Genomic DNA, 288,358 nt, shown 5'->3' on the forward strand with positions numbered 1-288,358 from the left:
TTCCAAAAGGTTCTTCAACCACGTGCTAGAAACTTTGGCTTGTATACTTTGCCTAGCCACTTAGACATGATGATTAAAAATTAACATGATAAAATGCTTCATTATGCAGGTTCTTACGGCCATTACGAATTTTTGCATTTGCTCTATTGCCATTGGAATGGTAGTGGAGATTATTGTCATGTATCGTATACAGGATAGAACATATAGGCAAGGAATTGATAACTTGTTGGTGCTCTTGATTGGTGGAATACCCATCTCTATGCCAACAGTACTATCAGTGACAATGGCCATTGGATCACACAGACTCTCTCAACGGGTGTGTTATATGAGTTTGTCTTTCTTTTTGTTGATAGAAACTTTTGATAACTGCGGGAAGTGTCCTAGTTTAGAAGAATAATGATTTTTTGCACATGCATCAACTGAGTTGCAGGGGGCAATCATGAAGAGGATGACTGCCATTGAAGAGATGGCTGGAATGGATGTTTTGTGCAATGACAAGACGGGCACTTTGACACTAAACAAACATACTGTTGACAAAAACTTGATCGAGGTCAGGTTGTGGATACATATCAGATGCTGAAGTAATGGTGGATTGCATGCTACAATCTCAAGGATTGTTTTCTGCTCACAGGTATTTGCTAAAGGTGTTGAGAAAGACACAGTAGTCTTGATGGCTGCGAGAGCTTCTCGAACTGAAAACCAGGATGCAATTGATACTGCTATTGTAGGAATGCTAGCTGACCCCAAAGAGGTTAGGTTCAGGTGTTATGTAGTTGTTTACATGGTATGAATCTACCTCGATACTAACAGCATGATGCTACTTGCCCTGTAGGCGCGTGTAGGTATTCGAGAAGTACATTTCTTGCCATTTAACCCCACAAATAAGCATACAACACTCACATACTTTGACTCTGAAGGAAAGATGCACAAGGTTAGCAAGAGTGCACCAGAGCGAGGCCTGCGTAGGTGACGGCCAAGGAGCGAGGCCTGCGTAGGCGAGCGATGCATGCGAGGTGATGGCGTGTGAGGCCTTGGAGAAGCACAAAAGAAAAAAAAAATGTAGAGATCGCTATTGCTCCCTTTATTTTGGTCTTAAAAAAAGCCGAAAAAAAGGCAACAATAGCGATATCGCTATTGCTCCTTTTTTTGGTGCATCCAGCCCACTATAAGCCAGGCATATTAACACCTATAGCAGTTTGCTCTCCCTATGCTCGCGTGCAAAAAGCTTTCCTTTTCCACTCGTACTTCCCTTGTGACCTGTAGCCACCAGTAGTGCTCTAGCTTGGTCCTCTTTCCCACCATCCTTGCAACCTTGAATCATCAAAACAAAAAAAAATGTTATTGTAAGAATGGCATGGTAACGACTGTAAAACCATCAACTACATAGTAAGCTGCAACTAATACCCATGAGCAATGCTCCATAGAGAAGGTAAAGAAAAATATGTGAAGGTTTTCTGGCACATTAGTAAAGACCTTGAGGTGGAATTCATATTTGTGCTTGCTCTTGCACGAGAAAAGGGATCCTTGCTCTAAGAGTGTTGCCATTTGATGCAAGCTACTGACTTCAATCTCCGTCACTCCTGACAGAGTTATTTCTCGAGCAATTGTCTCTCGAATCTAAATAGAGCTCTTTGATGGTGTGATAGGCCTCATGTTAGCTCCTACATACATGTCTGGTCGGGTTGCAGTCAGGGCATTAGAAACCAGCAGATCATGAAGCTCCTCATTAAGATCTGTGCACCAAAATCATCAAGATTCTTCCAAAGAGAAAATTGAATTACCACTCTGGTTCAAGCTTGTTTACCTCAATAAAGGAAACACGAACTTGGTAAAGCACTTTTTCCAATGTTTGTTCCATTTTCTTGTACAACAACTCCATTACCTTTGGTATAATACCATCATTGCTACCCCCTACAGTATCTCCCGTGCCCATTGTGTATTTTTTTCCAAACCCTGTCTGAGAAGTAAATCAATAGAATGACATTCATCAACACAACGGCAACTCGCCCTCTCTTTGCTCTCCCCCGCCAAACTGGCGTGCGCACAACAAAACTCTCCTAGCAAAAATGGCATGCATTCCCTTTCAAAAACGAGAGAGAGAGAGAGAGAGAGAGAGAGAGAGAGAGAGAGAGAGAGAGAGAGAGAGAGAGAGAGAGAGAGAGATAGAAATTCATTGTTTATCACACACAATGTCTATGTTTGTGTATGTGTGTATATATATATATATATATATATATATATAAATGTATGTATGTATGTATATGTATATATATATATATATATAAGTTACATTTATGTATCTATATTTATTTATTTATATAAATATATATATATATAAAGGTATATATATATGTGTGTGTTAAATATAAATATATTTATATTTATATTTATATAGTTATATGTATATATGTATTTTAATAAAATAAATGAATAAATATATCTCTCTCTTTATATATATGTATGTATTTTGTGTGTGTGTGTGTGTGTGTGTGTGTGTGTGTGTGTGTGTGTGTGTGTGTGTGAGAGAGAGAGAGAGAGAGAGAGAGAGAGAGAGAGAGATAGAGATTCATTGTTTATCACACACGATCTATATGTGTGTGTATGTGTATATATATAAATGTATGTATAAATATATAAATATACATTTATGTAATAATATTTATTTATTTGTATAAATATATAAATAAATATATATAAAGGTATATATATATATATATATATATGTTAAATATATATACAATTATATTTATATTTATATTTATATATATATATATATACATATATTTATATGTATTTTAATAAATAAATGAATAAATATCTCTCTCTCTTTATATATATGTATGTATATGTGTGTGTGTGTGTGTGTGTGTGTGTGTGTGTGAGAGAGAGAGAGAGAGAGAGAGAGAGAGAGAGAGAGAGAGAGAGAGAGAGAGAGAGAAGAAGAACAGAGTTTTAACGTGGTAGGAAACTATAGAAAGAGACCTTAAAGATTTAGAGAGTATTGCTTTTAATATAAAAATTGAGAGGAGGCAATATTGACATCGCTAGTGACTCCTCATTTTATTTTTATTTTGGAACCATTTCAACCTTCACCCTCCCTACTCTCACCATTTCACTTGTATCAAGGAGTTATATAAAGAGGTGGCTCAATACAACTTACTATTTTTTTCCTTCTTTTAGTGATCTCTCCTCCTCTACCTCTCTACTTACCATCACTCACCATCTCTACTCCTCTACCTCTCTACTTAGCATCACTCACCATCCCTCAGTTCTCCCTCTGTCCACTTTACTACCCCACTCTTCAGTTCTCTCTCAGCTCTACTTCAACCTCTCCCTCCCTTGACTATCTATACAAACCTCTATCCACTCTACCTCAGTTCTCTCCTCCAACCTCTCTCTCTCTCTTGACTATCTATAAAATCCTCTATCTACTCTATCCCATTTCTCTATCATCTTTCCCTCCAATTTTCCCTCCCTTCACTACATCCACATCCGTTTGTCCACTCTACCTACATCATGTGCTCAGGGCACCTTCACTACTATCGCTCACTCTCTCCTCTATCTTCCCTTCTCATCCTCTCCTCCTGTCCCTCTTTTTGCCAACACATTCCTCCCACCTCCATCTCTCTCTCTCTCTCTCTCTCTCTCTCTCTCTCTCTCTCTCTCTCTCTCTCTCTCTCTCTCTCTCTCTCTCTCTCTCTCTCTCTCTCTCTCTCTCTCAATGGAAAGCTCTCATTTCATTGTTCACGTGGGTGGTGTGGGGGTTGGCAAACCACATAACCTATTATCAGAAGGATCTTTGTTGGTTCTATCTGGAGCTGACATAAATGCACCAGCTGGTTATAATGTGTTTGCCCTAGCAAAATCTGTTGAAGGTGAACCGTTAACATTTCCTTTGCAAAATGCAGGTAAAGGTAATAGCTCTCCTCTTTATGTTTTGGATGCTAAAGTTTCCACAGAGTATCTAGCATTCTTGGATTCCGTTGTGAAACCTATTACACCACTACAGTCTGCCAACATACTGTTGCTTTCTACTGATGAAGAGAAAGAAGACTTTCACTTTGACCCCACCAACAAAACACCCAAAAATGGGGTGATCGACCTAGACTCCCCACTACAAGAGGGATGTAAGAAGGACCGGGCTCCGATTGGTGATTCCTTTAGCATAGTGGAGCTAGCGTTACATCCCACTCTGAGATCTCCAAAGCTAAAGACCTTGATCGCATCATCAGAATGGGAGTGGGTGGAAGAAATTCCATCAAGCTACAATGGAAACATGGTGTTTGAATTTCCACCTCAGCCAAATATTGAGAGGTCAGTTATGGATGGAATGGAGCAATCAGTGGATGGTCATGTGTGGACAAAACCAACAACCACAAACATCACATTTCCAGCAACTATAAGGAAAAGTTATTGCGGAGGTTATTTCAAATGTGTGTTTGTAGAGTACTCGTAAGTGTTATGTACAGGAATACCCAACCGGTCATCTTGGATAGGTATTCCTTATTCTTTTGTTTTATGTACAAGGGAAGAGTGACAAAATCACAATTGTAACTAATTGAGAGACCAATGCTAAATGGTGACTTGCAAAAGTATGGAACCTTGAAGTGCTTTTATTGTCAACATGTGCCTGCTATTCGAAAAACCTGCGACTGCCAAGTTTACTACATAATGCCAACAGACAAACGCTATTCTCGAGCCATGGTGCACCAAGGCTTCCATGACCATGATGTCAAATTAGGGTCATCCAAAAGTACCATTGCAAGGGTGAAGTCTTTGGTGGATGAGGCCGTTGATTTGCTTCGCATCCAAGTTGGGCCGAGAAAATCCAAATGGAGGTGGTTAAGCTTATTTCCCAATCTGTCCTTCAACCTTCTTCAGGTGAATGCACGTAGCTTGGACAAGTAGAGTTGTCAGTTCTACTCCAAGAAATATTTCCTCTTGTTAAAAGCCAAAGGTATGGGAAATGCATTTTAATATACATTTTAAACTTAAAGTCTTATATATTTCTAAACTTTCATCATGTTCTCCGCAGAATTAAGGATTGGGTGCATAAATTTTGTGGAGAGTCGAGTGCTCGTGGAGAGGAGTCATTGATAATTGACTTAAAGAGACGCTTGACATTTTTGTTTATCCACGGCATGCTTTTTCCAGGTCAATCTAATAGAGAGGAGGATAGATGTTTTGTATTCAAGATGTCAACAACTGGTCCTGGCTCAGGCATAGATCTTGTCAATAGAATGCAAAGAAATCGAAATGGAGATTTAAAAAGAGCGTGGGTTTGCTTTGATCACGTTCGACGGGTAGAAGGATGGACAACCATGGCAGCACATGTTTATGATCCGAGGCTAGTTTTAATCTAATGTTCAATACTCAACACATATTGACACATACTTCAATGTTAATGTAGCTTTGTGTTAATGTTCAATGTCCAAGAATTAATGACAATTGCCATATGTGAGATGAAAGAAGAGGACACTACAAACCAAATGATATTTTGGCAACAAATGATCAACGTGCTAGAGCGCAATGGGGTGCCCCCACCAGATTTTGTTGGCTTTATGGCAGATGAAGCCCAAGCAAACTGGAATGCGGTGCACACAATTTTCAATGGAGGTCCGGATATGGTGATGAAAGGTAGGGAGAGATCATGCCTTTTTATTAGGAACAAAGTCTAGGGATCCACACCACAAAATATGTGCTCAATGCATTTCAAGACGAGCACAAGCGACTGTGTCGAATGTGGCGGTGCGCGCAAAGCACTAAAGATGCAGAGGCCCAATATCGGTTCATTCAAGCTTGGTGGGAAACACAAAAGGTGGTAGATGGGAATCTAGGCCCAATGGAGTGCTGGTTGAGTTGGTGGCATGTGAGGTACCCTCATTGGAGGAAGGAAATTGTTGGTGTAAGTTTTCAAATTTATTCTAGGATAGGTTGTAGGATGTCCATTTAATTAGACCCTTCATGATATCAATGAAATAAATTTATTTCTTTTTTTTGTAGGCTCTAGATGAATATTGCATCGAGGTCATCCCTTGAACAAATCTCTCAGAGTCAGGTCATGCTTCATGGCTATCAGGTGAAGGTCACAAGCCTAAAATTTCTTTGTACGAAGCAACAATTTTGGATATTGGGAACACTCTTCTTCAACAATACAAAAGAATGGCATATACAGAGGGTAAGTATATAGGAAGCGGACCAAGCATAAGCAAGATGAGCGACAAGGCAACTTCACGACAATTTCACACACCTACTCCATCACAGACTAGCCGTGTTGTGAACGATGCAATTGGAGGAACTGGTCTTCCAAAGGTGCCTGAGTTTTTTGGAGACCAGGTTACAATGACAAGGCGATGCAAGACATTCGGCAATGTTATAGGCAAGGAGGCAAATAGTTCACACACACCAGAGTATGTCACTCAAAATGTTGCTCGACAAAGAAAGGCTCGAAAGTTGTCATTTGGAGATGCATCACAGGTAACCCAAGATCACTCTATGGATGAGGAGAATGACGGGGTGACATTTAGGGCCATCGAGGTTGACATAAATGACACCATGTGGGCAATCCGCAGGTGCAAACCGGGGTCTAAGTTCACTTGCCAAGGAAAAATCAAAGGAGGAAAGTGCAAGAAAAAGGTGAATTTATGCAAAGTGGGAACATCGGCACCAAGTTTTTGGGGGAAACGCAACTCGGAGGGGTGTAACAATGCGACATGGGTATGGTTTTGTAGTGATGATGTCAAACATGTGTGGGATGTATGTCCATATATTGTAATGCGGCCTCCAAGACCTCCATTTGAGTGGCTAGTGGCACAGGGCACGAACTTAACAGCGCTAGAAGTAAAGTCTTTGCAGTTAGTGGGGTTTCATATCGCAACATAAACTATGGAAGTGCAAGGGTAAAGACGTGCGGGCAGGTATAGGACATGTGTTTATGAAGAGGCATTGAAAAGGATCCGCAGTGCTTTAGGACTAGAAATGGTCATCGAACAAGTGGAAATGGTAAAGATCGATAAGCATGAAGTCTTCATTGCAGAAACATCAAACTCAAAGTTATGTGGTGAGAAATATCGAGTCACAATAGCTAGGAATCCTAGTTGTACTTGCAGAGACTTCCAAAGGAGGTCAGGGGAAGAAATGACCTATGTGGCTTGCAAACACTTGTATTATATCTACTTGAGAGTGTTTGGAATGGACATAAACCACAACATGTTCATTCATCAATCTAGTCTGGCTGATAACAAGCTCAAAAGTGTACTAAGTGTAAAAAGACTGTTGTAATAATTAGCATTTGTTGGGCTATCACATTTACCGTGAGTTGTGCAAATGATGATATTTGTTTTGAGTTTTCAACAAAGTGAATTCTATCATTGTTGTCTTTTGATATGCAATTAGGGGATGTGTGATGAGAGAGAGAGAGAGAGAGAGAGAGAGAGAGAGAGAGAGAGAGAGATAGATAGATAGATAGATAGTTCTATTATCGTCCTGGGAGGTCAAATATGACCTATGGGACCAAATGAACATGTCACGTGGTGTGAGTGGAGTTCATAAGTGACTCTCGATGCTCAAAAATGGCTGAAATGAGCGTCGCAATAGAGAGTCCACATCGTGGTTGGGAGAGGAAGGTATGTAGGGAGAGCTCATGGCTGAATATATGGGGAAAAGAGGACCTAATGTGGTCAAAAGCTGAGCACTCAAGTAGTGTGTGGTACTCACTCTCTCGCACTTGACGAGGGCATAAGGTGCAAAGTCGATGACACTCCTCGCCAGTGCCCCAACGTCCTGTCTCACAGCGTAGAGAATGGGAGCTAAGACGAATGGAGGCAATGGTGCGGATCGCACTCAACGGGATGGGCTCAAGGATGTAGGAATGGGTTCGGTTACCTCGTTCCGAGAAGAAGAGAGATTTGTAGTTTGGGGCAACGTGTGTGGTGTAATGGCTGAAGCGAGAACCTCCGGATTTCTCCCAAGCCATGATACATTGGCGTTGTAAGAAGGCCTCATTAACTTGGGAGTCGATCGACGCATCCTTGACCAAGTGACATGCATCCCATCTTCCAAACCATTTCTTGATATCAAGCATCCACCCCGAACTTAGTATTTTGCTCTTGCATGTCTTTTGAACCTTTTGACTTGCTTCATATGCGATTCTAGGAAGTCGATGCAAAGGGCTACGTTGTGTCTTACGCATGTACTCCACAACCCTTTCCATGCCCAAGACCTCAATGGGAAGCGATCCGGACTCAAGAAGTAAGAGCATGTAGGGTGTTTGTGTCTTGACTTGGAGAAAGTTGGTGAGAAAACGCTTTTGGACATTCTCAAACTCTTTCCAAGTAGACTTCCCGATGCTTCCACCCCACACCTCCACTCCATAAAGAAGCACCGGTGTCACCAATGTGTCAAAGAGGTACTTTTTGAGAGCCCAACACTTGATCTCTCCTGCATTGCACATGTTCTCAAATGCATAATAAGCCCTCTTTCCGGCTTCCAAGCGACGCATTGCACAATCCTTCCATTTATGATTGGATGGAACCTCAAGGCCAAGGTACTTGAAGTGATCTACCACTTCAAGTTTCTCATTGTTGTATACAATGCATGGATTTTCGTCATTGAGGGTGTTTACAAGCATAACCTTGGTTTTGGATCCATTCACGATCAGCCCGCTATGTAGGCAAAAGCGTTCCAAGACACTCATAAGCTTTTGTGCATCTTCTAAGGTATGTGCCAAGAGCACTACATCATCGGCATAAAGCAAAAGCATGATCACCACATTTCCAATCTTAACCTCTTCTATGCCTTCTTGCTGCATAAAATCAAGAACCATGTATTCCAATTCATCAATGAGTAGCCCAAAGAGGGTTGGGGAAAGTGGGCATCCTTGTTTGACACCAATAGTGCTTGCAAAAAATTCTGAAATTCCATCTCCCATACGTAATCGACATATCACTTTTTGGTAGATGCAAAAGACTGCATGCATAAATTCTCTCGTCACTTGAAGGCTTTGCATACGTCTCCAAAGATTTCCTTGCGGTACCATGTCAAAAGCTTTCTTGAAATCCACAAAGCAACAATACAACTTTTTTCCTTTCAATCGAGACGCTTCCATAAGAACTCGAAGAGTGACAAGGTGATCAATAGTGCTATGATGCTTTCGAAAACCTGCTTGGCCAAGCGCACGTTTGCCATTCTTTTCAGCCCATTCACTTATCTTCATCTCCATGATACATCCAAATAACTTTGCCATCAAAGAACCAACCATTATAGTGCGATAGTTGTTCACATTCTTTACATCTCCTCCTTTGTGCAAAGGTTTGATCCAATTTGCACTCCAATCATGAGGCATGCCATACTGAAGTGCAAGGTTAAACATATCGCATATCCAATATCGTGTTTTCTTGCTTGTCCATTTAATCATTTCACCCTTGACACCTTGAAGGTCACCTGCCTTGCGAGTAGCAAGTTTCTCAAGCGCGCGGCATACATCTTCAATGGTAAAGAAGGGAGACATAAATGGAAGGGAGCTACAACCCTCCATCTTATCAACATTGGGTTGCTCATAGAGGTTCTTACAATGCATATACATATCCTGAAGAGTCAAGTCACCAAAGCTCTCAACGCGCTTGCCTTTTAGATTTTGCCAAAACTCGCCACATGCATGTGCTTTCTCTTGTGCTAAAAGAAGTTGTTTTTCGACTTCCCACCTTCTCCTCTTCTTTTGAACAAGTGCTTTGTATGTGTGTGAACATTCCAAGTAAACTTCCTTGTCTTTGATTGCATCCAATCTTAGCAAGTGTTTTCGGGCTTGACTACATTCCATGTCAAACCATTTCTTCTTGGTGCTACCCTTCTTAGACCTTTTGCAAGACATGTGTTTCGCCGAAAAGCATTCCTTCGCACAAGAGAAAATTACTTCTTTGAAAACTTTCCACTTGCATTCTAATGTTGGGCTCCCTTGATGCTCTATCATGCTTAACATTTGGTCCACCATATCAGCATATATAAGTGCTCGTTTGAAGTCTAGACGTAGGTACAAATGATTCACATCATGATTGGAGGCTACATGCTCGGGCCGTTTACCACACTTGAGGTCAATACATAAAATCCTATGATCCGATTCCGGATTCCATTCACCAAGTGTAAAGCTTTGTATGCATTCTAGAGTGGCTTCTGAGAACAACATATAGTCAATCACGCTAGCACCATTGTGCTTTCTACATGTAAAGTCATTGGTGCCTTGCCATAGAGATACACCATTTGTAATGAGCATTCCGGTACTATTGCACATATATAGAAGTGACTTTCCATAGTGATCCACTTCTTTTGCATCATTAGAACTTCGATTATACATGTATGAGTCATCCACTCTTCTTGATACATGCGGCATGTCGACTTGTTGTGTGTCGTGTTGTAACATATTTGTGCGAGCATTCATGTCTCCAAAAACAATGACTTCACCTTGATCCTTGTAATGAGCAATGTCTTCCTCTAGTTCAACAAAGGGATGATCTCTATCCATATTCAAGCGAGCATAAAAGTTAAAGTCACAGTGAGGAATGTAGCAGCCGGCCACAAACATGACTTGACCATTTGGTGGGCTGATTTTCAGCCATAAGTAGCGTTTATACTTATCTTCTTTGACAATGGAAACATCTTTCAAACCCTTTTTGGTCATACATGCTACGCCTCCTTGGCCTCTTCGTTGCTTTGCATTTTTGGCCCACATCAAAGAATGCACATCGTATTTGTCAAATCCAAGAATTCGTTGCGCATCATGCTCCCATGTTTCGACAAGAAGTATCACATCGGAGTCATTGGTAAGCTCATCAATGCCAATTCCCGCATTCCATGGATACCCGTTACAATTCCAAAAGCTTATTCGCAAGCGTGAGTTGGTCTCATAGATCATGTGTCCCTATTTGTTGGGTGGACTTGCATCCTCCTCAAGTGCCTTTTCTTCTTGAGATGATACCTTAACCTTCTTGCTTCTTTCCTCGTATGCTTTGCGACGTACATTTTGTTGCATAAGAGTGCGATCCTCATATACATTACAACCCGTTCCTTTGAGGTAGATCCAACCATTGTCAAGGATGATCTTTCTCTTTACCTCATCAACCATGGTACATACAATAGGTCTTTCTCCCGAGCGAGGGACTCCTTGTTTTCCAACTCGATGTGCACCATAAGCCATGATTCCTGACATGCCAAAGTGTGTAGTGTAGCAAAAAACTCTTCAATAGCAACCGCAAGAGATTGGGGTGTTTCCATGCTTTCCTCCTTGATTCCACGAATGACGATGTTCTTTGAGCGTTTTTGTCGTTCTTGCAATTCTTGAGTGTCCACATTCTCTACATTCTTTGCTTGGACAACGGCTTGCGTGATAGGAGATGTAGAAACCACATTATCCTTACATATATCAGCCCATGATTTGGATGCATTTCTCATCTCACGTACATCATGTCGTATTGTATCTATCGTTTCCTCTTTCAATACATGATCACTCTCAACTTTGCTCAAGCGCTCTTTCACTACATTCATGTCAACAAGAGAGCGTTTACATTCTTGAACTTCATTCTCAAGATGCATCAAGCGTGTTGTTTGCATTTCAAGAACCTTCTTGAGGTGCTCATTCTCCACAATGAGAACTCTTAAAGTACCATTCTCCATTGCAAGTGCACGTAACTCTTCACCTTGCTTGTTGACGGTTTCTTGTAACGAGATCAAGCCATGATCATTGCTTCCGTTGTTGTAGACGATGTGGTTGGATTAGCATCCAAATTCCTTGGAGATTTTGTATCATTCTCCATGGCGAGTGTGGCTTTTCCACCCTTGCGAGTTTTGTCTGACATTGCCTTCAAGTCGGCAACAAAAACGCAAAGTTTTGATAGTTTTTTCAGTTCTGAGATGCTATTACAGCAAAGCCTTCCATTACACAAAAAAATTCTGTCTTTACATCAATGCGTAGAGGGCTTCGTGCTCTTCGATTGAGGCTATAGATCACCTAAATCGGAGTTCGGATGAGCAAGTTATGGTCAAAAGAGTGAACTGTTATCTACTAGGTCGAAAAACGGCTGTGAAAGAGAGAGAGAGAGAGAGAGAGAGAGAGAGAGAGAGAGAGAGAAGGAGAGAAAGAGAGAGAGTGTGTGGGGGGAGGGGGGAGAGAGAGACAAGTGAGAGAGAGAGAGAGAGAGAGAGAGAGAGAGAGAGAGAGAGAGAGAAAGGGAGAGAGAGAGAGACAGGGAGAGAAAGAGAGAGTGTGTGTGGAGAGAGAGAGAGAGAGAGAGAGAGAGAGAGAGAGAGAGAGAGAGAGAGAGAGTGGATGTGGGGAGGGGGGTAGAGATAGACAAGTGAGAGAGAAAGAGAGACAAAATCAGCAAAATAAAGAGAGAGAGAGAGAGAGAGAGAGAGAGAGAGAGAGAGAGAGACAGGATGAGTGAGAGAGAGAGAGAGAGAGAGAGAGAGAGAGAGCGAGGGAGAGAGAGTAAGAAAGAGAGAGGGACATGGAGAGAAAGAGAGAGTGTGTTGGGGGAGGGGGGAGAGAGAGACAAGTGTGTGTGTGTGTGTGTGTGTGTGTGTGTGTGTGAGAGAGAGAGAGAGAGAGAGAGAGAGAGAGAGAGAGAGGAGGTGCTTGAGTAGCCCACTAGAAGGAAGAGTGGGAGGAGAACCGGCGGCAATGGGCGGTGGTGGTAGGAGGAGGAGTGGCAGATGGTGGTAGTGAGCTAACACCACCAACCACCGGTGGTGGGCTAGGGTGTTGGTGGTCATGGGTGGTAAGGGGCGGCAATGGGTGGTAGAGGTGGTGGAAAAAAAAAAGCTCACTCCATAAACACTCCCCCTTTACACAAAGGGCATAGTGGACACATGTCAGGTTCCTAGCCCAATTGCCCCAATTCCCATTCAAATCCTATTGGATGGCCATAGAGGTGGACCGATGAGAATTAGGCCAGAGTAAATTTAGTCTAATTAATTTAAAATCACTTGATAAAAGAACTAATGAAAATTAAGTCTCCTAGAAGATTATTGGACAGCCTACCAAGGGGTCCACTGAGAATTAAGCAGCCCAATGGCTTACTTAATTCCTATTGGCCAGAAGACTAAAAGGTCCAATGGGAATTTAAATGAATTATCCTATTACCTAAGCTCTCACTAAAGGGGAAAGGAGAACACTTGTCAGAAGGATCTTGTTTCTGCCTCTTATTTCCTATCGGCTAAAAGCTTGGCATGAGTCAATGAGGGGCCAGCAAGAGGAAATAGCAAGAGGGGTCGACCAAGAGAAAGAGGGGGATGATTTTGCAAAGACATTATCACACACACACAACTCATGTGTGGAGCAAAGAACTCTCTCTCTCCTTCTTCAGGCTTTAATAGAAAGCTCATCATCTTCTCCAAGCTTTTGAGAAGGGAGGCCTACACCAACAACTCTTGGCTTTGTGATGCAAATCCAACCAAGAGCCAAGCTTCAATGCATGCTCATCTCCTCTACAATGCTAACTACTAAGCTAAGCTAAGCTAACAAGAGTGATAATGTGAGGAGAAATACTTCTTTCTCGTAAAAATACTTCTTCTTCCTCTAGATCTACTCTCATACCCCGCTAGCTCTTGCCATCTTCGAAGGTGTGCGAGGTCTTGAGTCTGAGACCGTGAGGGAATTGATGTTGTGTTTTTCAAGTGTAAGCTTGGTGCTTGAAGCTTCCATCTTCATTGCACTAGCAAGTTATTGAAGGAACACAAAGTATTGTATTGTAAAATGTCTCCCTTGATGGGGAAAACCTATAATACAAAGCCTTTTGGAGGGGGGACCGTGGCTCCATGTAAATCCGGTCCTCAATTGTTGTCAATTGTTTTATTTCTCTCTCTTTTCAAGTATTGTCAATGCCAAATTAGCTAGGTATAAACTGCTATGTTGCTTTTCTCAATTAAGTACTCTCTCTATGCTCATTAGGAACTTGTTCTTAATGAAATGCTCACTATGTTATTAATTTCCGCTACACACAAGTTATTAGTGCATTAAATGTTACATTGGTATTATAGCTATTGGTTTCTCTTTTCTTGCTCAAGGTATGAAGCGTGACCCACCGGATTTCTCCCAAGCTGTAATACATTGGTGTTGGAGAAAAGCTTTATTCACTTGGGAGTCAATTGAAGCATCATGTAGCAAGTGTAATGCATCCATCTCCCAAACCACTTCTTTATGTCTTGCATCCATCCCGTGCTTAAGATCTTGCTTTTATGCATCTTTTGAACTTTTTTGCTTGCTTCCTATGCAATTGTACGAAGTCGATGTGAGGGGTTTTGACACATCTTTATCACCTTTCCATGCCTATAACCTCAATTGGAAGAGATCCCGACTCAAGAAGTAGGAGCATATATGGTGTTTGTGTCTTAACATGGAGAAAGTTTGTAAAAAAACACTTTTGGACATTCTCAAACTCTTTCCAAGTAGACTTTGAGATGCTCCCCTCCCACACTTAAACTCCATAAAGAAGAACCATTGTCACCACTGCATCAAAAAGGTACTTCTTGAGAACCCAACACTTGATGTTTCCCTCATTACACATGTTCTCAAATGCATAATATGCTCTCTTTCCCGCTTCCTGTTAACCCTCACGGCTCACGGACACCCTATCACCTACAATGGACGTTCTAACCTACGACGGACATTGTAATATTTATTTGGTAGAGTCAGGTACCGGGCTTGTCGGTCCAATAGGAAAAGGGTAAGAGTGATCGCTGATGAGAGGCGCACTCTAACTGGAACATTCAAGGGCTTAGTTGGCTAAGCATGGGCGCCCAAGTGTGAATGGGGCGAGCTCATATAAAAGTCACCTAAACCTAAAATTCACTCATTCTCTCATTTGTGCAATAGAAGAGTGCTCTTGCTCCATCTCCATCTCCATCTCCATCTTCTTCTTCTTCACCTCCTTGTGTGTGTGTGTATGTGAGAGAGAGAGAGAGAGAGAGAGAGAGAGAGAGAGAGAGAGTGTGTGGCCGATCGAGCATTACGAAGACACGGCGACGGTGAAGCTGTTGAGCGCGGCGAAGCGGCGGCTCCTTCTTCTTCGCGGCCAGGAATCCTCCACGAAGCAAGCGTAGAGCGGTGAGTGACACACCATTGCCTTCTTTGAGCTTACTACTTTAGGCTTGTTGTGTGCTTGGAGCCATTTGTGGCTCGCACACGGTGTATCGGAAAGTTCCTTGCATTGACACGTGTGACATACGCGCACATTTTTGGCGCCGTTGCCAGGGAATGCCATACATGAAGCTCGAGTAGCACTCTATGCTTCTCCGTGGTGCAATTTCTATTGTAGGAAAGGTAAGGAAGGAGTGTGTGTGTGTTGAGAAGAGGGATTTGGTGTTATACTGTGTGTGTTTTTTTGTTAATGGAGTTTTCAAAGGTTCTGTGTTTATTCTCTGTGTATTAAGGTAGTTAGTTTTCTTTGTTAATAGAGATTTCAAAGGTTCTGTGTTTATTCTCTGTGTATTAAGGTAGTTAGTTTTCTGTGTACAGTAAGTAGGAAGTAGATTAGTGAGAGTTAATCGAGTGTGTTAGTGTGTAAGAGTAGGTATATTAGTTAGAAGTAGGTAGATAGAGTGTGTGTGTGCTCTCGCGCAGGCCGCGACGACCTTATCCTTTTTTAAAAAAAAATAAAATAAAAAGTTAAGATTTTTAAAAAAATAAAAAATAAAAAAAATTTGAAGGTAGGACCGGGATCAGGAATATCTCCCAGACCCAAGCCCAAACCCAAACCCAAGCTCACGCTCAGGCCTAAGCCTTAGTCGCCTTTAAAAAAGACGAATTTTAAGCTTCACACGTAGCTAAAAACCGATTTTTTGAGGACCAACGGAACGTCAGATGCCCAATCTATTGGTCAATCTATTGCTGAGAATATGCGTAACACGCCTGATAGAGAGCCTAGAAGTAAGGCAATACAAATAGCCAAGCTCACACAAAAATTTAGTGGAGACGGGGATGTGAGAAAGCATATCGAAGTGTTTGAACAAATATGCGATTCTCTAGGAGAACACAATGACCTACATAAGAGCAATTCTTTAAGCCTAACCTTAAGTGGAAAGGCTGGGGATTGGTATAGAACCCTAAGGGTGGAAGAAAAAACGATTTACCCTACTCTTAGGAGACTGTTCTTAAAGGAATACATACGAGAGGGAGTGCTTTGGGGTGTAGCCTCTCAGCTCCAGAAAGTCCAACGAGAGCAAGGAGAGTCGGTGAGAGACTTTATAAGTCGCTTGAAGCATTTGAATTCTCGTTGTAATCCAAATGAGCGCTTCAACAATAACCAATTGCTTGATAGATTCATTAGGGGGTTACGACATGAGGATATCTACAATGGCCTAGTCATTAGAGGTATCACCACTTGGGAAGCAGTCACCACCAATGCGATCCAATTGGAGAATAATCTAATGATTCAAGGAGAAAGAGTGTCTGTTGAGCCTAAATCTATTAGCTCGCAAGCATAAGGGCATCAACCAATGACCCTAAAGCTTATTGCTAAGGAGCCACAGATATCTAAGATGACTTTAGCAGATCTCACCAAGGCTATTCAAGAGAGTCTTAGAGACAATCGTGCTCCGCAAAACAATCATATGTATCCAAGAAGGCAGCAGCGATGGTGCTCAGTATGCTATGGACCGCATAGTACCAGTGAATGCCCTACTTTTAGAGTAAACTTCAATGGGAACTTCAATGCATGTGGAAGGTATGGTCATCAAGCTAAGGATTGCATAGTATTTAAGCGTGCGATGGCCAATAGACCAACCTTAGCATGGATAGACACACCTCGAGTGCCTGCCTTGATGCCGGCCCCACCTCTTGAACAAACAGCACAACACATGGTCCCTAGGGCCCAAAATGTTGTTCAAACAACACCCTTACCACCTCCAGTGCTAGGACCGCAACCACCACATCCGAGAATCACTTCTGTGAATCAAGTGGGTTGTGAGTCATCTATTTCTTGTTTGGAAGGCTATGAGGAAGATATAGATCCTAATATCGCCTATGGGATGGATGTGCTTGAAGAAAGTCCACAATACTACATGGAGGACTATTGGGGACAAGTCAAACATGTATATCAAGTAGCTGCTCTTGCGGCAAGAGGCCAAAATATCAATTACACCGCTAAGAGACCACCTCTTCAATGCTATGAGTGTGGAGGTCCACATCGTGTAGCCGAGTGTCCTATTAGGCTACAAAAGAACGCCACACTAATGCAAACCAATCAAGCGAGCACGTCTACAATGCCGATACTCATGTGTAATCGATGTGGCATAGATCATTTGATTGCCCAATGTCCAAATAATCCAAATGCACCGAAGATCACGCCATTAAACTTGATTGAAGTTATCGAGGAGCCATCACCAAGTACACCCGTGGTACCAGTAAACGTACTCACACGATCGATGCTCCAAAAACAAAATTATATTCTTGAGGAAAGAGACACGGCATCAATTGCCCAATCTCAGAAAAAGAAGAAAACACGAAGAAAGAGATAGCAAAAGGCAGCGAAGTCAGACCCCAGTTCAAAGACCAACATAGGGACTGGTGATGAACCCGTATATATGAACGACGCTGAAGAAGATTCTGATTCAGGTGAAACCATGGAGACCAAAACGACCACTAACATAGAAACCAACAAGGAAGATCTTCATGAGCCACAATGGCCAGGATCCAAAAAGAAGATAGGAACCTACCCAAACCCTACAGAGGAGATTGAGCGAGTCAAGCAATTAAGGAGTTTGGTAGAAGATACCGAAAGGGATCTAGAACCAGCACCTAGGAAGATCCAGATTACAGACACCGTGTTCCCTACGCAACAACAACCTCACCAAGTCCATAGACCCTTGGACATACCTAGTGTCATCCAAGAAGAAAGTGACTTAAAGTCATGGGAAAGTGGGTGTACTCACTTCTTGATGGAAAGAATGTTTACAGAGGGACTACCTGATCCTATCGAACAAATGGAGATCCCATCTTCCCCACGTCAAGGGACTCAAGGCCAAAAGGTGTCGTTAAACATTGCCAAATTGATGGATTTCATGTCTTCAGAAGTTAGAACCACCATCATGTCCAAACTATATAAAGACCCCGAGCTAGTCTCAGCTCTTCAAGCCTTCCTCAATGGAGAACTGAAGTTTGGGCTACCACAATTTGCACAGATGGATGGAGCTGGGGAGATGTCAATAGAGGAGGAACACTTAGATCCACAACCCAACCTAGATGAGAACCTTGTTATAGAAATACCTGTTAACAAGTTGGGACAATACTTTGAGGGTGATGAATCTAATGCGACTATACCAATCACTACTAAGGGATTAACTGTGAAGGGAATCCTTGATGGTGGCGCTGGGGTTAGCATTGTGAGTAAAAATTGCTGGGAAACTATGGGAAGACCTCACCTTGCGACCGCAACCATAGTCCGCTTTACACGTGTAAGAATACTGCAATGGGGCCGAGTGAACTGTGGTGTCAGATCTATGATCAAATATAAACCTATTTCCTAGAGGATGTGCCCGACCCATCAAAAGATCCACTCGAATGAGAGAATCTTGGAACTGCAAGTAGACATGTTAACCCTCACGGCTCACGGACACCCTATCACCTACGATGGACGTTCTAACCTACGGCGGACATTGTATTATTTATTTGTTAGAGTTAGGTACCGGGCTTGTCGGTCCAATAGGAAAAGGGTAAGAGTGATCGCCGATGAGAGGCGCACTCTAACTGGAACATTCAAGGGATTAGTTGGCTAAGCATGGGCGCCCAAGTGTGAATGGGGCGAGCTCATATAAAAGTCAACTAAACCTAAAATTCACTCAGTCTCTCATTTGTGCAATTGAAGAGTGCTCTTGCTCCATCTCCTCCTTCTTCTTCTTCATCTCTTTGTGTGTGTGTGTGAGAGAGAGAGAGAGTGAGAGAGGGAGAGAGAGGGAGTGTGTGGGCGATCGAGCATTACGAAGGCACGACGGCGGTGAAGCGGTTGAGCGCGGCGTCTCCTTCTTCTTCGCGGCGAGGAATCCTCCACGAAGCAAGCGTAGAGCGGTGAGTGACACACCATCGCCTTCTTTGAGCTTACTACTTTAGGCTTGTTGTGTGCTTGGAGCCATTTGTGGCTCGCACACGGTGTATCGGCAAGTTCCTTGCATTGACACGTGCGACATACGTGCACATTTTTGGCGCCGTTGTCGGGGAATGCCATACATGAAGCTCGAGTAGCACTCTGTGCTTCTCCGTGGTGCAATTTCTATTGTAGGAAAGGTAAGGAAGGAGTGTGTGTGTGTTGAGAAGAGGGATTTGGTGTTATACTGTGTGTTTTTTTTTGTTAATGGAGTTTTCAAAGGTTCTGTGTTTATTCTCTGTGTATTAATGTAGTTAGTTTTCTTTGTTAATAGAGATTTCAAAGGTTCTGTGTTTATTCTCTGTGTATTAAGGTAGTTAGTTTTCTGTGTACAGTAAGTAGGAAGTAGATTAGTGAGAGTTAATAGAGTGTGTTAGTGTGTAAGAGTAGGTATATTAGTTAGAAGTGGGTAGATAGAGTGTGTGTGTGTGCTCTCGTGCAGGCTGCGGCGACCTTATCCTTTTTTTTTAAAAAAAAATTTAAAAATATTATTATTATTTTTTAAATAAAAATAAAATATTTTAAAGGTAGGACCGGGATCGGGAATATCTCCCAGACCCAACCTGAGACCCAAACCCAAGCTCACGCTCAGGCCTAAGCCTTAGTCGCCTTTAAAAAAAACGAATTTTTAGCTTCTTACGTAGCTAAAAATCGATTTTTTGAGGACCAACAGAACGTCAGATGCCCGAAAATTCTGCTGTAAAGCACACAACGACCCTCTAATTGATACGCTCGTTTCGAGCTATCACACACTTTAATATAAAAAAAATCAAACATTAAAAAACATTCAAAAAACATCAAAAACAAGAAAAAATCAAGTAGAAAACGTGGTGCAAAACACCCACAAAACAAAGCAAGTAACCTTTGAGGGTACTTGTCGACATTTATAGGGCACCCAAAGCACATGTATCTATGCTCTGGTCGTGTACTAGAGTCCGAACAACTAGCTAGTGCGTCGATTTACGGGGGTACTCACTATCCTTCCACGCTAGGGTCTACGCCCTCGGCGGGGACCCAAGGTAGTGCAACCCAAGACCCAAATATAGCGGCTAGCGACTCTTCCTCTGACTACGATATTATGGAAGAGCATCTTACACAAAGCCCCGGGGGAACAAATGAAACCGTACCTAGCTAGGCCCAACAACCTGGAACTAGTGTTTTTAGCCGTTTGATGGAAACTTTTAGTAGAGCTACGCGCTCTGAACCTACGGCTAGTGAAGTAAACGAAGGGGGTGGGGAAGTAGAATCACCATTCACATCTCCTGTAGACCCCACACTCCCTCAGAGTGTCCACGTGGAAATTCTACCTACCTCATTTAATGAGGGCCTTACCGAGCTACCACCTTCCAAAGTCGCCTCTAAGATAGCGGTGACTAAAAGTCAAAACACGGGAAGCAACATTGCATCCACCTCACAGCAACCCTCTAGTACACCAAGTTTGGACGGGGTATTTCTCAATGAAAATTGGGAATATGACCTACACACGGAGACTTTGACCGACCTATACATGGGCTACACATACCATGTGGGTTGGTTAGAAGTTGTACAATCCACATCTAGTGCCACTAGTCTAGAGGAGCAACAACACATGATTTGCAATGTCATCCATAGGATTATCTAGTCCGAGAGGCAAAATCGAGGAATAAACATACCTTCGACGGGTCCTATGCGATTTTTAGACACGGGCAAAGGGAAACAACCCACTCTATCACAAATGGAGACTCCCCCAGTGAGTCCCATCGATCCCCCATATGTTGTTTCGCCAGGGGTCTCAATGCGATCTGAGCCCACAAGTGATAGCTTTACTTTTCCAAGTCTAGCTCATCTTTCCCTGGATGACACCACGGATACCATGCCTACCCCAATGATGGGCATGCCAAGAAACACACCATGGACCTCGTTTGTTATTAAAGCACCACTACATGGTAGCTCAATGCCTTCAATAGTACCTACAAGTGCGTACCAATCGTATGCACCTATGGGTCCACGTACTCATGTAGTCCCTACCCCTCCCATTGTTTCAACTACCTATGCTCCACAACCACAATACACAAGTTCTTATTTCCATGGGACTATACCGGCTAGCATTCACATGTCACATCCGACGTCTGCTATGCTTAGGGCCACCCATATGAACAATGGACCACCACATGGCACAACATCGTACCCAACGTGGAACCCAAGGGCTTCCTATGCGCCAAGCCCAATGCCAATACCTACTCCACATGTAGTCTTTGGAGCACCTTCACTCACGGTGCCTGCTCACTTAGGTGACTTGGCAACATTTGCTCAAGCTATTGGTCAATCTATTGCTGAGAATATGTGTAACACGCCTGATAGAGAGCCTAGAAGTAAGGCAATACAAATAGCCAAGCTCACACAAAAATTTAGTGGAGACGGGGATGTGAGAAAGCATATCGAAGTGTTTGAACAAATATGAGATTCTCTAGGAGAACACAATGACCTACATAAGAGCAATGCTTTAAGCCTAACCTTAAGTGGAAAGGAACCTTAAGTGGAAAGGCTGGGGATTGGTATAGAACCCTAAGGGTGGAAAAACAAACGATTTACCCTACTGTTAGGAGACTGTTCTTAAAGGAATACATACGAGAGGGAGTGATTTGGGGTGTAGCCTCTCAGCTCCAGAAAGCCCAACGAGAGGAAGGAGAGTCAGTGAGAGACTTTATAAGTCGCTTGAAGCATTTGAATTCTCGTTGTAATCCAAATGAGCGCTTCAACAATAACATTTTGCTAATAGATTCATTAGGGGATTACGGCATGAGGATATCTACAATGGCCTAGTCATTAGAGGTATCACCACTTGGGAAGCAGTCACCACTAATGCGATCCAATTGGAGGATAATTTAATGAGTCAAGGAGAACGAGTGTCTGTTGAGTCTAAATCTATTAGCTCGCAAGAATCAGGGCATCAGCCAATGACCCTAAAGCCTATTACTAAGGAGCCAAAGATAGCTAAGATGACTTTAGCAGATCTCACCAAGGCTATTCAAGAGAGTCTTAGAGACAATCGTGCTCCGCAAAACAATCATATGTATCCAAGAAGGGATCAACAATGGTGCTCAATATGCTATGGACCGCATAGTACCAGTGAATGCCCTACTTTTAGAGTAAACTTCAATGGGAACTTCAATGCATGTGGAAGGTATGGTCATCAAGCTAAGGATTGCATAGTATTTAAGCGCGCGATGGCCAATAGACCAACCTTAGCATGGACAGACACACCTCGAGTGCCTGCCTTGATGCCGGCCCCACCTCTTGAACAAACAGCACAACACATGGTCCCAAGGGCCCAAAACGTTGTTCAAACAACACCCTTACCACCTCCAGTGCTAGGACCGCAACCACCACATCCGAGAATCACTTCTGTGAATCAAGTGGGTTGTGAGTCATCTATTTCTTGTTTGGAAGGCTACGAGGAAGATATAGATCCTAATATCGCCTATGGGATGGATGTGCTTGAAGAAAGTCCACAATACTACATGGAGGACTATTGGGGACAAGTCAAACCTGTATATCAAGTAGCTGCTCTTGCGGCAAGAGGCCAAAATATCAATTACACCGCTAAGAGACCACCTCTTCAATGCTATGAGTGTGGAGGTCCACATCGTGTAGCCGAGTGTCCTATTAGGCTACAAAAGAATGCCACACTAATGCAAACCAATCAAGCGAGCACGTCTACAATGCCGATACTCATGTGTAATCGATGTGGCATAGATCATTTGATTGCCCAATGTCCAAATAATCCAAATGCACCGAAGATCACGCCATTAAACTTGATTGAAGTTACCGAGGAGCCATCACCAAGTACACCCGTGGTACCAGTAAACGTACTCACACGATCGATGCTCCAAAAACAAAATTATATTCTTGAGGAAAGAGACACGGCATCAATTGCCCAATCTCAGAAAAAGAAGAAAACACGAAGAAAGAGATAGCAAAAGGCAACGAAGTCAGACCCCAGTTCAAAGACCAACATAGGGACTGGTGATGAACCCGTATATATGAACGACGCTGAAGAAGATTCTGATTCAGGTGAAACCATGGAGACCAAAACGACCACTAACATAGAAACCAACAAGGAAGATCTTCATGAGCCACAATGGCCAGGATCCAAAAAGAAGATAGGAACTTACCCAAACCCTACAGAGGAGACTGAGCGAGTCAAGCAATTAAGGAGTTTGGTAGAAGATACCCAAAGGGATCTAGAACCAGCACCTAGGAAGATCCAGATTACAGACACCGTGTTCCCTACGCAACAACAACCTCACCAAGTCCATAGACCCTTGGACATACCTCGTGTCATCCAAGAAGAAAGTGACTTAAAGTCATGGGAAAGTGGGCGTACTCACTTCTTGATGGAAAGAATGTTTACAGAGGGACTACCTGATCCTATCGAACAAATGGAGATCCTTTCCCACGTCAAGGGACTCAAGGCCAAAAGGTGCCGTTAAACATTGCCAAATTGATGGATTTCATGTCTTCAGAAGTTAGAACCACCATCATGTCCAAACTATATAAAGACCCCGAGCTAGTCTCAGCTCTTCGAGCCTTCCTCAATGGAGAACTGAAGTTTTGGCTACCTCAATTTGCCCAGATAGATGGAGCTGGGGAGATGCCAATAGAGGAGGAATACATAGATCCACAACCCAACCTAGATGAGAACCTTGTTATAGAAATACCTGTTAACAAGTTGGGACAATACTTTGAGGGTGATGAATCCAATGCGACCATACCAATCACTACTAAGGGATTAACTGTGAAGGGAATCCTTGATGGTGGCGCTAGGGTTAGCATTGTGACTAAAAATTGCTAGGAAACTATGGGAAGACCTCACCTTGCAACCACAACCATAGTAGTGAAGATGGCCAATGGGTCTATTGTTAAATCTATTGGGATGCTAGAAGATCTCAAGATCAAGGTCTTTGGACATAAGATAAGAGTTACCTTCATTGTTATGGATTTCTCCAAGCACACTATGGCATCGGAGATGATCTTAGGACGTCCTTTCATGAGGGAAGCAAAAATGGTGCATGACTGGTCTAAAAACCATGTCTACTTGCAGTTCCAAGATTCTGTCATTCGCATGGATCTTGTGACGGGTCGAGCACATCCTCTAGGAAACAGGTTTATAATTGATCATAGATCTGACACCACAGTTCACTCGGCCCCATTGCAGTATTGTTACACGTGTAAAGCGGACACTGATGTTGGGGAAGATTCTCCTTATATGGATGTACTACCTGGGATGACTGAGTCGGACAATGTGGATTGGGTCCACCTAGCAACAACCATAGACACTTGGGGAAATAGGGGGACGACTTGGGTAACACCTGAGGGGGATGAAATGCCTGTACCTTTAAATATGCTACAAGCAATGCATATAGCTTCTGGCAAGACTCATCCTAATATAACGAAGAAAACATACAAGTGGGTCTCTAAAGCTTCTTTAGCGACCATGGCGGATGCTAAAAAACAGAAGCCTTGTAAGAAACGTCCCACTCGCTCCAAAAAATGTAAGAAAATGTGGCGATGGATTCCTAAACGACTATTGGAAGCCCAAGGCTACTATCAAGGAAATGATCAAATTTGGGTGCCAAAACGTAGATTGTGTTCTTACCTATCACCCGACCCATGTGAACTCAATCCCGTAGCTCCAAAACAAATCGACAATCGCGGAAAGAAAAAAATCACAGAATGCTACACACCCGCTCCACAGCTAGTTTGGGTACCAAAGAAAGAACGATTTGCTGCACCTAGCTCAGGAAGGGGGGAGTCCCATGAAGCTTCTAGCTCCTCATGTAATGCATCCATAGAGGTAAAAGCTTCTCCACAACCTCCACCTACAATAGTGGACCTCCATAAAGCTACAAAGGAATCCACACCTCCCAGTTTTCAAGAATCACCTGCTGAACCACTTCAAGTTCGATCCTGGGAGAGTACCTTACCACCCTTGCAACTCGACGAGGCACCTAAGGTAATAGAAAACTACTGGCAAAAATCCCCACCTATTACCAACTGGAACAATTGGTTTCAAAGGGTGACAAGCTCATTTCAAACGGTATGATTTACCCAAGGAAGGGGGGAGTGTTTGCTGACAGTCATCATTCACTCATTCTCCTCTCAACCTTCCTCCCTGACCTCTCAATCTCCCAATCTTAGGGAATGTACATATAAAGCCTTATACTCACAAAAAACAAAAATAATAAAGAGCAAGAGCAATTAGCAAACGAGTATGCACAATAAAAGTCAAAACATTGACTCAGACCTACACATTCACATCCGGTACATTGAAACAGAAACCTATGTCATCAAACACCTTTGATCCTCATCACTCGAGTGATGGAGGGTAGGCAGAATTAGTACAATAGGAGTGTTTCTGTTTTAGAGTTGAGTGTTCAGCAAAGTTCCTTTTTCCCACTGATGTGCCTCCTAGAGGTATTCTTTGTGTTTCTTAGTGTGTACAGGAACGTGTTGCTGTGGTTAGAATTTGGACCTTCATGGAATCTTTCTCTCATTCACACTTCAAATCAAGCACGACCATCGACACAAACAGGTGTTTCTTATCCATTAGCATTGCCCCTTATCTTTTTTGCATCTATGATTGTCTGCTTTAATTATGATTGGTAGCATAATATTCATCGCATTTGCTTAGTACCAACATTTAATTCAATGTCATTTTTTGTCATAATCACTTGTCTAGGTTTAAACATCAAGCAAGTCTGACTAAGCTAGTTTGACCAAGTTAGGTGTTAGAGATCTTCTCTTAATACCATGGGGAATGCCTTCCTAATAATCAATGGTTACTTAGGTCCTTAATCCGATTTAGGCAGCATTGTGTGAAATGTACTACGGCTTTCTAGTGGGCTTGACCCTATTGACCTTTAGCTTAAGTATTATAAAAGGAGTTTACTTGTGTGATGAGCCTGGGGAGGTGTATGAGTGTTATATGACCCCCCAAAGTTACAAAATTAAAATGATGAAAATGAACAAACAAAAAATCAAAGTGCCACAATGTAAAATCTTAAGCTGGAAGAGAAATCTCAGCTTGATTGGGTACTTCACTCACATGTATCGCCTATGGTACTAGAGCCCTAGAGGTTCCCAGTGTGGGCGCTTTTCCTTGAAAAGCAAAAAACCCAAGGCATACAAAATAAGCACACACATCAAAATTGAATCACTGTGAAAAGACTTTGGGGGGTCAAAGAAAAGGTAATCAGTCAGGCGATGAATTCATGAGAAATTCCTTTTATCGTAGCTTAACTACAAGGTCTTCTAGGTATAGCCTCTAGTCAGCCCTCGAACATGAAATACTTGGCTCTCGCGATTAAACAACTTAATTGACCAGAGAAAATTAAGAAGCTTACCCATGGTATTAATAGTCGATCTCTAGTGCCTTTCGACCGTTAAATTAGCGACGCCAGACTTGTTTAATTTTTTACCTTTACATCTATTTATGCATTTGATTATATTGCAATTTAAGGTTTATTGCTGACAAATTGTCTAAAATTCTGTTACCAATCAATTTGTCTGCCTAAAACTGCATATGCTTTTTAATCGCTTATGAGAATGCAATTACTGTGCCAATGTTGTTTGATTTTGCAGTGACTGAAGAAGGCTAAGGACATTTATCTCAAATGCTCTTCCACCTCGACGAACGAGCTTCAACTCAATATCTTCCGAGGACAGAATCTACATCAGGAAGGGGGGCATGTTAACCCTCACGGCTCACGGATACCCTATCATCTACGATGGACGTTCTAACCTACGGTGGACATTGTATTATTTATTTGGTAGAGTCAGGTACCGGGCTTGTCGGTCCAATAGGAAAAGGGTAAGAGTGATCGCCAATGAGAGGCGCACTCTAACTGGAACATTCAAGGGATTAGTTGGCTAAGCATGGGCGCCCAAGTGTGAATGGGGCGAGCTCATATAAAAGTCAACTAAACCTAAAATTCACTCATTCTCTCATTTGTGCAATAGAAGAGTGCTCTTGCTCCATCTCCATCTCCATCCCCATCTTCTTCTTTTTCACCTCCTTGTGTGTGTGTGTGTATGTGTGTGTGTGTGTGTGTGTGTGTGTGTGTGTGTGTGAGAGAGAGAGAGAGAGAGAGAGAGAGAGAGAGAGAGATAGAGAGAGAGAGAGAGTGTGTGGGCGATCGAGCATTACGAAGGCACGGCGGCGGCGAAGCAGTTGAGCGCGGCGAAGCGGCGGCTCCTTCTTCTTCGCGGCCAGGAATCCTCCACGAAGCAAGCGTAGAGCGGTGAATGACACACCATTGCCTTCTTTGAGCTTACTAGTTTAGGCTTGTTGTGTGCTTGGAGCCATTTGTGGCTCGCACACAGTGTATCGGCAAGTTCCTTGCATTGACACGTGCGACATACGCGCACACTTCCAAACGACGCATAGCGCATTCATGCCACTTGTGATTGGACATAACCTCAAGGCCAAGGTACTTAAAGCTCTCAACAACTTCAAGTGTCTCATTGTTGTACACAATGCATGGCTTCTCCTCACGGTTGGTTTTCACAAGCAACACCTTTGTTTTGGATTCATTCACGATCAGCTAACTATGCAAGAAAAAGTTCTTAAGGACAACCATAAGCTTTTGTGCATCTTCTAAAGTGTGTGCTAGAAGCACTACATCATCCGCATACAACAAAATCATGATTACCACATTGCAAATAGTGACCTCTTCAATACCTTCTTCTTGCATAAAGTCAAGTACCATTTGTTCCAATTGATCGATGGTGCTATGGCATTGACAAAAACCTGCTTGTTATTTTGCACGCTTGTCATTCTCTTCAGCCCAATCACTCATATTCATCTCTATTATGCACCCAAACAACTTTTCCATAAGAGACCCAATCATTATAGTCCGGTAGTTGTTTACATTCTTTACATCCCCGCTTTATGAAAAGGATTAACCCAATTAGTACTCCAATCATAAGGCATACCATGTTGAAGTGCAAGGTTGAACATATCACACATCCACCATAGGTAAAATCTCCCATCCATTTGATCATCTCCGGCTTGATACCTTGAAGATCTCCCGCTTTGTGAGTGGCCAACTTTTCAAGCCCACCGCATACATCCTCAATAGTAAAAAAAAGAGGGCATATATGGGAGTGAATCATAAAATGACATTTTTTCAGCATTTGGTTGCTCATATAATTGCCTACAATGTGTGTACATATCCACATGACTCAAGTTACCAAAATTCTCAATCCGCTTGCCCCTCAAGTTTCTCCAAAATCTTTCACATGCACGTGCCTTTTCTTTGACTTGAAAAAGTTGTTTCTTTACTTCCCATCTTCTTTTGTTCTTTTGAATCAATGGCCTTGTATGTATGCAAATGACTTTGATAGTTGTCTTTGTCCATAGTTGCATGAAGCTTTATCAAGGACTTTCGAGCATCTTGACATTCCTTATTAAACCACCTTTTCTGTGATCTATCTTTGTTGATACCATGGAGATGCTTTATGGAAAAGCATTCTTCGTTACAACAACAAATAACTTTCTTGAAAGCTTCCCATTTAGTTTCCAATGGTGCGTCATATTGAAGCTTTGTCATCCATAACTTTTGTTCAACCATTTCAATGTACATTGGTGCCTATTTGAAATCCAAACATAGTGATAACTTCTCTTCCCTTTGGCTGAGATTCTCATGCTTAGTTGCTTCTCCACATGCAAGGTCAATACATAAGGTCCAATGGTCTGATTCCGGGGTCCATTGGACAAACATAAAACTCTTTATGCGATACATGATGTCTTCGGAGAGTATTGTATAGTCAATTACACTATCCCCATTATGTTTTCTACATGTAAATCCATTGGTTCCACTCCAAAAAGATACACCATTGGCAATGATCATATACGTGCTATTACACATGTGTAAAAGTAACTTTCCATAGTGATCCGGTTCTTTCTCTCCCATTGAAGTACAATGATACAAGTGAACGTCCTCCAACTCCCTTGAAATGTATAACATATCAAATTGTTGAGTATCATGCTGTAATGTTTTTGTGCGAGCATTCATATCCCCAAATACAATAACATCACCTTCGCCTTTGAAATAAGCAATGTCCTCTTCTAAATAAAAAAATGGCTGATCTCTATCCATGCAAGCATAAAAGGGGAAATCATGATGAAGAATGTAGCAACCGACTATAAAAATGGGTGCTCTTTTTGGTGTCATAGTTTTTAGCCATACATAACGTTTGTACTTGTCGTCTTTCACAATTGATACAAATCTTTCAATCCTTTCTTAACCATACATGCTACCCCTCCTTGCCTTCTTCGTTGCTTGAGATTCTTTGACCACATCAATGAATGTATATTGTAATCCTCCAAGCCTTTAATCCTTTGTGTATCATGCTCCCAAGTTTCAACAAGAAGTACAACATCGGCTTTGCTTGTTAGTATCATCAATGCTAACCCCCGCATTTCATGAATATCCATTGCAATTCCCAAAGCATATTTTCAATTGTAACTCGGTCTCATAGGTCGCGCATCCCTATTTGCTTGAGGAGCTTGCCTCCTCCTTGGGCACATTTTCTTCGTGAGAGATCTCCTTGTTTTTCTTATTCTTTTTCTCATATGCCTTGCGACGCATATTTTGTTGCTTAATAGTGCGATCTTTACATAAAAAACATTTTGTATCCCTCAAATAGATCCAGCTATGATCAAGGATAATCTTTCGTTTGGTCTCATCCGACATGATACATACAATTGGCCGTTCTCCCGAGCGAGGAGCTCTTTGCTTACCCACTCTATGTGCTCCATAGACCATAACTCCAGACATGCCAAAGTGAGTTTTGAAGAAATCTTTGATAACAATGGTAAGAGAAGGAGGCATCTCTAACTTCTCTTCAGGAATTCTACGAATAACAATGTTCTTGGAACGTCGCTCCCGTTCCTTCAACTCCTCCACATCCACATTCTCAACATTCTTTGTTTCAGCCATAGCTTGCATGAGTGAGGAGTTGGGAACCACATTGTTACCACATACATCAACCCAAGACTTGTTTGTGCATACATTTTACATGTCGCATACATCCCAACTCAGGGTGTCAAATTTCTCTTCTTTCAATACATGGTCACTTTGCTCATGCGCTCCTTCAAAGTATTCAAGTCCACATGAGAGCGTTTACATTCCTTGACTTCATCATCATGTTGCATCAAACGTGTTGTTTGCATCTCAAGTGTCCTCTTTATATTCTCATTCTCAACCACAAGTACCCTTAGCGTGCCGTTCTCCATTGCAAGTGCCCATAAGTCTTTGCCTTGTTTGTTTACGATCTCTTGCAACTATACCAAGTATGCCATGATCATAGTTTCCGATGTTGTTGGTTGAGTGGTTGTGTTGCTATCTCCACACTTAGGAGATTTTGGATCATTTTCCACACTGGTTGTGGACCTTGTTGAAGAAGAGAACCTTTGCGAGTGCTAGAAGACATTGTATGTAAAATAGGAGATGAGAGTCAACTTTTCTGAACCCGTTCACTTCAGAAATGCTGCTACAGAAACACCTTCCATTTTTTGTCTTACATCAATGCGAAGAGAGAGAGAGAGAGAGAGAGAGAGAGAGAGAGAGAGAGAGAGAGAGAGAGAGAAGAAGAAGAAGAAGAAGAAGAAGAAGAAAAAGAAGAAGAAGGAGAAGGAGAAGAGTATTTTAACATCGTAGGAAGCTATCCTGAGAGACCTTAAAGATCTATCCGACGAGGAGAGTTGAACTCAAGACCTGTAATTCAAGAGGGAAATGGCATAACCAATCTACCACACTTGGGTGATAGAAAGGTTATACCACACGAGAGAGAGAGAGAGAGAGAGAGAGAGAGAGAGAGAGAGAGAGAGAGAGAGAGAGAGAGAGAGAGAGAGAGAGAGAGAGAGAGAGAGCACAACTAGGCCTACTATCGTATCAGAAGAAAGAGAGGAGTTGTTGCTAGCTCGCACCCAAGGAGAGGGAGAGAGAATGGGTTGTTGGGTCAATGCACATAGGAGAGAGAGAGAGAGAGAGAGAGAGAGAGAGAGAGAGAGAGAGAGCAGGAGGGTGCTGGCTCATTTGTGCAATTACATCAACAAGCCTTTTGTCATCCGTGCTAACTAGGACAACACCTAATTAAAGTCATCCGAACACAACTTAATTAAGAAAGTTGCATTCACACTTGATGAATACCACGTGTGTCATGGTAAGAGCGACCGCGACCGCGTGAGCTAGTATTAGTAAAAATCACATCCGATTAAAAGGGTAAATGTGGATGGTATTTGGACCAAAATTTTGAAACTAGAGGTTCAATTGAGCTTTCGGACACATGGCTCATCCTCAACTACGCTGCTACAACCAAGTCCCCTCCTGCTCTTCTAGCTTGTGCGGTAGCGGTCGAACACGGATATGCTACAGCAAGCATGATTTAGAGAGGGGAAGGAGAGCTCTGTGTACCACCCTTCTGGTTGAAGGTGTCAGTTTCAGCGGCGGCAGCTCCAAAAGACAGGAAAGAAATGGAAAATGCACCTCCATAGCGCGCACACTCTCCGTCTCTGCCTCTGCATCTTCCACAGTTGAGAACCCCATCCTTGATGCCGAATCCAATCTCATTGATGCCCTCATTGGCATTCAGGGCCGTGGCCGGGGAGTCACTCCTCTTAAGCTTGAGGTAGCAATTCTAAGTCTGTTTGCTTCAGTTTTTTAAACAGTAGTGATTGGATAAGACGTGCTCTTCTCCGACTCATGTCTATCATTGGATGCAAAGGAATTCACGGCAGTGCATGTTCAAAAAGAGCGTTTGTGCTTGTCTGCCTAGCCAGAGCAACCTCTGCACCGCTTTCCCTCCATTGTCGAAGAGCATTATTCAATTATATAGCACTGGATCAGGGTATGAATGCCAAAGTGGCTACCCCAGTTCTGCAGCTGCAAAGGTTGTTGTGCGAATATGCAAGGATCCTAGAGATTTCTCTTGGAGGGAGGCTTCTGCAAGTTAAAGCCAAGGAGGATGTTGAGAGATTGATTAAAGCGTAGTGCCACATGCCTTCAAGATACAAGGGCCTATTGCATCGGGAGAGCTATCCTCAGTTCGGATCTGCTGAAAGCAGCTCCACGTTTCCTGGACTGCCCATGTTGTGCATATCCCCACAATTAGTGCACTCCAAGAGACGACATTCAGGAGAGGAAGCTCGTCAAGGACTTGTTGAGGTTTGAAAAGTGCACCATACATAATGAGTAAGGTGTTGCCTAAGTATGTGTTTTGTTCAAGTAACCCACTATCACGAATATCATCATGTATCCTACTGCCTTGGTACAAATCTTTCTTCTTCGCACAACCCTTAAGTGAGCTCACAAAAGAAAGCCTCGCTCTCTTCCTCTTGACAGGAAGCTCTTGAAGTGCTATCTAAAGTAAACCACATTTGGCATATATGTCGACCAAGGCAGTGTAGCGCGGATAATGTGTCGTGCTCTCTACAGTGGGTGGTCCTCAAAGCAATGTGCGTGACAATCTCACTCAAACAGACTGAAAAGAAAGGAAGCAATAGACATCAACAGAGCTCACAAAGGCACAACAGCAGACCATAACATATGACTTGACTATCTCAAAGAACTGATACAGACTCTGGCGTGGCAGCACACTCAGCTCCAGCCCAGGACTCACAAGTACAATGGGGCTGTCGAGGCTCAGATGTGCCGGGGTGGTGAAGACGTGCTTTGTGTGTAGACTCACTCTAGACGACTACATATAAGATGATACTAATGACCCAAAATGACTACTCATATGTACAACCATAAAGAGCCACTAATGGCTCATAAATGACAACACCTAAGTCTATCCCCACTGGGTGGCGGTGGTGACCTGGCCACGATGTCCACTAAACCACCGTATCCTCGCCACGTGTCGCTGCCCAGCGAGTCCGTCTAGTGTGAACCGACCAGACCAAAGACCCACTGTAAAGTCCAAACTGTACTAACTGTCCTGTGAAAGTGACACTGTAGCTTGCTACAGGTTGCCCACCACAAGACCGCTGCCCGTCGCGGAGAGCGGAACTGAAGAACTGAAAGATCGGCAATCTACTGTTGGTGTTCGGATGATGGAGGAGGAGGAGGAGGCTGGTAGAAAGGTGGGTAAGGAGATGGAGGTCATGTGTATGGTGAGGGGTAGTGGCCATGAGGAGGGTACATCGGATATGGAGTAGCCACCCCATGAGCAACAGCAGGCTGAGTAGGGTGTGTAGGTGGAGCAGGTGGAAACCTAGGAAAAGACTGAGTAGGCTGAGACGGTTGAGAAGGTGAGACAGGTGGAAACCCCGGAAAAGACTGAGTAGGCTGAGATAGTGGAACAGGTGGTTGGAATCCAAGAAAGCTGTAGAAGTGCTGAGGGAAAGAGGTGGACTGGGAGGGAGAGGCCATAGAGGGTCCATGAAATTGTGATGAAGCCGATCCTGCTGGCTTAGCCTCCATAATGGTAGGATTTGTTTTCTCTGCTGTTTGAGAATCCCCTGATTGGGCTTTGGAAACATTCGTCTGTATCTGTGTTGCCATAGCAGGAACTTGCGTAGAAACCGGGGTTGTGGTTGTAGCTGTAGCTGTGTAACTGTCTGTGAAATGGCTACAGCTTGGTATTTGGCGCATGAGGGACACACTGTATGTATCATAGGAGAGAGGTCCTGAACTGCTGCGGCCATATCATTTGCCTCTTTTAACTGTATTTGTTGAGTGTGGACAATATATTTGAGGTCCACTACCTGTTGAGTGAGGACCTTTATGCGATCTTGAGCCGTAGCAATTAACATGTCCCTATCCATCGCTCGTTGAAGATGGATACGCACTTCCCTTTGCATACTGTCATAGACAGCGCGACGCAGACCGTTGGTACCTTGCAATGAGAGGGCTGCATCCATAATCGTCGAAATGGCTCTTGTGTCCGCATCTAAAAGTCTGTCAGCTTGAGGCGCAAAATTAGCATATATGTCATGCTGTTCAGATGTAGGTGTCCCAGAGTTGGATGCCCCTGCAGTATCCCTAGGTGCCTCTGCACTAAGAGTAGTACGTGGTGCTGCCGACACAACTGGAGGTTGTGTTTTGGTGCATGCAACACTACTCACAAGAGGTGGTGTGAAAGTAGAGGTGGCCACAGAAGTAGTCATACGCACTATTGGTGTTGCAGTATGGACGTCAGAGATTTTGACGTGTGATTCGGAGAAGGGTAGTGTTGCTAGCTGCTCAGTCCAATCTTTTTGTACTTTTTCCTTCTTGCGCAAGGTGCCTTTCCCTTTGGCCATTTTGGAATGGCCTTGTTCTTGTTCTTTGGATTCATCTTGCAAGGTGAGAACAGCGGTTGCATCTGCCTTTTGCTGCATAATTTGCACTACCCAATACATAATAGGGGCTGCATAGCAATTGAACCTCTCCGCTTTCCCTTTACACTGAGTCCGAAAACGCTTTGCCTTGTCCTGTAGCGCTTTAAACAGCAGATGGTGAAACGGATACGGTAGGCAATGGTAGAGACAAAAGAAAGCATCGCATATTGCCGGAGAACCTGGAGAAGATGGAACCACTGTTGTTTCCTGTGCGCACAGTAAAAAATAATATTGTAAAACTGAATACAACTGCTGACTCCTGTGATAGTCTGCATGTGAGTCCAGCAACAGTTCCTGGCAAACATTTGCAGTTTCTTTTGGTGAGAGATTCGAGAAGGTTTTGGTGGCGGGCAAAGGTGCCAACACATTCAAAATTCCCATAGACTGTCCGATATCCTCCGCTATAAGTGTAATTCCATTAAGCTTTGGAAAAGTAAGCAAGAGGGCACGTAGCTTGGTAGTGGAGATTGTGCAGGACAAGTCGGCCTGAGCCAAATTTTGGAGACCCAGGTGTATCATTTGCTGCTGAGAGAACACCTCTTTAAGTGCCGGGTTTGGTGCCTGTAAATGATATATCATTTGTAAGGGTACCTTCGAGATGGCACCAGAAGGGCGAGGCACCTCTTTAAGTGCCGGGTTTGGTGCCTGTAAATGATATATCATTTGCAAGGGTACCTTCGAGATGGCACCAGAAGGGCGAGGCACCTGGAGAGTGGTGACCTTGCCAGCAGTGACTGATTGGGGTGAATCTTCCTTTGAAGATTCTTCTGAAGATTCTTCTGAAAGCTGCTCTGAACTAGGGGTATAGTCTGATTTACTGTCAGAGCTATCCCCAGAGGCAGAGGACTCTTCCTCCGACTGGAGGTGCCGCTCTCTATTCTGAGTACGAACCATCTTGAACTGTGCCCGAGAATCTTCAATTGAGAATCGGGTGGAGGAGCACTGCGAAGGAGCACGGAGCACGGGGACAGAGCTCCTGGAGGCCCACCTGGCGATGGAGGAACGCCTGGCTGAAAACTGAAAACCTGGTTTCAGAGAATACCCTGCGTCGAGTTTTATTTATTCTTGTGTCTAAAAGCAAAGCTGATTTTTACGCTGGCTTTTTATTAAAGCACCGTGGAGAAAGCGACAACAGCTTTATGCGAGGGTGAGGACGAGTGCTTTATGTGAGGCGAGTGCGATAGGAAAAGGCGAGGGCGAGAGAAAAAGGCGAGGGCGAGAGGAAGGGGATGGTGAGGGTGAGGGCGAGGGCGGGGAAAGAGGGCGAGATGGTGAGGGCGAGGGCGATGGGGAGGGGATGACGAGGGGCGAGGGCGAGGGCGATGGGGAGGGTGAGGGCGAGGAGAGGGAATGGCGAGGGGTGAGGGGTGAGGGCGAGGGGATAGGGGAGGGGGAAGGGCGAGGGCGTGAGGGGGAGGGCGAGGGCGAGGGGAGAGAATGGCTAGAGGCTAGGGCGAGGGCGAGGGCGAGGGCGAGGGGATAGGGGTAGGGTTATAGGCGAGGGCGAGGGGCGGGGTAAGGGCTAGGGCGAGGACGAGGGAAGGGGGTAAGGCGAGGGTGAGGACGAGAGGATAGAGGGAGGGCTATAGGCGAGGGCAAGGGTAGGGGTAAAGACTAGGGCGAGGGCGAGGGGAGGGGGTAAGGCTTAGGGCGAGGGGCTAGGGTTGAGAGGAGAGTGCAAGGGCGAGGGTTGAGGGGAGAGGGTAAGGGAGAGGGCGAGGAGATAGGGGTAAGGGCGAGGGTCAGGGCAAGGTGACATGGATCTTTCCGAGAATCAGAAGCAAAGAGAATGCGTGAGAGAGGACTTCAGAAATACAAACAGGAAAGGGACTAGCAAGGCAAGAGCAGGGAAAACATAATCGGAGATCATCTACCCCTCTAAAAGAATCCGTGGCAGATAAAACATGAAGTAAAAATGCTAGTGAACATGGTACTTTTATAAATACCCTACTCAAGAACACTAAGGCTTTTATGCATAGCAAAAGAACTTAGTTTCGTTAAAAATCAACAGAATTTTGTGCTTGAAAAAAGGGCATGAGTCAGGTAGGTTAAGCCCAATACTAGAATCATTCCTACACACAGAAGAGGGGTTTCATAAGATACAGACAGAGATTGAAGACATAGAGTGGAGGAGATGGTTTATCCAATTTTTAGAATCAAGCCCATTGAACGCAACAGAGTCAGTAGAAGGAGAGCTGTATAAGGAGAGGGTGTATGAGATAGGTTCAGGAGTCGGCGAAGATCAACACTTGATTTTAGACCATTGATCGTTAGCTTAAGCATGATAGCATTTGATCCTAGATCCATTGACTAAAGGCAGCGGAACTCCTTCGAGGGTAGCTACTTGTACAGCTCCGTGGGGTAGAATCTCCATCACCTTATATGGTCCTTGCCATGCTGGGACATACTTCTTTGCTTTTTTCAGAAACTTAGCTTGATAAAGTAGCACTAGTGCTCCTTGCGTTATTTGCGGCTTTTTGAGATGGCGATCATGCTAGGCTTTACGACGAAGTTGCTCTGCTTCCAGAGCCAGAGAAGCCAAACTTCGGCTTTCATCCAAAACGAAAAGACGAGAGACAGATGCCGACTCCACATCTCCATTGGCACGCAGAGTGCCGATTCGCGGTGATTCTGAGTTGAATTCGAAGGGTGCTATCGCTTCCAAACCGAAAGCTAATTGAAATGGGGTGTGATTGGTTGTGGCTTTGAAAGAAGTTCGATATGCCCAAAGGGTGCCGTGGATAGCTTGAGCCCAAAGTCGAAGGATGAAGATGACATGCTTTCCGCAGGAGTGCTATCAGAACCTTATTAGTGCTCTCTGCCTACCCGTTTGCTCTAGGGTAATAGGAACAAGATTTTCGGTGTCTTGTAGTTGGCAAGCAAGGCTGAGATTGTTTCATTTACAAAGTGACTACCCCTATCATTGGTGAGTTCCAAGGGACATCCAAACCTGCCCAAAATATTTTCGTAGAGAAACTTGGCTACCGTAGTGCCAGTGCAGTCCATTGTCGCCGGTACCTCTACCCACTTTGTTGCATAATCTGTAGCCACCAAGAGATACTTCCGATTGCCGGGTTGGGCGGAGGGAGTAATTGGACCTACAAAATCAATGCCCCATCTCTCAAAGGGCTGCCATGCCATAGAGACCTGCAGAGGACGGTTTGATTGCTTGCTTGGTTTAGGGCCACAGCGCTGACATACATCACATACTTTTACATAGGCAATTGCATCCTGAAAAATATAGGGCCACCATAAGCCACACTGGAGAATCTTCTGGGCAGTAATATGACCAGGGTAATGGTCACCAGTGGGACCACTGTGGGCATCATCCAAAATATACTCGACTTCATGAGGAGAGACACACCGCCTTAGAACACCATCCTGTCCTGACTTGTATAGCTGGCCCCCAATCAGAGTGAATGGCATAGACTTCAACAACAGTCGTCTCTTCTGCAGTGGAGAAGCGTTCTCTGGGTACAGGCCAATAGAAAGCAAATGCAAAACATCGCTGTACCATTCCGGAGTGGTATCCACCTTAAAGAGACTGCTATCTAGAAAGTCGTCAGCAACCCCCGTTGCTTCTTCACTCGTGGGAATGCGAGAGAGGTGGTCGGCAAGGACATGATGTTTGCTGGGCCTGAGTACCACTTCGAAATCAAATTCTTGAAATAAGAGTAGCCATCGCCATACTCGACCTGCAACTTGCGGCTTGTTGAGCAGATAGCGTAGGGCATGGTGATCAGTAATAACTGTGAAGTGGACCCCTAATAAATAATGCCGAAATTTTTGCAGAGCATACACAATAGCCAAACCTTCCCTTTCTGTGGTGCTATAGTTGCGCTCTGCCTTGGTGAGTAGACGACTTGCATAGTGAACATGGCGATCCAGGTTGTACTCCTTACTAGGCTGAGTAAGCACAGCCCCCACAACAAGTTGATTGGCATCAGTATGCACATGAAAAGGGAGAGACCAATTTGGAGCCACTAGGATAGGCGCTTCAGTGAGGCGTTTTTTGAGGTATGCAAAAGCTTCAACCTCTGCATTCGACCATTGAAAGGGAACAGTAGCATTGGTTAGGCAGGTTAGGGGTTGAGCCACCTGTGTATACATGTGTATAAACCGGCGATGATAGCCTGTATGGCCTACAAAGCTCTGCACCCCTTTTGGGCTGATGGGAGGTGGCAACTTTAAGATCGCCACGATTTTCTCTTGGTCAGGCGCTAAACCTTTAGCAGACACCACATGGCCTAGAAGTGTACCTTCGGTGACCAAAAAATGACATTTGTTAGGATTTAGCTTTAGGCGTGCCTCTCTGCATCTGAGGAAGACAATAGAGAGCTGAGCGAGGTGTTCCTCTAGATTTTCCACTGGGGTTGAACATTGAGCACTTGAGAAGGTTGAAAAATTGTCCATGAAGATGCGAAGATGATCTGTAAGCAGAGGACAAAAGATGAGATATACCACCCGATTGAAAGAAGGTGGAGCGTTTTTCAACCCAAAACACATTCTAGTGTAAATAAAAATACCCTAGGGAATCACAAAAGCCGTTTTCAGCTGATCCCCTGGATGGATGCCCAACTGATTGTATCCACTAAATCCATCCATGAAACTGTACAATACATGCCCTGCTAGATCCTCAAGCACACGCTCAGTGAAAGGTGTGGGGAAACCATCTGGGATAGTTACCTTATTCAGAGCGCGGTAATCTACGCACACGCGGATTTTATTGGACTGCTTCTTAGGAGCTATCACCATGGGTGATAACCACTCAGAGGTACAATGATCCCTGCCTCTTGCATTTTTTCTAACTCTGACTTGAGCGCCTCAATATACTTCGGGTTGAGCTTGTAAGCTCAGCCTCTTACAGGCTTAGCCCCTTCAACCAGAGGTATAGTGTGGACACCCAATTCTGGTGGGATCCCCTCCAAATCCTTATAGGACCAGGCAAAAACATCTTTAAAAGAGTGTATAAAAGAGACTGCCTGATTGAGTAACGCGGGATGCTCCCATAACCAAGTTGCTAGGAGTACGTGCTAAGGGTTGTTAGGGTCTCCCAAGTTGACTTCTTTGACCGGGTCAGGAGGTGTAGCTGGAGAGGGTGCTTCCGAAGATGAGAAGTGAGCTGCCTCTTGGAGCTTCGAGACATTATGTGCTGGTGTTTGATCGATTGGAAACTCCGCATACTCTTCTTGTAACCATCCTGGTGGAAGCTCCTCGAAGGGTAAATCTTCAGACCCAGATATAACAGAGTGCTTTTGAAGGGGCGGGGCGTCCGACCTGGGAGACGCTAGAGGAAGGGGGAGATCTTTAGCGAGTTCATGCAGAGGAGATTTCTTCCCCCTTCGGTGATGTGTTATAGGTTCCCCGAGGCCGAGGGCTTCATTGGCGGGTCATTTGAAGCATGAGAATTTGGGGCTGACACACTTACTTCTTCGACTGGTCCACTGTCTACTGTAGGACTTTGGACATTTGTGTCCACTTGAGGAGTTGGAAGAGAGAGTGTTACCGGCGGCACAGGTGAGTTTTGAATAGAGACCACATAGCATGGAATCGATGTGGTAGCTTCCAACCACTGTAGCAGATCCTCGTCAGACTCGTCAGGTGGGATGGGCTGCTCAGGGTCGGGATTGGACTGTACTGACAGTGAGCTGTGATGAGCCACTGGATCCATCCCTCCTTCGAGCCGAATTGGTTGCATTTGGGAGCCAGGAGTATGTATCCACATGGCGTCATTACCCCAATCATGAAGTGCCTTAGTATGCCGCAACCATGGTCTACCAATCAGCAAAGGAAATCCCCCCTCCACCTGAGGAAGACTGACCACCACAAAATCCAAGCTAAATGTGAAGTCTTGTATGCTTAAAGGCACCTTCTCTACTATGCCCACAGTGTAGACTGTCCTCTGGTCTACCAATGTAACAGTGAATGGAGCAGGGCGGGTAGGCTGCAGACCTAAGGTCGACATGGTAAATTCTGGCATTAGATTGATTCCAGACCCACCATCCACTATGACGCTTGAGAATTGATGCCCAAGAATAGATACAGTGAGACGGGGACTTTTGTAGTTGGGGAGGGGAGCAGCTGGATATGAAATCATGTAGGACTCCAAGGGCTGCACAGGTAGGTGCCCGCCACTAGGCCCTGTACCAGGATACAGAGACTGAATTATTGAGAGGGTGTCACTTCTAAGGGTTGCATCTAGCCGGAGTATCTCATAAAGAGACACTTGTTGAAAGGTGTTCTTCAAGATTGCTTCCGCTGTGGGCTTAGCTCCTACAAGCTGGGCCTCCTCGGAAACTTTGACCTGTTGCAAGTCAGCCACTGTTGCCAAGAAGGCTCCATCAATGTCCGAAAGCATAGAGATTGGCCTATTCTTTTCACCACTTACGGGTTCGACATTTTGATCTGGTTGCGGAAGTGATGGACGAGATGGTCCTGTTGGCAAGCTTAAACCCAGGGCTGCTCTTTGTGCCCGAGTGAGCACGCCAGCAGGCTCTGCCGCTTGTTGTGGCCGAACTGTATGTGTAGCAGGTGCTTGCTGAGGGGTGGTGTTCACTGTGATTAGATTGATCTTCAGGAATATAAACTCTTGTTGGTTTTGATTCGGGCCTGAAGATGAGGATACCCTTTGTTTGGGACAATCCTTACTGTAGTGGTCCTTAGACTCCGGACAATGTCTGCAAGGAGGAGACCCTTCAGGTAAAGGACACTTACTTTGGTAATGCCCATATTCACCGCATCTGTAGCATAAGATTGGCCGATTAGACGGACGAAACGGGGGACGAGGTGGTCGCTGCTCTTGTTGCTGCATGGAGTTGGAGGCTGAGGTGTAGAAGCTTTGGGGAACTGAGGGAGTACTAGCATGATAAAAGCTGGGGGATGCAAAGTTGTTGTGCATACCTTGTTGCATAGGGGGTGTTGTCAGCAGAGGGGGCAACGGGTTTTGATGGCCATAGGGTGAGACCATGTTGGATGCAGGTGCTAGCCCTTGTTGGAGAGAAGGACCTAGACTTTGTTGTATTTTCCGCAATCCTTTGATATAGTAACAATCCTTATCTTCGTGCCCTGATTTTTCGCAGAAGTGGCAATAAGCCCGAAGGGGACAGTCCTGTGGAGGATGTCCTGGAGAGCGACAAGAGCTGCACCATACCATAGCTTTAGTCTCCTGCTGAGACCGAAGCTCTTCTAGCTCTCTCTTGATTTGATCCAAAGCCTCAAGGTGCGATGGCTTCTCTTGTCTCAGAGAGATTGATTTCTCTTCCTGGAGAGCGCGTTGTAGTTTTAGGGCTTCAAGTTCCCTGCTCAAGGAAGTCAATGGATCAGCAGGACTACCTTCCGAGAAAACAGAGGGAGTCTCTATGTGAGGGGAGTTGTTGAATAGCTTCCTAGCCCCCTCTATCCTAGTAGCAGCTGCGATGAATTCCTCTGGAATGGCGTCGGGTCGGAGGCTCTCTCGAAGTTTTTGCTGAGAGGTTTTGGGGAGCGCCTTCTCCACCCACTTCTTAACCATGAATTCACCGGGTTGCTGGGGAAGCTTGGCAACCAGAGACTTGGTTTTAGTCATAAGATCTGCAAAAGTCTCCTCTGGCTGGAGCACCATGTTGGCCAACTCATCCAACACTTTCTCTTGGTAGTCACCTGGCCTGAAAGCTGCACAGAACTATTGTCTTAAGGCTGCCCAAGTTGCAAAATGATTCTCTGCAAACTGGCTGTACCATTTGTCTGCTAAGCCGTCCAAGGTGGATGGAAAAAGTACCAGATAAGCATCTCCTCTGTTAAGACCACGTCCCCTACAGAGAGATACGAACCTCCGTGCATGGTCGTCAGCATCTTCTGAAGAGAGTCCTTTGAAGGTGGGGAACTTGATGTTTACCTTGGCCAACACACTAGCCAACGCCTCCATGGCCCCTTGCTGAGCCTGTTGGTTGCTCAATAGCCTGCTGTAGCAGAATAGGAGAGAGCTTTGCTGGAGAAGGTGATCTGTAAGATGTGGAACCGGATAAAGGAATGGGGGATGTCGTATGTGGAGGTGTGGGTGATGAGGTTAATGGACTTCTACTAGATACCAAAGGTCGTCTTCTGTTATAGTGCTTCAGAGGGCTTAGTAGTGCGCTTTGACGCTCGATTGACCGCCTTGTATGTATCATGCAGTGACCACCAATCCTACCAAGCTTTGGGCAAGAAGACTCTTAACTGTGGGCTGAACAACACTGGTCTAGACCAGGACAAGTGAGGATAGGGACTAGACCACCTGGTCCAGGACCAGTGACTAGACCACCTAGCTGGCAGGACGAGGAGGACTGGACCAGGGCGAGGACTAGACCAGGACCTTGGACGAGGACGAGGATTGGTTAGACCAGGGCGAGAGAGGACCAGACCAACAGACTATCTACACAGTGCAAGCAAGCGTGCGGAGCTAGGTAGCAACCAATTAGCTTCATGATTTGTATCTCAACGAAGAGTGAGACTTCATTTGAGATCCCATCGTGGTCGCCAAAATGAGAGCACCTGTAGCGCGGATGATGTGTCGTGCTCTCTACAGTGGGTGGTCCTCAGTGCAATGTGCGTGAGAATCTCACTCAAACAGACTGAAAAGAAAGGAAGCAATAGACATCAACAGAGCTCACAAAGGCACAAGAGCAGACCAGAACATATGACTCGACTATCTCAAAGAACTGATACAGACTCTGGCGTGGCAGCACACTCAGCTCCAGCCCAGGACTCACAGGTACAATGGGGGTGTCGAGGCTCAGATGTGCCGGGATGGTGAAGACGTGCTCTGTGTGTAGACTCACTCTAGACGACTACATACAATATGATACTAATGACCCAAAACGACTACTCATATGCACAACCATAAAGAGCCACCAATGGCTCATAAATGACAGCACCTAAGTCTATCCCCACTGGGTGGCAGTGGTGACCTGGCCACGATGTCCACTAAACCACCGTATCCCCGCCACGTGTCGCTGCCCAGCGAGTCCGTCTAGTGTGAACCGACCAGACCAAAGACCCACTGTAAAGTCCAAACTGTACTAACTGTCCTGTGAAAGTGACACTGTAGCCTGCTACAGGCAGTGCCAAGCTGGATGGTTTTTTCTGATAGCTCTTGACAATTACTATCATCGTGAATTCTTTTGGCCATATTTGCATCTTGTGTAGTGCCACATGATGCTCTAACAAGTGCACCGCACTTGAGATACATTCTGACTAACGTGTTGCCTGAGTATGTGTTTTGATCAAGTAACCCACTATCACGAATATCAGCATGTATCTATTGCCTTGGTATAAATCCTTCTTCTTCGCTCATCTTGCGTAGTGCCACATGCCTACAAGATGCAAGGGTAGGTGATTGCATCGGGAGAGATGCCCTCAATTCGCATTGGCTGAAAGAAGCTTAGCGTTTTCTGGCCTGCCCATGTTGGGCATATCGTGTAATCAGTGCACTCCAAGAGACGACATTCCGGGCAGGAAGCTCGTCAAGGACTTATTGAGATCTAGCAAGTGCACCGCACTTGAGATACATATTGACTAACATGTTGCCTCAGTATGTGTCCTGTTCAAGTAACCCACTATCACGAATATCAGCATGTATCCTACTGGCTTGGTATAAATTCTTCCTCTTCGCACAATCCTAAAGTGAGCTCACAAAAGAAAGACTCTCTCTCTTCCTCTCGACGAGAAGCTCCTCAAGCACTCGTTGTGCTTTCTGAAGTAAACCACATTTGGCATACATGTCGGCAGTGCCAAGTAGGACGTTATTTTCCAACAGCCCCTGACTACTAATATCATCCTGAATTCTTTTGCCCATATCAGCATCTTGTGTAGTGTCTCATGCCTTCAAGATGCAAGGCCATCTCATACACACACAAATACACATGCACTTGTTGCAGACAAGTGCACCACACTTGAGATACATACTGACTAACGTGTTGCCTAAGTATGTATTCTGTTCAAGTAACCCACTACCACGAATAGCAGCATGTATCCTACTCATGTTGGGCATACCCTGCAATTAGTGCACTCCAAGAGATGACATTCTAGACAAAAAGCTCGTCAAGGACTTCCCACCTCACGTCGATTGGCCTATCACAATGTGCAAGGTCCGTTCTTGATGAGTGGAAAAGAGAAATGAGGGGAGGCTAGACAGGCCTTCTTTTTTGAGTTACGTGTCACTCTTCGAAAACACACATTAGAAAGATCAACACGCCCAGGTGGTCTGGGGTTACATGCAATCTCAAACAAGTAAAAAACTTTTTGTGGTTCTATATGGCTTAATGGCTCTTAAGACAAAGCGAGGAAGACGGGAGCACGCCCGATGCGCGATGGACCAAGGGTGGGAGTGGCTAATAAATCCAGGGTAGGGACACGAAGATTCTTTGACAAAATAAATGTGAGAGTGGTTCTTTGGGTTCTTTTCTTGAGTGAGGATACCGAACATTGCCAAAGAGCTCTGATACCAATGTAATGTGCAACGGAAGTGATTGATGCTAAATGTTCAGGACGAGTGCTCAGTGTGGACTCAAGGTTTCTTTTACTTCATACGAGATGTGCAATAGACTAGAGAGAGACAAAGGAGACTAACACAAGGAGGGGTCTCAAACCCCCCTCCAAGGAGCCCCCTCTATATCGCTAGAGAGATATTTGCTTTAGATTGCCCAAATGTTGATACAATGGTCCTAGATGCTGAGATGCTAATGGGATCTTGTTGTAGATGCTAGGATCTAAGAGGCTAAGACTTGAGAGAAAAAACGCTATTGGAATTGATGGGATCTGCAACCTGCAACGAGACTATGGCTTATTTGCTATGGCTAATGTCAAGGGTGTTGTTGACGGTAATGGAAATGGGCTGAAAAGTGAAAACACTGGGCTTGCTTGACTTGGATTAGCAAACTGACGTAGAGTCTATGGCTGAAATCTGTGATCGATGGTGCTTGAGGGCTACATGTTGAAAACATTGGGCTGATCTGCTCCTGCCTGCGGAGGGAATCTGCAAGCGGTATGGATGCTGAAGCAAAAATGCTGATGGTGAAAACGCTGGTCCTATTGATGGCAAAATGCCAAGGCTGTGGTGTTGAGGGGTTGGCTTCCCCTAGGGTATTGCAGGTACTAATTTATGCTTGAGAAGTAATCCCTAGGGACACTTAAATATGGAATTAAAGCTGGGTCGGGCAATGCCAAAAAAACCCACGATTTCCATAATGCTGGCTAAATGTCACTTATAAATAAGTCAATAACTCACTTATAAGAGGTGCTTCACATGCAAGTAACTAACTAGCCTGGGATACTGATGCTAGACTATGCGAACACTTTCGAGTGCCTACACCTAGCAGACACTCGCCGTGCTCATGTGCAATCAGAGGGTATGCAACTAATCGAAATGCTTCGACATGCACGTCTTGCGTACAGGCTCACAAGGGGGCCAAAACACTTCCTAGGATGTCCTAAACTCTAGAAGTAGGAGTTAGCTTAACCACATGCACATAGGGTTAGATGTGCACGTGATGATCATGCTCTGTCTCATACCAGGTATAAGCCCCGAACAGGCTGTCCATGCTACCGCTACCCAAGTGAAGGCCATTGCTAGCAAAAGGGACGCCATCACCTGAAGAATCCTCCGACACCTCAAAGAAAAACACTCCCCCTTATTTGTGCAAGCTTTAACTGCAATTAGAATCTCCAACTACGTAAAAGCTCTTACCCACATTGGGGTCTGTAGTGCAAAAGGTACATGCTAGTTACCGAAGAGCACCAACCCCATATCTTGATGCATAGTGAAGTCTTCCTGTATGAGGCCCAATCTGTCTGTCTGGACTCTGCACCTCCTCAGGCATGCTACAAAACTGCATCCACTCTCCAAAACATTGAGCCCATCTAGCTGCTATGGGCCCCCAAGTTACATGAGGTCTAGTACCGGGTACCCAGCATATGTCTAGACTCTATGCTCTATGCGAAGCAAGGGATTCCAAATCAAAGGCTGACGAATACGCTCCTCCATACAAGCCGGGCCACTCTGAGGCACGCATATGCGCAATGTCTTCTAGCCCTTGAGAAAACTCATGGCATCTGTCCACGAACTATGAGCTTCCCTAGCAAGGCCCTACTATGTGAGGCTGGATAAATGAGCCCAAGTCCACCCTATGCGGTGGGTGGTGCGATGAACGACAGTGCAACTTTGGCACGTGTGGGCTGCTCCTCTTTGCTAAACCATAGGAAGTTCTTGAAGTCGCTAAATATGGTCTATGTAGGAACTCGAAAAGATCTACCAGGAGGTAATGTACCACATCGTCATGAAAAGATCCTGATTTTCTGCCACAATGTCCCACTAACAATAGGCGAGCCGAGCTCCAATGTACAAGCTTCTAGGAGGAGGGGGGCAAATCAAGCCCGACCTGGCAATCCCAAGTATCCCAATGTTGTCTTGGGGGGAATCCATCTGGAGCCCTCACCAAGGGACCAGTCCGGGGTGGGTATCCTGCCAATCCAAAATGCAACTAGCTTGCACCAATTGATCAGCACACCCAAAGCCATACAAAAAGTCTCAAAGTGGCTGCTGGCCTCTCTACAAATTGGCCGCCTGGCCATCTAAATACAATGCAGTGTCATCAGCAAACCCCGCATCCAGATGCCCCTCCTCGCGAAGGGGCATGTGTAACCCCTTGAGCCCAATGTCCTGAACCTTGAGATAACTGCTCAAAGCCTCGCAAAGAACAAGAACAAAAAGGGGGCAAGTGGGCAGCCCTGTCTGACAGATCTCATGAATGCAAATCTCGGCCCTCTTCTCTGACCAATCAATACCTGCCTGCGAGCAGTAGAGTTTGAGGCTGCCACATCTCTGATGCAGGCGTGAGAAAACCCATCCTCAACATGGTACCCTCAAGAAAACTCCAATCCACATGATCACAAGCTTTCTGAAAGTCAAGTAGCAAAATCATGAGCTCCTCATCCCGCATTTGGGCCAAGGCTGCTGCCTCCAAGAAAGTGAAGATGTCGTCAAGCACACATGGTCCTTGACAAACCCTGTTTATGTATCATGAATCAGACCTCTAGGAGTGGGTGGTTCGACCCTCAAACTCAGAGCCTTCGCAACAATTTTGTTGGCTGAGTTAAAGATCATGATAGGCCTCCACTGCCCAATGTCATCTCAAAGAACAACCCTCCTTGGGGATGTAATAAATGAAGCAGCTCTATGGCATCACATCCGTGTTCAACACATGCTACAACCCATTGTACAAACCAGGCTCCGAGTATCTCAAGGAAGAACGAGAGGTCAGGCCATCCTCTTCAAGTCAGTTTTTCCGGGACAAAGCCCTCGGTGCATCCAACAACTCGGATAGAGGCCTAGTACGCATGTCATTGTTAATTTGCGTGGTGGCTTGGAAGAGCAGCACATGGTGAGAGGGAGTGGCTACGGGTGGTGAGCGGAAAGGGGGGGTGCTTCCGGTGAGCGCACGGAGGGAAAGGGTGGGGCGAGTGAGCGGGAGTCTGGAGAGGAGAGGGAATGGGGCGTTGACGATGACAAAGGGGCAGCTGCAGCAGCATCGAGCAACTCGTACCTTTCCCTTTTTATGCTAACTCGATTGACATATTTGTAACTAGTTTTAGGGAGAATTTCTTAGGCGAGAGAATCACTCTGGAGAGAGATTAATTTAAAGAGACGAAATCAGGTCCAGTAAGAGGATAATGGTCTCTAGAGAGTGGCGAGAGAATCTAGAGAGCTTCAATCTGATATGTTTTACCATATTAAGTAGTGCCCCTTTTTTCTGCCAAGAGTGGAGAGATAATATCAAAGAGAACGATTGCCTCCTAATTTCAAGTCTTAGACCCAAGCTTTGCAAGGTTTACTGAATGCCTCACGAGAAGGATTTCTAATCAAATCAACTACCAATCCAACAATGAGGCGTGGTTTCTTAGTATTGGAATTGTTAGTTGGAGAGGTCTCGTTCATCTTCTGGGGCAGTATTGTGGTTTATGACTCGTTTGCCCATAGTTAAATCACTTTTGTGCAGAACGATATTGGGACCTTTCAAGGGATATCTGTCTCTCTTGTTGTAGAGTCTTGAGTAGAACTCCTTGAACTGTTGGTTTTCTCCAAGAAGTCATGGCTGTTCCTCCCAAAAACAAATCCTCCAAAGTTCTTTGTCATGTGATAGCCAATCCCAACAGCTTCTTAGAACTCCAGATTAATAGGGAGCTTCTTTTTTAAAAGTCTCGCCTCGTGTTCATTGAAACTTAGCGTTTCCTTCTTTGTCAACTTTAGAACAGAGAGAGAGAGAGAGAGCCTCAAAATGCACCATAAATCATCTGCAATGTAATATGCTACAATCCAAGGCTTCGAAAGAGCAAGAACACGTATGATGAAATTATCTATGAAAACCCTTACTTAATGCTACAAATATAATTTGGAATACAATTGGAATCAAAGCCGTTCACATCAGTCAATTCACAACTTTGCCTTTTGTAAAGTCTTCAAATTCTCAACCTTTTACAAGATTTTGAGATTTCTATAGAGCATAACAAAGAGACAAAAGAGTTTACTTTTTTGCTTTTACAGTAAAAACAAGCACACTTAGTCGAAACATTGATGGATAACCAATTTGCATGTTTGTAGGCACTTCTCCACACGCGTCCACATCGGTTCACCCTTGGTCAACACTTACCAAGCCGTTTTTGTCAAACTGGATTTCTATTACCTTCTTTGACCATTCTCTATCAAGAATAGTTTAAAATGGCTTCTTCTTTGCTCAAAGTCAATGATTCATCTACCTCCATTTGGCCTCTTGAATCTTGGATCTCTTGAGTGATAGGTTTGTAATAAGATTATACTTGCGCTTGCAGAGGGAAGCAAAGTATTGAGCTTTGTTACCACTGTACCCACTTTGGACTAGTGATCAAAGAGTATGCTTGTGAACTATTAAGAGCTACAACGCTTGAATCATTTAAATATACAGTAGTTGGAAAAATTGAACTCACAACAAGTTAAGGTTTAGAGAGAAGATGGTGAACCGCACGAGAGAGATTGGTGGCCTTGAACTACCAATTTCAACACCCGTCCGTGGGGGATTTCTTTAAAATATGTTGATACAAAGTTTGAACTTGCTGTGGGTTGAAGCGCTCTATCTTCCACACTTTACAGCAGTGATTCAATGTGTGAAGTGCCTCCTCTAAGACTTAGATAGGCTTTGCTCTCCAAAAGCTAGAACTAAAATCAATGTCCCAAAAGCCTTGGGTTTTTGGCCCCATGCACAACTCATGGTTTAAAGAAAAAACAGACTGTAAAACAAATCACAATAGCAAGTGTTTTTAAGGGAAAGGAAAAAAGTAGGTGCTTTTGAAAGAGAAGAAAAAGCATGCACATTTTGGAGAAAACAAAATGCAAATGCTTTTAAAGAAACATGGGTCATTTTTGGGCATGAAAAGCGAGAGAGAGGAAAACTAGTTATAGAGAAATCTTGCTAGAATCTCTAGAGAAAATTTGATCAATTTTTAGAGGGAAAAATTTGACAGGAGAGCTGTTCTATAGACAGCTAACATTCTAGAGAGAGAAAATCAGGCTCATAGTGAGAGAATTCACAGCTGGGAAAGACTGAAGCTTTGTGAGGAAGCAATTCAAGGACTTTCCTTCTGAGAACGAGTGTCTAGTCTGACTCGTAATAATCTTCCACTCTGCCTCCTCTATGACTAATACATAACCACTACGTGGGCTTAATAGTTAAATCATCACCATCCCTTTCGGACCTCTCCTCAGTTTCTCTAACAGGTGGCTTTTCTTATGCCTTATCTTCAAGCTGTTTTGACATGCAGGTGCAATTTTTGTTTTTTTTCTTGCTGGTGTTACTCACAATGGTATCTGTTTCTATTTTTAGAACATTTCTGAAGCTGTGCGATTATTGGAATCTTTAGGTGGTGTGGATGAACCTGTAAGTCTATTGTACTGTTAAATGAAAAATTCTATTCTGCTGTATTCATACACAACATCCTTCTTGTGCAATCAGACAAGTTCTGGACTGATTGAGGGTACTTGGCGTCTTATGTTCACTACGAGACCTGGCACTGCATCTCCTATACAGGCAAGTTACTATTGTTGCTATGGAGGTCTTAAGTGGTTTTCTGTGTTATTCTCTTCAACAACAACCCCCCCCCCCCCCCCCCCCCCCCCCCCCCCCAAAACCCCCCCCAGCCCCCCTTCATAAATACCCCCGTCAAAAATAAACCCCTGATTGTTGTGCTTTTCCAGAGAGCATTTGTTGGGGTAGACACATTCAGTGTCTTTCAAGAAATTACATTGCGAGGAACCAATGATCCTCGTGTTTGCAACATTGTCAGATTTTCAGAGGCTATTGGTGAACTAAAAGTGGAGGTACTTGTCCTAATTAGCATTATAAAACATTGTCTCAGTGTTTAGTGCTTATATTTCAGCAAAAGGTTGATCTTTGATGAGCATGGACTTGTTCTTGGTTTGCTCACCTGTATCTAATTTCGTCTAGTCATTGTATGCTGTTCTATGTTTCCCTCTAGAAAAACCCCATTCCTCCTAACTATTCACTGCTGTTGGTGTCCGACTCTGAAGGATTTCAAATGTATAGTCGACACAATTTATCTTCTCCACTGACTGTGGAACCGACATCCATAAAGGCTTCGCAACAATTAACTCAGGTGAAGCCTCGGCAATTTTCTGTGAATTGGATGCATTCCCTTCCTTTACATTGCTCTTCTCTACATCTTGCTCTTTCACCTTGTCAATGCGAGAAGCTTCCGCAAAAACCGCATCCTTGCGAGAAACTTCAGCACATTAGTCTCCCTCACTTCAGCTAGGTGTGCAAGCTCAGTCAGTGCATTTGGGTTGTTCCACATCTTGCTCCAGTGACAATGTCCTTGCAAGAACCTTCAACACATTCTGACATACTCTCCCTCACATCAACGAGGTGTGTAAGCTCGATCAATGCATCACCGTGTTGGAGTTGCTTAGCACCAGAAACAACGTCGCAAGGGATATCTGCAGTCTCCACAGAAGCCAACAGTTGGTTTCTTGAAATAATCCCATAATGTTTATGAAATCAGAACCATCCCATTGTGGGTATGAAGTCAGTAGCTACTATGCTTCAAATTAGGGCTCAAAGATATGTGCTCATACAAATTGGTGAGGGGGGGGGGGGGGTGGAAGATGGGGGGAACTCGGGGGGAGGAGGGGCTGTCGAGGGTGAGGCTGAGGTGGAGGCTAGAGCAAGGACCTCGTCTTGCTGAAGAGGGTCGAAACGGTTCCCCGTGGGAACGCACTACTGTTGGGCGGGAGCCTCGGGACCACTCTGAGTGTGAGGCTGGCGCGGCGGCCCCTGGCGACGTCGACCACGAACCTGCTGCCAGCCCTCCTCTGCTTGAGCCTCAAGCTTGGAGGGTGGCTGTGTCTACGTACTCTGTGACTCTGCCTGCTGCTGCTGGCAGCCTTCGGGGGCTGGGACTCGGCTTGTGGTGTAGGTCGGGGTCTCCTCTGTGGACAGGCCTTCGCAAGATGGCCAATCTGTCGACAAATGAAACACTGATTGGGGAGGCCCGAATACTCCACGCTTTGTCTAAACCAACCACCACTCACCCGAGGCAGTAGGATGACCTTTGGGAGGGTGTGGGTGTCCCGAACCAGTACACGTACTGTGGGGATGTCGGCCGCCTTGGCAGCTACAGAGGCTGCCGTGCGTGGTGTCTCCAGGACCGTCCCAATCGCTGAGCCTATCCTGGAAAGGAGTGGAAGGTACTCCCTCCTCAGGCCGGGGAAGCAGACTGAGATGGGCACGTCTGCCTCCTCGACAAGAACGTCAGTAGCTGGGTCGAAACCGTGGCGCCATTGTCGAAAATGTGCTCGAACTGCATGGATGGCCAGGGGGCTCATTGCAACGACCTTGGACGCCATCTCGGGAGTCTCAAACTCTATCTGGTAGTAGCCATGTCCGAGAAGCTGAACATCGAGAATTTTGCCCACCTCTACGAGAAGGCGGGCCTGAAGGAGATCGTGCACTTCCCCTCTGCTGGGTCTGGTGCCGAGAATCTTGCAAATAACAGAGGTGGCCTGGAGGCGCGCCACCTCTGCCTCTAAACTTGCTTGCTCCGTCGGTGAAAGAGCAAGTCGGATGGTGGGTTCTGTGGGGTTATGCGAGGGGGCTGCAGTAGAGTCCCTCTTAGGTGGAGCAGAATCCTTCATCAGTGTCTGCTGTTGTGAAGACGGGCGAGGACGAAGCGAACTACCTTGATTTAACTTTGGAATTTATCACATAAATTTTTGGGTTAGTTTGCTAATTTTTCCTTTTTCTTTATAGCCAAAGATAGATAATTTTGGGCATAGTAATCATCCAAACTAATTCTATGGTCAAAATATTTTTTTCACAGCTTCCTGACAGTGTGTTTCAACTGTGAAAATTATCCCATAATTTTTGAGTCAATTTACCAATTTTTTTCTAGTAATTTCTACTAAAAACAAACAATAGATATTTTTATCATGGTTTTCTAAGAGTGTGTATAAAATTTGAAAAGTATCATATGATATTTTGAGTTAATTTATTCAAAATTTATAAAAAAATATAGAGAATTATCTCATAAGTTTCTAAGTTAATTTATTAATTATCCTCTCTAATTTCAGCCATAAATAAAGAATTTTAGATATAGTAATTAGTAAAACTAAATATCTAATTAGGATATTTTTATCACAGCTTCCTAACAATGTATTCTTAGTTCTAACTTTGAAAATTATCTTCTAAGTTGCTAAGTTAATCTACCAATTATTTCTTTTAATTTTATGCTAAAAACAGAGAATCTTGGGCATAGTAATTAATATGATTAAATATATGATAAACATATTTTTATCACAGCTTCTCAACAAGGTTTTTTAACACTAAAAATTATCTCATAAGTTTCTTCGGTAATCTACTAATTTCTTCCTTTAATTGTTTGTTAAAAACATAGAATTTTGAGCATAGTGATTAAGATATTTTTTATCACGGATTTTTAACAATGTACTCTAACTCTGGAAATTATCCCATAATTTTCTAAGTTAGTCTTCTAATTTTTTCCTTTAATTTTTTTTGTAAAAAACGAAGAATTTTGAGTTTAGTAATGATTAAAACTATTAAAATAATTTTGAGATAATTACCACGATTGATTAACATTGTAAAGTTGCTCGAAAATTACCTCATGAATTGTTAGAGTATATTCTAAGTTTTTTGCGAATTATAAGCTAAAAATCAAATAGTTTTTACTCTAATAATCAATTTCTATAGCTTTTTAATAGTGTGTGGAAGCTATGAAAATTATTTCGTAACTATTTAAATTAATTTTATATATTTCCTCTTAATTAAAGCTAAAATTAAGCAATTTCAGTATTAATATATTCCAATAAGTAATTAAGTTACTGCTCTTTGGGAAAATCGTCGGGTTTCAAGGGCAGTTTAGCATGGTGAGCGATAAGCTACTTGGCTTAGGAAACTTGAAGGGAAGATCGAAGCAAGTCCTGCAATACGTGGTGCTCTGACCTGAGGTACTTGTTGTGTCATGCCCATAACGTTCAGCGGTGTGGGTCTCTTAAGGGCTCTGCTCTAAGAGAGCAGATAATCTTGTCCTCTTGAGGAAGGGGAGCCACACATAGTCCAGGGGAAACTAGTGACAAACTAGTGACAAAAGCGTCTATCCTAGGAGCTTGGGTGCAATTGTAGCTCATACTCAGAGAATTTGTAATCACCAGTTTTAATATGTAATAAAGTTAATTCTCAGAAGCCTAATCTTTTCTAATTAATAATACAATTATTAAAATAACTCTAAATTAATTTACCTTCCGCTAAGGGATAAGAGTTAATTACCTCAATTAATCACTTAGAGTTTTGCTTTCTGAGTGATTTTTGAGAAGATTTTCTCTAAGCCTATTTCTAGTTTTCTGGCAAACAGGGGCTGTGCTTAAGTACCTCCCAACTTTCCAAGCAGGCCCCCAGCTTCCCTAGGTGCCCTCTGCTGCTAAATCAGTCCTTGGCAAGTCCAAAATATCTCCCCCAAGCACATGCCTAGCTTGAATTTCAATTCTGCTAACTTTAGTTTCACTTGCTACTTCAACTGGAAATATCTAGTCTATGTGATAAAATATTTGCTAGGCCATGTGATTTAATATCTTTTACCCCATGTGATAAAATATCTGTGAAGGCTTCCAGTTATTTAATTTATTAAAGTGATTGCTGTGAAAACTTCCAGTAGAGATTCAAAGGTCTGTTCCTATCTGAATTTTGTGGCTGAAGTAAAGCTGTGCTTAAGATTTCAAAAAATACCAATTTTAACTATTGTAAGGTAAAGGGTTTACTAATCTGTATGTCCAGTGTTCTCAAAAAAAAAATCAGGGCTCATTTTCTTAATTTCAAAAACATGGAAACCTTACAATCACCCCAACTTAAGAATTTGAGATGTCCTCATCTCAACCGAAGTTAGGCATTTCTTTACAAAGGGAAACTTCATCTTCCCATGTAGCATCACCAATGAAATAATCTTCCCATTTGACTTGAAGCTACCTAATTACTTCCTTTTTAATGGTTCTTAATATTTTCCCACGAATACCATGTGGTTTGAAGCTCCACAATTCCTTACTTTGGCATTACTAACTATTTGCCACCCAATTCATCCAAGAAACTCTTGGTGTTGAGCCATCTTAAAATCTTTACAAACCAAGTGTGTCGACTCAAAAAACCAGGTCAATTCTCTTCCATAAAAAAAATAAAATTCCTAGATAATTGTAGTGAGGGACTGATCCTCTCACTGTTGCTCGCATCCTCCCCTCGCCATTGTTGTTTCATCCCCCCATCCCCCCCCTCCCCGCCCCGCATTGTTCTCTCCTCTCCTTTGGAGGAGTTGGCGGACGGTGGTTCATTAGGCATTGTGGTAGGGACTATTTTCTCTGACCACACGCCAGTGATCCTCTTTTGGCCGACAGGCAGAGGAATGGCAGTGTTATGTTACGCATCCCTCAGAGGATTTTACTAGATATAGAGATCAAAGAGCAGATCATTGCACTGTGGATTGAGAGTTTGGATGCACAGGGGGACGTTGCTGCTAGAGTGGCCAATGGCCTAAGGGAGCTTAGTCGCTTCTATCTCCAGCAGATGACAACACGATTGGTTGCGACCCGAGAGAAGGAGAAGCGGCTACCGTCGGGGCATTGCCTCCTCACAGAGGATGCAAGAGCAACACCTAGGTAGTCCTTGGATTGAGAACCAGATGCAACAGGCTCGACAAGAGTTGATCACCATTGAGGAGCTGCGACATGAGTTTGCCTACCACCGACAGGCATCTCAGTAGACCCAGGTGGGCGACAGAGTTATTGGAGAGTTTTTTGAGATGGTGGGTCCTCGCCATGCACATACCAGTGTTCGCCAGTTGACGGGATAGGATGGAACAGTTGCCACAGAGCCTGAGGACATACGGGTAGTAGATATTGACTTATACCGAGGCTTCTCTCAGTTGAGCCATAGTCAGAGCACAGGGATGCATGCAAAGAGCAGGTGTGGGCACAGATGCCTTGCCTCGCCACTGAGGAGATGCGACACATGCTTGAGAGCCCTCTCCTGCCATGGGAGCTACAGGAGTCTCTTAGAGCACTCCCTTAGGGTAGTTTCCCAAGAGAGAATGATTTGACTCCCAGTTTTTTCTTGGAGTGCTGCGAGGTGCTTGGACATGACCTATGTAGTGCGTGCATTTTGCACACTAGGGAGATGCATGATAGCATGAGCGCGGGTTTGATCTACCTCATCCCCCAGGGAGGGGGTTTTTCCCGATGAGATTCGGCAGTGGCGACCCATCACCGTTCTCAACTCAGCCCACAAAATTCTTGCAAATGCTTTGAGTTTGAGAATTCAGCCACTACTTGAGAGCATTATACATGAGACTCAGATGGGCTTTGTCAAGGAGCGTAACGTCTTCACCTTTTGAGAGGCCGCCTGCGAGGAGAGGATCTTGTGGTGCTCCTTCTCGACTTCGAGAAGGCCTACGACAAAGTTGACTGGGACTTCTTGGAGCCTGGAGGGCACTTTGCGCAGGATGGGTTTTTCAGATGCATGGATCAAAGGGGTGTGTGCTCTCTACAGGTGTGCTCACAGTAAGGTGTTGCTGGTAGGAGGTCGAGGGGAACGCTTCATGCTTACATGCTCAATACGGCATGGCTGCCTTCTTGCCCCCTTGCTGTTTCTTTTCTACTTAGGGGCGATGAACGGATTTTTGGCCTCACAAGAGGTTGGTTTGCGTGGCCTACAGTTACCCATTCGGGGAGAGGAGCTTCTGGACGCTGAGTTTGCTGATGACTCAGATATATTTTGGGAGGGATGCAAGGCCAATTTGCATAGGTGTGAGCAGGCTCGGGAGGTGTTTTGTTGTGCACCCTGAGCGCTGATAACTGGCGAAAGACAGTTGCTTTCTGGGTTGGTCATGCTCCCATGCTTGACTGGATGCTGGAGAGTGCTTTCGTTGGATCCCTCTAGGGATGTCCGCGCGCTACTTGAGCTGCCAGGTTGGTTTGGACTTGTCACCAGAGCAGAAAACTGCCCCCCTCCTCCTAGCTATCAGGAGGAAGCTTTTACATTGGACCTTGGCGAGGCTTTCTTATGCTGGCAAGGCTATGGTGGCCAACCAGGTGCTCTTGGCCACTACTGGGTCTTCTTGAGCTCTTGTATCAGCCAGCTAGAGAGGCTGATCAGGAACTTTTTGTGGGCAAGGAGAGACACAGTTGGCTTGGGCCAAAGTCTCCTGGCAGATCATCACCTCACGTCGCTCTCCCTGATTACATTGAAACCCTTGCTGGAGGCCAATATTGCCATGTATGGGGTTTGACATCATGCCCAACATACCCCCAAAGACGGTTCGTGGCATGTACTGTTTGGTTTCCAGGCGCCTACCCAACCATGATTCGAAACATAGATCCACCCCCAAATTACCCAGGATGTACCGTGGTTGGTGGAAAAATTGATGCATAGCGTGGAAATTAACTCCGTGTCCATTCAAGCTAACATTTGGTGGCTGGCTGAAGTGGTAAAGCCTGTGGAATAGGCATCCTAACCACTTGTTCGTGGACAAAAGGCATTTGTCTTGGAGCCCCAACTGACACTGCAACATGCGAGTGCTCCTTGCTGTGCTATGGCGCATAAGGGACCTAGGCTTGAGCCTCAACGGGCTCTACTGGCTGAGTAAGTTGCCTTGCCTACTGTGACATTGGTGGAGCTTTCAAAAACTCTATAAACCTGGGGTTTTGCACCAATCGAGTGAACACATTCACAACAGCAACCAACCGTGTCTTGAATGCATCCTCGTCTAGTTGCCCAGTCATAAACCCTTGACCTTGTGAAGCATTCACATCAACAAAAGGTATAGACAGTGGTGGCCACGAACTCTCGCCAACCTCAAACATTGCAGGAATAGCCTGTCTGTCCTGTGAAGAGGATCCCACCCTCTTCTTTGGTGTCATTCACTCTGTCAGCCATAGTGTAATTCCAAGTTCTTGTGCTCTATGTCTTCGCCAAAAACCAACCAAGGCTCAATTCTTAACGAAGAAGTGATCCAGTCCCGGTAATGGAACCATGAACACGGCCCGTAGACGTGCTAAAGCGCGGTAGACTTTAGCTTTCACCCGATCTTTACACTAATAAACTTCACGAACTTCACGACATAGAGGAACTTTACGAATAAACATGTGACTGGAAAATTACACATCAAACAAACCATGGCTTGGGAGCTAGAGTGCTTCCAACAAGCAGTCAGTGACACCGCGTTGGCCCCAAAGGTTGGTGACCCTTTTGATATTTCTTTATTCAATTAAACTTTGGAGAAAAACTATAAATTCCTACTAGCTATCCCACTTTTATTGGGCTGAAAATGGCCTACTTTAGCCCAATTTGGGCAGCATAACCGTAGGAGGAGGCTTCACAGACAAATTCCCCATCACATAGGTGTCTTCCCCGGCGCATTAGAGCACTTTCCCAAACCTGGTGAGATATTAGAGCACGCTGAATTCTCTGTTTTTGGCCTCAAAAATGCACCTGAACGCCTGTATGGCGATCTTCTAGCTTCCCTGAAGCTTCTGGAGGTATTAGGGATCAGAAAAGGGTCAAAGCCCTAAACCTGCAAAAATACACAGCAGGCTCCATTTTGAGTGCCGGTCGCATCCGTAGCAAGCCCTTGAGTTCCTGCACTCGTAGGTCTATTTGTGTGATATCTCTCCAAATCAATCTGTACTTGCGGGGGATTAGCAATTAGCTAATCGAGTACCTGTGCAAGAGGCTCTTGCCTCGGCAATCGCGCATGAACCCACACACGTACATACAGATGAATAGCCCTTGAGTTGGGCATCATGATTTTGTATTCAAAAGGGGAGAGAGGTGCACGAGAGCGGAATCATCGTGCTACATAAGACAAGGGAGTAGGCAAGCTTTCCATCAAAGCTGTGAAACTTGCACTCACTACTCTCACACACACACACACACACACACACACACACACACTATAGGCACTTAATGAAGGAGAAGCAGCCCAAAATTAGCCTGCTTTCTCAAAATTTGGCGCCCCTAGCTGAGTTGCCTTGCGAAAGAACTCTGGTGCAGCCATGTGTCCAGTTTGCCTCTTTTGAGTTGATTTCCTAGTACCCACCAACTTATAAAGTGTTGCGTGGGGCCTAAACGACTATGAATTGAGCCTAGCCAACCTTTTACTGTTCGGATTTCAGTGTCGATTGGCCCACCAACCAACTCGCGACCTTGCCTTTACTGCTAGGGATGAAACTCTTGGCCGTCGATCGTTTCATACTGGCCATACCATGGCCGGCCATTTGTGACTTCAAGAAGAGGGTTCAAAAATTAAAATAAAAATCAAGGGAAAGAAACCAACAACTAAGGTTAGTGGTTGTCACAGCCTCGTGACATCTGACATCATGCAAAACAAGTTCTTGCCCATTATCAAGGGCCAAATGATTAGTGCCTATTCCATTAATCGTGCAAGCATGATTATTTCCAAGATAAACTATCATAACCACCTGCATCAAAAGTGGCAAAACACTCTTGAGATGGAGTCACATGAAAAGAGGCACTTGAGTCCACTATCCTAGATTGGGACAAGCCATCACTCATAGACAACAAAGCGTCAATGAAATCACCCTTGGTGGTCTGCATGTCCTGTGCAGGATAAACTTGGGCATCCATAGGAGACATAGTGGCACACAGAATATCATCTATGTCAGACAGTTCCTCAATCACCACATTGGAGGTTACATTGACCTTCTCCCTGTTCTTGGAACTATCAGATACATCCACCTTGTCATCCTTTTTCTTCTTTTTTTTTTTTTCGAGAAAAAGATCCTTCCATTAGTTACTGAAACTGCCCATAGGGCTACAACCACCTCTTCAAGAGAGGGCTACAACAACCAAGATGGGAGACTCATCAATGAAAAAACCAGCATATGTACAATGGGGCTAAATCAAGAAATGGGGGGAGGGGAAAGCCACACAGGTGGTCGGTAGTGCCATCGGAGTACACCCTGGACCATGGTGTGAAAAGGCCTAGGACGCCATAGTCGAAGGAAAGCCTCTCTGCGCTCCCGCATGCGGTCGGAGCTGCCCTGTAGTCCCTCAAGTTGTCCTCCGAGAGTATGGATCAGCTCTAGCCAAAAATTGCGAACAGTCTCTGCTGGTGGCATAGGGCGAGCCTCAAAGATGCAGAAGCAACGGGCCCGCCAGATGAACCAGAGTGTCAGGCCACTGATGAGCTCCCAACACTCCTCTCTCTCATTGCACCACTCCTGTGGAGTAAGATCTGTAGCAGGCTGGAGTGTAGGTTGCCTCTCCTGCATCACTATCATCCTGTTGGTGGAAGATAGCTCAAACTGAAGTGCCGGGCCCGTGAGGGTGGACCAAGCCGCTGCTCCCCAAGTGTACTATCGAGCCGTGGAGAGAGCAAGCATCAGCCGAAGAACACGTAGCCACACGTGCTGGGCCGAGGGACAGTCCCAAAGACAGTGGCGCTGACTCTCCACAAGATGGTCACAAGCTGCACATGCAGTCGAGAGACCACTATGCACTAACCAGCTCCCAACTGCTGTAGCTCTGTGTGCGACCAACCACTGAAACAAGGTGACTCGCCTCGTTGTCTGGAGTCCCACAACCTCTCCCAGAAGGCTGCCAAGAACTCAGCTGTGAGACCCTCCTCCTGCCAATGAGGTGCTGCAGCGGGGTGGGCCTCTCTCTGTGCTGCTAGTATATGACGTCCCAGTCGAACAGTGTACTGAAAGAACAGGACACCTGGGTGGTCTGCAGAGGAGAAGGGGTCCCTCCAGAGCCACTCACCAGGATCCCACTGTACTCGTGCCAGTGGACAACACTCCCAAGCCCACAGCCTCCACTGTCTAGTCTCAAGAGCTGCTGGGTCAGGATCTATGACACAAGTCCTCCCACAGATGCCCACTACTCGGATCCTCTGAAAACAACACTCTACCATGTGCGGGGCCTCTACTGCAACTCGCTGTAGGCGTCTCCCACCCTGAAGCTCGAAGAGGAGGGATGGAACAGTCTCTGAGCAGGCCCTGACTGAGATAAGAACCTCTAGTCGTCTGAAGGCTCCCATCCACCTGGGTGCTACTGGCTCAAGAGACGTAAGCCACTCAGCTGGAACTGCCTTTGAGATGTCCTGGCACATGCTCTGCACCCCTCTCATGCCCTGTAGCTGGAACCCCTGCACCTCCTCTGACAAGCCTGTGAACTCTAACCAGTCACCTAGAGAGCGCGCTGGACCCGCTGCCATGGGACCCCAGGAAACATGAGGCCGACTACCAACCAAGGCCTCTCTGAGTGCTAACCATGGGGTTCCAGACAAGGGGCTGCCGTAAGCACTCCTCCGTACAAGTAGGCTGTCTCTGCTCCAGGCCTTGCCGCAAGAGCTCCCAAGATCAAAGCAAACTCACAGCGAAGCGGTCCTCCAGTCTCCTGCTCAGACCAACTCTACGCATCTCTGTGAAGATCCATCTGGTCGAAGGTTGCCAGGGGCCTCCTGCATGAGGCACCCTAGCATGAAGCCACTGTAGCAAGAACTCCTTCCAGGGCTCCTCACCTGGAAGAAGTCCTCTGACGATGAACTTCCTAGGAAGGGCTCTGATCTGCTGTGTTGGCTCAATGATCCCAAGCCCTCCCTGTGAACAAGGAAGAGTGATGACCTGCCAAGCCACTATGGCTCGGGCTATCTGAGTGTCACGTCCTGACCAAAGGAAGTTCCTGATCAGCCTCTCTACGTGGCTGATACAAGAACTCGAGAAGATCCAACAAGAAGTGATGTACCACATAGTCGCCAACAACACCTGGTTGGCCACTACTACTCTCCCAGATAAAGAAAGTCGTGCTGAGCTCCAATGTAACAACTTTCTCCTGATAGACAGGAGAAGGGGAGCAATCTGCTGCTCGGGAGACAAGTCCAAACCAACCTAACAGCCCAAGTGCCGAACTGCAGTCCCTCGGGGAATCCACCTAAAACCCTCTCCTGGCATCCAATCGGGCACAGGAGCACTACCAACCGAGAAAGCCACTGTCTTTCTCTAGTTGATCAGTGCGCCCGATGCACAACAGAAGGTCTCCAAAGCCTGCACACACCTGTGAAGGTTGGCCTCCTGGCCATCTAAGTACAAGGCTGAGTCGTCGGCAAACTCAGCGTCCAGTAGCTCATCTCCCCGAAGAGGGAGTGCTAAGCCCCGTAGACCAACCTGCTGTGACACCAGAAACCTGCTCATCGCGTCCGCATAGAACAGAAAGAGGAAGGGGGCAAGAGGACAGCCCTGTCTGACCAAGCATGTGAGCTTGAAGCGATCACCTCTACCTCCTGCCAAAAGTACCTGACTGTGAGCCTATCTGTACAAAGCTGACACCCCTCTGATCCAAGCATCTGAGAAGCCCATCCTGCGTAGAGTGCCCTCTAGAAAGTCCCAGTCAACTCTGTCGTATGCCTTCTCAAAATCGAGAAGAAGAATCACTAGGTCCTCACCACGGAGCCGTGCAAGGGCAAAAGCCTCCCAAAAAGTAAAGATGTTGTCAAGGATACTGCGTTCCTTGACAGAACCTGTCTGAGTCCCATGTATAAGGCTCTCTAGAAGTGGCTGAATCCTGAAACTCAGAGCCTTGGCAAGAATTTTGTAGGCTGAGTTGAGGATGGTGATGGGGCGCCACTGTCGAATCTCATCCAAGGAGCCACCCTCCTTGGGAATGAGGTAGATCAGGCCCTCACTCATGTTGTCAGGCATCACTCCTGTGTGCAAAATGTACTGAAAAGCACTACAGAGATCTGGGCCAAGCAGGTCCTAGTACTCCAAGAAAAATTGGGAGTCAGCCCATCCTCACCTGGACAGCTACTACGGGGGAGGGCCCTAAGAGCCGTGTGCAGCTCCTCAAGCTGAAGTGGCAACTCAAGCCTCTGACGCATCTCTTCAGCCACAAGACAAGGCATCTGTGCCCAAACTTGCTCCCTGCATGCATCCTGACGCTCTGACTGGGGCTCTGCAGCCAGTAACTCACGGTAAAAGTCAATAGCAATTGCACCCATATCCTGGGGCTCAGAAGCAACTGACCCGTCGGGCCTCCTCAAGTGACTGACCTTGGCATGCGAATGCCGAGGTCCCACTGCGTCAAAGAAAGCACGAGTCACTCTGTCGCCCACCTGGGTCCACTGAGATGCCTGTCGGTGCAAAGCAAACTCATGTCGCCTCTCCTCTATGCTAACAAGCTCCTGTCGAGCCTGCTGCAGTTGCTCCTCCAACCAAGGACTGTCTGGATGTTGCTCCTGTATCCTCTGTAACGAAGCAATGCCCCGTGTAAGATGCTGCTCCTCCTCTTCGCTGCAGCCCGGCGAGCTAGAGACTCCTGGAGAAAGAAACGACTAATCTGAGCTAGGCCTGAGGCCACTCTGTCAGCTGGAGAATCCTGCCTGTCCAAAGAGCCTCTACCCGCTCTCTGAGTGCTGAATCCAACAAGACCCTCTCTGGGATGCGAAGCATCGTGCTCCCACTCCTCTGCCTGTCTGCCACTGTGAGGATCACTGGTGCATGGTCCGAGAAGGAAGTTTCTGCCAGAATGGCCACGTCCCTCCCGAGTCACTGAAATGGTCACTAGTGTAGAAGCGATCTATCCGCGATAAATTCACTCCTCCCACTCTGCGGTCCGAACGAGAGAAGGCAAGGCTGTCTGGGGGCCTCACAAAACCAGAGTGCTGCCAAACATCCGAGACCCTCAGCGTCATACAAAACCTCTCCCAAGCTGGCAGCTCAACTCTATGCACAGTAGCATGGCTACCACCAATCCTGTCAGAAGGGTCCTTCAACATGTTGAAGTCCCCTCCTATGTACCAGTGTTCTGCCTGCAGCAGAGACTCAACTATCTGTGACCAAAACTCTGCTCGAGCACTCGCCACATTGGGCGCATAGATGTTCAGGAAGCCCACTAGGCAACCCTGAACCTGCATAGTAATCCACTGAGCCCTGCCTGGCACAATAATCCCTCTGCCCACAATGGCCTGTTGCAAAGAGTCCGCAATAGTCATACATACCCCACCCTGGATGCCTCTAGGCCCAAAAGCAGCTGACCAAAAAGTTTCATATCGTTCACGCAAGAGCTGACCACAACGTCTAATGTGGCTCTCACACAGATGGTGCTCCTGAAGCATAAGGAGATCAATCTCTCCTCCCACAAGGCAGCGCTGAAGCTCCTGACACAGTCGGCCTCGCTGATGCTGAAACTGGGGCCCACCTAGTCCCTGCACGTTCCATGAGATGATTCTCATGGGGAGCTAGAGAGAACAGATGCTGCCGCAGCAGCTAGACGGGCTATCTTCGAGGCTGGCTTGGATGGGGAGTAATCCGCATTCGAGCGTCCTCTAGATAGGCGTGACTGCAACGAGCACCTGGCCCAAGCCCAAGTAGAGCGAGCCGTACGTAAAGCAACATCCTGTGTCCAGGAGTCCTCATGAATGTATGCATAGCATGGCAAGCATTGTGTATCGGCAAAGAAGTAAACCACAATGTGTCTACATCCTGCTGAATCTGGAGGTGTCACCGCAAACTTGGCCAATGGCCACAAAGTCTGAAGCATGTCTGTAACTCCTAGTTCTCCCATGTGGTGAGAGAACTCTAGGACCTATGTGTGCAACCATCCCAACATTGAGTCGAGAGTCCACTCTGTCTGGTCCCTGCCGCAAAGGGGAAAGGAGAAGCCAACTGTTGAGTCCAAGGCCTCTGTCCCCCTAGCTGCAAGGAACAGAACGTGGACCCTGAAGCAGGCTGCCTCATGGTCTACTGAGGGGTCGCCGAGAAAACGAGTGAAGTCGTAGTCGAAGAATTCCCATCGGCGCCGGATGTCAATGCTCGTCAGACCACGAGGGATAGCTGCAAGGGGAGACGTCTGTACCTGTAGAGGGGGCCGCAAGAAAGGCTGACCCTCTCTCGCCAAGCGACTCGTGGCAAAGGCGCTGCCAAGAGATCTCCTAGCAGCCGGAGAAGGCCCTGTCCCCTGGGTCGACTGTGGAACTGAAGCGGGAGGGGGGGGGGGGGGGGGGGGGAGAAGGAGCAGGGGGGAGCGGTGGAGAAAAGGGGCGGGGGGGAGCGGCAGAGGAAGAGGGGCGTGGGGAAGAGGCGGCGGGAGAAGGAGGCGGGGAGGAGGATGAGGAAGAGGGGGAGAACATTGGGGGGGGAGGGGATGTCGAGGGTGCAGTTGGGGTGGGGGCTGGAGCAGGGACCTCATCCTGCTCAAGAGGACCAAACCGGTTCCCCATGGGAACCCACTGCTGCTGAGTAGGCGCTCGAGGACCACTCTGAGTGCCAGGCTGTCGCAATGGCCCCTGTCGTCGTCGACCACTGACCTGCTGCCATCCCTCCTCTGTTGGAGCCCCAGTCTAAGACGGTGGTTCTGCATGTGTGCACTGTGTCTCTGCCTGTGTCTGCTGGCCAGCCCTTGTAGGCTGGGGCTGAGGCTGTGGTGTAGGTTGAGGCCTCCTCCATGGACAGGCCTTCGCTAGATGGCCCATCTGTCGACAAATGAAGCACTGGTTCGGGAGGCCCGAATACTCCACACTCTGTCTAAACCAACCCCCACTCACTGAATAACCTTCGGGAGCGTGTGAGTGTCTCTGACCAAAACGCGAACTGAGGGAATGCCAGCCGCCTTGGTAGCTACTGAGGCTGCCGTGCGAGGTGTCTCTGGGACCGTCCCAATGGCTGAGCCGATCCTGGACAAAAGGGGTAAGTACTCCCTCCGCAAACCCGGAAAGTAGACGAGATGGGGATGTCTGCCTCCTCTACTAGAACATCCGAAGCAGGGTCGAAACCATGTCTCCACTGTCAAAAGTGGGCTCGTGCTGCTCGAATGGTCAACGGACTCATGGCGATGACCTTGGACACCATCTCGGAGGTCTCAAACTCGATCTGATAGTAACCTCGTTTGAGTATCTGTACGTCCAAGATCTTGCCCACCTCTGCGAGAAGGTTGGCCTGGAGAAGGTCACGTAGCTCTCCTCTGCTAGGTCGGGTGCCGAGAATCTTGCAGATGGCAGAAGTCGCCTGCAAGCGCTCTACCTCTGCGGCTAGGCTCGCTTTCTCTGTCGGCAAAAGAGCAAGTCGAATGGTGGGCTCAGCGGGGTTGGGCAAGGGGGCTTCGGACGAGTCCCTCTGTGGCGGAGTTGGAGCCTCCATCTGTGTCTACTGCTGTGGCGAAGAAGCGGGCGGTGAAGAGGCTCTGCAACCGAGCGCGCCGAGCACGTCCAAAGAAGAAGTCTGCCAGAGCCAAATGCAGGAATCTTCGGGAAAGAAGAAGATGGGAGGGGAGAGCGGATAAGGTGGGCAAAGTGAGGGGTCACAAGAGGCAGCGGGGGGGGAAGGGGGGCAGCGGGCGGGAACGCGCAGCAGGGGGACGGGCGGGCTGGGCTACCGCGCGTAAGGGCAGGCGAGGGCGGGAGGCAGCGTGAGCGCAGCGACGGCAGCGAGGATAGGTAGGGGTAGGGGCGGGGGCGGGAGGCAGCGCAAGGGCACGCAGGGGCGGGGGGCAGCGCGAGGGCAGGCGGGGGGAGGGGGGGGGCAGCACGAGGGCAGCAAGGGGGGGGGCGTTCAGCAGTAGTGAGCAGCAGGGTCCTCTCTCGGGAGCTTTATGATCATTCTTTTTCTTCTTGTCACCCCCATTCTTTTTCCTTTCTTGCTCTATCTTAAAGTACTTGCGGTCTGGCTTCTTATGGCCTTTCTGATCACATTGGTAACAAGTGACATCAAATTGCTTTCCCTTGGTCTTGCTCCTGTTCCTTTGACCAAAATAAGCATTCCTATCATCTGTGTGCCTCTAACCATGTGAGCGGAGGCATTGGTCTCACTACTTGCCTTCTGTCTAATTTCCTCATTGAGGATAGAACCTCTTATTCCATCAAAGATAAGGTTTGGGTTACTAGACAATGAGACCACCAGGCCTCCCAAGAATCATGCAAGGTTATAAGCAAGAAAATGGCCTTTTAACTAACCAGAATCATGTAGCTGGAAAAGAATAGCTGTAAAAGTACCAATGCGCTCGGTTGCAGATTTTGCAGTATCCAATTGCATATGCATCAATGTACTCATCAAATGCACCTTGTTCACTGCCGTCCTGCTTTCATACGTGGCCTTCAGCTTTTCCCACACAGCATAGGCAATGTCAAGACCCTTAAGGTCTACCAAAATTTCATCCGCAATAGCTATCTTTATAGACGTAATAGCCCACTTGTTTAAATTAAGCCACGCCTCATTTGTCATAGCTGCAGGCTTTGCATCTTGCAGTGCACCATCGCAATCTTTCAAGAAAAGAATGCCCTGCATTCTCTCTTTCCATAAATAATCTAGTGCCCTCGAATCTTTTGATTTCAAAGAGATTCTTCACGTTTGAAGAGGAGAAGGCTATATTTTCACTTTTGTGCACAAAAAACAGAAAATTGAATTTCTGCAAAAAAATTCAAAAAATAGTAATTTGTTGAAATTTCAATGATTTTTGTAAAATTTTTGCAAAAATAAGTGCAGATAGGTAATATAACACTTTTAGAATCTCCTCTTCGAATTTCGTGAAAAAAATTACAGTACTTTGATTTTCAAATTTCTCGCTTAAAAAATTTGGGGGATTTTCACAATTTCACGGTGCAAACCACAAATTGATACATAGGGCAGCTATGTACATCAAAACGCGCAATTTTCATTGCTGAATTTGACCTAGAAATGTTGAAATTTGTCCAAAATCGAACCAAAAACACCTTCCGTTCACAAATTTCCAGCAACTTCTATAATTCTCTTACATAGAAAGCATGCTCCCACTTGAGAGTAAAGAATACGCAGAGGTGCAATCTTTGAAATGTACTTGCTGTGAGAGAAAAGAACTTTAGTAAGATGGTCGGAGAGGAAACTTGCTTGCCGGAGAGACGTTGCGGGTTGAAAAGTTTCTAAAATGGGAGAGAGAGCTTCTCGAGGGTGTAGGATTGAAATACTCAGCTTCTTGAGAAGAACTCCTTTGGAGGAGTTTGTACGAAGCTTTGATACTTGTTGAAAGAGGAGGTTCGCGAACCCAGATTGAGTGAGAGCAAGCAAGCATGTGTGCGTGTAGATTAGAGGCAGATGCTGAGAGAGAGGTAGTGCAAGGAGAAACGTTGGAAAAGAGAGAGAGAGAGAGAGAGAGAGAGAGAGAGAGAGAGAGAGAGAGAGAGAGAGAGAATTTTGGAAGTCCAAAAACTTTAGTGATGAGACTTTTTAATTAAAATGGGCCATTTGGCCACTTGGACAAAGTGAAATAAAAAATAGTCCAAGTGGCCCAATGGCCAATAAATGAAGTATAATGCCTATACATGCCCAAAATGGTGGGCTAAAAATATATAGAAAATATATATGTGAAGCTCTCAAGCAGAGTTCACGTTGGAAATGGTCTGGAGGCGACATCTGGGCATTTACCCCAACAATCACTCTTGCCTACTAATCAAAATGCAATGCAATTGAAGGTTGCATAAAATGGCCTACAAAAGGTCTCAAATTATATCGGTGAGATTGATTGCCTAGGAGTGGCTATCACAAGCTTTGGATCGTAAAGCAAGACATCCACAAGACTGCCTTTAAGACTAAGCATGTCCATTATGACTTCGTTGTCATGCCGTTTGGTCTTACTAGTGGACCTGCTACATTCATTGGTATTCTTCGTCGACCTAGCAAAGGTAATTGAGATAAGAGAGTGGTCGATGCTTGAAATTGCAAATAATGTTACATCGTTTATTGGTTTGTTTCAAGCATACATTCTCACATAAAGAAATTTTCACAAATTTCCGCACCATTGTTTGACATCTTAGAAGGAGTCAAGACTCACCGTAAGCATGTGGTCTTTGAATGACACAACTAAGAGTGCTTTTGAAGCGCTCAAGGCCATAGAGGCACTCCATTTAGCTCTAGCCTCTTGGGATGATCCCTTTGCGGTTTCCAGATGCAAGCAACATTGCCATTGGTGTAGTGTGCATCAGATGAGCATCCGGAGCCATTTCTCTCTTGCAAATTGAGTAGCGTGAAAAGATTTGCTTTGTCTATGATAAAGAACTTCATATGTCATACATGCACTCAAGCATTGAAAGCATTTTCTATATGGTCATCAGTTCATTGTACACATTGATTATCAAGCACTTGAATGGCTTCAATCTATGCCTAGTGCACATTGGAGTGATAGACAAGCACAATGGGCTCAATTCTTCAAATAATTTGGTGGAATGATCGAATATGTGCCTAGCCATGCTAATCTTGTTGCCAATGCATTAGTAAGAAGGGTCAAATTCTCTCTCTTGGATGTAGCTCCTCCTCTCTATCCATTGAAGGTGTTAGTTATGATAATCTGAAAAATAACTATGTGGATTGCACCCACACCACCACTCACCCGTTGTTGCTGTCGCTCTCCCTTTCTCAGCCAACGCCACTTGCTACTGCTCGTCTGCACGAACCCCCCCCCCCCAAAACCCACATACACACACACTTTTTTTTGTGTGTAAATCTTTGGGATTAATTTACTAGTGGGAAACCTCAAGGCGAGGAAATCCCACAAAAATGAACAGATACAAAAGTGTGAACACAGAAGTGTTCATCTGCCAAAGCGGGCTAAAAGCATTCATAGGAAAGCCGATGCATGTTTCTCTGGCGATGCTTGGTTGGAGTTCTTCTACCAGAGAGACATGCATCGGCTTTCCTATGAATCGGCGCTTCTCTGGCGATGCATCAAGGATCCCTGAAGACGAACTGCAAGCATACAAGAAATAAACGATATTGGCTAATCTAGGACCAAACCCAAGACAACGCATCGTGGCTGCAATGTAGTCCCACTGCACAGTATCAAAAGCCTTTTCAATATCAACCTGCATGACAAGCACATCCTGTGTTAGGTGCAGCGGAAGTGAATGTTGAACTTTGCTCAAGATGAGTGCTCCGAACTGTGCTCAAGGGTTTCTTTTACTTACGGAAGGGAGAGCCTTCCGTTCCTTTAGTGAGAGAGTGCAATGGACACAAACAAAGTGGTGAACACTTTGAATGAAGGTGCTGAGACTGATAGATAGAGAGAGAAGAATACGACACCAGAATGTTGTCAAAACCCTCCTCTGAAGGCCCCACTGTCTATGGCGAGAGCGGTCTACTATTGATTGCACAAATCTCTACAATGCTTGGGCTTGCTGACGATGTTGACGACGATGAGGACAACGACGAGACGGGCTGAAATCTGCAAATCTTTATCTGCTGAATTCTGACTCTATGTCGATGACGACGATGCAACGACGACGCACTGAAAATGCAGATGCTGAAATCTGCGTTTTTCCGGGCTGAATCTGCAAACTTCAATGGATCTGATCGTGCGGCGAGGATCTGTTGCGGGAAGGTGAGATCTGCAAGGTTCGGGACTTGTTCTGCGGAGTCTATGTGTTGAAAACTGAAAGCGATGGTTCTAGGGCTGAATCTGTCGCGATGGAATTGCAAAACGCTGAGGATGATCTGCAAACCAAAAACTCTAGGCTGAATGCTGCTTCCTGCGGTGGAAATTTGCTAACGCTGGGAATCTGCTGTCTTCTGGGGAATCTGCTAATGCTAGGGCTGATCTGCTGTCTACCTTCGCCGGGAATCTGCAAGTGCAAAAACGCTGGCTGATCTGATGCAATAACACTAGGCCTTATGGTGAGTGAAAACGCTAGAGTCCTGCGGGGGGGGGGGGGGTCTTGCTGAGAAGTTGCCTGATGAACACCGGGTTCCTGCTGCCTCTTCTGCCAGAAATGCTAGCGCTAGGGATTGCTTATATATTAACTTAGTCAAATTGCCCTACCCAGTTCCCAACAAAAGTCAACTAAAAATAATAAGTGAAAATTGGCTAAAATAGAAAAAATAGGTCTATGCACTGTAAAAATGCTCCTGATGGGTTCTGATTGAAATCTGATGGTCATGCTGTGTGCAACCAAATGATATGCATCTAATCTAGGTGTCTGGACATGCACGGTCTGCGAACAGACTCACAAAAGTGCCAGATCACTTCCTATTCTAGACTGACTTGACTGAACTGAACCCTGGTCATGCTCTAGCTTGTCGACAGACACATAGGGTTGGATGTGTCACGTGACGTCCTGCTGCGTGTACTTTGCGTATTCCATGCCAATCAGCACATTAGCCAAGTTGTCATTAATTTGCCGACGTGGTATGAAACCATATTGAGCTTGATGTATTCCTGCAAAAAGGTGATCCTTAATTCTGTTCACCAACAACTTAGCCAATACCTTATACACGATAGGCATCAACATAATTGGTCTCCAATGCGAGAAATGCTCACCAAGTGCCTGCTTGGGCAACAATTTAAGCAGACACTCTTTCCAAGAAATTGGCAAATCTTGTTTTTCCCATGCTGCATTCATCATGAAAAGCAAGGGCTCTTTCAAAGTCTCCCAACTAGAGAGAAAAAACTCCATAGTAAGCCCATCTCAGCCAGGAGATCGCCAGCGCCCCAATGAAAGCAACACACTGTGCAATTCATAATCACTGAAAGGTTCCTCAAGGGAAAGTGCATCTTGATAAGAAATGGTCGGGCGTACATGAGAGAGCAGCAACCGTCGAGCTTGATGCACCGTTGACGATTCTTGAGGAGCAGCAGCAAAAACCACTTTCTCGACTACCGACCACATCTTTGTGCTTCATTGTCTGATTGATGGAGCGAAGGCACGGAAGAGGAGGCTCTACTGCCCAGGTGGACTATCAAATCCCATTGCTAGCACCGTTGGTGTGAAGCAAGGCTGCCCCCTATTCCCGACTCTCTTTTGCCTCTACATAGATATCCAACTACATTCTACAGGCAGGGAAGGAGGGATCCGATTTGGTAGGTACACTAGTCCATATTATGCTTTATGCTGATGACATTATTTTGGTTTCTGAGACACAGGAGGGTTTACAGATCCACCTACGAGCTCTGGATGCTTTTTGCACATAAAGAGGGCTCATAGTGAACCCAGCATGTATTCATATATCATTCACTAATCAATGGTGCAAATTTCATTTGACTCTTGATTTGTGATTCGTCAGTCAACAAAACCACTGCATCTATGCAAATCATCATTCCTTATTATCAACACGTCAGGGGTTGTAATTTCTTTTTGACCTTTCTGTGTATGCCCTTTGTGAATATTTCAGGCAGCTGCATCGATTGCAAGTGGTAGAAGGATTTTGTTCCAATTTGATAAAGCAGCTTTTTTATTCAAGTTTCTTCCTTTCAAAGTTCCATATCCCGTGCCCTTCCGCTTACTTGGTGATGAAGCAAAAGGCTGGCTGGAAACTACCTATCTTTCCCCTTCTGGAGATATTCGTATTTCAAAAGGGAACAAGGTGTTTTTTGAATGTTCACAAAACTTCAGATTTGTGGATGCATACATGAGTTCTAATTTTGTGGCTTACAAGTGACTGTTGGTGTGATTGAAGACAGGGCACTACATTTGTTCTCCAGAAAAAGGTTGATGGACGGCAGCGCTTGTTACAAGCAATCTCGTCGGGACAAGATGTTCAGCGGGTAATTGTACTGCTCAATGTTTTCATCAATGAATGGTTTACTGCATTGCAGACTATGCACTTGCTTAAGCATCAAGGGTTTTTTTCTTAAGCAACTTTTATACCATATTTATTCTTTTGGAATAAGAGGATCATACAGAATTATGCTTGGCATGTTTTTGGCATTGACCGGTATCTCATCCTTCTGGATTGTTTGGCGGTGGAATGATTGCATTTAGGTTCACTGCTGTCGTAATCATAGACAGCCACCTTGCAAGGTCAAGTTAATGGGCTTTATTCTATCAACACATCCATATTGCGTGATGACATATTATGTGTGGGGGCTTGCTGTCGAGTGAAGGGAATTCCTCAAAACACTTCGAGCTTTAACCTGTAGCAACCTCCGTCTTAAGATATAGGGCCAACTTCCTTTGACTCAAGAGGTTTCCTAGTGATATTAGATCATTATAAAGCATTGGATGCTTATTGCATTGTTTTGCGTACCTCCATTTTTTTTGTCCAACTCATCTGTCTCTGGTCTCCCAACTTCCTTTGACTTGAGAGGTTTCCTAGTGATATTAGATCATTATAAAGCATTGGATGCTTGTTACATTGTTTTGCGTACCTCCATTTTTTTGTCCAACTCATCTGTCTCTGGTCTCTTGATTTTATCATCTCTTTGAGTGTTGGCTGTTCTATGAACAAAGGGTGTAACTTGAGACTTGGAGGTTGTCTACTATTGTGCCTATCTTCAAGGCAGGTGATCCTACAGAGCCTGGGACTACCACGCTATTATGGTTGGACACACATTGGCATGGTTGTATGCATCCATTCTTGAGCAACACTTGGGTAATTGGGCAGAGGGTGAGGGTGTATGAGCAAAGGGTCAGGCTGGTTTCAGGAGGGGTTTCTCTACTCTTGATCATATTCTGACACTCAGAGCCATCATTGAGGAGGGTAGGTCACATGGCAAATGGATTTATTGTAGCTTTGTGGATTTCCACAAAGCATTTGACATGGTAGCGAGAGCTCGATTGATGCGCAGACTACAGGAGATGGGGGTGCCCATAGAGTTGATTTGGGGGATTATGGCTCTGTACAGATCAGTGATGGGACATGTACGCACTTCGGAAGGGGTATCTGATTTAGTTCACTCTACTATTGGGGTGAAACAGGGCTGCTCATTGTCTCCTACTCTATTTGGTATGTATGTGATCGACAGCACCCCAGAAAGTGGGGAGTGGGGCCCCGCTGGTCGCTGCTACGGTGAACCCGAACTCACAGAAACCGGGAAGGACGGGATGAACCAGTGCGTAGCGGGGCAGCAAAACTCATTAGCTATGGCTGAGACTGGACGCCCCACAGTTAACTCGGAAGGGCAACCATCTGAGGAGCTGAGGGGCGGGGGCATAGACCAAGATGGAACGAACTCAACAAGGGAAGTACGGTACATTGAGGTCATGAATGCCGATCAACTTCAACCTAATAGGCTAAGATCCTTGTCGGTACCCGAGATTGAACCGGTCACCGCCCCAAGCAGGCCGGCTAGAGAGGAACGGGTAATGATGAGAGGCAGGCTTGGGAGGGGTGTTTCAGAAGGGACGGTTGGCAAGCTGTGCATCTGGGGCGCGAATGAACACACCGAAGTGTCATTCAGCAAGGCCTTGAGGCGCGCACTGAGATCAACCTCCCTGTTTGCAAGTATTGAGCTTTTGGATCGATTCCTCAACATTCGGACGGGGAGCACCCGCTTTGATGTTTTCACTTCTAGTAAGCAAGCAGCCCTAGATGTCCTCCAGGTCATCCAATCGGAGAGTAGGCTTAGGTGGTTTGCTAGGATCTCGCTTCCTTTCGCTAGGAGAGATAGGAACCGTTTGAGGCCGGCGATGGAAGTGGTGAAATCGCCGATCTTTGCCACGCTTAACATTAATGGACTCCGGTCGAAGAGGGGGGAGTTGGAGTACATAATGTTACAAAAGACTTGGAATGTGGTGGGTCTCCAAGAGACTCGACTATTTCAGGGTGCATGGCCCCTTAGAATGGCGGGGTATTCGACATTCCAAGTGCCAGGATCTGATAAACCAGGAGCCAGGGGACTTGTGACCTTGGTCTCCCAGGAGCTCAGATCCTTTGAGTTGGGAATGTCGGACGTAAACTCCTTGTTTGTTCAACTCTTCCCTTTAAATATGAAGGATGGTTGGATTTATGGAAATGTTTACGTCCCGCAGAGGCAGTTAGTGGATGAGCGAGCAGACGTCTTAAGTGCGTTAGCTTCGAAGCTTCGTAGGTTGGGCAGAAAGGGCCTTCCTCTCCTGATCGGAGGGGATTGGAATCTTAGACGGCGCCCGATGAAGAGATGGCTGGGGAATGAAGACCTTGATTTTAAGATTGTCCAAACGAGAGGCTCTGGACTCTCGTATCACTCTTCCCGTGGTAAAGGACGATCAGACATTGACTTCTTTTTGGCCAATGATCTGGCCCTTCAATTTCTCGGTCATGCCAGTGTCCAGAGATCGGTGGATGTTTCGGACCACTGGCCTGTTAAGGTGAAGTTGGTGTGTGATGCGGTGCGTGCGGAGCCTCCCCCACCACCCCCCCCCTCCATTGATGCAACTAGAATTGAGCCTGCGGCTCAACTCTTTTTACACCACAACTTCTGGGATTCCCTACCAGAAGCAGCGGAGGAGGGGGAAATCACGCAGGCGGCGGTGAACCGTCAGTCGAAGAGCTTTGAGGAGGCAGCTGAAAGAGTCTCTCGAGATGTTGGTGCGTTCTCCGTAAGGCCCCCCAGGAGGCCTAATAGAGGCTTTAGGCTAGACCCGAGAGCCCGGAGATCCATCAACCGAAGACGGGAAGCGTGGAAGTCTCTGCGGGATGCAGAGAGTGATTCCTCTAGGGAAGATAGGGCGTGGAGGAAGTTTGTTGAATGCCGAAAAGAGGCGCGAGCTGAAACGAAGAGAAGCGAGAGAGAGGCTCTCAAACGATTCATGCTCAAGAGCGTCGAATTGGCAAGACGCAAGGAATGGTATGCTTGGTGGAAGCATATGAAAGCTGTTCTAGGGGGGAGCAGAAAAGGAGGGCCCGCTCAACCCCTAAGAGACCAGAACGGCGAGCTGCAGGCGGACGAAGAGAAGATCCGAGACATTTGGAAGGATCATGCTTCTCGCGTCTTCGCCGATCCCTCCGGACACAGCAAGGACCCAGAACACTGGCAAAATCATGCTGTGCGACTTTGGCCTAGAATAGAGGACATCAATGACTCTATTAAATGGACTGAAGTTCGAGAGGTATGCCGCAAGATCAAGCGGCATAAAGCAGCTGGGATAGATGGCATTCCCCCTGAATTTTTCAAGATCCTTATGCAAGACAAGGGAACTAGATCGGATCGATTTAAACCAAATACAGACATGGGAAGAGCAGTCTTCAAACTGCTATGTACTTGGTTTGATTCAGGGAAGTTGCCGGAGGCATCATCTACCTCGGTAGTGGTGTATATCCCGAAGAAGGGTGATCTTTCTAATCCGGACAACTACAGAGGGATTTCTCTGATTCCAATCTCTCTGAAGCTCTTGACCTCACTTGTGATCAATAGGATCTCAGTGAAACTTGAGGAAAGAAACTTCTTCTTGCGTGGTCAAGCCGGATTTCGGACTCAGGAGGAGTGTGTGGCACAAGTGATTGCCTTGAAAGAGATTGTGCTCAGACGAAAGGTTGTTAAGAAACCGACGTTTGCGGCATATATTGACTTTGAAAAGGCGTACGATACAGTGCCACACGAGGCGCTCTTTTTAAAGATGGAAGCCATAGGGATTGGAGGTCGTTGCTTGAATTTCTTTCGAGCCTTGTACCAATCCTCCAAGGTCAGAGTGCGGGTGGGAGCGAAGTTGAGTGAGGAGGTCCAAATCGCCCGTGGCGTGCGTCAAGGGTGTCCCGCGTCGCCTACTCTCTTTAACATATTCATTAATGACATCTTGGATGAGAGTGCGACTGACCTTGGGGTGGCTATTCCAGGCCTACTCCTGAAGATCCAAGGCCTGCTTTTTGCAGATGATTTAGTTTTATTTGCGGAGTCTAAGGAGGAGTTACAGGCTAGTTTAGATAGATTGCATAGTTGGGCGGAGAAGTGGGGGATGAAGTTCGGCATAAAGAAATGCCAGGCGACCGTGTTCAACGGGGACCTTGAGGAACTTATTGCCTTCAAACCCCACATCGGACCTGAGGAGATTCAGGTAGCTTCGGAGTATAGATACTTGGGCATCTTAATAGACAGCGAAGTCTCGATCGACACTATCCTTAAAGATAGGATTGAGAGCGCACGTAAGTCCTTATATGCTCATAAACACCTTCTATGCTCTAAGAAAATTCCGATGTGGTCAAGGTTGGCCTTTCTCAAGGCGTGCGTCTTCCCAGTGGCGACTTATGGAGCGGAGATTATGGGCTCACATGACATGAGGAAGTTGAACCCATTAGAGACGCTTATAGCAACTGGAATGAGGTGGGTAGTCGGTAAGGCCGCGAAGTCGAGTTCTGTGGCAGCAGCAACTCTTCACCGGGAGTTAGGGCTCCCCCCCGTACCAGCTTACTGTGCAGGACAGAGGGTACGAGCTTTTACCAAGTACGCAGGTCTAAAGACTTGGATTGCAGATTTGGTTAATAATATACCAGAGTGGAACCAATTCAAGAAGTGGACCTGGTGTAAAAGGACAAAGTTTTGGGGGCAGAGGTATATCAACGGCGCTTCTGTCGAAACCGCAAGACAGGAAAGCTGGAAGCTCTGGGAACACTCACATCAATGTGTCTCCCTTGATCCTTATATCGAGAGGAAGTATGAGGACACGCGTGGTTACCTTTACAGGCAGAGCATTGGGAAGAACCCCGGTGGGATGGAGGAGAAAGTCTTGTTACTAGCAAGAGTGGATGGCTTAAGGCTTAAGGATAAGATTGAACGGGCACAGTCGAGGACTTGCCCGTTATGCGGAATGGAAGAAGGCTCAAGGTCACTTACGCACTTGTTGGTACAGTGCCCTGAGCTGGACAATCTCAGAAGCTCAATACGACCCTGTTTGGAACATGCTAGACGGCTGTTAAACAATCCGAGCGGTGAAGATACCGAAGTGTTACTCCTGGGAGGGGAGATTAGCGGAAAGCGATTGCCAGGATGGGTTGTCCCCCGTGGGGCCCATAATGGTCGTCGTGGACCGCAGCTGAGGAGTGCCTATGCGGATAACGTTGCAGCATTCCTCTGCGGGGCCGTACCGCGATACTACAATGCTCTGGCCCGTGAGGGTGATGAAAGCTCGTAGGGCTTGTAATTATTGCGTACGGTGCGGTCCCGCCTAACATGGTCCTGGGGCTTTCCGAGCGGGCCTTGGTGACCATGGTTGGCCGGATCGGGATGCCTCCTTTGAGCCGACGCCCACCTTGGGTATGGCAGTCCTACCGGACATCCGCTGGACGGGGGCCTTTTTCTACCAGGCGAAAATCCTGGAGTACCTGGGCAAGATTCAATACGGTCTATGAGTTACAAGGGTTTGTCCCTCTCTCAGCCTTGGTCCTTAAATGCATCATTGAATTCGTTTGGTGATTTCCCGACGTTACCCTCGGGTGGCGTGACTAACAAGGGAACATGGACTGACTAACATGGCATGAAAAGACTTTTTACTCCCCCGAGGGGGAAACTTGCTTCCATTCCCCGTTGACATGCCACGATACGGCATGGAAGCGCTTTTCCCTTTGTCGGTAAGTCCGCAAGGTAATTTGTCTTTGACTCGTTTGCGCGCGCGCGAAGCAAAGGCAGCTCCTTGCTGGCTTACCGGCTCTAGCCCAAAAAAGTAAAAAGTAAAAAGTATGTTGATGAGGTGTCTGATTACATTGACAGAGAGGGTGATAGAGGTGCCCAATTGGCAAGGACGTGGATCCCATTGTTGTTATATGCTGATGATATTGTGTTGATATTTCTATCTGACTCACTAGAGGGTATGTAGGGACATTTGGATACACTACACATTTTTGTAGAGGATAGTGGATTGTGTGTAAACCTTGGTAAAACCAAGGTTATGGTGTTTAACACCACACCACAGTGGAATAGGAGATTAGCACCTACTTTCACATATGGTCAGGAGATTGTGGAGTATACAGATGCATACACTTACCTAGGGGTAGTCTTTATTGGGCCAAGATTTTCTTTGAGAAGAGCAGCAGAAGAGCTTATGCTGCTTTGGGAGGATTGGAGAGGATGTGCTCACAGGTTCAATTCCAGGAACCTAGGACAAAGTTATGGCTCTTTGATACTTTGGTTGTCTCTACTATGCTATATGGAGTGCAGGTTTGGGGACCTTCTGTAGGCCAGGATGGTTGGAGACGTATGGAGAGGCCCTTGATATTTATGATCTCTCGGTTGATTAGATCCAAGGCCTCTGTACCGCATGATATCATTCGAGCGGAGTTAGCTGCCTCCCCCTATGGAGATTGAGGCGCTTACCAGATTAGTCTCCTTTGTACACTGCCTATGGGATACTACCAGAGATAGATATGCCAGGTTGGCCTTAGAGTCCTCCAGACAGTTAGCTCTACAGGGGAATACATCATGCTGGTATGCACAGATGACATCATGGTTTCAGACACATGGCTTCACCATGGACAGGCTGCCTCCTTTTCAGTACTCTCTACAAGCACCCTTAATGTCTCTGATACGGGTGGAGATTACTAGACTCATTCGTCAGGATCTGATCCAGCTGGACACGAGGAGGACATGGATAGAGCTGGTACAGGAGTTGGGCACGAAGATGGCTTTCTATAGAGAGCATCTTGTCCACTTCACAGGGGATGGGTTTGTGATTCGACCTAACTATATGGACACACATCTTTCTCATGGTTTGCGTTGTGCCATTGGCCAGATACACACATCCTCACATCAACTCGAGATTGAGACTGGCAGATTCAGAGGGATACCAACAGATAGCAGGATATGTCGCTTATGTCATCTAGAGCCAGAGACAGAGTTACATTACATATGCCATTGCATACTGTACTATGAGATACGAGGCGGTTTTCATTGTCTATTCAGAGAGGGTTTTGGGCCTCTATCTAGGGTCATGAGTTATGAGGATCAGAGATGTCTTGGACTTTATCTACTTGAGTTACACAGGCATAGAGACACTTTACTGAGGAGAGCTGGAGAGAGACAATCCCAGAGACAGATTATAGATTTCTTTACACTAGATATTGGACACCCAGAGGAGCATCTAGAGAAGCATCCACCATTGCAGAGCTTTGTTGTATTAGACTTGGACACTCCAACTCAAGAATCTACCGCGACAGCACCAAATAACCACTTCAAAACAGTTCACAGTTCACAATTGATTCACACTGGCCCTGCGGAGTTCTGTGCCTAGAGATATTGGCCCCAAAGACTTGCGCCCCTTTCGGTATTTCTTTTTGTATTAAGCTGAGTTCAAAGTACAAGAGTGGTTGGGTCTCACTCTCAGACTCTGCGTCCAGATGCTCTGAGAAGTGAGTGACCAACTTCACTTATAAAGAGTTACAAGGGATGCCAAAAGCAGAGCCCCAAAAGCTTAAAATCAAAAGCTCAAAAGCTGTGCTTTTCTTTTCTCTCTCAAGTTCTCTCTCTTTCTTGCCCTAAAATTTGAAGCAAAAGAGAGTTCTCTTCTCTCTCTCTCAATTTGCGTGGAAAAAGCACTGTCCAAAAGCTGCTGTATAGCCATTGCAAAATCCGGCGCAAAATCCCGGACGTCCATACTGCTGCCATGTGTCGTGCTAGGGTTAGGGTTAGGGTTTTTGGCATAATTAGGGTTTCAGCAGTTAGGGTTTTCAGAATTAGGGTCTTTGGCAGAAATTAGGGTTTTCAGAATTAGGGTTTCTCTGGCAGCCATGTCATCACTTTGTGACATACCCCTCTCTTGAAAGCATTGTAATTGCCCTCGATTACGCTTGCAAAATAGACAAAAGCTGTAAACTGTCTTAGCAGACAGTGACTGTTAGCACCTACGTACTAGGAACACACATCTAGCACATGTACCAATCGATAGTCCATCACACGACATCACAGGACATCACTAGACATCATAGGACATCACATGACATTCAACATTCATTCGGATCTTAGACCATGATTTATCAGCAATGTAGCTAGCAATCGCATCTAGATCCAGTCGGGACCTCATCGATGCCTGATTGACTAACCCCTATTGCAACCATGTCTATTCGAGACGAAGTAGACCAAAATGCTGCAGTCCTTTCGTCTATCAGTTCCTGCACCTAAAAACAAGTCAAGAACAAATCAGTTTCATATTCAGGAATTCCATCTCACTATCCCTGAAGCTCAAAGAGACATCAGTGACTCTAGTATCAAAATCGAGGCATCTGTTGACAAAGAAGCGGAGTAACTCCCCTCTTGTGCATCCCACTGCACCAAATCTCCGGCCAAGCTGAATTCTGGGTTCCATTTGGAGTAGACTATGCTAAACCAAAAGGTTCGAGGTAAAGTTTCACAATATGAGGAGTATCTGCTAGGTCCTCCTCCTCCATCCACTTTGCATCCAATGCAGGATAATTCTTGAACTTAACCAAGAACCGCCTTCGGACTTTACCTTTATTCTTTGTGTCCTTATGTGCCAAAATTTGTTCAAGAACAAGGATCTCCTCGTTTTCTTCCACTTCAGGTTTCTCATCAGGCTCCCTATCATCAGGCACATCACCTTTAAAAGGTTTCAAGAGACTCACATGGAATGCATTGTAACAACCCCTGTGCTTCATGCCTGTCAAACTTGACCTTATGGCATACCAAGCAATTGCGCACAAACTCTTCCACATCCTTCTTGAGTCTCGGCCAAAAGAAGTATCTCTCTACCCCTTTCATGGTGGTAGCTATGCCGCGATGACTCGTAAAAGGTGGACAATGGCATTCGGTCATAACCTTTTCCCACAACAACTGTGTAACGCACAACATGGTTTTTCTCATCAAGTAGCTATCCCGAATGGAATATCCCGCTACTGCCTCCCCATCCCGTATTCATGTGAAAACGTCTGCAAAATCTATATCTGTGGCATACTGGTCGACCATATCCTCGAAGCTCCTATGATGTATCGTGAAAATAGCCAGAACCAACGGCTTCCGAGACAAAGCATATGCCACCACATTCTTCTGTCCCTGAACATGGACAATCTGGAAGTGAAACTGTGACAAGATGTTCGCCCACTGCATCTGATTTTCCGATAGCTGCTTCTGTGACAAGAAGCAGCGCAAACTCTGTGGTCTGTAAAGACAGTAAAATCCGCTCCGAGTAGGTAATACCGCCATTGAGTAAGAGCATGGATAACCGCCAAAAGCTCTTTCTCATAAATCTGTGCTGTCATTTCCGGCCTTGAGAACAATCGGCTCTCATAAGCAATGACATGGCCTTCTTGCATTAAGACCGCACTGAGACTACGACCACAAGCATCACAATATACTTCAAATGACTTCTGCAAGTCCAGCAAAGTCAAAACTGGTCCCGTAGTCAATTTCTCTTTCAAAGTCTGAAAGGCAGTCACCTCTGTGGGTCCCCACGAGAAAGGGACTCCTTTCTGTGTCAAGATATACAAAGGGGAAGCAACCTCTGCAAACTTTTGAATGAACCGCCTGTAGTACGAACACAGTCCCAAGAAGCTTCTAACTTCATGGACATTCTTCAAATCGGGCCAATCACGGATAGTCTCTATCTTGGCCGGATCCATTTGCACTCCTGTTGCTGACACAATGTGTCCCAAAAAGTGTAAATCTGGTAGGAAAAATTCACTTTTCTTTGCATTAATCACTAACTTGTGATCTCGTAATGCCTGAAAGACCTGCAGGAGATGATCTCTATGTTTTGCCTCATTCTTGGAGAAAACAATGATATCGTCAAAGAAAGTGCCAACAAATAGCCTGTATTCTCGAAAAATCCTGTCCATCATCCGGTTAAAATGTCGCAGGAGCATTGGTTCAGCCAAAAGGCATCACCAAAGACTCAAATAACCCAAAAGTAATCCGAAAAGTCGTCTTGTAGATGTCTCCCGGCGCGATTCTGATATGATAATATCCACTCTTCAAATCAATCTTGCTAAAGCACGAGGATCATTGTAATCTGTCGAGTACATCATCGATCCTAGGAATCGGAAATCTGTTCTCGATGGTGATTTTTTTGAGAGCTCTATAATCGATGCACATTCTCCGAGATCCGTCTTTCTTCAAAACCAACAATACTGGAGAGCAATACGGTGAAGTACTAGGCTGGACAAGACCCTTTTCCAAGAGGTCTTTCACTTGGTTCATAATCTCTTCATTCTGTTCTCGGCTCACACGGTAAGGTGGCCGGTTCGGTGGTGTGCTTCCAAGTATTAGATCAATGGTATGATCTTCAGGACGAGCAGGTGGTAACTCGCTTGGTAGGCCCTCTGAGAAGCAATCGGCGTGTGAGTGGAGAAAATCTTGGCGTTCTTTATCAAGTTAGACATATTTGTCCTATCCTCATCACTCAACTCTTTCATAAAGATTGAGTAAACAAACAGACTGGATTTCATTAATTTAGAAATGGCCGAAGCCATGGCCGAAGCCGATACAATAGGGACAGACTCGCCCTTCAGTTTAATGTCAAGTACAATGGTTCTACCCTTCTCTGTAGTCAATGTCGCTTTCCTCCCCCGATAATGGACCACGGCGTTGTTCTTGTGGTACCAGGGAATTCCCAAGAGAACATCACAACCTTCCAAAGGCATTATGTAAAAGTCCTCATGCCCTAAATACCCCGGACAATGCAACCGAAGTTGGCCAATGACAGGTGTAATGGCTACGTCCCTGCCTGGTGCCGCTAGAACTGCCTCCGCAAGTGGTCCCATCCGATCGGGAGTGATCTCGAGCCGCACCGCCAATTCCGGTGAAATGAAGTTGGCCTTGGCTCCTCCATCAAAGAAGATCAAGGCCTCTTGGTCTTTCACTTTGCCCCAAGCTCGGCAAAGTTCTGTACTTTTGTCCATGGTGTTGGGATCGGTACCCACATAATCTGGAACCAGTCCTATTTTCATCTTTCCTTTTCTTCCACGTTCCTGAGCTGCTCTCGAACTCCTAGGCCTTTCGTCGTCCTTGTCATTCTGTTCTTTCTGTGCCTTTTAGGGCACTTCACGGAGATATGTCCACGTTTCCCGCATCCAAAGCACTCCCCTTCCTGATGAAGTGAGCTCTCTCCTGAGGAGTAAGCTTGGGTCGTGCATCTTTCTTTTCTGGGTTGCTCTTTCTCTTTCTACTTTGATTTGTTGAAGTCTGTTCGGCTCTTTGTGTCATGACCTCATTAGTGGGGTAGGTCAGACTACCAGAATGAATGGCAAAACCCCGTTTCGCATGACTCATCAACTCCTGAATAGAAGCTGACTTCTGTTCCAAGCAGTGATCTCGGATCTCTGTAGGTAGACCCAAGGTAAACCGCTCAATATGTTCTCTGAACGAGATCTTCTTGAATGAAGAGGCGGGTAGAAAAGAGCTCCAGGATCTCTCGCAGTAAGCGTCCACTGTATCTTTCTTGGTCATCCAAAGATGGTCCCAAGCAGCTCGTATATCGCGTTCATACTCTTGAGTCAGCCAAGAAGAAATAAAAAGCTTCTTAAATTTCAGGCATTTAACTGGCGCAGTCTTGTTTAAAAGAAACGTGGACCACCAAGTTTGAGCATTCCCCTTAAAATAAGAGGCAGCTCTCCGAATCTTAGAGCGCTCTGAGTAGCGTCCTCCCGCGAAAGCGATGTCAAACTGCTGTACAAAAGACAAAGCCTTCGAAGCATCTCTATATCCCGAAAACGTGTCAAATTTAATTGACTGTCCACCTTCCTTAAACTTTCGGACCTTCTTGCTTTTATCTTCCAGAAAGTCATATTGGTTGGCTTTATAAAAATTCTTCTTCTTTGCATAAAAGTTGCGGTCGTCAGAGTCTGAACTGTCTGTACTCGAGACCTCTGTAGAACTGTCACTCACTGGGCGAGATTTAGACTTCTTTGCCTTTTCCTTGCCCTTTCCAAAGCGTTGTTTCTTGCTTCACTTTTTGCCTTTGCGGTCTTCTTCGCTCGAGTCAGATGAGCTAGAAGAACTGTCAGAAGAAGAAGAAGAAGAAGAACTGGGTACTTCTTCAAATCGAACACGCTTCTTCTGTTTCTTTGCCTTTTCAAATGTCGACTGACAATCCAAATAACCCGGGAAGTCAGTGCCTTTCTTTTGCTTTTTGCCGTGATTTTTAGCTTTTTTTAGCGCGTCAAAAAGCTGAGCAATCGGTGCATCAACCACCTCTTCTAATTCCTTCTCTGAATATTTCTTGTCAGCAGAAGGTTTCTTGAGAGCTGGTTTTGGGGGTGGTGTTGTGGTTTTCTGCCACTACTCGTGCACTTTCTGAAAAGAAGTCTCGCTCTTATATTTTGTAAATTTTGAGTCCTTCGCAAAATTGACCATCATCTTTGTTGCATCGCCGATCAATTGACGACGCTCCATCTCTCCTTGTTCCGCCTGAGTAGGCCGAGGCGGGCCATACTCCTTGCCGGAATCTTCGTTGTGATACCTTGCCGTATCTCCGGATGCAGAGGGAGTCGACTGATCCTTGCGTGATGCCATAGGTGCCGCGGATTTTTTTTTTGGGATTGGATTTCCCGTAGAAGAGAAATCGGCCGTGCTCTGATATCACTGTAACAGACTTGGACACTCCAAGTCAAGAATCTACCGCAACAACACCAAATAACCACTTCAAAACAGTTCACAGTTCACAATTGATTCTCATTGGCCCGGCGGAGTTCCGTGCCTAGAGATATTGGCCCCAAAGACGGGCGCCCCTTTCGGTATTTATTTTTGTATTAATCTGAGTTCAAAGTACAAGAGTGGTTGGGTCTCACTCTCAGACTCTGCGTCTAGATGCTCTGAGAAGTGAGTGAACAACTTCACTTATAAAGAGTTACGAGGGATGCCAAAAGCAGAGCCCCAAAAGCTTAAAATCAAAAGCTCAAAAGCTGTGCTTTTCTTTTCTCTCTCAAGTTCTCTCTCTTTCTTGCCCTAAAATTGAAAGCAAAAGAGAGTTCTCTTCTCTTTCTTTCAATTTGCGTGGAAAAAGCATTGTCCAAAAACTGTCGTACAGCCAGCGCAAAATCCGTTGCAAAATCCGGTGAAAATCTCGGATGTCCGTACTGTTGCCACGTGTCATACCAGGGTTAGGGTTAGGGTTTTTGGCATAATTAGGGTTTCAGAAGTTAGGGTTTCCAGAATTAGGGTTTCTACAGATTAGGGTTTCTGGCAAAAATTAGCGTTTTCAGAAGTAGGGTTTCTTTGGCAGCCACGTCATCACTTTGTGACATCTGTCCGCACTCATACTACCACTACTGGCATTCTCATAGACCGAGCATTGGAGCTAGGGAGATCTAGACGACCGCGATTGAGGAGAGGAGCTACACAGTATCGACGGAGACTACAGCAGAGGATTCGAGCCATACGTTCTCGACGTTCAGAGTGCAGATGAGGATGGATCTCTACCATATCTCTCCCCCCCCCGCTTCTCTCATTGTACTACACATTGTACTGGGCACCTTTTGTATTAGATGGCACATCCATACAGTCCCAGCTTGTAGTAGTTGTATTTTTTGTTTTAGTTCTTTTTTATTCCGAACATGGTATCAGATTCACTATGTTGTAACAGGTTGGTCTCATAGGTCATTTTGGCCTTTTGAAGACCGCAAATTTTAATATATCATTTTATTTCATTTCATTTCATTTCTCTCTCTCTCTCTCTCTCTCTCTCTCAATTTTTTCTACAAGGTCAAAACATTAATGAGAATGATTTTTCTCACTCTCTCTAAGGTAGTAACCTTGGCCTCTCCCTCCCCCCCCCCCCCCTCTCTCTCTCTCTCTCTCTTCTTATCCTCCTCAAACCCTTTGTTTTGTCCACGTGGTCAAATCTTTGGTGTGGATATTTAACCTCACACTATAAGCGAGTGACTTTGGTTCCCCCTCCCTCTCTCTCATACACACTCTCTCTCCCTCGTGTCAATGGCTATCTCATTCTTCTTGTAACTCTCTCTCTCTCTCTCTCTCTCGCTCTCTCGCTCTCGCTACGAACCTATTCTATCTACATGTTCAAATCTTTAGTGTTGATGTTTTGACTCTCTCTCTTCTTCCTTTGTCAATCGCTGTCTCATTCTTCTTGTGATTCTCTATCTCTATTTATTTATCTATCTATCTATCTCCCTCTCAATCCTTAAGTTTTGTTCACATGGTCAAAATTTAAGTGAGGATGCTTCTCCTCACCCTCACTAAGTTAATGAGCCTGGTCCTCTCTCTCTCTCTCCCCCCCTCCCCCAACCCTCTATTTTTTCCACTTTGTGAAATCTTCAATGTGGATGTTTTGATTCACTCTCTAAGTTAGTGATTTTGGTCCCCCCCTCTCTCTCCACTTGTCAATGACTCCCTCATTATTTTTGTAACTCTCTCCCTCCCTCTATGGTAATACTATATCTCTGCTACCATCACCTCCTATAGTCGCCCTAAACGTGTCGACAATGACCCACTGTAGTTCGACACAGCCATGTGTTGCTCTGCGTGTGGTGTATCAAAGGCCGTGAGTCCCTAGTCGGCTGCCTTGCAATCAATAATGACATGGCCATTGTAGCATATGGCTCTCTTGCCCTCTTTGCAGGCTATAGGACGCAGGGTCTGCATGCTCTCTTATGCTCAATCTGCATCCGTGTGCATTCATCATCCAAAAAGATGGGAGCTCGTTGGAGTGTACGCAACGCATCCTTGTGAAAGTAGTGTGTGCTTCCTTCTCTCGGAGTCGTAGCATGCTCGTCCTCTTTAGGGTCTCTTCCCACCCTCCAAGCCCAGGTGAAGGGTATTGGTCTATCTTGCATGAACCCAAGCATCATACATAAAACCTATTCCCGTCACTTTTGGGACGGAGTCCGTCTTCTCGTCTATGCCCTTCACTCGGATGCTGAGCCGTCTCACATGTCCCAGCGTCTCCTCTTCTATGTGTCGTGCACTATTTGGAGCTCCTTTTTGGGAAAAGGCTATCTAAGAGAGAGAGAGAGAGAGAGAGAGAGAGAGAGAGAGAGAGAGAGAGAGAGAGAAGGAGATTATACAGCAATGGGGTCCCAACCGACCCTCTCAAGAGGCTCCCACTCGGGCACCATAGTGATGTTTGCTTTTCTAATGCATAAGTGATATATACAGGACACATTAGCTGGTTGCTTATGCAATAGCGATGGTACCTTTGATGATGACCATCGATGGATGAATTGGCACCGGCTGTTTGCTCTCTTTAAGACTCATATGTGCTCTCCTTCACGCTGTAAGCAGCTTGTACAGCGAGGCACTTGTTGGGGCTGATACAAGAGGTCTGCGGAGGCTAGATCTATGCACGACTCAGCTGAGAACGGCTATCAAGTGGACTTATCTGATTTTCTGGCTTCTTGAGACTACGTTGGTGCAAAAATTGACTCAGATCTTGGGTTGACCCAGATCTGGAGCTGGAATCAGTGACTGGGTCCTGTCCGCAGAGGGTGCAAAACACAGACAAGATTGCTTCCTTTGGCAAGAAAGCTGGGACTAAGATCTGCAGCATCTTGGCTTGCCCCTAACTCTGAAATGCGAAGAGAGAGATTCCTCCCCTGAGGAATGCTGCCAGACTAGAGTGAGACTTCAGAGGGAAGTGCTTTTGGGGGACATCACTCACTGACAGTCACAGATTGACTTCCAACGCCTAGTTGGGCGGAAGAAAAGGGCATTTTTGGCTCGACTAGAGCAGGATCTCTACCAGCTATTCTTGAGTCAGGACTCGCGTGAGGCATGGCGGCTCTTTCATGAGTTGTTCCCCCCCTCCCCCCCCCCTCCCCACATACAGAGACTTGGGGTCAGTACGCATCATATTTGTACACAGTTTCTGGACAGCCGCCCCTTCCCAACCCCCCCGATCCATGCCCACACACATGTGCTTTTTTCACCGTTGAGATGGTGAAGAAGGCCATTGACAGGATGAGGACTGGGAGAGCATATGATCATGATGGCTTGGTGGCTGAGCATTTCATGCATGCCAGAGATCTACTAGCAGAGCTTCTAGCAGTCATGTTTAACCGTGCCATGTGTGAGGGCTTGCCTGATACTTGGAGCCTATCTATGATTGTACCTATTTTCAGATTAGGAGACCTTGTGGAGCTTGGGAATTATCGCACTATCATGATTGGACACACATTGGCACGGTTGTACGCATCCATTTTGGAGTAGCAGCTGAGTAGATGGGCAGAGAGAGAGGGAATGCGTGTAGCTAGGCAGGCAGGGTTCAGGAGAGGTTTTTCTACTCTTGACCATATCTTGACACTCAAGGCCATCATCGAGGAGGGCAGATCCCGTGGGAGACGGATCTATTGTAGCTTTGTGGACTTCCGCAAAGCATTTGACACAGTACCCAGAGCTAGATTGATGCGCAAATTACAGGAGATGGGAGTACCCACAGAGCTCATTTGGGGGATCATGGCATTGTACAAATCAGTAGTAGGGCATGTACGCACCTCAGAGGGTCTATCTACACCGGTGCACTCCACTATTGGGGTGAAGCAGGGCTGCCGGATCTCTCCTACTCTATTTGGTATGTATGTGGATGAGGTTTCTGACTACATTGAGAGAGATGGGGATAGAGGTGCACCGCTGGCAAGGACATGGATTCCGATATTGTTATATGCTAATGATATTGTGTTGATCTCCGACTCTCCGGAGGGGATGCAACGTCACTTGGATGCTGTGCATAGGTTTGCCCATGAAAGTGGTTTGTCTATCAACCTTGGTAAACCAAGGTCATGGTATTTAATACCACCCCACAGTGGATTAGGAGGTCAGCACTGGTTTCCTATTCCTAGAATTGATGATATTCTCGATCGTTTAGAGGGTGCTGCAATTTTCAGCAGGATAGACCTTAAGAGTGGGTACCATCAGATTCGTATAGGGGCAGAGGATGTGCACAAGACTGCGTTTAGAACGACATTTGGTCTTTACGAGTTCCTAGTGATGCCGTTTGGGCTAACAAATGCTCCTGCCACGTTCAACAGAATGATGGACCGGATTTTCCGCTCGCATCAATAGTTTGTTGGGACGTTCTTCGATGACATGATAGTGTATTCGAAGAATGAAGAGGAGCATAGGCGTCACTTGACCATTGTGTTTGAAGAGGTGCGCAGCCACAAGTTACTTGTCAATCCTAAGAAAAGTGAATTCTTTCTTGAAGAGATCCACTTTCTTGGCCACATAGTCTCAAAGGATGGTGTTAGAATGGATCCCGCAAAGGTCGAAGCTATCAAGACATGGCCAGACTTGAAGACTGTGGACGATGTCAGAAGCTTCTTGGGATTGTGTTCCTACTATAGAAGGTTTATCAGAAATTTTGTAGAGATAGCATCACCTCTTCAGGCTTTGCAAAAGAAAGAGGTCACTCTCACATGGACCCAAAAAGAGATTTCAGCTTTTCGTCTCTTAAAGGAAAAGTTGACTTCAGATCCAGTTATTGTTTTGCCAGATCTCAGGAAGTCATTTGTGGTCCAGTGTGACGCGTGTGGCAGTAGCATGGGAGTAGTACTAATGCAAGATGGACGGGTAGTAGCTTATGAAAGCCGAATTTTGCAAGGGCCAGAGAGGACTATGCAAGTCTATGAGAAAGAGCTCTTGGCCGTGATTCATGCGCTTTCTAGCTGGAAGCACTACCTCTTAGGTGCTGATTTTGTTGTCCAAACAGATCATCAGACCTTGCGATACTTCTTGACACGGTCAAAGTTATCCGAAAAGCATATGCGATGGGCAAACATTCTTTCCATGTTCCACTTCCAGATTATGCATGTGGAAGGCAAGAAGAATGTTGTGGCTGATGCGTTATCAAGAAAGCCACAAATTTTAGCTGTGTCAATTTCTTATCATCATGAGTTAGATGACATGAAGGAACAGTATACTGCTGATGAAGATTTTGCAAGGATCTTTGAACAGTTATAAGAGGGCAACATCACGAGCACTACCTCCTCAGAGATGGTTTTATGATGATGCATGGCAGACTTTGTGTCACTAGGCCACTGCGACATAAGGTCATGGAAGAGAGTCATGTCCCACCGTATGCAGGGCGTCGTGGCATTGATGCAACAGTTAAAGCGGTAGAGACATTCTTCTATTGGCCTACCTTGAGGAGAGATGTGGATGCCTTTGTGCGAGCATGCATAGTTTGCCAAAAGGTCAAGTTTGACAGGCAAAAGGCACCAGGGTTGTTACAACCACTGCCGATTCCGGATAAGCCATCGGAAAGCATTGCTATGGACTTTATCTTTGATCTTCCAAGGACGTCAACAGGGAATGATGGTATATGGACCATTAATTGCAGGTTCAGCAAGCTGGCCCATTTTATCCCTGTCAAGAAGAAGATAAAATCTGATCAGATGACAAGCTTGTTCACGTACAATGTGTTTAAGTACCATGGTATGCCACAATCGATTATCAGTGATCGTGATCCTCGCATGACCAGTTTGTTCTGGAGAGGATTGTTTGAGAACATAGGCACTACGCTCAAGTTATCGTCTTCATTTCATCCACAAACTGATGGACAGTCAGAAGAGACTAATTCTACTGTCTTAGATCTGTTGAAATGCTATGTATCAGATAATAAGGGCAAGTGGGAACAGTATTTGCCTATGCTTGAGTATGCGTATAATAATAGGGTGCATTCGTCTACTTGCAAAGCACCTTTTGAGATTGTTGAAGGCGGCAAAAAGGTTCCTCCCATACTGCATACAAAAGACAAGATCTTTGAGGCAGATTGATATGTTGAGAACATGGATGAGATGTATAAGAAGATTAAAGTTGCCTTGGAGAAGACTCAGGCAAAGCAGAAAAAGGCTGTTGATCGTCAGTGTCGTGAATTGCTGTGATCACCTGGTGATTGGGTTCTGTTAAGGTTCGAAAATGCAAGGTTAAAGAAGATGAAGGGCAAGGAACGGCTGTTTCCTAAGCTCAGCATGCGTTACTATGGGCGTTTTCAAGTGCTTGACAAGATCAACGATGTGGCTTACAGGCTGAAATTGCCTGATGCATGGAAGATTCATAATGCGTTTCACGTGAGTCTTCTAAGACCCTTCGTGGGTGATGTGCCAGAAGATATGCTAGATGAGGATCAGCCAGAATTTGAGGAACTTGATGAGATCCTGATACCTAAGCAAGTTTTGGCACATAAGGACAGAAAAGTTAAAGGACAAGTTGCAAGACGCTATTTGGTGAAGTTCAAGAACTATCCGCCTATGGATGCAAAGTGGATGGAAGAGTATGAACTGTCAGAGTCACCAAATGTATTGCAGCTTTACCTTCAAGCCTTTGGGTTACAGCCTACTTCTGCCCCAACCCAACGTGTGCAAAGGAGGGGTAATGATAGAGTTAGTACATCAAATGTACATATGAATTCAGTGTCAGATGGAAATGACAAAAGTATGAAGGCCTCATTAAGTCATTTGTATCTATGTGTTATGACCTTTCTTGCGGATACATGCGATGATAAAAGATTGTTCATAGCACAAGATCATCAGTGGCGTGTATTTATGGTATGCAATCGAGGACGTTTGCGATTTCAAAAGGGGGGTATGTCACGGGGACGTGGCAACTATTAACTATGTCACGAGGACGTGGCAACTGCTAACTTTAGTTGTTGGTTTCTTTCCAATGGGTTTTATTTTATTTTTAAGACCCTCTTCTTGAAGTAGCAAACGGTCGGACATTGTATGGCCAAAGTGAACGGTAGTTTCACCCGCAGATGGGTAGTGGTCGGCACTGGAATTCGTATGGTAAGAGGATGTGTAGGCTTAGAGCAAGATCATATAGGTCCCCTCGTCGCACTTAGCAAGTTGGTGGATACTAGGAAGTGAACTCAATAAAGGCCTAAAGTCAAGGTGTGACTACCAACAAAAAGTATCTGACAGTTGGGCCACATTGCACGTTTGGATGCGGTCCCAATGAGGATAGATGGTCAAATGACCACAAGGAGCCCAACGGAATCATTTCCTAAAATTTAGGGAAATGCTATTTTGGGCCGTGAAATGTGTTCGCGTCATTACCTCCGGTATGACTAGGGGAACACTTTACAACTCTGCCGCGAAGTCAACTGGGCGACCAGTCGGGATATTTTTAAGCGCCAAACCCGAAACGGGCAAATGCTTGTAAGCGCGCCAAGTGTCATTTTTTTCATGAACCTGCCTCATGCAGAAAAAAGGGCGCTGAATTTTATGCAGGGAAGGGGCTTCATTTGCAATCTGCCATAGGTCAAGAGCTATGGAGTGCTTTCTTTCCCCCTTATGTACAGTGCGGTGCCAGAAGTGATGCCTTGCACGCTACGCACTTCTCTCTCTCTCCCCTACGAGCAGTATGTTATGCCCCACTAGTGGGCTTTTCATTTGACCAATGTACAGTTATGTGGGTTCATGCGCGATTGCCGAGGCAAGAGCCTCTTGCACAGGTATTGGATTAGCTAGCGGCTAATCCCCCTCAGGTACAGGTGAATTCGGAGAGGTTTCACGTCAAAAATCTCGTCCGATTCAAAGGGCAAGTAGCCCTACATGTGCAGGAGCTCGAGGTCTTACTACAGATGCGACCGGCACGCGAAACGGAGTCCAAAACAGGGAATTACAGCCTGCTGTGTATTTTTGTAGGTTTAGGGTTTCGGCCCTAAACGGACCCTAATACCCCTAGGAGGTTCAAGGATGCGAGGGGACCCCTGTACAGGTGAACTGACGCATTTTCGGGGCAGAAAACAGAGAATTCAGCGTGCTGCAGATTCTCGCCAGGTTTTGCAAAGTGTCCGTATGCGTCGGGAAAGTCACCTATTGCGTGGGATACTGGCTGTGAAGCGTCCTAGTACAATTATGTTGCCGAAATCGGGCCAGAACAGGTGTTTCTTAGCCTAGATTGTGCGGGGCAGCTTGTAGGAGATCACAGGTTTTATTCCCTCTGTTAAAGAATAAAAAAATACCGAAAGGGGCGCCAATTTTGGGGCCTACAGGTTGTCGGCGTCTGCTCGGAGCATTCTAGCTTCCGAGCCGTGTGTGTACTTAGGTATTAATCCCCGTTATAGGTTACCTTTGCAAAGTACTTTGTGTGTGTCTAAAGTATGTTGTTGGGTTAAAGGCCCAAATGGCCCTCGTTTAATGTATATTTTAAAGGTACTAACCTTTGGCCAAGTTCACATTGAACTTGGCCACTAACTTATTAAATTGGTCCTTATACAATAAAAGGGTAAGTGAGTTTTATTCAACTCACTCACTTATTCCCTGCAAGATAGCGTGTCCTCTCTTCTTCTGCTAGCGCTTTCTCTACTGCTGTCCTTCGCCTCCCTTCTCTGCACACACATTGCACTTCCTCGCGTGCTCTTTCACTTGCACATACCACCGCGCGCTCATCAACTGGTATCAGAGCCCGATTAGGGTTTGCCCCCAAACCTGCAAACGCTAAATTTCAGCCAAGAAGGACAACTTTATTGCGAGATTTTGCAATTTCGTCGCCAACGGACTCGTCCCCGGACACCAGAGAGCTCTCGGCAACCCAAATTGACCTAAAACAGGCTGAAATTAGGTCAAAAACAGGAAATTACAGGTTATGACAGCGAAAATACAGGTTTTGCAAATGATGTATTAAGGTGTGGGAATACTTTTGCTAAGTCCCCGCTACCCGAAAACCTTGAAATTGCCGAAAAACAAGCCCTAAAACAGGTGTTTTAAGCAAATTTCAGATTTACGCAGGTTTTTGCAAGTGTTTTTCTGGTGCGATTACATTCGGGAAAGTGCAAATTGATGCAATCTACGCACATTTGCAATCTATTTCAGCCACTGAGGCTTCCAAAGAAGCTATTTGGTTAGCACGACTATGCAGTGAGTTTGGTTTGCCTGCCAAGGCACCTATGCTTGGTTGTGATAGCCAGAGTGCCATATGTCTGGCAAAGAATGCCATGTTTCATGCACGCACAAAGCATATTGATGTGCGGTATCACTTCATACGAGAAGTTCTTGAGGATGGCCTTATTACATTGGTTAAGGTCCATACATCACAAAATCCAGCCGATGCTCTCACTAAGTGCTTATCCAAAGCACAACATCATCTATGCATAGAGATGGTGGGAGTCACGTAGCTTAAAGGCGCCATTTATGCCTTTAAGTGGGGAGGTTGTTGTTGGGTTAAAGGCCCAAATGGCCCCCTTTTAATGTGTATTTTAAAGGTACTAACCTTTGGCCAAGTTCACATTGAACTTGGCCACTATCTTATTAAATTGGTCCTTATACAATAAAAGGGTAAGTGAGTTTTATTCAACTCACTCACTTATTCCCTGCAAGATAGCGTGCCCTCTCTTCTTCTGCTAGCACTTTCTCTACTGCTGCCCTTCGCCTCCCTTCTTTGCACACACACTGCACTTCCTCGCGTGCTCTTTCACTTGCACACACCGCCGCGCGCTCATCAAAGTAAAGAATTTCGGGTGAAAGCCAACGCCTACCGCCCCACGGGCCGGTTACAGTGTCTGCTCTGCTCTCCTCTGAATATATGTTGTATGTCGATCACTGATGGCCTGGACCTCTCGTCTGTGTCTCTAAGAGGCCCTGGAGCGATATCCTGGTAGTCGTGGTCGCCGCCTAGCTCTGGCCTCCTCAGCTCGTATCAAAGTCATCCCCTGATGTGTGGATGGTTGTGGCTGCATGGGTACTCTAGCCTGGAAGTAGTCTGTAAGGTGTGTCTGCCTGTCCGATTCTCCACCTTCCCCCGTCTTGAGGGCTCTCTCTCTATGCTGGTGCATCTCCACGAAGAGTCTTCCAAGTAGTCTCTGATCTAATGATGTCATCACTGTCTGTAATGAGACCTTTGGCCTATCAAATAGAGTGGGGTAACGTGATCTGATCTCCGCATAGTGAGGGCATCTGCATAAGAAGTGGCTCTGACATTCTACCTCTTGCCCGCATAATCTGCATATCCTGGCCTCGTGTGGGACCCGTGCTGCTCTGCCGCTCTCAATCTCAAGCTGGTGGGATGATACTCTGAGCTGTCCGATGGCTACCCTCATGCCATGTGGTAGATATATATCCATGTAGTGGGGCCTCTGTATGAAACTGTCCTCTGAGAGAGAGAGAGAGAGAGAGAGAGAGAGAGGAGAGAGAGAGAGAGAGTGAGAGAGTGATGATGAAATGAAATGAAATGATATATTAGCATCTACAAAAGGCCAAGATGACCTATGAGACCAACAAGTTACAAACTGGTGAATCTTTGCTGAAAGAAAGACTAACATCCTAAACAAAATGTTGTAGTGAAAGTGAATCTGGGGGAAAGACTAGAGACTCTCTAGTCAATACCAAGGTACAAAATAATGAGGGGTGCAAGAAACTTAAGCTACTAAGAAGGGGACAATCCTCCAGCTCAAAGTGAATCTAGCATCGGTCAGTGTGAGATCTCCTTGATGTCCTCTATGGTCAAAAACTTGACTCGGCATCGTGCGTGGCACTCCAAAATAATCTGAATCCTCCTCTATAATCTTCGTCTATGCTGGGATGTGCTCCTCTGTAATCGTGGACACCTGGATCGCCCTAGGTCCATCACACGGTTAATCGGTGTGCCTCTAGTGGAGGTGGGATCCGAACTCATGCAGAACTTGTCGGTCTAGCTCTCTAGTGGTCATAGTTTTTCCGTACGTCAACCACACATCGAACGCACATGGGTACGGAAGAACGGAATAAGTACGGATCAACTATCCGAAATTCCACACGTCAGATAGCAAAATACATAGGATGCTTTAAAGTCTACATACTACACCAACATGTTTAAAACTTTATACACAAACACAAAACCATAGAAATTAAGAGACTAGCTTGTTGCTCAATTTGCACATGGTACAACGGATACACCAATCAGTCAATGACCATGTGTCAATCAGGCATATAGACAAAGAACAAAAAGTGGAGAGATGGAACCTCAAAGTAATACAGTAACCTTCAAACAAAAAGGATTTAGGACTGTAGAAGCAAGCCAAAAAACATTAAGGAGTGTAGTCTCCTGAATCCAAAACATAAGTAGAGATTAGCGTCTAGAATCTATACTGTAGAGTCAACAATGAACACCAGAAGTAGAGGTCCAACACCATAAGCAGGTGGCCAGATGCAGTGAGCTCTAACTCTCACCATAGCTCACATCCTCATCGTCATCACCACCATCACCATCATCATCCTCCTCATCCTCCTCCTCATCCTCATCCTTATCACCACCAACTGAGCATGATGTCCCAATCTGACTAGTACTAGCAATGGAAATAGGCTCTATCGCATCTGTAGTACTCTCTGCAATGGCCTCCTGAATCTCTTGCAAGGCAAGCAAGCGGTCCTCATCTTTTTCCTTATTGAACATTTCCAATGTGACCTTCATTCTCTCATAGCCGTGCTCTTTGATTTTGGATATGAGCCTCAAGTTCGTGTGTATGTACACAAGATTCTCTGTATGAGATGGGAGTAGCCTATTCTTTCTCTTGGTATGAATGAGAGATAAGGTGCTCCAATTTCTCACATGGAGAGGCACATGTCCCTTGAGAAAGCACCCTCACAGCAAGAGCTTGCAAAGCAGGTGTGCAAGCCCCAAAAGTTTCCCACGATTTCACTTCCTCCTGCATCCTATTTTGATCTTTTGCAATTGGATGAGCAAATGAATTGCTTTCAGCTTTATAAATGTCAAACTCATCAATTAGGGTGCCTTGCAAGGTCATATCACCCTTGATGTATCTGTCCAAGAATGTCATCCATCCTTCATGTACCTCGCCATCACTTTCTTGCCCTCTTCCTCGCCATATAGGATGCAACATGGATCCAACATCATGTAACAGTGTGTGCAACATATTCCATCGTTCAATGCATAGATCCCTAATCTCTCTCATCTTTGCAGCATCAATGCCTTGCATGTTTTCAATTTGCTCTACCATGCGATCCGTAAGCTCATACATAAGCCCCATGGTGGCTCCTTCCCTATCAGCCAAACGGAGAATTTTCATAATAGGAGCATAAATTTTTAAAATCATCCTAGCCTCTTGCCAAAAGGGATGCATTAAACACAATGTTCGAGACCTCGATAGCCTTTTTAGTCTTGGATCTCTTCATCTTTACAAATTTGTCATCAATCATAAGCTTGCGCATACCATGCATGCATCTCTCATCCACAAGATTGGCCAACATAAATAAAGTAGTACGCAAATTGAGTGGCTGACGGCTTCACCAAGTCCTTCTTGCTAAGTTACCGAAACAATGCCAACACAGTAGACTTTCTTGTCACAAATGTGACAATCTTTGTTGCATCCTCAAGCACTTTTACAATCCAAGCAATATTGCCAATGTCCTCATACAAAAGGTCCAAGCAATGGCAGGCACATCTGGTAAAAAAAATGTGTTTCCACTAACTTTCAATCATCTCCCAAGCACCAACACAATTGGTTGCATTGTCCATGCATACCTGTACAACATTCGCTAAGCCAACCTCTCTGATAACCTGTTTGAGATGCTTAAAAATGAATTCCGATGTCTTTGTTTTCTCAGATGTATCTACAACTTTCAAAAACACTGACCCATGAATAGAGCATGCAAGAAAGTTAATGATAGGCCTGCGCCTAGTGTCAGACCATCCATCACACACAATAGAGCATCCATATCTTTTCCATTTCTCGCGCACACCCATGATCTCAATCTTTACGCATTTGATCTCCTCATTCAATTCTGTGGTGCACAAAGCATGGTAAGAGGGGGGAACATACGAAGGACCTGCTTGTTCAATTGCTTTCACTATCTGCAAAAAGTAAGGACTCCTTTCTTTCCATGTAGGAACATCCTCAACATAAAAAAACTTGCGCAAAGCTTGGTCTGCTTGCTTCTGTGCTTGCAAGCTAAATGCACTTGCCAAACCCCCTTGCACAACCTTCCTCTTCTTGCTGGAGGACCCCACATTGGACTTGGAAGAGCCACTTACATTAGTCCTTCCCTTAGCATGCGTACTCATTGAAGCACCTCCTTGAGCTTGAGAGGCATCTCCTTCCAAATCATTGACCAATGCATCTCCAAAAGCAGCTCTGTCTTGTCCCTCTGGCCTTGCATCTGCATGCAATCTTCTGACAATCTCTACAACATCGGCTGGGGCCTCATCACATGGGCCTCCCACACCATGGCCAGCAATGCCCAGTATATGTGCACGGATACGCAAAGGACCAGCCTCCCATGAATGCCAACAAAAATTACATTTGCAAGTCCATTTTCCTTTTGAGAGGCCCTTCACTTATTGCACATATTGCCACTTGAAGCGCTTGGTTTGGCCCATCTGCTCAGTGTCTTGAGTCTCGCGAGAAAGAGTCACGCCACGCGATGGTTTGGGGATCGTGGGCGCGGGAGAAGCTGGAGGACCAAGGCGACCAAGAGAGGGCGAGACCCGAGACTCCGGAGGATGGGCTTGCCATCAACTCTCATGCTCTCTTAAGTCCTTGCAGACTTAGTAACAGGGAATGGCCGTTTTCAGGTCTCCGTTTCCCGTTCCCATTCCAAGTTCCCGTTCCGAATCCCCGTTCCGTGTTTCAAACATGAGTACTCGTAACAGGGAATGGCATTTTGTTCCGCATTCCCGTTCCGGTTTCCCGTTCCTGGTAACTATGCTTGCAGTGCCTGCATACACCATACAGAGAGCTACGAACAATAAACAGAGAGTCGATAATGCTCGCGCGGCCAAAAAACACAACCCATTAAAATTTGCCCCAATTTTTGACTTTTGTTGGCTAGCCGTACGGAATGCCATTCCATACTCTATCCGTACCCGTACTCGTACGGACGGGTGGCTGGGCAGCTGTAAGCGTCCGAAAAAAACTATGCTAGTGGTAATGGCTGGCTTGAAATAGTCCATGAACTGCCGTTGAGTCTGTCTCTCTGGTCGCGTCGACAAGCACTCTCTATGTCTCCTCAACTCAAGGAAGAGCAGACCCAAGCATCTCTGATCCTAGTATCCCATAACTCTGGAAAGTGGTCCAAAATCCTCCCTGAATAAGCAATGGAATCGCCCATGAATCTCATAGTATGCGGAGCAATAACAAATGTAATGCAGCTCTCTCTCTGGCTCCCTATGGCATACACGACATACCCCGGCCTCAGCCGGAAATCCTCTATATTTGCCAATCTCAATCTCAAGCTGGTGTGAGGATGTGCGTATTTGGCCAATAGTACACCACACCCCATATGATAAATGTGTATCCATATAGCTGGGCCATCTGCTGTGCGTCGAAGAAAATGTTCTCTGGAGAGAGAGAGAGAGAGAGAGAGAGAGAGAGAGAGAGAGAGAGAGAGAGAGAGAGAGAATGAAATGAAATGAAATGTTATATTAACGTCTTCAAAAGGCCAAAATGACCTATGAAGACCAATCTGTTACAAAATAGTCAATCTAATACCATGTCTAGGTACAAAAGAAAGGACTAGAAGAAAGATACTACTACTAGAATCCATCCTCATCTGCACTCTGGATGTCGAGAGAATATCGCTCAAATCCTCTGTCGTAGTCTCCGTCGAGACTCGATACTGTGTAGCCCCTCTGTTGTAGTCTCCGTCGATACTGTGTAGCCCCTCTCGCTCCAGTGCTCGGTCGATGAGAGTGCCGGTAGGAGTCGAATGAGTGTGGGCCGAGCTCTGCAGTGATGGGTGCTCCTCTGGCAGTCCCATATCTAGTGAAAAGAAATCTGTATCTGTCTCTAGGACTGTCTCTCTCTATCTCTCCCCAATAAAGTGTCTATATGTGTGTAGATATAGCCCAAGACAATTCTGATCCTCATAGGGTACGGGGTCGAATAATGGGACGGATCCCAGTGATTGGACCCGCCTACCCCAAAACTAAATATATAAGAGCGCCACTTGTGAGACAACTGAGCGCTGGTTGCTTGACGGTTACCTCAGTCCAAACGAAGTCGTGACCGTCGGATTTGTGCTCGATTCGCGCTGGCAACAAAGTATCAGAAATGGGCTTGGGGTAGTTGTGCTACTCACCCTCTGCTTTGTTACACATGATGGCATAGTTTGCAGCAGATCTACGTCTGTGAAGTGCCGATTGCGCCGATGCTTATGCTGTAGGTAGGTCTCGCTTATCGCTATTAAACGCACCCCTTTATGCTTGGAATCGACCACCATAGACAAAACGCGCCCAACGGCTTGGGAAAGGTCCCCCGTACCCTAACTCATGACCCTAGAGAAAGGACCGAAACCCTCTCTGAATTAGCAGTGGAAACAGCCCCGTATCTCATAGTACATTGTGCTATGACATGTGTAATGTAGCTCTATCTCTGTCTCTAGCTGGCATAAGCGGCATATCCTGTTGTCTGCTGATATCCCTTTGAATCTACCGGTCTCAATCTCCAGCTGATGTGAGGATGTGCGTATGTGACCAATGCACACCGCAAACCATGAGACACATGTGTGTCCATGTAGCTGGTTCGAATCACAAACCCATCTCCTGTGAGGTGGAGAAGATGCTCTCTATAGGAAGCCATCTTCGTGCCCAACTCTTATGGCGGCTCTATCCATGTCCTTCTGGTATCCAGCTAGATCAGGTCCTGATGAATGAGTAGTAATCTCCACTCGTGTAAGAGACATCGAGGGTGCCTCAAGAGAGTACTAGAAAGGGGGTAGCCTGTCCATGGGGAAGCCATGCATCTGCAACCATGATGTCATCTGTGCATACCAGCATGAAGTGTCCCCCTAAAGAGCTAACTGTTTGGAAGATTCAAGGGCTAGTCTTATCTGTCTCTAGTTGTATCCCACAAGCTGTGCACAAAAGAGACTGATCTGGTAAGAGCGTCAATCTCCATAGAAGGGGCATCTAGCTCTGCTCAAATGATAGCGTGGGGTACGGAGGCCTTGGCTTTGATCAGTTATGAGATCATAGATACCAAGGGCCTCTCCATACGTCTCCAACCATCAAGGCCTAGAGAAGGTCCCATATTTGCACCCCATACAACATAGATGAGGCTACTAAAGTATCAAAGAGCCATAACTGTGTTCGAGGTTCTTGGAACTGAACCTGCGAACACATCTAGTCAGTCTATTCTCTTCTGCTCTCCCCAAAGAAAACCTCGACCCAGTGAAGACAACCCCAAGGTAAGTGTATGCATTTGTATACTCTACAATCTCCTGACCATATGTGAAAGTCGGTGCTAATCTCTTGATCCACTGTGGTGTTGTGTTAAAAACTTAAACACCCTAATGTCACGTGACACATCCCAACCCTATGTGTCCGTGGACAAGCTACACCACAGCAGGGTTCAGTCAGTTCGGTCAAGTCTAGATTAGCAGTGATCTGGCACTTTTGTGAGTCTATTCGTAGACCGTGCATGCCTAGTCACTTAGCATAGATGCATATCCTCCGGTTGCACACAGCATGATCATCGGAATTCCCATCAGAATCCATTAGCATCAATTAGGGGAATTTTCTAGTGCATTTAGCCTATTTTCCTATTTATTGGGATTTTCACTTATTATTTTTAAGTGACTTTCCAACAAAAGTAGGTAGGGCAATTTTGCTAAGTTAATATATAAGCAAACCCAAGTTAGCACTTTCTGGCAGAAGAGGGAGTAGGAGCACCTTGCTCAACAGGCAACTTCTCAGCAAGACCAACCGCCGCGACTACTCTGGCGTTTTCTCCACAGAAGACCTAGCGGTTTTGCATCAGATCAGCGTTGGCGATTTGTGCACAGCAGATCAGCCCCGGCGTCATCACGACACAGCAAATCAGCCTAGCGTTTTTGCATTTGCAGAGCCCCGGCGACAGAAGGACCAATTTCAGCCTGTGGCGTTTTTGGATTTCAGCAGCAAATTAAGACCGGCATTATTCACCTAAAGTGTAGCAGATTCAGCGCGTAAAGACCATCAGTTTTCAGCCCTAAGAAACCTCATTTTTCAGCCAAGAAAACGCAGCCAGAACAATCATTTTCAGCCACCGAAGCAGTCCCGAAATTCAGCGATTAGAAGATCTCAGATTTCAACCATCGTCGTCGTCGTCGTCGTCACCGTCGTCGCCATCGGCATAGTCCCATTGCATCAGTCCATTGCATTCGCATTGTACACCTTTGTGCAATCAAAGTAGACCACTCTCACCGACGAGAGTGGGGCCTTCGGAGGAGGGTTTTACAACGTCTCGGGTGTCGTATCTCTTCTCTCTCCTTCTCTCAGTCTCATTCATTGCACGCACAATATCCACTCACTTTGTTTGTGACCAGCACTCTACAAGACGGAAAGCTCTCTCTTTCCCTAAGAACTAAAAGGAACCTTGAGCAATAAAGATCACTAATCTTGAGAAAATACAACATTCATTCCGCTGCACCTAACACATAACCTTGGTTTTACCAAGGTTTACAGACAATCTACTATCCTCTGCAAAACTGTGTAATGCATTTAACTGTCGCTGCATACCCTCTGGTGAGTCAGAGATCAACACAATATCATCAGCATATAACAACAATTGGATCTGCGTCCCTGCCAGCTGGGCACCTCTATCACCCTCTCTGTCAATGTAATCAGACACCTCATCAATATACATACCAAATAGAGTAGGAGACAATGGGAAACCCTGTTTCACCCCAATAATGGAGTGAACTAAATCAGATATCCGCTTCGAGGTACGTGCATGTTCCATCATTGATGTGTATAGAGCCATAATCCCCCAAATCAACACTATGTTCACCCCCATCTCCTGTAGTCTGCGCATCAATTGAGCTCTCGGTACCATGTCAAATGCTATAAATCCGTCTCCCATGTGACCTGCCCTCTTCAATGATGGCTCTGAGTGTCAGAATATGATCAAGAGTGGAGAAATCCCTCCTGAAACCGGCCTGGCCCTTTGCCCGTACACCCTCACCCTCTGCCCAATTACTCAACTGCTACTCAAGAATGGATGCATACAACCGTGCCAATGTGAGCCCAACCAAAATAGTGCGGTAATTCCCAAGCTCTGTAGGATCACCTGCCTTGAAGATAGGCACAATAGTAGACAACCTCCAAGTCTCCGGTAACCCCTCACATATGGCACGATTGAACAACACTGCAAGAACCTGTGCCACCATATCTCTAGCGTGTATAAAGTGCTCTGCTACTAGGCCATCATGATCATATGCCCTGCTGGTCCTCATCCTGTCAATGGCTCTCTTTACCATCTCAGTGGTGGTAAACAAGGAGCTGGTAGGTGGGCATGGCTCTGTAGGATCTAGAAGGGGGTCCTGTCCAGGAACCGTATATAACGATGATGCATATTGGCCCCACACATCTGCCTCTCTTGAGTCTCTACTCAAGAACAACTGAGACAAGTCTCGCCGCATCTGTTCCAAGTAAGCTTGTTTCTTCCGTCGCACAAGGCGCCAGGAAACAATCGGAGACTCTTTGTAAGTGATGACTCCTAAAAGAAGATCCCTCTGAAGCTGGGCTCTCATCTCTGCATTCCTCATCATAGCAACTATTCTGGGGCATGCTCCCAGAATGTCGCCTTCGACCCAGCTGAGTGTGTGGATATGCCTCTGATGCTGCACCATGCAATGTCTCAGTCAGTAAAGTGGTGCAATCCTCCACTAAGAGGTCAGGACCAGCTGTGCATAGACGGCTATATATCTCCTCTGTATAAACTGAGTCATTCTCTAGTGTAAATGTATAACGAGTATGTGACTTGCCTCCTGATGTCTGGGCTGTACTATAGTGAAATGAAACGGACAATGTCAAAAGAGCATGATCCACTGCTATGCCCACCAGTCTAGCTCTGACTATGAAATCCTGAATACAGGGAATAAAGCTCGGTTGTGCCATAACATAGTCCATTGTACTGGCAGGAAAGCACGTGAAACCGGCTACTCCAGAAAATCGTTGTAAACCATTAAGTATGGCTAACACATGTGTAGTCGTCATCTCCATGAGGTATCTCCCATTCTCCGTCTGCTGTCTATCATATGAACATGTGTCAAGCCCCAGCTCACCCACAACCAGCTTTCTAAGCATCTCATCTGAAGTGTTGACTTTCTGAGAATTGTCCATTTGGGCATTGAAGTCCCCCAGGAGGATGATATCACCATCCCTAGAAAACTCCCATATATCATTATCTAGTATAGAGAAAGGCGACTGTGTTTTGGATGTAGCATGTACTGACGTACTGGGGGGAAAGTAACATATGACAATGTACAGAAATCGGCCCGTGTCCCAGCCTCACCACATGTATCTAGCATGATCATCTCTTCGTACAATATGTAGTAGTGGTTGTAACTCCTCCCTAAATAGCACTATTACTTCTTTTGAACCTGTATTCCCATGCTCAGATCTCGCGACTGTCCTGTGGGTTGTCTCCCATCTGTATCCCACCACATGTGGCATAAGCTGTCCAGGGTCCTGATGAGTCTCTGAGAAGGAAACAATGTCCCTGTCTCTGAAACTGTTCTCAAAGGAAACATTGTGGTCCGATAGGTCTCACACCGTCATGTAGAGCGCCATTCTACAATCACCACCCGACCATCTTTGTAAAAGGCGGTCTTTCCCTTCTCCCTTGTGGCCGTAATCTTTGGAATTACTTCTCTCATATGGGCAGGCTGTGAGAGAGTGAGATCATCACCGAGGAAAATACCTGTCTTCTTTAGAGTAGACCTCTTTTTCAAGAATTCGTTCTTCTCTTCCAAGGAGGGGACACGTAGTATGAGAGCTTTCCCTTTTGAAGATTCATTCGGGCCATCACTCTTCTTGCGCACTCTCCATGCCTTTGTGTGTGAAGGCTTGTCCACCCCCATCATGGATGTGATGCTTGTGATCTCTTTTTCCACATTGTTTATTTCCTTGAGGTCGGTTACCCTCACATGTGGAGCCCGCATCCTCCTCCTTTGTTTCTCTTTGAGGGTCATGTTAATAAGAGTGGGTGTACAAGGAGCTTCCTTACCTTTCCCTTATTTGGTGACCTCAATCCATTTTTCGGCCTCCTCTACTTTCTTTTGTGTTGCAGAGATGACCGTAGCCCATGAATTCTTCTCCTCATCTTCCTTGATAACCCATATTTCTTCTCTCATGGTATTCAAATCTTTTTTTTTACGAGAAAAAGATGCTTCTATCAGTTAATGAAAACTGTCCATAGGGCTACAACCTCCTCTGCAAGAGAGGGCTATAACAATCATGATGGGGAGACTCTCCCAATGAAAAAACAACATATGTACAATGAGGCTAGATCAAGAGATGGGAGGAGGGAAGAGCCACACAGGTGGACGGTAGTGCCATCTGAGCACACCCTGGACCATGGTGAAAGAAGGCCCAAGATGCCAGAGTCGAAGGAAAGCCTCTCTGCGCTCCCACATGCGGTCGGAACTGCCCTGGAGTCTCTCGAACTATCCTCTGAGAGTATGGATGAGCTCTAGCCAAAGATCCCGAATAGTCTCTGCTGGTGGTACAGGGCGAGCCTCGAAGATGCGGAAGCAGCGGGCCCGCTAGATGAACCAAAGTGTCAGGCCACTGATGAGCTCCCAACACTCCTCTCTCTCACTGCACCACTCGTGTGGAGTAAGCTTTGTAGCAGGTTGGAGTGTAGGTCGACCCCCCTGCATCACTATTATCCTACTGGTGGAAGATATCTCAAACTGAAGTGTCGGGCCCGTCAGAGTGGACCAAGCAGCTGCCCCCAAAGTGTATTGCCGAGCAGTTTGAAAGAGCTGGCATTAGCCGAAGGACACGAAGCCACACTTGCTGGATCAAAGGACAGTCCCAAAGACAGTGACGATGACTCTCCACAAGATGGTCACAAGCTACACATGCGGGCGAGAGACCACTATGTACAAGCCAGCTCCCAACTGCTATAGCTCTGTGTGCAACCAGCCATCGGAACAAAGTGACTCGTCTCGGCTATCTGGAGTCCCACAACCTCTCCCAAAAAGCTTCCAAGAACTCAGCTGTGAGACCCTCCTCCTGCCAATGAAGTGCTGCAGCAGGACGAGCCTCTCTCTGTGCAGCCAGTATGTGACATCCGAGTCAAACAGTGTACTGAAAGAAAGGGACACCTGGATGGTCTATAGAGGAGAAAGGGTCCCTCCACAGCCACTTTGCAGGATCCCACTGTACTTGTGCAAGTGGACAGCTCTCCCAAGCCTACAGTCTCCAATGGCCAGTCTAAAGAGTTGCTGGGTCGGGATCTATGACACAAGTCCTCCCACGAATGCCCACCACGTGAATCTTTAAAAACAGCACTCTGCCACCGCGGGGTCTCTACTGCAACTCGGTGTAAGCGTCCCTCACCCCGTAGCTCGAAAAACAGGGAGGGTATAGTCTTTGAGCAAGCCCGAACTGAGATGAGAACCTCAAGTCGCGTGAAGGCTCCCATCCATCTGGGCGCTGCTGACTTGAGAGGTGTGAGCCACTCAGCTGGTACCGCCTTTGCGATGTCCTGACACATGCTCTGCATCCCTCTCATGGCCTGTAGCTGAATGCCGTGAAGCTCCTTTGACAAGCCTGAAAACTATAACCAGTCACCTAGAGAGTGTGTTGGACCCTGTGCCATGGGACCCCAGGATACATGAGGCTGACTACCGACCAAGTGGCCTCTCTAAGTGCTAACCATGGGGTTCCAAACAAGGGGCTGTCTCAGGCGCTCCTCCGTGCAAGTAGGCTGACGCTGCTCCAGGCCTCGTCGCAGTTGCTTCGAGGAACGGAGCAGACTCATAGCGAAGTGGTCCTCCAGTCTCCTGCTCAAGCCAACTCTACGCATCTCTGTGAAAATCCATCGAGTCGAGGATCGCCATGGGCCTCCAGCCTGCGGCACCCTAGCACTAAGCTGCTGGAGCAAGAACTCCTTCCAGGGCTCCTCACCTGGAAGAAGTCCTTTGATGATAAACTTCCCAAGAAGGGCTCTGCTCTGTTGTGCTTGGTCTATGATCCGCAACCCTCCCTGAGAACAAGAGTGATTACCTGCCATGCCACTTTGGCGTGGGCTATCTGAGTGTCACGCCCTGACCAAAGGAAGTTCCTGATCAGCCTCTCTACCTGGCTAATACAAGAATTCGAGAAGATCCAACAAGAAGTGATGTACCACATAGTAGCCAACAACACTTGGTTGGCCACTACAACTCTGCCTACCAAAGAAAGTCGTGCGGAGCTCCAATGTAACAACTTCCTCTTGATAGACAGGAGGAGGGGAGCAATCTGTTGCTCGGAAGACAAGTCCAAACCAACCTGACAGCCGAAGTACCGAACTGCAGTCCCTAGGGGAATCCACCTGAAACCCTCACCTGGCATCCAATCTGCCATAGGAGCACTACCAACCAAGAAATCCACAGTCTTTCTCCAGTTGATCAGTGCACCAGATGCACAATAGAAAGTCTCTAGAGCCTGCTCACACCTGTGTAGGTTGGCCTCCTGGCCATCCAAGTACAAGGCTGAGTCGTCTGCAAACTCAGCGTCCAGTAGCTTATCTCCCTGAATACGGAGCGCTAAGCCACGTAAACCAACCTGCTGTGAAACCAAAAACTTGCTCATTGCCTTAGCATAGAACAGAAAGAGGAAGGGGGCAAGAGGGCAGCCCTGTCTGACCAATTGTGTGAGCATGAAACGATCACCTCTACCTCCTGCTAAAAGGCTAGTAAAAGCACCTGACTGTGTGCCCGTCTGTACAAAGCCGACACCCCTCTGATCCAAGCATTTGAGAAGCCCATCCTGCGTAGAGCATGAAACGATCACCTCTACCTCCTGCTAAAAGGCTAGTAAAAGCACCTGACTGTGCGCCCGTCTGTACAAAGCCGACACCCCTCTGATCCAAGCATCTGAGAAGCCCATCCTGCGTAGAGTGCCCTCCAAAAAATCCCAGTCAACTCTATCGTAGGCCTTCTCAAAATCGAGAAGAAGAATCACCAAATCCTCACTAGGGAGTTGCGCGAGGGCAGAAGCCTCCCAAAAAGTAAAGATGTTGTCAAGGATACTACGCTCCTTGACAAAACCTGTCTGAGTCCCATGTATAAGGCTCTCTAGAAGTGGCCGAATCCTCAAACTCAGAGCCTTGGCAAGAATTTTGTAAGCTGAGTTGAGGATGGTGATGGGGCGCCACTGTTGAGTCTCATCCAAGGAGCCACCCTTCTCGGGAATGAGGTAAATTAGGCCCTCACTCATGCTGTCAGGCATCTCACCTGTGTGCAAAATGTACTGAAAAGCACTACAAACATCTAAGCCAAGCAAGTCCCAGTACTCCAAGAAAAAGCTCGGGGTCAAGCCATCCTCACCTGGACAGCTACCATGCGGGAGTGCACTAAGAGCCGTGTGCAGCTCCTCTAGTTGAAGAGGCAGCTCAAGCCTCTGACGCATCTCCTCAATCACAAGACAAGGCATCTGTGCCCACACCTGCTCTCTGCATGCATCCTCACGCTCTGTCTGGGGTTCTGCAGACACTAAATCACGGTAAAAGTCAATAGCAACTGCACGCATGTCCTCTGGCTCTAAAGCAATTGACCCGTCGGGCATCCTCAACTGACTGACCTTGGCATGCGTATGCCGAGGTCCCACTGCCTCAAAGAAAGCGCCTGTCACTCTGTCACCCACCTAGGTCCACTGAGATGCCTCACGATGGAAAGCAAACTCATGGCGCCTCTCCTCTGTGCTGACAAGCTCCTGGCGAGCCTCCTGTAACTGCTCCTCCAACCAAGGACTGTTTGGATGTTGCTCCTGCATCCTCTGCAAGGAAGCAACGCCCCGTCGGAGGTGCTGCTCCTCCTCTCTCGCTGCAGCCAGGCGAGCCGAAGACTCCTGAAGAAAGAGCAAGTCCTGAGGCCACTCTGCCAGCAGGAGAGTCCTGTACGTCTAAGCTTTCTGTTCAAAGAGCCTCCACTCGCTCTTTGAGCGCAGAGTCTAGCAAGACCCTCTCTGGGATGCGTAGCATCGTGCTGCCCCTCCTCCGCCTATCAGTCACTGCGAGGATCACCGGTGCATGGTCCGAAAAGGAAGTCCCAGCCAAAATGCCAACAATCCCTCCCAAGTCATAGAAGTGATCACTAGTGTAGAAGCGATCTATCCGAGATAGATTCACTCCTCCCACTCGATGGTCCAAACGAGAGAAGGCCATGCTTCAGGTGGCCTCACAAAGCTAGAATGCTGCCACACATCTGAAACCTGCAGTCATACATAACCTCTCCCAAGTTGCCAACTCATCTCCATGCACAGTAGTATGGCTACCTCCAACCCTGTCAGTTGGGTCCTCCAACATGTTGAAGTCTCCCCCAATGCACTATTGCTCTGCCTGCGGCAGAGACTCTGGAATGTGAGCCCAAAACTCTGCACGTGCACTCGCCACATTGGGCGCGTAAATATTCAGGAAGCCCATCAGGCAACCCTAAACATGTATAGTAATCCACTAAGCCTTGCCTGGTACAATAATCCCCTTGTCTACAATGGCTTGTTGCAAAGAGTCCGCAATGGTCATACATACCCCACCTTGAATGCCTCCAGGTCCAAAAGCAGCTGACCAAAAAGTCTCATAGTGACCACGCAAAATCTGACCACTACGCCGAATGCGGCTCTCACAAAGATGATGCTCCTGCAGCATAAGAATGTCAATCTCACCACCCACAAGGAATCTCTGCAGCTCCTGACGCAACCGACCCCTCTGACGTTGAAACTGGGACCCTCCTAATCCCTGCACATTCCATGAGATGATCCTCATGGAGTCTGTGAGAGAAAACAGATGCTGCAACACCAGCCAACCTCGCTATCTATGAGGCCGGTTTGGATGCGGAGTAATCCGCATTCGAACAACCTCTAGACAAGCGCACAAGAAGTGACTGTCCCGCCCAGGCCTAAGCCGAGCGTGCAGCCCGAAGGGCTACATCCTCTGTCCAAGAATCCTCATGCACAAAAACATAACATGGAGGGCACTGAGTGTCAGCAAACAAATGCACCACAATGTGCCTGCAACTCGCTTCATCAGGAGGTGTCACGCTGAACTTGGCAAGAGGCCAGAGTGTCTGCACCAGATCTGTCATTGCTAAGTCCCTGTGTGGTGTGAGAACTAGGTAGCTTGGGTCTGGAGCCAGTCAAGGACTGTGTGCTGGGTCCACTCTGTGATATCCCTACCACACAACGGAAAGGAGAAACAGGGCCTCATTGCCTCTAGCTGCAAGAAAGAGGACGTGGACTCGAAAACTGGCCTCCTCCAAGTCCGGAGAGGAATCACCCAGAAACCGAGTGAAGCTGTAGTCGAAGAACTCCCAACGTTTGCGAATGTCAAAGCTGGTGAGTCCTCCGGGGACCGCTGCAAAGGGAGAAGTGAGCACCAAAAAAGGTGGCCTCAGGTAGGGCTGTCCCTCACGAGCCACACAGCTCGTAGCGAAAGCACTACCAAGAGAACGCCTCGCGGAAGAAGCGTGGCCTGTACCTTGCGTATGAGGAGTGGCGGCGGAAGGGTCGAGAGACGAGGCTGTGGGTCCCATCGGGGAGAGAGGAGGGGCGGGGGGCGAAGGTGGAGGGGGGGAGGAGGCGGGGGAGGCAGGGTGGCAGCGGCTGAGGGAGGAGGAGGTAGTGGTGGAGGAACAAAAGTGAACGGGGCCTCCTCAGGCAGACCCTGCTGAAGGGGGTCAAAACGGTTCCCAGTTGGAACCCAGTGCTGCTGAGCCGCAACAGGTCGGCCACCAAGAGGAGCAGTGGGGTGAGCCCTCCCTCGACAGCGGCGGCCAGGCACCTTCTGCCAACCATCAGCTGGCTGTTCACTGGTCTCTGTCGAAGTAGCAACCTGTGCATCCTTTGTACCTGGTTGCTTGGCATGCTCAGCCTTGGGAGGCTACGCATGCGCTGTGGGTCGAGGTCTCCTGCGAGGACAGGCCATTGCTATATGGCCCATCTGTCTGTAGATGAAACACTGGTGTGGGAGACCCGAATACTCCACACTCTATCTGATCCATCCCCCACTCACCCTAGGCAGCAGTACCACCTTGGGGAGTGAGTGCGTGTCACGAACGAGAACCCGCATAGTAGGTAGACCTGCGGCCTTGGCCACAACTGAAGCTGTCGTGCGTGGAGACTCCAGAATTGTCCCGAACATGGAACCAATCCTGGGTAGGAGGGGATGGTACTCTCGTCTCAAGCCTAGGAAACAGACCGAAATCGGCAAGTGTGCCTCTTCCTCGAGCACATCTGTAGTAGGGTGAAAACCATGATGCCAACGTCGGAAGTAGGCTCGAGCTGCTCTGATGCCGAGTGGGCTCATCGAAATCACCTTGTCGTCATATCTGCAGACTCGATCTCGAGCTGGTAGTACCCTCTCCCGAGGATCTGGACATCGGTGATCTTGCCCACATCAAAGAGAAGGCGGGCCTGTAGTAAATCGTAGAACCTCGCCCCAACTGGGCCGAGTGCCAATGATCTTATAGATAACCGAAGTGGCTTGCAAGCGCTCCACTTCGGCCATCAAGCTCGCTTGCTCTTATGGCGAAAGAGAAAGTCGAAGGGCCGGCTCCGCGTTGTCAGGCGAGGGGGCTTCTGTGGAGTCCCTCTAAGGTGGAGCAGAGGCCGCCATTCTCTGTCTGCTGCTGAAAGGATAAGGGCGTTGGTGTCGAGGCGTATACCAGCAAGCTGAAAAAACAGCCTACAGGCAAGCGGAAGGCGAAAAGAGAAACAAGAGCCGGGGGGTGAGGACGAGGGCTGAGGCCAAGGGGCGGGTAGGTGCAGCGATCCGAAAGGGGCTCGAGGGTAGGCAAATGAGGAGGGGACGGGCTGGGGCAGCAAGCGCGAGCAGCGGGGGGTGTGGGTGGGCTGCGGCAGCACGGGTGTGTGCGAGCAGGAACAGGGGCAGTGGGCAGCGCGCGGGGGGTGGAATTGGGCCGCGCGAGCTAAGGGGGGGGGGGGGGGGGAGAGGATGCGATGGCGGGGGGGTTGAGTGCAAGCAGTAGCGAGCTAACGTTTGTTGAAACAGGACTGATTTGGTCAGCTTCCTCAAGCTCTAGAGTTCAGTGTTAATGTATGTTGCTCTAGTATGGGCTGGGAATTTGTCATTAGATTGCAGACAGATTGCGAAATCATAGATTGTGTCACCAAATTAATTCTCCAGAAGCAAGGCTCTTTGGGGGGCAAGACTACGTCCCTCCTTCCACTTCTCTCTTAACTTCGGTATTCAATTCTTTCATCATGGATGGCTGAATTTCGCCTTCTTCAAGCCATCCACTTTTTGCTGCAAGTTCACCGTGGAGAGTTCGGATTGTGGCTTCTTGTGAAGCCGCCTGCTCTTCGCTGCGAGAAATCCTTTTGCATAGGTTCCTCTTCTCCTCTTTCCATTCCTCCGTCTTTCACAGAAAGGTTGCATCCATCTCTTTCTTCCACTCTTTCACTTCAGCCTCAAGTGTTGATATCCGCTTGTTGGTGATCGAGAATTTCATGTTGAGAGGGAGGTGGGCTTTAGCCACTGGGGAGGCCATGTAAAAGGTGTCAATGGGTAGGCCAATGGAGGGAGACCATGTCAATGGGCAGGCCAATGGAGCGAGACCATGGCGTGGAAGCGGGAGGCTGTGAGCAGCGTGAAGGGCTGGCAGGTGGCGCGAAGGGGGCGACTGTCAGCAACGCGGGTGCGGGGGGGGGGGGGGGGGGGGGGTATAAATACTGCCGAATCCTAAACTTAGCTGATAGGTGTGAAAGGTGAAAGGTGTGAAATGTGTGAACTAAGCAATACAATGTGTAGACAATATGGGAGGGAAGTAGAGATCCATCTTCATCTGCACTCTGGACGACGAAAAAGTATGGCTCGAATCCTTTGTTGTATCCTCTTTCAAAACTGTGGAGCTCCTCTTCTCCATCGGGTTCGTCTAGATCTCCCTAGCTCCAATGCTCGGTCTATGAGAATGCCAGTAGTGTGGGCTGACCTCTCCACTGTTGGCTGCTCCTCTGTCTGTTCTTCTGGATGTACAATATCTAGTGTAAAGAAACCTGTGATCTTTCTCTGGGGTTGTCTCTCTTCAGCTCTCCTCAGTAAAGTTTCTCTATGTCTGTGTAACTCAAGTAGATATAGCCCAAGAGATCTTTGATCCTCATAACTGTAACTCAAGTAGATAGAGGCCCAAAACCTTCTCTGAATAGACAATGAAAACGGCCTCGTATCTCATAGTACACTGTGCAATGACATATGTAATGTACCTCTGTCTCTGGCTCTAGATGGCATTAGCGGCATATCCTGCTATCTGCTGGTGTCCCTCTGAATCTGCCAGTCTCAATCTCGAGCTGATGTGAGGACGTGTGTATCTGGCCAATGGCACAACGCAAACGATGAGAAAGATGCGTGTCCATATAGCTAGGTCGAATCACAAACCCATCCCCCGTGAGGTGGAGAAGATGCTCTCTCTCTAGAGAGAGAGAGAGAGAGAGAGAGAGAGAGAGAGAGAGAGAGAGAGAGAGAGAGAGAAATGAAATGAAATATTATATTAACGTCTTCAAAAGGCCAAAGTGACCTATGAGACCAATCTGTTACAAAATGGTGAATCTAATACCATGTTTGGGTACAAAAGAACTAGAACAAAGATACTACTACTAGAATCCATCCTCATCTGCACTCTGGATGTTGAGAGAATATGGCTCGAATCCTCTGCTATAGTCTCCGTCGATGTCGTGTAGCCCCTCTCCTCAATCGTGGTTGTTTGGATCTCCGTAGCTCTAGTGCTCGGTCGATAAGAGTGCCGGTAGTGGTCGAATGAGTGTGGGCCGAGCTCTGCAGTGATGGCTTCTCCTCTGGGTGTCCCATATCTAGTGAAAAGAAATCTGTAATCTGTCTCTGGGACTGTCTCTCTCTATCTCTCCCCAGTAAAGTGTCTCTATATGTGTGTAACTCAAGTAGATATAGCCCAAGACTTCTCTGATCCTCATAACTCATGACCCTAGAGAAAGGACCGAAACCCTCTCTGAATAAGCAGTGGAAACGGCCCCATATCTCATAGTACACTGTGCAATGACATATATAATGTAGCTCTGTCTCTAGCTCTAGTTGGCATAAGTGGCATATCCTGTTGTCTGCTGGTATCCCTCTGAATCTACCAGTCTCAATCTCGAGATCCGACCAATGGCACACCGCAAACCATGAAACATGTGTGTCCATGTAGCTGGGTCGAATCACAAACCCATCTCGTGTGAGGTGGAGAAGATGCTCTCTATAGAAAGCCATCGTGCCCAACTCCTGTGGCGGCTCTATCCATGTCCTTTTGGTATCCAGCTGGATCAGGTCCTGAGAGAGAGAGAGAGAGAGAGAGATAGATTTTATTATCGTCCTCGGAGGTCAAATATGACCTATGGGACCAAAGTTACATGTGATGTTGAAAGCCATCGTGCCCAACTCCTGTGGCGGCTCTATCCATGTCCTTTTGGTATCCAGCTGAATCAGGTCCTGTGAGAGAGAGAGAGAGAGAGAGAGAGAGAGAGAGAGAGAGAGAGAGAGAGAGAGAGAGAGAGAGAGAGAGAGAGAGAGAGAATCAACCTTTGCAATGAATAACTGAATGTTGACGTACAATGAGGGCAAGGGGTCACATATATACCCACCTCAGTAAATTAGCCTACCCAGACTTTGACAAATAAGTGAAATAAATACCAAAAAGCCAAAATAAATAATGGGATCACTTTGGGCAGTTCACTTGAGATGCCAAAACTCTTAACGCGCTCTCTGCAGCTCATAGTGGACATAAATAGTGAGACCAAGTCGATGAAGAAGCTACCATGGACACCCCAACAACAGCTGTCATGCTGGATACACCTCGGATTTGCTACCCGCAACTTTGTATCTTAGAAGAATGCCATCTTGAGCATCGGTTGCCTTTTAGAAATTTTGAACTGTAGACCACACTTCGTCCAAGAATCCCCATTTGTGAACTGTGAACACATCACATCCAAAGTACTCCAAGATAATAACACATCCTGTCCATAATCCGACCAACAACAATGGATTGGTGCACTCATCCATAGTGTTTTAGATATGTCTGATTGGTTCCCTCCCATATGCATGTGCCTTGGACTCCAACCCATGTGTTCAATCACCGATAACTTGAACTCCAACACAAGGGTCCAAATTTATTATAGGGAGCACTGTTTGCCCCTCTCTACCACTCACAAGCCTCTTTCTAGCTGAAGCTGGTGGCGGCACTGGTCTCCATGTGACTAGAAGGCGGGAGTCCTTGTCAGTGTAGACTCCTCTACACCTGCAGCCTCTTTGTTGTCCTTCCCTGAGTCACTATTATTGCTTTCCTTATGGTGCTTGCTTTTACCTTTGTCCTTTGTAGAACCTTTGTCTTTGCCTTTGGATCTGCAATCTTTAGACAAATGACCATGCTTTCCACAATTGTAACAACGGTTCTTGGTCTTCTCTCTGGAATTCGAAGCAACAAGTGCTTCCACACCTTCCTTAGAAATCTGAATTTTGCCTTGAGTTATCAACACACTTCCTTCTCAATGAGAAAAGAGCTGAGACCATCATACGCCACAGACAATTTCGTGAGAACCAAAGCAGCTAATTGAGTACTGGTCAAGGCACTTTTCATAGCCGATAGTTGATCATGAATAACTTCAGCCTTCATAAGAAATGATTGCATGGAACTTCCTCGTGGAAACTAGATGGCAAATAACTGTCCAAGAAGGGTGACTGCTCGCATTGTAGAATCCCGATCAAACATTCCAACAAGCTTGAACCACATATCATTGGCAGTCTTCAAAGTCTGAATGGTTGGAGAAATGTCCTTTGTAAGAGATTCCGCAATGGTTGACATTGCTTTTAAAATAGCAGCATCCCAATCAACACACGATTTGAGATACTCATCATCTTGAAGGCGGGTGTACCTGTTGTTAAGATCCCTTGTAGGATGGGGCTCTGAGCCGTCAACAATGTCCCATAAGCCTTTCCGTGAGAAACCGAGTCGCATATTCAAGTTTCAATGGGCGTAATTATTTGCCGTTCAATTTGTTATTTGCGCTAGAGCAACGGGGGGCAATGTTGAAGTTGCAAGATCTGGTAGTAAGTGCCTCCCGCACTCCAAAAGCCGCAAAATAATCTCCAAGCCGGTCTACTCCTCTGCTACTCCAAAGCAGCTCCGCAATATCTGTGTTTTTATGCCCTCTCTTGAGCTCCAACCTCCTCGCCTCTTCCAAGCCGCTCCAAAAGCACGGCACTGCTCCTTATCAAATTCCAAGCCTCCGTGGCTAGCCACTCGTAGCGTTTGAAACGTTGTCAGTAGGCTATGTAAAGCAAGGTCCATGGGCGAGGATCCTAGATAGCGTATTGAAACATTTTGGCAAGGGGAGTAGAACCGACCGACAACATTTTGAAACATTGTCTGAAGGGAGGCAACACAGCTGAAAGGAATGGTATCTATGGCGGAAAAGTTAATGAGCCATTCATTGTGTAAATAAAGTGTTAATTACAAGAGAAATTAGAGAGATTTTAACACTAATTCTAATGGCAAATCCCGATTAGATTAAGAGAAAATGCTACATGCAAATGGTGGGTACAAAGTGGGTGCAAATGATGGCTAATGAGGGGATACAAAGTGTGTAGTTTGACTTCTTTTATAGAGTTGGGAGAGGGCATGTGATGTTTTAATTGGTGATGTCAAATGTGTAGGCTTCCAAAGTAGAGGGTGTTCTCACTTGTGGTGGTGCGGATGTGTCACACACCCCAACAAGCCTCCCCGTGTGTGATATAGTAGCACCCAAAAGTACAAAGTTGTCCTCCCCAGCGAATTGTCAAATGGGTGTAGGATCGGAAAGATTTGCACCTCCCTTAGAGAATTGGTAGGTCAACACAAAATACAAATGGGGCTTTTGTCAAAGATAAAGTCCTACTGCAAATTGTCAAAATTTGCCGATGTCGGCTGCAGATTGTTGTTGTAGTTGATGCTCCTCCCCTCCAAATGTGTCGTCAAGATGAGAAAAGTAAATGTCGGTGGCAGCATGGCATACTAATCAATTTTGTGCAAATTTTTCCAGGTGAGGATGGTCTTACCCGATGTCGAGCAGTGTCTGATCTGATGGTCTTACCCGATGTCGGGCATTGTCTGATCCTTGCGCAAAGGTTGCTTTCATGAAGCCAAGTGTCGTGCTTTGTGTCGGTGCAAAATGCGAATGTGGAAATAGCTTTGTGCAAGTGCATGGCTTGGTGCCTGCACGTTTGTTGCTAATCTTGAGATTGAATATCACATAAATTGCAAGTGTGCTCGAGCTTTGAAGCTATAAATTTTACTTGGATAGCTTCAATGCCTTGTGACGAAAAAGGATCCTTGAGGCTATTGAAGCTCAACTTGATGTCTTCCTTAGTCCTTGAAGCTCAATGTCTTTGGAGGAACCGGGCTACTCGTGGGAAAGGGTGCAAAGCAAGGGCTTAGAGCCAAAAGCTCTTTGGAGCAAGCGGGGCTAGTGTGGGAATGCACTCCTATGAGAGGCTCAATGGCCAAGGTGAATTGTAAACACCCTTAAAATAGCAAAGTAGCAGCACCACACCCTTTTGTTGCACGTGTATAAATCTAACATTAGAGAATATAAACTTGGACTCATAGGCTTTAGGAGGCTACACACACACACACCTAAAAGTAGCATTGCAATTAGGGGCTCTAATTTCCTCAAAATCCACCGATTAATGGCTCTAATTGAAACTGGTGCAAAGAGCTCTTCACTAGCACAATAGCTCAATTGTGGTAAGGAATGTAGTGATGAATGATGATGCACCTAATTTAGCTCAAAATTGAGCTTTATTGGAAGATAGAATACACTAATAAGAAACCCTAAACGGTGCTTAATTAATTATTGATATGCAAAAGCAATAAATTGCACGCACGTACACGAATTATAACCCAAAAAAAAAACAAAGCGCAATATTCTTCTCACCTAATTACCAAAGGGTACTGGAGCATGCTCATGTCCAAGTGGTGATTAGATTGTAGGGATTATTGAGAGCACTAATGCAATAGTAATAGGCCTAGGTGTAGAACCGTCGGCTTTGATACCACTGAAAGGAATGGCGTCTATGGCGGAAAAGTTAATGAACCATTCATTGTGTAAATAAAGTGTTAATTTTAAGAGAGATTAACGCTAATGCTAATGAAAAATCATGATTAGATTAAGAGCAAATGATACATGCAAATGATGGGTACGAACTGGGTGCAAATGATGGCTAATGAGGGGATACAAACTGTGTAGTTTGGCTTCTTTTATAGAGTTGGGAGAGGGCATCTGATGACCTAATCAGCGATGTCAAATGTATAGGCTTCCAAAATAGAGGGTGTTCTCACTTGTGGTGGTGCGGATGTGTCACACACCCCAACAACCGCCTCCACACCAAGGGACCGCTTGTCAGGCAATGTTTTAAAACGCTGGCGTGGAGGAGAATAGCAACGCCGCCCAAGGAGATCGCGACGGCTGCCAATGCTAGAGACAGCAACTAGGGCAACGATGGGCAGCGACAGAGGGGGTGGTGGAGTAGCGTTTGAAACTCCGAAAGAGGAGGTTGTGCCGGCGACGAGGGAGGGTCTCCTCAAGTGCTCTTCTCGGTGCAGCTCCTCCTCCACCAAGGCTCTGAAAGTCAGCGATGCAGAATCATAGTGACCTGAGAGAGAGAGAGAGAGAGAGAGAGAGAGAGAGAGAGAGAGAGAGAGAGAGAGAGAGAGAGAGAGAGAGAGAGAGAGAGAGAGAGAGAGAGAGAGAGAGAGAGATGAGATGAAATGAAATGAAATGTTATATTAACGTCTTCAAAAGGCCAGAATGACCTATGAGACCAAACTGATACAAAAGTGGTGAATCTGTTACAATGTCTGGGGACCTTAGTACTAAAGTACTAAGTGTGAAGTGTGAAAATAAATGTGAAAAACTAAATACAAAGTATTAAATAAACTTCTTAGGAGCATTCTGGGTGTCTGGCTAGAATGCTTCTAATCCTTTGTTGTAGTCTCCTCCGGTGAAGCGTGCTTCTGCATCTCGGTCGTGGTCGTCTCGATTTCCTAAGCTCAATCGCCCTGTCAATGAGGGTGCCTTTGGTATGAATGTGGGTAGGCCTTTGTGCTGGCTGCTGGCCTCTTGCTTCTCCTTCCACTCCTGCTTCTCTCGATCCGAAGAAATCTGTGATCTGCCTCTGAGGCTGTAATGCTCTTTGTCTTCTCATTAGATTATCCCTATGCCGATGTAGTTCCAGTAGGTACAAGCCTAAGCATCTTTGATCTTGGTATTGCACGACTCTATCTAGAGGTCCAAAGCCTACTTTAAATAGGCAATGGAAACGCCCACGTATCTCATAGTATACGGTGCAATGGCATATGTAGTGTAATTCTATCTCCGGCTCCATTCCGCATAACTTGCAAATTCTGCTCTCAGGTGGGATTCCCCTAAATCTGCCAAATTCAATTTCCAGCTGGTGTGAGGATGTACGAATCTGACCAATAGCACATCTCAAACCATGAGACAGGTGGGTATCCATGTAGCTCGGGCGAATCACAAATCCATCTTCAGATAGCTGTAGGAAGTTTTCTTTGTAGTCGGCCATCTTCGTGCCCAATTCTTGTGTAGGGTCTACCCATGTCCTCTTAGTATCCAACTGTGTAAGATCCTGACGGATGATTTTATTGATCTCCGTTCGTATAATTGCCAGTGATGGAGCCTCAAGAGAGTATTGGAAGGGGGGTAATCTTTCCATACTTAACCCGTGTCTCTGAAACCACGAGGACAGCTGCGCATACCAACATGATGTATCCCCTTTCATTGCTAATTGTCGAGAGGATTCGAGGGCCAGTCTAGTATATCGGAAATTATTTGTATCCCACAAACCATGTATAAAGGACATTGATCTGGTAAGAGCTTCAATTTCTATCGGAGGGACAGCTAGTTCCGCTCGGGTAATCGCGTGTGGTACGGAGGCCTTGGCTCCAATCATTCGGGAAATCATAGATACCAAAGGTCTCTCCATTGACTTCCAATTATCCTGATCCACAGATGGTCCCCAAATCTGGACCCCGTAAAGCATAGCCGAAGACACCACAGTATCAAAGAGCCAAAGTTTTGTTCGTGGTTTCTGAAAGTGCACTTGTGAACACATCCTCTCCAACCCTCCCAAGGCCGCAGAGGCTCTGGACAATCTAGCATCCGCTGCTTTCTTAAGAGTAAACTTCGGTCCTGTTAATACCACACCAAGGTATGTGTATGCATCTGTGTACTCTACTGTATCCTGGCCATATGCAAATGTAGGTGCCGATCTCCTAACCCACTGCGGTGTGGTGTTAAACACCATAACTTTGGTTTTACCCAAGTTTACCGACAGTCCATTGTCCTTCGTGAATTTATGTAATGCATCTAGCTGCCTCTGCATTCCATCTGGTGATTCTGCTATCAATACAATATCATCTGCATACAACAACAAAGGGATCCATGACCCTGCAAGTTGAGCACCTCTGTCACCCTCTCTATCTATGTAATCTGATACCTCATCTATGTACATACCAAATAAAGTAGGGGACAGTGGGCATCCCTGCTTTACTCCAACGGTGGAATGAACAATGTCGGAATCCCCTTCTGGAGTACGTACATAACCAGTTACTGACCCGTATAAGGCCATGATCCCCCAAATAATCTCTTTGGGGACCCCTAACTCTTGCATCCTGCGCATCAATCTGGCCCTTGGTACTGTATCAAAAGCTTTCCAAAAATCCACAAAGCAACAATACATCCTTCTCCCCCTTGCTCTTCCTTCCTCAATAATGGCTCTGAGCGTAAGAATATGATCTAAAGTGGAATAACCCCTCCTGAATCCAGCTTGCCCTGTTGCCCTTATGTCCTCATTCTCTGCCCATCTACTCAATTTTTGTTCAAGAATGGATGCGTAGAGTGGAGTCAATGTGTGACCTACCGTAATGGTACGGTAGTTCCCGGGTATCATAGGATCCCGTGACTTGAAAATAGGTACGATAGTAGATAATTTCCAAGATTCAAGTAATCCTTCAACACATGACCCGATTAAACAGACGAGCAAGGACTTCTGAAAGTAGATCCCTGGCATGGATCAAATGTTCTACTACTAAACCATCATGATCATATGCTCTTCTTGTCTTTATCTTATCAATGGCTTTTTTCACCATTTCCGTAGTAAAGAAAGTACTAGTAGCATGGCATGGCTCTAGCGGATCTGGCAATGGAGGCTGTCCAGATACCATATATAATGATGTTACATATTGACCCCAAATCTCAGGAGAAGTAATCGTCGGAGGCAGTGAGTGCTCGTGAAATAAACGCCAGGCCTCATGTGAGTCCTGACTCAAGAAGAGTTGATATAAATCCTTCTCCAGTTTGGCTAAAAATGCCCTTTTCTTGCGACGTACTATACGCGGAAGAGCAATCCGAGACTGCTTATATGTGATGATCCCAAGTGTAAGCTCTTTCTGGACCTGGGTTCTCGTCTCTCTGCATTCCTCGTCATACCAACTGTTTTGAGGCATGTTCCCAGATCCTCTCTTCTAATCAGGTTGAGTATGTGGGTATGCCTCTTGTGCTGCTCCATGTAGTATCTCTGTTAACTGAGAAGTAATATCCTCTATAGTATATACTGGCTCGGCTGCCCACATCCTATTATAGATCTTTTCCACATAGACTGGATCAGTCTCTGGCGTGAAAGTATATCTTGTGTGTGTCTTCTTCCTTTGTACTTGAGAGGCATTGTATTGGAAGGAGATTGATAAGGTCAAGAGAGCATGATCCACTGCAATCCCAACCGGTCTGGGTCCCACCTTAAAGTCCTCGATACTAGAAATAAAGCTTGGTGAAGTCATGTCATAATCCACAGTACTGGCCCCATGCCTGTGCGGGAAGCATGTGAATCCTCCAGATAAAGGGAAATTCTCTAGACCATTAAGTATGGTTAAACCATGTATAGTTGCCATCTCCATGAGATGTCTCCCATATTCAGTGTGTTCTTTATCCTGTGAGTTTCTAGTAAGCCCCCTCTGTGATAAATCCACTTCTCTGAGCATTTCCTCAGAAGTATCATAGAATACTGCTTGAGAGTTGGCCGTTCTAGCATTAAAGTCTCCTAAGAGAACGATGTCTCCATCTCTAGAGAACTCCCATATGTCATTATTCAATATGGAGAAAGGGGACTGTCCTTTAGGTGAGGAGTAGACTGATGTACTTGGAGGGAAGTAGCATATAGCGATATATAGAAATCTACCTGTCTCGGCTCTCATTCTCACCCACATATACCTTGCTTGCTCATCTTTCCTGATAATCTGTAGTAGTGGTTTCAGCTCCTCTTTAAATAAGACTGCTACTCCTCCTGAACCCCGGCTACCCCGTAGAGATCTCTTGTCTGGTCGACCAGCTGTTTTCCATAAATAACCCTTCATATGTGGCATAAGCTGTCCCGGTATCTGGTGTGTCTCTGAGTAGAAAACTATGTCTGTGTCCCTAAAGCTGTCTGCAAAGGCACCTACATCTAGCCTATATGATCCATTACAATTCCACGCTACTATCCGGAGCGTCGCCCCATAGGTCTCGCACCGTCATGATAAGCGCTTTTCCAGAACCACTACTTTCCCTCCTCTATAAAAGGTGATTTTCCCCTTTTCTCTTGCTTCCCTGATCTCTGGCATCAACTCTTGCATGTGTGCCACTTGTGCCAATGTAAGGTCATCTCCCAGGAAAATACCGGTTTTCTTAAGAGTTGGCCTCTTCTTTAGAAATTCTTTCCTTATTTCTATATTCGGGAAGTGGAGAGTAAGTGCCCTATCCTTTACGCTTCCCTTCTCATCGATTCCTTTCTTGCCCACTCTCCATGCACTTGTGTGAGTAGGCTCTGTGATGCCCATGCGTTGTAGCAGTTCCTTCACTTCTTCATCTACATTCTCTTTGTCTTTGACTCCTGTGACCCGCACATGCAGAGCCCGATTCTTCCTTTTCTGCTCTTCCTCAATGGTCATATTAATAATGGTGGAGGTAGGTGTGGTCTCAGGCATCTGGGCCTTCCCTTTCTTCGCATCCTCAATCCATTTCTCTGCTTCATCAACCTTTTCTTGTGTCTTAAAAAGACTTTCCGCCCATGAAGATGCCGTTTTCGATTTCTGTTCATCTCCTTCCCGTAGAGCTTTCATCTGATCCTTCATGTCCTCGAGCTCCTTCAGCACCGAAGGTTGGTCGTCTCCCTTGTCCTTAGTTGCAGATTTGTAAGCTGCAAGTTCTCCTTTTAGCTCCTCGATTATTGTATCTTTTTCCCCCATGTGCTTTTCCATATTTGTTCTCCATGCTTCAAAACTTGCTACTGCCTCATCGAGTTTCTTTTGCATAACGCATTCTGTTACATTTACTTCGGCCTTGATTAGGTTTCGTAATTCCGTTTTCAAGATCTGAATTTCCTCATTCTGTATCCCCCGGATCTCTCTCCTTAGTTCTCTCATCATGTCTCCATACATGGAGTTCCTGTAGCTCTTAGCGCTCGCGTGCATTTCCTTCCTGATGTCATCCCTCATATAGTTTAGCTGTGATTTGAGCATCACCTGGACCTTCTCCATCATTAGCTCATCATGTATCTTGGAGGTTTTCCCAACTCGTAAGGATCCCAACCTTGGCAATGAATAAGTGAATGTTATGTACAATGGGGGCAAGGGGTCGCTCACATATATACCCACCTGAGTACATTGCCCTGCCCAATCTTTTACAAATAAGTAAAATAAGTATCTAAAAGCCAAAATAAATAATGGGATCACTTTGGGAAGTTCACTTGAGATGCCAAAACTCTAACAAGGATGTGGGCTAGGATGCCATGGCTACATTATGTCCCTACTGAAAAGTTGCTTTTGCTGTCCCAGGAAAAACCCAGAATGATGCACAAAAAGTATAACTATTTTCTGTTCACCAAAACTCTCTTTCAATCACCAAAAAAAATATAAGGACTTCGCATCTGGTCACATGCACTTTCCAAAATTCCTTTTCTGTTTCCAGCTGAAACATGGCATACTATCTTCCACAAACGCTAGTTACAGTCACAATTTTTATACCATTTGATTCTCCCACTGTTTCAAGACCAGGCTAAACCAAGTGCCCATTCTTCACCTTCTTATATAGGTTTCCATGGACAAAGCCACCTGTCTAATATGCAAGTTTTAACATTAGAATAGTTTTCTCTTTGCTGTACCTGAATGCGTTTGGCAGTCCAAACTTGATATGGTCTGGTAATTCAATGACAGGTTATTGAAGAGCTTATACCTACAAATCCACTGAAAAACTCTGCAGACTTGCAATATTTATCTGGAAAGTGGCGGTTAGTATGGAGCTCACAGGTGAAGTGAAGGTTCTTGTGTCCCCTTTTTAAGTGCCAGGTTTTATTTTTGTCAGATGGAGAGAAGATACTTTGTCTGCTTTGCTTTGTACAGGCAGCTGATGCAAACTGGCTGCAAAAAGCCACAACAGGTTTTCCGAGCTGGCAGGTAACAAATTAGCCTTTTATCCATTTCAAGGATTATTTTTCATTTGGAGATTACCAAAGCTGATATTAATTGATGAGCTTTTGGGGTCATGTATATATATGCCTGTTTAGAAGGGTAGATCCTCTTAATTTTCCATGTGTACTAATTGGTTTCTCTGTACAGCCACGGCTGATGTCTATCAGTGAGAAAACCATCAAATGATTTGCCAAGTGGTTGGGTAATTGTCTGTTGACAGGGAAGCAGCCAAACACTTAAGTCCTATGTGATAGTAGGTACCCAGTGTTTGGAAATGGGAACATACGCCTCACAATAGTGCTAATTCCTGTCACTATGTCTTTCAAGGGAGAGGCTCAGCACCTATTTTTACATGTGGACAGGAGATAGTAGAGTATGTAGACTCCTATACATATCTTGGTCTTGTATTTGGTGGACCTACTTTCTCTATGAGAGGTGTTTCAGAGGCGAGATTGACAATGGGATATGCAGCATGAGGAGGACTAGAGAGGATATGTTCACAGGTGCAGTTTCAGGATCATGCACTAAGCTGTGGCTATTTGACACTTTGATCACTTCTACCATGCTTTATGGAGTGCAGATATAGGGGCCTACCCCGGGTCATCATAGTAGATCAGGGCACACATATGATGGATGGAGATCTATGGAGAGACCACTTGCATCCATGATCTCCAAACTGATCTGGGCTAAAGCCTCAGTGCCACATGAGATTATCGGAGCTGAGATGAGTGCACTACCAGTTGCAGTGGAGTCTCTTGCTAGATCAGTGTCTTTCATTCATAGCACATGGAAGTTCCCATGTGACAAATATGCGTGACTAGTGCTTGAGTCATTGCGACAGTTGGCTAGTGAGGGCGATACTTCATGTTGGTTTGCACTGATATCATCTTGGTTTGAGCTACATGGATTTTCTATAGACAGTCTGCCCCCTTTTTAGTATTCCCTGGATGCACCATCCCTCACCCTTACACATTCAGAGATTAGCAGGATTATCAGACATGATCTCATTCAGCTGGATACTAGGACTTGGTTGTCTCCGTCACATGAGTTGGGGACAGAGATGGCTTTTTATGGAGACCATCTTCTCCGCACGATAGATGATGGGTTTATCTCACGCCCCAGGTATATGGACACCCACCTATTTCATGGCTCTCTCTCTGAGCTAGGCAAATCAAGACGCCCACGACCTCGGGGGGTCTCCCACCACTACGAAGGCTGCAACAGAAGATACAGATCATTCTAGCTCGACATGCAAGACGCCCAACTAGAGTATTGACCATGGAGGAGGTTGACGAGATCCGACAGCGACCAATAAGAGATTTCATCTAAACCCCCCTGTATCTTGTCTCAATCCCAAATCAACTTCAGATTTATTTCCTTTCTCCTTAGTGTTTTAGTTTTAGTGTTAGCCCTTTGTAACTTCGTAATTTCCGTACTCAGACATGATATCAGATTCACCAATTGTGACTTTTTGGTCTCATAGGTCATTTTGGCCTTTTGAAGACGCTAATATAACATTTCATTTTCCATTTCTCTCTACCCACGTGAAGCCTTATGGAGAAATGAGAGAAGTGCCAATGGCTTCCCTGTCCCATGTATAAGAAGACGCATACCTCGCGAGCCGCCCACAAAACCTCCTTCATGTGGACAAGGAAGAGGATGTCAACAATAGAGAAGGAAATGAGAGAATGGAGAAATGAAGTGGAAGAGTGGAGGAAGGAGAGGAGCACTATTCTTCAAAGATGGAGTGAAGAAAGAGATAGCATGCGTAGAGGATCGCTTCGCTCGAGGAGAGTGGTCATCCAAGATTCCACCATCCACACTCTACAAGGTGAGCTTCTTGAAGCCAAAATTGGGCAACTTGAAGAAGGGGAATTTCAGCCTTCTGGGATGGAAGAGCAAGTGCGGGTCATTAAGGAGGAGGAAAAGAATTCATCTTGGGTCGAGTTCATCACCAAGACACAAAAGAAAGTGGAGGTGACAAAGAAGTGGATCGAGGTCGCCAAGAAAGGGAAAAGTAAAGAGGCTTCTTATACACCAACACCTACCATCATTAACATGACCCGTGAAGAAGAGCAAAGAAGGCGGGTACGTGCCTTACATGTGACGGTCACCGGCCTCAAGGATGTCAACAATGTTGAAAAGAAGGTCACAAGCCTCATGTCTATGATGGGGATGGAGAAGCCTTTACACACAAAGGCATGGACGGTGGGCAAGAGGAGTGAAGGCCTTGGGAGAGTCCTCAAAGGACAGTGCACTCATACTACATTTCCCCTCCTTGGAGTTCTTGAGGAAGAGGCCACCCTTAAGAAGATAGGTATTTTTCTTGGTGATGATCTCACCCTCTCGCAGCTGGCTTACATGAGAGAGGTGATGCCAGAGATTACAGCAGTATGGGAGAAGGGAAAGATAGCCTTCTACAGAGATGGTCGGGTGGCAATTGTAGATCGACGCTCTACATGACAGTGTGAGACCTATGGGACCATATTGAAGATGGCAGCCTGGAATTGTAATGGATCTTATAGGTTGGATGTGGGCGCCTTTGAGGATAGCTTTCGAGACAGGGACATTATATTCTTCTTAGAGACTCATTCGGCCCCTAGACAGATGATGCCACATGTGACGGGATATAGATGGGAGACAGCTTGCCGGAGTGATACGAGTTCTGAGCATGGGAGTAGAGGATCGGGGGGGGGGGGGGGGTAGCAGTATTATTCAGAGAGGAGCTACAACCACTTCTACACATTGTACGAAGAGATGATTATGCTAGATACGTGTGGGTGAGGATGAGGGCCGACACAAGACGATTTTAATACATTGCCATATGCTACTTCCCCCCAGTACATCAGTTTATGTTCGGCCTAGAGGGTAGTCACCTTTCTCTGTCCTAGATGATGACATATGAGAGTTTTCCAAGGATGGTGACATCCTCCTCCTAGGGAACTTCAATGCCTGGACGGACAATGCTCAAACAGTCTTCTATGACACTTCAAAGGAGATGCTTAGAGAGCTGGATATAGGAGATTTGGGGCTTGACAGACATTCATAGGACAGAAAGCAGACCAAGTATAAAAGACATCTCACGGAGATGGTGACTGAGGTATGGAGAGGCCCTTGGTATCTATGATCTCTCGGTTGATTAGAGCCAAGACCTCCATGCCACATGAGATCATTAGTGCGGAGTTAGCACGCCCCACTATGGAGATGGAGGCGCTGACTAGGTTAGTCTCATTTATGCACAACTTATGGGATACTACTAGAGACATATGCCAGATTGGCCCTTGAGTCCTCTAGACAGTTAGCTTTACAGGGGGACACATCATGCTGGTATAGACAGATGTCATCATGGTTCCAGATACATGGCTTTAGCATGGACAACTTGCCTCCCTTCCAGTGCTCCCTCGATGCACCATTGTTGTCTCTTACATGGGTGGAGATTTCTAGACTCATTCACCATGACCTAACCCAATTGGACAACGGGAGGACATGGATAGAGCCAACACAGGAGTTGGGCACGAAGATGGCTTTCTATAGAAAGCATCTTCTCCAACTCACAAGGGATGGGTTTGTGATTCGACCCAACTATATGGATACACATCTATCTCATGGGTTATGGTGTGCCATTGGTTAGATACGGGCATCTTAACACCAGCTTGAGATTGAATCTAGTGGATTCAGAGAGATACCAACAGCTAGCCGGATATGCCGCCTATGCCATACAAAGTCAGAGATGCATTATATATGTCAGTGCACAGTGTATTACGAGATACGAGGTCGCTTTCACTGTCTATTCAGAGAGGGGTTCAGACCCTTTTCTAGAGTCATGAGCTATCACGACCAGAGATGTCTCGGACTGTAACTACTTGAGTTACACAGACATAGAGATAGTTTACTAAGATCTGGAGAGAGACAATCCCAAAGACAGATCACTGATTTCTTCACACTAGACACTGGACAGACAGAGTAGCATTCACCACTGCAAAGCTCAGCCATACTCACACCCGTGGTACTCTCATTGACCGAGCATTGCAGCTAGGGAGATCCAGATGCCCATGACTAAGGAGAGGAGCTTCACAGCAATGACGGAGACTAAAGCAGAGGATTCGAGCCATACTATCTCGACATCCAGAGTACATATGAAGATGGATTCGTCATTCATTATAGCACCCTCTTGTATTGAGCAACCCATTGTATTAGTGGTCACACATACCTCGTATAGTTCCAACTCGTAGCACTTCTAGATTCATTTTAATATCTCTTTTTTGTACCCAGACATTGTATCAGATTCACGAGTTTGTTGATGAGCACGCGGCGGTGTGTGCAAGTGAAAGAGCACGCGAGGAAGTGCAGTGTGTGTGCATAGAGGGGAGGCGAAGAGCAGCAGGAGAGGAAGCGCTAGCAGAAGAAGAGGGAGAAAGAGAGCTCACGTTTTTGGGGAAAACTCAATAATTGAGGTTTGGGTTTTCTCACTTTTATTATAAGTGACCTTTAAAAAATGTATAAAAATGTACAAAAAGGGGTTATTTAGGCCTTTAACCCAACAACCTCCCACTTAAAGGCATAAATGGCGCCTTTAAGCTACGTGACGCCCACCATCTCTATGGATAGATGATGTTGTGCTTTGGGTAAGCACTTAGTGAGAGCATCGGCTGGATTTTGTGATGTATGGACCTTAACCAATGTAATAAGGCCATCCTCAAGCACTTCTCGTATGAAGTGATACCGCACATCAATATGCTTTGTGCGTGCATGAAACATGGCGTTCTTTGCCAGACATATGACACTCTGGCTATCACAACCAAGCATAGGTGCCTTGGCAGGCAAACCAAACTCACTGCATAGGCGTGCTAACCAAATAGCTTCTTTGGAAGCCTCAGTGGCTGAAATATATTCAGCCTCTGTCGTAGACAATGCAACAATCTTTTGCAATTTAGAACACCATGAAACAGCACCTCCCGCAAGAGTAAATACATAGCCACTTGTAGATTTCCGTGTATCCACATCACCAGCCATGTCAGAGTCACAAAATCCCTTCAACTCCATTGGTCCTTTACCATAGCAGAGGCATTTGTTTTTAGTCCCTTTCAAGTACCTCATAATGGACTTCACTGCATCCCAATGCAACCTGCCTGGATTAGCCATAAACCGGCTCACAACTCCCACTGCATGGGCTATGTCAGGCCTAGTAGCAACCATAGCATACATAAGTGAACCACAAGCTGAAGCATAAGGCACACTTCGCATGTCATTGGTTCTTCCTTTGACTTGGGACAATCATCCTTGGAAATTTTAACATATGGCTGTAATGGCACACCAAGAGGCTTTGCTTCAGCCATGTTAAATCTGTCCAGCACCTTTTAAATGTACTTTTCTTGTGACAAATACAATAGGCACTTGTCTCTTTGCTGTGTAACACGCACTCCAAGTATATGTTCAGCTGCCCCAAGGTCTTTCATTGAAAACGCAGATTTCAGCTGCCCTTTAAGAGCATCAACAATGCTGCTTTTCTTTGCAGCTATCAACATATCGTCTACATAGAGCACAAGAATAATAGGGCTGCCATCCTCATCACGCTTGGTATACAAACAATGGTCTGCATGGCTTCTTTTGTAACCATGTTTAAGCATGAAGCGATTAAACTTCTTATACCACTGTCTACATGATTGTTTCAGCCCATACAAGCTTCTTTTGAGCATACATACCAAATGTTCCTTGCCAGGGATGACAAAACCCTCGGGTTGCTTCATGTAAAGCTCTTCTTCCACATCACCATGCAAGAAAGCGGTATGTACATCCATTTGGTCCATTTCCAAAACAAGAGCAGCCACTATGGCAAACAGTACACGCAAAGTGGTCATCTTCACAACAGGAGAGAACACCTCCTGAAAGTCTATGCCCTTGGTTTGAACATATCCCTTTGCCATAAGCCTTGCCTTATACTTGGGTTTTGCATCAACAGTCTTGATTTTATACACCCATTTGTTAGGAATAGCCTTCCTTCCTTTGGGCAATTCAACCAAATCCCAAGTATGATTAGCATGCAAAGCTTTAATCTCTTCCTGCATAGCAAGCTCCCATTTGTCGCTGTGCTCACATGTCTTTGCCTCTTTATACGTAAGAGGCTCTCCCTCATCTGTCAACATAATGTAATGGAAAGAGGGGTCATATCGACTCACAGGCCGTTTTTGATGAGTAGATCGCCTCACCCAATGATCCACATTATCAGGCAATGGGTTTACATCAGGTGGCACGACAAAATCATCAACAATGGGCTACTGTACATCATTTTCAGCACCATTTTCAGCATTGTTTCTTGGCTGCAAATGCCCTTCAGGAGCCTCAATTTGCTATCCAACATCATCTGGATCATCTACATTTTCAGCCATTTGTGGTGCATCCTGAGGGTCAAAAATAGGCCTAACAGGTGGTTGGTCATGCTGAAATTTCATCCTTTTATGGTCATGCTTTGAGGCACAATTGTTTTGAAGCAGCCTTGCCTCATTAAAAACAACATCCCGGCTGCGCACAACCCTTTTGAGCTGAGGTGACCAAATCCTGTAACCCATTTCGCCTTCTTCACCATATCCCATGAAGAGGCCTTTAATGGACTTCGCATCTAGTTTACTCCTCAACTCCGGTCTTACATGCACAAAAGCTTCGCAACCAAAAATGCGCAAGTGATCATATGAAGCAGGCTTGCCAGACGAAACATCTTCAGGGATGTCACCTTTCAAAGACATGTGAGGGGATCGATTGCATATATGCACTGCAGTTTTCAAAGCTTTTCCCCAAAATCCATGAGAGAGATTAGTTGTGGAAAGCATGCATCTCACCCTCTCACAAAGTGTCCTATTGAATCTTTCAGCCACACCATTAGAAGAGGGGTTGTATGGTACACTAAGCTTCCTCTTAATGCCCAAATTTTCACAAAACTTGTTAAATTCAGCACTTGTGTACTCCCCCCCATTGTCTGTACGCAAGCATTTTAGCTTTCTACCAATTTGGGTGGTCACAAATGCATGAAATCTCTTAAACGCAGCAAAGGCTTCATCCTTAGACTTAAGCAAATAAACCCAAATTTTCCTAGAATGATCATCAACAAAGGAGACAAAATAATATGCACCACCCATAGACTCAGTAGGCATGCTATATACATCGGAATGTACAAGATCAAGCACACAAGATTTACGAGAGACACCAGAGTAATAAGAACGCTTTACTTGCTTGCCATATTGACATTCATTACAAAAGTCAAGCTTTGTGCCTTTAGCATCAAGCTTGTTCAAAGTACAAAGCTTAGAAAGACCCTTTTGGCTCATATGGCCAAGCCTCTTGTGCCACAACTCCATGTGAGAGTTAATTTCAGCCAATGCAATAAACTTGCCCAACACGGCCTTTCCATGCATGCAGTAAAGTGTCCCTTTCTTTGTGCCCTTTACAATCAGCCTTGAGCCTTTAGTCATTTTCCATGACCCTCTCTCAAACAAGATGCTGTAACCATGCATATCCATCTGACCAACAAAAAGCAGACTCTTCTTGATTCGCGGCACATATCGAACATCATGGAAGACAAGCTCATTTGTGCCATCCATGGAGAGATGCACAGTGCCAATACCCTCAATGGAACATGCATGATTGTTTCCAAGGTATACATGGCCACGCTTGCCCGCATCAAAAGTAGAGAAACACTCCTTGATAGGGGTTACATGAAATGAAGCACCGGAATCAACAATCCAAGTCTGGGACAATGCATCATTCACAGTTAACAAAGCATCAATAAGATCACTCTTAGTGATCTGCATGTCCTGTGTATGAACATAGAGAGAGGCATCAAACTCATGAGCATCATCAGCTGACAAAGTAGCACATAGGATGTCCTCTACATCTGACAACTCCTCAATAACAACACTAGAGGCCACATTGGCCTTCTCCTTGTCCTTAGAGCTGTCCTGTGCATCTGTCTTGACTTCTTTCTTCTCTTTCTTTTTGTCTCCTCCATTCTTCTTTCTTTCTTACTTTGCCTTATAATACCTGCAATCGGGCTTCTTGTGACCTTTCCTGCCACATTGATAGCATGTCACATCACCCTTGCCTTTGCTGGCATTTCCCCTTTCCTTGCTCTTACTCTTACTTCTCTGTGCATAGTTATTCTTCTTCTCTGTCCTGCCTCTAACGATGTTGGCTGAGCTGCCTCCCTCTCCACCTGCTTTCCTCCTGATTTCCTCATTGAGAATAGAATCCCTAACACCATCAAAGGTCAGATTGGGGTTATTAGACAGTGAAACCACCAATGTCTCCCAAGAATCAGGTAGGGTCATAAGCAAGAAGATAGCTTTCAGCTTATCATCAAAGGGAGGCATGCCTGAATCCTGCAACTGCGACAAAGTACCTATAAACGACGACAAGTGCTCTGCAGCGCTCTTTGACTCATTCAATTGCATGCCAACAAGTTTTCGCATCAAATGCACTTGATTGACCGGCGTTGTATTTTCATACGTTGCCTTCAACTTTGCCCACAAACTAAAAGCAGTCATAAGACCTTTTAGATCTACCAAGATCTCGTCAGAAACGGCCATCTTTATGTAAGTAATGGCCTTCTTGTTCAAAGTGGCCCATGCATCATCAGACATGTCCTCTGGCTTGTGTTCCTCTAATGCCCTGTCACAGTCTTTAAGGAAGAGAATTCCTTGAATTCTGTCCTTCCATAGGTCAAAACCTGTACCTTCGAAGCGCCGGATCTCAAAGAGATTCTTCACGTCCGAGGAGGATGACGCCATAGTTGCACAAAAGGAGAGCTAACTTGCTGAAATTTTGGGCAAAACGCACCAAAAACAAAGTACAGCCTCACAGGAGTGTGTACAACAACTCCAAATAGTCACAGGAGCAATTCGAGGCAAAACGGGTCAGTTTAGGCACAAAAATCGAGTTCTGAATTTTCTGCGCAGAAAATTTCAGCGAGCTAATTTGTGCCCAAAAACAACAATTTTGGTTGTTTTTACCCTCACAAGACATACATAAGGCTAAAACACAGCCTTTAGAGGCATGTATGAGCAAAAGCCCCAATTTGTTGCATCAATTTTGCATGAAATTGGCCCACAGATGGTCATACATAGGCAAGACGAGGTCAATGTGCATAAATTAGAGCGATTTGCACTTTCCCTATTGTATATACATCGAAATACACTTGCAAAAAACCTGCGCAAATCTGAAATTTGTTGGAAACACCTGTTTTGACGAACTGTTTTCGGCAATTTCAGTGTTTTCGGGCAGTGGGGACCAAGGGAATGCGAACCCACACCTTAATACATGCTTTGCAATACCTGCGTTTTGCTGTAATGACCTGTAATTTGCTGATTTTTACCTGTTTTAGGTCAAAAGTGCAAGCCCGGGGGCCCACTAGTGTCCGGGGACGATCCCTTGGCGATACCAGTTGATGAGCACGCGGCGGTGTGTGCAAGTGAAAGAGCACGCGAGGAAGTGCAGTGTGTGTACATAGAGGGGAGGCGAAGCGCAGCAAGAGAGGAAGCGCTAGCAGAAGAAGAGGGAGAGAGAGAGCTCACGTTTTTGGGGAAAACTCAAACTTAATAATTGAGTTTTGGGTTTTCCCACTTTTATTATAAGTGACCTTTAAAAAATGTGTCCAGGTTCATATTTGTCCAAGTTCAATATGAACCTGGACAAAGTATAAAAATGTACAAAAAGGGGTTATTTAGGCCTTTAACCCAACATTTGTAACCGATTGGTCTCATAGGTCTCTCTCTCTCTCTCTCTCTCTCTCTCTCTCTCTCTCTCTCTCTCTCTCTCTCTCTCTCGCTGCCTTGCAATCCCCCCCCCCTCCCATAGGTACAACAGGCAGTCAGAAATTCGCAGAATTTTTTCAGTGCAGAATTTCAAATATTGCAGATTTTTCAGAAAATAGAATTTCAGAAATCAACAGAATTCAAAATTGATGAATTTCAAAAAATTGCAGACTTGGTATAAATTGCAAAAATTGAATAAAGCGGGGCTTGGTTGTAATTTGCAGAAATTGCAGAAATGTATGTCATGTATGCTTAATGTGGGAACATGTATGCATAATGGGGAAGTCCTTGTACGTGTAGGTCTCCTTTTGCCACAAAATTTCCTCTCATTTGTTAACAATGACCAAACATGAGGAAGCAGAATGACAAGGCCGACCTCTTAGCAGATGCATTTTAAAAGTGTAAAGAAGAAATTGCCGAGACCATTAACAAGATCAACCGCCATCTATTAGGGACAATAAAACTGCTCGAAGATCGCGTTTTGGCCCAAGAAAGCAAGATCACTGCAATGGGAGATCGTGTAACGGCCCAAGACGAAGAGATTGCGTCACTCAAGACTCTGTAATAGAAGAACTCAACACAATCAAAGAGCAAGTGCGAGCCATCAAAGAGGGGGAAGAGCAGCATAAAGAAATGACGACCTCTTGGGTGGAAGTTATCACAAAGACTCGACAGAAAGCAGATGAGGCTGAGAAATGGATTGAGGTTGCAAAGAAAAGGAAAAGTAAGGAAACAACATCCACACCCACCATTATCAACCTGACACTAGAAGAGGAGCAAAGAAGATGTGTACGCTCTTTACATATGAGAATCTGCGGCCTTAAAGACAAAGATAATGTAGACGAAGAGGTAAAAGAACTCATGTCTTTGATGGGAGTTCATGAGCCGATGCACTCAAGAGCTTGGAGAGTGGGCAACAAGAAAAGTGGGAGCAAGGGGGAAACCTCGAAAGAAAGGGCACTTATCCTTTGTTTTCCCTTCATGGAAGAGAAGGACTTTTTGAAGAAGAGACCAACTCTTAAGGAGACGGGCATCTTTCTTGGGGATGACCTTACCCTCTCACGGGTCGCCCATATGCAAGAGGTAATGCCAGAGACTAGAGTGGCAAGGGAAAAAGGTAAGATTGCTTTTAACCGAGATGGAAGAGTGGTGATATTGGAGCCACGCTCCACATGACGGTGTGAGACCTATGGGACCACACTCAAAGTTGCTACGTGGAATTCTAATGGTTCTGTGTCTTGATCTGGGTGCTTTTGAGGAGAGTTTTAACGGGAGAGACATCATCTTCTACTCTGAGACACATCAGGCCCCTGGGCAGCCTATGCCTCACATTAGTGGATACAAATGGGAGACGGTCTGTAGACAGGAGACACGATCAGAGCATAGAGGGTAGGGCTCGGGAGGAGTGGCAGTGTTATTCAAGGAGGAGTTGCAGCCATTGATACATATAGCTCGCTGTAGCGCGGATAGTGTCTCGTGCTCTCTACAGTGGATGCTCCTAAGTGCAATGTGCGTGACATCTCACTCAAAACAGAATGAAAACAAAGGAAACAATAGATAACAGCTGATCAACACAAGACACAGCAGCAGACGAGAACATAAGGACTCGACTATCTCAAAGAACCGATACAGACTATGGCGTGGCAGAACACTCAGCTCCAGCCTAGAACTCATGGGTACAATGGGACTGTTCAGGCTCAGATGTGCAGGGATGGTGCAAACGTGTTGTGTATAGACTCGCTACCTAGACGACGACGGTGGACCATATATGAAGATCCACCAATGGCTCATAAATGTCAGCCACCTAAGTCTATCTCCAAACTTGAGTGGTGGTGGTGACCTGGCCACAATGTCCACTAGACCACCGTCCGTATCCTTGCCACGTGTCACTGCCAGCCCAGAGAGTCTCCGTCCAATGTCAACCAGACCAGACCAACTGCACTAACTGTGTCTTGTGAAAGTGACACTATAGCCTGCTACGGGTTGCCCGCCACAAGACCGCTCACTGTCTCGGTGAGAGGAAATACTGAAAAATTGTGAAAGAAAACCACTAGGTACCGCATCTATACGTCTTTCTTGAAGCCGGTGCTAGGCCCAACCATGACCTTACATGCCTCAAAACTGGAGTTAAAAACACTGCACTGCTTGCAAACGCCTTCAGCGTTTGAATAGGCAGGGATCCAATATGATTGCATAGTCCAAGAATCCCAATTGGCAACACAAAATGAGGCTTACACAGCAAAGAGATGCTCGGTTTGGATCCAGCACATCTTTATCCTCCATACCCATAGTGAGAGGAAAATGACATGGTCCACGCTTGCAGATGAACCTTGCAACACCTTCTGCAACAGCACTCTTCTCGAAAAGAGGGATGACTAGAAGCTCAAGTAACACCGCAAATAAGGTTAGCGCCATCATGATGGCAGAATGAAAAGCATTTACAGCAACGGAATGGCAACCAGGTGAATGCTTGAAAGTCACAAGGAAACAGCTAAAAGGTTCTTTATCTTGCTCGCCTGTTGTGAAACACCAAAACACCTGCTTTAGAAACCCCAAAGCTAGGAGCCCTAGTAGAGGAGAGTTGAAAGGGTGGGTAGGGGGGTTGAGGCCTAGATAGAGCCGGGGGGGGGGGGGGGGGGGTAGGGGCGAGGTCTAGGTAGGAGGTGGGTAGAGGGGACGAGGGGTGGGTAGGGGGGCGAGCCCTGGGTAGGGGGTGGGTAGGGGGCGAGGGGTAAATAGGGGGTCTAGGGGTGGGTAGGTGGTGAGGGGTCGATAGGGGGTCTAGGGGTGGGTAGGGGCGAGGGGTAGATAGGGGTGGGTAGGGGACGAGGGGTAGATAGGGGGGCGAGGGGGTCGATAGGGGGTCTAGGGGTGGGTAGGGGGTAGGAAGGGGGTAGTGAGGGAAGATGGCCATCCAACAGATAGATATCATGATCAGGTAATTCATCAAGCTTGAAATCAACATTGTTTTTGTTGTGTCCCATATTGAGGAATCTTTGTGAAGGGAGTTCGCTAGACACAAAGGAGAGCTTTGTTCTGGTCGGATAGGCAGACACCAATGGTGGGTGTGTTGAGGGGGGGTGAACTCCTGTAAGAGAGATGTCTTCCCGCTTCTATGATTCTTCATAGGCGCACCAAATTCCAAGGCTTCCACCAAGAGCACATCAGGAGTAGCTTCTATGACCTTCAACCTTTGAGCTGGCTCAGGTGGCTCACTAGGTATTATAGTGAAACCGGCCCGTGGGGTAGTAGGCGTTGGCTTTCACCCAAAATTCTTTACTTTAAACACACACAGAGAGAGCGTGCAAAGGAACCCTGCAACGGGAATTGACACTTAAGCACACACACGGCTCGGAAGCTAGAATGCCCCGAGCAGACGTCGACAACCTGTAGGCCCCGAAATTGGCACCCCTTTCGGTATTTCTTTATTCTTTGAGAGGGTAAATTACAAAGTAGAGTCCTAGGAATCCTTTACCTGTATCCCTCTAGATACTACCTGATTTGGCCAATTTTCGGTAGCATAACAGTCCCAAAACTTGCGCAAAACCAACTCCCCTGCTAGAACTCACTTCCATTGGCGTATATCCTCTGATTCCAGCCCAAAAACAGTAAATTCAGCTCGCTGTATTTACTGGTTTTTTCCCTGTTTTCAGCCCCAAACAGTCCCCTAGCTGTCCTCTGCCAGTGGGGCACGATTCCCAAGGGTTCTGGCGTCCATATGGCTGAAAAACAGTCAATTTTCTGCGCATACACAACGCTGAATGTGTACCTGTACGGTGAGGTTATGACCCTCACCGGTGCCTGCTTTGGAGTAGCAGATAGCTACCCCTGTTCCTGCTCAAGGAGGCTCTTGCCTCAGCACAAAAGCATGAACCCACACAGCTGTACGTCAGTCAAATGAAAGGTCCTCTTGTGGGGCATCACATAACTCCATGTAGGGAAGAGAGAGAGAGCAGTGTGTAGCGTAGAGGGCATCACTCCTACCACCACACTATACATGAGATGGAAAGAAAGCACTCCGTAGCTCTTAACCTGTGACTAAAACCAAAATGAGGCCACTCCCAGCATAAAATTCAGCGCCCATTTTTCTATAAGAGGCAAGTCCATGAGAATCTGCCACTTGGCGCATTTACAAGCATTTTCCCGTTTTGGGTTTGCCGCTTAAAAATCTCCCGACTGGTTGCCCAACTGTCGGATACTTTCTGTTGCTAGTCCCACCTTGACTTTATGCCTTTATTGAGTTCACTTCCTAGTATCCACCAACTTGCTAAGTGCGACGGGCGGACCTACATGATCTTGCTCTGAGCCAAGACATCCTCTTACTATACGAATTCCGGTGCCGACCACTTCCCGTCTGCGGGTGAAACTACCGTTCACATTGGCCATACAATGTCCGACCGTTTGCTACTTCAAAAAGAGGGTCTCAAAAATAAAACAAAAATCATTGGAAATAAACCAACAACTAAGGTCAACAATTGCCACGTCCTCGTGGCATAGTTAACAGTTGCCACGTCCCCGTGACATACCCCCCTCTTGAAATCGCAAACGTCTTGGATTGCATACCATAAATACACGCCAGTGATGATTTGGTGCTATTAGCACTCTTTTATCATCGCATGTATCCGCAAGAAAGGTCGTAACACATAGATACAAATGACTTAATTAGACCTTCATACTTTTGTCATTTCCATCTATTACACTGAATTCATATGTACATTTGATGTACTAGCTCGATCATTACCCCTCCTTTGCACACGTTGGGTTGGGGCACAGGTAGGTTGTAACCCAAAGGCTTCAAGGTAAAGCTGCAATACATTTGGTGACTCTAACAATTCATACTCTTCCATCCACTTTGCATCCATAGGCAGATAGTTCTTGAACTTCACCAAATAACATCTTGCAGCCTGTCGTTTAACTTTTCTGTCCTTATGTGCCAAAACTTGCTCAGGCACTCGGATCTCATCAAGTTCCTCAACTTCTGGCTGATCCTCATCTAGCATATCTTCTAGCACATCACCCACGAAGGGTCTTAGAAGACTCACGTGAAACGCATTATGAATCTTCCACACATCAGGCAATTTCAGCCTATAAGCCACATCGGCGACCTTGTCAAGCACTCGAAAAGGCCCATAATAACGCATATTGAGCTTAGGAAACAGTCGTTCCTTGCCCTTCATTTTCTTTAACCTTGCCTTTTCGAACCTTAACAGAACCCAATCACCAGGTGATAATAGCAATTCACGACGGTGACAATCAGCAACCTTTTTCTGCTTTGCCTGAGTCTTCTCCAAGGCAACTTTAAATTTCTTATACATCTCATCCATGTTCTCAACATATCGATCTGCCTTAAAGATCTTGTCCTTTGTATTCAAAATGGGAGGAACCTTTTTGCCGCCTTCAACAATCTCAAAAGGTGCTTTGCCAGTAGAAGAATGCACCGTATTATTGTACGCATACTCAAGCATAGGCAAATACTGTTCCCACTTGCCCTTATTATCTGACACATAGCATTTCAGCAGATCTAAGACAGTAGAATTAGCCTCTTCTGACTGTCCATCAGTTTGTGGATGAAACGAAGACGAGAACTTGAGCGTAGTGCCCATGTTCTCAAACAATCCTCTCCTGAACAAACTGGTCATGCGAGGATCACGATCACTGATAATCGATTGTGGCATACCATGGTACTTAAACACATTGTACATAAACAAGCATGCCATCTGATCAGATTTTATCTTCTTCTTGACAGGGATAAAATGGGCCTGCTTGTTGAACGTGCAATTGATGGTCCATATACCATCATTCCCTATTGGCGTTCTTGGAAGATCAAAGATAAAGTCCATAGCAATGCTTTCCCATGGCTTATCCGAAATCGGCAGTGGTTGTAACAACCATGGTGCCTTTTGCCTGTCAAACTTGACCTTTTGGCAAACTATGCATGCTCGCACAAAGGCATCCACATCTCTCCTCAAGATAGGCCAATAGAAGAATGTCTGTACCGCTTTAACTGTCACGACTCGCATCAATACCACGATGCCCTGCATACGGTGGGACATGACTCTCTTCCATGACCTTATGTCGCAATGGCCTAGTGACACAAAGTCTGCCATGCATCATCATAAAAGTATCTCTGAGGAGGTAGTGCTCATGATGTTGCCCCTCTTGAAACAGATCCTTGCAAACTCTTCATCAGTAGCATATTGTTCCTTCATGTCATCTAACTCATGATGATAAGGAATTGACACAGATGAAATTTGTGGCTTTCTTGATAACGCATCAACCACAACATTCTTCTTGCCTTCCACATGCATAATTTGGAAGTGGAACATAGAAAGAATGTTTGCCCATCGCATATGCTTTTTGGATAACTTTGACTATGTCAAGAAGTATCGCAAGGTTTGATGATCTGTTTGGACAACAAAATCAACACCTAAGAGGTAGTGCTTCCAACTAGAAAGTGCATGAATCACGGCCAAGAGCTCTTTCTCATAGTCTTGCATAGTCCTCTCTGGCCCTTGCAATATTCGGCTTTCATAAGCTACTACCCGTCCATCTTGCATTAGCACTGCTCCGATGCTACTGCCACACGCGTCACAGTGGACCACAAATGACTTCCTGAGATCTGGCAAAACAATTACTGGATCTGAAATCAACTTTTCCTTTAAGAGACTAAAAGCTGAAATCTCTTTTTGGGTCCATCTGAAAGTGACCTCTTTCTTTTGCAAAGCGTGAAGAGGCGATGCTATCTCTGTAAAATTTTTGATAAACCTTCTATAGTAGGAACACAACCCCAAGACGCTTCTGACATCGTGCACAGTCTTCAAGTCTGGCCATGTCTTAATAGCAGGGTAGTTTTCGTTCGACGTACGGGACGTCTAGTACCGTTCAGTCAGACCCGTTCCGTTCAGTACGTTTAGTACGTTCCGTTCAGTCGAAATATGTAGCCTTTTATGACCGTTGGCCGCAGTTTTTGAACGGTGACAGTGAACGTTAGTGGGCATTTAGGGAGCAGCTTTGGAGCATGTTTGCAACCATGTGGCATGTACCAATGCCCATTGCCATGCTCTCCCTCTCACATGCATAATGCCCCATGCTCTCCCTCTCCCATGCTCTTCCTCTTCCCATAATCTATTTAAGCAACTCCTCCACCTTGTTCTCAACACAACTTACAAGCTACAAGCTCTAGCCTCTCAATGCTCTCATCATCCATGTGCTCCCATTGAAGCTCTCAAGTGACAAGGCTCAAGCTCTCCATCTTCTCTCCCTTGGATCTCTCCCCCTCAAGCTCCCATTGAAGCTCTCGAGTCTCAAGTGACAAGCTCTCCATCTTCTCTCCCTTGGGTCTCTCCCTCTCAAGCTCTCATAATTGTAATCTGTACAAATGTCAAGTTTCTTTAAGGCCTAAGCCTTAGGCTTAAGTATTATTTGTTTTTTTTATTTTGAACATACATAACGTCCTCGTACATCATAAATTTTTTTAGTTCGTTTAGTACCGCATATCATCCTACGTGTACAAAACGTACAGGACCGTACGAGACCACCCTGCTTAATAGCTTCGACCTTTGCAGGATCCATTCTAACACCATCCTTTGAGACTATGTGGCCAAGAAAGTGGATCTCTTCGAGGAAGAATTCACTTTTCTTAGGATTGACAAGTAGCCTGTGACTGCGCAACTCTTCGATTACGATGGTCAAGTGACACATATGCTCCTCTTCATTCTTCAAATAGACTATCATGTCATCAAAGAATGTCCCAATAAACTGCTGATGCGAGCGGAAAATGCGGTCCATCATTCTGTTGAACGTGGCAGGAGCATTTGACCAAACGGCATCACTAGAAACTCATAAAGACCAAATGTCGTTCTAAACGCAGTCTTGTGCACATCTTCTAGCCTTATACGAATCTCATGGCACCCACTCTTAAGGTCTATCCTGCTGAAAATTGCAGCACCCTCTAAACGATCGAGAATATAATCAATTCGAGGAATAGGCCTATTCTTGATGGTATTCTTATTCAACGCACGGTAATCAATACACATGCGCCATGAGCCATCCTTCTTCTGCACTAGGAGCACTGGGGAGCAAAAGGGTGAAGAACTAGGCTGAATCAGCCCCTTCTCTAATAACTCCTCAACTTGGCCCATAATCTCTTTTTGCTGCACCGCACTAACCCTGTAGGGAGGTCTATTTGGTGGGCTACACCCTGGCACCAAATCTATCCGATGGTCCTCAGGTCTCTCTGGTGGTAATTACGACGGTAATGAATCAGATTAAACTTTTGCAAAATGGTGACCTTTCTTTATCTAACACAGATAAATTTGACTGATCATTATTTGAGACATAATGTGTAAAAATCAAGTACACAGAAAGATGATTCTTTATTACAGAAGTGATAGCAGAAGCAAATACAATAGGGACTGACTCTCCTTTTAGCTTTACATCCAAGATGTGAGTTTTGTCCCTATGTTGTACAGTGATCTTTTTGTTGTAGGCATCCAAGACTCCATCCACTCGGAACATCCACGAGATCCCCAACAAGGCATCACATCCTTCCAGCGGCATGATGTAGAACTCTTCTGTGTCCACATACGTCTGAATATGCAGACACAGCTTTCCAATAATGGGAGTAACACACTCTGAGTGTCCAGGACATGCCAACCCTGCCTGTGCTGTGTACCCCATCTCTTCAGCTCTGATGCCTAGCTTCATAGCTAACTCTGGTGAGATAAAGTTGGCTTTGGCACTTGGATCAAAGAAGATGAGTGTCCTCTGATCCCTAACTTTACCTAATGTCCTGCATAACTCACTGGCATCTGAACTGGGCCTATCACCCACCATGTCTGGCACCAAACCTGCCGTGGGTTTAGGCTTCTTGCCTTTCTGGTCTTCTTTATCCTCTGAGTCAGCTGGTCTTTTCCTTTGTGGACAATTGGTAGCAAAGTGATCAGGCTGCTCGCATATAAAGCATTTGTTTTCAGCCATTAGGACCTTCTTTTCCTCGAGCGACTTGCGCACAAAAGGCTTCCTTTTGCCTGCGCTCCAGAAGTCCCAACTGAATCCTTGTCTTTGGTGGCCTTTTCTGACCCCTGTGACTCATCAGGAGCCGTTTTCACAAAGGGCTTCTTCGCCGAAGTTTTCTTATGTTGCCCTCCTTTCTCGTTGCTCGGAAACCCACTGTCCTCTCCTTTCAACAAGGCAAGACCAGTGTTAGCAACTTCCATTAGCGGAGTGAGGGTAGCCACTCTGTTCTTGGTATAGTAATCCCGAAGCCCTTTAGGCAGCTCACAACAGTACTTCTCTATCTGCTCTGTCAGTGGCACAAATCTATAGGAGGTCACTAAGAGTAACGCTTTACAAAACCTCCGATTATACTCCAGCAAGCTCTTGCATGTAGCTGAAGTAAGCTAGTGCCAATCTGTCATGACGTCGGCTTCAAATTCATTTGACAGCCAAGCAGATGCAAACATTTGCTTGAAGTAAACCTAAGTGGTGGGTGCCTGCCCTTGCATTAACAATGTCGTCCACAAAGTAAGGGCATTGTCCTTTAAGAAAGTGGCAACTTTCCTGACTTTCGAGGCCTCTGTAAAATTCCCTCCTGCATAAGCTGTATCAAACTGTTGGAGGAAAGTGAGAGCCTTTGCTTTATTCTCAAAGCCACTGAAAGTACTGAACTTTACAGCTGCACCACCTTCTTTGTAACCTTTCGGCTTCTCCAGTGCCCCCAAGTTGTCATAAGGAATGGTCTGCAACATGGGCACTGTAGTAGGCATGATTGGCACATCTTGGCCATTCACATTTTGCGTCAGAGGTGCCTTGCTGCATGCTGATATTACCATACATGGGGTTTGGCATGATGCCTTGCATATCCCCAAACACTGTTCGTGGCATGTACGGCTGACTTCCAGGTGCATAACCAGCCATACTTTGGAACACTGATCCACCCCCGAAATACCCAGGATGAACTGTGGGTGGTGGAAAAACTAGGTACATTGGCTGGTAACAAGTTCCCTGTCCATTCAAGACAGCATGCTGGCTCTGAAAGGTGGCGGGCTGAACTGGCATAACCTATGGAATAGGCGTTCTAGCCACCTGTTCAAGCACGGGAGGAACTTGTTTTGGAGCCCCTGACTCCGCAACATGAGAGGGTTTCTCTTTCTTGCTGAGTCGCATGAAGTACTTGGGCTTGAGCCTCAACAAGCTTCGTACACGGTGTAGGTTGCCTATTTTGCTATTGCACTGGTGGCGCTTGCAAGAACTCCATAAACCTTGGATTTTGCACCAGCTGCGAAAAGACATTCACCACGGCAACTAACCGAGTCCTGAACGCATCATCCTCAAGTTGCCCAGTTATAAAGCCCTGTACTACTGGAGGGACATTCACATTGACAGGAGGTACAGATTGACGTGGCTGTGAGCTCTCGTCAATCTCAAAAACCAGGGATTTCCTGTCTGTCCTTTGAAGAGGAACCCTCTTCCATAATGCCCTTCCCTTTGTCGGCCATAGTGTAATTCCGCATTCCTATACTTTATGTCTTTACCCAAAACAACCGAGGCTCACTCTTTGAGGAAAAAGTGATTGATGTCCCGGCAATGGAACATTGAAACCGGCCCGTGGGGCGGTTGGTGTTGGCTTCCACCTGAAATTCTTTACTTTAAACACCACAGAGAGAGCGTGCAAAGGAACGCTGCGAGGGGAATTAACACTTAAGCACACTCATGGCTCGGAAGCTAGAATGCCCCGAGCAGACGCGAAGAACTTGTAGGCCCCAAAATTGGCGCCCCTTTCCGTATTTCTTTATTCTTTGAGAGGGTAAATTACAGAGTAGTCCTGGGAATCCTTTACGTGTATCCCTCTATATACTACCTGATTTGGCCAAATTTCGGCAGCATAACAGCCCCAAAACTTGCGCGAAACCAATTCCCTTGCTAGAACTCGCTTCCACTGGCGTATACCCTCTGATTCCAGCCCAAAAACAGTGAATTCAGCTCGCTGTATTTACTGGTGTTTTCCCTGTTTTCAGCCCCAAACAGTCCCCTAGCTGTCCTCTGCCAATGGGCCACGATTGCCAAGGGTTCTGGCGTCTGGATGGCTTAAAAACAGTCAATTTTCTACACATACAAACTGCTGAATTTGCACCTGCACGGTGAGGTTATGACCCTCATTGGTGCCTGCTTTGGAATAGCAGCTAGCTACCCCTGTTCTTGCTCAAGGAGGCTCTTGCCTCAGCACAAAAGCATGAACCCACACAGCTGTACATCAGTCAAATGAAGGGCCCTCTTGTGGGACATCACATAAATTTTTTTTTTCGAGAAAAAGATCCTTCTAATAGTTAATGAAAACTGCCCATAGGGCTACAACCACCTCTGCAAGAGAGGGCTACAACAAGCATGATGGGGAGACTCTCCCAATGAAAAAACAGCATATATACAATGAGGCTAAATCAAGAGATGGGAGGAGCGAAGAGCCACACAAGTGGACAGTAGTGCCATCTGAGCACCCCCTGGACTATGGTGTAGAAAGGCCCAGGGTGCCAGAGTCGAAGGAAAGCCTCGCGGCGCTCCCGCATGCGGTCGGAGCTGCCCTGTAGTCCCTCAAGCTGTCCTCTAAGAGTATGGATCAGCTCTAGCCAAAAGATCCCGAACAGTCTCTGCTGGTGGCACACGGCGAGCCTCATAGATGCGGAAACAGCGGGCCCGCCAGATGAACCAAAGTGTCAGGCCACTAATGAGCTCCCAACACTCCTCTCTCTCACTGCACCACTCCTGTGGAGTAAGCTCTGTAGCAGGGTGAATTGTAGGTCGCCCCCCCTGTATCACTATCATCTTGCTGGTGGAAGATAGCTCAAACTGAAGTACCGGGCCGCTGCCCCCCAAGTGTACTGTCGAGCCGTGGAGAGAGCAGGCATCAGCCGAAGAACTCGTAGCCACACCTGCTAGGCCGAGGGACAGTCCCAAAGACAGTGACGGTGACTCTCCACCAAATGGTCACAAGCTGCACATGTGGCTGAGAGACCACTATGCACTAGCCAGCTCCCTACTGCTGTGGCTCTATGTGCGACCAGCCACTGAAACAAGGTGACTCGCCTCGGCTGTCTGGAGTCCCACAGCCTCTCCCAAAAGTCTGCCAAGAACTCGACTGAGACCCTCCTCCTGCCAATGACGTGCTGCAGCGGGTGCTGCAGAGGCTTCGTGCCAGGGTGCCTCAGTCAAGCGGCCCCTGGCAACCTTCGACTAGATGGATCTTTACAGAGTTGCGCCGAGTTGGTTTGAGTAGGAGACTGGAGGACCGCTTCGCAGTGAGTTTGCTTCGATCTTGGGAGCTCTTACAGCGTGACCTAGAGCAGAGACAGCCGACGTGCACGGAGGAGCGCCTACGGCAGCCCCTCGTCTGGAACCCCATGGTTAGCACTCAGAGAGGCCACTTGGTTGGTAGTCGGCCTCATGTTTCTTGGGGTCCCATGGCAGCAAGTCGAGCGCGCTCTCTAGGTGACTGGCTAGAGTTCACAGGTTTGTCAGAGGAGGTGCAGGATTTCTAGCTACAGGGCATGAGAGGGGTGCAGAGCATGTGTGAAGACATCTCAGAGTCAGTTCCAGCTGAGTGGCTCACGCCTCTCGAGCCAGTAGCACCGAGGTGGATAGGAGCCTTCACACGACTGGAGGTTCTCATTTCAGTCAGGGCCTGCTCAGAGTCTGTCTCAGCCCTGTTCTTCGAGCTTCAGGGTGGGGGACGACTACAACGAGTTGCAATAGAGGCCCCGCAGGTAGCAGAGTGCTGTTTTCTGAGGATTCGAGTAGTGGGCATCTGTGGGCGGACCTGCGTCATAGACCCTGACCCAACAGTTCTTGAGACAGGACACTGGAGGCTATGGGCTTGGGAGTGTTGTCCGTTGGCACGAGTACAGTGGGATCATGGTGAGTGGCTATGGAGGGACCCCTTCTCTTCTGCAGACCACCCAAGAGTCACGTTCTTTCAGTACACTGTTCGACTGGGACGTCATATACTAGCAGCATCCTCTCCTGGAAGAAGTCCTCTAACTACGAACTTCCCAAGAAGGGCTCTTCTCTGCTGTGCTGGATCAATGATCCCAAGCCCTCCCTGAGAACAAGGAAGTGTGATGACCGACCAAGCCACCTTGGCTCGGGCAATCTGAGTGTCACGACCTGACCAAAGGAAGTTCATGATCAGCGTCTCTACCTGGCTGATACAAGAACTCGAGAAGATCCAGCAAGAAGTGATGTACCACATAGTCGCCAACAACACTTGGTTGGCAACTACTACTCTACCAGCCAGCGAAAGTCGTGTTGAGCTCCAATGTAGTAGCTTGCTCCTGATGGACAGGAGAAGAGGAGCAATCTGCTGCTCGGGGGACAAGTCCAAACCAACCTGACAACCCAAGTACCGAACTGCAGTCCCTGGGGGAATCCACCTGAAACCCGCTCCTAGAATCCAATCTGGCACAGGAGCACTGCCAACCGAGAAAGCCACTGTCTTTCTCCAGTTGATCAGTGCGCCCGATGCACAACAGCAGGTCTCCGAATAGGGAGTGCTAAGCCCCTCAAACCAACCTGTTGTGACACCAAAAATCTGCTCATCGCCTCCACATAGAACAGAAAGAGAAAGGGGGCAAGAGGACAACCCTGTCTGACCGAGCGTGTGAGCATGAAGCGCTCGCCTCTACCTCCTGCCAAAAGCACCTGACTGTGAGCCTATCTGTACAAAGCTGCCACCCCTCTGATCCAAGCATTTGAGAAGCCCATCCTGCGTAGAGTGCCCTCTAGAAAGTCCCAATCAACTCTGTCGTATGCCTTCTCAAAATCGAGAAGAAGAATCACAAGGTTCTCCCCACGGAGCCGTGCCAGGGCAGAAGCCTCCCAGAAAGTGAAGATGTTGTCAAGGATACTGCGTTCCTTGACAAAACCTGTCTGAGTCCCATGTATAAGGCTCTCCAAAAGTGGCTGAATCCTCAAACTCAGAGCCTTGGCAAGAATTTTGTAGGCTGAGTTGAGGATGGTGATGGGGCGCCACTGTCGAATCTCATCCAAGGAGCCACCCTCCTTTGGAATGAGGTAAATCGGGCCCTCACTCATGCTATCAGGCATCACTCCTGTGTGCAAAATGTACTGAAAGGCACTACAAAGATCTGGGCCAAGCAGGTCCCAGTACTCCAAGAAAAAGCTGGGAGTCAGCCCCTCCTCACCTGGACAACTACCACGAGGGAGGGCCCTAAGAGCCGTGTGCAGCTCCTCAAGCTGAAGTGGCATCTCTAGCCTGTGGCGCATCTCCTCAGTCACAAGACAAGGCATCTGTGCCCAAACCTGCTTCCTGCATGCATCTTGCCGCTCTGACTGGGCTCAGCCGACAGTAACTCACGGTAAAAGTCAGTAGCAACTGCACGCATATCCTCAGGCTCACAAACAACTGACCCATCGGGTCTCCTCAACTGATTGACCTTGGCATGCGAGTGCCGAGGTCCCACAGTCTCGAAAAAAGCACCTGTCACTCCGTCACCCTCCTGAGTCCACTGAGATGCATGTCGGTGAAAGGCAAACTCATGACGCCTCTCCTCTGTGCTAGCAAGCACCTGTCTAGCCTGCTCTAACTGCTCCTCCAACCATGGACTGTCTCGATGCTACTCCTGCATCCTCTGTAGTGAAGCAATGCCTCGTTTGAGACGCTGCTCCTCCTCTCTCGCTGCAGCCCGGCAAGCCAGAGACTCCTGGGGAAAAAAGTGGCTAAGCTAAGCTAGGCCTAAGGCCACTCTGTCTGCAGGTAGAACCTAGCTGTCCATATCCCTCTGTCCAGAGAGCCTCTACCCTCTCTCTGAGTGCTGAGTCCAGCAAGACCTGCTCTAGGATGCGAAGCATTGTGCTCCCACTCCTCTGCCTATCTGCCACTGTGAGGATCACTGGTGCATGGTCCGAGAAGGATGTCCCTGCCAGGATGCCCATTGATCCCTCTAAGTCACTGAAGTGGTCACTAGTGTAGAAGCGATCTATCCGCGATAGATTCACTCCTCCGACTCTGCGGTCCGATCTAGAGAAGGCAAGACTGGCTGGAGGCCTCACAAAGCCAGAGTGCTGCCATGTATCCGAGACACTCAAAGTCATACACAACCTCTCCCAAGCTGCTAACTCGACTGCATGCACAGTAGCATGGCTGCCTCCAATCCTGTCAGAAGGGTCCTCCAACATGTTGAAGTCCCCTCCTACACACCAATGGTCAGCCTTCGGCAAAGACTCAACAATCTGTGACCAAAACTCTACACAAGCACTCGCCACATTGGGCGCATAGATGTTCACGAAGCCCACAAGGCCTCCTTGAACGTGCATAGTAATCCACTGAGCCCTGCCTGGTACAATAATCCCTCTGCCTACAATGGCCTGCTGCAATGAATCCGCTAGTCATACATACCCCACCCTGGATGCCTCCAGGTCCAAAAGCAGCTGACCAAAAGGTATCATATCGTCCACGCAAAATCTAACCACATCGCCGAATGCGGCTCTCACAGAGATGGTGCTCCTGAAGCATAAGGAGATCAATCTCTCCTCCCACAAGGCAACGCTGAAGCTCCTGACGCAATTGGCCCCGCTGTCGCTGAAACTGGGGCCCACCTAGTCCCTGCATGTTCCATGAGACGATCCTCATGGGGAGCGAGAGAGAACAGATGCTGCTGCAGCAGCAAGACGGGCTATCTTTGAGGCTGGCTTGGATGGTAAGTAATCCGCATCCGAGCGTCCTCTAGATAGGCGAGACTGGAGTGAGTGCCTAGCCCAAGCCCAAGCAGAGCGAGCAGTGCATAAAGCAACCTCCTCTGTCCAGGAGTCCTCATGAATGTATACATAGCAAGGCAAACACTGCGTATCAGCAAAGAAGTACACCACAATGTGCCTACATCCTGCTGAGTCTGGGGGTGTCATCGCAAACTTGGCAAGTGGCCACAAAGTCTACAGCAAATCTGTAACTCCAAGTTCTCCCATGTGATGAGAGAACTCGAGAACCTGTGTATGCAACCATCCCAACACTGAGTCGAAGGACCACTCTGTCTCGGCCCTACCACAGAGAGGGAAGGAGAAACCAACTGCTGAGTCCAAGGCCTCTGTCCCCCTAGCGGCGAGGAACAAAGCATGGACCCTGAAGCAGGCTGCCTCGTGGTCTGCTGCGGAATCACCGAGAAAGCGAGTGAACCGGTAGTCGAAGAAGTCCCAGCGGCGTCGGAGGTCAATGCTCGTCAGACCACAAGGGATAGCTGCAAGGGAGGATGTCTGAATCTGCAGAGGGGGCCGCAAGAAGGGCTGACCCTCTCTCGCTAGGCGACTCGTGGCAAAGGCGCTGCCAAGAGATCTCCTAGCCGCCAGTGATGGACCAGTCTCCTGAGTCGACTGTGGAACTGGAGCAGGAGGGGGGGGAGAAGGAGCTGGGGGGAGCGGAGGAGAAGAGGAGCGGGGTGGGGCGAGAGAGGTAGAGGGGCGAGGTGGAGAGGCGATGGGAGCAGAGGGCGGGGGGAAGGATGAGGAGGAGGAGGGGAACTCTGAAGGGGGAGTGGCTGTCGAGGGTGAAGCGGAGGTGGAGGCTGGCGTAGGGGACTCCTCCTGCTCAAGAGGACCAAAGCAGTTCCCCGTGGGAACCCACTGCTGCTGAGTAGGCACCTGAGGGCCACTCTGAGTGTCAGGCTGTCGCTGTGGCCCCTGGCGTCGACAGCCACGGGCCTGTTGCCACCCCTCCTCCGCTGGAGCCCCAGGCTCGGAGGGTGGCTCTGAATCTGTGCGCTGTGTCGCTGACTGTGGCTGTGGCCCAGCCTTGGCAGGCTGGGGCTGAGGCTGAGGTGCAGGTCGTGGCCTCCTCCGTGGACAGGCCTTCGCTAGGTGGCCCATCTGTCGGCAACTGAAGCACTGGTTCGGGAGGCCCGAGTACTCCACACTCTGTCTAAACCAACCCCCACTCACCCGAGGCAGAAGGATGACCTTCGAGAGCGTGTGGGTATCTCTGACCAAAACTCGAACTGAGGGGATGCCAGTCGCCTTGGCAGCTACCGATGCTGCCGTACGAGGTGTCTCCAAGACAGTCCCGATGGCGGAGCCAATCCTGGAAAGAAGTGGTAGGTACTCCCTCCATAAACGCGGAAAGCAGACTGAGATGGGGATGTCTGCCTCCTCTATTAGCACATCCGAAGTCCGGTCAAAACCATGTCGCCACTGTCGAAAGTGGGCGCGTGATGCTTGGATGGCCAGTGGACTCATAGCTATGACCTTGGAAGCCATCTCGGAGGTCTCGAACTCGATCTGATAGTACCCTCGTCCGAGAATCTGGACATCCAAGATCTTGCCCACCTCTGCGAGAAGGCGGGCCTGGAGAAGGTCTCGCAGCTCTCCTCTCCTAGGTCGGGTGCCGAGAATTTTGCAGATGACCGAAGTCGCCTGCAATCGCTCTACCTCAGCGTCCAGGCTCGCTTGCTCTCGGCGAGAGAGCAAGTCGAATGGTGGGCTCAGCGGGGTCGGGCGAGGGGGATTCATTGGAGTCCCTCTGCGGTGGAGCATGAGCCGCCATCTGTGTCTGCTACTGGTAAAGAAAAGGCGGAGGATCGTCGACGAAAAAAAGGGGGGGAAGACCTGTTGGACCGAGCACGTCAATGGTGCTGGCGACGCCCGTCAAGCAAGAATGGAGAGGGAGAAGGCTAACTGTAAAAAGCAGGCGAGGGGGGCGGACAGTGGGAGGGGGCGGGCTGGCGTGGTTGACTACGGGAACGGCTTCGGGCTGGCTAGGCAACGGGCAGCAACGGGGGGCAGCGCGGGGGGGAGCGGCAGGGGGAACTGGCTGAGCTGGGCAGCGGGCAGCAGCAGGGGTAGCGCGAGGGGCAGGGGGTAGCGCGAGGTGGACAAGCGGGAGAGCTGCGCGAGGGTGTGAGGGAGGGCGATGGCGCAGGGGGGGAGACGGGGTGGGTGCGAGCAGCAGCGAGCCAGTTCAATCTTGCTTTCAATGTTTTTTTCCGGGGCATCACATAATTGCATGTAGGGGAGAGAGAGAGAGAGAGAGCAGTGTGTAGCCTGCAGGGCATCACTTCTAGCACCACATTGTACTGGAGAGGGAAAGCAAGCACTCCATAGCTCTTAACCTGTGACAAAAACCAAAATGAGGCCTCTCCCAGCATAAAATTCAGCGCCCATCTTTCTGTAAGAGGCAAGTCCATGAGAATCTGCCACTTGGCGCATTTACAAGCATTTTCCTGGTTCGGGTTTGCCGCTTAAAAATCTCCCGACTAGTTGCCCAGTTGACTTCGCGGCAGAGTTGTAAAATGTTCTAGTCATACCGGAGGTAATGACGCGAGCACATTTCACGGCCCAAAATAGCAGTTCCCTAAATTTTAGGAAATGATTCCGTTGGGCTCCCACTGGTCATCTGACCATCTATTATCATTGGGACCGCACCCAAAAGTGCAATGTGGCCTAACTGTCGGATACTTTCTGTTGGTAGTCCCACCTTGACTTTATGCCTTTATTGAGTCCACTTCCTAGTATCCACCAACTTGCTAAGTGCGACGGGGGGACCTACATGATCTTGCTCTGAGCCTAGACATCCTCTTACTATACGAATTCCAGTGCCGACCACTTCCCGTCTGCGGGTGAAACTACCGTTCACATTGGCCATACAATGTCCGACCGTTTGCTGCTTCAAAAAGAGGGTCTCAAAAATAAAACAAAAATCATTGGAAATAAACCAACAACTAAGGTTAGCAGTTGCCACGTCCCCGTGACATATAGTTACTGTGGAAACATTGGAAGAGGGTGTACCTTCAAGCAAAGAGTGAATAGAGACTCCATAACAGGGCATAGAGTTGGTAGCCTCCAACCACTGCAACAGATCCTCGTCTGACGCGTCAGGTGGAGTAGACTGTTCCAATTCAAGGCTGGTTGTTAGAGACAGAGAACTATATTGCACGACAGGATCCATGCCTCTTCCTAGGCAGATGGGTTGCATCGGGGAGCCAGGAGTGTGTATCCACATGGCATCGTTTCCCCAATCATGAAGTGCTTTAGTGTGTCGCAGCCATGGTTTGCCAATGAGCAAGGGAAATCCGCCCTCCACCTGTGAAAGACGAACCACAACAAATCCAAACTAAAAGTGAAATCTTGTACCTGTAGCGGCACCTTTTCCACTATGCCCACAGGGTATACTGTCCTCTGGTCGGCCAATGTTACTGTGAAGGGGGCAGGTTGAGTAGGATGCAGGCCTAAAGCCATCATAGTGAACTCAGGCATCATATTGATGCCGGATCCACCGTCCACAATTACTCCTAAAAATTGCTGCCCCAAGACGGACACTGTTAGGCGAGGGCTTCTATAATCAGTGAGGGGAGCAGCGGGATTGGATATCATATAGGAGTTTGATGGTCGCACTGGGAGGTGCCCGCCACTAGGACTTGCTCCGGGGTAAAGTGACTGAATAACAGCAAGGGTGTCACTTCTAAAACTCTCATCTAGTCGCAGCATGTCATAGAGGGACACTTGTTGGAAGGTGTTCTTCAAGACTGTCTCTGCTGTAATCTTTTCTTGTTCTACGAGTGGTTTCTCTAGTACCTTGATCTTTTGTAGATCGGAAACTGCCTTCAAGAAAGCTTCATCAAGATCGAAGAGCAAAGATTTGGGTTCTTGCTTGCCACTGGGTGATGGCTTGTCAGCAGCTGAAGGCAGGGTATCCACTGTTGGAAGAATGTTTGGGGGAGTTGAACGTGTTGGAATACTAAGACCGAGAGCATCTCCCTCGGCCCAAGTGAAGACACCCGATAGATCCTCTACCAACTACAGCTTATTTTGAGGGGTAACCACGTGGGTAGAAGGGGGCGGCTGAGGAACGGTGCTAACTGCTATCAGATTGAGCTTGGGAAAGGTAAACTCATTCTGGCTTCGACTTGGGTTCGAAGCCGTGGATGCACGAAGTTTAGGGCAATCCTTACTGTAGTGATCCTTCGTTTCAGGGCAATGACGGCAGGGAGGGGACCCTTTGGGCAGAGGGCATTTGCTTTGGTAATGACAATATTCCCCGTATTTGTAGCACAAAATGGGCCGATTCAATGGGCGAGGTGGTCCTTGCTCCTGGTGCATGGAGTTGGAGGTGGAAGCATAGAAGCTTTGAGGTGATGAGGGAGCATGAGTATGATAAAAGCTCTGAGAGGGAAAAATATTTTGCATACCTTGCATAGGAGGGGCTGTCAATAAAGTGTCATATGGTGTGGATGGCCACAGGGAGAAACCATGCTGGATGCAGGTGCTGGCCCTTGTTGAAGAGTAGGACCAAGACTTTGCTGTATTTGTCCCAATTCCCTTGAGGTAGTAGCAGTCCTTGTCCTCATGTCCAGACTTCTCACAAAAGTGGCAGTAAACCCGAAGGGGGTATTCCTGTGGAGGGTGCCCTGGAGAGCGGCATGAGCCACCAAACCATAGCCTTAGTCTCCTGCTGAGACTTGTGATCTTCTAGCTCGCGCTCGATCTGTTCCAATGCCTCGTGATGTGGAGGCTTCTCTTGTCTAAGAGAGAAGGACCTCTCCTCTTAAAGAGCTCGTTGTAACTTTAGGGCTTCAAGTTCCCTGCGTAAAGAAGTTAAAGGATCAGAAGGACTTTAAAAAAACACTGAGGGGGTCTCTACCTGAGGAGAGTTGGTGAACAGCTTCCTAGCTCCCTTTATCCTAGTAGCAGCCACGACCCACTCCTCCAGAGTGGCATTAGGTCGGAGACTCTCTCGGAGTTTTTGTTGGAAAGTTTTGGGAAGAGCCTTCTCCACCCACTTCTTAACCATAAATTTCCCTGGCTGCTGAGGAAGCTTGGCAACAAGAGACTTGGTTTTAGTCATGAGTTCTGCAAAAGTCTCCTCTGGCTAGAGCACCATGTTGGCCAACTCATCCAAAACCTTTTCCTGGTAGTCACCTGGCCTGAATGCTGCACAAAACTGTTGTCGTAAAGCTGCCCAAGTTGCAAAATGGTTCTCTGCAAACTAACTGTACCATTTATCTGCTAAGCCATCCAAGGTAGATGGAAAGAGTACCAAATAAGCATCTTCTCTATTAAGACCACGACCTCTACAGAGAGATACAAACCTCCTTGCATAGTCGTCTGCATCTTCTGAAGAGAGTCCCTTGAAGGTAGGAAACTTGATGTTTACCTTGGCCAAAACACTGGTCAACGCCTCCATGGCCGCTTGCTCAGGAGCCCGTTGCTCAATAGCTTGCTGTAACAAAATGGGAGAGAGCTTTAATGGGGAAGATGACTTGGAAGATGTAGAACCGGATGGAGCCGTATGTGGAGGTAAGGGTGATGAGGTTGGTGGACTTCTACTTGGTACCAAGGGTTGACGTCTTCTGTTGTAGTGCTTCAAAGGACTCCATAGTGCGCTTTGACGCTCTAAGGAACCCCTTGTATGTGTCATGCAGTGACCACAAACCCAACCAAGCTTTGGGCAAGAAGACCTTTAACTGGCTGAACACAGGTCTAGACTCTACTAGACGAGGGAAAGTGACTAGACCACCAGCCTGGACTAGGGACGAGGAGGAACTAGACCAGGGACGAGGAAGGACTAGACCAGGGACGAGGAAGGCCTAGACGAGGACGAGAGCTGGTTGGACCAAGGCGAGAGAGGACCAGACCAGCAGGCTACATAGTGCAAGGCAAAGTAGGCGAAGCTAGGTAAAAACCAACTAGCTTCACGATATGTACCTCAACAGAGAGTGAGACTTCAGTTGAGGTCCCACCGGGAGATTGTGGGTTCGGGTCTCACAGGGCGTGCCAAAAATGAGAGCACCTGTAGCACGGATAGTGTGTCGTGCTCTCTACAGTGGGTGCTCCTCAGTGCAATGTGCGTAACATCTCACTCAAAACAGAATGAAAACAAAGGAGACAATAGAGAACAATTGATCAACACAAGACACAGCAGCAGATGAGAACATAAGGACTCAACTATCTCTGGCGTGGCAGCACACTCAGCTCCAGCCCAGAACTCACGGGTACAATGGGGGTGTCGAGGCTCAGATGTGCAGTGATGGTCCAGACGTGCTGTGTATAGACTTGCTACCTAGACGACGACGCTGGACCATATATGAAGAAGATCCACCAACGGCTCATAAATGTCAGCCACCTAAGTCTATCTCCAAACTTGAGTGGTGGTGGTGACTTGGCCACGATGTCTACTAGACCACCATTCGTATCCCTGCCACATGTCATTGCCAGCCTAGAGAGTCCCCGTCTAGTGTGAACCAGACCAGACCAACTGTACTAACTGTGTGTCCTGTGAAAGTGACACTGTAGCCTGCTACACTCGCAAGGATGAGCAAGCTAGGTACATGTGGGTGAGATTGAGAGCAGAGACTGGCAGATATCTTTACATTGCTATTTGCTACTTTCCCCCAAGTACGTCCGTATATGCATCACCCAGAGGATAGTCCCCCTTCTTTTGTTGTGTTCATCGCAACACCAAATTTTCTTGCTTACAAGAGGAAACAAACCATGCAAGTGGATATCCTAGATGTCTAACTATGTCTTCAGGAGGAATCACTTCACCTGGCAGAATCCCAATCTTACGGATTAAGAGGAATTTATTTGGGTTTGCAAAAATTTACTTTCAATCCAGCTACTAATGCATACAAGTCTAAAGCATCCATAATCACTTTGACGTCATAAGGATCATTTTCAGGCATAACATTGAGTCATCAACCTATGCTTGCCTTGCAAGAGATTGCCTGATGGGAGAATCAATCCATGAAATTAATCTGTTTTTATCAAATGATCCATATAGTTTAAGAGAGTATGCGAATCTACCATTTCCTTAGCTTGTGACGATCACTAGTCATCAAACAAGTTTACATTTTGATTTGAATGAGGAGCCTAGGATTGTTACCTTTATCAACCTGAGGCTTAAATTGCATAGAAGATCCACCTTGCTTTATCCTTGGTACTAAGGCTAACTCATTAGTGGGAACACAAGAAGCCTCATTGTTTGTCTTAACACCAGAAGGAATGGTAGAAGGCGGAGGTTGGAAATCAAGTTTAGAACACTCAGACTGTGTATGACCAAATTTCAAAACATGCTCTTGCAAACTTTCCCCTTTTGAGCTTGAATGGTCTTTTACCATTTATAGGGTCCCTTGAGTTTAACATTATGCCTTCAGAGGTTGGTTTATCAGTGTCCCAGAGTATGAAAAATCTCTTGGTGTTTGGATCCAATTTTGGAGGACATACAACCTTGCTCAGTGTCACAATAATAGCAGGCAATAAACGTTTCCAAGTTCTAGGAACGTCTTGAATTTTCACACACAGAGGACGTGGATGCCTAATCAAACTCTATAATCTTTTGTTAAAGACCAAGGAAAAACATGAATCGTTTGTGTGCTATAGAAAACAAGAGACATTTCCAACATCTGATTTTTAGCATTTACATCAAAAAGTAGGTTCTCAATGAATCCTCTGCCACCAAAGAAAACAACTTACACTGCTTGTCTTTCTAAGACAATAATTGACTCACTATGCTACATCTTGTGCAGAAGGTAGATTTCCAGGGAAAAATAAGATCAGTGCGCATTGACCATATTGGCGATGATGGAGCAAAAGACGCCATGTGCACACTCACACACCCAGACAACTTAACACAACACAAGGAATTTACTTAAATTCCACCCCACACACCACCACTCAAGAACTCAATGAAAATTCTCCCCACAATCCCCATTCAAACTCCAAACACCACGACCTACAAGCCCTTGCCTGCCCGCAGACACCACAAGGTGAGTCGAGTTGACCAACGCTTGAAATCACACTTGATGATGACCAAAATATACAAGAAAAACCATCAAAAACTCAAAAACTCCATCCACAAAAGGCCTCTCTCAAACCATTGCAAAACCTTCACCAATCTCCACTCTGCTGGACTTTTTGGAGTAGCCCCAACCCTAATGGCACCAATACATGGTCACATAGTCTTGAAAGCCGCACCTTCTTCCCTCAATTCCTCGCGCACACACATCCATGGAAACCTCAAAACCTCCATAGACTCTCGCAAGTGAAAAATTTAAGAGAAAAAGATCTCATTCACTCCTCCACACACTCGAAAACAGGATTCGTACGCAACGGGACTGCATTAGACCACCCTATAGGAACCCTACTTCCTCCCACACAGAGAGAGGTGAAAGTGCTGATATTGGGCTTCAAAAGTTCTCCCTCAGCTTGAACCATCATGGCACCGTGAGTGATGTGGCAGTTTAAAGACTTTTCACACCATTTTTGGACTTTTTTTAATCTTTTTAACCCCAATTTTGCCCAGTTTTGACCCCCAGCAGGCATTTTTCGTGGGAAAAATACTAAACAGACTCCAAAATCCACCAAATTTTGTAGGCTTAATCCTTGATACCCAAAAATCATTTCCACATGCTCATATACCATTTTTGACCACTTCTAAGGTTGTTCTCGCATCACCGCAGATCAATCATCGCAAATAGACAGTTTCCGCATGTGCCAAACTTCCCGCGTGGGACAAGGGTGCCCACACCTCCCACTTGCATTATTTAGATTCTAAAAATCTCCCACATTCCCTGGAGCCAAAAGATGCCACTTGGGACCACATCCAAGGCTTTGATACCCTATTTAGGCATGTACATGTGCGCGACTACAGGCACGCAAGCATGAATATTTACAATGTGTACACGTCGTATCATTTTTTAAACTTGAAACCACTTTTCAAAGCTCCCAAATGCATGTATTTACACCTTTTTGTACATGTTTCCATGCATATGCACGCTAATTTATACACGCCAAAAGCAGTTTATCATCATTGCCCAACCCCAAGTTGAGCATTTATGCTCAACACTTGCATCAAACAGTGACATAAACGTATGTAAGTGACCACAAACTTCCTCCAAGATCATAGGGAAACTTATTCATCCGCATAGAACTAGCTACATGCTCAAGCAGGCCACCCCTATTAAAGAGAAAAGCATCCTTTTGTTGGCCAAAATGCCACTGCCCACCTGGATCCTAAGCATGATATAAATCTTTACAAGGTTGTACATATCTTCTCATACCATAGGTCATTCCAACTAGTTGGACCCACAACTACCTCAAAATGCATCTGACGACTAGAGCTCATCCCATTGATAATCATAAATCTCACATCATCTTCCTGATGCATCAGTTGCTCTTCATTTCCTATGCCCAAGAGACCATCACTTCAAACATTAATAGCTTCATTCCAAAATTGAAAACGCTCTTCAAAAACACTATCACCAGCATCCTCTTCTTCCACAGAAGGCATCTTCCACTTGAAAATCTAGAAACATGCATACAAAGCCACATAGCACATCATAACCAATCCTTCATCATGCCCACCCGCACCAAGGCTCACTAATTGCCAATCAGGATCTTTGTAGAAAAAAGGATATGGCCCAAACATACATCGAAGCATGTGAAATGCATTCAAAAGATCACTATGTAAGCAAAATAGCACTTTAACCTCCTTGTCTACCGCATCCTCAAAATGTTTAAACTGAGCAACCACAGGGCACGTATCATCACGAAAATCCCTTGGAGATGGCACTAGCATTAAATTCTTGCACACATAGAATTCATTCCTATCACCTTCATGACCCAATACCTTTGCATCACAACCACCAGAGGGTTGCCCAACCCCTAGCTCTGGTAAAGCACATGTACCCAAGGTCAAATTAGCCAACATAGAATCACTCTCTTCTATGTCATCCTCACATAATGTGGAAACCCCACGACCATATCCCATCATCTCATCATCAACGCAAGCATCCATGGCATGTTGTTGCAAAGCTCCTTTCCAAAATATACATTGCTCTTTGTGCAAGGTTACCATATGCCTCAATGGATCTAGCACTTTTATGTCATCATCGCATACATCACCGCACCAACTCTCATCAGTATCAGATGTATCCCCATCATAGGTTGCCTCATCCTCGTCAATTTCACTCTTCCCATCTCCACTTTCTATACTGCTAATGCTCAAACATTTACAATCATCTACTGTGTCCTGGCCATTTTGCACCATAGACATGCGTATGGTCTTTAAAGTTACTTCAGATACTTTATTTGCATCGACTTTGAGCATATGGGCATTCACACCTGTATCCAAGCTATTATCCTTGCTAGCATGAGCATCTGCAACTGTGACTTTATACACATAAAGTTCATCCACACTATCCATACCAGATACTGAAAAAGGGCACTTCATGCCTGTAGCAACACACAACTTTCTCTCTTTCCGTAGCGCCATTTTCAATGCTTCACACATGGATTTGGGTTCTTTCTCTTGCACTTTCATCTTAAGGACTGGCTGGAATAGACTCGTGAATACCTTTATTCTTTGGCTATTTGTAAATGCAGAATAGAATTCGTCTTTAGACATGGATTTCACATGCAACACTGCATCTTTCCAAACTCTCCAAGCATCATCAAATCTTGACCAAAAATCTGCATTAGACTCGTGCTCTTGCATAAACAAACTAGTGACCTGTTTCCATGCATCTTGGTGAGGAATCACCTTCTTGAACCGCTTCAAAAAGCATCTATTAAACATGTCCCAATTCCCCTTCTCATCTTGTGACAAGCTCTCATACCAATCTCTTGCATTCCCTCTGATTGATACTTGCAAGCTTTTGGCCTCACTTGGAACTACACGGCATAAACATGTCATGTCGAACTCATATGATGCAAGCCAATCATCTGCATCCTTGCAACCTGTGAAAATTGATGGTTGGAATGGCGCCACCATCATGGAACTCCCTTTCAACATCCAAAATGAGAACACATCAACGCTCGAAATACAAATTCTGGGTGCACAACCGGCAATTTTCGCTCCCCAGTAGGATCGCCAAAGAATGATGGAGCAAAAGACGTCATGCGCACACTCACACACCCAGACAACTCAACGCAACACAAGGAGTTTACTTAAATTCCACCCCACACACACCACCAACTCAAGAGCTCAATAAAAATTCTCCCCACAATCCCCATTCAAACTCCAAACACCTCGATTTACAAGCCCTTGCCTGCCCGCGCACACTACAAGGTGAGTCGAGTTGACCAACACTTGAAATCACACTCGATGGTGACCAAAATATACAAGAAAAACTATTAAAAACTCAAAAACTCCAACCACAAAAGGCCTCTCTCAAACCATTGTAAAACCTTCACCAAACTCCACTACGTTAAACTCTTTGGAGTAGCCCCAACCGTAATGGCACCGATACAGGGTCACATGGTCTTGAAATCTGCACCTTCTTCCCTCAATTCCTCGTGCACACACATCCATGGAAACCTCAGAACTTCCATAGACTCTCCCAAGTGCAAAATTGAAGAGAAAAAGCACTCATTCACTCCTCCACACACTCGAAAACATGATATGAACGTGACGGGACTGCATTAGACTACCTATAGAAACCCTGCTTCCACACACAGAGATGTTAAAGCCCTGATATTGGGCTTCAAAAGTTCTCCCTCATCTTGAACCATCGTACCATTTTTGGACATTTTTTAATCTTTTTAGCCCCAGTTTTGGCCAGTTTTGACCCCTAGCAAGCATTTTTCGCGGAAAAAATACCAAATACACTCTAAAATCCACCAAATTCTATAGGCTTGGTCTTTGATAACCAAAAATCATTTCCACGTGGTCATATATCATTTTTTACCACTGGTAGGATGGTGTACGCATCACCGTAGATCAGGCACCGCAAATAGACAATTACCGCATGTGTCAAACTTCCCGCACGGGACAAGGGTGCCCACACCTCCCACTTGCATTATTTACATTCTAAAAATCTCCCACATTCCCTAGAGCCAAAAGACGCCACTTGGGACTACATCCAAGGCTTTGATACTCTATCCAGGCATGTACATGTGCCCGACTACAGGCACGCAAGCATGAATATTTACAATGTGTACACGTCACATCATTTTTTAAACTTGAAACCACTTTTCAAAGCTCCCAAATGCATGTATTTACATCTTTTTGTACATATTTCCATGCATATACACGCTACTTTGTACACGCCAAAAGCGGTTTATCAGCGTAAAGCATCTATAAGGTTGTCACAACTCAATAAAATATGAATTGAGAAATATAGATCGTTTTTTTCTATTTATATCAACTTATAAATTTCTTTTTCTTCTTTAAAATAAAAAAATTAGCTAGATAAGTGCATTTGAGTAGGCCACTGATGAGCAGTCACAGGTTTTGATGGACCTATGCCATGGGTGAGAATATAGATAATCCACACTCTCACCTAGCTAATCGAAAAGGGGGGTCTGTGGCATGTAATCCTTGCATATACTCACACATATAAAGGATTAATGCCTTGGAGTGTGGGCTAGACCCACCGAAAAAGACAATTACAATTAATAAGATGGCATTTTCATCAAAGACTGTCAATGTGCATACATGTAGTCTAATTGCATCGAATACATTTCTCTCCCCATAAACAGCTTGGATTGATGTTCTAAGGCTAGAATCCTGTTGGACTCCAAAGGAGCTTTCACTTGATACCCATATTAATGTTTCTTTGTTTTTAGCAGTTCTTCACTAAAGATTCTAGAGGATTCTAGAAAGTTCCAGAAGCTTCTACAAGACAAGGGCTAGAAGGATTTAGGAGTGCTCCAGAAGAAATATAAGTGTCAAGACACTTGAGACATGTGTAAAGACCCTTGTTAAAGGTAACTCACCTTTTTAGACAAGTGGAAAGACACTTGAGACACATGGAAGAACACTTGTCAAAGATCATTCACCTTTTTAGACAAGTGGCTAGACACTTGTTTTGATGCTACTTCAAAACCTCATTAAAACAAGTGGCTTCCACATTGCTCTATGGAGTTCAGATATGGGGGCCTTCATTGGTTGGACCATCATGGGAGGTCGGTTTGCACTGATGGATGGGGAGGCATGGAGAAACCCTTGGTCTCTTATTAGAGCCAAGGCTTCAGTACCACATCGAGCAGAGCTAGCTGCCCCCCCACTAGTGGTTGAGGCGCTCACCAAATTAGTCTCCTTTATACACCCCTTATGGGACCTCCCCAGAGATAGATATGCCCACTTAGCTCTTGGGTCCTTTGGACAGTTAGCTACGTAGGGAGATACAACATGATGGTATGGGGAGATGACATCATGGTTTCAGGTACATGGGTTCAACATGGACAGATTGCCCCCCTTCCAGTACTCATTGGATGCACCCGCTCTGACTCTTACACAGGCCGAGATCACTAGGCTCATCCACCAGGACCTGACTCAGCTAGATACCAGGAGGACTTGGATACAGCCGGCATGGGAGTTGGGCATGAAGCTGGCTTTCTATAGAGAGCATCTTCTCCAACTTATTGAGAATGGATTTGTGACGAGGCCCAGACACATGGACACCTACTTATCTCATGGGATATGATGTGCTATTGGCCAAGACACATGGACACCCACTTATCTCATGGGATATGATGTGCTATTGGTCAGATATGCACATCTTCATACCAGCTTCGGGCTAAGACTGTTATATACAGTTGAGTACCAGCAGAGGCTAGGACATGTCCCCTATGTCACATGGAGCGTGAGACAGAGCTGCAGTACATGCCACTGCCCAATTTACTATGAGATACGAGGCCGCTGCCACTGCTTGTTTGGAGAGGGCTGTGGACCACTCTCTAGAGTCATGGGGTACGAGGACCGGAGATGTCTGGGACTGTTTTTGCTCGAGCTGCGCAGACAAAGAGAGCCTGTTGAGAGGAGAGGCTAGCCAATCTTAGAGACGGATCACATACTTCTTTAGACTGTACACTAGGCAATCGGAGGAGCAGCTACCATAGCAGAGCTCACATTCTCCTCACATTAGAAGCACGTTGATCGATCGAGTGATCGACCTAGGGAGATCTAGGCGCCCACGAGTGCGGAGGACTACATAGCATCAAGGAAGGGTGCATCAGAGGACTTGGATCATTTTGACCCGACACGCACGACGCACGGTCAGACTGCTGACCATGGAGGAGATTAGCGACCGATGATGGATCTCCTGTGATTTAGCTCCTTGGAGGATTGTACACCGTGTACATCTTGTACCAACCTTTGTATCAGCCCTTGTATCAGCTCCTACCCATTATATGCCCACCCACATTGTGTTGTATTAGCCCTCAATCACTACTTTCACCCCCCTACTACACAGTTTTTGCTAGATGCTTAGTTTACATTTAGTTTAGGATTCTATAGTACCCCTTTTTTCAGTACCTTTTTTTACTTTTAGTACTCAAACATCGTATCAGATTCACTGCGTTGTAACTTTTTGGTCTCATAGGTCATTTTGGCCTTTTGAAGACGTTAATATAACATTTCATTTGATTTCATTCTCTCTCTCTCTCTCTCTCTCTCTCTCTCTCTCTCTCTCTCTCTCTCTCTGTGTGTGTGTGTGTGTGTGTGTGTGTGTGTTTTCACAATAGTAGCTCTATAAATTCAAGTTTTCAGCAGCTCTTTTGAAGTTTCAAGTTCTCTCTCCCGCCATGGACGCGACCACGAAAATGGATTACTACTATATGGCAAGGATGGGCTGATTTTGTACAAATTGGAAGGCTCTACTCCTATTTGTAGTTTCTTTTATGCATGTGCATTCATGTGCATCTCGCATGGTCTGCGAGTTTGAGTCTACCTAAACTTACTCTCAGGCTGATCGTAACTGAGCTGAAATATAAGGGACTTGGATTGATCATAAATACATTTTCCTTCAAGGGGGTTTTCCCATCTTCAACCCTTATTCTCTCTTATTCTCTCTTTGGTGTTTGTTATACATAATTTTCCAAGTTTTACAAAGTGAATACATAAGAAATAAGCACTCTATAGTGGTACGGGGCGCTTACAGATGTCACAAAGTGATGATCTTCAACCCTCATCCTCTCTCTACTATCTTTGTTGTTTGTTATATATAATTTTCCAAGTTTTACAAAGTGAATACATAAGAAATAAGCACTCTATAGTAATACGGGGCGCTTACATATGTCACAAAGTGATGATGTGGCGTGCCCAACTGAAAGGAACATGCCAAGAGGACATGAAGAACATAACCAAGAAGAACTACAGAAGTTATGGCCGAGAGGCCTAATAAGGAGTAGGATTTTAAAAACCAAACCCGCCAACTTAAAGAACTTATGGAGCACCGGCCGAGGGGCCTAAAACCCGAAAAAGACAAAGCACAGAAGCTAAGGCAGATTTTCATGAATTGCGCTGGCTGCCATGTGGCACTATTTTACGGAATTTCGCATTTTACGCTGGCTGCAATACTGGCGAATTTTTTGCAAGCTTTTGAGAGCAAATTCTTTTGGTGCTGGGTCAGGATCTAAGACACAAGTCCTCCCACAGATGCCAACTACTCATATCCTCTAAAAACAGCACTCTGCAACATGTGAAGCCTCTACTGAGACTCTGTGTAGGCGACCCTCTCCCTGGATTTCAAAGAAGATGGGGGGTGCAGACTCCGAGCAAGCACGAATTGCGATGAGGACCTCCAGTCGTGTGAAGGCCCTTATCCATCTAGGAGGAGTTGTCTCGAGAGGGGTGAGCCAATCAACTGGTAAAGCCTCTGTAATGTCCTGGCACATGCTCTGCACCCCTCTCATGCCTCGTAATTGGATGCTCTGTGCCTCCTCGAGCAAACCTGAAAACTGAAGCCAGTCGCCGAGAGCGCAGGCTGGGTCCTCTTCCATGGGACCCCAAAAAACATGAGGCCTACTACCAACCAGGGGACCTCTCCGAGTGCTAACCGTGTGGTTCCAAACAAGGGGCTGTCTCAAGCGCTCCTCCGTGCAAGTTAACATATGTGAATGACCAGATGTATTGCCAGTGTTTGCAGGTGCATTATTAAAATCCCCACACCAGAATGCATGCGATCTCCAAGGGTATTTGGTTAGATCTTGCCAAAGGTGGCTTCTTTGGGCGGAAACAGTATAAGCATATACCAACAACTTCCAAAATATTTCCCTGAACCAGACATTGAACAACCATCCATCACCCATTAGGGTCATTATGTGCCAATATTGGCTACAATATCTGCTTTATGAGTATGTACATAGCGTCAAGTCAGCTTCCACTTATCATGATTGCACAACTCGCACACATTGTATCCAAAACATCTAAGAGGAGAATTTACATGAGTCACTGAAAGAGACCATCAAGAAGTAGTGCCCATTGGCAAACCTGCATCCATGCCAAGAGTCAACAATAAACGACATGCATTCCTTGCGAGGATGGGAGGTGCATATGTGGTGGCCCCGATGTGGGAGTAGTTAAAGCATCTTTGTACGAGCGAACCACTCTATCCCATGATTCGACCAACGTTTTGTGAATGTGAGAAGTAGATGCAGGCTACCCACCACTTTTCCGATCCGAGGCAAGCACATAGTTTCTTGACGAAGGTGAAAAGCTTGGTTTAGCCGCCCCTTTTGGAGTTTCCCAACCTTCTTTAGAATCAACTAGTTTGGTTTTACCCTTAGTGCCGGTCTTCGCATTAGGCTGCACACACACCCACAGAATTAACAGGTCTAACATGGTTTTATCTTAACTTTGCCATGGAAGCTTGAGCTTGAATATAGGGGTAATTTAGTTTTTTCTTCATCCTGGTCGTATAGCATCATCTGGTTTGAAGTGGGCAAAGCAATGTTCGACTTACCTTCACAGAAAGTCGTACTCTTTGCAGTCAAGTATTCCTGCACAGCACACCCTCTCTCTAATCTTGTAAAAATGGCACACTTGTCGCACATTCAACCAGAAACACTCTTTTATGAAGCCTGATAGAAACTGGGTATTATGGAGTAAATTCTAATTTGGAGGAACTTTATACCAACCTGCACTCTTTGGCATGAATGTCATGGGTAAAGTGTTGTTGCTGTGGACGGCTGTAAACGGTCTCTGTAATACCATCTGATCATCTATCTTAAGTTCCCACAGAGCCTCCCGAGTCCGCATGTCTGGTATCTGATATACTTTCTGGAAGTGTAAGGAAAGATAAGGCTGAAAAACGAATCGGAAGTCACCAATCCCAATGCCTATGAGCTATTAATACTGGAACAGAAAAATAAAACTTTGAACAGAGGTGTTGGGAGTTCTAGCCCTAGTAACTATGCTGTTGATTGAGCGCTTACAAAGCAAGAGAGTTTTTATGTTTTCACATACACAGATAGTGGAAGCAGAGACTGGAAGATTGCAAAACCTGGTTGAGTTCTTTCCAGGATTTAAACTCAGAGCACGAGCAAGATCAGAGTAAGAGACACTTTTCTGGCCTTTGTTAAATTTACCGGATGATTCTTCCTTATACTGTAATGGTTGAAACTGTTTCGGCCACTCAGATATGATTGTATTGTAGCAGCTCAATTCTTGTCATTTGAAACTTTTTGTGCAGAGCCACCTCAGCACAGTGTCGTGATGTCAACATTGAAGGAGCTTCCCTTGAGGTGGGAGCCTTAGAGCTGCCTTTGAAGATTACAGGCTCCGGGTTCACTGAAGTTTTGTAAGAAACTGCCCATACACATGATCCTTCATATGTATGTGAACAAGGGCACACTTGCCTTGATGCATTTAACCCACACACACGCACACGCGCGCACCCACAGACACACATATAGTTTTCTTTGCTGGAAGCTTGTCTTACTATATTGCAGCGCACGATGCTGATGGAGGGTCATAAATGCAAAAGATTGAAAATGACAGGGCAAGAGAGGTATCAATATTCTGAGTACACAAACAGTCACAGGGAATGGCCATTTTTCACACCCATTCCTCGCTCCCTGTTCCAAGTTCCCAACCCATGTGAAGTTGCAAGTATGTAGTGCCAGGGATGGCACATCATCCCCGTTCCCTGTTCTGATCTTGCATTCCATGTGACTACGTTGACATAAAGGGATTGCCGGATAGACGCGCAACAGGATGGAATTTTGTTGAGAAGCAGCTCTCCACATACTTGATAAATAGCGGCTTTCCAATTAGTCATTGTTGGATGAATGTAGGTACATGTCATTATAGAACTTGCACAACAACTGTAAGGAGATTTGTTCACGTGAGTCAGTTGTGATAGATCCCAAAGCTCTATACTACCTATTTACCTTGGCTACTTAGTTGGATCATGGATAAGTAATACCTACCCAGTGACATATTATCGGACAAGTCCAATGTATGATGTAGAAAATAACATACCTCTATTGGTTGTTGACTTTTTAATATAGCTGGAAGAGTAGTCGGATTGGTTTGATCGCCTTGAAATTTAGTTAAGCGCCCACATACAGAGTTGTGAGATTTTGATGTAATGGCTAGTGGAGCCACATCAATGTTTTTGTATATGATTTCAGAGTGTTCTCTTAAATTCTCACAGCCTCTTTCTTCACCTTGCAAGTGCTGGGGAGTCCTTAGTACGGGAATATGAGATACTGATGCAATCTGTGATTTGAGTTCCTCCACAATGGATGTATCAGCAACCGTACCAGAGCCTGAGCTGAATTCCATTCATAGTCACATGGAACTCAAAATGGGAACGAGAACTCAGACTGGAACAGGCAAGAGTTGCGATTCCCTGACTGCATACTCACAACTGACACATGGAATGGGGACCAGAATGCGTATCACTATGATTCCGTGTGATTGTAAATACACGAGGGCTGAAGAGCCACAGGTCAAGCAAGAAATACTGCCAGAATTTCATCCTGTGTACCTGTGTGTGCTGTGTACTTGTTTTATTAATCTGTGCTGTACATCTTTTACTGGTAAGTGATTACCACTTATGTTGCTCAAAATATCCAATATGGCTTCGTGTAAAACCCCATTTGCAAGCTCAAGAGGTATTGGAAATCATATGTAATTTGAAATTGCGAACTTCTTTCCTCCTTCAACTTTCATCCAAGAAAAGTTCATCAGGGTGTTTTATGTGTAAACACCATTGGCCAAACTCATTACAACATTTATTGCTTTTTTTCTTTGTGCTGCATAGGGGATGTACGGTATCGATAGGCATCGAGCTACAGATGCTTGGATGTGTGTCTGTGATAGCAAAGATCGATTATTATCAGATGGAGCAATTTGAACTGATTAGGGAATTTTACTCTTTGCCAGGTACTTGGACAAGAGAATCCGCATCACACGTGGAAACAAAGGGAGTACTTTTGTACATGTGCGAGATGAGTAACTTGTAAACATTTCAAAATTTCCTTGTAATCAAGTCGTTGGTAGCTCTTTGTAATTGATTTTTGGTGGCAAATAGCCACCGTGTATTACCTCCTGTTGTAAATTACCTCCTGTTGTAAATAGATGCTGTTCACCGGAAAAGTCATCTTTTAGGCAAGTTTACTAGACACACATATGGGCAAGTTTTTTTTTTTTTTGCAAGAAAAAGATCATTCCATTAGTTAAGAAAACTGCCCAATGGGCTACAATCTGCCCCTGCTAGAGAGGGCTACATCAACATGTCGGGAGACTCTCCCGATGAAAAGACAACATATGTACAATGATGGCTAAATCAGGAGATGGGACTGTCAATGCCAACGATGTGAAAGTGTAGAGCAATGCAGAGAATACGAGAGAGAGAGAGAGAGAGAGAGAGAGAGAGAGAGAGAGAGAGAGAGAGAGAGAGAAAGAGAGAGAGAGAAATGAAATGTTATATTAACGTCTTCAAAAAGGCCAAAATGACCTATGAAACCAAAAAGTTACAATTGGTGAATCTGATACCATGTCTGAGTACGGAAATTACAAAGTTACAAAGAACTAACACTAAGACGCTTAGGAGAAAGGAAATCGGGGGGGGGGCGTTGTGGGTTCAGATGAAATTTCTCATCGGTCGCTGTCGGATCTCATCGACCTCCTCCATGGTCAGTACTCTGGTTGGGCGTCTTGCATGTCGAGCTAGCGTGATCTGTATCGTCTGTTGCCGTCTTCGTCGGTAGTGGGAGACCCCCTGAGATAGTGGACGTCTGGATCTGCCAAGTTCCGTGGCTCGATCAAGCAGTGTACCTCTAGTATGAGTAGGCTGTGAGAAATGAAATGAAATGAAATGATATATTAACGTCTACAAGAGGCCAAAATGACCTATGAGACCAACTGATTACAATGATGAGTCTAGTACCAAGTCTGGGTACAAACAAGAAAACTACAAACAAAGAACTGATAGGAGTGCTACCGACTCCTATGGGTGGCTGGTAGGCTGAGCAATGGTATCATGCCATAAAGGTACAAAGTGGGGATAAGTGTCACCATGATACAATATAGCAATAGCATGAAGCCTATCCCGATCGACATTCTGGGTGTCGTGCTAGAATCCTGTGGATCCTCTGCCGCAATCTCCGCCGGTGCTGCGTGGCTCCCCTCCTCAGTCGCGGTCGTCTCGATCTCCCTAACTCTATAGCTCGATCAATGAGAGTACCGCTGATGTGTGTATGGGTGGGAACCGAGCTCTCTGGTGGTGGTGTCCCCTCTGACTCTGTGGTACTCAGACTGAAGAAATCTGAGATGCGTCTCTGGGACTGTCTCTGTCTTTGCCCATTCAATAGAGCGTCTCTATGTCTTTGAATCTCAAGTAGGAATAATCCGAGACATCTTTGATCCTGATATCTCATGACTCTGTCTAACGAGTCAAAACCATCTCTGAATAGACAATGAAAGTGTCCCCGTATCTCATAGTAGACTGTGCAGCGACATATGTAGTGAAACTCTGTCTCTGGCTCTGCATGGCATAACTGACATATCCTACTGTCTGCTGGTATGCCTCTGAATCTACCTGTCTCAATCCCAAGCTGGTGTGAAGATGTGCGAATCTGGCCAATAGCACATCGTAACCTATGAGATAGATGTGTGTCCATGTAACTGGGCCGTGTGACAAATCCGTCTGTTGTGAGTTGAAGAAGATGTTCTCTATAGAAAACCCTCTTCGTACCCAACTCCCGTGATGGTTCTGTCCATGTCCTCTTGCTATCAAGCTGGATAAGATCCTGCCGAATGAGTCTAGTAGTCTCCATCCGTGTAAGAGCCAAGGATGGTGCATCAAGAGAATACTGGAAAGGGGGCAGCCTGTCCATGCTGAAACCATGCCTCTGAAACCATGAGCTCATCTGTGCATACCAACATGATGCATCTCCCTGTAATGCCAGCTGTCTGGATGACTCGAGAGCAAGCCTGGCATACCTGTCCCTGGTGGTGTCCCATAAGCTGTGTACAAATGATACTGATCTGGTGAGTGCCTCAACCTCCATAGGTGGGGCAGCCAGCTCCGCTCGTATGATGTCATGTGGGACTGAGGCCTTGGCTCTAATCAGCCTAGAAATCATAGATATCAGGGGTCTCTCCATATTAGTCCATCCAGCACTGTCAATAGACGGTCCCCAAACCTGAACCGCGTAGTGCATAACTGAAGCGACCAAAGTATCGAAAAGCCAGAGCTTTGTTCGAGGTTCCTGGAACTGAACTTGCGAACAAATCCTCTCTAAACCACCTAGGGCTGCATAGGCACGAGTCAATCTAGTGTCTGCTGCCACTTTCAGTGTGAACCTCGGTCCACTAAAGACCACCCCAAGATATGTGTATGCATCAGTGTACTCCATACTGTCCTGTCCATATGTGAAAGTAGGTGCTGATCTCCTAACCCACTGTGGCGTGGTATTAATTACCATGACCTTGGTTTTACCAAGGTTGACAGACAATCCACTATCCTCTGCAAAACTATGCAATGCGTCCAAATGTCTCTGCATACCCTCTGGCGAGTCTGATATCAACACGATATCGTCAGCATACAATAAAAGAGGGATCCATGTCCCTGCAAGCTGAGCACCTCTATCTCCTCCTCTGTCAATATAATCAAAGACCCCATCAACATACATACCAAATAAAGTAGAGGACAGTGGGCATCCCTGTTTCACTCCGATGGTGGAGTGAACTATGTCGGATATCCCCTCTGATGTGCGTACATGACCCATCACTGAACTGTACAATGCCATGATCCCCCACATCAGCTCTGTGGGTACCCCCAATTCCATAAGCCGGTGCATCAATCTGGCCCTCGGCACTGTGTCAAAGGCTTTGCGAAAATCCACAAAACTGCAGTATATCCGTCTACCATGTGCTCGACCCTCCTCAATGATAGCTCCTTGTGTAAAGACATGATCTAGTGTGGAGAAACCCCTTCTGAAACCAGCCTGCCCAGGTGCTCGTATGCCCATAATCTCTGCCCAACTGCTCAGCCTATGCTCGAGGATGGATGCATATAACCGTGCCAATGTGTGTCCTACCATGATAGTACGGTAATTCCCCGGCACTGTGGGGTCACCTGTCTTGAAGATAGGTACAATAGTAGATAATCTCCAAGACTCAGGGAAACCCTCACACATGACACGGTTGAATAGCCGTGCAAGCATCTCTGCCAACAAATCCCCAGCATGTATAATGTGCTCTGCTACCAAACCCTCATGATCCTGTGCCCGTCTGGTCTTCATCCTGTCAATGGCCTCCTTTACCATCTCAGTGGTAAAGAAGGTGCTCGTAGCCGGACATGGCTGTGGTGGGTCTGGTAGTGGTGGTTGTCTAGGTACATTGTATAAAGATGTTGCATACTGCCCCCATATCTCTGTAGAAGTAATCACTGGTGGGGGAGACTTCTCATGGAATAGACGCCAAGCCTCTCCTGAATCTCTACTAAGGAAGAGCTGATATAAATCTTGCTCCATCTGGACCAAGAAAGCTCGCTTCTTCCATCGCACTAGTCGTCGTGTAGCAATGCGAGACTGTCTATAGGTGATCACTCCCAATGTAAGGTCCCGCTGTATCTGAGCTCTCCTCTGTCGACACTCCTCATCATACCAGTTGTTCTGAGGCATGTGCCCAGAACGACGTCTCTGCCCAGGCTGAGTGTGTGGATATGCCTCTGTCGCTGCCCCATGTAATGTCACTGTCAGCATAGATGTGATCTCCTCCACTGTGTATACTGGCTCTGATGTGCATAAAAGCCTACGTATCTCCTCTACATAGACTGAGTCAGTCTCTGGTGTAAAAGTATAGCGTGTATGTCCACCACCCCGTGAGGCCTGAGATGTATTGTACTCAAAGGAGACTGATAATGTTAAAAGTGCATGATCTACTGCTATCCCAACTGGCCTGGGCCCCTGTAGCCTGCTACAGTGTCACTTCACAGGACAGGCAGTTGGACAGTTAGCTACAGTTGGTCTGGTTCACACTGGACGGACCCTTTGGCTGGGAGTGACATGTGGCAGGGTACCTACGGTGGTCTAGTGGACGTCGTGGCCAGGTCACCACCACCACTCAGTTTGGAGATAGACTTACCTGGCTGGACATTTATGGGCCGTTGGTGGCTCCTATGGTTGTACATATCAGTAGTCGTTTTGGGACAGTTCCATCTTATCTTGCACGTAGTCGTCTAGAGAGTCTTACACAGAGCACTGCTACACCATCCAGGCACATCTGAGCCTCGACACCCTATTTTGTACCTGTGAGTCTTGGGCTGGAGCTGAGTGTACTGCCACTCCAGAGTCTGTACATGGTCCTTTGAGTTAGTCGAGTCCACATGTTCTGGTCTACTGCTGTGTCTCTGTTATTATCCATTGTTTCGTGTATTTCATTCTGTTGAGAGAGTTTCTGTTTGTTGAGTGAGATTGTCACGCACATTGCACTGGGGGACACCCACACTGTAGAGAGCACGACACATTATCCGCGCTACAGGTGCTCTCATTTTGGGGATCACGGTAGGACCTCAACTGAAGTCTCACTCTGTTGAGTAGCTGGTTTCTTCGCTTCGCCTGTGCAGCCTGTTGGTCGCTTCGCCTGTGCAGCCTGTTGGTCTGGTCCAGTTTCACCCTTGATAGCTTAATCTAGCTGGTCTAGTCTCTCGCCTTGTTGGCCTGGTCCCCTCTCGCCCTGGTCCAACTTGCCTCGTCTCTGGTCTAGACCCCTCGACCCTGGTCTAGTCCTCCTCGTCCCTCGTCCCTGGTCCAGCTAGTCTAGTCACTCGTCTGGTCTAGTAGAGTCTAGACCAGTCTTCAGCCAGTTCAAGGTTCTCTTGCCCAAAGCTTGGTTGGATTGGAGGTCACTGCATGACACATACAAGGAGGTCAGTTGAGCGTCAAAGCCCACTACTGAGCCCTCTGAAGTACTATCACAGAAGACGACCTTTGACACCTTGTAGAAATCCTTCAACCTCATCACCTATACCTCCACATATCACATCACCCATTCCTTCATCAGGTTTCCCATCTTCGCGATCACCTTCTCCAGAAAAGCTCTCTCCTATTCTTCTACAACAAGCTATTGTGCAACAGACTCAGCAAGGAATCATGGAGCCACTAGCTAGTGTTTTGGCCAAGGTGAACATCAAGTTCCCTACATTCAAAGGGCTGTCTTCAGAAGATGCTGACGACCATGCAAGGAGATTTGTATCTCTCTGTAGGGGACGTGGGCTGAACAGAGAAGATGCTTACTTGGTACTATTTCCATCCACCCTGGATGGCCTAGCAGATAAATGGTACAGCCAATTTGCAGAGAACCATTTTGCAACTTGGGCAGCCTTAAGACAGCAGTTCTGTGCAGCTTTCAGGCCAGGTGACTACCAGGAGAAGGTGTTGGATGAGTTGGCCAACATGGTGCTCAAACCTGAGGAGACTTTTGCAGAGCTTATGACGAAAACTAAGTCGCTGGTGGCCAAGCTTCCCCAACAACCCGGTGAATTCATGGTTAAAAAGTGGGTGGAGAAGGCGCTTCCCAAAACTTCTCAGCAAAAACTCCGAGAGAGTCTCCGACCCGACGCCACTCTCGACGAGTTCATCGCAGCTGCTACTAGAATAGAGGGAGCTAGGAAGCTCTTCAACAACTCTCCTCAAATAGATACTCCCTCTGTGTTCTCGGAAGGTAGTCCTACTGATCCTTTAACTTCTTACGTAGGGAACTGGAAGCCCTAAAGCTACAACGAGCTCTTCAAGAGGAGAGGTCCTTCTCTCTTAGACAAGAGAAGCCTACACATAATGAGGCATTGGAACAGATTAAGCGCGAGTTAGAAGAGCTCAAGTGTCAGCAAGAGACTAAGGCTATGGTATGGTGTAGCTCATGCCGCTCTCCAGGGCACCCACCACAGGAATGCCCCCTTCGGTTTTACTGCCACTTCTGTGAAAAAACTGGACATGAGGATAAGGATTGTTACTACCTCAAGGGATTGCGTCAAATACAACAAAATCTTGGTCCTTCTCTCCAACAAGGGCTAGCACCTGCATCCAACATGGTCTCACCCTACGGCCATCAAAACCAGTTGCCTCCTCTGCTGACAACACCCCCTATGCAGCAAGGTATGCACAACAACTTTGCACCCCACAGTTTTTATCATGCCAGTACTCCCTCAGTTCCCCAAAGTTTCTACACCTTAGCCTCAAATTCCATGCAGCAACCACCTCGTCCCCCGTTTCGTCCTTCCAATCGGCCCATACTCTGCTACAGATGCGGAGAATATGGGCATTATCAGAGCAAGTGTCCTTTACCCGAGGGGTCCCCTCCTTGTCGTCATTGCCCTGATTCGAAGGATCACTACAGTAAAAGATTGTCCCAAGCAAAGGGCAACCACGTCTTCAGGCTCGACTCAGAACCAGCCCGAATTCACCTTTCCGAAGATAAATTTGATTACTGTGAACACCGTGCCTCAACCTTCACCTGCGACTCATGTGGTTAAGCCTCTGCAAGTGGAGGAGCCTGCTGGTGTCCTTACTCGGGCACAAAGAGCAGCTCTTGGTCTCAGTCTACCCACAGGTCCACCTCGCCAGTCTCCACTTCCTCACTCTGGTCTACCTGACCCAAAGGACAAGTCCTTCCCAATTGCTCAGAGCAAACCAACTTCCTTGTTATCTGACATTGATGGAGTCTTCTTAGAAGCAGTGGCTGACTTGGAACAGATTAAGGTCACAAAAGGAGCCCAGTTCAAAGGCGCCAAGCCCACAGCAGAAGCCATCTTGAAAAATACTTTTCAGCAGGTGTCACTATACGACATGCTAAGGCTTGATGCAACACTTAGAAGTGACACCCTGTTAGTCATTCAGTCTCTATACCCGGGGGCTGGGCCTAGTGGCGGGCACCTCCCTGTACAGCCCTCAGAGTCCTATTTGATTTCCTATCCGTCTGCTCCCCTCACCGATTATAAAAGTCCTCGCATCACTGTATCTATTCTTGGGCACCAGCTATCCGGCGTCATCGTTGATGGAGGATCTGGAATCAATTTGATGCCCGAATTCACTATGATGGCCTTAGGTCTAAAGCCTACCCGACCTGCTCCTTTCACTATTACATTGGCTGATCAGAGAACAGTCTACCCAGTGGGCATAGTCGACAAGGTGCCTCTGAAGGTACAAGATTTCACTTTCAACTTGGATTTTGTGGTAGTTAATCTTCCCCTGGTAGAGGGAGGTTATCCCTTGCTGATTGGTAGGCCATGGCTGCGACATACGAAAGCACTTCACGACTGGGGAACCGACGCCATGTGGATACATACTCTTGGCTCTCCAATGCAACAAATTCGTCTCGAAGGAGGTATGGATCCGGTCGTTCAGCATAGCTCTTTGTCAGTAGAGTCCAACCCTGACTTGGACCAGCCGGTCCCTCCCGATGGGTCCGATGAAGACTTACTGCAGTGGTTAGAAGCCACCTCTTCGATGCAATGCTATGTAGTCTCTCTTCAACCTTTGCCAACAAATTCACCCTATCCCCCTGATCCTACATCTGAAGCTACACCTGAGACCAAGAATCCCAGTCAGCCAAGTGAGCCAGAACCAAGTGGACCGGTCTCTGGTGCCCATCCTTCAGAGGGTCCCTTGATGGAAACCGTCGGCCTGGGTGAGCCTATAACCCACCATAGAAGGGGAAAAAATTCTCCCTTGCAAGAGTTGGCCAACACCCCAGCTCCCTCCTTAGCCTCTACTCCATCTGACTCTCCACCCATGCCGGAGCACTTTGAGGTATCTGAGGATTTACCATTTGCAGAGCTTCCATCAGGTTGGTTGCAGGAAGAGTATGCTGATTTCAACATTGATCAGACGCCAGCTCATAATGTCCAAAGGCTAACAGAGGCGGCACAATCTTCTCCACCTGACGCAGCCTCGACCACTGCACCGCCTGACCCAGTCAGAGAGGTCAACCTAGGAGGCCCTGACAGCCATCAGCCCATCTTATTAGCCACTTGGTTATGGGATCACCCCCCTCTACTCGACCTGGTAATCTCCTTCGTGCGCTCTTTCAAAGATGTGTTTGCCTGGTCTTACCACGATTTAGAAGGAATCCCAGCAGAGCTAGGAGTCCACACAATTCCTCTGGTTGAGGGGGCTAAGCCGGTCAGAGGACGTGCTTACAAACTGAATCCCAAGTATGCAGAAGCAGTCAAAATCGAGTTGGAAAAAATGCAAGAAGCAGGTATTATTGTACCAGTAGAGCACTCAGAATGGTTGTCTCCTATGGTTATTGCCCCAAAGAAGCAATCCAACAAAATTCGAGTTTGTGTCGACTATCGGGCTCTGAATAAGGTCACAATCCCGGATGGATTTCCGACACCTTTTACTGAGAGAGTCCTCGAAGATGTCGCTGGCCATGTACTGTATAGTTTTATGGACGGGTTCAGCGGCTACAATCAGTTAGGAATACATCCTGACGACCAAATCAAAACAGCTTTTGTGACTCCCTGGGGTATTTTCATCTACACTAGAATGTCTTTTGGGCTTAAAAATGCACCGCCTTCTTTCAATCGCATAGTATATCTCATCTTTTGTCCTCTGCTTACTGATCACCTTCGCATATTCATGGATGACTTTTCCACCTTCTCGGGTGCTCAATGTTCGACCCCAGTAGAAAATCTAAAGGAGCATCTTGCTCAGCTCTCTGCAGTCTTCCTCAGGTGCAGAGAGGCACGTTTGAAGCTCAATCCGAACAAATGTCATTTTTTGGTCACAGAGGGCACACTGTTGGGCCATGTGGTGTCTGCTCAAGGTTTGGCACCGGACCCAGAGAAGATAGTGGCCATCTTGAAGTTACCTCCTCCCATAAATCCCAAAGGTGTTCAGAGCTTTGTGGGCCACACCGGCTATCATCGTAGGTTTATACGTATGTATGCACAGGTGGCTCAACCATTGACCCGGCTCACCAGTGGTGTTGTTCCCTTCCGGTGGTCAACACCTTAGGCCGAAGCATTTGCATACCTCAAAAAACGTCTCACTGAAGCACCTATTCTAGTTGCCCCGGATTGGGCCCTACCTTTTCATGTGCATACAGATGCCAGTCTGCTGGCTGTGGGTGCTGTGCTGACTCAGCCTAGCAAAGAGTTCAACTTGGATCGCCCTGTACATTATGCAAGTCGCTTGCTCACCAAAGCAGAGCGAAACTATAGCACCACAGAGAGGGAAGGATTGGCTATAGTGTATGCTCTACACAAATTTCGTCACTATTTGCTAGGGGTCCACTTCACAGTTATCACTGATCACCATGCCTTGCGCTATCTGCTTAATAAGCCACAGGTTGCAGGTCGAGTATGGCGATGGCTCCTCCTATTCCAGGAGTTTGATTTTGAAGTGGTACTCCGTCATGGTAAGCATCATGTAATGGCTGACCACCTCTCTCGCATTTACACAGGCGAAGAAGCTACCGGGATTGCGGATGACTTTCCAGATAGCAGTCTTTTTAAAATAGATACAACACCGGAATGGTACGGCGAGGTCCTACATTTTCTATCTACTGGGCTGTACCCAGAGAGGGCATCCCCACTACAAAAGAGGAGATTGCTGTTGAAGTCCAGGCCTTTCACTTTGATCGGGGGCCAGCTCTACAAAGCGGGACCAGATGGTGTTCTGAAGCGTTGTGTCTCGCCTCATGAGGTGGAGCATATTGTGGAGGATGCCCACAATGGTCCCACTGGTGGCCATTACCCTGGTCACATCACTGCTCAGAAGATACTACAGAGTGGTCTGTGGTGGCCCTACATTTTTAAGGATGCAATAGCATATTCTAAGGTTTGTGATGTGTGCCAGAGATGTGGGCCGAAGCCGAGTAAGCAATCCAACCGTCCTTTGCAGGTCTCGATGACGTGGCTACCTTTTGAGAGATGGGGTTTGGACTTTGTGGGACCAATATATCCCCCGGCTCAACCAGGTAATCGCAAATATCTGCTAGTGGCTACAGACTATGCAACAAAGTGGGCAGAGGTACTAGCGACAGTAGATTGCACCGGCAATACAGTGGCCAAATTTTTATATGAAAATATTTTATGCAGATTTGGATGTCCCTTAGAGATCACCAGTGATAGAGGCAGTCATTTTGTCAATGACATGATCTCAAATTTGCTGGCCAATTACAAGATTTTTCATCGCAAGTCGTGCTCTTATTACCCTAGAGCCAATGGACAGGCCGAGAGCACCAACAAGGTTCTGATCGCTCTACTGAGGAAAGCATGTCATCTCCATCCAGCATCGTGGGCTCAGGCTGTGCACGGCACTCATTGGGCATACCGCACATCTTTCAAAGCAACAACGAATCAAACGCCTTTTCAACTCGCTTTCGGGTTGGAAGCCATAGCTCCATTTGAGTTCAACTCCGGTTCCCCTAGGGTGGGCAGTCTACGTGCAAGTTGGGGCATGGAATCTGCCTCTATCTCCCGTCTCACCTTATTGGATGAAAGCCGCCTTTTAGCTTCTCGTGCTCTGCAAGCGGAACAACTTCGTCGCAAAGCGTGGCATGATCGCCACCTCAGAAAGCCAAAAATAACGCAAGGCACATTGGTGCTACTCTATCAGGCAAAATATTTTAAAAAAGCAAAGAAGCTGGTTCCAGCTTGGCAAGGGCCCTTTAGAGTACAGGAGGTTTTGCCACAGGGAGCTGTCCAGTTAGTCACTTTGGAAGGCGTCCCTTTGCCACTGGTAAATGGCTCCAGAATCAAGTGCTATTACTCCTCTGAGTAAAGGGTATGCAACTTTCCGCCATCAGTAGGTTCTATGGCCCATCTCTCTCCTCCCCTCGAGCTTTCCACCAGAATAGATGTTCTGTTACTGTCTCAGTTTTTGCTATGTTTGTAAGTTTCCACCTTTCCTCTAAGATATCTTTTCTCCACTAAGTCCTCCTGGTAATTGGGTATTATCGGAACTTCAACAGTTCAGTCACTCCTCTAATTGTTTCTATCCTAAGTGTTATTTGCAGTTAAGTATTAAGGTCCTTCCAAACTGCTATCAGTCAAGCTTCTAGTCAGAGTGTTTTTTGTTCAGTTTGAAAAAGTGGAATCTGCTTGGGGATTCTGCTTAGACGACGATTGAGGCTGTCTATATAAAGAATATGGCAGAGTTTATGTCAAAGAACTTTTTGATTCCAATACCAGCAAAAAACCTTTGGTGCAAATAAACTTTCAGCTTTGCTGCAGAAAGAAAGAAAGGGGGAAAGTACTCTTTGGTGCTCCAAAGCTGGCTACTAATAATCATTGCAAGCCTTAATACCCTTCTTTATCTGAGTCCTCTCTTCGTACCTGCTCAAAATTATCCTATCTTTGTATCTGCTAGCACTTTGCTACTGTTGTGCTCACTCTCATTAGGCCTTAATAAACCCTAGTCTCCTAACCCCTCGCCCCTACCTACCCTACTGCCTCCTACCCTTACTTAAACCCCTCTAGCCCCTACCCTCTCCCAGCTTCCCCTCTCGCCCCTACCCTATACCCTCGCCCCCTACCCTCCCCTCTCGCCCCTATCCTCTCCCACACCCCCCTCGCCCCTACCCACCCCCTCTCGCCCCTATCCTAAAACTCGCCCCCTACCCTCTCCTACACCCCCTCTCGCCCCTATCCCCCCTCTCGTCCCTATCCTCACCTCTCGCCCCCTACCCTCTCCTATCCTCCCCTCTCGCCCCTATCCAAACCTCTCGCCCCCTACCCTCTCCCACACCCCCTCTCGCCCCTATCCCCCCCTCTCGTCCTTATCCTCACCTCTCGCCCCCTACCCTCTCCTCACCTCCCCTCTCGCCCCTACCCTCTCCCACACCCCCTCTCGCCCCTATCCTCCCCTCTCACCCCTACCCTCTCCCAGCACCCTCTCGCCCTAACCGCCCACTTTCGCCTGGTTCGAATTTACCCTACCGCCCACTTTCGCCTGGTTCGAATTTAGCAGAAGAAATCTAACTTGTCTGCATCCTACTACTTTTCCATTGGCTACTCAGCGGCTTTGTTTGTCATCCTCTGTTTGTCATCAGACCTCACCTTGCAGGGGTAGCAAGAAGGAAGTAGCAAGAAAAAGGTAGAGATGAAGAGGAGAAAAGCTCGGGTTTAACAATCAGAGAGCGAAGCAGATGAAGTATCTGCAAGCGGCAGCAGCCATGACATAGATGACTTTACCTCCAGTGACCCAAGTGATGAAAGCTACAAAGTAGACTCAGCAGCATCTGAGGATTCAGATGTAAATTCAGAGTCAGGTGCTTCCAGTGATCCAGAGGAACAATCAAAGGTGGCTCAGAAAAAAGAAAAGCCGCAAATTATCACTCATGAAATCAAGAGGCCTGCTTCTTCAAAAAATCGCACAGCATTTTCATTACATTTTCATATGCAGCAACCTCGACCATCTCTCAGTGAGGTGCTTTCGACTGCTCAGCTACGGACTCTGGGTCTCACAGAATTGGCTGATGCAAATTTACTTGATACTATTCCAGCAGAACTGATACATCAACTGCTGAGAAACTTTCCAAAGGTCCGGGGCCACAAGCTAACAGCTACAAGGCTTGGCCATGCCATGGGTATGACCAACTTTCCAACTGTGAAGTCTACTACTCGCACTTTCTCGTTGTTGTCCAAGGACGCGACAATTCAAGCATGTAAAGAGCTATTGAGCTCGGATCACCCAAATTATGAGCGAAACAGACGGCTTCTCGCAATCTTCAGGTATTACTTTCTGGCTCGGGATGCCAAAGAAGACAAGGTACAAACAGATATTCTCACTACATTCTCCCACTACGACGGGCTATACTGTTTAATCCACACTATCCCATGTGGATTCCACCAAATTCTCTTCAGCTCTCTGCAGTCTAGGGTTAAAAGATTTCAGGCCCAAGTGCAGTCTGTGCAGTTAACTTTTAGATGTTTTGCGGCGCCTCTCTTGGCATGGATCATAAACATACCTATCAACATAAATGAAGTGGATGAGGAACAGGGAACCTCGAAAGGGAAAAGGAAACCCGTGAGCATGCAAGTAGACCCCACAGTCACCAAGAAAAAGAAGATCAAGGCGAAAGTGATGAAGGATACAGTGAAGTCTCTACTCTCCTTGCCAGTTTCTGAGAGACAGCAGACTAGGGTACATCTTCAGCGTCATACGTCTACTGCTACACTTGGTTCTGCTGTGCCGACACCAGTGTCTACTGCCGCTCCTCAGGCCGCTCCTCAGGACAGGATGGTCACTTCACCCATACAGGATCCTCTTCCTTCTTCTCCCATCTTCACTCATACACCGGTCAACATATCACTCGCTGCACCTACAACAACAATCTCTGAAGCACCTTCTACACCGAGTGTCCCTACTTCTAGCTCGCCGGTTGTGCCACCATCTGCACCTACTTTTAGCTCGCCGGCAATGCCACATGTGCGCCCTCCAGCATCACATCCATCTGAGGGATCTTCAGGTAGGACCGACTCCACTTCTTTGTTTCAGCTTTCAGAGAAGTTGCTTCAGGACTCCAGAGCTGCTATTGCCACCATCAAGCTAGGCGTGGAGCAGCTAGCTGCAACCCACCAGCATCACTCCGCCACATACGCAGCTATGGAGGGATCCCTGCGAGTTGCCGAGAGTGCCATCGCAAATCGAGATGCAACGATTTTTGCACTACAGCAGGCATTGAAGATAAAGTCGAGAATTATTGATGACCTCAAAGCACAGGTGCAAGGATTTCAAGAAATGCTTATGTATGATAACAGGCCTACCCAGGCTACTGTGGGATATGGATGGACTAGGCCAAGGATACAGTTCCAGAGTCCAGCCACCTTTGCAGCGCCAGCAGGTCCCTCTCAGCCCTCTCAGCAGTTCATGGGACACTACCCAGCAGGTCCCTCTCAGCCCTCTCAGCAGTTCATGGGACACTACCCAGCAGGTCCCTCTCAGCCCTCTCAGCAGTTCATGGGACACTACCCACAGCCCCAGGTCCAGTACTTCACTCAGCAAGAGTCTCAGATCCAGATGCCACACATGCAGAGTCAGAGTGTTCCTTGCTGTGACGGTGTTACTGGTGCACACCGCCATGGTTGCGTTACTAGGCGTCCGGAGTTCACTTCAGGGCAGGTACTCCCATCCGCTGTGCAGCAGATGGCTGCTACAACCACAGGAAATCAAGGTATGCAAAGCACAGGATAGCAACCGCATGGTTACACTATTGATCTAATGGCTCCTCCAAATCCGGAAGCTTCTGGAGCAGCAGTGGGGACGACCCTTTCCCTTGGGTGACAGGACTGTGCTCTTACCTCATCTTTCATGGTACATATAGTTACTTTTGCAGTTTCATTCAGTTTTGGCTCACCGAGACGGTGACCAGTCTTGTGGCGGGCAACCTGTAGCCTGCTACAGTGTCACTTCACAGGACAGGCAGTTGGACAGTTAGCTACAGTTGGTCTGGTTCACACTGGACGGACCCTTTGGCTGGGAGTGACACGTGGCAGGGTACCTACGGTGGTCTAGTGGACGTCGTGGCCAGGTCACCACCACCACTCAGTTTGGAGATAGACTTACCTGGCTGGACATTTATGGGCCGTTGGTGGCTCCTATGGTTGTACATATCAGTAGTCGTTTTGGGACAGTTCCATCTTATCTTGCACGTAGTCGTCTAGAGAGTCTTACACAGAGCACTGCTACACCATCCAGGCACATCTGAGCCTCGACACCCTATTTTGTACCTGTGAGTCTTGGGCTGGAGCTTAGTGTACTGCCACTCCAGAGTCTATACATGGTCCTTTGAGTTAGTCGAGTCCACATGTTCTGGTCTACTGCTGTGTCTCTGTTATTATCCATTGTTTCGTGTATTTCATTCTGTTGAGAGAGTTTCTGTTTGTTGAGTGAGATTGTCACGCACATTGCACTGGGGGACACCCACACTGTAGAGAGCACGACACATTATCCGCGCTACAGCCCCACTGTGAAATCCTGAATGTGAGAGATAAAGCTCGGATGTGTCAGAACATAGTCTACAGTGCTGGACCCATGTCTATGTGGAAAACAATTAAAACCTGTAGACAATGGGAAAGTCGTTAAGCCATTCAGTATGGCTAAACTGTGAGTAGTCATCATCTCTCTCAGGTATCTCCCATACTCTGTATGCTCTCTGTCGTGTGAGCATCTCTCAAGTCCCAACTCCTCTGGCTCTAGCTCTCTAAGCATCTCCTCTGATGTGTCATAGAAGACTGTCTGTGAGCTGCCTGTACGGGCATTGAAATCCCCCAGGAGTATGATGTCTCCATCTCTGGAGAACTCCCAGATATCATCATCAAGTACAGAGTAAGGAGACTGTCCTCTGGGTGAAGCATATACTGAAGTGCTGGGAGGAAAATAGCATATGGCGATGTACAAGAAACGTCCAGTCTCCGCCCTCAGCCTCACCCACAAGTATCTGGCCTGATCATCTCTCCGAACTATGTGCAATAGTGGTTGGAGCTCCTCTCTGAAAAGAACTGCTACACCTCCTGATCCTCTAGTCCCATGCGCAGTTCTGGTGCATGTCCTACAAGCTGTCTCCCATCTGTATCCTGATATATGCGGCATCAATTGTCCTGGAGCCTGATAAGTCTCTGAGTAGAAAACAATGTCTCTGTCTCTGAAGCTATCCTCAAAGGCCCCCACATCAAGTCTATACGAACCATTACAGTTCCAAACTGCCATCCTGAGAGTGGTCCCATAGGTCTCGCACCGTCATGTAGAGTGGTGCTCTGTAATCACTACTCGTCCATTTCTGTAGAAAGCTAACTTCCCCTTCTCCCTTGCTGCTATAATCTCTGGCATGACCTCTCTCATATGTGCAAGCTGTGAGAGCGTAAGATCATCTCCTAAAAAGATACCTGTTTTCTTGAGGGTTGGCCTCTTCTTTAAAAAGTCTTTCTTTTCTTCCATGGAGGGAAAGCGCAAAATGAGAGCCCGTCCTTGTGAACTCTCCCCATTACCTTCACTCTTCTTGCCCACTCTCCAAGCTTGTGTGTGCGAGGGCTTCTCCACCCCCATCATGGACATGAGGCTCTTCACCTCTTGGTCCACCTTATCTGAATCTTTTAGGCCGGTCACTCTCACGTGTAGAGCGCGTACCCTTCTTCGTTGTTCCTCTTCTAGTGTTTTGTTGATGATGTCGGGTGTAGTCGGAATTTCCTTGCCCTTTCCCTTCTTGACAACTTCAATCCATTTTTCAGCCTCGTCCATTTTCTTTTGCGTTTTGGAGAGAACCTCCACCCATGAGGTCTTCATTTCTCCTTCCTCCTTTATTTCTTTGACTTGTGCTCGTATACTATTCAGCTCGTCAATCATTGATGGCTGAATTTCCCCATCTTCAAGGCGTCTTCCCTCTTTGGTTTCGTCGAGTTCCTCCCGAAGGGCTGAGATGCTACTTTTTAAAGCTTGAATTTCATCCCGGAACTCCTTGCGTTCTAGTTCCCTCGCCTGTTCCTCCCTCTTTTTCCATTCGAGAATTAAATTCTTCTCTTTCTTCCACTCATCCATGTGGGCTTTGCATTCTTTCAACTCCTTTTCAATGGCTGTCATCCTCTTGCTTGTGACCATGTAGTGCGCCGCCATTTGTCTTGCCTTATTTGTTTCACTTTCTGAGAGAGAGGAGAGAGCAACCTATACGCACCGCATTATGCATACATATGTTTCCACATTCAGCCTACATGGCATATATTTGCTTTCTGTATGTGTCAATTTGCAATTTCTGTGAGCTCTGCAGTTTCCAAATTCCTTGCAAATAAATCCCTGCAGGTCTGAAAATACAGGATTTTGAGAATGCGAAAATTCGGAAAATCAGGAAAGGCCGAGATTGAAAGTTCCTGTGGGAATTCCTCCTGTGTTTTGAACTTTTGCAATTTTGCCGTATGTACCTGTGGGCTGAAAATCTACGGGCTCGCTGTCACAGCAGCAGATGGGTGGGCTGAAAATCTACGGGCGCGCTATCACAGCAGCAAATGGGCGGGAGGTGGGGGGAGTTTGTGCGCGCTGTCACAGCAGCAGGTGGGCGGGGGGTGGGAGAAACTTGTGCGTGCTGTCACAGCAGCAAGTGGAGGGGGAGGATCCGCAGCGTGAGGGGACTGTTTTCGTGAATTACAACAGCAGGCGGGGGGGAGAGAGAGAGAGAGAGAGAGAGAGAGAGAGAGAGAGAGAGAGAGAGAGAGAGAGAGAGAGAGAGAGAGAGAGGGAACGGGAGCGGAAGCGGGAGTGGGAGCACAGGGGCAGCGAGTGAGGGGCAGTGAGCAGAGAGAGAGAGAGAGAGAGAGAGAGAGAGAGAGAGAGAGATAGATAGATAGATAGATAGTTCTATTATCGTCCTGGGAGGTCAAATATGACCTATGGGACCAAATGAACATGTCACGTGGTGTGAGTGGAGTTCATAAGTGACTCTCGATGCTCAAAAATGGCTGAAATGAGCGTCGCAATAGAGAGTCCACATCGTGGTTGGGAGAGGAAGGTATGTAGGGAGAGCTCATGGCTGAATATATGGGGAAAAGAGGACCTAATGTGGTCAAAAGCTGAGCACTCAAGTAGTGTGTGGTACTCACTCTCTCGCACTTGACGAGGGCATAAGGTGCTAAGTCGATGACACTCCTCGCCAGTGCCCCAACGTCCTGTCTCGCAGCGTAGAGAATGGGAGCTAAGACGAATGGAGGCAATGGTGCGGATCGCACTCAACGGGATGGGCTCAAGGATGTAGGAATGGGTTCGGTTACCTCGTTCCGAGAAGAAGAGAGATTTGTAGTTTGGGGCAACGTGTGTGGTGTAATGGCTGAAGCGAGAACCTCCAGATTTCTCCCAAGCCATGATACATTGGCGTTGTAAGAAGGCCTCATTAACTTGGGAGTCGATCGACGCATCCTTGACCAAGTGACATGCATCCCATCTTCCAAACCATTTCTTGATATCAAGCATCCACCCCGAACTTAGTATTTTGCTCTTGCATGTCTTTTGAACCTTTTGACTTGCTTCATATGCGATTCTAGGAAGTCGATGCAAAGGGCTACGTTGTGTCTTACGCATGTACTCCACAACCCTTTCCATGCCCAAGACCTCAATGGGAAGCGATCCGGACTCAAGAAGTAAGAGCATGTAGGGTGTTTGTGTCTTGACTTGGAGAAAGTTGGTGAGAAAACGCTTTTGGACATTCTCAAACTCTTTCCAAGTAGACTTCCCGATGCTTCCACCCCACACCTCCACTCCATAAAGAAGCACCGGTGTCACCAATGTGTCAAAGAGGTACTTTTTGAGAGCCCAACACTTGATCTCTCCTGCATTGCACATGTTCTCAAATGCATAATAAGCCCTCTTTCCGGCTTCCAAGCGACGCATTGCACAATCCTTCCATTTATGATTGGATGGAACCTCAAGGCCAAGGTACTTGAAGTGATCTACCACTTCAAGTTTCTCATTGTTGTATACAATGCATGGATTTTCGTCATTGAGGGTCTTTACAAGCATAACCTTGGTTTTGGATCCATTCACGATCAGCCCGCTATGTAGGCAAAAGCGTTCCAAGACACTCATAAGCTTTTGTGCATCTTCTAAGGTATGTGCCAAGAGCACTACATCATCGGCATAAAGCAAAAGCATGATCACCGCATTTCCAATCTTAACCTCTTCTATGCCTTCTTGCTGCATAAAATCAAGAACCATGTATTCCAATTCATCAATGAGTAGCCCAAACAGGGTTGGGGAAAGTGGGCATCCTTGTTTGACACCAATAGTGCTTGCAAAAAATTCTGAAATTCCATCTCCCATACGTAATCGACATATCACTTTTTGGTAGATGCGAAAGACTGCATGCATAAATTCTCTCGGCACTTGAAGGCTTTGCATACGTCTCCAAAGATTTCCTCGCGGTACCATGTCAAAAGCTTTCTTGAAATCCACAAAGCAACAATACAACTTTTTTCCTTTCAATCGAGACGCTTCCATAAGAACTCGAAGAGTGACAAGGTGATCAATAGTGCTATGATGCTTTCGAAAACCTGCTTGGCCAAGCGCACGTTTGCCATTCTTTTCAGCCCATTCACTTATCTTCATCTCCATGATACATCCAAATAACTTTGCCATCAAAGAACCAACCATTATAGTGCGATAGTTGTTCACATTGTTTACATCTCCTCCTTTGTGCAAAGGTTTGATCCAATTTGCACTCCAATCATGAGGCATGCCATACTGAAGTGCAAGGTTAAACATATCGCATATCCAATATCGTGTTTTCTTGCTTGTCCATTTAATCATTTCAGCCTTGACACCTTGAAGGTCACCTGCCTTGCGAGTAGCAAGTTTCTCAAGCGCGCGGCATACATCTTCAATGGTAAAGAAGGGAGACATAAATGGAAGGGAGCTACAACCCTCCATCTTATCAACATTGGGTTGCTCATAGAGGTTCTTACAATGCATATACATATCCTCAAGAGTCAAGTCACCAAAGCTCTCAACGCGCTTGCCTTTTAGATTTTGCCAAAACTTGCCACATGCATGTGCTTTCTCTTGTGCTAAAAGAAGTTGTTTTTCGACTTCCCACCTTCTCCTCTTCTTTTGAACAAGTGCTTTGTATGTGTGTGAACATTCCAAGTAAACTTCCTTGTCTTTGATTGCATCCAATCTTAGCAAGTGTTTTCGGGCTTGACTACATTCCATGTCAAACCATTTCTTCTTGGTGCTACCGTTCTTAGACCTTTTGTAAGACATGTGTTTCGCTGAAAAGCATTCCTTCGCACAAGAGAAAATTACTTCTTTGAAAACTTTCCACTTGCATTCTAATGTTGGGCTCCCTTGATGCTCTATCATGCTTAACATTTGGTCCACCATATCAGCATATATAAGTGCTCGTTTGAAGTCTAGACGTAGGTACAAATGATTCACATCATGATTGGAGGCTACATGCTCGGGCCGTTTACCACACTTGAGGTCAATACATAACATCCTATGATCCGATTCCGGATTCCATTCACCAAGTGTAAAGCTTTGTATGCATTCTAGAGTGGCTTCTGAGAACAACATATAGTCAATCACGCTAGCACCATTGTGCTTTCTACATGTAAAGTCATTGGTGCCTTGCCATAGAGATACACCATTTGCAATGAGCATTCCGGTACTATTGCACATATGTAGAAGTGACTTTCCATAGTGATCCACTTCTTTTGCATCATTAGAACTTCGATTATACATGTATGAGTCATCCACTCTTCTTGATACATGCGGCATGTCGACTTGTTGTGTGTCGTGTTGTAACATATTTGTGCGAGCATTCATGTCTCCAAAAACAATGACTTCACCTTGATCCTTGTAATAAGCAATGTCTTCCTCTAGTTCAACAAAGGGTTGATCTCTATCCATATTCAAGCGAGCATAAAAGTTGGAGTCATAGTGAGGAATGTAGCAGCCGGCCACAAACATGACTTGACCATTTGGTGGGCTGATTTTCAGCCATAAGTAGCGTTTATACTTATTTTCTTTGACAATGGAAGCATCTTTCAAACCCTTTTTGGTCATACATGCTATGCCTCCTTGGCCTCTTCGTTGCTTTGCATTTTTGGCCCACATCAAAGAATGTACATCGTATTTGTCAAATCCAAGAATTCGTTGCGCATCATGCTCCCATGTTTCGACAAGAAGTATCACATCGGAGTCATTGGTAAGCTCATCAATGCCAATTCCCGCATTCCATGGATACCCGTTACAATTCCAAAAGCTTATTCGCAAGCGTGAGTTGGTCTCATAGATCATGTGTCCCTATTTGTTGAGTGGACTTGCATCCTCCTCAAGTGCCTTTTCTTCTTGAGATGATACCTTAACCTTCTTGCTTCTTTCCTCGTATGCTTTGCGACGTACATTTTGTTGCATAAGAGTGCGATCCTCATATACATTACAACCCGTTCCTTTGAGGTAGATCCAACCATTGTCAAGGATGATCTTTCTCTTTACCTCATCAGCCATGGTACATACAATAGGTCTTTCTCCCGAGCGAGGGACTCCTTGTTTTCCAACTCGATGTGCACCATAAGCCATGATTCCTGACATGCCAAAGTGTGTAGCAAAAAACTCTTCAATAGCAACCGCAAGAGATTGGGGTGTTTCCATGCTTTCCTCCTTGATTCCACGAATGACGATGTTCTTTGAGCGTTTTTGTCGTTCTTGCAATTCTTGAGTGTCCACATTCTCTACATTCTTTGCTTGGACAACGGCTTGCGTGATAGGAGATGTAGAAACCACATTATCCTTACGAGAGAGAGAGAGAGAGAGAGAGAAACTGTCGAGCTAAATTCTGACGCACGATTTAGGGTTTTTAGCAACTGTCTACTGCGCGTTTAGGGTTTGCTGACCACGCGCCTGTGTTTAGAGAGAGAGAGAGAGAGAGAGAGAGAGAGAGAGAGAGAGAGAGAGAGAGAGAGATGAAATGAAATGAAATGTTATATTAACGTCTTCAAAAGGCCAAAATGACCTATGAGACCAATCTGTTACAAAATGGTGAATCTAATACCATGGCTGGGTACAAAAGAACTAGATACTACTACTAGAATCCATCCTCATCTGCACTCTAGATATCGAGAGAGTATGGCTCGAATCCTCTGCTGTAGTCTCCGTCGATGCTGTGTAGCCCCTCTCCTCAATCGTGGCCGTATGGATCTCCGTAGTTCTACTGCTCGGTCGATGAGAGTGCCAGTAGTGGTCGAATGAGTGTGGGTCGAGCTCTACAATGATGACTGCTCCTCTGGCTGTCCCATATCTAGTGAAAAGAAATCTGTAATTTGTCTCTGGGACTCTCTCTCTCTCTCTCTCTCTCTCTCTCTCCCCAATAAAGTGTGTCTATATCTGTGTAACTCAAGTAGATATAGCCCAAGACATCTTTGATCCTCATAACTCATGACCCTAGAGAAAGGACCGAAACCCACTATGAATAAGCAGTGGAAACGGCCTCGTATCTCATAGTACACTGTGCAATGACATATGTAATGTAGCTCTGTCTCTAGCTCTAAGTGGCATAAGCGGCATATCCTGTTGTCTGCTGGTATCCCTCTAAATCTACCAGTCTCAATCTCCAGCTGATGTGAGGATGTGCGTATTTGGCACACCGCAAACCATGATACATATGTGTGTCCATGTAGCTGGGTCGAATCACAAACCCATCTCCTGTGAGGTGGACAAGATGCTCTCTATAGAAAGCCATCTTCGTGCCCAACTCCTGTGGCGGCTCTATCCATGTCCTCCTGGTATCCAGCTGGATCAGGTCCTAACAAATGAGTCTAGTAATCTCCACCCGTGTAGGAGACATCGAGGGTGCCTAAAGAGAGTACTAGAAAGGGGGCAATCTGTCCATGGTGAAACCATGCGTCTGAAACCATGATGTCATCTATGCATACCAGCATGAAGTGGGTCCCCCTGAAGAGCTAACTGTCTGGAAGACTCAAGGGCCAGTCTAGCATATGTGTCTCTAGTAGTATCCCACAAGCTGTGCACAAAGGAGACTGATCTGGTAAGCGCCTCAATCTCCATAGGAGGGGTAGCTAGCTCTGCTCAAATGATAGCGTGGGGTACGGAGGCCTTGGCTCTGATCAGTCGAGATATCATAGATACCAAGGGCCTCTCCATACATCTCCAACCATCCTGGCCTACAAAAGTTCCCCATGTCTACACCCCATACAACGTAGCTGAGGCTACTAAGGTATCAAAGAGCCATACTTTGTCCAAGGTTCTTGGAACTGAACCTGCGAACACATCCTCTCCAAGCCTCCCAAGTCCGCAAAAGCTCTAGTCAGTCTAGTCTTTGCTGCTCTCCCCAAAGAAAACCTCGGCCCAGTGAAGACAACCCCAAGGTAAGTGTATGCATCTGTATACTCTACAATCTCTTGACCATATGTGAAAGTCGGTGTTGATCTCCTGATCCATTGTGGTGTGGTGTTAAACACCATAACCTTGGTTTTACCAAGGTTTACAGACAATCCACTATTCTCTACAAATTTGTGTAATGCATCCAATTGTCACTGCATACCCTCTGGTAAGTCAGAGATCAACACAATATCATCAGCATATAACAACAATGGGATCCACGACCCTGCCAGCTGGGCACCTCTATCACCCTCTCTGTCAATGTAATCAGACACCTCATCAACATACATACCAAATAGAGTGGGAGACAATGGGCAACCTTGTTTCACCCCAATGGTGGAGTGAACTAAATCAGATATCCCCTCCGGAGTGCGTACATGTCCCATCACTGATCTGTATAGAGCCATAAACCCCCAAATCAACACTATGGGCACCCCGATCTCCTACAGTCTGTGCATCATTCGAGCTCTCGGTACAATGTCAAATGCTTTACGGAAATCCACAAAGCTACAATAAATCCATCTCCCATGTGACCTGCCCTTCTCAATGATGGCTCTGAGTGTCAGAATATGATCAAGAGTGGAGAAACCCCAACTGAAACTGGCCTGGCCCTTTGCTCATACACCCTCACCCTCTACTCAACTGCTGCTAAAGAATGGATGCATACAATCGTGCCAATTTGTGCCCAACCATAATAGTGCGGTAATTCCTAGGCTCTGTAGGATCACCTGCTTTGAAGATAGGCACAATAGTAGACAACCTCCAAGTCTCAGGTAACCCCTCACACATGGCTCGATTGAACAACACTGCAAGAACCTCTACCAACATATCTCTAGCATGTGTAAAGTGCTCTGCTACTTGACCATCATGATCATATGCCCTGCTGGTCCTCATCCTGTCAATGGCTGTCTTTACCATCTCAGTGGTAAAGAAGGTGTTGGTAGGTGGGCATGGCTCTGTAGGATCTAGAAGGGAGTCCTATCCGGGAACCGTATATAACGATGAGGCATACTGGCCCCACACATCAGGAGAAGTAATCACTGGGGGAGGGGAGTGCTCATGAAAGAATCGCCATGCCTCTCTTGAGTCTCTACTCAAGAACAACTGATACAAGTCTCGCTCCATCTGGGCCAAGTAAGCTTGTTTCTTCCGTGGCACAAGGGGTTAGGAAGCAATCCGAGATTGTCTGTAAGTGATGACTCCTAAAAGAAGATCCCTCCGAAGCTGGACTCTCATCTCTCTGTACTCCTCATCATACCATCTATTCTGGGGCATGCCCCCAGAATATCGCCGGGTCGCGCCGCCGACCCGGATGAGTGTGTGGGTATGCCTCTGATGCTGCACCTTGCAGTGTCTCAGTCAGTAAAGTGGTGCACTCCTCCACTGAGAGGCCAGGACCAGCTGTGCATAGACGGCTATAGATCTCCTCTGTATAAATTGAGTCAATCTCTGGTGTAAATGTATAACGGGTGTGTGACCTACCTCCTGATGTCTGGGTTGTACTATACTGAAATGAAACAGAAAATGTCAAAAGTGCTTGATCCACTGCTACACCACTGGTCTGGCTCCGACTATGAAATCCTGAATACAAGGAATAAAGCTCGGCTGTGCCATAACATATTCCATTGTACTGGCCCCGTGTCTGTGTGGAAAGCATGTGAAACCAGCTGCTCCAGGAAATCGTAAGCCATTAAGTATGGCTAACCCATGTGCAGTCGTCATCTCTGTGAGGTATCTCCCATACTCTGTCTGCTCTCTGTCATGTGAGCATCTGTCAAGCCGCAACTCACTCACGTCCAGCTCTCTAAGCATCTCATCTGAAGTGTCGTAGAAGACTGTTTGAGAGTTTCTTATTCAGGCATTGAAGTCCCCTAGGAGGATGATCTCACCATCCCTAGAAAACTCCCATATATCATCATCTAGTATAGAGAAAGGCGATGGTCCTCTGGATGCAGCATATACTGACGTACTGGGAGGGAAGTAATATATGGCAATGTATAGAAATCGGCCTGTGTCAGCTCTCAGCCTCACCCACATGTATCTAGCATGATCATCTCTACGTACAATATGTAGTAGTGGCTATAACTCCTCCCTAAATAGCACTGCTACTCCTCCTGAATCTCTACTCCCATGCTCAGATCTTGCAACTGTCCTGCGGGCTATCTCCCATCTGTATTCCACCATGTGGCATATGTCACAAGACGGGCACCACATGCTAATAGAAAAGAACAGATTGAACAGACTTTTAGCACTTCAATAACAAGTGAACTGAGAGAGAGAGAGAGAGAGAGAGAGATGACACGCGACACGGAGTGGCGGAATTTCACCCCAGAGAGTATTGGCCCCAAACCTTGGCGCCCCTTTCGATATTTCTTTATATTGCATCAACACAGTACAAGCAGGTACTCCAAACTCTGTACCTTCTCCATGAAGCATGCCAGAGAATGAGTCCATGGCCTCATATTTAAAGGCCCTAGGCCCCAAAAGCAGTTCACATGAAAATCCTTCAAACTCAAAAGCATTTGGTCTAAAAGCAAAGCCAAAAAGCTGTCACCGCAATTTACGAAAATCCGTATAGTCCTGCCACGTCAGCACCACCAGCGTGAAAAGTGGAAATCCGTACAGTGCTGCCACATCATCAGCCATTGTGATTTTCGGAAATCTGCCACGTCATCAGCCTGCTTCACAAGTTCTTGTGTGTGTGTGTGTGAGCCCTACTTTATTTCCTTTATGTCACTTGGGGCCCCATCGGACGGGGTCCCCATAAGTTGGTAGGACTTCTTCTTCTGTTACTTGTTCTTCTTAGGGTTTAGGCCCCTCGACCGGCATTTGCAAGTTGGCTCCATTCTTTAGGCTTTGCTGGCATTACTCCTCTCATATGCGCAAGCTGTGAGAGAGTGAGATCATCACTGAGAAAAATACCTGTCTTCTTGAGAGTAGGCCTTTTTTTCAAGAATTCCTTCCTCTCTTCCAAGGAGGGGAAGCGTAGTATGCGAGCTCTCCCTTTTGAAGATTCTCCGGGGCTACCACTCTTCTTGCCCACTCACCATGCCTTTGTGTGGGAAGGCTTGTCCACCCCCATCATGGATGTGAGGCTTGTGACCTCTTTTTCCACATTGTTTATGTCCTTGAGGCCAGTTACCCTCACATGTAGAGCCCGCATCCTCCTTCTTTGTTCCTCTTTGAGGGTCATGTTAATAAGAGTGGGTGTACAAGGAGCTTCCTTACCTTTCCCTTTCTTGGCAACCTCAATCCATTTTTCGGCCTCCTCTACTTTCTTTTGTGTTGCGGAGATGACCGTGGCCCATGACTTCTTCTCCTCACCGTCCTTGATAACCCGTATTTCTTCTCTCATGGTATTCAATTCTTCCATCATGAATGGCTGAATTTCGCCTTCTTCGAGCTGTCCACTTTTTGCTTGTAGATTTCGGACGATGGAATCTTGGATGACCACTTTCTCCTCGAGCGAAGCGATCCTCCTACACATGCCATCTCTTTCTTCGGTCCATCTTTGAAGAATAGTCCTCCTCTCCTTCCTCCACTCTCCAACTTCATTTCTCTATTCTTTCATTACCTTCTCTATTGCCGACATCCTTTTCCCTGTCCGCATGAAAGAGGCTTTGTGGACGGGCGGCGAGGGATGCGTCTTCTTACACGTGGAGAAAGCCGTTGGCACTTCTTCGACGCTTTCCATGATTGAGAGAGATAAAGAGAGAGTTTAAAACAACAACAAAATATAAGAAACCCTAAAAAACAGCAAGAGACGCTTGTGAAACCTTTAAAAAACAGCAAAACGCAAATTTGAAACCCTAAAAAAATAGCAAAAAACGTTGACGAAACCCTAAAAACAGCAAGAAACGGTGACGAAACCCTAAAAAACAGAAAATAAACAGTTTAGAAACCCTAAAAACAGCAAAAAAACAGTGACAAAACCCTAACAACGGCCAAAAGGCAATTTCGAAACCCTAAAAACAGTGAGAGACCCATGAGAGAGAGAGAGAGAGAGAGAGAGAGAGAGAGAGAGAGAGAGAAAAGAAATGAAATGAAATGTTATATTAACGTCTTTAAAAGGCTAAAATGACCTATGAGACCAATCTCTTACAAAATAGTGAATCTGATACCATGTCTGGGTACAAAAGAACTAGAACAAAGATACTACTACTAGAATCCATCCTCATCTGCACTCTGGATGTCAAGAGAGTATGGCTTGAATCCTCTACTGTAGTCTCCGTCAATGCTGTGTAGCCCCTCTCCTCAATCGTGGCCGTTTGGATCTCCGTAGCTCTAGTGCTCGGTCGATGAGAGTGCCGGTAGTGGTCGAATGAGTGGGGGCCGAGCTCTGTAGTGATGGCTGCTCCTCTGGCTGTCCCATATCTAGTGAAAAGAAACCTGTAATCTCTCTCTCTCTCTCTCTCTCTCTCTCTCTCTCTCTCTCTCTCTCTCTCTCTCGCGCTATCTCTCCCCACTAATGTGTCTCTATATCTGTGTAACTCAAGTAGATTTAGCCCAAGACAATTCTGATCCTCATAACTCATGACCCTAGAGAAGGACCGAAACCCTCTCTGAATAAGCAGTGGAAACGGCCCCGTATCTCATAGTACACTATGCAATGACATATGTAATGTAGCTCTGTCTCTGGCTCTAGCTAGCATAAGTGGCATATCCTATTGTCTGTTGGTATCCCTCTGAATCTACCATTCTCAATCTCCAGCTAATGTGAGGATGTGCGTATCTGACCAATGGCACACCTCAAACCATGAGACATATGTGTGCCCATGTAGCTGGGTCGAATCACAAAGCCATCTCCTGTGAGGTGGAGAAGATGCTCTCTATAGAAAGCCATCTTTGTGCCCAATTCCTGTGGTAGCTCTATCCATGTCCTCCCGATATCCATTTGGATGAGGTCCTGACGAATAAGTCTAGTAATCTCCACCCGTGTAAGAGACATCGAGGGCGCCTGAAACCAAAACTCTGCACGTGCACTTGCCACATTGGGTGCATAGATGTTCAAGAAGCCCAAGAGGCATCCCTAAACCTGCATAGTAATCCACTGAGCCCTGCCAGGCACAATAATACCTCTCCCCACAATGGTCTGCTGCCAAGAGTCCGCAATAGTCATACATACCCCTCCCTGGATACACCAGGTCCAAATGCATCTGGCCAAAATGTCTCATATCGACCACGCAAAAGCTGACCACATCGTTTATGATACTCCTCCAGCATAAGAAGATCAATCTCTCCACCCACAAGGCATCGCTGAAGCTCCTGACACAATCAACCCCGCTGGCGCTGAAATTGAGGCCCACCTAATCCCCGCACATTCCATGAGACAATCCTCATGGAGAACGAGAAAGAACCGATGCTGCAACAGCAGCAACCGCGCTATCTTCGAGGCAGGCTTGGATGGGGAATAATCCGTATTCGAGCGTCCCCGAGATAGGCATGACTGCAAAAAATGTCTAGCCCAAACCCAGGAAGATCATCATGCGTGCCGTATGCAAGAAACCTCCTCTGTCCAGGAGTCCTCATGTATGTATAGATAGCATGGTAGGCTCTACGTGTCAGCAAAGAAGTGTACCACAATGTGTCTACATCTTGCCGAGTCTAGAGGTGTCACTGAGAACTTGGCCAACGGCCACGAAGTCTGTACCAGATCTGTAACCCCCCGGTCTCCCGTGTGGTGAGAGAACTGAAGGGCGTGTGCTTGCAACCACTCCATCACTGAGTCGAGAGTCCACTCAGACTCGTCCTTGCCACATAAGGGAAAAGAGAATCCAACCACTGTGTTCAGGGCGTCTATCCCTCTAGCTGCAAAGAACAATACATGAACTTTGAAACAAGCTGCCTCAAAGTCTGGTGAAGGGTCTCCAAGAAATCATGTGAATTCGTAGGCGAAGAAGTCCCACCTACAACGAATGTCGAAGCTCGTCAGTCCACAAGGAACTACTGCAAAGGGAGATGTCGGCACCAGAAGGGGGGTTCGCAAGAAAGGCTGTCCCTCTCTCGCCCTCTTGCCAAGCGACTTGTGGCAAACTCTTTGCCAAGAGATCTCCTAGCAGCCGAGGAAGGTCCTGCCCCATGGGATGGCTACGGGGTAAGAATGGGAGGAGATGTGGAAGCAAGGGGACTAGTGGGGGATGGAGGAGTGGGGGGGGCGGGGAGCGGCGCGGGAGGGGGGGGGGGGGGGGGTGTGCGGAGGAGAACTCAGGGGACGGAGGGATTGTCGAAGGTGAGGCTGAGGTGGAGGGTGGGACTGGGACCTCGTTCTGCTGAAGCGGGTTGAAACGGTTCCCTGTGGGAACCCACTACTGCTAGCCTAGAGCCTGGAACACCTGGAGGGCCAAGCTGACGTAGTGGCCCCTGTCGACGCCGACCACGAACCTGCTCCCAGCCCTCCTCTGCCTGAGCCCCAGGCTCGGAGGGTGAGTCTGCCTGAGTACCCTGTGACTCTTATCTGCTGCGGCTGGCCAGCCCTAACCCCGTCGACAGGCCTTCGCAAGGTGGCCCATCTGAATCTGAGGTGAGGTTCAGGGCCTCCTCCGTCGACAGGCCTTCGCAAGGTGGCCCATCTGTCGACAAATGAAGTACTGATTCGGGAGGCCCGAATACTCCACGCTCTGGCAGAGCCAGCCACCACTAGAATGACCTTTGGGAGGGTGTGGGTGTCCCGGACCAAAACATGAACTGTGGGTATGCCAGCTGCCTAGGCAGCTATAGAGGTTGCCGTACGAGGTGTCTCCAGGACGATCCCAATCTTTGAGACAACCCTGGATAGGAGCGGAAGGTACTCCCTCCTCAGGCTGGGGAAGCAGACTGAGATGGGAAGGTCTGCCTCCTCGACAAGAACGTCGGTAGCTTGGTCAAAACCATGGTGCCACTCTCGAAAATGAGCTCGAATTGCTCGGATGGCCAAGGGGCTCATCGCAATGACCTTGGATGCCATCTCGGGAGTCTCAAACTCTATCTGGTAGTATCCACGTCCGAGAAGCTGAACGTCAAGGATCTTGCCCACCTCTACTAAAAGGTGGGCCTGGAGGAAATCACGCACCTCTCCTCTGTTGGGTCTAGTGCCAAGAATCTTGCAGATAATAGAGGTGGCCTGAAGGCGCTCCACCTCTGCCTTTAAGCTCGTTTGCTCTGTCTGTGAAAGAGCAAGCCGGATGGTGGGTTCCGCGGGTCTGGCGAGGGGGCTTCCATCGAGTCCCTCTGTGGTGGGGTAGAGTCCTCCATCTGTGTTTGCTGCTACACAAGAGTGCGGAAGGAATGAAGGCGAGACCAAGCCCTGTTGGAGAGAGCGCGCCAAAAGCGAGTGAGCACAGTTGGGAGAACCCGCCAAGCAAAACCGGGGGGGGGAAGGAAAGCTCGCGAGGGCTGCAGCAGCTAGCTGGGCAGCACTGTGAAAGCTGGGGCAGCGCGCAGGTGGGGAGGAGGAGAGACAGCGATGGCGAGCAGTGAGCATCCAAACCTGAGTTTTCCCACTCTGAGTCTTATTGTGGTGCTTTCTACTTAGCCTTCTTGACCTCCATTTGTTGAAGGTACTGTAGCTGACATTGAACATTCAAGAGTGTCTTAGTTTATAGTTTGGTTGGCAAGCTGTATAGGTTCTTAGGTAGCCGATGCTTTGTTTATCGCATACCTATATCCGCCTGCCAATGTAGATGCAAGGGTCTTTCTGCAAGAGCCTATCTCTTTGCTTCCAAAAGTGCATTGAATGGGCATCATCACTTACAGAAGCATGATGTCCCAAATTCTGAAAACCCTTTCTGCACCAATTCCTCAATTGTCCATAGATAATGACTTGGGAAGAATTGGGCTCGGGCATAGAGGACCTGCACTACTGTCTCTTCTATAAAAATCTCATTTGGCTCAAAGACTAGCCCTTGGGTGCCAACACTTAATCTATTATCTCAGTAGGGTGGGGTGCATCAGCATAAGCTCTTTACCTAAAAGATGGAGAGTGAATAGAAGAACTTCATCATTACTTGTATGGAAAATTCTAGCACTCCTATGTACATCCTCATCATATCCTTAGCCGCTTACAAAAACCACTCCTTATTGAAATTCTTGTTGGGAGGAAGAGAAAAAACTGTGGGAAATTTTGGACTAGAGGAAGTTGCGGCAGATCATTGGCATATGAATCCATTTGTACTGGCTTGGGAAAGGGTAGTAGGTGGGATCGACCCTCTGCTCTGTGTGGAATCATAGTAAATTTGTCACGCATGCGGTATTCTGGAAAACATCTCAATTACTTCGTCTGCCACTCTACTTCACCATCCACAAACTCTTTGGTGAGAATCTTGATGGAGTTTCGGGATAGCTCACATCCTCCTCTTGTGGGTGTGGCATGTTCAATCTCCCATTCTTCCCACTCCAAGCTATTAGTAGCTTCTACACTACCATTGGAAGTCTTTGACAAGCATTTCTACCCAATAGAGGTGTAAATCTTTTAGTGTTTCCATTAGCTAAGCAGTATTTGTTCGTGTGCCTGCTATCTCTCCAAAACCTGTCTTCACAAACTTTCAATGATGATGTTTTTCTTCTTATTCATGTCGGTCATCATCTCGGCCCAAGCCTTTTAAATCTATAAGCCCCAAAGATGTTGTAGTGGTTATTGCAGGTGCGGTTTGGGTAGCTTGATACTGGTTATGAAGTTGCTCATACTTGAGTTTCCATTCTTCATGAAGTCCATGCTACTAATTTTTGTCCAACTTGGCTTTAGCGATGTGCTTCTTTTCCCGTAGATTGACATAGTTGCTCCGCATGCACTCTTTCCTTGCTGGCCGTATTGTGAACAAGAGTGTTTAGTGACTAGTCACTCTAGGAGGGTTTAATTTTCCTTAGCCAACCTTTCCTTTTCTTCTCTTTCTACTGTTAAACCTATTCTTGTCTCTCCTAATTGTTAAGTGAGCTCTACTGTTTCCACATACAAGACAAAGTGGGTCATGGATGTCTACGAAGTGATTTCTCTTCTGGAGTAAAGAAACATCTCGTGTTGTTTGCAATTGTGCTTAAAGTAGAGAAACATCCTCCTCTATGGTCTCTTTACCTTCCTTATAGAATGAGAAAAACTTGCGTCCGTGCATATAAACGTGTGACCGTGGCTATTGTCATTCAATTGTATTTGCAGGCATAAAAATGGGTGTGTTACCATGCCTATTACCACATCTATATGCATGCACACCCACTAGATGATTTTTTTAAAAATAAGTCTGTCTATTTGGATGGCCCACAAGGTGAACCACCCAAATGGATAACCTTAATTTCAAAACCTGGATAAGATATATATTATTTAGCTCATTGCTTTTATAATAAGGAAGAAAAAACAAAACTTTAAAGAAATTTTGAGTCCTCGTTTTCAACAAGTATTTCATGAGCCTTATCATTGGTTTCCTTTAGGTCCTTCAATGTTTGACTCTGGTGGCTATAGAGTTGCCGCCATTTTTTCTGGATTTCTTCTTCTTTGTTTAGTTTCTCTTTAAGCATGTTGTGCTCTTCCTTGCAAACTTTGACCAAGGTTCCATATTATTACAATGTAATCTCCGTAGACCACATGAAGGTGCACAATTGCTCTTCAAAATAGGCAAGGGTATTTTGGAAGAGACATTGTTGTCGATCTTTCTCCCTTAGGGTTTTTTGGTCATTGAAGCACTTGATAATGAGCTTGGCTACCAGGGCCACCTCTGGCTCTTCCAACCAAATCTTTGGGGATTGAAAACGTTAACCCATACGTGGTGGCCTTCTTAGATGAGTTGTAGTGATGGGTCCTCCTGCTCTGAGCATTGGTTGTGTCAATGGTGTGAGATGGTAGAGGATCATGCCCACCCTAATAGAACGAGGTCTGGTTTTACTAGCTTATAGATCCTTAGTCCTTTTTTGTGGTGGATCCAATGAGATGGTTGCAATTTCAATTTCACTTTCTTCAATTGTTAGTCATTAGTTTCCAAAGAGTGCCTATGTTTTCACTGGTGGAATCAAGCAAATCCAATTTGGCTTCCAATGCACATGGAGATGGCTTAAGTTGGTCTTTCCCATTCCTTATTTCCATCTCCAATTCTTTGTGTATAGCTTCTTCATCAAACGCTGATTCTTTAAAATGAAATCTCTCTAATGCCTCTCTTTCAAATCTACTGATGTTGGGGTATTTGGAATCTTTCCATGTCAGTTTATTTGTGCTATGGTTTTTGAAGGTCATGTCTTGGGAAAATTGAATGTGTGGGATATGTGCCTCATTACCATGTGTAAATGCATAGCAACTAATACACCTGTTGGTAGTTTGGACCCCAAGAATCAAGCTTGAAATAATCTTGCAGAACAAATGATTCCCATATCTATTTTCTTATTTTGGTAGTTGGTTGAGCTCCCATATAGATATTGTGGGCATATGGGTGACCACCATTTTGCCTTAATTAGTCCTGGAATTGTCTCTCAAGATACTTGCCTTCCTCATAGCCATTGTTTTAGCATCAATCTAGCACTTTAGGATGTGATGCTTATCATATAATTCTTTTTTTTTTTTTGACTTGTGAGTAATCCTTGTCTTGTTCTGAAAGGGATGACTCAACTTTAAGATCTTTGGAGGGTGACTGATAGCGTATTGTCCTTTGCCACCATCTTGAGAGCACCCTTCACCTCGGTTTCTCCTTGTACTCACTACCTTGAGAGTTAGCCTCAAATTTATGAGTTTGATAATTTTGGAAAATTTCTCTAGAGTTTCAAATAGGGGTGGCTACTCTAGAAATTGTTTTAGAGGGCAATGATGCTCTCTCCTGAGTCCTCGCCACACTGATGCAAGGCAATGCCTCAAGCACCCAGGCACCCAAAAGTAATCACAACTAAAAGCGATACAGCTTGGAGAAACCCTAGGGTTTTATACTTGTGAAATACGGGGAAAAGTTTACCGCCCCGCAAACCCCATCAAGGGAGGATCACAATGTGATGATATGTAGCAGATGAGCCAAGAGAGTGCAAGTAGACAACAAGGTTATCGAGTTCTTAAACTGTATAACCTTGCTAATGAGACTTGCGGAGTTTCTAAACGCTATTAACAATTGACCTGGCATTACAAATTGTTTCTAAACTACCCAAAATATCTCTCTTCTTTTTTTGCATAGACAACGCCCTGGGTAAAATCAGCCCTCTCAGCATCAGTGATGTTTGATTTTGCTTTGGGTGTCATCTTGACACGCAAAGAATTATTTGTGAATTTTTTTCCTATATTGACTTGGAAGTGTTCATCTAGTCCTGGGCTACTTGCTAGTACAATGGGTTTTCTTTTCCCCTTCCTCAATTGCTCAAAAGGGCTCAATACTTTTTTTAATTATCTCTTCTTTGATATTGCCATTTGGCCAAGTTTTAAGTAAGTAATGCCTTCTAGCATTCCTTTACTCGAATCTATTCTTGACTTGGAGCTAATTTGCAACTCAGCTTTGCTTTAGCTTGTCCTGCTACAAATACTTAGTAAATTTTGACTCTTAATGACCTTTGGAGCTCATATTTTACCTGTCTTAATGACCTCATCCTGTCTTTTACAGCCCTCATTGCTTCAAGTACTTCTTATTAGTCTTTGTACCCTTATTTACTTTCCTTTTTAATACTTTGCCTTTGGTCTACCTTACCTTGCTACCTCCCCCCTTACATTTGCTTTGTGTCCTTTTTTCCATTCCTCCTTTTGAGAGGATGTGTATTCTCGACACGGCTGGAAGAATGTGCTTATGCATTTGCATAACTCAAAACAGGAAGAAAGCCAACTTCTATTTTTAATGAGGAAACACTTGAAGTGTATGATTTGGAGTGGGTGATGTGCGAGAAAGAGAGTGGAGAAGGGGTAGGGAATGGTCCTGTGGTGACCATTCCCTGTAATGCTTGTGACCCCTTGGCGACTGGCGGAGGCCGGGAGCCATGGGGGAGCAAGCATTGCAGGGAATGGTCACCACAGGACCATTCCCGGCCGTCAAGGTCGGGGGGAGGAGGGCCAATCATTGTGAAGGGAGCTAGACAATCATTGGTCGAGCACAACTCATTGCGGACTTCAGAAACCAGTACTGTGCGAGGGGGTGCTCTGGCTATTGCAGGGGGGTATTTGGAACGCTGATTTTGCAGCAGCAGAGGCCTTTCCAGCTGATGAGTTGGTGCGTGTTGATTGGAGACTCACGCATGCATTCCGAGAGCTGAGGTGTCAGCAGCGCAGGCCATTCCACCTGCTGACCTGCCATCACCTGATTTGATGAGTGCGCCTTGCATTCCCAGTGCTGACGTGGTGGTCATCTGTCGCGTGCAAGCTATTGTTCCGTCTCAGAACTGACAGTAGATGTACGGCGCAGATCTACTGCCCTCCGACCCCCGACCTTGACGGGGTAGGGAATGGTCATTAAATGACCATTCATTCCCGGCAGTCAAGGTTGGGGGGGGGGGGGGCAGGTACACTGCAGAGATTGTGCAGGCTGTAGAGTACTGTATCACTGGTTCACCTGCAGAGATTCCCACTACTGTCGCCGCTTTTCCCATTGCTTACTTGAAATTATGTGTGTTGAGGTGTCAAGTGCAAGTGCGATTCCCACTGCTGATTTGGGAGGCTATTACTAGTCTGCATGCACTGATTTCTGTCTGCTGAGCGTCGTCTGCAATAGGGATTCCGCTCAAGAAAGGGCAGCGGATGAAGGGTCGGGATCCTTTGCACCTTGACCAGTAACCTTGACGGGCCATGCATGGTTTTCAGTAGGGTTATTGTCCTTCCGTCACAGTCGGGGGTCGGGGGGGGGCTGGCAATCTGGGCCGTCCAACCCTCTGCAATTCCAAGTCTGCAGCCAACGGATCATCGACAGGTCAGCAATTGGAATTCTTGCTTGAGCATCCAATGATGTGACGGCATGTCAGCAGCCTTGGGAATTGTGTGCCCTTCTGACACGTTTGCAGGCAGAATGGTGAGAGCGATAGGCTGACAGCCAAGCACGCAACATGTCAGCACTTGGAATCAGAAGCCGTGAGAGCCAATCAGCGCCTGCATGCCATGCAAGCACTTGGAATGCGTGTTGCTAGTCTTACACCTACGAATGTCTGCAGCTACACTGCCCGGGTGGCCCACCTCAGCAGTCAGAATCGGCAGTGCACACTAGCTGGCCCCCCTCCCCCTAACTTGTGACGGCCGGGAATGGTCGTGAGTGACCGTTCCCTGAAAAACGTGGAGCGACTTAAATAGAGCTTTCTCATCTAGCCAAACTTAGAATTAAGCACATGTGGACTATGATAAATTATTACTTATATAAATATAAAGAGGTGGGATTTTATGTTTAACACACATTGTTGAGCTTGTTGCCAAGCTCACGACTCTTATGCAATCCCACTTTTAGGGTCTGTAGACTAGAGAGAGATTGTGGGCCAAAGAGAAAAAATTGAAGTTTTAGCCCTCATTTGATGGCTAAGTTATCTGGTGGAACAGAGTCCTTTCGTGACATTTGGAGGAGATGATTATCCAAGAAATTTATCTATGATAGTAATGGTAATAGTCGTTGAAGATTTAGGCACCCGCGCGGCACCCATTGATAGAAATTATTTTCTTTAACTAGGCATTCCTTGGCATTGGGATGAATTGGATGTGCCTTTGATTTGGAGGCAGGTATGTTTTGCTGCTTTCAAAGTGGTGAAGTTGGATGGGGAATTGATTTGCGGGCACCGCAAGGAAAGGAGTGTTTTGGTACCCAAAGGATGTTTTAACCTTCGTAGTATCCATGAGTTGCTAAAGTTCTCTTTAGGACCCAAATTGTATGTTTGGTAGTTGATGCAGGGCTTGGCTTGATGACTAGTTTCTTCAATTTTTTCACTCTATTGGAGAAAGCATGGCAATTCCATTTAGGGTTGCTTCATCTTAAATGCTAGAATTAAGAACTCCAAGGTTGAACCACATTTAGTCTATATAATACTTGAGACGATAGTTCCTACATTAGCCTAGTAAGCAATGTAGTAAGCAAAAAAGTACTCTTGATAGTTTTTGCTCTCCTAGCTTTACCTATTTCCCTCCACAATTTTTATGTGAGGACGTGAATAGAAATTTTTTGATGCTCTCTGCTTGGCCATTGCATCGTGGGTAAGATGAATTACCAAGAAAACACCTAAAAATACTTCAAAAATTTCATTTAGAAGGTGGGAACCCTAGTCGCGAACTAGCTCAATCGGTAGTCCAAATCTCACAATGGTAAAGAACTCAATGATAGTATACACATTATCTTAGTACTAGGCATGATCTTTGCTGACTTCTAAGGACTTCGGAAATTTCATTTAAAAGGTGGGAACCCTAGTCGCCAAGTATGAGCATGGTAGTCCAAATCTCACAATGATATGATCAAAGAGGAACTCAATGATAGTATACACATTATCTTAGTACGAGGCATGGTCTTTGCTGACTTCTTTCTAAGAGTACCACCTTTGAAGTCCACCTTAAAAAAGCATTAAAGACTAGAAGATGCAGTGTAAGGGAAAGCACCTCTCAATGTCTATCTTATAATAGGGCATAGCTCTCTAGAATGAGAAGAGAGGACATTCTTACTCAAAACTATTCTATACTAAGGTGAGGACGCTCAAGTGAGAGAGATGTAAGTCCGTGATCTTACTTATAAAATAAATAAATAAATAATTGCCTTGGGTATTCTTATGACCACAAGTCTCAATTTTCTTCTCTCTTTTTGTGTTTTTATGCTTTTTGTTAAATTGGGACTGGTCACATTTGAACAATGCGACTTTTTATCAAAAGTTAGTTGCATCTAGGAGCTAGAAGAGAAACTTTGAGACCGAACACGAAAACAAACGAGTTTCTCTTGTGTAAAAGTATGCTTTTTAAGACTTTTCAAAAAATTTACAAATAGCTTCCAAAATTTTCTTAACATTTTCTCAATAATAAGAACCAAAAAATGCAAAGCAGAAAAAACCCTACAGCTTTAAAAACTTAAATCACGTATTTTAAGGACCATACTTTGGGAAAATTGTTGATTTTTTTTTTTGGACAATGTCAAAAAACTTAGACTAAACTAATTGCAAATGAGGAGTTGGGTGTGGTTATAAAAGAATCTTTTTTTGGGGCCAAATTGCATCATTCAAGCTGGGTATATATATAATAGTAACCCACCCTATGGACGATTACATTAAGAAAAGCAGGTAGAGTAGCTAAGGGGTAGCACTAGTTTTTATTTGTGTCCTCTCATCGTTACCATAGAGCCTTGTAAATTTGCAAGGTATAAAAGCTATAAACAACACTTTCATGGATGATATTGAAGGACATAGTTACCATTTGATTTATGTGAGATATACTTTTTCCTTTTTTTGCAAATAACACCAAAATTGTAGGCGTTGTAAAATGTTGCAATTGCAAAGTTGATATGGGTTTGTACTTATTTTGAGTATAGAATCTCTTGAGTCAAGCCTCCTTATCTACACTAACTATGTGAAAAGATGTAGTTTAGAGAATTCCCCTAAAACTTTGTTCCATGAAAATGATGGGCAAGTGATTTGTTTCTAGTAGCCCCGTATTTATAAGTTTTCTACAAGAGATACAAGATTGTATTGTTGATCTATAGAGATTTGGGTCTTTGTAGTTGTGTTGCATCCATGTGTCTCTTGCAGTAAATTTGATATGGCCATTCCTCGAGGATTTGGAATCAGAAGGTAGGGTGGCTATTTTAGCTAAGGATTTTGGAAATTAATTTTCCTTGATTTTGGCATTTTTCAAAGAGTTTTATTGAGGAATGATTTCCTTGGATTAGCTATAAACGGTGTATTCACAATGTTCAGTGTGCTTTCTTCAATACTTTGTGCTAATGGTTTGAATTTAGTGAAAGTAATTAGCCCTTAGTCTTGAAAGTTATGAGAGGATGCAAACATTGCTATGGAAAATATAATCTCATGTCTTTTAACATCATAGGGTCCATGAGTAGAAGTTAAAGTACTTCTACTACAAGTTTTGGGACTGGCTTCTAAAGTATGTATTTTAAGACAATGTATTATTTTAGGGCACTTGTATGATATCAAGTTGTGAGAAATTTTTAATTTTGACCTATACATAAGAGGCCATGGGGATTTCACATTTTCTAGTTATATTACTAACGATGTCATTTCAAATCCTACCAATAGTGAGAAATTTTGAATTTTGACCTATACCATAAGAGGCCATGGGAATTTCACATTTTTTGGTTATTTTACTAAAAATGTCATTCCAAATTCTACTAATAGTGTCTTTCAATTGAAATATAGCTTATATGTTCATGAATGTTTTCAAAGCAGTTAATCTAGGCCAAGGCATCGTCCTTTTGCAGACCTTTGTATTTGTGTTCTAAGATAAATGTTTGGAATTCGATTAAATCTTGCTTAGTTCTATTAAGCTTTATTAGCATCAAAGAGATAAAACCAAAGGGAATTTCCTTATAAGTACAATTTTCTTTTCTTATTGAAGCTTCTACAAATTGGGGTGATGATGGGTTGATTTCTAGTGATAGAGCAACTGATGATGGAGACTTTAAAGGTGATTGGGTTCAATGACTTAAGGAAGGGCCTTAAGAAAATCTCTCCAAAAATCGTTGTGATCAAAACCATTCAAGTTGAATGCCATAAGGAAATGAACTAGATACCTACCATGAGCCAAGCAACTAAGAAGAAGTGTAGAGGATGAGAATTGTTGAAGCTAGCATATTGGAAGATCTAATGACCAAAGTAGCTTTGAGCAGCTATACCATTCCAACTAACAACATGATGCACACACGATAGGTCACCCGAAAAAGGCTCCTCTAGTATCTACATTACTATCCCTTTTATCCTCTTCCAAATGGGTAGGCCAAGATTGAGGAAATTACGATGCCCATTGTCGTTACCTCACACCGGTGATAAATGCAGGCGAGATCATCCTGGTTTATCATGTGTTGAGCTTCATATCTCAACACTCCCCTTCAACCTAAATGCCTTTGTACTCCAAGTCTGGCTCAAAGATGCCTTAGCTTCTCTATTTTGAGGGCCTTTGTGAAGATGTCTGCAACTTGCTTATCCATCCTTATGTACCTAAGGGTGATGTTGCTAGCTAAGGCCCTATTCTTGATGAAGGGATAGCGCACCTTAATGATTTTTGTCTCGATGTGGAACACTAGGTTTTTCCCACCAATTGTATGCTACTAAGGTTGTCATAGTAGATGATGATCAGCTCTGAATCTATATGCCCAACTCTTGAAGTAGCATTTCTTGCCACGCTACCTCACATGTTGCCATTTTAGCAACCTTGTACTTAGCCTCTATACTTGACAAAGCAATCGTGCATTGATTCTTTATGTTCCATGCGATAGGAGCACTCCAAAATAGAACATAAACTTGTTGGGAGATTTTTGATCCGAGAGACTACAACCCCAATCCACATCAATGTAACCATAGAGCTCTATCTTTTTGCTAGACTCATAAAAAAAGTGCAATATGGGTGCATGCTTTAATGTAGCAATCACACGTTGCAATGTACATCCCATCACATCCAAGTGGGCTTCTCAGGAAGCTGTATAAACTAGCTATCAAGCCCAACTCTGTGATTGAAATTTGCCAAAAGATTGTCAAGTAGATCAAGCCAGTCACAATCTTCTTGCACATGGTGGCATTCTCAAGCACATCACTCTCATCAGCTTGCAATAGACTTACAATCAGCCATACCAATATTTGATAGTATATACAATACATATTTCCTTTGTGACAACCAAATGGCCTCTTTTGTATATTTGATAGTATATACAATACATATTTCACAACAATTATCTCTCTCTTGCACATATGAAGAGACTAAGGTGAATTAAATGGGTTGCAATCCTCTCATGCCAAGCTCTAAGTACTTCATTCAGTCCATGCAATGCTTTCCTTAGCTTACATACATACATGGAATCACACTTATCATTTCCCTAATATGTTTTAATAATACCTCTTGAAATTTTATGTGGCTTAGGGTAGGGTAGAGGAGAGGAGCTAGAAAGGGTACACCTAAGGAAACCCAAGGCGCTCATCTTTGTGCTGCTCCATTTCGAGCACAAAAGGACGCAATGCATAGCCCATCACGAGGCCTACTTGCAACAAAAGGATCGGCACAATCGCCACTCAAACATTAAAGTTCGATGCGTATCTCTCTTTTCTGTGTAACAAAAATGCGGGTGAATAGGAGCACACCCCGAGCGAGTAATGAGTCAAAGCAGCCACGAAGGCTAGAACCGGTGAGCGAACGGCGATGATTTTACCTCACTTGTGCTAACCAGCAAGTCGAAGCTCATGTACTACAACTGGTTTTCAAACGTGGAAAGCATTAGGGGTGGGATCGTCCTATGATTGGAACCTGTACTATTATTGGGCCCTCTATCCTAAGTACACACACACACCATGGGAACATCATTTGCACAAAAGGCCCCAAAAGAATTTACATGCAATCAAATTACATAGGACATTTCTCCATTAAACCTCTCCATTTTATGCGCTCATGAACATTTGTAACGATAAGAGCATGGTCTAAAAGGTTTCTCAAAGTCCCTCTTAACATTATAGCCCCTTCAATGTCCGGGTTCTTTTGTCTTTAAGAAGCCTTACGTAATCTTTAAAGTTTCAAATTTTAGAAATTTTCAAAGAACAAAAACCTCATGAGTCCTAGGGGAGAGGCTATCATAAAGAGAAAGGCCCAAAAACTTATCCATGGGATTGTTTCAAGAAAAGCAAGAGAATTCTTCTTGGTATGATAATGCAAGACTATTATCATTAGTTGTATCCACGTTCTAAATAGCCAGTGGCTTCAAAGAAATAAAGTCACTCCCTATAGTGAATAGAGCAAAGAATTTTTAAAGATGTTTTGAAAGAATTTTTATTTTTTCGAGATTGGGGAGTTCTACTAACTAATTGAGAAATTCAAATAAATAGCAATGCGCTTGCAAAAGAAAAAGTCTTAATATGCATTTATTTTTGCCATTGACTTTATGTAAGTCAACCTTAATGTGGTTGAATATATTGACTTGGCTAAGCATTGATGATATTACACGATGCCTTTTTTTGTCTTGGCTATTGCAGTAAAATTTGGCACTCGCATTGCTATCAAAACATCAATATAAGTGTCGGTATCACATTGGGTATCATAGCTAGTATAAAGCAACTATTATACTAATGCTCATACGATGGTGATGTTGATGCTCTAGAGACTCTAATTATGATGCTTATGTTAACAATGTGTGCATAAGATATTTTTGGCTGGTAGCATCCTTGCCACCTTCAACCATAGAATGAGAGGAAGCTATGCCTCATTGAGTTTTCCATCATTCACTTTGTGATTCCAATCTTCCAAATAATGACAACACAAAAATAGAAGGAGAATGAAATTGCACAATCTAGCTTTAAAACACTTGGTATTTTTCATCACATTGAAAAATATACATAGGTTTAGTGTGCTACAACCAAAAAGCGTGCATGAATAACTCATTCTTTAACAAAGGGGGTTTCTAATCATCGAGCAAAAAAAACCGAGCGCAGACAAATTTTGAGCGAATCTAATGACAAATTAGAATGAGCTATTGTGCAACCATCCAATAGAAAATAGATCCCTTTGTTGTGGAAATCTCTAGTAAGAGTTCCTCAGCGTGCCTTGTTATTGACTGAGCTGCACTCATGGCCTCTCTAGCTAGCCTAATTGCCTCATCTTTAGCCTTCACACAAATTATAAGATCATGTTTCAAGCTCTCCATAACATTTTATTGGTTTGTAACTCCATAAGCGCCAACTGATACCGCTACTTTTTAGCATCTAGTTCTACTTGCGGTCAGCCTTTCTTTTCCAAGAAAATTGCACTCTCCTTCTCCACATAATGCACTTTATCATTCTTATAAGCACCATTCATCCCATTAAGCTTCACTGTTAATTTGTCAACATTTTGCTTGGCTAGAGCTAAATCCTGCATCATGTTGGACTTGGATCTCTCTATCGAACTAAGCTACTCCTTCACCTTCCTATCATCATCTTGTCCATCTCACTCATTGCCAACTTCTGTTATAAAATAGTAATAACTTATGAGAATCCTCTTCCATTGATTTTCATGCGCTATTTCAAGCACATTCATACAACATATAGAAGCATCTACATGCAAGGGGCATGAAAATCACAAGTTGTGACTAGAATGAGCAAAAGCGCCCAAGGAACAGAGGTTCCTTAATACAAGTTCCATCATATACACATGCATCTCATAACTATATAGACAAGAATATTGAAATTCATTTAAAGCTTTCTCAAAACATTTTTCATGTAACACTGATTTTGCGATTTTGTAAGCAAATTGGTGATGCATAACAATCCTCAGCATCAAATATTGATTTGGGAGAATGGATGCACTGGCTCACAAATTGAAGTGCCCACCCACATGCATTTCAAGGTAACCAAGCAAGCAAACAAGTAGACATCCAATAGGAAGAATGAATGGTTATAAACATAGTGGAGGGTTAAGCTGGGGCTCCGGTGCTTCATATCACTGGCAGATCCTTCAAATCCAAGCAAGGTTTGGATTCACTTTCAAAGGAAGAGGTGGAAGAGAAACGGGACCGGCCCGAGGGGTGATCAGGGGGGTAAAGCAGGATGAGATAGGTAAAAATGTACCTACTACAATGAAGAAGCAGGTGTACGTCATTGCCTTCCCTCTCTTTGTGAGTGTATGCATTACCTAATCGATGAGAGCAGGAGAAATATGGAAGTAGAATGCGGTATATTGCAGTGTGCACCATTTTCTTGAATCGGATGCCTTTTGAAGCGATTTACCAAAAGTGTGTGTGTGTGTGTGAGTGTGTGTGTGTGTGAAATGAAAATCCTAACAATAGTTTGATTATACAAACTATTGAACCATACAATGGAGTAGATCATATTGTACATATGGACAAGGGTACAAGGATATTGACAATATACTCAAGAGATAAGTTACATGTAAATAACATCATGTCAATAGTTTACATTAGCCAAAATCTCTACTGCGTGAAGAAATGTAGATTTTTCCTATCTCCAGGTAATGTTATTGATTTGATCCACTTTGAAGATATCCAGTCCTTTGAAACAAACCTCCACTACTCCTATGAGGAGAAGGATCCAGTTGTTACCTACATCCATACAAAAGCATTCAGTGAAAACTGGCTATGCTTGTGCGTTTTACAGGTGTCAAAACGGGTCCAGTTGTTATCCATGTCACACCTGCAAGATTAGCTTAGAGCCTAAACTACGGACTACCATATGTCGAGTGTATCAACAAAATCCAAAAACCTTCTATGTGAAAAAATGGACAGCATCTTGTTTGTTTTTTGAAGAATTTATCAAAAAGCGACAATATTTACCATCTCTTTGGAGACCCTCACAGGAGGATTAAGGCTTTTAAATTAGATAGAAACCTTTAAACTAAACATGTATCATAGAACTTAAGGTTAAATCATTGCCCTTCACCATGCTAGGAAAGTAAGCCCAATGTCAAAATCTAAATTAATAATCATGCAAGAGTTCCCAATCAGTGAAATGGTATATTCATGATCCAAAAATAGGTTTTTTCCTACCGAAGGTTCTTCTATTAGTGAGGATTCTTTCTTACCATAGCTGAATTTAGTTTAGCATATCATGTTATGACAAAAAGGTAGAAGCTTTAATTGCTTCAATCTGCGAATAGAGAGACCATTATCATCCATTACCCCAAAATATAAAGGATTAAAATTTAACCCACATCAACTCTGCTGATCAATTTTCTAACAAAATTTTGATGGCATCTTGTTGATTCTAGTGACAAACTGTCACAAAAAAGGGTTTTCAGTAGGTATATCTTTATGCCGTCAGATTTAAGCGGATTGTATATCCAATTATTTGAACTAGCTTACAAGCCATAACCAACCCATTATAAGAAAAAGATGTCGTGTTTGTCACAAAAAATCCAATACCACTATTTTTTTGAGGTTCCCATCATATGGTCACTCAATCATCCTCTTAAAGCTACAGTCCAGCTGGTAGGTAACCACCTACAAAACATGCATTCATATACATATCCAGGTGTCAGAACAAAGCCAGAAAATCAGTTTTCAAACCCAGCCTCTGATAGGAATTCCAGAATTATGGCAACATCTTGTTTGTAATAGCAAAAAATCCTCAAAAAGGAACCAGTACGCATATCTTTACTATGTCAATGAACAGAATACACAACGCCATATTTGAGTTACTGCAAGGACCATTACGCATATCTTTATTGTGCCAGCACCAAGCATAACGCTAAAATATGTATTCCAGCTAATGTAAGGGCCAAAAAACCATTTTCTATGTTTCCTAGACTACAACCAGGTAGCTGAGAGTTATACAAAGATTTCCAATGAGATATTACTGATAATATACACGTGATGCTCAGTCAACCAGCAAGCTTATGTTCATGAGATGCTTACTTACATAGAAAAGCTAGCAGAGTGACCTCTCAGTTTTTGGATTAAACCTTCATGTTATAGAAATTGTAACACTAATACAACCAACATCCTCCAACATTTTTGTATTATGCTAAAGATTCGGAGAAATGACATTAATCAAAAAAGAAAACCTGCTGAATATGCACACAAATCAAATTCCTAGATATCTCAATAGGCAGTACTGCCTACCTGGTTGGAAGAAGGCACATTGTGCATAGAGGAATCCCCACGTTTGTGTAAAGGAGGGATGGAGCATTGCGCACTTCCTTTTTCCCAGTCCCGACAAGCTATCTGCATTCAGTTGTCGAGAGCCAAACTGTCTTCATGTTGCATGGTAGTATCACAGGAGAAGTAGATCGCGATTGCGGGGGGGAGAGAGAGAGAGAGAGAGAGAGAGAGAGAGAGAGAGAGAGAGAGAGAGAGAGAGAGAGAGAGAGAGAGAGATGGGTTTGCAACTCACGGTACAGGGTGTACTGAGAGCTATACAGAGGGACCATACGCAGGTTTCTATAGCGGGTTTTGTATTTACTAAGCTAAGCGAGGATAGAGAATCAATAAGCCGATTGTGTATGGCCACACTATTTGCGTGTTGTATCGGATGTGTGAATGAGGTCAATAAGAGATATCCCTTGCTGGTGATTGGTAGCCTTATCATTATGGTCAAGTATGGTTGTTTGACATTTATGGCATCAACATGATGGTTCCAAAAAGATGGCTTAATCTAACTACCATCATCAAGGCGTGCGCATGTACCCTTTGGGTCACAGCCATCCCACCATAAATAAAGTTGTAAAACTTCCACCATCCACTATAGGGTATTTTATGATAGTTCCAAGGGGTGTATGAATAGATGCGGTAGAGAGAGAAAGAGTAAAATTATCCAAGAGGGAAGAATTTGGTCGAGGGTAAGCTAAGGCATTGACATCTAAATAAGTATTCAAGCATTAGCTATAGCCGGCGAAGGTTTAACCAAGACATTGTTATCCAAATAGAGAGAGCGAGATTATGAAGGGGGCATACTTCAGCCCAGGGTTATTCAAGTAAATGTCAACTAGATAAGTGTGTGTGTGTGTGTGTGTGTGTGTGTGTGTGTGTGTGTGTGTGTGTGTGTGAGAGAGAGAGAGAGAGAGAGTTGACAAGAGCACTCGTTTCCATTTGGCATCAAGCCGCACACTTTGATATCCCGCTCCAGCCCAGCCACCTCTATGTTCACAATGGTTGCAACACGTCATAGCTGGTGAGCTAAGGGAAGCTGGCGGGGGGGGGGGGGGGGGAGAGGGAGAAATGAAATCAAATGTTATATTAACGTCTTCAAAAGGCCAAAGTGACCTATGAGACCAGAAAGTTACAAGGTGGTGGATCTGATACAAAGTCAAAGTAACAAAATAACAACAATACAAAACAAAGATATATATTATGGGATCCTAGCCTGGTCGATGTGAACTAAGCAAAAATGGGTGGCTTGCTGGGATAGCTAAATCACAAGAGATCTAGCATCAAGGGGCATGTCCTGGCCTCTGCTGGTACTCCACTGTATCTCCCAGTCTCAATCCGAATCTGGTGAGAAGATGTGCGTAACTGGCCAATAGCACATCGTATCCCATGAGACAAGTGGGTGTCCATGTATCTGGGTCTCGTCACAAAACCATCCTCCGTAAGCTGGAGAAGATGGTCTCTGTAGAAAGCCATCTTCATGCCCAATTCCTGTGCTGGTTGTATCCATGTCCTCCTGGTGTCTAGCTGGGTCAGGTCTTGGCGGATGAGCTTGGTGATCTCTGACTGTGTAAGAGTGGGAGATGGTGCATCCAATGAGTACTGGAATGGTGGCAAACTGTCTATGCTGAACCCATGTGCCTGAAACCATGATGCCATCTCCCCATACCAGCATGTTGTATCTCCTTGCATGGCTAACTGTCGAGAGGACTCAAGTGCAATGCGAGCATATCTGTCTCTAGGAAGTTCCCATGTGCGGTTTATGAAGGAGATTGATCTGGTGAGTGCCTCAACCACTAGTGGGGGGGCCGCTAGCTCTGCTCATATAATGGCCCGTGGTACTGATGCCTTGGCTCTAATGAGCCGCGAGATCATAGAGACAAGAGGTTTCTCCATGTTCCCCCATCCATCAGTGCAACCCGGCCTCCTGTGGTGATCCAATGAAGGTCCCCATATCTCAGCTCCATAGAGCAATGCAGAAGCCACCAAAGTGTCAAAGAGCCAGAGCTTCGTCAAGGCTCTGAAACTGAACCTGCGAACACATCCTCTCCAATCTACCCAATGCTGCGTGGGCTCTAGTCAGTCTGGTCTCTGCTGCTCTTCTGAGTGAGAATGCAGGTCCGCTAAAAACCACTCCAAGGTAAGTGTAAGCATCTGTGTACTCCACAGTCTCCTGGCCGTATGTGAATGTAGGTGCTGAACTTCTGATCCACCGTGGGGTGGTATTAAACACCATAACCTTGGTTTTACCAAGGTTGATAGACAAACCACTTTCGTGGGAAAACCTATGCAAAGCATCCAATTGACGTTGCATTCCCTCTGGAGATTCGGAGGTCAACACAATATCATCAGCATATAACAAAAGTGGAATCCATGTCCCTGCCAACTGTGCACCTCTATCACCATCGCTCTCAATGTAGTCAGAAACCTCATCCACATACATACCGAAAAGAGTAGGAGAGATCGGGCAGCCCTGCTTCACCCCAATAGTGGAGTGAACCGGTGTAGAAAGTCCCTGAGGGGTGCGTACATGCCCTACTACTGATATGTACAATGCCATGATCTCCCAAATGAGCTCTGTGGGTACTCCCATCTCTTGTAATCTGCGCATCAATCTAGCTGTGGGTACTGTGTCAAAAGCTTTGCGGAAGTCCACAAAGCTACAATAGATCCGTCTCCCATGAGATCTTCCCTCCTCGATGATGGCCCTTAGTGTCAAAATATGGTCAAGAGTAGAAAAGCCTCTCCTGAACCCTGCCTGCCCAGCTACACGCATTCCTTCCCTCTCTACCCATCTACTCAACTGTTGCTCAAGAATGGATGCATACAACCGTGCCAGTGTGTGTCCAATCATGATAGTGTGATAATTCCCAGGCTCCATGGGGTCTCCTGACTTGAAGATAGGTACAATCGTAGATAGGCTCCAAGTGTCCGGTAGGCCCTCACACATGGCACGGTTAAACATAACTGCTAGTAGGTCTTTGGCATGCATGAAATGCTCAGCAACTAAGCCATCATGATCATATGCCCTCCCAGTCCTCATCTTATCAATGGCTTTCTTCACCATCTCAGCGGTGAAAAAAGCACATGTGTGTGGGCATGGATCGGGGGGGTTGGGAAGGGGAGGCTGTCTAGATACTGTGTACAAAGATGATGCGTACTGACGCCAAGTCTCTGTGGAGGTAACAGCAGGGGGGGGGGGGGGGGGGGGGGGGGGGGGGGGGGGGGGACGGCTCATGAAAGAGCCACCATGCCTCACGCGAGTCCTGACTCAAGAATAGCTGGTATAGATCCTACTTGAGTCGAGCCAAAAAAGCCCTCTTCTTCCGCCGCACCAGGCGTCGGAAGTCAATTTGTGACTGTTTGTGAGTGATGTCCCCCAAAAGCACCTCCCTCTGAAGTCTAGCTCTAGTCTGGCGGCACTCCTCATCGTACCAACTTTTCTGAGGCATGCTCCCTGATCGGCGTCTCTGCTCAGGCTGTGTGTGTGGGTATGCCTCTGCTGCTGCATCATGTAATGTCTGTGTCAGTATAGTAGTTAGCTCCTCCAGAGGTTGCCTCGGGTCCTCAGTGCATAGGCGTCTGTAGATCCCGTCTATGTATACAGAATCCGTCTCCCGTGTGAAGGTGTAGCGAGTAGGGGCTGCTACCCGTGGTGCTGCACTGAGGGATGCTACCCGTGGCCTGTGTGCTGCACTGAACTGGAAGGAGATGGTCATCGACACAAGAGCATGATCCACTGCCACCCTGACCGGTCTGGGCCCAACTGTGAGATCCTGGATACTGTTAAGTATGGAGCCTGATTTACCCTTGTAATTTTTTGTGGTAAAAGCGCACATTTGTAAGGCCCCCATTATGAGGAGAAGCCATCGTGTGTGAAGGAAAATCACTCACCAAAAACCAAAATTTTCACAGACAAGAATCAGGGGCAACTTTAGGGGCCTCAATTTTTTTCCCTCGCCGGAATATGATGGCCGGGGACGGCAGCCGGAAAGTGGTCGGAAAACAACCGGTCGGTTGGCCGGTGGCCGGTGGTCGGAAGTCAATGGCCGGTGGCCGGTGGCCGAATTCAAAAGCGGACTTGTCTTCTCTAGGGCGGCCACACATGGGCAGATTGGAGAGTCCGATTTGGACTTATTCGCACAAGGGCGGCTACACATGGCTGCCTCTCATAAGAGAGGGTAGCCCTTTTGGCCTATAAAAGGAGGCCATTTCTACACACATTTCATAGTGTGTGAAGTTGATGCAACAAGGTGAGTGTGAGATGGTGAGAGTGAAGCAAGGTGGGAGCTCCATTAAGGGTATAATCCCTTTGTAAACTACTTCTTGTTTTGAAGTACTAAAGCCATTGAGTGGCTGCTTTCCCGTGGACGTAGCCCACATTGGGTGAACCACGTATATCGTGTGTACTCTCTCTCTCTCTCTCTCTCTCTCTCTCTCTCTCTCTCTCTCTCTCTCTCTCTCTCTCTCTCTAATCTCTTGTGTGTGAAATCTATCTCTCTCCATTAAGTAATCTACTCAATTATCTATTTAGCTACGTCTTATTTCTTAACAACTGGTATCAGTGCAAGGTTTTCTCGTAGCTAAATTATCTCAAGGAAAGGATTCCTTGAATTGAGTGGGAGTTATGGCGGAGGAAGGGAAGCTCAAGATTGAGAAGTTCAACGGTAAAAACTACCAACATTGGAAGATGCAGATTGAAGACTATCTCTACCAGAAGGACCTCTATTTGCCACTAGGCGGTCTTGCAAAGAAGCCCGCAACTATGGCAGATGAAGCATGGATTTTCCTTGATCGAAAGGCACTGGGAACAATCCGGTTAAGCTTAGCGTCAACGGTGGCCTTCAATGTTTCGGAGATGAAGACCACGGAGGACTTGATGAAGTCACTTGACGACTTCTACGAGAAACCATCGGCATCCAATAAGGTATTTCTTATGAAGCGCTTGTTCAATCTAAAGATGGCAGAGAATGGTTCAGTTGCAAAACACCTAAATGACTTTAACACAAATATAAGTTAACTTCGATCGGTGAAAATCAATTTCGATGACGAAGTGCGAGCTCTCCTTATACTATCGTCTCTACCGGATAGTTGGGACACCTTGTGATGGCTGTAAGTAATTCTATTTCTGGCACAAATACTCTTAAGTTTGATGATGTTGTGGGTGTTCTCCTAAGCGAGGAAATGCGAAGGAGAAGCACAAGAGAATCATCAAGTGCTGCATTGTCAGTAGAAACAAGAGGAAGGCCTAAGGAGAGTTTCAAAAACCAAAAGGGTCGTGATCGCTCAAGACAGAGCAAGTCACGCACAAAGTCAGTTCTTGAATGTTGGAACTGCGGCAAGAAGGGCCACGTCAAGAAGGATTGCTGGTCCAAGAAGCAGAAGGAGACAGAGTCTCAAGACAACAAGCCAACATCGGAGGCCAATGTGGCAGGTAAAGTAGAGCAAGATGCTCTAATTCTCTCATTAGACAATGTGTCTAATTCCTAGATAGTAGATTCTGGGGCTTCATTCCATGCGACACCACACAAGCAACATTTCCAAGACTACACCAAAGGTAATTTTGGGTATGTATACTTGGGAGATGATGAAGCTTGTGAGATTGTCAGCAAAGGTACAGTTTCTGTCAAAACTACTAACGGAAATGAATGGAAGCTTAAAGATGTTAGGCATGTTCCTTCTCTTCGCAAAAATTTAATCTCTACAGGATAATTGGACGATGAAGGTCACAACATTGCATTCGGAAACAAACGGTGGAAGATCTCAAAGGGATCTTTGGTGGTTGCCAAGGGAGAAAAGGTCGGTACACTTTACTTGTGTACTGTTAGCACGCAACCTTCAGCTTGTGCAGCAACTACAGAAGTTGACAATGCAGTGTGGCACTACCGGCTTGGGCATATGAGTGCCAAAAGAATGCAAATCCTTCAAACAAAGAAGCTTCTACCAGGTTTGAAAGAAGTGGACTTAGAGTTCTGTGAAGATTGTGTTTATGGTAAACAAAAGAGGGTAAAATTTCAAAAATCAGGAAATGAAAGAAAAATAAAAAAACTTGAGTTGGTTCATTCTGATGTTTGGGGTCCTGCAAGTACACCATCACTTGGTGGCTCATTGTACTATGTAACATTCATAGACGATGCGACTAGAAAAACATGGGTTTATGTCATGAAGAATAAATCCGATGTATTTTCAATAATTCAAAGGTGGAAAGCCTTTGTGGAGAATGAAACAGGTACTAAGGTTAAATGCCTCATATCCGACAATGGAGGCGAATATTGCAGCCAAGCTTTTGAAAGCTTTTGTGCTAGCAATGGCATTCGGAGGCAAAGGACAACCCCAAGGACACCTCAACAAAATGGGATTTCGGAAAGGATGAACAGGACAATCATGGAGCGAGCACGAAGCATGCGGCTACATGCAGGCCTATCGCTTGAGCTTTGGGCGGAAGCTGTAAGTACGTCTGTGTACTTAATCAATCGGTCACCCTCAACGGCATTGGATGGGGGAGTTCCAGAAGAGGCATCGACAGGTAAACCGGTGAATTATGCATTTCTCAAAGTGTTTGGGTGTGAGGCTTTCATGCACATAGATAGAAGCCTAAGATCAAAGCTAGATGCAAAGTCTAAAAAGTGTTTCTTCATTGGATATGGAGAAGGTGATTTTCGGTATCGCCTATGGAATCCTGAAGATGGTAAAATCTTAAGGAGTAGGGATGTAATTTTTAACGAACAAAATATGTACAAAGATTACTTGGAAAGAAAACAAACAAAAGAAACAGGTGATGAGTACATGGAGCTTGAGGACGGTGAAGACTCCAGGACTGCAAACGATGACAATGTGCAACAACGTCAACCAAATGAGGAGCCTCAACCTATTCCCCGAGGATCTACAAGAGCAAGTACACCTCCAGAAAGGTTTGTTCCTTCCTTCAACCATCTCTTGATCTCAGATTCTGGAGAGTTGGAATCATACGAAGAAGCTATGCAACATGAATCCAAAGAAGAATGGACGAAGAGCATGCAAGTGGAGATGGACTCACTACATCGCAACCAAACATGGGAGTTGGTTGAGTTGCCTAAAGGTAAGCGGGCACTTCAAAACAAATGGGTGTACAAGCTGAAGGAAGAAGAAGGTGGGAAGAAAAGGTACAAGTCTATGCTTGTGGTAAAAGGGTTTTCTCAAAAGAAAGGTATTGACTTCAATGAAATATTTTCTCCTATTGTAAAAATGAACTCAATTAGGCTTGTCTTAAGCCTTGTGGCTGCTCATGATTTAAATCTCGAGCAAATGGATGTAAATACGGCATTCCCTCACGGTGACTTAGAGGAGGAAATCTACATGCTTCAACCAAAGGGGTATGAAGTAAAAGGTAAGGAGAAAATGGTTTGCAGATTAAAGAAGATCTTGTATGGTTTAAAGCAAGCATCAAGACAATGGTACTTGAAGTTTGATCGATGGATGTTGGATCATGGATTCACAAGATGCAACTCGGATCATTGCGTCTACACGAAGAATTTGGGAGATGGGAAGTTCATCATCCTAATGTTGTATGTTGATGACATGCTGATTGCAAGTGCTAACATGCAGGACATCAAAGACCTAAAAGAGGAGCTGTCTAAATCTTTTTCAATGAAAGATTTAGGTGCTGCAAAGAGGATACTTGGTATGAAAATATCAAGGAACAGGACGAAGAAGACAATAAAGCTATCTCAAGAAGATTACATCAAGAAGGTACTAGAAAGGTTTGCAATGCAAAATGCAAAACTAGTTTCTGCACCTTTGGCTGGTCATTTTAAACTAACGAAGGATATGTGTCCAAAGACACAAGAGGAGATAGCCTATATGTCTAAAGTTCCATATGCTGCAGCGGTAGGTTCTCTAATGTATGCTATGGTCTGGACAAGGCCAGACATTGCACATGCAGTGGGAGTTGTGAGTAGGTTCATGGACAACCTGGATAAAGAGCATTGGCAAGCTGTGAAGTGGATACTTAGGTATCTAAAAGGGACAACAACAAATGCTTTGTATTTTGGAGAAACTGATATTTTTCTAGAAGGGTATGCTGATGCAGATATGGCAGGTGACAAAGATACTCGAAGGAGCACTACTGGCTATGTGTTCATGGTTGGAAGCACATCAGTAAGCTGGGCTTCAAAGTTGCAGAAAGTGGTTTCACTTTCTACCACGGAAGCAGAGTATGTAGCAATGACGGAGGCAAGCAAAGAAATTTTGTGGCTTCACAGATTCTTAGAAGAGCTTGGATTCAAACAAGACAATTGTGTCTTGTACAGTGATAGCCAAAGCGCTATCCATCTTGTGAAGAACTCAGTCTTTCATTCAAGGACAAAGCACATTGAGGTGAGATATCACTTCATATGCACTCTTTTGGAAGAGGGACAGCTAAAGCTAGGAAAGGTGCATACAAGTGAAAATCCTGCAGACATGTTTACAAAGGTGGTCAACAAGGAGAAGTTGAGCTTTTGCTCATCTTCAATCGACATTCAAGGATAAGAAGCCAAAATGGAAAGCAGTCACAGGTTTGGTTTGGAGATCAGTCTCCAAGTGGGAGATTGTTAAGTATGGAGCCTGATTTACCCTTGTAATTTTCTGTGGTAAAAGCGCACATTTGTAAGGCCCCCATTATGAGGAGAAGCCATCGTGCGTGAAGGAAAATCACTCACCGGAAACCAAAATTTTCACGGATAAGAATCAGAGGCAACTTTAGGGGCCTCGGGGGCAGAGGCCCCCGAGACTTTTTTTTTCCCTCGCCGAAATATTCCTTTTCTCTGGAATATTATGGCCGGACAGCGGCCGGAAAGTGGTCGGAAAACAACCGGTCGGTTGGCCGGTGGCCGGTAGTCAATGGCCGGTGGCCAGTGGTCGGAAGTCAATGGCCGGTGGCCGGTGGCCGAATTCAAAAGCGGACTTGTCTTCTCAAGGGAGGCCACACATGGGCAGATTGGAGGGTCCGATTTGGACTTATTCGCACAAGGGCGGCTACACATGGCTGCCTCTCATAAGAGAGGGCAGCCCTTTTGGCCTATAAAAGGAGGCCATTTCTACACACATTTCATAGTGTGTGAAGTTGATGCAACAAGGTGAGTGTGAGGTGGTGAGAGTGAAGCAAGGCGGGAGCTCCATTAAGGGTATAATCCCTTTGTAAACTACTTCTTGTTTTGAAGTACTAAAGCCATTGAGTGGCTGCTTTCTCGTGGACATAGCCCACATTGGGTGAACCACGTATATCGTGTGTACTCTCTCTCTCTCTCTACTCTATAATCTCTTGTGTGTGAAATCTATCTCTCTCCATTAAGTAATCTACTCAATTATCTATTTAGCTACGCCTTATTTCTTAACAGATACTAGAGATGAGATTCGGCTGTGCCATGACATAGTCCACTGTGCTGGCTCCATGTCTGTGTGGAAAGCATGTAAAACCTCCCGCAGCAGGAAATCTCTATAGGCCATGCAAGATGGCCAATCCATGTGCGGTACCCATGTCTATCAGGTGCCGCCCATACTCAATATATTCCACATCGTGTGACAGTCTGGACAAGCCCGTCTCTTACAACATCTAGCTCTCTCAGCATCTCCTCTGAAGTATCATAAAACACTATCTGGTGATGGGCAGTCCTAGCATTGAAGTCCCCTAGAATGATAATGTCACCATCTCTAGAGAACTCCCATATGTCATCATCCAAATAAAAAAGGAGAATTGTCCTGGGTGATGCATAGACTGATGTACTCGAGGGAAAGTAGCAAATAGCAATGAGAGATATCTGTATGTCTCTGCTTTCAATCTCACCCACATGTACCTAGCCTGCTCATCCCTACGGTCTATATGTATCAATGGCTACAGATCCTCTCTAAATAACACTGCCACTCCCCCCGAGCCCGATCCTCTGTGCTCTGAGCGTGTCTCTTCTGTAAGCTGTCTCCCACCTGTATCCACAAATGTGAGGTATGGATTGCCCAGGGGCTTGGTGTGTCTCAGAGTAAAAGATGACGTCTCTTCCAGTAAAGCTATCCTCAAAAGCACCCACATCAAGACGCATAGATCCATTACAGTTCCAGGCAGCCACTTTGAGTGTGGTCCCATAGGTCTCGCACCGTCATGTGGAGCGTCGCTCTAGTATTACCACTCTTCCATTTCGGTAAAAGGCAATCTTGCTTTTTTTCCTTGCCGCTCTAATCTCCGGCATTACTTCCTGCATAAGAGCGATCTGCGAGAGGGTGAGATCATCCCCGAGAAAGATGCCCGTCTCTTTAAGAGTTTGTCTTTTCTTCAAGAAGGACTTCTTCGCTTCCATAGAGAGAAAACAGAGAATGAGTGCTCTTTCTTTTGAAGTTTCCCCACTGCTTCCATTTTTCTTTATGTTGCCCACTCTCCAGGCTCTTGTGTGCGACGACTCATGAACCCCCATCAAGGCCATGAGTTCTTTTACCTCTTCGTCCACATTGCCTTTGTCTTTAAGCCCGCAAATTCTCACATGTAGAATGCGCACACGTCTTCTTTGCTCCTCCTCTAGTGTCTGATTAATGATAGTGGGTGTGGACGTGGACGTTATCTCCTTGCCTTTTCCTTTCTTGGCCACCTTGATCCATTTCTCGGCTTCATCCGCCTTCTGTTGAGTTTTGGTAAGAACATCCACCCAAGAAATCGTCATCTCTTTGCGTTGCTCTTCTCCCTCTTTGATGGCCCGCACTTGCTCCTTGATCGTGTTGATTTCTTCGGTTACTGAGGGTTACAGTTCGTCCTCTTCCAGTGTGTTTTTTGATCGTGCTTCTGCGAGATCTTTCTTGAGTGACGCAATCTCTTCATCCTGAGTCGTCACTCGATCTTCCAGTGTATTTATCTTGCTCTCTTGGATCAGCACGCGTCCTTCGAGCATTTTTATTGTGCCCAAGAGATTGCGGTTCATCTTGGTAATGGTCTCCGTCATTTCCTATTTGCACTTTTGAATGGCATTCTCTAGGGGGTCGGCTTTATCACTCAACTTCCTCATGTTTGATCGCCGTCTGAAAAAGAACCACTAAGCGCACGTGTGCATCCACACTAGCAACGGCCGTGGTAGCTGGGCGAGTGGGGGAACGCGAGGAGGTATGGCAGGGGAGGGGCAGCGCAAGGGCGTGGCAAGCGGATAGTAATGTATTTGTTCACTTCAATTCGACTCAGTCTGGTCTTCCGAAATGCTTCAAACCAGTCCGTTCTCCTCTGTAAATTCTCTGTTTTTGCAAACCTGTAAGAAGGGGGAAACCGAGCAAAAATGGAGCAAACCTGGCTGCTGACTATTGACTGAAGTGCAGCAAAAACCCTAAAACAGCAGGTGAAACCCTAAAAATAGCAGGGCAAAACCCTAAAAATACAAAAAACAGACCCTAAAACAACATGCGAAACCCTAGAATCAGCAGGGCAAAACCCTAAAAATGCAAAAAATAGAGATTCAAAACCCTAAAACAACAGGCGAAACCCTAAAAATGCAGAAGACAGAGAGAGAGAGAGAGAGAGAGAGAGAGAGAGAGAGAGACTTCCAATCAAAGCTCACTGGCCACAAATGAGTGCGCAACCATGCAGATTGGTAACTTCCATGCCATGGACTTCAAACTCGTTGTTGTGTTCCTTGAGAGGAGTTATCTCCGTCCACCGCCTACATGCAAACATAGTGCCTCACCATTGAATTTTGTTGCAAGTTGTAGCCGTCGACGGCATCGCAAGCCATGCATCACACGAGTACAGTTTGTTGGTGCAACCAATGCGCACCTAGCCATGCATCACACGATAGTTTTCTGCTACCTCCGTTGGTTGCATTGCGAGCCAACGGAGGAACTGATAGCGAGGTTCCTTTTGCTTTGTAGTTCTTGAGATTCCCAGGGAATCACAGGAACAAATTAATGACTTTTTGTAAAGTAGACCCAATAGGTAAGACCGAAAATTTTTCTTTCGACGATAGCTGCCTCTTGATTTGCTGCTACAACCAGTCCGTGCACGGCGCAGACTGGTTGCAACAGCAAACTAGTCCTGGCTCTGGCGCAAAGATTATCTATAGAAGGATGACTGATCATTTGGTCGAGGCACATGTACTCGCCCCGCTCCCACACCCTCCTCTCTACGCAATCCTGCTGTCATTACTGCCTCACGCTTGCCTTCTTGCTGCACCCGAGGAATCCCCTACAGATGAACATGAAGCTCGCCCTGCAAACACCATGATCTTTATATATCCCTGCACTTGTCCTTGTCCATCGCAGAGCCACAAGATCTCTTTTTCTCTTCGTGCTTGCACTGACGCAGAGAGAGAGAGAGAGAGAGAGAGAGAGAGTCAGTCTTCTACCCTGCCCGCCGACCCAGCCAAACATTTGCACTGGCACTTTGTTCTCGTGCGCTCTCTGTGAACTGGCCACCCTTCGGTGGTTTCACCCCAGTTCTTGCCTTGCAAAACAAAGAGAAAGCGCATCTCCTACCCTACACACTTTGCTTCCACCTTCGACCCCGTTTTTGTTGCCCTATACTTCTAGCTCGACCACTCCCAAAAGCTGCACACATTGCAAGTCTCCTGCTTCTCCTTGCGCGCGCGCGAGAGAGAGAGAGAGAGAGAGAGAGAGAGAGAGAGAAAAGACATCTTTTCTTTTGGCCATTCAATTCAAAGGGGAAATCTGAACCACAAAACCAAAATTGTAGCGACCTATTTGCCTTTATTTTGAGATAATTTGTGACAAATTACATATAATCACTCAAAAACAAGTCTCAATTATAAAAAAAGAATAAAGATTAAAAAATGTTGAACAATCCAACCAAAATAGATACAAGGGTATTTTGGGAATTTTTGAAATTTGAGGGGTATTTTGGGAATTTCCACAGATTAAAGGGGTATTTAAGTAATTCTTGACTTTAATTTAAAGAAACGAGCTTGTTGTGTAAGGACAAGTAGACAACTGTTGACTATATGGCTCATGATTCACCACCTGTCTTGGCTATAACGTTGGTGGCTCTGGTGTCTTTTGCAAGCAAAATACTATGTGTAAATAGCCATTGCCGTTTTAAATTTGTTTGACTAGTATTGGCATTTCTAAAGAGACTCGCTCGTTAATTTTGTTGCTCGAAAATACTTGCTCGCCATCTCGTATAACCCTTTACAAAGTCATATGTTAAAAAATTTAAAGTTTGATTACAAATGAGAGATATTATCATCTTGATAAGTAAATTTACATATGAGTAACAAAAGAGTGCTATAAAGCACTACTTTGGCGATGTCAATGCATCTTGCATAAGCCTCAACCATAAATGGCGATTGCAAAGTAGTAAATAATAACAACCAATAGTTACAAATCAATAATGACAAATGAAATCCGACAAAATAAACATCATCACGAGTTAAATAACTCGCGTATCCACCACATGTTGCCAATCTATCAAGGAGAAAATCTCCTTACATACACAATAGATGGGGGCACCTTGTGCAAGGAGGAGTTTGATTCTTGGTTCAACTCTCCAATAAGAATACCCATAGTTCATGAAATCATTTTCCTTCCAAATTACATTGTCACAATGCATAAAACCATTGGTATCCAGTTGTTGACCAAGGGTAGTGGAGGATGATGTGGTGGTTGCCACATATCCACCATGCTCATGTAGAGGGCCCATATCAATACGGTCACCCACCTATCAGCATTGGTTTTCCATTCACTCCCCCAATTTGTGCAGCCCTCTAACACCGTTGTTTAGATCACCGCTTCTATGCATGCCACTTTGGTAGCAGACACCATAGGAGACCGAGGTCCACTAGAGTGGTATGTTATACCACCTCACAGCACATGTGAGGTGCACACTGACAAACATGGAAACATTTTTTTTTCCCACATGGATGAGTTGTGCAGCCATATTTTTTGGCATATCTTCCTTGAGACTTGGAAATGTAAAGACGAGGCAAACAAACAAGAGAATCAGCAAGCCAAATTGTCTTGACAAAGGGATTTGGAAAAAAAAGTCAAGGACGAGGCTTACAACTCCCTTGATAGATGAAGCCAACAAAGAGATGTTGTGAGGCTACAAGTGGAGGTGATGTCTTTGCATCACGTTGGGAATGGTATTGAGCGACGTTCAAGGAGGATTTTATTAGTGCTCGTCAATATCTCTAAATTTTATAAATTCTAGCTTTTGTAAGTGTTTTTCTACACTTTTGCTTTGATTGAATGCTTGTAATAGTATATTCTCGCTAAGAGGCAGCCCACAAAGAAATGTAAGAGAAAAGTACAAGGGAAAGTACAATCAAACTTTACAAGAGCCCTACAGAGACAAGAAGTTAACTAAGTCATCAAAAATTTCTTAAGGAACAAAACACAAACATTAATAGTCAACATAATAATCATTTGAAACACAATAGGAGACAGCAAGAGGGGTGGCGGGGGGTGGGTTCCTAAGAAGAGGTAGAGGGACAAAGTGAGAGTAGAGATAGAGTAAGAATCATTAACATATACAATGATGTCAAAACAATACAATAATTTGATTCCATTGTGATAGGAATATAATGTTTGGGCCTTAAGAAGCCTTCATCTTGCACAAATTGCATAAATTTCTATATCTACAAAGTGCTTTGCACTTATAACAACGTCAACATCCTCATCCAAGATGTCTTCCATGTTTCTCTCCTTTACATTGGTAGTCACTATTTAGTAACCCTAGCCATAGATACCGCTTCTTGTCTCATGACATGAATCTATGGGAAAACCCTCTAGTCTACTGAATTCCCATGTGGCAACACCCATGTGGTTCCATATGCTACTTTACACCTAGAATAGATGACCTACATGATGATGTAATCGTCGATTACCTATCGCATGATCAAATGAGCTTACATACTCAACCTTGTATTCACTTATTCTAAGTTCAATCATCAGGAGCATTTTGAGTCTACATTGTGCTATTCTCTCTACTGCACTACACACACACACACTCCATGAATATTACCCTAATCTCTATAACTGATATCAGAGCTTGCATGGTGATTAACACTTCTAAATTGATTCTCTCTGATCCTAACCTCTCTCTTATAAGCACCCTAATCAATTTCGATTATCAATGTTTGGGCACATTCTTGGATTTACTCCTTGGGCCACTACCCTCCATAATAATTGAAATTAATTAGTCTGTGTGTGTAGGTTGCATTATATTGGCACAACTCCATTGGAGACCACAGCTCCACTTTTTTTAACCTTCTCAATTGGAAGTCTCAACAAAAAAATGGAAGACCACACTTTTGTGTGTGCGTAGCCACCATCATTAGCTTCCATTTGAACCCATCCACACACATTTTGGGCTAATAATCACAAAGTAGTAGCTCAATTAAAATCAAGCCTTTAAGCTCAATTCTCTAGTTTTTTGCAACAAGAACACAAACCACTCTCATGCATCCTAGCCAAAGGAGGACTCTAAGGAGACGATAAATCATTTTGAAGAGTCCATCTCACATCCACCACCATCATCAGCTAGCATTGGTGCACCAAACTGTTGCCCATTCACCATTGACATGCCTTCTTGCCAATCCATAGCTACCATGCCTTGATGTTTTGTCGCTCTAGCTACAAACCCTCTTTGTAATCCTCGACTGCTCCATGTCCCATTGATGCTGACGTTGACACCCATATGACACCATTTGTTGCATCCTCCTCTCCTGCCTCTCTTGCGTGTACACCTATTGCCCGGGCTTCACATGGAGCAAGTTAGTGCTTCTCACCGTGAGTTCTCATTGTATTCTCTCGCCGACAGTTTAATTTTGGAAGAGAGGTCTTTGCATTCTGCCCCAACTAGGCCCCCTTTCCACAGTCGGCGGGCTCCCCCAAGAGCCCAAGGCACCCAAAGCCTTAGAATGGTCTCTCACGTTGCTTCAATTTTGGCCAAAACCTCCTTCACATGGCAAAGATTCCCCAAGCCTTGCCATTGAACCCTTCTTGGGTTGGGGGGGGGGGGTAAGGGGGTAAATGTGTTGAAAGGAGAAACTACTCCTAACCACCTTTGGTCAAGCCGCAAGCCCTAGCCTAAGGGGCCATCCTCATGCAGTTGAAGCCTCGATCTCCAAAGAAGTATCAAATCACTCAAGCTTCAAGGGGTAGTTTCTAGGGATAAGTATGGTTGAGATTAGTTCTCCAAAGCACAATGATATATAAAAATTATTGAATCCCAAAATTACCAAAAGCTCTAGTAGCACCAAGCCATGCATTTGCATGAAGTTTCTTCCGCACATACATCTATTGCATCCATCTTCTCATTTAATCAAGGCATGATAACATTTTGACTCAATAACGATGATGAATGTAAGCGGGTTTCAAACACTAGCAATTATTGGTAAGACCTCCCCATTTGATTTGCATGATGTGAGTTCTAAGGTAAACCAAGTGCAAAATACATATGAAGAAGCAATGAACAGAATGAAGAAAATGAAGCAACCATAAATAGCATATGAAGACTAGAAAGGCTACTATGAAAGAAGGGCATGATCCGCATGAATGAACAAATGATGTACTCTAGAGTTGAACGTAGGAATGACAAGTGATCACCTTGTGAACCATGAGCTAATAAATTCATTGAGAACTAGCCATGATGTATCAAGTGAATCACAAAACCCTAGATGAATTAGTTAGTCTATAAGTACCATGAGGGGGAGATTTTTGGGTAACCCTAGCCATGGGTACCACTTCTTCTCTCACGACATGAACCTATGGGCAAACCCTCAAGTCTATCTACTAGATGCCCATGTGGCAACACCCTTGTGATTATCCATGTGATTTCATGTACTACTTTATACGTAGAATGGATGACCTACATCATGATGTACTCACTGCTTACCTACTCCATGAAATAATCCCCAAATGAGCCCCTATATTCAACCTTGTATTCACTCATTTCAAGTTCAAAACTAAGACCATTTCGAGCTACTTCTTCTAATCCATTACACACACACACACACACACACACACACACACACACCATGAATGCTTCATTAATCTATTCATTCTAATCTCTACATTCACAATCGTATCCATCCTATTGTTGACAATTTTTACTTTCACCATTGTATCTTAGTTATCATCCGTATGATGATTTACTCCTCTTTGAATTCAGTCTTGCCTAGCACTACCATCAAGAGGTTGTTGCTCTTGCACACTCGTGCAATTTGGGATATACCATGATTTTAGTTCCAATTCTTTGGATTGAAAACCTCATGCAAATCAAGCAATGAATAATTATTTATAGTTAGTTTAGGTGTGTCTCAAGTCAAGATCTTGCTAGTTTGTCGTGCTCAAGAGGGGAAAAAAGGGTCTCAAAAATCGCTCCATTTTTTTCCAAGTCCACTTCAAGAAATCATAACTCTTCTCTATGCATTGTTGCTCCACAACCCTCCATGTTCACCTTGAACCACTACTCATCAAATATCTTCATGCTAAACCATCTATAATCCATTTTGACTATTTCTTCTATCATTCCAAAACACATAATTCTAGTAGGATTAGCTCTACATTTAATCAGCATCATCAACTACCCTATTAGAATTAGCAATGACTCCATAATCAAATGTGCAATGCTTTCTATTGACCCTCTCCACTTTGAAGTATCGATGTTGGGATTAGGCGGCTACCTATGCCTTGTACTATGGTGAAAGACCCTCAATCAAATTAATAACCCAAAATAATACATGCACTGCATATGAATTGATATTAGTGAGCTACCTTGAGATTGAAATCTTGAAAAAACACTACTCCTAATTTTTCATTTGCATGCCCTCTTGTTGGGCCCTGAGTACATGCTTGACATACTTATGTATGGGAGACTCATTTCACATATAGTGGAACAAGTACTTGATCCACTCTAACTAGCTACAATACTCATGATGAGTGTACAATATGGTGAAAATACCTCGTCTCAATCCTAATCACTCAATCAATCCTACCCAATCCACAATCTATAATCAACAAAGTGTGTACTAGTTCTCATTAATCAAGCATGGAATGTAGAAAGTATCACATGCACACACTCAAGAGAGCACACATACAAGCATTGGAGAGGTCACTTGTCTACACACACACACACACACACACACACACACACAATTCATGCACTATATAAGATTATTTTTTTTTAAGAACCCCTAAAACTTGACCCCTAGGGATTTTGCTTGTCCAAGTGTATTTTTGCATGGGAAAAGGCCCTAGAAAAATTTTACGCCTCATAATTTTGGGGCATTGTAGTGGTTACTTGAAGTGAGTATTCCTTTTCTTACATTGTACTCTCCCCTATCTCTATGTGTTAAACCTGGTGGGTGTGTGCTCATGGTCATGATTAAGAAATGGAAGTGCATATCTCATAGGCAACCAACCAACCTATCTATTAGGTGAGCCCCTCTAGAGCTCACTTAGTCCTTCATGCTCCTAAAAAGTTTGTGTGTTGCATTCTATATTTTCTTCAAGTGAGGAAGATCACATGACTAAAGGTTCAAAGAAGAAGGTGGAAGAGGAGGGGACTACATCCCAAGTAGTCAAACTCGTCTAGGCTCTTGCTAATCAAATGGTAGCCTTATTTTGTTTTATGTAGACCATGCAAAATCTTTTGCAAACTTTAGAATGAGAAGTAGTGTGTTTAGAGGCTTCTGTAAATCGTAAAGAGTTGTCTCCTTTTAGAAAACCCCTTTGGGGACTTACATAAAGTACATCATCTTATTCAGCATCACACAGTAAGTATTGGTTGCCATGTTTGTTTTCCAAATATGAAGTCACCCATGCCATGTGTATGAAGGTGTGACTTTGTATGGTTTGTTGCATGGTCTAATATATGAGCACAAAAATACTTTTTCTGCAATACAAGGGCTTTCCCTAGAAGGTACCATGATACATGGGTATTTTTGAGCTCTAACAACCCCTATCAAGGACCTACAAAATACTCCTTAGGTATAGTTTTGTTGAGTCATCAGGGTTCCCCGTGAAAGAGAACATGCACTGATAATTACTACCCCTAATAGGGACATGTGCAAAACATTGCATCTTTGGTTCCTTACAACACCTTCAATAGCTACATTTATGGTGATGACTACCAAAAGAAAATGATGACATGCATTGTAAGAGTTTAGACACTACCCCAAAACATATACTTTGGAGGTAAGACCTACACTATTTTTCTTGCATCATATTCCATCTTTTATGAGCCCCATATAGTGTAATCCATGTTAGACACACTAATCAAAATCCATGCTCTATCATATAAGCTTCAGCTTATGGGGGCATATATTGGGGTAGCCTTAGCATACACTCATAGTGAGAACACTCCCTAAAAGCCAAGCATGCACCATTTAAGTGCATAGTCACGATTTCCCTATGGAACCTATAAAGCCTCGCACATACTACTCATTCCCTATACAAATGCTACACAGCATGCTACTTGTGGTAGCTCACATTACCCTTTCTATGTCCACTTGTGGTGCATATCATCCAACCATTGATTGCACTTCTCCACATTCAGTCTATAATGGTCATATCCACAGCTTGTAAATCCTCTCTCCACTTCTAATCAATCAAGCAAGAATTATTCTACGTTATGTATTGAGCTCTCACTCTCTAACCTTCGCCTAACTATCTATTGGCTATGGTGAAACCATGAATTCATCAATGGTCTACCCACCATAGCTTTACAATTGCATCTCGAGTGCATCTAAGATTGTCAATCCCATCCTATTTTCTTAGGAATATATTCACGGTATCTTTGTTGTGCTGCCTTTCCTCTCCTCTAAAATCGATGGCTTGGTATGCTTTAGCATGTTATACATCTCTTTTTTGGGAAGAAGGTGCAATCCCTCCAGATTGGAGTCTTGCTCCTGTAGACCATGGTTGCTCCTGCCATGCGTAGGTGTCATAGAAATCCTAGTTTTCTCATGAACTTGTCCCTTGGCCAACTATTGCATGAATGGCACAAGCATATCAGACATCTTAGTGACATTTGCATTCAACTGTGCAAAATTAGACTTTAAAATAGTCATACATGTTTGCACTCTTCTTAACTCTTGGATATCAAGCAATTCAATGCTATCATCCCACCCTATTGGCACAAGGACTACTCTGTGGGGGATAGACCAAAATTTTCTATGAACAATCGCAACCAAAATTGATTAGCCTTGCTAATTTGATACCGTTGTACGCAATCATTGATGTTGACCGCCTACTGTCAAAATCACCGTGCAATTGCAAACATCATTGTTATTGAAAAACCCGTTGAAAAAGATTGTAATGAATGTGATGATGATAAATTGTCACTTGTAAATATCAAATATGTGTTGCTAGCAATAACCAGCTTGTACGGCACAACCCGTGGTTGATGGTATTTTGGTAGTCGAAAACATCACCGTAAGAAGAATTTGTACTCGTAAATTTCTTGGAATTTTTGGTAACTTGCACAGATTTCTAAAATTCTCTACACTATGCAAAGAATTTTAATACCGCTCAAACTTGAGCTCCATTTACTCCTTTGATTGAGTTGTCTTGCTTCAGTTGCAAGCTTGGAGAAGATCGGGGGGTGCACTGTGAGCACCCTCCCTTAATGTGGTTTAATTTCTAAATTTACCCTAAGTGGGCTAACCTTTGGCGTGTTGGGTTCAAGCCCTTTGTCGGTCTCAGTGAGAAAAGCCTCTTATAGGCATGCAGTAAAGTTGAGTTAAAGTAAAGGTTGCATGGCAAGAAAGAACTCTATGTAAAGACCTTTTTTTATAAAAAATATAGCGTTTTTTTTTTTTTGCATCTCTGTGTTGAATCTCTCTCTCTTTCTCGCATCTACTGCTCAGCACCACACCATGGCTATCCTCAGGCTCCATCCACATAGCTTCCCAAGGTTACAACAACTGGTATCGGAGCCGCTCTCGGTTCTTGGTGAAGTAATCAAGCTCGTGCTGTTGGAAATTATCGGACTCCTCGCAAGTGGTTGCCACAGCCAAGTACAAGCGACTTGAAGCTCCTTCTATTGTTGCAGCAGAGGCAATTCCCAGGCTGGTTGGCGAACCTGCTTAGAGCCTTCACAAGGCGGCAAAGCTCCAGGAGGTTGGGCAGATTTTTTGACCATCCACGACTGCTAGTAGAGCTTCAAGGGGGGAAAGATTGCGTGGACTGCTACCTCTCAAGAGGCTGTGGGCACGCAGGGGCCAGTTCACAGGCAAACAAGCCGCCAAGGGTAGCTACAGGCAATTTTACAATTGAGCATATCAATACGAGGCTTCGTCAACCTTTTGCAAGTTTTTTTTTTGCGCCATCTCTGAATACAGAGGTAATTAACCTTACAACTCAAGCAAGGGGCAGTGCCTACGGGATTGCCGTGCCGTGTCGTGCTGGGGATTGAATAACTGTCATCTTCAATCAAACAGCGCCATCACACCACACAGTACTGCATACATCTTTCAAAGACTAAATACAAGTTTAGGATCATCGACAACAGTGATACCTGGTACCGGTTATCGACTTCTTTGAAAAGTCACATATGAGCATCATACAAAAGTTTTGGTTATTGATGCCGAAGAAAAGCATGAGGGTGACTCCAAAAATCGAAGCTTCAATGAGAATTGTTACTTGGATTTTGTACGGCAAATTGATAAGTTTAACAAGATTCTCCAAAGGAACAACGATACCCGTTATTACACTTTGTGAAGTTTCAAGTATGGCATCGAAATTCAACAAGATCGACGAATCCGAATCTAGCTGGATACACTTCAAAGGAAGCAAGCATTCTTCAGTTGTTCTTCAGTTTAATTGTTCTAGCCAAAAGACATGTTTTGTTGTCATAGGTCTATTGTGGTTTTTTCTGTTGTCAGTTATTGTCATGCTATTTCACTGTCATGCCAAATTTTGTACGGGATATAGACACTACCATCCATAAATGGTAAGACCTCCCAATTTTTTGTCAGTTCTCAGCCTATGTTTACCGCTTCTCATGAGGTTACTAGGTACACCTGAAACCCAAGGTTTGGCAGTGAACCAAAAACTCCATTTTTGGTAGCTAACTTTTTTTTTGACCTACACCCTATCTGTTCAAGGGGGGGGGTTATTGATCTAGCACCAGTTTATGGATACACCAGAAATCCTTTGGTTGTGAGAAAACCTAAAACTCACGGTTGAGTACACCAAAAACTCAAGGCATCATGAGTTGCTTGTCCAGTTCAGGCTTGAGGGCGGGATTGTTGGGTTCAAGCCCTTTGCCGGTCAGTGGGAAAAGCCTCTTATAGGCATGCAGTAAAGTTCAGTTAAAGTAAAGGTTGCATGGCAAGAAAGAACTCTATGTAAAGACCTTTTTTTATGAAAAATATACCGTTATTTTTTTGTTGCATCTCTGTGTCGAATCTCTCTCTCTTTCTCGCATCTGCTGCTCAGCACCACACCATGGCTATCCTCCCGCTCCATCCACCATAGCTTCCCAAGGTTACAACATGGCGCCCCAAGTGAGAACACATCCGATTTGGTAGAGCAGCTCAACAGTGTGACGAGTAGCACTAGGGGGGAAGATGGCTTCATCGTGGTCGCTAGAAGTTGCAAGGACATCACTGTAATGATGAATTTTACTCCTCTCAAGTCTCCTCAGTGCGACCCCACAACGGGCTCACCCACTCACACTTTTTTGTTGGTCGATGACTGCTCCTCCTCCCTCTAAGCAGCCCTACACATGCGGCCTTCCTCCTTGAGAGCCGAAGAGAGAGAGCGTTCATGCAACATCTTTTCCCAAAATAGCTCACGGCTTTCTCATCCCAAATTAGTTTTGATAACACTCTAAGACCAAAGGAAGACTAAACCCTCTCTCTCCACCCAACCTCTTCCCTTTCAAACTATCCCCTAGCCTCTAACCCTTGGCCTAACAACATCTGCTTTACCTTGGGTATTTCATTAACCAAGGGAAAGACCAAAGGAAGCCTAAACTCTCTCTCTCCACCCAACCTCTTCCCTTTATATAGGCACCCCCGAGCTCACTTCAAACTATCCCCTAGCCTGTGACCCTTGGCCTAACAATCTCAACATCTCCTTTACCTTGGGTATTGCATTAACCAAGGACATGCGGCTATGCATTCATCAATATTTTTTCAATTTTTGAGTCCTCTTGAGTAGGTAAGGAGTGCTTGGGAATCCATTTTCAAGAGTTCTTAGCTCTTGACTTCTTGTTGCAAGGGTTTCAGCTTTTGTTGTGCTTCAGTTGGTTATGATGTCAAGACTTCTTCTTGACACTTATGATTGCCTTTCAAGTAGAGTGAAAGATCACCCTTGAAAAAAAAATTATTTATCATGATCCAAGTAGAGTGAAAGCTCACACTTGAAAAAAAAATTGGTATTTTCAATTTAAAGAGGCTGAAAATTTATGTTTTTTTGCAAAAGATGGCGAATAAAGTAATGTAAATGGTATGAGAGTTTGATTTTAAATGTGTATTTAGTAAGTAGTGTTGTTTGGGTTTGCAGATCTTAAAAAGATGGTGAAAGGATATGAGTGGAACTACATAGATGAATTGGTTAGTGAAAAGACTACATCAAAGTTGAGGTGTAAGACCTGCGGCCATAATTTTAACGAAGATTCTCACAGGACAAAAGAAAATGTGTTGAAAAATTTTGAAAACGTGACAGCTTGCAAAAACCCCCCAAGAGGTATTGAAGAAAAATTTCCTTGTTGGGCGCTCAAGGCAAAGAGAGCACATCTTGAGGGCAAAAAAATGGGTGGTCTCAAAATGATGGCTCCATCTATGGCTAGGGACGTATGGGAATTACACTCCAAAATGATCAAAACCCTCCCTTGACCCCTGTTTATAATCAAGGAGGGTGGCATTCATCCTTTGTTGGGGCTTGTAGCTCTAATCCTACGGCAAGCTTTGCTAACATAAGCCGAAGTGAAGCATGGACTGGAAGAAAACCTGCACCAAGTGGTTCTACTTTGCATCAAGCATTTGATAAAAAATGGCTGCTTGAACTCCATCTTAAGTGGACGCAAGCATTTGTTTCATGTGGAATTCCTTTCCATGTCATTCGAAAACCTATCTTTAAAGATTCTTTAATGAGCACAGCAAAGAAGAGTTTTGTGGTACCTGATTAATCAGATGCTTACAGAATATTTAGATAAAGTGAAAACTACATCAGAGAATATTTTAAAGTGCACAACTCTTGATTATGCCACAGTATGGATGCACAATCGCTCTAGATGGTTGGACAAATTGTCAGAAGAAACCATTGATTAATGTGATGTTGATTTGTCCAAGAGGATCCATCTTTCTTGAAGCTATCGACACAACCTTGAAAGAGAAAACTAGTGGATATCTTGCTTGTGTATATGAGTGTTTCATCAGAAGAGTAGGGGGGGCCTAAAAATGTGACAACCATTGTCACAGATGATCCATCTAACTACAAAGCAGTTGGAAAAGCAATTGAAGCAAAGTATCCAGAGATTACATGGGTTCCATGTGTTGCTCACACTTTGAATCTGCTCTTAAAGGACTTTCGGAAAAGTTCTTTCTATTAAGAAAACTCTTCTAGATGCAAACCACTTGGTGAAGATTATAAGAGAGGATTCATTTTCTTACGCTTTATTTAGGACGAAGTCCCCAACAAAAAATTTACAAATTTTTTGAGTGACATGTTTTGCGATAGCATATTACGTTCTCTCTACACTACATCAGGTTAAAGCAACCCTTGTTGAAACAGTGGCAGATAGAAGATGGGACATTTGTCTTGATAAATATCCCAAGTATGAACATGTTGCTTCCAAATGCTATCAGCTTGTAAACTTTCCTGTTTTTTGGAGAAATGTAGACAAAATTGTCATTGTCACAGAACCCTTCACTCATCTGATACGATTAGTGGACAAATAAGCCTCTATCTTTGGATGGATTTACTGGTACATGCATGAAGCCTCTTGCAAGTTAAAAGACTGTACATCTTATGCAGGAAAAGATAAAGCCATGATAATGTTGTTTTTCAAAAGACGATGATAGCAGCTGCATACTCCTTTACATGGAGCAGGGTTCGTCTTCGATCCCAAGTTCCATATGCACAATCAATCTTCAAATAATGAAGTGAACAATGATTTCAAGAAAGTGTGTGCCCAACTATAAGGCAACGTGGATGGACAAGTGGCATACACACAAAAGACGGTCTATACTAGCAGAGAAGGAATGTTTGGTGATCCTAGGCATATAGATGATATCAAGACGATGAAAGCACCAGTTTGGTGGAAAGAGTATGGTGGAGAAAAAGTAGAACTTCAACATATGGTTGTGAAAGTATTGTCTCTTGCCGCCTGAAGTGGTAGCTGTGAGATAAACTTGTTTTTATTTGCTTTTGTGCATACTAAGAAATAACATCGATTAAGTCCTAAACAAGTTGCAGACTTGGTGTATGTATTTTGTAACATGTGACCTATGCATAAGCCAGCAAAGTTAGCCACACGTGCCACTGAAGAAAGCTTCGGACGCTTTCAAACACACGAAGCAATTGCAAATGAGCTCAACTCCGATGATGAAATGAAATGGATCCCGGAAGATATTGATCCGGAATGTTCAGGTTTCGACGAAATTGATGACATGGTGCATGTGATTGAGGGGACGGATGAGCTATAAAGTTTGTACTATATTCTCAATTAATTTTGTAATGTAAAAGTTGTGTGGAGTTTAGCTTCACAATCTCTCTCTCTCTCTCTCTCTTCTTCTTCTTCTTCTTCTTCTTCTTCTTCTTCTCTCTCTCTCTCTCTCTCTCTCTCTCTCTCTCTCTCTCTCTCTCTCTCTCTCATTGTCTCTCTTTCTCTCCGTCTTCTTTCTATCATTGTCGGAAAGAGGGAGATAGAAAGAATAAAATTTACACAATTGCAACAACATCTAACATGTTCATTTGTTCCAACAAATAGAGACAAAAAGAGGTTTTAGTTACAAATCTTGAGATTTAAGATACAAAAAGAGCTCATTATTTTTTGGGAGATTTAATTTAGATCATGGGTTGGATCCTCTAAAAGATCAGATACGCAAATTTTGAATTGTTGAATGAACCGTTTGGACTCACATTGCCTATCTCTTCTTCAATTATAGGCCAATATCTTGCCTCGTACCATGCCAACTTTCTTTCTAGCTTTGCTATACGAGAGCGCAGCATGGCTGGGTCTCTCCTTGACTTGCCAAATCCATGCCTTGGGGTTGCAAGGGAGCTGCTCAATGACTATGGTTTCTTTGGGCAAATATAGGTAACCTCTTTTGCGAGGAGGGTCTTCTTGATTGGCTTCCCATGCATGAATCTTCTCGATCGGGCGTCCTTTGTCAACGCCTCCTGTAGTGAGACGATCATTCCAATCTACTTTGAGCCACAATACATAATAACAATAGCATTGTTGCATAAAGTAAATTGCCACTTGATTAGTATTTGGTGACGATTTGTATACTTGGATAAATTTTGAAAGAATATTTCTCGTGAGGACAGTGTGTTGCAGATCTGAAACTTTTGAGGGAGCAGAAGCCTTAGCATTTCCACTAACTCAAAACAATGTATTGCGCACAAATGATTTGGGTATAGCTGTCTGCATTGCCCATAATTTATTGGCTCCCCTTGAAGTTCTGATTCATCCTCTTAGGACGCGGCCAAAGTGCTAAGGTCTCCTTGAGCCACCCAAATTTCTTCCTCTTTGTAAATTTGTTGTGCCAAAGCATGATTAAGCAAAGGATCATTAGGCTGATGTACATTATGGTCGGATATCTTCCATATACGAAATGCAAAACAATAAACTTTAATGAGCGAAGCCTTAGCACTTATAAAAGAGAGATGGTTTAAAGGATTTTGGCAATCCAACTTGAAATACTTTGAAACCCTAACTTGAAGAACTTTAAAGACTTGACTAAAAATAGGATTAAAGATCTAGTTTGAAATATTACCACACATTGCACACCATTAATGGTAAAAAATATTGTTACTAGATTAATCATCAGCAAACCTCAAGCCAGACCTCAAGCCAGATTTGGCTACAACATGATAGCCAACATTATGGGTTGCATTCAAACAAAGGCTTAAATCCCATATTTAGCCTATCCAAGGGTTTGGAGAATTTTCCATTGGCAAGAAGTTTGCTTACATTTCATAAAAATGCACACTTGAGAACCTAAGAGGGCTCTGGAATACACGCAACCAAGCATTTAAGAATATATGAGATTCTATATATGAGATGCTTTGGTGAAAAGAGGAGGATTGGTGCTGATATTTTCAGGGATAGTCCATGGATAATCTCGCTCGAATTGAGCTCTAGTTTGAGGGTTGAGATTTGGCAGTTTTGAAAATGTTGCCAATGTGTTTGATGATGTACTTTGTCCCCGGTTAGCAATCCCGGCATACACTCCTTGCTTACCAAAATGTAGTAGAATATTTCTAGTGTGTAGATCGTTGTGAATGAAACCCTGACTATGCACGACTTTTATCATCTGCAAAAGAGTGTTGCAGATCGGCAAATGTTGTCTATGAACTGTTGCACAGTTCCAGATGTGTGTTGAAACTCTCTGATTGAAGGCTTGCTTCCATCATGATGGCATGCCTGAATACACTGCTCAAGGTGACCTCCATTCCAAAGCCTGAATCCACTGCTCAAGATGACCTCCATTCCAAAGTTTGAAGATCAACGTGGGCCTTTTGCTGTAACGAACAAGAACACGGGGCAATATCATGCCACAGTGATGAACAGTAGTAGCAGTTGCTTCCTCTAGCATTGTTTGCTTGCTTCCTATCTGGTCCTTGTAGATCTTTGCCACATAGACAGGATCTTTGAAGAGAGGATGGGCCACTAAAACTTGTTTCACATTGTCCTTCATCTAATTGATGTGCTTACAGGTGAAAGATAGAATGATCCCCAAGTAAGTGTAGGACACTAGGACATGTAGTCATCAAGATGTATAGCTAAGGGCTCGGCACATGAAGGAGGAGGCATGTCCTCTTCTATCCTAGGACATTTAGAAGAGCCTTCGACCTTATCCTTGCTCTTCAATTCTGAATGTAGTTGTGCCACAAGCTGCATTCGCTCTTTGATTCCAAGTTTGGATTTGATTTCTGGATGAACCATACTCTCAAAGCTTCTAGTGACTTGGCCCAATAAATGTTTTACTGTGTTGTGCATTACTCCATTAGTGCACAGAGCTCGGTGAAATGAAACAAGGAATACACTGCAGAGTTTCAGCCAGCACTGCTTCACAAGTTCAATCACAAAATTATCAAACTTTGCCTGCAGTGGATCAAATGCCCGAGGCAAATGATCGTCTGAAGCTCCATAGAGAGATAAAACTAGAGCATCACAAATGATTTTGCGATGCTGGTGCATTAACTTTGTCTCTACCATGACTGAAGACTGAAAATACATGAAGCAAATAAAATTAAGGCAGATCTAGAATAGATATAAATTTGACATATATGATTGTAAGTAGGAAAAAACAAAAATATTTCACGGACAATAAGAACAACCAGCAACGAAAGATCTAATAATATATAACTCCTCCCTGCAGTGCGACGCGGTGGTCAGCAACAGCCAGAGACAAAAAATCTATTAAAACCAATCTCCCCCTACAGTGCGACATGTTAGTTAGCAACAGTCAGGGACAAAGGATTTAAAATACCGAGCCCCTCTCTACAGTGCAGCACGGTGGTCAGCAATATGCAAAAGACAAGAAATTCATTCAATCCAAACAACCTGCATTGCAACGTGATGGTCAGCAATAGCCAGGAGCGAAGGATGTAAGATACCTAACTCCTCCCTGCAGTGCGACACGATGGTCAGCAACAATCAAAGACGGAGAATCCATTAAATCCAATCTTTCTATAGTACGACGCGATGGTCAGCAATAGTCAAGAACAAAGGATTTAAAAACCCTAAACCCCTCCTTGCAGTGCGACACAGTGGTCAACAACAACCAAAGACGAGGAATATATTAAATCTAATATTCTTGTGGTGCAATGCAATGGTCAGCAACAGCCAAGAACGAAGGATTTAAAAACTCTAAACCCCTTCCTACAATGCGAGTTGGTGTTCAACAACAGACAAAGACGAAGAATCTATTAAATTGAATCTTCTTGTGGTGCGATGCTATGGTCAGCAACAGCCAAGAACAAAGGATTTAAACATCCTAAACCCCTCCTTGCAATGCAAGATGGTGGTCAGCAGACACAAATGAAGAATCTATTAAACCCAATCTTCTTGCAGTGTGATGCAGTGGTTAGCAACAACGAGGAAGAAAGGATGGAAGATAGCTAATCCATCCATGTAGTGCAACTCGGTGGTTAGCAACAACCAGAGATGGAAAATCTAATTGCACATCCTAAGCTACTCCCTACAATGCGACACGAAGGTCAACAGCAATCAAGGATGAGGCGTCTAAATTCTAAACCCCCCTTGCAGTGTGTCACGAGGATCAACACAGCCAAGGACGGGTGTCTAAAATCTCTCTCTCTCTCTCTCTCTCTCTCTCTCTCTCTCTCTCTCTCTCTCTCTCTCTCTCTCTCTCTCTCTCTCTCTCTCTCTCTCTCTCTCTTTGTAGTGTGACACGTGAGACAACACAGTCAAAGAGAGTACACTAACTTGAAAACTAACACTGAGGTGCGAGTAAATTTCCACAACAACGGCGCTAGCAAATACAACATCAGAGAAAAATAAATAAAAAAGAAGCAGAAGTGATTACCTGACTACTTGCTCTCTCTCTCTCTCTCTCTCTCTCTCTCTCTCTCTCTCTCTCTCTCTCTCTCTCTCTCTCTCTCTCTCTCTCTCTCTCTCTCTCTCTCTCTCTCTCTCTCTATCTATCTATCTCTATCCTGGATGTCACTATCGCGACAGTTCGTTCGAACTATTGCGGTGCCTTTTTTTATAAAGCAAAACCTATTTCGATCGAAATATATTTCGAGAAAAATATATTTTGATCAAAAGATATTTCAAGTGAAATATGTTTTATTCAAAAATACACGTATAATATGGGTATATAGTGTATAATACCGAATTATACGTACAATTTTTGTTATACGGACCCGTGTATAAATACAACTTAGGACAAGAAGATTTTTAACATTGCCTTTAGGCCCCATAAGTGGATCAAAAAAAATTTGTCACAATCACATTGATTAGCTTTGCAAACTCCTTATTAAATTGCACTAAATTTATCTTAGGCAAAAGTTCAAACCACATAGAATCGTAAAAAAATTTCTTTCTCTAGTGTCTTTAATTCTTACTGACTAGAATTAATCTCACTAGTAGAATGTTATAGCCATCTTCATCACAAGATTAGGTGTGAGGTTGGACAGTGCCTGTCTCTATTGTAGCCAAGATGTGTGTGCACTCATGATGATTAATTGAAACATCTTCAAGGAACTCTTGTAAAATGTAGTCATCCTCTAAAGGGATATTCTTTTCTATTTTAGATGTGTTATAACACATTGAATCCCTTTCTTCTACCTCAAATAGCTAACAATTATCCTCCCCCCATACTCTTTCTCTCCCTCGATGGTAGGTAGTAGGAAGGTTGCAAAATCAAAATTTTCCATGTGGATTTGTGCCATAGCTCTAAGATCATTGGTATCTAGGTTGACCCTCATGGTTACCCCATCATGCCAAAGGTACAGATAATGGTATTTCTCATCCTAGACAACCATGAGTTGCCTCAAGAAAGGTTACCCAAAATCACTTGGTAGTTGGGGATCCTATCAAAGTCCATCATGGCAAACATATGCATATATTCCATCGTCCTATGTTAACTCCTTCCTTTAGTGGATCCCTATAGATGCTTGTGATTGCAAATGACCATCAAGTACACGGGTTTACTTCATGAAACTTAAGTTGGAGGATTTTGCCAAGTCTACTATAGTTACCAATAATTATAAATTCCTAGGTGAGGTTGTTGGCACATGGGTGCTCCAAAGGTGATGATGTTTTTTTCTTCTAGATTTGAAAATCTCTCTCTAAATACTTTCACCTTGTTGGGCCATCACCTTTGCAACTATCCAACACTTTTTGACATGCTAATTAGAAGGGTAGCTCTCTAGATCCTCCTCCTCTTATAAAGGTGAGGACTTAACTATTTAGGGTTTCAAGCATGAGTGTGCTATCACAAATTGGTGCCCTACTAGGATGATAGGTGTATATACAAGATAGAAGAAAATTAGTGAGGGTCATCCTTGCAAAGGCTACAAATGGTAGTCATATGACAAGTGGGAGCACCCTTTTCATCCAAGTTGTTTCCTTTCCCTTTATCATAACCTTTTGCCATAATTTGAGCCTTATAACAATCAGCACTATCATCCAACTTGCATCTTCAGCTTGTTATTGTTGAGGTGTCAAGCTCAACATGTATGACTCTTGGATGACTACCACCAATAGTTATCATCACTGGCGTTCCTTGGTGGATACGCACACCTTCTCGAGCGATACTACAATTGTACTGAAACAAGTTGGTCTACCTACCGGAGTGATGGCACACTTATCTACTCACCTCACTCACTAGAAGTTTATACTAGATTGTTGTACTAGTTCCCCTTTTATGTTGTGTTTTCCCTTATGTTTTGTAGACCACTTATCTTGAGTTAGTGAAGAAGAAGTACAGTCTTTTGCCTCCATCTTTGTGTGTGTGTGTGTGTGTGTGTGTGTGTGTGTGTGTGTGTGTGTGTGTGTGTGTGTGTGTGTGTGTGTGTGTGTGTGTGTGTGTGTGTGTGTGTGTGTGTACGCGTGCATGCTTGCAAGAGCTCAATTTTTCTCCTTCTCTATCTCTTAACATGGTATCAGAGCCTATTTGCGTATGAGGATCTTGGAGCAGTAAGTAGGAGCAATCTAGGAAGCGGCTTCGATATTCCCGGGAGCCATCGTCAACAATCTCCGATTGAGGTGATTCCATTTGGAGAGTGTGAATCTCAGGGTCCTATTTAGTCATTTGATAATCCTTTGGATTGAAATTGTGCAGCCAAATTTCCATTCCATATGCATTTCGACCCCCGTTTTGGAGTTAGAGTGAGTTCATATGCAAAAACGCTAAGGTTTGGGATTCTACAGATCTGCATATAGGTGGTACAGAAATCTTTGGTTTGGCTACAGTGTGTAGGATACTGTTTCGTATAGTGAAATAGGTGTATGTACACAGATTGTGGCTACATGTGGTAACCGACTATTTTTAGCGGGCTGCTTGAAGACTGTGTCAAGGGTTGGAAACATGTCGTCCAACAATGATGGGCTTAAACAGGTTGTTAGTGAGAATATGGACAAGAACAACTTCCATGCTTGGAAGTTCAGAATGACTAAATTGTTTATGGAAAAAGGTTATTAGGACTACATTGATGGAGAGCATGAGATAGCACCACCACTGCCAGAGGATTTGAATTTGGACTTGTTTTGCTAAATCAAATTCCAAACACAAGGTCTTGTTGGAATTAGGGTTTCAAGGAAACACACACAGCTTAGTGAAGACAAAGGAAGCTCAAGAAACACAACAAAGAATGTATTCCTTAGTGCGCAATGGAAAGATCGATAGCCCTATAGTGATGGGCATATATAAAATGCACATGGGAAAAACCTCCTAGTGAGGAAAAAAATGCCTCGACAGTCCTAAGTGTGTTCACACACATTACTACCACATTTATATGGTAACAAATCCCCCCTGGGAGTGATGCGGTGAACGAGAGTTGGCACATAGAGTATAGGGAAGTGCCATGCGCTCTATGAGAACATGATCAGTCCACAAAGGGGAGTAAGCCCAAAGTTTTGGGGAAAGCTTCAAACTTCTCACGAGAAAATGCCTTTGTGAAAAGATCTGCAAGGTTATCTTGCATAAGCCAAGCTGGTCTCTCTTGCTAAGAGCCTCTCCCTGACATAGTGATAATGCACCTCAATGTGCTTTGTGCGAGCATGAAAAACTGGGTTCCTCGCAACTGCCAGTGCACTCTACCTATCATTGTAGAATGCGTCGGCAGTGTCCTGTCCAACACCCAAATCAACCATAAGGCGTCTAAGCCATACACACTCAACCGTAGCTGTGAAGGCTACCATGTACTCAGCATCACAACTAGAAGTGGCCACAGTAGGTTGCTTCTTGCTCAACCATGAGATACATGAACTGCCGATCATGAAACAAAAACCACTTGTGGACTCTCGTGTGTCAAAACAACCAGCCCAATCTGAGTCCAGAAAAGCATGTAAATCTAGCACCAATGATCCCCCCTTGGGATAAAACAAGCCAAGATGTAAAGTGCCACTCAAGTAGAAAAAAATCTCTTGACAGCCTACCAATGCTTAGACCATGGGCTATGCATAAATCTGTTGAGTTGTGAGACTACAAATTGAATATCCGGCCTTGTGTTGCATACATAAATGAGACATCCAACAACAGTTTAATAAAGAGTGACAGGATTACCAACATCATGAAGACTCAATTTCAAGCATGTTTCCATGGGATTGGCAATAGGTTTGCAATTCTCAAGTCCTAACTTACATAGCAATGTCTCTATGTAACTTATCTGACACAAGGCATTACCACCATCACATTCCTTAAACTATATCCCCAAGTAGTGATGCAATAGCCCCAAATATTTCATCTTGAAAGTAGCATTCAAATCAGCCTTAAATTCAGCAATATGTCTCTCATTTGGTTCAGTGATCAACAAATCATCCACATAGAGAACCTTAATGAGAAAAACATGCAACATCACCGTCACGCTTTACATATAATGCGTTTTTTGTTCGGTTGTTACCAAAGCCTCGTTTGACCAAATGAGTGACAGCCTTCTCATACCAAGCAAGAGGAGATTGCTTCAACTCATACAAAGATTTCTTACATTTGCACACTTTATCGTCTTGTCCTTTCTTGACAAAACTGCAAGGCTGCGTTACATAAACTTCCTCAAACATGTCACCATTCAAAAAAGTAGTAAAAATGTCTGATTGAGTACTGGAGAGGTCCACTAAGAAATTGATGTGTTCATGTGGATCATTATGTAAATAGGCACGGATGAATGGGTCAATTTTTCTTTAGTGTGCAACCAACTATTTGTGTAGAAATTTCCTCACCTTTTAGTTGTAGACTATGTCCCTTAATATTATCCACTAGCACCATGAATAAGTCACACTAATTAGATTATCTACACACTCTGGAACAATCCAACGAGTATACCTAACACTCCTGCTGCTATATGATGCGACGCTATTCCACTTGGAATAAATGGGTCGAAGCCCTCAGCCCCCCAAGCCGGGTCTACGGGTTCCACTTTTCCAGTTAATCCGTATGGATATGAGATCCAAATGCCGGGACCAAATAAACCAGTTACGTAAAACGCCCCAAATGAAAAACAAAGTACTCCTGAAAGAAACATGTGAATTCCAAATATCTTAGGTAAATCCAGGGATGGTTTTCCCGTATTGCTGGCACTTGTTTCACTACAGCCCACCTACCCTCACCTAACTGCGGCATTGACAAATGAAAAATGGCTTTGTCAGGGAGAAGATGCACTAGTGGTGTTAGGAAATAAGACGTAGCTAAATAGATAATTGAGTAGATTACTTAATGGAGAGAGACAGATTTATATACACGAGATTATAGAGTAGAGAGAGAGAGAGAGAGTACACACGATATACGTGGTTCACCCAATGTGGGCTACGTCCATGGGAAAGCAGTCACTCAATGGCTTTAGTACTTCAAAACAAGTAGTAGTTTACAAAGGGATTATACCCTTAATGGAGCTCCCGCCTTGCTTCACTCTCACCACCTCACACTCACCTTGTTGCATCAACTTCACACTATGAAATGTGTGTAGAAATGGCCTCCTTTTATAGGCCAAAAGGGCTGCCCTCTCTTATGAGAGACAGCCATGTGTAGCCGCCCTTGTGCGAATAAGTCCAAATCGGACCCTCCAATCCGCCCATGTGTGGCCGCCCTTGAGAAGACAAGTCCGCTTTTGAATTCGGCCACCGGCCATTGACTTCCGACCACCGGCCAACCAACCGGTTGTTTTCCGACCACTTTCCGACCGCCGTCTAGCCATAATATTCCGGCGAAAAAAAAGTCTCGGGGGCCTCCGCCCCCGAGGCCTTTAAAGTTGCCCCTGATTCTTGTCCGTGAAAATTTTGGTTTTCGGTGAGTGATTTTCCTTCACGCACGATGGCTTCTCCTCATAATGGGGGCCTTACAAATGTGCGCTTTTACCACAGAAAATTACAAGGGTAAATCAGGCTCCATACTTAACAATCTCCCACTTGGAGACTGATCTCCAAACCAAACCTGTGACTGCTTTCCATTCTGGCTTCTTATCCTTGAATGCCGATTGAAGATGAGCAAAAGCTCAACTTCTCCTTGTTGACCACCTTTGTAAACATGTCTGCAGGATTTTCACTTGTATGCACCTTTCCTAGCTTTAGTTGTCCCTCTTCCAAAAGAGTGCGTATGAAGTGATATCTCATCTCAATGTGCTTTGTCCTTGAATGAAAGGCTGAGTTCTTCGCAAGATGGATAGCGCTTTGGCTATCACTGTACAAAACACAATTGACTTGTTTGAATCCAAGCTCTTCTAAGAATGTGTGAAGCCACAGAATTTCTTTGCTTGCCTCCGTCATTGCTACATACTATGCTTCCGTGGTAGAAAGTGAAACCACTTTCTGCAGCTTTGAAGCCCAGCTTACTACTGTGCCTCCAACCGTGAACACATAGCCAGTAGTGCTCCTTCGAGTATCTTTGTCACCTTCCATATCTGCATCAGCATACCCTTCTAGAAAAATACCAGTTCCTCCAAAATACAAAGCATTTGTTGTTGTCCCTTTTAGATACCTAAGTATCCACTTCACAGCTTGCCAATGCTCTTTACCTAGGTTGTCCATGAACCTACTCACAACTCCCACTGCATGTGCAATGTCTGGCCTTGTCCAGACCATAGCATACATTAGAGAACCTACCGCTGCAGCATATGGAACTTTAGACATATAGGCTATCTCTTCTTGTGTCTTTGGACACATATCCTTCGTTAGTTTAAAATGACCAGCCAAAGGTGTAGAAACTGGTTTTGCATTTTGCATTGCAAACCTTTCTATTACCTTCTTGATGTAATCTTCTTGAGATAGCTTTATTGTCTTCTTCGTCCTGTCCCTTGATATTTTCATACCAAGTATCCTCTTTGCAGCACCTAAATCTTTCATTGAAAAAGATTTGGACAGCTCCTCTTTTAGGTCTTTGATGTCCTGCATGTTAGCACTTGCAATCAACATGTCATCAACATACAACATTAGGATGATGAATTTCCCATCTCCCAAATTCTCCGTGTAGACGCAGTGATCCGAGTTGCATCTTGTGAATCCATGATCCAACATCCATCGATAAAACTTCAAGTACCATTGTCTTGATGCTTGCTTTAAACCATACAAGCTCTTCTTTAATCTGCAAACCATTTTCTCCTTACCGTTTACTTCATACCCCTTTGGTTGAAGCATGTAGATTTCCTCCTCTAAGTCACCGTGAGGGAATGCCGTATTTACATCCATTTGCTCGAGATTTAGATCATGAGCAGCCACAAGGCTTAAGACAAGCCTAATTGAGTTCATTTTTACAACAGGAGAAAATATTTCATTGAAGTCAATACCTTTCTTTTGAGAAAAAACTTTTACCACAAGCCTAGACTTGTACCTTTTCTTCCTACCTTCTTCTTCCTTTAGCTTGTACACCCATTTGTTTTGAAGTGCCCGCTTACCTTTAGGCAACTCAACCAACTCCCATGTTTGGTTGCAATGTAGTGAGTCCATCTCCACTTGCATGCTCTTCGTCCATTCTTCTTTGGATTTATGTTGCATAGCTTCTTCATATGATTCCGGCTCTCCAAAATCTGAGATCAAGAGATGGTTGAAGGAAGGAACAAACCTTTCTGGAGGTCTACTTGCTCTTGTAGATCTTCGGGGAATAGGTTGAGGCTCCTCATTTGGTTGACGTTGTTGCACATTGTCACCGTTTGCAGTCCTTGAGTCTTCACCGTCCTCAAGCTCCATGTACTCATCACCTGTTTCTTTTGTTTGTTTTCTTTCCAGGTAATCTTTGTACATATTTTGTTCGTTAAAAATTACATCCCTACTCCTTAAGATTTTACCATCTTCAGGATTCCATAGGCGATACCCAAAGTCTCCTTCTCCATAGCCAATGAAGAAACACTTTTTGGACTTTGCATCTAACTTTGATCTTAGGCTTCTATCTATGTGCATGAAAGCCTCACACCCAAACACTTTGAGAAATGCATAATTCACCGGTTTACCTGTCCATGCCTCTTCTGGAACTCCCCCATCCAATGCCGTTGAGGGTGACCGATTGATTAAGTACACAGACATACTTACAGCTTCCGCCCAAAGCTCAAGCGGTAGGCCTGCATATAGCCATATGCTTCGTGCTCGTTCCATGATTGTACTGTTCATCCTTTCCGAAATCCCATTTTGTTGAGGTGTCCTTGGGGTTGTCCTTTGCCTCCGAATGCCATTGCTAGCACAAAAGCTTTCAAAAGCTTGGCTGCAATATTCGCCTCCATTGTCGGATTTGAGGCATTTAACCTTGGTACCTGTTTCATTCTCCACAAAGGCTTTCCACCTTTGAAATATGGAAAATACATCAGATTTATTCTTCATAACATAAACCCATGTTTTTCTAGTCGCATCGTCTATGAATGTTGCATAGTACAATGAGCCACCAAGTGATGGTGTACTTGTAGGACCCCAAACATTAGAATGAACCAACTCAAGTTTTTTATTTTTTCTTTCATTTCTTGATTTTTGAAATTTTACCCTCTTTTGTTTACCATAAACACGATCTTCCCAGAACTCTAAGTCCACTTCTTTCAAACTTGGTAGAAGCTTCTTTGTTTGAAGGATTTGCATTCCTTTGGCACTCATATGCCCAAGTCGGTAGTGCCACACCGCACTGTCAACTTCTGTAGTTGCTGCACAAGCTAAAGGTTGCGTGCTAACAGTACACAAGTAAAGTGTACCGACTTTTTCACCCTTGGCAACCACCAAAGATCCCTTTGAGATCTTCCACCGTTTGTTTCCGAATGCAATGTTGTGACCTTCATCTTCCAATTGTCTTGTAGAGATCAATTTTTTGCAAAGAGAAGGAACATGCTTAACATCTTTAAGCTTCCATTCATTTCCGTTAGCAGTTTTGACAGAAACTGTACCTTTGCCGACAATCTCACAAGCTTCATCATCTCCCAAGTATACATACCCAAAATTACCTTTGGTGTAGTCTTGGAAATGTTGCTTGTGTGGTGTCGCATGGAATGAAGCCCCGGAATCTACTATCTAGGAATTAGACACATTGTCTAATGAGAGAATTAGAGCATCTTGCTCTACTTTACCTGCCACATTGGCCTCCGATGTTGGCTTGTTGTCTTGAGACTTTGTCTCCTTCTTCTTCTTGGACCAGCAATCCTTCTTGACGTGGTCCTTCTTGCCGCAGTTCCAACATTCAAGAACTGACTTTGTGCGTGACTTGCTCCGCCTTGAGTGATCACGACCCTTTTGGTTTTTGAACCTCTCCTTAAGCCTTCCTCTTGTTTCCACTGATAGTGCAGCACTTGATGATTCTCCTGTGCTTCTCCTTCGCATTTCCTCGCTTAGGAGAACACCCACAACATCATCAAACTTAAGAGTATTTGTGCCAGAGATAGAATTACTTGCAGCCATTACAAGGCTGTCCCAACTATCCGGTAGAGATCATAGTATAAGGAGAGCTCGCACTTCGTCATCGAAATTGATTTTCACTGATCGAAGTTGATTTATGTTTGTGTTAAAGTCATTTAGGTGTTCTGCAACTCAACCATTCTTTGCCATCTTTAGATTGAACAAGTGCTTCATAAGAAATACCTTATTGGATGCCGATGGTTTCTCGTAGAAGTCATCAAGTGACTTCATCAAGTCCTCCGTGGTCTTCATCTCCGAAACATTGAAGGCCACCGTTGACGCCAAGCTTAACCGGATTGTTCCCAGTGCCTTTCGATCAAGGACAATCCATGCTTTATCTGCCATTGTTACGGGCTTCTTTGCAAGACCGCCTAGTGGCAAATAGAGGTCCTTCTAGTAGAGATAGTCTTCAATCTGCATCTTCCAATGTTGGTAGTTTTTCCCGTTGAACTTCTCAATCTTGAGCTTCCCTTCCTCCGCCATAACTCCCACTCAATTCAAGGAATCCTTTCCTTGAGATAATTTAGCTACGAGCAAACCTTGCTCTGATACCAGTTGTTAAGAAATAAGACGTAGCTAAATAGATAATTGAGTAGATTACTTAATGGAGAGAGACAGATTTATATACACGAGATTATAGAGTAGAGAGAGAGAGAGTACACACGATATACGTGGTTCACCCAATGTGGGCTACGTCCACGGGAAAGCAGTCACTCAATGGCTTTAGTACTTCAAAACAAGTAGTAGTTTACAAAGGGATTATACCCTTAATGGAGCTCCCGCCTTGCTTCACTCTCACCACCTCACACTCACCTTGTTGCATCAACTTCACACTATGAAATGTGTGTAGAAATGGCCTCCTTTTATAGGCCAAAAGGGCTGCCCTCTCTTATGAGAGACAACCATGTGTAGCCGCCCTTGTGCGAATAAGTCCAAATCGGACCCTCCAATCCGCCCATGTGTGGCCGCCCTTGAGAAGACAAGTCCGCTTTTGAATTCGGCCACCGGCCATTGAATTCGGCCACCGGCCACCGGCCATTGACTTCCGACCACCGGCCACCGGCCATTGACTACCGGCCAACCGACCGGTTGTTTTCCGACCACTTTCCGGCCGCCGGCCAGATATAATATACCGACGAAAAAAAAGTCTCGGGGGCCTCCGCCCCCGAGGCCTTTAAAGTTGCCCCTGATTCTTGTCCGTGAAAATTTTGGTTTCCGGTGAGTGATTTTCCTTCGCGCACGATGGCTTCTCCTCATAATGGGGGCCTTACAAATGTGCGCTTTTACCACAGAAAATTACAAGGGTAAATCAGGCTCCATACTTAACAAGTGGAGGCTAGGTGCTCATGTCAAGACTTGCTACCTCTGAAACTAAAACTTGTGGTGTTGCGGAGGTGATAGGCTCCCTCTCTCCTTCAATATGCGTACTCGATGCTGGATCATCTTCTGTTCGCTTACGCTTCGATGAAGACTTAATTTTTCCTTGGATTTCAACTCCGCATGTAGCTGCTTCACAAGTTGCATTCGCTCGTGCACGTCTCAGGAAGTGCGTAAATGACCAGATCATGCAAACTATCAAAGGAGACAATAATACGTCTGAGGATTTGTCAAATTGCATTCTCTCTGATTCCATCCAAGAGAAGGGTATTCTGGAAGGAGGTGGTTGGGTATGCCTATTGTAATTGGACGAATAAAGAGGGCCGGTGCGACAGGGTCAATGACATTGTAGGTCATTCTCAGGCATTTGATATAGAAAACGAACGCAACCTCCCTCAATGTTTTTGCGATGTGCTCGTGAAAGGTTTGTCTGTGCCATCCCTGTAAATGCATAGTTGTGTCAATGACTAAATGCTAGAAATTAAAGATAGAGACACACGGACATGCATGCAATGATAACCATTTAATCTTTGTACAAGACCATCTTCAAACACCGCTACATTGTGAGACACAAAGAGGATCTAGTATTGACAATCATGCTATTTGTTTCCACACAAAAAATAGAGAGATACAAAAATGAGTGTGTGTGTGTGTGTGTGTGTGTGTGTGTGTGTGTGTGTGTGTGTGTGTGTGTGTGTGAGAGAGAGAGAGAGAGAGAGAGAGATAAGAAGAAGAAGAAGAGAAAAACATAGACATAGAGAGAAGATGAGAAACATGCACATGTGCAATCTAACCTCTAACACAAATGTGGATGCTGCAATGGAAATGCTGATAGATTTTCTATCAAGCAAGCCATTGTTCGAGTGTGAGAATGTGTCTCCAACACAAGGTAACACTTGACTAATTTTGAAAACACAATTCTAGCATTGGCACGCAGGTCAAACACAACAGCTATGATGACATAACACATACGATACATCTAATAACTCGCACAACGATTCGAAACGAAGAGAAGAAAATTTTGAACTCAACGCTCGTCTTGTCGTTTAAGATATTAGAAGAATAGCCTTTACACTCTTAAGCTACAATATCAAATATAGAGAGAAACTTCAACTCTATATTCTTTTATGGTTGTTTGAGATAGAAGATGGATAACGCATGTGAAGTGTTCTTGTGTCACAAATCACTATGTCGTGCAGACTGTGAACCGAATTTAGAAATGTTGATCTAGTCCAAGAAATGTGAGGCAAGCCTCCAGAGCACATACTAGACATCTACCTATGCTCATCTTTGAAGTGTGAGGTCTTGCAAAGCCTCTAACACAGCATGAGTGAGACTCTATGCCCCATACCCACCCTGGAGCTCTCTAAACCCTGTTGCGAGTGTGACTGCAAGAGTATAACACAACACAAGATAGAGTGTCTACCCACCTCCCTAAACCCTCCCGAAAGTGTGACCCTAGAGGTCTAACACAACGCGGGGTGGTAGGGCACTATCAAGTCTAAGGCTCCTAGCATTACTGCAGTGTGACTATTGGTCCAACATAACCAGTGAGTGCTCTACATACCTGCAGACTAGCCTTGAAGGGCGAGACAAGCCTCTGCTCAACATGGCTCCAAGACATACGATGTGTTAGATTGAAAAATCATGGTGAAGACAAAGAAGTTACCTAAACGTTGTTGATGTGAGTAGGCAAATTGTTGCTATGTTGTATATGTTGTTGTTGCTAGTAGAAACTCTCTCACACAAGACACAAGACACAAGAATGAGCTTTTGATAGAAATTGTCGCTGATTTTTATAGCATATGTTTTTGGTTGAAAGATTTTTTGTACGAAAGATCTTTCGGCCCACGTTTTCGATCGAAAAAATGCTCGATTTATGCGGGGAGGGTACATGTATAATACGGATAATCGACGTTTAATTTCATTTAAAACGTTTAGATTTTGTTATAAGGCAGTATAAATGCAACTTTGTTTGTGAGTAATTCATAGAAAAGCATCGTTTGGAAGGTAGTGGATAAATATTGGTCTGCTAGGCTGACTGTAGCTGGGCGTAATTGGCAGAGTCGGTCACGTCACTTTTTTGGGGGGACAGAAAACTTTTATACATCATAATGCATAAGCTGCCGTCTGCTTGCAACTGCCAGCATTTATCGGAGCGGTTGAGCACCCGGGTTCAATGCGTGGGGTCCCAGATCAAGCACTGAGAGTTGAGTCCACGTTCATCATTTTGGACAATTGCTAGCAGCCTGTTGCTTTTGACTGGTAACCGGTTCGGCTGCTTTGCCACGACGGCAAGCAAGCCCAGATTTAACCATCATCCACTTGGAAACTTAAAATGTTACATGTGCCCAAAATACGGCCTTCACATACATCTCCAGAGGATGCCTAAAAGAAAACAAAGCAAAAATCTCATATTTCTACAAATACACCGACCAAGCTAAGTTCAAATGACCAAAACGTGCATACCATAATATTGTACCCATAGTAGCCATTGAATCAAATACTATGCAAGTTGAATCTTCAAGACCCCTCATCAAATCTGTTCTCTTTGTCAGCTTCTCAACCATCGCCAATACCACAATAACCCAAGGATGTGCTTCATTTAGGAAGGGGAGAGTTGTGTACTTATTTGCATGTGTACATAGTCACAAGCTACAGTGTTCATTTGGAAGATGGATTACGTAGGTCCCTACAAACACAAGCTACAATGCTCATTTGGATGGTCAATTATGTAGGTCTTTATGAGGTCCAACTTGTAGCTGTCTTGGTAGATTATAAGCCTACAATTAAGCTATTTACTTATAGGTTTTCCGTAGGGACTTAGGCACATAGACACTCTCTAAATCAAACTTAGGTATAAGTAAGTGACATATGATTACTTACCTCCAAGTGCATAGAGCATTTATGCATTATTTGCATGGCATTGCTTGCATCCTTCTTTGTTCCTGTAGAAAAGGGTGTAGAGTAGCATGAGAGCGCAAATCTTGCTGTGTATGTGAGAGGAGAGATAAAATTTGGGCAATGCTGCATAGTCAATTTTGCAACTTTACAAAGTTTTTTAATTGAAGGTACATGTAAACAAATAAGTCTTTGTTTTTCATAGACCAACTTGAGATTTGTTTAAAATTTTCCATAATGTAGTTGTGTTTGATGCAAGAAACACCTCCAAGTATACACGTTTGCCACAAATGTAAACCCAAATTATGATAATCGTCAGCATTAAAGTCTAATTAATATGCCCAAAATTGAAAAACCCAGGTTGTACCCATAATAGTCCAAGCTCCCTATTCACAGTGTAGCATACTTTCTATCAATGGTATTCGACCAGAGTAGAGCATTGTAACATTGTATTGAAGGTGAGAGTCCTGAGAGTGGAGAAAAAAAACGATCAAATCTCGAGTGAAGCCATGGATTTTCCACACTCCCTCTTCGTCTCAATCTATTGCTCTCTACACAATCGCACACACACAACTCAAAGCTTCATTCACAATCATAGTAGAGAATGCTTCTTTATGGAAGGGCTTGTTAATATTTACATAAAGTCGCTCTAATCTCTCTTATGTGGGCATTCTCTATGTCCTTCATGCAAATGTACACTCACCCTGACCATCTCAAATTCAAACACATGGAATCAAAGCAAAACCAATGGTATGTGTGGTGGAAAAATTGATGTTCCTTTCCTTTTCAGGATGCTCTTTCGATTTTTTTTCTTAGTGATACGCCCCATATCAACATGACTAATCACAATCAACACTTCGATGAAGCCATAGAGGCATCGACCACATATCACCAATATATCATGCTGTATAAAGCATTTAAGAAGACGTTAGCAAGGCAAAATTGATGGCCCACTAAAAATTGCAATTATTTTTGGAAAACTAAGACTTGAAAAGTAGGCACACCAAAATTTAAGACTAGCTAAAGAAGGAGAAAGGATATCTTGCTCAAGTGACTAATAAAAAGATAAAAGGTCGCCTTTTACATGTGGCCTAATGCTACCCAACTCTTAATGCTTCTTCAAATGTAGTGAAGGCAAGTTCAGTAGGGTGTGAGGTGTTTTACAAGGGTCAGAATCACCTTTAAATGTTCCAATGTACATAAAAAACTTCCTTGCCACCAAAACCAAAACAATTTATCGAACAAGAGTTGAAATTTAGCCTCATTCATCAATACAAGGCAAAATCTCTATGCAAACACACACACACACACACACACACAGACATAATTATATATTAACGTCTTCAAAGGCCAAAATGACCTATGAGACCAACCCATTACAACCTGGTCAAATGACCTATGGGACCAAAGATACACGTGATGTACTATCCTGGCTGGAAGCTAAGTATGGATGTGAGCAAAAGCTCAGCACTATAGTAGTGAGTAGTACCCAAACTCTCGAATTTTGTTTCGTGGGGGAAGAAGGGGTTTTTAGTTTTTTTTGGGGGGGGGGCCATCCAGTTTGAGCAATATATTCTTTAAAAAATCAGACACAAAAAGGCTAGTGTCTTGAATTTCAAACACCTTAAAAAGTAACAAATGATTTTTCCTTCACAAATGGTGATAGGATTAGCCTTGGCATAATGAGCTCAAAAACTTTAACTTAAGCAAGACAGCTCATAACAATCACACTGTAATATTCTTTGAAGGTGGCATATCTACTAGTGTAAATGCCCCTTGTTTCTACGTATAGATCCATTCATAAAAACTGCATCCAAAAATCCTTAAAAGTACAAATTATATGAATTTAATTAAACACCAATCCTGCAGCCAGCCACAGGGACGACGACCAATCTCAGACATGAAACTACACTGCCTTAAAACAATTTCCACTTCTATGAAATCGACCCATAATGTGTCCTTTGTAATGGGAATACCTGTATAGCAAGGTACTGGCCAAACCCTTGAAAAAAATCCTTACTTCTATTTCTGGTCCGTGCTCTTTCTCACTTGCTCAAATCGGTCGGCACTTTTTCTGGAGTACTCGTGTCGGTCCACACTTTTTCGAGATTGCTCAAGACGGTCAACACTCCTCCTCGAATGCTCAATGCGATCTGTACTCTTTCTGGACCCATTCCGATTCAAGGAAGATTTTTCTAAGGAAGAGATGAATTTTCGAAGATGTCGAATGTACTCTGGGTACAGTTCCAAATTGCAATGCCCACCCCCTTTAAGCCAAAGCGGCTCATATTTCTCTTTTGAAAGCTCCCAAAGCTGTTTTCCGTGTGAGCAATCAACCACCTCATCAGCCGTTCCCTGCACGTGATGGATGGAATTTCACAAAATAAGCCTATGAGAACCAGACCTTCAGCAAGAGACAAACAGCTTCTTAACAGTAGCTAACATATCATCTTGCACGGCTTAAGTTCTTAAAACACGAGCAAGACTCAAAAATAATAACGGCTGCAAAAACAGATCCTCGCTGAAGCCCAAGAAGTCTATACTGTTCACTCTGACAACTCTGATCAAAGACAGTCGTCAGCTCATCATCCTTGTTCGACCTCTGTGCCAAGATTCAGTAACAACTGAAGTTCATAAAGTTGGGTACTTTAAACAAGATGAGTCAATTAACAATTTGACCGTTCATTTTTCACAGGGTTAACGATCAAGAGGACCACCCCGACGCCCAATGGAACAAGCCCTTGTTTTTCAAAGGGACCGCTGGCAGTGATTGGGTGTCCTGGTCCATGGAGTAGGCTATTGTTGCCATTTACCTGGCAATAATGAAGAGATGGGTAGAAGCACAAAGTGTGGCACGAGCAAACAAGAAGACAATGAGCAGGTTTGTCTACCATCATGCTAGCGAGACATAGGTACCCTCCAAACGCAATGTTATGTTCTAGACAACAAAGCAATTCGAGGATCCTCCTCTTGCTAGTCCAATTAGAATGACGCGAGAAACCTTAAGCCACAATAGAAACAGTGTAAAAGGATTGGAAGTTCAACTAAGTGGCACAGGTGAGTACTTACATGCATGATGAGCACCGGACAAGGTACCTGTCCAATCTTGTCAATATTCTGTAAATTACAAGATTTGAGTTAACTGACGAATGAAGCAACCTACACCCAGGCAAGCTCACCCAGAATGTTCATAGAAGCAGCTCACCTTGTATATGTCAAACCAATACGTCCGTTTCACTGGATACATAACTCTTAGGCCTGACAAGATAGGACTGTGCAGCACAACCGCTCTCAGCTGTGGTCGTCGAGTCGCCAAATCTAAGGTTGGTCCACTGCCAACAGATTGGCCATACAAAACAATGTCTTCTTGTTTCGCACCATAGTCTCGCTCAAGGCACTCATAAGCGGCCTCTATATCAGAATATGTATTGTATTCACTCGGCTTTGATCAAGAAAACTGGCACTTCAGTATTCTCATGATGATAAAAATTAGCCTAATGTTTAAAAAATTCAAGACTGAGAAGTACAAGATACCTTCCCAGTGGACTGACCATAACCAGCATAGTCGTACCTGAATACACACATTACGTTATAGTCAGTGATTTGTTGCAATGATACGCTAGTGCTACCCCATTTTCAAATTACAACCTTAGTCCATTCTTTCTAGTGATTGATTCAACTGAATTCATCAAAGAGTGTCATTGCCCGCAAGAAAACATATTAAAAGAAGCCTAAGGTCTAAAATTTTTACAAGCCATCGATGAAGCGTCACACACAACTGGCTTAAAACACTTAGCAAAAAGGGCTTTGTGCAAATGCTGATGCATTAAGGTTCTGCCTGCTTTCCCATAGGAGGGCCATCTAACACATGGAAAAACCTTCCATCCAATTACCCCGTTTTCAAATTACAACCTTAGTTCATTCTTTCTAGTGATTGATTCAACTGAATTCATCAAAGAGTGTCATTGCCCGCAAGAAAACATATTAAAAGAAGCCTAAGGTCTAAAATTTTTACAAGCCATCGATGAAGCGTCACACACAACTGGCTTAAAACACTTAGCAAAAAGGGCTTTGTGCAAATGCCGATGCATTAAGGTTCTGCCTGCTTTCCCATAGGAGGGCCTTCTAACACATGGGAAAACCTTCCATCCAAGCTACATGAAGTCGGTATCTACCGAGCTGATTTACTATTTCACTATCTGTTTTGCAAGTCACAATATGATGACATGGCAGTGCCAGACATGACTAGATAGAATAGAGGAGAGAGAGTGAACATACGGCTGTACAGACAGGCCATACCCATCACGAATTGCAGCGCAAAACAAGGGCGTCCATACGCTGAAGAAGTGAGTTGAGCAACAGGCTCTTTTTCGGCCAGTTACTGAAAGCAGCTGACATTTTGGGCGTCAAAGCTTTTGGGCACCTTGCTTTCAGCAGTTGTTGCTTTTGGGCCTGTGTGCCTATAAATGCAGGTCAATGGGGGTCACTTCTTGCAAATCGGCCCATGGTTGCACAGTTGCAGAGTGACTCCCCGGTAATTACCAAAATACGCCTCAAATTTGTGAAAATTCCCAATATGCCCTTGAAATTTTCCAAAATTCCCAATCTACCCCTCGTAATAATAGAAGACATGGCAAAGATGATAATCTTTTACAAGTTTCTATACAACGCACTCTATTCAACAGATTGAGCATGATGGTATTATGGACTCGAGAGATAAAATAGCTCAATATTAACACACGCAAAAGCTACCATTTTTGGGTATGTGGGTGATTATCTTTGGCTAACAACTTTCTACATATGTGTTTATGCTTTTGTATATTCTGTTTGGAGAAATCCTTGTAAAAAATAACAAGGGTATTTTGGGAATTTTTCACATTACAGGGATATTTTTGGAATTTCCACAAATTTGAGAGGTATTTTGATAATTTTCCCTAAAAAGTACCATGTGGGGCACCTGACTTAGGGGCCAGTGCATTTGGGTAGATAACTCCGTTCTACCATGTCTAGTCTCCAGTGCTCTTTCAGGTCCAATTGTTACCACTTTTTCAGTTTTATCGTGTGTCTGCTATGGATTCACCTGTCACAAAATGATGACATGGCATGACCACCCGTGGCCAGAGCATGATGACATGGTAGACTACACCCGAATTTCACGCTGACAGATGCCACGTGGCAACAGTACAGATTCCCTGGATTTGCACTGACAACTGCTGACGTACCCATTCTTTACGGATTTTCGTAAATTGCGTTGGCTGCTTTTGCTGGCAGATTTTTGACCAGTTCCTTTTGGGATTATTTGCTTTTGAGTTAGAAGCTTTTGGTGCTCTGCTTTTTGGGCATTCCTTGTAAGAATAAAAGGGCCTCACTCTTCAGGGCATCTGGACACAGAGTCTCAGAGCAGAGGACCCCTTCGAGAGTCGTAACTTTGCTCAATTGTTAATATAAAGAGAAATACCAAAAGGGGCGCCAAGTTTTGGGGCCAATACCTCTGGGCACGGAACTACGTCGAGCCATGTCGACTCAATTTTCGAGTGTGATAAAGTTGTGAAGTATTTTAGTGATCCTCTCGTATGTCATGTCCAATTCCCGACTTGAAGTGCCCAAGTGTGAGGATTCTAGTTGCTAATCCTTAATTAAGTACTTAAACTGATGATTAAGACTTAAGAAACTTGAACTTGACTCAGAGATAAGACTTAGAAGACTCTGTGTTTGATTGATTGGATGTGTGATACAAGGGCTCCTTATATAGGAGACAAAGAGACATAAATGAAAAGACGCGTCTCATGAAAAGCAAAGCAAAAAGCTTGCGTAGAAATCCCGTACGCTCAGCCTTGAAATTCCGCCACAAATCACGAGGGGTTCCGTACATGCCACGTCAGCACTGTGCCGCATTCTCCGTGTTTCCGTACTGCAATGCCACGTCAGCAATATTCAGCAGGGTCCCCATTTCAGCCACGTCATCATTTCTACCCACCATGCCGGGACTAGGGGAGGTGTGTGTGTGTACACTGGGCAACCACGTCACAGAGTTGTGACAATCTCTCTCTCCTCATATTGAAAATCCTCTTCCCCTTCTCCTTCCCAAAGATGAGAATGTGTTGCTGTCAAAGTCAACGATGTGGAAGCGTAGAGACCAAGGGGGGGGGGGGGGAGAGAAAATGAAATGAAATGAAATGTAATATTAATGTCTTCAAAAGGCCAAAGTGACCTATGAGACCAGAAAGTTACAATGTGGTGGATCTGATACAAAGTCAGAGTAACAAGATGACAAAATGACAAAATGAAATACTATGGAATCCTGAACTGCTAGGTGTGAACTAAGCAGCTAAACAGCTAGCCGGGATAGCTAGGTCACAGGAGATCCAGCATCGCTCGCTGGCGGATCTCATCAATCTCCTCCATGGTCAGTAGTCTGACCGGGCGTCGTGCATGGCGAGCCAAAGTGATCCGAATCCTCTGATGCAGCCTCCATCGATGCTGTGTAGTCCTCCTCAGTCGTGGGTGTTTGGATCTCCCCAGCTCAGTCGCTCGGTCGATCAGTGTGCCTCTGGTGTGAGGCGACGAGCTCTGCTGCGGTGGTAACTCCTCCGAGTGTCCAGTGGCAGCTCTAAAGAAGTCTGTGATCTGTCTCTGAGACTGGCTGACCTCTCCTCTCATCAGGCTCTCTCTGTGTCTGCGTAGCTCGAGCAAAAACAAACCCAGGCATCTCTGATCCTCGTACCGCATGACTCTAGAGAATGGTCCAAAGCCCTCTCTGAACAAGCAATGGAAGCGGCCGCGTATCTCGTAGTAGACGGGGCAGTGGCATGTGTAGTGCAACTCTGTCTCAAGCTCAAGTTCACACAGGGGGCATGTCCTAGCCTCTGCTGGTACTCCGCTGTATCTCCCAGTCTCAATCCGCAGCTGGTGTGACGATGTGCGTATCTGGCCAATAGCACATTGTATCCCATGAGACAAGTGGGTGTCCATGTATCTGGGCCTCGTCACAAAACCATCCTCCATAAGCTGGAGGAGATGCTCTCTGTAGAAAGCCATCTTCGTGCCCAGCTCCTGTGCCGGCTGTATCCATGTCCTCTTCGTGTCTAGTTGAGTCAAGTCCTGGCGAATGAGCCTGGTGATCTCAGACTGTGTAAGAGTCAGAGAGGGCGCATCCAGTGAGTACTGGAAGGGAGGCAATCTGTCTATGCTGAACCCATGCGCCTGAAACCATGATGCCATCTCCCCATACCAACATGCTATATCTCCCTGCATGGCTAACTGTCGAGAGGACTCAAGTGCAAGGCGTGCTTATCTATCTCTAGGAAGTTCCCACATGCGGTGTATGAAGGAGACAGATCTGGTGAGCGCCTCAACCACTAGTGGCGGGGCAGCTAGCTCTGCTCGTACAATAGTACGTGATACTGAGGCTTTGGCTCTAATGAGCCGCGAGATCATAGAGACTAGGGGCTTCTCCATGTTCCCCCATCCATCACTGCGGCCTGTCCTCCCGTGATGATCCAGTGAAGGTCCCCAAATCTCAGCTCCATAAAGCAATGCAGAAGCCACCAAAGTGTCAAAGAGCCAGAGCTTCGTCCGAGGCTCCTGAAACTGAACTTGTGAACACATCCTTTCCAATCTACCCAATGCTGCTTGGGCTCTGGTCAATCTAGTCTCTGCTGCCCTCCTCAATGAAAATGCTGGCCCACTAAAAACCACTCCAAGGTAAGTGTAAGCATCTGCATACTCCACCTTCTCCTGGCCGTATGTGATGTTACCATAAACATGTGGTAGTGATGTGTGTGAACACACTAGGACCACCGGGGCATTTTTTCCCTCTTTAGGAGGTTTTTTCCCCCGTGCATTGTATATACGCCCATGACTCTAGGGCTATCTATCTTTCCATTGCACACTAAGTAACATACTTTCTATTGTGTGCCTTCAGCTTCCTTCGTCCTCTCCAAGCTGTGTGTTTCTCTGCAACCCTAATTCCAACAATTGGTATCAGAGCAGGTCACATCCTCCCGGGCTTAGTCGCCAGCTGCTCCAGCACACGCCTGCTCACTTTCTCCGATTTCAGTCAGCTTTGGCAAGCGTTCGCAGGTCGACAAATACTTAGGGCGAGCTCGAAGAGCTCGGTCTGCTCAGAATTTTGATATGGGCTCATTTCGGCCTCCGTTTCCACTACAGGCAGTATTGCACGGGCTATTTCGTCATTTTGTGCAAAATTTCTGTCAGTGCCGTTTCTGCATAACAGGTGTCTTATAGTCTTCTACGGTTTGTGCTATATAGCACAAGTTGTTCCTGCTCCATTTCTCCTATTTTCGGACAGTTTTCACATCAGGTGCAGCATTGACCATGGCTGACAACAACAACACAAATGTGTTCAAGATGTTTGCTACTGAGGACAAGTTGGATGGGGACAACTACCCTATGTGGGCTTATATGATGCAACATGTTCTTGTGTCAAAGGGTGTCTGGAACATTGTGCAGGGCATTGATATATGTGTTGGTTTTGAGGATGTAGGCGATGTTGAGGATGTTGCAGGTCTTGCTGCAAGGATTGCAGCTGTTAGAGTTGTTTTGCCTACAGCAGAACAAGCTCGTTGGGATGTTAAGGATGCGCAGGCTCATGCATTGATTGCGTTGTCTGTGAAGCGCACCATTGTTCCTCACATCCGTTCAGCAAAATCTGCAAAACAGGCTTGGGATATTCTAGGTCTTTATGCAAGCCGCAATGAGGCTAAAATTGCTTTGCTGCGTAAAAGAGCTGGAGTCGAAGATTATGCATGAGGAAGATGATATGGACACTTTCCTTGCTAGTGTCAAGGATATCAATGAGCAACTTATTTCTACAGGTGAAGTTATTTCAGACAGTTCCCTTGTGCAGACTGTTCTTGATGCCTTACCAGATTCTTACCAGACTTTGCTACTACTTGGAGACTTATGACCCAAGGAAATCCAGAAGTCGTCAAGTTTGATGCATTATGCACATTGCTATTGCAAGAGTCACTTTCAAGAAAAAACAGGACTAGACAGCGTGCAATTGAACAGGCTTTTATTGCTTCTCAAAGAAAGGGTGGTAACAGCAATGCAGCCACTTCTTATAATTCTACTGCGAGTGGCAAAAATTCTGTTCCTAATGCTTCTGCTGGCAGCAATTCGTCTGGAAATTCTGGTGATAAGGGCAAAAAGAAGAAGCGTTGCCATTATTGTAAAGCCAATGATCACTTGATCAAATCGTGTCTTAAGTTGAAGGCCAAAGAGGCTAAGAAGAAAGAGGGTGGTTCCACTGCAAATGTTGGTTCCACTACAAATGCAGCCATTGTTGAGTCTTCTGTGAAAGGAGACTGTGTTGCTGATGTTGATGCAGAATGGGCTTTTAGCACAGAGTGCACTTACAATCCTGCTGTCCATGATGCATGCTTGTCAGTTGCTGCAGATTCACATGTGTGGTATTTCGACAGTGCTGCTACAAAGCACATTACCTCACATCGTGAATTGTTTACCTCTCTCGAGTCTGTCCCTCATGGGAATTCAGTAACTTGTGCCAACAACGCCTCTTATCCAGTTCAGGGAGTTGGAAAGATTGTGCTCACTACTGCTAATGGCAGTTCCTTCACACTTGTTGATGCACTTTATGTACCTGGGATCAAAAAGAATCTCTTGTCTGTATCCGCACTTGCTAGACTTGGACTTGTAGTCAAATTTGTGGATGACAGATGTACGGTTCATGATCTCAGTTTTGGTGATGAAATTGTTGCATCTGGCCTTTTGTGCCGCTGTATAAGCTCACCTTGTATGACAAGTGTGGACAACTTTGCAAATGCTGTTGCAGATTCAAGGGCTATTTCAGATGCAAAATTTTGGCATGCACGTTTTGGTCATCTGAATTTTGCCAGTTTGCTGCGTTTGCAGAAATCTGATATGGTTGCTTCTTTGCCGCCTCTTGAAGCACCTCTCAAACATGTTTGTGAAGGCTGTATTTTGGGTAAGATACAGCGTTCTAAGTTTCCAAAGGATGGTTCAGTTCGGGCCACATGCCAGGTTGCAACTTGTGCATAGTGATGTTTGTGGGCCCATGCAAACTCCGTCCTTGGGCAATTACCTGTACTTCGTGACTTTCATTGATGATTACTCCAGGCATGCATGGGTATTTCCGCTTAAAGCGAAGTCCGAAGTTTTTATGTGCTTCAAACAATTTCTGGCTATGGCTGAAAATGTCTCGAAATGTACTATGGGCACCCTCCGTTCCGATCGAGGGGGGGAGTATATGTCTCATGAATTTAATGCATTTCTGGCTAGTTGAGGGATAAAACACCAATGTACAATGCCTTATACACCTCAGCAAAATGGTGTTGCTGAGAGGAAAAACAGGTCAATGACGGAAATGGCACGATGTATGGTCAAAAGTCAAGCTTTGCCGCATTCTTTTTGGCTTGAGGCCATCATGTGTGCCACTTATGTACTTAACAGGTGTCCTACGAAAGCTTTGCAGTCTATTACTCCATATGAAACATGGCATGATAGAAAGCCTTCTACTGAGCACATGCGTGTTTTTGGTTGTTTGGCATATGCTTTGGTGCCACAAGTGCAGCGCAGAAAATTGGATGATAAGGCTGTCAAATGTATTTTTGTTGGTTATAGTGCTGAAAGCAAAGGTTACAGGTTGTATCATCCGCAAACAAAACGTCTTCTGGTTTCTCGGGATGTAGTGTTTGTGGAAGATTCTGTTCAGCCCTTGTTGTCATGTACTAGAGACAATAATGTAAGCTCGCAGGACATTTATGACACTTCGTTGCCTCTTTTCAGTGGTGAAAATACGAATGTAAGTTCCAATGAGGCAAATGTACAGCCTATGGGGGTTTCTGAAAATGTTTTAGATCAGCTTATTATTGATGCAGATGTACATGATGTACTTGATGGGGAAAGAGCTGAAAATGAGCAGGCTAGAGGTATGCCAAAATGGCTGGTGCACACTTTGCGTGACAGTCAATTGGATGCACCTTTGTCTAGTCGTACTCGTTCAGGCTCTCACCATGCATGTTATGCATCAGATTGTTATGCTTTGGCTGTGTCTAGCTTACATGATGTTGAGGAGCCTCTGTCTTTTGATGAAGCACAGAATTCAGAAAATTGGATGGCTTCCATGCAATCAGAATATGATGCACTTATAGAAAATGACACATGGACTTCATGTGATTTGCCTCCTGGCAAAAAGGCCATTGGTACGAAGTGGGTTTACAAGTTGAAACGCAAGCCGGATGGTGAGATCGATCGCCATAAGGCTCGACTTGTTGCAAAAGGTTATGCACAACAAAAAGGCATAGATTATGAAGAGACTTTTGCTCCCACATGTCGTATGACTACTGTACGTTTTCTATGTGCATTGGCAGCTCATTTTGGTTGGGATGTACATCAATCAGACATTGTTACTGCTTTCTTGAATGGTGACATATTTGAGGAAGTTTATGTAACGCAGCCTCGCGGTTTTGTCATAAAAGGACAAGAGGACAAAGTGTGCAGATGTAAGAAGGCTTTGTATGGGTTGAAGCAATCTCCTCGTGCTTTGTATGAGAAAGCTGACACTCATTTGGTTAAACGAGGCTTTCGTAACAGTCCAACAGAAAGCACATTATATGTAAAGCGTGAGGGTGATGTACTTCTCATTGTGGTTCTTTATGTTGATGATTTGTTGATCATTGGACCAAATGAGAGACATATTGCTGAATTTAAGGCTGATTTGAATGCTACTTTCAAGATGAAAGATTTGGGGCTGTTGCATCATTACTTGGGGATACAATTTAAGCAGTGTGATGGTGGTATTGCCTTGTGTCAGAAAAGTTACATAGAGACATTGCTATGTAAGTTTGGACTTGAGGATTGCAAACCTATTGCCACTCCCATGGAAACAAGTTTGAAGTTGAGTCTACATGATGCTGGCGATCCTGCTGATGTCACTCTTTACCAAACTGCTGTTGGCTGCCTCATTTATGTATGCAACATGAGGCCGGATATTCAGTTTGCAGTCTCACAGGTTAGCAGATTTATGCATAGCTCATGGTCTAAGCATTGGCAGGCTGTCAAGAGGATTTTCCGCTACCTTAGTGGCACTTTACATCTTGGCTTGTTTTATCCCAAGGGGGGATCATTGCCGCCAAACTTACATGCTTTTTCGGACTCAGATTGGGCTGGTTGTTTTGACACGCGAGTGTCCACAAGTGGTTTTTGTTTCATGCTTGGCAGTTCATGCATATCATGGTTGAGCAAGAAGCACCTACTGTGGCCACTTCAAGTTGTGAGGCTGAGTACAGGACAGTCTTCACAGCTACCGTTGAGTGTGTATGGTTCAAACGCCTTATGGCTGATTTGGGTGTTGGACAGGACAGTACCAACACTATCTACACTAACAGTCAGAGCGCATTGGCAGTTGCGAGGAATCCAGTTTTTCATGCTCGCACAAAGCACATTGAGGTGCATTACCACTATGTCAGGGAGAGGCTCTCAGCAGGAGAGATCAGCTTGGCTTATGTGCCAACACAGGACAACCTTGCAGATCTTTTCACAAAGGCATTGTCTCGTGAGAAGCTTGAAGCTTTCCGCAAAGCTTTGGGCTTACTCCCCTTTGTGGACTGATCCTGTCCTCAAGGCATGGCACTTCCCTTTACTCATGTGCCAGCTCTCGTTCACCGCATCACTCCAGGGGGGATTTGTTACCATGAACATGTGGTAGTGATGTGTGTGAACACACTAGGACCGCCGGGGCATTTTTTCCCTCTTTAGGAGGTTTTTTCCCCCGTGCATTGTATATATGCCCATCACTCTAGGGCTATCTATCTTTCCATTGCACACTAAGTAACATACTCTCTATTGTGTGCCTTGAGCTTCCTTCGTCTTCTCCAAGCTGTGTATGTTTCTCTGCAACCCTAATTCCAACATGTGAATGCTGGCGCTGACCTCCTGATCCACTGTGGGGTGGTATTAAATACCATGACCTTGGTTTTACCAAGGTTGACGGACAAACCACTTTCCTGGGCAAACCGATGCAAAGCATCCAAGTGACGTTGCATCCCCTCCAGAGAGTCGGAGATCAACACAATATCATCAGCATATAACAATAGTGGAATCCATGTCCCTGCCAGCTGTGCACCTCTATCACCATCTCTCTCAATGTAGTCAGCAACCTCATCCACATACATACCAAATAGAGTAGGAGATGGCGGGCAGCCCTGCTTCACCCCAATAGTGGAGTAAACCGGTGTGGATAGACCCTCTGGGGTGCGTACATGCCCTACTACTGACCTGTATAATGCCATGATCCCCCAAATGAGCTCTGTGGGTACTCCCATCTGCTGTAATCTGCGCATCAATCTAGCTCTGGGCACTGTGTCAAATGCTTTGCGGAAATCCACAGAGCTACAATAGATCCGTCTCCCCCGCGATCTGCCCTCCTCAATGATGGCTCTGAGTGTCAAGATATGGTCAGGCTTAGAAAAACCCCTCCTGAAACCTGCCTGCCCTGCTGCGCGTATCCCCTCCCTCTCTGTCCATCTACTCAACTGCTGCTCAAGAATAGATGCGTACAACCGTGCCAATGTGTGTCCAATCATGATAGTGCGATAATTCCCAGGCTCCATAGGGTCTCCTGACTTGAAGATAGGTACAATGGTAGATAGGCTCCAAGTATCAGGCAAGCCCTCACACATGGCACGGTTAAACATAACTGCTAGAAGCTCTGCTAGTAAATCTCTGGCATGCGTGAAATGCTCAGCCACTGAGCCATCATGATCATATGCTCTCCCAGTCCTCATCCTGTCAATGGCCTTCCTCACCATCTCAGCGGTGAAAAAAGCACATGTGTGTGGGCATGGATCGTGGGGGTCGGGAAGGGGGGGCCCGCTCAGGAACTGTGTACAGAGATGATGCATACTGGCCCCAGGCCTCTGTAGAAGTGATGGCGGGGGGAGGGGGGAGTGCTCATGAAACAGCCGCCATGCCTCACGTGAGTCCTGACTCGAGAATAGCTGGTATAGATCCTGCTCTAGGCGAGCCAAAAATTTCCTCCTCTTCCGCCGCACTAGGCGTCGGAAGTCAACCTGTGACTGTCTGTGAGTGATGTCCCCCAAAAGCACCTCCCTCTGAAGTCTAGCTCTAGTGTCCCGGCATTCCTCATCATACCAACTGTTCTGGGGCATGCTCCCCAAACGGCGTCTCTGCTCAGGCTGGGTATGTGGGTATGCCTCTGCTGCTGCATCATGTAGTGTCTGTGTCAGTATAGTAGTAAGCTCCTCCAGAGGTCGCCCTGGCTCCTCTGTGCACATGCGTCTATAGATCCCATCTATGTATACACAGAGAGAGAGAGAGAGAGTCTCCTGAACCAATCAACCTTGGCAATGAATAATTGAATGTGTATACAATGGAGGCAAGGGATTGCTTATATAGCAGTCCTAGTAAATTGCCCTACCTAAGACTTTGACAAATAAGTATACCTAGATGAATCAAGGATAAGCCCAGATTCACCCATAAAGTACCTAAAAGCCAAACTAAATAATGGGATCACATTGGGCAGTTCACTTGAGATGCCTAAACTTTAACACCCTCTTTGCAGCTCATAGTCGACATCAATAGTGAGACCAAGTCAATTGAAGAAGCTACCATGGACACCCCAACACCGGCTGGGATACTGGATACACCTCGGTGTTGCTCTCCTCAACTTTGTACCTGAAAGTAATGCCATCTTGAGCATCGGTTGCCTTTGTAGAAACTTTCAACTGTAGTCCACACTACATCCAATAATCCCCATTCGTGAACTATGAACACATCACGTCCAAAATATAAAACTCCAAGATAATGAACTGTTGGAACATATCCTGTCCATGATTCGACCAACAACAATGAATTGGCTAGCCCATTTATAGTGTTTTAGACATCTAATTGGTTCCCTCCCAGATGCATGTGCATTGAACTCCGACCTACGGGTTCAAACACCAATAACTTGAACTCCAACACAAGGTTCCAAAGTAGTTATAGGGAGCATGTGGTTGCCCCTCTCTGCCACTCGCAAGGGCTTTTTCCAAAGCTAAGATACTATGGCCCTTTCCAGATTAAAGAGAAGATCAATGATGTATCCTTCAGATTGAAGTTGCCAAATACATGGAAGATTCATAATGCTTTTTATGTAAGTCTCTTGAAAAATTTCAAGGGTGAGGTATCAGTTAACAGGGAGCCTGAGGCGCACCTCTCTCTAGCTGAAGCTAGTGGTGACACCTATCATTTGACTAGAAATCTGATGTCGAGGCCACTGTGGCCACCGCCACGAGTGCCATGCTGATCTCCTCTGCCAAATCTTTATTACCGTAATCTCTGTCCAGCTTGCCTTTATCCTTGTCTATCTGTGAGTTCCGGCTTTTGCCTTTGGCTTCAAACTCTCGGGCCAAACAAAGCGTCGAATCACAATAATAACAATTGCGGTCGTACCTCTCAGGTATCGAGGCAGCTAACTGAGTACTGGTACTGCCATCCGTGTCCAACTGACTGTTGCCGCTGTCCTCTAGCGAACTTCTCCATTTGCTTTTGACTTCATGACCTCGAGCCAAACAAATTGCCAGGTTCCTTGAGAACTGTGCCGATGTACACGCCGCTAAATGGATGGTTCACGATCCGTTATCCATAGCTTTCCGTTGCTTTTGGTCGTTGTTGAGCAAGAGAATGCCATGATGAAGTTACTAAACTTGGTATCTCGTACCTTTTCGCACTCCAATAGGCCGCAAAAGATCCCAAGCCGGAAGTAATTCCCAAGCCGCACGAACCTCCTCTCTGCACTAATCCCAAGCTACTCCGCACCCGCTACAATCCCTCTCTTCAATTTGCTTACCAAGCCATGCAACCTTTCCCTCTCTGAGAGCTGCCCTCCACTTGTGCATTTAGCGTTTCAAAACGATGGGGTCTCCTCTAAGTGTTGCAAAGGTGCTGGGCCATCTGCGTTTCAAAACGCCAGATGCAATGGCCCTCGTCGCACAAGCGAAACAGGCGAGGCGTTGTCGCTCCACAAGCCCAACTCTGCATGCGTTCTAAAACGCAAGGGGAGGGATCCGTTGTACCACCGATGGCAGGTGCCGCCTAGGGGAACAACGCGCTGCCTACCTGCTGCTAGGGAGCGTTTCGATACGCTCGCAGGGAGGTGAGGCCAGTAGAAACGCCACCACGCGCTAGCGTTTCAAGACGCATGCGACACAAGGAAAGCCGGCACCGCTGGGTGGTGCGTTTCAAAGCACAAGAGCAGGGGGGAATGAGTGATGCCATGGAAAAAAAAAAAAAAAATCTTCTTCTTTTTGCTCCAGGCTGCTCCTCCACGCCAAGGGCTTCAAGCTGCCCACTCTGATCCATGTCAAAGTCGACGATGCAGGAAGCGTAAAGACCAAGGGGAGAGAGAGAGAGAGAGAGAGAAGAAGAAGAGAGTTTTAACGTTGTAGGAAACTATCACAAGAGACCTTAAAGATCTAGCCGACGAGGAGAGTTAAACTCAAGACCTGTTATTCAAGAGGGAAATAGCATAACCAATCTACCACACGTTGGTGATAGAAAGATTATACCATTTTCCTCTTTTATTAGCACGTGCACGCACACACACACGAGAAGAAGAGAGTTTTAACGTCGTAGGATATTATCCCAAGAGACCTTAAAGATCTAGCCGACGAGGAGAGTTGAACTCAAGACCTGTTATTCAAGAGGGAAATAGCATAACCAATCTACCACACTTGGGTGATAGAAAGGTTACACCATTTTCCTCTTTTATTAGCGCGCGCACACACACCCGAGAAGAAGAAAGAACGAGAGAGAGAGTCTCCTAAACCAATCAACCTTGGCAATGAATAATTGAATGTGTATACAATGGAGGCAAGGGGTTGCTTATATAGCAATCCTAGTAAATTGCCCTATCACATTGGGCAATTCACTTGAGATGCCTAAACTTTAACAGTTGCTTCCACAAACAATTGCATATATATATATGTTCATAAGTTCAGAGTAGTCTAAAGTCACAAATTATAAGAGAAGATAAAACACTCATAAAACCACATATATACATACACACACCTAGATGTATCGCGAAAGAGTCCAAATTCACCTATGAAGAAAAGGAAACAACACACACTTGAACTTGACAAAGAGAACACCAAACTAGAGATACAGAGTGGCGAAGTTTCACTTCCAGAAGCATTGGCCCTCAACTAGATGCTTCTTCGCAATATTTCTCTGAGTTTGCTTTCCACCGACAGGCATCTCAGTGGACCTAGGTGGGTGACAAAGTGACTGGTGCTTTCTTTGAGGCAGTGGGACCTCGGCACTCGCATGCCAAGGTCAGTCAGTTGAGGAGGCCCGATGGGTCAGTTGCTTCTGAGCCCGAGGATATGCGTGCAATTGCTACTGACTTTTACCGTGAGTTACTGTCTGCAGAGTCCCAGTCAGAGCGTCAGGATGCATGCAAGGAGCAGGTTTGGGCACAGATGCCTTGTCTTGTGACTGAGGAGATGCGTCAGAGGCTTGAGCTGCCACTTCAGCTTGAGGAGCTGCACACGGCTCTTAGGGCCCTCCCCCATGGTAGTTGTCCAGGTGAGGATGGGCTGACTCCCAGTTTTTTCTTGGAGTACTGGGACCTGCTTGGCCCAGATCTCTGCAGTGCTTTTCAGTACATTTTGCACACAGGAGTGATGCCTGACAGCATGAGTGAGGGCCTGATCTACCTCATTCCCAAGGAGGGTGGCTCCTTGGATGAGATTCGACAGTGACGCCCCATCACCATCCTCAACTCAGCCTACAAAATTCTTGCCAAGGCTCTAAGTTTGAGGATTCAGCCACTTCTCGAGAGCCTTATACATGGGACTCAGACAGGTTTTGTCAAGGAACGCAGTATCCTTGACAACATCTTTACCCTTTGGGAGGCCTCTGCCCTGGCACGGCTCCGTGGTGAGGACCTCATGATCCTTCTTCTCGATTTTGAGAAGGCATACGACAGAGTTGACTGGGACTTTCAAGAGGGCACTCTACACACGATGGGCTTCTCAGATGCTTGGATCAGAGGGGTGTCAGCTTTGTACAGACAGGCTCATAGTCAGGTACTCTTGGCAAGAGGGAGAGGTGATCGCTTCATGCTTACACGCTCGGTCAGACAGGGCTGTCCACTTGCCCCTTTCCTCTTCCTGTTCTATGCGGAGGCGATGAGCAAGTTTTTGGTGTCGCAGCAGGTTGGTCTACGAGGCTTAACACTCCCTATTCGGGGAGATGAGCTACTGGACGCTGAGTTTGCCGACGACTCAGCCTTGTACTTAGATGGCCAGGAGGCCAACCTCCACAGGTGTGAACAGGCTCTGGAGACCTCCTGTTGTGCATCGGGCGCACTGATCAACTAGAGAAAGACAGTGGCTTTCTCGGTAGTGCTCCTGTGCCAGATTGGATGCCAGGAGAGGGTTTCAGGTGGATTCCCCCAGGGACTGCAGTTCGATACTTGGGCTGTCAGGTTGGTTTGGACTTCTCTCTAGAGCAGCAGATTGCTCCCCTTCTGTCTATCAGGAGAAAGTTGTTACACTCGAGCTCAGCACGACTTTCTGTGGCTGGCAGAGTAGTAGTTGCCAACCAAGTGTTGTCGGCGACTACGTGGTACATCACTTCCTGCTGGATGTTCTCGAGTTCTTGTATCAGCCAGGTAGAGAGGCTGATCAGGAACTTCCTTTGGTCAGGACGTGACACTCAGATAGTCCGAGCCAAGGTGGCTTGGCAGGTCATCACTCTTCCTTGTTCACAGGGAGGGCTTGGGATCATTGATCCAGCACAGCAGAGCAGAGCCCTTCTTGGGAAGTTCATCGTCAAAGGACTTCTTCCAGGTGAGGAGCCCTGGAAGGAGTTCTTGCTACAGCGGCTTCGTGCTAGGGTGCCTCAAGCAGGAGGCCCTTGGCAGCCTTCGACCAGATGGATCTTTACAGAGATGCGCAGAGTTGGTCTGAGCAGGAGACTGGAGGACCGCTTCGCTGTGAGTTTGCTTCGATCTTGGGAGCACTTGCGGCGTGGCCTGGAGCAAAGACAGCCTACATGCACGGGGGAGCGCCTACGCAGCCCCTCGTCTGGAACCCCATGGTTAGCACTCAGAGAGGCCACTTGGTTGGTAGTCGGCCTCATGTTTCCAGGGGTCCCATGCAGCAGGTTCAGCGCGATCTTTAGGTGACTGGCTAGAGTTCACATGTTTGTCAGAGGAGGTACAGGGCCTTCAGCTACAAGGCATGAGAGGGGTGCAGAGCATGTGCCAGGACATCTCAGAGTCAGTTCCAGCTGAGTGGCTCACGCCCCTCGAGCCAGTAGCACCCCGGTGGATGGGAGCCTTCACACGACTGGAGGTTCTCATCTCAGTCAGGGCCTGCTCAGAGACTGTCCCAGCCCTTTTCTTAGAGCTTCAGGGTGGGGGACGCCTTCAGCAAGTTGCAGTAGAGGCCCCGCAGGTAGCAGAGTGCTGTTTTTAGAGGATCCGAGTAGTGGGCATCTGTGGGAGGACCTGTGTCATAGACCCTGACCCAGCAGCTCTTGAGACTGGATACTGGAGGCGAGTACAGTGGGATCCTGGTGAATGGCTATGGACGGATCCCTTCTCTTCTGCAGACCACCCAGGAGTCCCGTTCTTTCAGTACACTGTTCGATTGGAACGTCATATACTAGCAGCACAGAGAGAAGCCCGACCCGCTGCAGCACCTCATTGGCAGGAGGAGGGTCTCACAGCTGAGTTCTTGGCAGTTTTTTGGGAGAGGCTGAGACTCCAGACAACCGAGGCGAGCCACCTTGTTTCAGTGGTGGCTGGTTGCACACAGAGCTACAGCAGTCGGGAGCTGGCTAGTGCATAGTGGTCTCTCGGCCGCATGTGCAGCTTGTCACCACCTTGTGGAGAGTCAATGTCACTGTCTTTGGGACTGTCCCTCGGCCCAGCAGGTGTGGCTACGAGTTCTTCAGCTCATGCCTGCTCTCTCCACGGCTCGACAGTACACTTGGGGAGCAGCGGCTTGGTCCACCTTCTCAGGCCCGACACTTCAGTTTGAGCTATCTTCCACCAGCAGGATGATAGTGATGCAGGAGGGGTGACCTACACTCCAACCTGCTACAGAGCTTACTCCACAGGAGTGGTGCAGCGAGAGAGAGGAGTGTTGGGAGCTCATCACTGGCCTGACACTCTGGTTCATCTAGTGGGCCCGCTGCTTCCGCATCTTTGAGGCTCGCCCCGTGCCAGCAGAGATTGTTCGCGATTTTTGGCTAGAGCTGATCCACACTCTCAAAGGAGAGCTCGAGGGACTACAGGGCAGCTCCGACCGCATGCGGGAGCGCAGAGAGGCTTTCCTTCGACTCTGGCGTCCTGGGCCTTTCTACACCATGGTCCAGGGTGTACTCCGATGGCATTACCGACCACCTGTGTGGCTTTTCCCTCCCCCCATTTCTTGATTTAAATTTAAGCCCCATTGTACATATGCTGGTTTTTTCATCCGGAGAGTCTCCCACCATGGTTGTTGTAGCCCTCTCTTGAAGAGTTTCAGTAACTAATAGAAGGATCTTTTTCTCGGAAAAAAAAATGACAAGTGTAATTACTTGTGAAGTTCCTCTCATTCATGCCCTATGAGATCCTTGGAGGAGAGAGAATCGGTCAATTACAGAGAAAATAGAAAGATTGGTGATCAAGAAACACATTGTTGATGAGACAAGTAAAGATTTCTCCATGCCACATAGGCAAAGGCTGTAAGTATAAAAAAGAACACAAGCAGAGAGAAAAAAAACAGTCAACATTGTCATATAGGGAGAAAAGGTCGGAGAGAGAAAATCAACATAATGGATTGTAAAGAGAAATTGTGAAAAGAAAAGACAACTATAGAGAAAATCAGTCAGTAATGCTGTAGAGAGAGAGAGAAGGCTGGAGAGAAAAATCATTGATTTTGGAGCGACAAAAATTCAACAGTCAGCAATACACTATCTAGAGAGAAAAAATTCAGCAAGCACATGAAATAGAGATACCAAAGCTCAGTGACTCAGGCTACTCAGTCAAAGAAAGTGATCAAGCCTCTTAGATCTCCTATGCTCTTAAAAGCTATCACAAGAGCCCCTTCTTGTAAAGCTGGGTATCGCAATAGTACCTTGACAATGCTAAAAGAGCCCTTTGGTTTGACAAATATAGGGTCATCTTTCTGTTCCACTGTCATCACTTATTCTCATTTGGATTAACTCATATCCTGTTGTTCACGGTCTAACAAAGCATAATATTCCTCAGCACCACTTTATCTGGGATCCGATTGAAAATAGTAGTTTTAAATGGCCACATGTGTCATGCTTCGGTCGTACATATAAGTGACCCCCTACCACATCATCTTCATTCTAAAGTGGTAGAATTTTTCTAGACTAGAGTTGACCATCCAGCATTGTTCTCTCTCTCACTCTTAACCAAACGTATTGTACCAACATGTTGGTACTTTGTCTAGTATCTAGGCTACCAATTCTGCAATCTCCTCCATATCCTAACATCTCAGGTGGACATTTTATATTGTTGTCTCACAAATTTCCATGTTCCTTCACCAAACGTATTGTACCAACATGTTGGTACTTTGTCTAGTATCTAGGCCACCAATTCTGCAGTCTCCTCCCATATCCTAGCATCTCAGGTGGACATTTTATATTGTAGTGCCACAAATTTCCATGTTTAAGTTTTGTTGTGCCATTGGCAGCACTAAACATAGAACTCTACATAGAATGAAATCAAAAAAGTATATGCTTTCTTTACACATCTCCAAGATAGCCATTTGGCGGTCTCCGTTCCCTTTCCAACTTCCAAGTATCAGTCTCCATCTTATTCTCATTCCCAATCCCATGTGATCACGTGGAAAACTTATCAATTCAATGTATCTACTTTGTTTTTTTCCTGCCAACAAACATCCTTATCTAACTTTTTTCTCCCGCCAACAATATTCTACAAAAGTGAAATCCGTATAGCATTGATATCCAAATCAAAAAGCATGCAACAGAAACTACCTCAGATACATGTGTAATAAACATCACTTCTACATATTATACGATTGAAAAAAGGTATCACCTCAAATCATAATCAAAAGGGTGGCTTTTTAATTTGCATGCTAAAAAGATGAACAGGTCACACAAACGTATGTGAAATCCCCCAAACTTGTGCACTTAAGAATGCTCAATCAGACTAAGGAATTGGGATAGCAAAAGCAAGAGCAACCTCATACCCCATTAGATTGACGCGCAAATGCACACTTAGCTCCACAAAAAGCTCATACATTTGACCCAAATCAGCTGCATTGCCATGAGAGTATAGTAACGTGAGGCGCGCATTAGCATTGCGAACATACAGAGCTACAATACTGTGACCTCTTTTGGTGTTGAGCCTCACGACATCCACGTTATCTCTGATCGGAGCATCGGAGAGCTTCCACTTTCCTGTTGCCTCATCCTTTACAACCTGATACGAAGGTGGTGCTGGTGGAAAAAAGGCAAACTTGGCAGCCACCGATGAAGTCACTGCCCCCATGTATCCAAGAATTCGCTCACAAAAGATCCACTTTAAGCGACCATCTTCTTGTTCAGGTTGACAGGAGCACAAATGCCCAGGCAAGCTCCATCTTCTTTCATCTGACAACAAAACCCTTAGATGTCTCCATGGTCATCTCAAGGAGCTTCCTAGTTTGCAAGAGAAAAGGTTTAGAATCCTGTGGCAAGGGGATGCTTAAAGATAAACCTGATGCAAGCTTGCGACAACTAGGAAATCTTGCTTGAACGAAGCAAAATTCTCTACGAAAACGAGTGATGCAAAGGCCTGAAATCGATCTGCCGTCCCTAGTGGAGAATTTCTTCCGGACGCAGCAGGAAATCCGTGAGTAAGGAGAGGGCGAGAGACCACCAACAGATCTCTGAAAAAACGAGGGAGAAAGAATGATCATGAAACCACTCAAATGCATGATGTTTTTTGGGAAAGCAAGCAATGCACTAACATGCATGCATAGTAGCATAGGCCTACAACGAAATTTGAGACCACCGGTTCTTCCGGGTCTCTCTCTCTCCTCTCTCTCTCTCTCTCTCTCTAGTTTGTCCTCATCATTTTAAGAAAATCTGAATTGAGGCGAATCTTCAGTAGATGCCAGCGAAGGTGTTGGGAAAAAATCAAAAAAAAAATCACTTGATGCGAGCGAAGGCGGAGAGCACGTGAGGAAAGGGCACAACGTGTCGGGATCGGATTAAGTGTTGCGTGTAGAAGCTGCAGTAGGAATGTTTTTTTAACATGTACGCAAACGCCTTTGCAGCACCGAAATCCCTTGGGTGAGGTGGTTACAGTAGTGTGACTGACATCCTGAGTGCGTTATCCGAGTTCGACCCCTGCTTTTTGGCTTGCGCCCACACAAAGATTCGCCAGGGACTCATTTCGAATCCACAAAGATTCGGCGCAATAAAACCAAGAAGCTACCAGTATTATATACACTCTCTCTTTCTCTCGATTTGATTATCCCAAAACAAAAGTAGGGTACCCGCTGAAATTAAATCGTTAAACAAAAGTTGTGGGGGGGGGGGGGGGGGGGGGGGGGGGGGGGGGGCAATCTTGTTTAATGCTTTAGTAATGGGAATTGGGGACGATCTGCTCGCATGCAAGTGGCGACTAACGGGTGAGGCAAGGCGAGGCACCTTCCATGGGGCACGAGGCTTTCAAATGATAGGCAAGGAGGGGCGCAGGCTTCAGATCACGATAGGCAAGGAGGGGCACCCGGTGTCCAGCAACAATGGCCACGCACAGGGGAGCTGGTTGTTGGCGCAAGTTGAGATTCTTTCAAATGTGTGGCTTGAGATATAAAGCAGCAATAGTCGGGTATTGGGTTGGTTACGCGAACCATTTCATGGGCATGTATTGTTCGTGTTCAAATCCTTCATTCCTTCTTTTAAAAGATGAGTTCCAACGTTGGCTATGAATCGTAAGGATGGGGAGGAAGGAGGAATCTTCTGAACATATGGATATAATAAAGAGGTTGCCAATAGTAGGGAGTATTGGCTGAACAATGAGAATCTCTTAAAGATGCCTTTTGTGTGTGCATACAATAGGCGAGATTGTCTTTTTTCTAATTCCAAAATTAGAAAATATGTGCACACGTGCTCTCTTTCTATTCACAGGTGGCCACTCGTTAGACATGCCTCTCTCTCTCTCTCTCTCTCTCTCTCTCTCTCTCTCTCTCTCTCTCTCTCTCTCTCTCTCTCTCTCTCTCTCTCTCTCTCGTTGTCGGAGTTACGAAGGGAGCAGAGCGGAGGGTTGTTGGAGGAAGGTGGCCCGAGGATAGAAGGACTCGCCATAAGATTATTAGTGGGGGGGTTTTGTCAGCGTGAAAGACAGGAGGGTCCCTGAGGGGCGCAAATGGCGATGGAGGGAGGAGGTACAGAGGGCACAAGAGGCATGCATTGTGGCTTACTTTGATAAGCTTTATTAAAGGGGCGCATATCTCGACAATAAGCTACGAGTATATCATTTAATGCAAAGCAAAGGCTCATAGCAACCATCTATATCTAAATCTATACTATATACTATCTATAAAGGGGAAAGAGAATCCCCCCCCCCCACACACACACACACACACATATGGGGCGCCATATCTTGCATCCAACCTATGAGCTCTACAACCCAACACCACAAGGAGACACAGCGAGAGACAAATAGAGAGAGAGGTAGGTGTTGTTGTCACAGGCAATGTCTACATACAAGTTAAGGATAATTTTGCATCATATGTTTGGGATGCTCTTGGATGATTTTTGTGATATTTTCGTGTCTTTATGCCTTACAGAGTCTCTTGAGCTATAGTAAGTTTTGGTTTTAGATAGACCTTGAGAGCATTACCAATGGTATTGAGGAGAGTTGAGTCACTTTGATTATCCTATCTTTTGAGTAAACCTTATAAACTATGCGAATTTTTTTATATCTAAGCAAAATTACTCAACAAGTGTTTCCAAACTCAATGAATGACAAGTCTCGAATATTTTCAACAACAAAGCGTTCATAGGAACAAATGGCATTGTCGGAGGAGAGAGGAGAATCAATCGATATGAAGACACGGCTTAAACTATGTTCCTCTTTCACACACACACACACACACACACAGCGACTAAAACTTACTCCACCAAGATTTAAAGCAAAAAAATTTAGAGGAAAAAAACTTGGTCATTGTAATCAAAATCAGATATCAACCACACTATACTAGGCTCAATTCACCGCGATGTCAGTGCCACCATAATTGCACTACTTTTGCTTTAAACCATGGAAATAAGAAGGCAAAAGAAACAAGAGTGAAGAATAAGGATGTTTGGGAGAATGTGCAAGCCTTAGAAAATAGAGTAGAGTGAATTCAAAAGGACAACAAGCCATTTAAAAATCTGTTGAATACAAGGCTACCTTGATCTATACACAAAGTAGGCATAGGAATAGCTTATTACAACATGTAGACATGGCCTCATGGACAACTAGCTAGCTAGTTGGATATGAGCATCTTTCAAAAAGGCCATAAAGAATATGAAAATGGTTAAACCGATACTTTGATCCCATTGAGCTCTCACAATGCTTTTGTTGCTACGAAAAGTTGACAGAGAAAAGACTGATCGAGAACCTAGTTCATCAAAATAAATCTAAAAGCTTATGGAAGCATGAAACATAATTAAGCGCATCATAGGTAGTGTGTGAAACTCTCCCAGCCATGCACACTTCCTTCACATGCGCATTCCTCCAACCACACCTATTGCAAGCACGAAAACTTGCACCATAACACCAAAAATTATGTCTTACCCATCAACACATAATTGAATGAAAATATTTCAAATAGACTTTATAGCTCTTATGTGGCATCAAAAAGGAAAGCCATCTCCACATGATGTTAAACTAACACGTGAAACGAGACACCATAAGCCTATATGCATCAGCGCCATTCACTCATGCAGTGATGTGAACAATGTCAGCTGTGCAATTTGCAAACGAAGTTACCTTTACTGGAGGCATTTGCAGAGCCAAGATTAATTTGTTTCAAAATAGAGCCAATTGCTTGGAAATGGCTCAACTGTTAGCATCATGTGTGTGTAAGAGTTGTTGGGATCGGAGAGCACACACACAGAGAGCCAGCACGAAGAAGGAGATAGACACAGTGTGTGGCGGGGCGGTACTCACACTACAATGTGTAGTTATGAGTATAGTTATTATGAATGAGTAAATGAATGGCTGTACATGGGCGGCTGAACAACGGGCAGCCGGGCACACGGGCCTTTAACCCAACAATCTCCCACTTAAAGGCAGTGTGCCTTTAAAGTGGCCAAAGTACAGCAAAAGAAGTCAAGCCATACCCATCAGCGATCTACAGTGTGCAAACCGCTGTGAGGGTAACGACTTCGTGAGTAGATCAGCAGGGTTATCGTCAGTGTGTACCTTGACAAGCTCTATGCGCTTGTCCTCTAGCACCTCTCGTATGAAGTGATACCTCACCTCAATGTGCTTTGTCTTCGCATGGAAGATAGGATTCCGTGCCAACGCTATGGCACTCTGGCTATCACAATGTAGAATCGGAGCATCACAAGCCATACCAAGATCTCCCACTAGTCGTGAGAGCCATACGGCCTCCTTGGCAGCCTCAGTGGCAGCCATATATTCAGCCTCTGTAGTGCTCAAAGCAACGCATGGCTGTAAACGTGATGCCCACGAAACCGGTCCACCTGCAACTGTGAACACATAGCCGCTAGTAGACTTCCTCGAGTCCACTGACCCTGCATAGTCTAAATCTGTATATCCGCAAACAGACATATCCTTCTCACCATAACATAGAGACAACTCTGAAGTCCCTCTCAAGTATCTGAGAATACCTCTCACTGCATCCCAATGACTCTTGCCCGGGTTAGACATGTACCTGCTAACCACACCAACTGCATGAGCAAGATCTGGACGCGTAGCCACCATGGCATACATCAAGGAACCAACAGCTGACGCATAGGGAATCTGAGACATCTCTGTAGTCTCCAAATTTGTCTGAGGGCAGTCATCATGGCTGAGTTTTACATATGGAGGCAACGGGGTACTAATGGCCTTCCCCCCTTCCATATGAAAACGCTCAAGCACCCTGTCAATGTACTCTTTCTGACTAAGAAAGAGCATCTTGCGAGAACGATCACGAGTGATCCGCATACCCAAAATATGACTGGCATCCCCAAGATCCTTCATGGAAAAGGTCTCATGTAGCCTATGTTTCAAGGCATCCACATCAGAAATACACTTCCCTACGATCAGCATGTCATCCACATACAAAACCAAAACAATAAGACTACCATCTGCAGCCTTGCGAGTATAGAGGCATGGGTCCTCATAACTGCGTACATAGCCCAATGAACTCATGAATGCATCAAACTTACGATACCATTCACGAGATGATTGCTTCAGCCCATACAAGGTCTTAAGAAGCCGGCATACCATCTTCTTTGAACCATGAATAACAAACCCACTTGGTTGCTCCATGTGCAAATCCTCGTGCAAGTCCGGATGTAAGAAATCTGTCTTTACATCCATTTGCTTCAACTCCATGTCTTCTGTAGCTACCAAGGCAAACAACATACGCAAAGTAGACATCTTCACCACTGGGGAGAAGATCTCGTCAAAATCAATGCCCTTCTGTTGCTTGAATCCTTTAGCCACAAGCCTTGCTTTGTACCTAGGCTTTGCATCCATTGAACACAATTTTATCTTGTAAACCCACTTGCATGGTAGTGCCTTCTTACCCTTTGGCAAAGGAGTAAGCTCCCACGTTTCATTTTGGATCAACGAATCCATCTCTGACTGCATAGCCTGCTCCCACTTGAGCTTGTCAACACTAGACATGGCCTCATCATAACATGATGGCTCCCCGCAATCAGTCAACAATACATAATCCATAGAAGGCACAAAACGCTGAGGCTGTCTTGCACGCCGCTCTGAACGCCTCAAAGACTGTGCAGGAGGTGCATCTGGCTGTCCCACATCTACATGATCACCCAACAAGGGCTGATCTGGCTGTCCCACATCTACATGATCTCCCAACAAGGGCTGATCTCCCACTTGAGGGTCAATGGGCTGCCCACGAGTAGCCATGGGACCATTATACCGATGACCATCCTCCTCAAATATCACACGCCGAACCTCAACCGTTCGCGGTGATGCTCTATACATAGAGTCCTCATGAAAAACAACATCATGGCTGCGCACAATCTTCCTGTCAATAGGATCCCACAATCGATAACCCATCTCACCAGAGCTACCATAACCCAAGAAGATACATCTCTTGCTCTTTGGATCCAATTTGCTGCGTTTTGCCTTAGGTACATGTACATAAGCTTCACAACCAAAAACACGAAGGTGACCATACGAAGGTGGCAAACCTGTCCATACCTCTTCAGGCACTTTGAAGCCCAAAGGAACACTAGGTGAACGATTTATCAAATGCACAGAAGTGGCAACAGCTTCAGCCCAAAATCCATTTGACAAACCAGCCATAGAAAGCATACTACGGACTTTTTCCTGTATAGTCCTGTTCATGCGCTCTGCCACACCATTTTGAGGAGGTGTATAGGGAGCACTAAGCTCGCGCCGTATACCCTTCTCAACACATAATGTTGTGAAAGCATGAGACATAAATTCACCCCCATTGTCCGTATGTAAGCACTTCAACTTACAACCTGATTGGTTCTCAACAAGAGCCAACCATTGCTTAAATATATCAAACACCATATCCTTCTTACGAATGGGGTATGCCCATACCTTCCTGCTAGCATCATCAATGAACGTAACAAAGTACATAGCACCTCCAAGAGAAGCATTGGGCATCGGCCCACATACATCACTATGCACCAAAGCTAGCTTTTCCAAAGATCTGTGTGGAACACTTTTCTTATGAGAAGACCGAGCATGTCGACCATAAAGGCAATGCTCACAAAACTCAAAACCACCAAAATCTGAAACGGGAATGTAATCCGCACGTGCCAACAACTTCAAACCTTTTAGTGACATATGCCCCAAACGCTGATGCCATAAAGAAGCAGGAGGTTGCTCAGTGATCCCCACAATGTGATCAGCCACACTAGCTACACAAAGGGAATACAACGTATTCCTCTTAGCACCTTTAACCAAAACAAGGCTGCCCTTAGTGATCTTCCAACCTCCATCACCAAAAGATACATTGAAACCAAGTGAATCCAACTGACCCACACTAATCAAGCTTTTTGTAAGAGCCGGCACATGACGCACACGCTGCAAGACAAACGTAGTAGAGTTTGGCATAGCCAAATGAATATCCCCAATGCTATGAATCTGCATAAAACGCCCATCGGCAATCCTGACAGTACCTGTGCTCGAAGCATCATAGTCATGAAACCACGACCTATGAGGCGTAACGTGAAAAGAAGCACCACTGTCAATGACCCAATCCATAGGCAGCTCATGAGTGAGAAGAAAAGCGTCATCAAAATAGGATGCAAGCAACACATCACTAAGCTCTTCACTAGTAGCACTAGTCGGAGCACATACATGGTCATCTTGAGAGCTACACTCTCCCTGTGTTGCATTTAACTCCTCAATCTTGACATTGGATTTAGGCTTGTCCTTAGCATCATGGTCTTTCTTCTTACCATCTCCATTTTCCCTTTTCCACTTGTAGCAATCCTTTTTGAAATGGCTTTTTCTACCACAATGGAAACATTCCACATCCTTTTTACTTGTGCCTGCACGGGACCTGCTTCTAGATTTACCCCTGTTGGACTTATACTTGTCCATAGTCCTGCCTCTGACAACCATTGCACTAGAAGACTTATTACCTGCATTATTCTTTCGATT

General features: G+C 45.4%; 2 protein-coding genes and 2 pseudogenes across 3 annotated transcripts; 3 read left to right on the forward strand and 1 right to left on the reverse strand.

Annotated features, from left to right (window-relative positions):
* The first annotated feature begins 6,213 nt into the window (after nt 1-6,213).
* Nucleotides 6,214-6,775, forward strand: LOC147436580 (uncharacterized; annotated as a pseudogene).
* A 24,651-nt stretch (nt 6,776-31,426) lies between these two features.
* LOC147436581 (Plastid-lipid associated protein PAP / fibrillin family protein) lies at nt 31,427-170,174 on the forward strand. Its single transcript, XM_086489452.1, has 11 exons — nt 31,427-31,802; nt 50,361-50,414; nt 50,490-50,564; nt 50,732-50,854; nt 72,197-72,388; nt 72,486-72,569; nt 124,784-124,876; nt 124,970-125,023; nt 168,024-168,106; nt 168,246-168,353; nt 169,946-170,174. The coding sequence occupies exons 1-11, from the start codon at nt 31,461-31,463 to the stop codon at nt 170,016-170,018; spliced, it is 1,281 nt and encodes a 426-aa protein (XP_086345578.1). The 5' UTR covers nt 31,427-31,460; the 3' UTR covers nt 170,019-170,174.
* Nucleotides 74,546-78,050, forward strand: LOC147436582 (uncharacterized; annotated as a pseudogene).
* Nucleotides 170,175-260,160: 89,986 nt separating the features above from the next.
* On the reverse strand, nt 260,161-281,480 carry LOC147436583 (uncharacterized). 2 transcript variants are annotated; one of them, XM_086489454.1, is made up of 7 exons: nt 281,234-281,480; nt 280,867-281,127; nt 280,725-280,791; nt 262,021-262,057; nt 261,692-261,928; nt 261,556-261,603; nt 260,161-260,841 (listed from the first exon to the last, which is right to left on the reverse strand). In XM_086489454.1, exons 1-7 carry the CDS (start codon nt 281,451-281,453, stop codon nt 260,509-260,511), a joined length of 1,203 nt encoding a protein of 400 aa, XP_086345580.1. In that variant the 5' UTR covers nt 281,454-281,480; the 3' UTR covers nt 260,161-260,508. The 2 variants fall into 2 exon arrangements, with proteins under 2 accessions (XP_086345580.1, XP_086345579.1); XM_086489453.1 differs by having other exon boundaries at nt 280,725-281,127; nt 281,234-281,479.
* Nucleotides 281,481-288,358: the final 6,878 nt, after the last annotated feature.

Source organism: Adiantum capillus-veneris, chromosome 18 (genome assembly GCF_014529385.1).
Source record: "Adiantum capillus-veneris isolate H3 chromosome 18, ASM1452938v2, whole genome shotgun sequence".
NCBI classification, from domain to species: Eukaryota; Viridiplantae; Streptophyta; class Polypodiopsida; order Polypodiales; family Pteridaceae; genus Adiantum; species Adiantum capillus-veneris.

Bases quoted from the DNA above. Each gene is read 5' to 3' on its own strand.
- LOC147436581 (XM_086489452.1), top strand. From the start codon at position 31,461: ATGGCTCATCCTCAACTACGCTGCTACAACCAAGTCCCCTCCTGCTCT. The intron at 72,389-72,485 runs GTGTTTTTTGAA...GATTGAAGACAG, and splicing joins GTATTTCAAAAGGGAACAAG to GGCACTACATTTGTTCTCCA. The intron at 125,024-168,023 runs GTAACAAATTAG...TCACATACACAG, and splicing joins CAGGTTTTCCGAGCTGGCAG to ATAGTGGAAGCAGAGACTGG.
- LOC147436583 (XM_086489453.1), bottom strand. From the start codon at position 281,453: ATGCATTTGAGTGGTTTCATGATCATTCTTTCTCCCTCGTTTTTTCAG. The intron at 281,128-281,233 runs GTTTATCTTTAA...TTTTGTTGTCAG, and splicing joins TTGTCGCAAGCTTGCATCAG to ATGAAAGAAGATGGAGCTTG. The intron at 261,929-262,020 runs GTATCTTGTACT...TCTTGATCAAAG, and splicing joins ATGGTCAGTCCACTGGGAAG to CCGAGTGAATACAATACATA.